Raw genomic sequence first — 252,793 nt, 5'->3', positions numbered from 1 at the left:
TTGCAGTAACTACTTGTAAACTTATAATTCTAACTTTCATTTGGATGGTGTCTTACGTGACAAAGTACCATATTATTTAAAAAAGGAAAATATGTGTTAATTCAAATACTATAGGTGATACAATATCATCAGTTCTTCAAATTACAAAACTTCAATTTAAATTAAAGAATAAAAATAAATATTAATATTTAAACAAAAACAATCCATACAAAAGAAATATTAAAACATGTGGAGAAAAAATCTATCCAAAAATAGCTTTTTTTTATAAAGTAAAAACAGGATAGAAATTTAATTAATTTCATTTGTTTTAATTTGACATTCTGCAAGAGTCCTTGATACTCTTACGTACATACAGTCAAGTACGTCCTGCCTCTGTGTCTATCACTATTGTCTGCTAGTTTCCGGTATCTCTTTATAATCTCTTCTATTTTGGTTTCTTTGTCATAGTTTGTACTGGTGGTCTGCATTGTTAATTGGTTTATTCTTCAGTTGTAATTGTTTGAAAACAGGGTTTCAGCTAATAATTAGGACCTTGTCATAATTATTCTCTGCGCTAATTTGATTAAAGTTGCAGTATATATTGTTCATGTATCAACTTGTACCCTTTTTGTTTGATGGAATGAAAATATATTCCAACTCTCTGCATACGGTAAATATTTGTAGTAGTTTTTAAACTTGTGTTTTATTTTTTAGATAAAATAGTAGATTCATAATATATGAATAATAATTATGAGTCTACTGTTTGATCTAAAAAATAAAAAATGTAGTATGTGTAGAAATATGTTATATGTATTATGCACCTGTTCCTAAACATATTCCCACTTTCTGCATACAGATATTTGTAACTCTTGTAGTTTTTAGTTAAAAATAGAAAAGTATGTATAAATGTTGCACCTGTTCTTAGTCCTAATCCTAATGTACTGTTCTATAAATAAGTAACAAAGCATTGTTGATCCACATAAATTCACTTAATACTTAATAATCTTACATCTTCTGTTTCTTTGTTTTCTTTTATAAATGAAACATAACTCATGACAATTGTTGGTGAAACCATGGAGAGGTGAAACAAAGTAAAACTAGACAACCCTTTGGTTGAGTTTGCAAACTAAAGTGTGTAGACTTCTGCAAACTTGTATGGACAACTTGTATCAGGGTTTTTTGAGCAAACAAAAGTTTCCAGTGTACACCAGGTTTTACAAACAATGTAAGAGGTGGTCTACCTTTCTATTGTTTTTTCAAGTGTAAACCTGTTTCAAGCTAGTAAAAATATAAAGAATATTATTTTCTATACAGTAGTAGAAAAACCTTGAAGATGGTATGGTTGTTTTAGCAATTCAGACTTTTATCTTTATTCATTACATAACTCTAAGTAATCATTAAAGTGGCAAATTACAGCTAATTGACTTATTAATTAATCTATGTCCTGCACTTTGGTGAGAAATGGAGATAAGCTACCTAAGAATCTAATCAAATGGTTCCAACAAACTATAAAAAAATTTGATTTACATCCTGTTCAAGCGATCTATTTTAGGCGCCGTTCACACCGTCACAGAGTTCTTTAGCGTATGACACTTACACATTTTGTGTCTGTACAGTCAGTATTTAAGCGTATGACATGTCTTACAATGTTGAACAATATAAGTGAAAAACAGTAATTCAGCATCCAATTAGAACGTTTCCTATGATGATAACGTCCTGATGGGTGAAACTTTCACAAGCGTTCCTGTGTGTCTAAACACATTACAAATTATTTCTCTGTGGTTAATAATTTTAAGTATATCAATTGAAATGACAGATCCTGTTCGGGGAGTGACAGTTATATATCCTGTTTCTATTTTACTCATTTGAACAGAGGTTGACATACAAATAACAACAAACTTAACTTGAACACAACTTTCATAATAACATGAATAGAGCATTCTAAATTGTTTTCTTTATTATATGTAATTGTTTTAGTTAAATATCAAAACTCTAAAATATAGGACAATTTTCTTGTAGCTTTTTTATTGCCTTTTAGCAATCTAGGAAAATATGATTTACCTTTGATAAAATCATATTCAATACCATATATAAATTGTATTGAGCTTAAAGAAAAAGATCTTAGCGGCAAAAATAGATAGACCATCTCCCATGAGATACACAAGTAGGTTTAATTTAATGCTGTTTAGAATTTAATGCTACACATAAGCATTTATTGTAAGCGCATACCGCCTTTATAAAAGATTTCATTATTATTAATATTTCAGACATTACATTATCAGACCATTATCACAAGTTCAACGATTCACGACCCACATTCTAAAAATGTTCACCTGTTAATGAAATTTGAACAGTCTACTACGCCATCAATTTTAAGTGAATGTAAGTTTTAATATCATCAATGATCGAGAAAACGAGCTGGAGGAATTAGCCGCGAGTGGAGCTCAATGTACAAGTTGGGGATTACGAGTATTAAAAGGATGCTATGGGAGGATTTAGAACATTAAAGCATCGATCGTAAACCATGAATTGCAAGCATGGATGAACACAATCATTGAGATGGTATTCAATCGGGCTTTTGGGAAAAACTAGGGCTATTGAGAGAGATAGAATGTTATTTTGATGGGAAAGTATAGGTTACTTTAGTAGATCATCATGACCAATAAATTACACTTCTTACGTGATAGCTGTCACTTTCAGAAATATATCTCACATGAAAGTATATTTTACAGAAGTTTATTGCATGGATTTCTAGAGTTTGTTTTCATGTTAACCTTCTTCTCGACATCATTGCCATTTAGTATTCTAACCTTTATAGCACTAATAATATACTTTCATATATTTATTTTGCCAGTTAAAAAATAAAAGATAGCCCTAGGCCTACTACTAATAATAAAACCACAATAAAAATCATAGTAAAACATTAAAAAGTTATCGGTAAGTAAATTTAATTTTAAAAAACATTAATGTGATAAGTTATTAATAAATTAACTAATATTTAATATATTTTGTATTAATAAAATACATTTCTCACAATGCTGGATAGATCATGTTGTGGATATTTTAGCAAAACTTTCAAATCACATATACTTAAAAACCTATCTGCTGCCCTCTATAAAGAAATGAAAAAAAGATGACAAGGAATAACGTAAACTAAGTCAACTTGCTTAAGGAAAAGACTTAACCATAACACATGAGATCATGTTAATGATTACTATCATCATGGAGGTGTACCTCTATGCTATCATAATCAATTTTTTCATCAATTTATATTTAATTAATACTTATGGCATTGGAGATCATAACATTTTTATGTCTTATGCAAAGAGTATAGTTGCCATATATTACCAATCACAGTCACTATTAAGTGAGATATTTCCTTTAAATACTAAGAATTTCAATCAAGTTGTATTTATCTATTTACGGAGAATACTAAAAGTGTGTTCCAAAGTGTGAATAGTGAATGCAGCTATATGAGATTATTAGATGTGCGTAGAAAAGTGTTCTATATGGTTTATGATTTCTATATATGAGTATTATATCAACATACCAAAATATATTGGATGAATCATCCAGAAAATGGTAAATTCTCTGTAAAAACCATTCTCATTTAATATTAGAAATTGACATTGCAGTATAAAGTACAGTTTCTATTGTATGTTTAACCTATACCCAATGCTCAATTGAATATTCCATAAAAACTTCATAAATAATTCATGATATCTAACATGAATTATTCATGAGGCAATATGTTTTTATCTGTTAATTCAATGGGAATAGAAATCTTTATTGGTGCATAATAATCAGTAGTATTTACCAATGAATATAAAAACATTAAACAGTAATTGTATTATTTGATTTAAATTCTAAAGATGGAATAAAGGACAAAAATCAGTGCATATGAGCCAACTGGGAAAAAAGAAACATTGGAGATGATGATTTGTCCAAACCATTGTAAAATGTCTAAAACATAGAGGGCACTACACTATCTAAAAAAATCTAGGGCATCAGCATCTTTAAACAATGGCTGGTTTCCTTTATTATTTTATTGAGCATCTCAATTCTGAGCATGCCATCAACAAACATAGAAAAGAACAACAAAAGACGGTTCCAGAGATCTGGTTGGATGCTCCTCAAAGAAATGGCAAGTGCGTCCCAACCTTGGTATGGTCATATGGCATGTGCATTATACCAAAGTTTTTTTGCCTTTAGTTAATCAAAAGGGGCCTAGATTTACTGTAGTAGAGCATATGGTAAATATATGCACTATCATGATTTTATCAAAAAATTCAGGAGAAACTGTACATTGAGGAGAAAAACCCATAATTAATCAGATGACTAGGAAGGTCTTTCAGTCAAAATAAATAGCCATATTAAAAAATAATATCTATGTACTTTTTAGGAAAGAGATGCATTTGTAAACAATATCATCACATTTGACAATACACCTTTAGCTAATGATTAGCCAATTCTCCTGTGTTCGTTTGTTAATTAGACTACGATCTTAACTCCGTTCTTAGTATACTGACTGCTTGTAGACATAATAAAGTTATTCCCTAAGTGACCGATTAATAATTGGATACAATGACCAACACATGTAGCCTTACTGAAGTGACCAATGTAGTCATATCGCTAAATGTCAGGTATAAATAATGATGTTTTTTAAGATTGTCTGTGTGGATAATTGCAAAGTCTTCTGCCGCACATCGAACAAAATCGTTATAAATATTCATGATAAATAGAAACAGCCAAGAAAAAAACAGAAGAAGGAAGTGATGCAATCACTTTCTTGATAAAACACATCTAAAACTGGACATCATTTGCGTCATCAATTTTCCAGACCAGTTTTATATATATTGAATAAATTGCTTTGTACCATATGATCTGGTTATTGTCCATCAAAACCATTGAATGAACTTGCACCAATGTTAAAAATGATGGCACCCATAACTAAACAAGTCTCGGCCATTTAGTACTCACTCTATAATCATAGCAACAGAGTTAATGAACTATGATGACGTCTAAATATGGTGTCAATGTCCAGCTACACAAAGGTGGACAGCGGTCAGCAACGATGAATAAAAAAACAAGATGAAGAATATGAATGAGGTTCTTGAACAAGACTGCTGAAGAGTGTAATCATTATGTTGACTATTAAACTATGATGATGATGATAATGATGATGATGATGATGTTAATGTTGATATTTTTTTCAATAGTTATTCTTCATTCAAGACTCATTGTATTCTTTTTTTAAATAATCATGATAAACAGACTAATTTTTACTATTTACATATTTATTTAAGTTTGCTTCATATTGAGTATTTATTGTATCTGTTTTCTGTTTCATACCTTTAAGCGGCAACTTTCGTTGCTGTGGTTTTGATGAAATAAGATAAAAATAAAATAAAGATGATGGTGATGATGATGATGATGATAATGATTATAATGATTTGAAAGTTTTAATTGTGTACAGTGATAGCAATGATTATGATAATTTTTATCATGACGATATTAACAAGGTTAATTATTAAGATAATTATGATGATACTGATAAAAATAAAGAGTATTAACAGTAACTGACACATACTAAATTTCATATTCATGACAATTAATGTATTCAATGTTCTACTTGCAGATAATATAAGTTGTCACAAAGTGCTAAACTTCCATTTATGTAAAAAGTAATTAGAAAAAAACATAAAACCCAGTTCCCTAGAGTGAATAGCTAACGAGTTAAATTAAGATACAGAATACAAATAACAAATTAGCCATCTTATACAGTTTCATACTTGTTAACAATTTTAAATAGGAATAAATTAAACAGTGAACTAGAACAAGTCGATAGATATTTCAGGTTACTGCTTTTTTTAATGTAAAAAAATTGCCAGCATACATGAAACAGCCATGTTAACAACTAAATACAGCCTTACTTATGAAGATATTGGCCTTTACAAATTATACATATTCCGGTAGTGAGCAAGAGAGACTTGAACCCAAGTATTGGTGCAAGTAAGGCACAGAGGTACTACAGTGAACTACCATTTTCCAAGCTGGACATGAAGAAGATACACTACTGAATATCATTTTGGCACTGAGCTTTTAAAACATAATTTTATAGACATTGATGCAGCTACAGTACATTAAAACAAGAAACATTAAAGTGTGAACTTCTAACCTACGAAAAATACTTTTCAAATGACTAATAATGTATGTTTTGGTACATGTCATCTTAAGTTAAACACTGTAAGGATGATAGCTATATATTTACTTAAATTGCTGGACTCTGCACTGGCTTGAAAAACACAGCTTTTCATCATTTCAAATGTCATCATATTCCCTTCACGATTCGCGTTGTTAAATTTGACTTTAGGCAACAAAAGTAGATGCTCTTTAAAGCCACTGGTGAATGTCTCGCTTGACTTCATAACATCTTAGTTACGAAAAAGGCTTGAGGATATTTTTATGTATGAAATTAGTGGTAAGGAAGAGTTCAAATACTATTATATGAATATCAACAAAGTAACCTACAAAAACTAACCATACAGAAAGATTATGGCGACGATGGTGGTGTTGATTAATATGAGGATGATGATAGAGTATTAATGGTGATGATAGAGTATTAATGGTGATGATAGAGTATTAATGGTGATGATAACTGATGATAATGATACATTTGATGATGACGATGATAGGTCCACATTTTATAGGGTCTTAAAATAAATAAGTACTCAATATTATGAAAATGGTCCAAAATATATTAATCCGCACCCACCCAAATAAAATCCTGCGTACGGCCCTGTTGACTGATATGGGGATGATGATAGAGTATTAATGGTGATGATAACTGATGATAATAATAATATATTTGATGATGACGATGATGGTGGTGTTGATTGATATAAGGATGATGATAGAGTATTAATGGTGATGATAATAATGACACGTTTTAATGACGATGATGATGGTGGTGTTGATTGATATCAGGATGATGATAGAGTATTAATGGTGATGGTAGCTGATGATAATAATGATACATTTGATGACGATGATGGTGGTGTTGATTGATATGAGGATGATGATAGAGTATTAATGGTGATAACTGATGATAATAATGATACATTTGATGATGATGATGATGAAGATGGTGGTGTTGATTGATATGAGGATGATGATAGGGTATTAATGGTGATGATATTAATGATACATTTGATGATGATGACGATGATGGTGGTGTTGATTGATATCAGGATGATGATAGAGTATTAATGGTGATGATATTAATGATACATTTGATGATGATGACGATGATGGTGGTGTTGATTGATATGAGGATGATGATAGGGTATTAATGGTGATGATATTAATGATACATTTGATGATGATGGTGGTGTTGATTGATATGAGGATGATGATAGGGTATTAATGGTGATGATATTAATGATACATTTGATGATGATGACGATGATGGTGGTGTTGATTGATATCAGGATGATGATAGAGTATATTATTAATGATGATGATAATAATGATACATTTGATGATCACAATGATGATTTTTATACGATAATAAGTTTTTACAGAAAATAATTTAGGAATTCTACAAAATATACATCATTTATAGAAGTTTAGATACACCTTAGCATATTAGAGTTGCCTAAGCTAATAGAGTATATAACAACTAATGAATTCAATGGAATTTAATCACCAAAATGTCCTCAATTTTTCATACCGTGCATTTTGACAGTTACTGAATGCGTGTTATTAAGGACCATAAAGTCAAGGTCATAACATTATACAATAATGTACTGTATTATATGATCGATATTCCTACAGCATATTAATATCTAGAATCATTATATATAGGCATCATGTAAACATAATAATGGTAGACATATGTAATAATGTGTTGATAATGGTGAACCATTTCGATATGCTTTTATATTTATATATTAAAAAAACACAGGAAGAATCGGATTTGTTTAAAGTGTTCAATTACTGTGATATGTTTAATATTATACAAATAATAAAAGTATTACGTGGAATGGTTTGAATATTGAGTTAAAAGAAGGACTATACAACATGTGAATATCTCCATAATTCGGTCTAGGTTTTTTCTTTTTGGTCCGTTTTTTCCAGTTTGGATACAGTGCTTAGAGTTTGAATGACATTATGCGCTATATAAATCCAGGATATTATTATTATAATACATCCACCGTGAATGTTGAAATTAGACCCTAGGCCCATTAACCCTTTGAAGAGATGGCCCGTATCCCATACGGACTAATTTACTGTCCCAGGACGCGAGGCCCTCCGTCACTTGGGGTAGAAACCTCGCGTCTTCAAAGTGTTAAAAATGATACTCAGAATGATGCCTGCAGAAAAGAGCTGTACACTACACATTGGTTTTTGAAGGCACAACAGTCACAAATTTCATGTTGCACAAAATTCTCAAAATGTTTACAAAAAGCTAAATGTGCAATAGAAACATTAATTACAAAATTTATCGTGCAATAGTATACAAATAAATTATGAGTGTAGGCCTATACTGTAGTAATGCAAAATAATTAATGCTATGAAATAGCATTTCTCTCATACCACTCTAACAATATATAAATTGTGTACTCAATCACTGACTATTATTATTATAAATTCACCTTTCTACTACAGCAAAACAATTTACAGCATTTCATATGAAATGATTGATAACCTTGACAGCATATTAATATACTCATGTACGAATCAATCATATTAATTATTTAATGTGTTTTCTTAAGTACCTATATAGAAAAACATGATGGTGTATGAACAATATAATCCTAAACCAAGGTACTAAAATAATAGTACTGAATTAAATAATGATATTTATTTTTAGGGGTCCTTCATATATACATATTGTTCAAAGATTTGTTTTTGGAATAATATTTAATAAATAAATATAGAAGATATTCAAATGTGAATTTATTATCATCAAGGGCCCATGGCCATGTACCTAGAATTGTTCAGTAGTATTTTAATAATAATATCTTTTTTTTAATCTTATAAATAATTCATTGATGTGACACAAATTGTCCTGTCAAAAGTGTGGTCAGTTTAAAACATGGCCAACCAAGCTCATATCCAGGAGGTTCGAAGGTTTGCCCTTTTAAACTACTGACCAGCAGAAGTGGCAATATTAATCTTTAGCATAGTTCAAGATGATTTTTTGTGGAAAAATCCTGCCTACAGGTTTTCCTACCATACTGGTGGCATGGCAGACCTGATATTGTAGAACATAACAAGAATGATTCATCAATCACTAACATTTTAGTTTGAGTGACTTAAAAAACACAATATTAACCAGCTCATTGCTATCATGGAGTAATAATACTCCATGTTGCTATCCACACCCCCTCAATAAAAATAATTTGTTTTACAGTACCTGTCTTAGCTGTATGCAGTGCCGTACAAAGGAAAATGCATCAATGGTTGATAGATTTGATATGAAAGAGAAGAAACAAAAATAATTAATAGATTATAAAAAAATAATTAAATAGATTTTTATTCAATTTCTTATGTTACCCAATTCCCTATGTGTAATTTCCCTAATGGTCAAAATTACTGCTGTTACTACATGTTTAAAAACTGCATATGTATATAATTTTATTTTATTTAAATGTAGATGTATGGTTGCTAATTGCATTAACAGGTTAACGAGTTAATAAAATAAAGTTACTGCAGTAACTGTAGTAAGATCATTTTGACATGTGGTTCCTATTTAACTAGGGGTACAAAGTGGTCTTACTACGTATGTAACTTAATTACAAAGGAAATCATGAATCATGTTTATATTGACAACAACAACTTCCAAATAAAAAAAAAACAGACTGGTGTGTAATGTCCTAACATACTTCCTAATTAAATTAATGATTCTTATAATTTTAATTAAATAAAACCTTGAAAACATTATTACAAAGATATGTGACTGAACATCAAGTTCAATACACTTTGATAGTAGAAAACTGGACACAATGTCATAAGCTCTATCTACACTATAAAACTTTATGTGGTGTGCCCATATATAGACATGATGGTGTCATATCACTACCATATTTGGGTATATCACTACCATATTTGGGCATATCACTACCATATTTGGGCACACACACCTTTTTTGCCAAACTAGTTTGATAGTGCAGAACATAGCTTATATCAAGTACTACTGATCATTTGCAAATACTACAAATTTGGCCCAATTATTGATGTACGGAAATGGAGATGAATACTACATACAGTACATACAAACTACGCAAAAGTATCATTCAACCTAAATTTATGGAAAACGTAAAGTAAACTCTGATATTGATGGTCAGATCAGGTTCGATAGAAACTTTCTATAAACGTTGACAGTCTGAAATCTATAAAACAGAAATTATAAATAAAGAGATTTAATTATCCAAATAATAATAATCATTTTAAAATATGTTTTTATTGTCTTAAGTATTTTTTTTATTTCATTACATAGCATATTCTTATAACTAATGGTTTCTTTGCAAATGTGTGTATACATAAAAAATGATTCATTTTTATAATGTACACATATCAAAATATCCCTTTTTAAAGAGGGTACAAACAGACCGATCCATTTTCATATTGTGTGCATAATTATAGACATATGGAATGATCCATTCAGTAAATGTGTGTCATTAAATAACACTTTAGAACTGATCGTTTCTGAAAATAGTAATGTTCGGAATTATCAAATCTTCTGAGACTAATAATGGTTCATTGTTTATGAATGTAATAATTAATTTGATAATTTCCAACGTATAGGTAGACTGTTGTCTGAAAAGATTACGTTATTAACTAGTAAATTCCTAATATTTCTTTAAATAGAAAGAGAGTACTGTAACTCCAACAACTGTGAGGCCATAATTGATTCTATGTTTCAACCTTTATTAGATCATTGTTAAGGATAACAAATATTGTGATATTTCTACAAGAACTGGCCAAAAATCGGATCTTTATCTATTTATAATATAGGCTATCAGTGAAACTTTTGGTTATATTGCTTTTATTCTACCTAGGCATATACCATTTAATCATCTTTTTAAAAATAACTTTAAAATACAAAAATATGTATGCATACATATTCTCAAGAAGACACAAGGCGGTGTATGAAATTGAGAATGATAAAGATAGTATTTGAACCATAAAGCATTGGGAGTCATAGGTGATTTACAGTGAAAATGATAAGATATTAGTTCAGTTCTGCACTTAATTTCAAAATATTTAGGCCCTTAGATCAGTATTTCATAATTGTGTACGTTTAATTATTAATAATTTTATGACAACTCCACACACGCCCTCTTCATTTGCCTAACAGAGTAAATTTCTTGGTAAAGCATGAATAGATGATTGAGTTAAAGTGGATATATTGTAAACAACATATCAATTTACATAGTAATATCACATAGGCATCTTTTTTACAATACATTATAATTAAAAAATTAATAATTAATTATAATTATCTTGAGTACTTTGGCAAGTATCCCCATATTGATAGATTAAGGGAAACATTTAATTACTTTAACCAAAATTACTCACTATTACTTGGGGCCTGCTTCTGTTGCTGTATTTTATTTGAAAATTGATTAAAAAATGTAATTTATATACCAACAAAACCATTTAAGTTGTTGTCGACTAAAACGCCATCATTCTCCAATAAGTGATGTGTTCAATCATTGTTTTAATTGTATTGTGGCAAAAAGTTGCCTAATGATAGCTAATTAAATGCTGTTACAACTATTAGGTGATTTTGACCATTATTTTGAAAATGTCATTTTATATTTACTACAACTTATCCCGTTTTTACTAATTTATTCGCATGATAGTTAACCGAGGCAATACATTTTCAAAACTACACAATACAGGATGTTGCATTACAAAGTATATTATTAATATTCTATTTTTATGGTGTGAGTGTGTGATATTGTGGCTTAAATATTTTCAATCCATTTCCAATTGATATAAAATTACAGTACTTTATTAAACTCTTAATTATGGTAATTACTCGTACTATGACCACCTTGGCAAGTGACCAAACATATTAGTCAGTATTACACCAATATTTTACTGCAGTTATTTACATTTACTACAGTTAAACAATAAGTTTTCAATTGTACAAACAGAATTGTGAACCAAATTCATGAAATAATAACAAAAAAATAACAACTGGAGGAACAAGCCTTGTTAATGAAGCTACAGTTATCAAAATTACTGCAGCTGGATTCTAAACCTTTATTTGCAGTTATCTACAGTTTCCTATTATTGTCATTTTACTTAGTATGTGAAAATTACCTTTGCCAAAGCAACATTCTGCTAAAGGTTCATTACAAATGTTTAGGAAATGGTAAACCCACAGAAGCATTTACTTTGAAAGAGGGTCAACCCCGGATTATTTATTTCGGGGAAATTGGAAATGAGGAGGTGGATATAAAAACAATTTGTCTACACACATATATCCTTCTTTTAACTTTGGTGTACATGACATTCTGTCAAATGACTCTTAAAAGTTGACCACATCCTTCCCGTAGTCATCTAATATGTCAGCAAAGTTGAACAACTTAATAATTATTCTAAAACTTCTAAACTATGTTGACGCTTCATGAATTATAACAATTAAAATAACAAATTAACTTGATCATTTAATTCTGGGATTTGTATGGTATACAGTAACAGACCCAGCAACTCCAAATATCTCTGTTCTTTTCCATCACTTATAGTAAAGATTTTCAGTTAAAATGTAAAATATAGGAGTATTTTAAATTAAATCTTGAACCACAAATAGAAAATGCAATAATTCATCAGTATGTAAACAATTTGACATAATATCAAATTAAATCAAGGCAACTTGACAAGATAAAATGTCAAAAAAGGTGCTTTTTGTTTTAAGCATTTTGTGAGGTTTTTTTTTCTCTTTTCTGGAGACAAATGTTTAAATATGTAACAAATTATAGAAATTAACTAAATTTACCAAATTCTAAGACATTTCTCTATGCTCTGTAAACCACCAATTACATACATTTTAATAGTATGACCTTTATTTGTTAGCAGATATACGACAAGGTTCATTAAAAATGTTCTGGAATCAGAACTGAGACGCCCTCCAGAAAAAAAATACTACATTAAAGTAGTCGCTTATAATTATCATCAACATGCTCATCTCCATTGTCTGGTGACATAGAAATGACCCAAAAGGTTTGATATCATTACATAATTTTTTGTCTTACCATATAGTGGTGACTGTCAGTGTTGGCATTTACTACTTTTTTACTGTTTCAAGATTATAAGTTAAATGCTATTGGTTTTTAGATCTTTGGTTTATAATCGTTTTAAACAAGCTTTGTTTTTCTATTTAAATTTAGAAGTTGTATAATGTGTTGCAGGCATTTAGTACTGTCATGTTTAGTTCATACCACTTGTTATTGGAAACTGTTTATATTGACATGGAACTCAGTTCACATTTAGTATAAACTATTTCTGTCTAGCAAGTACTAACATTCTTAGTATTTTTAATCATCACCTCAACTTTTTGATGGCGTTTATACATTAATGCATATATGTGTTTTTTAAAAAAACAAGGAAAGTGTTGATCTTTTTATTTCAGGTCAGACAGTTGGGTTAACGACTGAAAGGGTAAATAATCTTTTTTTTTAAATCATCCCACAGCAAACTAGCGAATTACAGAAAGAGAAACTCATGCTTTGTACACAAAGTATCATATGAGGTTTAGGTGTCACAAGATTTGAACCACAGAATTAGTAAGCAGGCAACCACCAAGCCATGGTTCCACTCCAAAGGGTCACAATTATATACAAGCAATAATGATTTATGTCACACTAGAATGTTTCCAGTATTTCTTGTGGGCAGGATGTATCTGCTGTTACAAGACCTAATATCATTCACCTTTTCTTGAATAAGACGGAAAGAATGGTTTTCCTATAGGCTATGTTTTTCTCATCTATCACTCCAATTTACTGCATTTCCAATTCTTTAATAAATTTATTCCATTATCTAAAGCATATCATTCTCCTAAGAGCTTGCTTGCTATTGGAAAATTTATCATTCTTATTTGTACAGATCTAGTCTACTGTTCTATTTTTAGTAAGTATATTTCGCTTCAGAATCAATCAATAACTCATTGATTATCAATTCATAAATTATAACCAGTTATTTTCAATGATTGATGTGATTGATTGATCTATTGAGAAGGTGATCAATTAATCAATTTAAATCAGTAATCTTCAAGCAATAGTATCTATTACAATTCTATTATGTATCATACAATTTAGGTAAGATCATCAGATCAGTTTTAAGAAATGTTCTATTGAACACAGAAGAATCGAACCAAGGACCTTGGGAATACAAGACAAACCTGTTAACCGCCACACTACTAAATTCATAATTATCTAATGTACTTTTAAAGTGAAGATATCATTATGATTCATCAACAATGTGCTTAGAATTGGGCACATGAGGACAATAATCTACACATTAACATTCTTCTCATTAACTTCTTAGCTCTGTGACCTAAAGTCAACTAACATTCTCCCAATATTTGTCGCTTGATCAGCTACTATGAACTGATTTTCATCAATTACAAGAAAATAGCCAAAGGTGGTTTGAGGCTTCAAACAAACTTCTTTTTGTTAATAAAGTGCCCTTTCGAACTAGAAGCAGAAGTGATGGTAAATGATGGTAAACTAGCTAATTTTTGTGAAAAATGAATCCTCTTTTAAAAACTCTGGTTAAGGGCTTGTAAAGAGTCACCTCTTTCACACACATTGCTACCCCATTTTAAAAGTTTGTATTTACTGAAAGCTATAGAACCATCACCAACACACAACATGTTGAGGCTACAATCAGTTTCAAACACTAAACAAATGTTTTCCATTATAACTCCTGATTTCTTGGATTGACTATAGGTATATATGTCACATATTCATACACTAGATTTCTCAGAATGAAGATGCTCAGAAGAGATTATGGATATGGTCACAATCAGAGCTTAGCCACGTTTGATTACTATTATTTTCCTGTTTGACAGCTGCTATAAGGTAAGGGAAATGTTTTAACCACATAATTGCTTCAGGCATTATAATATAATTATTATATATTCATCAGTTGTTAATAACAATTATTATGAGCACCATTAACAATTATTTTAATATCTGGTCCTAACTTAGAGCTGTGATATTCTGTTGACATGTTTTAAAAAGTAATGTCGTACATACCGCCAAAACATCAATAACATCATGGAGAACACCACTTTTTAAAACTGAAATGGATACGTGACTCTGCTCTTAACTAAAGAAAATTACAAATCTGAATCATCCACAAATGCTATGAAACTATTCAAACGTGCCTTAAAAATAAAATATTAACGAAATCCATAAAGTTCAAAGTAATATCGGGATATTATGGAAATGTTAGAATGTAATTAGTTATTACTATTGATCAATTTCTATATATGGTCAATATCTATTTTAGAATGATAGTGTATGCTGTTATTGTATAAGTTGACAGTATTTAAATAAATCATTTCCTTCATGAACGTGACCATCGTTACTGTCCATCAGAACATAAGCAACTGTTGACAGGTCAGTGTTATTAGTTTTGTTGATGAGTCTGGAAACTTGTGACAATGCCAAAATAAAATAGAATATATTTCCTGACAATATAAGATTAATAGTGACCAGAAAGTTATTTTGGCCATGTGACCAGAACAAAATGACCATTGGATTCTGCTTTAATATATGACATTAGACCTTCACACTTTTTTGGAAACAATCCTAAATTATAAAATAATAACAGAAATTCTCAGTATGGACAATTAGTGGTTTAAAAAGTTTCATATTAGATATGTTTGTGTTTTCTCATCACCTGTTAGACCTATCATGCCATTAATTGCCAACTGTACCATCTGACAATTGCATAAAATCATTAAATAAAATCCCTATTTCAGATATCGTTGAAGTAAGATAAGAAAATCAATGATTTATTATAGAATTATAGGACTCTTGTTTTTTCTGAAAATCAGATTAATTGGGCCATCCCAGTGGGGTCAAATTTCTGGGTGTAGTAATAATAATAAAGGAAAATTGAATTTTCTTACAAATATCTAAATGAAGAGCTATATGTTCCGTCATTCATTCACACTTCCAAAATGTCATATCTCTATTTGTTACTCAGTACAAAAAAAAAATAAATTGATACTATTTTTATTTTTAATATATTTAACCTTTATAAAAGACATATACAAAGATATGATTGATATGTTTTCGTAGAAAAAAAAAGTATCGTGAGAAAAAACGATAAAACAGAAAGATAAAACGTGCTCGAACCAATCAAAGTAACCGTGACCTATTTGGACCAAAAAACAAAAACATATTAAACATCCTAATAATTAATGACTCACACCAATTAAAGATAATCTAATTTTGAAATTTTTATCTAATTATTTGTCATTAATACTTAATATAGTAACAACATTGTGTCATGAACATTTAAGTTAGGATGTATGTGTCAGATGTAATCTGACTAAAACAGTTGGGACTCAAGCTGGTCAGTTTGCTAAGTCAAAAAGGGATGGGCAATTACTATTTATTTAGTGATTGTTGGCAAATGGTATAAAAGTAAGGAGGTTTTAGAAAGGAAATCCTGTACTTATGTAAACATAAACATATTAGAAGTTATAAGAAGTATATGTTAGAATGTATCAGATGTAATCTAACTAAAGAAAGATGGAACTGGGCTGGTCAGGGGTGATTATTATTTATTTTAAGTGGTTAATATTGGCTAATTTAAGGAGGGATTAGAAAGGAAATCTTATACTACATACTGTAAACTATCCGAAAAAATGAGTAAAGAAGTTAATTATAATATAAATTAGATTTAAACTGAATACACCAGAAAAATTTTATGACATCTGTTATGTTATGCAAATGAACAAAAATCTGTATAGCCAATCAACACTCACAAGGTACTGTTACTACTACTGTAAATTTATCATTTATAATAATAGATTTTTTGTACATTTAAAAGATGAACAAGCTAATTTTTTTTCAACAACGGAGAGAATGTCAACCTTTGACACATAACACTCCAGTAATTGATCAAAAGCTAATTGTTATTTGGATAAGCTGATGGATAATAAGATCTTGTGGTATACAGGTTTTAGTGATCTTTTAAGTGATAATCGGATTAATATTCCTTCAAGAGGAATACTATTTCCATTACCTGGGAATTAGAGAATAAATTAAACAACAACAATGAGAAATTTAAATTAGTCTCATTATTACCAAGTTTATGATGAAAGCTAAAAATAGATATTAAATTTATGACACAAAACTTACTGCAGTAGAATTGTTTTGATGAAGCGAATGTGTGGATGTAGATTCTCTTGATAAAGCTTATACATTATTCCTTTTATAAAGTGCAATCGGGTTTTGACATGGTTGCTAAGACAACCTTCTATCTCTCTATTACAATTTGTGACTTCAAGCGTTAGTTACATAAACGAGAATCAACATTTTATAATAGCTAAATTTTACCATTTCCAATATATATACCAGTTCTTTAAATTATATCCTTTCTCAAGTTTACTACAATCAATTTAAACATTGCAATGTGTCAATGAGTACAGTATATTGATGTATTTATTTTTACAATTTGGGAGTACAAAACCTTAGTATTTCCATATGGGGTTCTTTTTTCATAGGCTTCTGGCTGCTAGTTTCGAAAAGGGCACATCGGAAAAGATGGAAATTTGTTTGAAACCTTGATCCTCCTACTTACTTGAGTAACATCATACATTTAGTTCAAACATGAACTGTGAAAGTCTCAACATCCTTTTAATATGTCTGCTCACCAAGCAAATAATACAGAAGATATGTGTTGCAAAGATTAAAAAATAATGAAAGTACTAAGAAGTACAGAGATGTTTTGTTCTATAAACATTATATCTAAATATCCATAAATAAACTACCAGTTTTAGATCCATCATCATCAATATCAAATTTACGCTGACAGTTCTAAGAGGTAATGTTTTCTACGATCCAAAAATGCCTGACAATGTCAAAAAAGCAATTGAACAAGAAATCAAATTGAAGCTTAAACATAAATAGTAATTCTTTTCTGCCAGTTGCTAGGGAACAGAATACTTATTTGATGGTCTGTAATCAGCATTTTGATGAGTTAAAACTGAAAAATAACAACGCAATTTACTGCTGAAATGAATTAGTGGGCAGTCTTATGAGACCATCTTATTTTACAAATATTACTTTAAAATATTGTGTTCAGATTCAGAGAGCTTATTATAGCTCAATGTATAAACAGTGCGGATTTGAACAATGATGAGTACAGATTGAGAGCTTCTTATACCTATATCTTTAAAGAGCTGGGCTGGCATATATCAATCATTTAGGGCTTTATTTATCTGATAAACGGACTTTGTCATCTAAGATTTTTTTTAAATATTATAGGTTATTTTGAAAACTGACTTTGTACGCAAAATCATTAACTTTTTTTGCTAACAATAATAATAAATACTTTATTTTGACACGGAAAAGCTTGTGTTCTTCTACAAGACCATGGTTACTTAAAGAGTACAAAACAAAAGAGAAAAAAACAAAAACAAAAGAGAAAAAAATAATAAAAACAGAAACATTAATATTACAAAATAAAAGTACACAATTTTTTTAAATCATGTCCAGTCAAGAAGAGACTGGTGTTATGTAAGTGAGTACTGTAGTGTATGGTAAATGTTGGTGGATCTAAAGTCTCAAATTAGGATATGGAAAAAGATCAAAATAAATTGAAAGGACAGGAAAAGGTTTTAGAGGCAGATAAATAAAATTACACAAAGCAAGATCAAGATTACTAAGTTATGAAAATCTGCACATGCTCAACTCTACATCGGTGTTGTGACAGCTTTTGTTTTAGAATTGATGCTATTTGGAAGTAGACAATTGATACAACCTGCTATACTTTGACCAGGGAAGAGTAAATTGTTCACTCTTCCCTGCTTTAACTGCATCAGGTAATCAAAAAGTCTGGAATAAAAAAAGTCACCGCAAGAAATGAATAAGAAACATTTATAAAAACTTTTCTTTTGACAGGTTTTCAGATGAAAATTGGCATTTTCATTTAAAAAAGGAAAGAGGTGACGGAGCAAAGGAAGTCACAATTAAATATTACAATACTGATTTTTGGAGCAGAAAGCGAAACATAATGATAGATATAGGAACTACAAAAGCAAGGAAAAACTACCTCCTGAGTAAATGATTAAAGTTGAATGTTATGTTTTAAGATTCAGTTGTGAATATGCAAAATTGGAGGCCAAAAAATATGATAATGTAATTACTGAAACAATACAGTATCTGATTTTTGTTATCACATTTGATATGTTGCAATGTAGAAAAATCACAAACTTTTTTAAGCTGAACAACATTGCATTGTAATTCTCATGCCAAATTGACCAATTAACCTAATGGGTTATTTTAAATTTTGCTATTGAAAGGTAAAATAAAACAAAAATTAAATAACATAATCAACACAAAATGCTATAAATTCAATTTTTAATTGGCAGATAGAAACATCACATTTGCAATCTAATGGAAAGTACCTCAATCAAACCAAGGCTTAATAATTATTTGTGACAGTATTATATTAAACATGTGTGAAGTAGGGACATAAGGGAGGTAAAATCAATGTTGCTTATGTTGCCTACAGGAAGGGGTAATTATAGAATTACCCCATTATAAAATATAAAACATGTAATCAAATATGATTAAACATCTAACTTTTTTAAAATATGAAACATTCATTGTATATTTTACAACACAATCCAAACTCAATCGACTGCGGTGCTCTCGGTATCATTATGGCCAAAATAACATTATTTTTTAGAATATATAAATATGGGTCTGAATTGTATCTGTTAGTTGAATCCTGGGAATTATTTCATAGTAAAAAAAATTACAAGTATACTTCATTATTTTAAAGTAGGCATTGAGGACTAATTTTGAGTTACTATTAATGAAGTTTTTAAAATTTTTTTGAAAATGAAAAATGTCAATTTAGATAATATACAGTAAAATTGAGGTTGAAAACATAAAGACGCCCTCAATGTGGTCTGGATAACAAATATATACAAGTTAAACAATCTATCACTATAGGTATTATCCCCATTCTACAGGAATAAACCTACCCGAAGATTTGAGCACAGTAGAACCCTATTAAAATTACACTTTTGGGACTTTAAAAAGTGTTACCAGGGACATTACTTGCTGTATAGGCTTACTTCTTACTGTATATAAAACATACGGCAAGTTTGAGAAATACTTTCCGAGCTTACTTAATTACAACATCTAATAAAAAGAAAATAGAGCACACTATAGAAAGTTTATATCTCAAACAATAATGCAATATCAGACTTGAATAGCAAGAGACAATATGGTTTAAATTTTTACAGATAATTACATCAAAGAATGTAGACCGCTCCAGAAGGAAACTGAATTATACATACTATAAATTGCAATATATACCTGTATATACTGTTAAAATATATATATCTATACTGAACTATTGGTTAAAGTTACTATGATAATATCATCTATTATTTTTACGAATCATCATTTGTTTGTATTCTACATCAGTGACTCGGTAAATTAAACCAGGTCATTCTGTCAACAGTGGACTTTCCAGATCAGTAAACTGGCGCGGTTAATTTTCCAGAGCATATTTTGCTCGGTTAAACTAAGTCGACCAAGTACATGGAACATCCACACCAAATTTTTAAAACAAACAATACTATATTATAACATTAATTTAAACTTTAATCTTAAAGTTTAATTCTGACATATGGCCACCCAAATCTTAACTACCTTTTCTAAAATTTATTACTGCTTAACTTAAACTTTTCAAAAACCTCTATATCTTGCTGCATTTCTTATGCCATCAAGTCGTTTAAATACTCCAACCTTAATGCATTCTCACCTCTGTCTTTTTGGAAGTGTCTTTTTATCATTAGAAAGAAAAACACTGGCTGAAATAGGATTTGAACCCAAGACAATGGGATGGATGAATCCATCAAACCCACCAAGGTACAGCAAATATTCCCAATGCAAACAATGGAGATTGTGGGCATTATTTTATTATCTGTTTTCAATATATTAAGTGTGTCTATAAAATTTATGAGGAATAAAATATTCAGAACATCTATAGCTTGACTCTACATAATTTAACATTAAGATAGCATTAATAAAAACAATATTAAGTACTTTATAAAAAGCCATACATTTTATATATGGAATTATCTAATGAGCTTTGTGTTTATGATGCACTTTACAGTACATAAGAATCATACATTGTTGACATTTTACATCCCTTTCTGCGTTGAGGGAAAGGTAACACAAATGTTTTTCGAAAGAAGTGTAAACTGAAAGTTAAAAAAAAAAGTGTGTGTGTATTTTAAAAAAAGCGTGTGTGTTTAAACAAGACACAAATTGATGACTTTTCTAAAATTTCTCTTTTTATAAGCCTAATATTGAATAAAGCAACCAACCTATACTTATAATAAACCTCTAGTATAGGTATTTTCATAACTAATTACACACTACCATATACATACATTGTCATAATACACTTGCTTGAATAGCATAATTTTTCTCCCGTTTAACCAGACACAAAAGAGTAGCCTCAAGCCATACAAAGAATAACACTTAATCGCGCAATCCATTGTACTACTAAATATAAAGACAGTGGAATAGTTAAAGAGAATGATAGATTTATTAAGATTCTAACGTAACATAAATCAATAGGTTGCCTAATTGATCGTGCTTCAACCTGTAGAATATTGCAACAAATTATTGGACTTGCAACAAGTGGACATATATCAGAAGTAAAAATTAGTTTGAAGATGATAATGCTTTAACATTGTTAAAATTACTATTTCTATTGGATCATTTTACAGCAAATGAACATGGATTTGATTAATTAAGTTACTGCAGTAATTCTTCTGAAATTTAACTACAAGTAGATTATATATTGTGCATCAGAAGTACTGTAACTAAGGTATAATCGGCCTATATATTACAGTTGGACAAAATCAATTCTATGAAAACAAGATGACATTGCTTACCACTATTACATTCTTACTGCAGTTACTGCAGTAATTCCTAAGGAACTATACAGACATCAATTTAACATTTTCATAGTTCATAACGTACAAAATGAACTAGACTTAATGCAATATACATTAAAAAATAATTATTGTAACGCTTGTATAGTCAAACGGATCAAATATGGATCTAGGTTTCCCCATATTCAGTCAATCAATTAATAAACAACTGTGTCTCATGTATAGGAATAGTTTTTAAATTAACCGAATTGATGGAAAAGCACAATTTAAATTGAACGGTTCATCCATGGAATTATGATGTGAGCTGTTAGATAGTGATTGGTGTAGACACGAATAAAAATTAATAATGTACTATTGATACGTGTATGTGCCATACATAGTTTAAAGCACTTTGCGGTGTATATCAATAGTAGTAAATAAGTTTTTAATTCAAGCCGACATTACAGTATACTACTTCAAAAGTAACATATTGGTGGGATGGCAACATGGCTTTTTTTTTCTTCCTTGATGGTTTCTAGTTTTTAAAATATCATTTGTCAAGTTTCGAAGAAGAGTATATATATCCCACCAAACAATAATTAAGTTTAAATTACACAAATTTGCATAATCACAATAAACATATTTATTAATTTCATATCAAGTGTGATGATGTTTATCCCTTGCATCCTCTTTATTCATCATTTAGAGTATTTTTTATTTACATGAACTGTTAAAGCTCAGGTGCAGGCATGAATTTTAAATATAATATCTGGTTAATTGTACATAAATCAAATATTTTTAACAGAAATCAAGATGAAAAAACATGACTTTCCCTTAATATGGTCAAATACAACATTTGGCAAAAATTCTTCCATAAAAACCAGGAAGACTTTTTTTCAGTAGTTAGGTAGTTAATCTAATGTAATAACATGTCTGGTGACTCCCTAGAAGGTGAAAAAAGATGGTGGATATGCGGTGGATAATTTTTGCTATAGCATGAAAATAAAACTCTGAAGTTGAATAAAAATACCAGAAATGTAATATTCAAGTTATATTACCTATATTTAGTCATCTGATAACATTTTTTACCACACCGTTTATTTTTCATAGCTTTTTAAAATGCCTCTCTATTTACAAAATTTGTGTACACAAGAATAGAGATTTTACTGTGTAATTTGAACTATCCCCCCACTGATAAGAAAGTGCTTATTTTCAACAAGCTCGTGTAACACAAATAAAATCCCAAAAATGATGAAACATAGGGGAAACTATAGATTGATAATTATTGGAATGTATGATCAATAGAAATTTTTTGCCCGCACCTGGCCTTTAACATCCTCTGCTGAAAGAACTTGATATATCATTCTGTGAATGAAAAATAATGGAAATGTTGCACTCTGTATAAATTGACATCCTCACTATCTTTTTAATAAAGTGCAAAGATGTAATATGACCCACAAACAGCGCCCTCTCAGTGTACTTGTAAAATATCTAGTAACAAAATATTATGAAATAGAATCATAGCTAACAGCAATGGTGGTCGGTCTCTAAGGTGTTGCAGATAGACTTGTCGCTAAATACTAGCTTGTTTTAGTATCAGCACTTGGATTTTGTTTGTCTGATTCCTTAAAGAGGACATTTATATATTATAAAAAACTTCAAAAGAAAAATTTGCTAATTATGAAAAAAGTATACAAACAAAATAATTTAATGAATGTGTAAACAACTGGTGGTGAAAATACAAGACAGAAAAAGTAATTCAGTGCTTGACTGGCTAATACAGACTTTTTAAAGATACTGGTGAGGGGAACAGATGTGTACAAAGACTATAATGTTGTCATTGCATCAGAAATTCTTTATGATATAAAGTTATAGCAGAAGCTGTGAACTATGATTCTTTACGTTGTTATTACATTTGTCAACTTGAAATTCAAATATCTCTATCTTTTTACAAATTAATCGCAAAGTTATATGTATAAAGTTGAATGAAAGAATGAATAGAAACCATTATGGTAACCTGAAACTTTTTTAATAGGACTTATCTACATGGGATATTGTAAACAAAACCAATAAAATTACACCCACTTAACACATTAAAACATTACAAATATATAACATGGAACATGATGCTCTTCAAGATATCAGATATTACATTGTCTTCACATACTTTTTTTTTTAAAACCACATCCAACAACTAAATCACCAATTACAGGATGCCTTAAATTCATATAATTTCTAACTGGTTTAAAAAGTTTTTTTTAATGTTACTGCTTTGGCCATATAGACAAAATCTTGATTTCTTCTAAACTATGGCTGGATCGGTCAGGAGATATCTGTGATAAATATTGGTCATACGCAATTTGATATTTGATAGAAGTATAAATATGTACCTTACTTCAAACCATGGAGGTATAAAATATACCTCCATGTTCAAACTAAACTTTAGTGAAAACTGAAGCAAGGTAGTAGACCTGGGGGTTTCTACCACTGTATTATTGCAATTTAAATAGAACTTTGGATTGTTAACTACAGAGCTCAGCTATTAGTAGTACATCCACTCATAGATACCTCCATGATCCACTGGTACAAAGAGAACTTTTAACTTTCCTGTGAATATTACAGTGATAGATCCAAGTTTTTTTTTTCAAGAGAAAGTGCACTGATTGAAAGACTACCATGGGCTAGGATCCAGATTTTCCTGGCATGGTAGAAATTCCTCCATGGTAGAAAGAAACAAACTCGAAGCTACAGTAGTATTATAGATTATGGTAGGCCTAAATACTGTATTTGTACTGAAATAATTACAATAGAATATTTTGGAGAAAAGATTAAAGAGATGCAGGCCCGTATGCAGCATTTATATTGGGGGGATGCGAGCAAAGCGAGGTACAATGGCTGGGGGCCAGGGGGCCGCCAAGGGCCCCCGGTCAGGCAAAATTTGCGCTATTTGACATTCTAAAGACTGATTTAAGACTCTTTGTTGTGGCTTGGGCTAGTTGAACGATGGACACCAGAACTTAACGCTTTCATGATGTTTAAAGGCCAACTTAGACAGCGTCGATTTTCCAGCAGCTTTCTAGCTTCCTGCTTCCTTCCCATGTTTAGGCGCCGTATTCGATAGTGTCTGTATTTACCGCCGGTTGTCTGTATTTCCAGCAAATTACCGCCGGTTGTCTGTATTTCCAGCATGCAAAAACACTTTACCGCGTACCGCGTACATGAAGCGCTAAGCTATTGGTTGTCGTCACATGATCGACTGCGCATGTTTCACATCGAGTTTGTAGTCAGTTCAGATTCCGTAATTTAATTACCGGTATTTTTTCATTTTATATTAACATATTTTTGTTTGTATACCATTGATAGTGTAAATTTTGTATATATATAATGATTGTCTTTAGTTAAACAAGACAAGAAAAAATACCAACCGAGGAAATAGTGGACCTTTTGGGACTTGGGGGGGGGTGCGTCTGCACCCAACGCACCCCCCCTGGATACGGGCCTGGAGATGGAATAGTGGAACCATTAATTGTTCAAATGTTTCATATCCTCAGATAATTACAGTATTTCCGTGCACGAAAGTAATGAAAGAAAGTAATTCATGCCAAATAATTCAGTCACAGAGCTGCTGTAGTCAAATAATAGTGGGTGATAATAGGAGCCATTGTATACATAGAATCAATCAATTACCACACGGCTGATGAGAACTGGAAAGCAATTACATAATTCCATCCAAAGACACATATCTCATAGAAGGATGTCTCAAGATGTAATCAGACAGAATACGCTTTGTATGTTGACTTCATATTGTCTGTCTAGTGTTATTGCTAATTTTGTGGGTTTGTTGATTCAAAGTTTGATTGTGATGTATAGAGGCATCAGACTGAGGCTGATCATTTTAGGCAATGTTTGAAAAAAATGTTAAAAACTAGAACAATGATCATGTTTTTATAATTTTCCCAACTTTGTATCAAAAAAATTAGACTTGCCCCAAGTCTGTATTTTTTGTCTTTTTTTTTTATTTATTTGTTTTTATTTCGACCGCGATTTTTGTCTGAAAATACAGACTTGTGAAACACGTATAGAAATCGATTTGCAGACCGCAAACATCCAATAAGAATGACGTAGGTTATCATACCGTATTTGGCTATATGGGGCGGGCGGTATGTAAATATGGATTTCGAATCAACCAATGATCATTTTGTTTCAAAATGAAAAAGATCGAGTACGTACGTACAGTGCTGAATGTACGATCGAGACTGAACAACTGTTGAAATATAAAATCGTGTTGCCAAGTTGTTTTGTTTATTAATTGTTTAGTCCTGGCCTAGGCCTCCTTTGTAGGGCTACTCAACTCGTACGTATGACCTGCCAAATAAAACGCCAATAAGGTACATACCACTACCGACCGGCACACAACAGGGCTACACCACCACACAGAACAGGACAGGGTCTGGGTGGGAATTAAATCAAATTTTCTCCGCATAATAAATGATCCATTCAAAGTTTGATTTGGCGGAGAAGCTAGCCTATCATATCAAGACGAGTTTTCATGTTCTTGGGAAAAATCTCATCAAATGTTTACCAGACTACTAGGCATATAAAATCATTTCTAGCCTTCAGAAACTTTCATCAATGTACCCACAACCAGGCCAAGTACACATTGTCTAAACGTAACATAGCGCATGCGCATCGTCTTAGATGTTGAGCCTTTGAAAGTCTGAAATATGAATATTAAAACGACGTACGAGTGAGTAGCCAATGGCATGCGGCTGAAACTAGTCAACTGGATAATTTATGCACCAAGAATTCTTGGTGTCAAACCACGTGACTTATGCGTGTTTCCCCAGACGGAGTATCCAAACTCAAGTAATACACGTATGAAACGCCATATGTGCAAAAATATTTATATTTTTACAAAACTCCGTCTGGAGCCCAGACTACAAAAAAATATTCCCTAAATAAATTTTCCCAAACAAGACCAGATAATAAAAATAATTTAAAAAAATGTGTAAAAAATGAAAAAAATTGTCATCATGATTAAGAGAAACACTGATGGTAACATTCATTAGAAAAACGCTGGATAATATAACAATCTGAATGTGTTCATTTTCAAACAACTACTCAGACAAATTATGTTTTGACGATATCAAATCCAGACAGACAGGTCGTGTATCTGTTTCACGATCCATTTGCTGTGAGAATGGATGACGATCACGCTTACAGGTGTGTGGTTCATTCGTTCCCATGCAGCTCCATATTGTTGATTGGATTGCATGATTTCTTATTATAATCAGGAACATAAAAGAGATAAGTGTATAAAATAAAATATTATACTGCAGTTACTTCAGCTAATATTTGGTTCATCGTAATAAAACAGCTTACTTAATATTGTTGATTTTCTCATTGACTCAATTTTATTATAATCAGGAAAACCGTCTGCTTTAGTTTCTGCAGGTGCATGTTAGAAAGAGTCTGTACTGTTTATTGTTTCATCTAAAAACAAGTGACTAACTTCACCTGTAAGTACTGTACTGCAGTATAATAATATACTACATAGGCTTTAATGTTGGGAATGCCACAAACGTAACCTAACCACAAACAAAATTGGTTAATAACAGTAATACTGTCAAGTTATCCCAAAAAAAATTAGTAATAAGGTATCTTAATGTAATTCAAATGCTGCAGTAAATTTATAATAGATTTAAAAAATAATATATTCTATTGTATTGGTTAAATCTGTTGAAACCAGCAAAATGTAACCTAACTCAAACTGTCACTGTTGGAACCTCATTTAATGTAATGCAGTAATTATACTTTTACTGCATCTCTTTACAGTTTTTTAAATCTATAGAACCCGTATTATTAATATTTATAAAATAAACATTCCTAGAAAAATCAATCTTAAAATGATTAAATACATCCATTCCTACAAAATAAAAAAAGACATGCTGTATAATTCAGCAATATAAATAAAATTACTGCAATCATGATTCTGTTACAGAACAGAAAAAAATAGATAATTAATAGAATAAAGCTGCCTAGAGAAATACATTTTAAAGGTCACGAATAATTTACTTAACTATTGGGGTTTTATGAATAAATTGACTATTAAATTTCTGATCATGTTGCCCAGTAGGTTTAGTTGATTTTTGCAAAAGGCACCGTTTTCAGATGAGAAATTATATCTAATGAATACATTATTTATTTTTATCTTGGGCATATGCAGATTTTTGTTATTATAAAGAGGGAGGAGAAATATGCATATATTAGTGATTTATCAATTAAAAAGAAGTTTTTTACATCGCTAAACACCTTCTGTTATTGAATTTTATTAAGAATAATATGTTTTCTATGTGAATGTTTAAAACTGTATTACGGAATAACATTATATTCAGTGGTTCACAGTCCCATCAAATTTCATTACTTATTTAAATATAAAATTACATACCACCAACAGTGACTTGCCAAATTACAAGATGGTTAAAAAACCCACATTTCTAAACCAAGTCTCATATGAGACTTCGGTAGTAGCACTGTACTGGCCATCAGAAAATTAGAACTGTGACAATGTTTGGTAAGCAAGTATGAAAACCACCAAGAGATCCTGCAGCATAAACTTTGCAGCCTAACAAGACAACAAGTAGGCCTATGTACTGGAAACCTTCACATAACTATAATTCATGATTTCTAATGTAATATTATGAAAGAAAATTAAAAAACTACTTAATGTAGACAACGATAATTGAATTTAGTTCCAGAATAAATTTAGCTCATATCCTTGATCTTAATGCTACCCCAGAGCTAGGGTATAATTCAACTACTTGAGTTAAACTACTCGACTCCTCTTTAAACCGCTTAAGGCTCACTCTCTGCAATCGACTATTACAACACAACAAAAAGAACCAGAAATTGATTGAATTCATATGAAAATATGCAGGATTTCTTCTCAAGACCAGACCAATTACTGTTCAGTAAATTTTATGCTAAACTCTCTAAATTAGATGTAGAATAAGATTAGTAATGATAAATGACATTTTTCAGAATGGTTGAAAATAACTATTTTTTTTAGTAAATTAACATAAAAAGAATTTTATGTCATTCTGTTGAGTAATAAAATGTTCAAGATATTTTATATACTTTATTTTAATTTATACCCCACTGTGCATTCAGCGCAATGAGCACTTTTAAACAAACTGACTTCATATATTTATCAAGTATTCCGGGTTCAAATCAGATACCAAAGAGATGAAAAAAACACTTGTGTCTTGATTTCAGTGTCTTTAGATTTACTGTTGTAAGTCTGTTAAATAATCAGATTTTCTATCATTTTATCAAATCCCACTGTATTTAATAACAATAAAGAACTCCTGTTATTTAAATATTCACGAGACTTTTCAAGAGTTAATATATTTTCCTAGTAGAAGACAATTTTCACATAATGCAATATTGATCAAAAGCCTATAGTAATTTCCTTTAAAAAAAAGTTAGGTAGATGTTATATATAATCAACTATGGTTATAATGAATCCAGTGTATTCTTCAAATAAAGAGTAAATGCAAGATCATTACTGCAAGTACTGAAGTAATTCACTATAGGTAATGCAATTCATTTTATCCATGAGTTTTAAGTGTTCATACACAGATTAAATATAGTACTTTAATTAAAATTTATCAAGGATATGCAGACTCTAACACAATAACAATCCATCCTGCCCTAAACAGACAAAAATGGAAACACAAACTGTAAAAATTTAATGTTGGCAGACGGAAAACGTTAAGAAGAAGAGGCTTTAATTAAATATTAACTAATAAAACATAATGTTTACAGAGCAATAAGGTACTGACTACAAAACATCTCAACTAATGTCTACAGCACTACAGCACTGTCGTACTGTACAAAATAACTATATGAGAACTGAACTGTGATTAAGGGAGAATCCCTTTCAAGTACTTCGATCACATACCTCACAGCTAAATAAGTGTGAGAGACACAAAAGAACTGATTTACTGGAAATTAACAAGCGCTTGTAAGAATACATATAAGTGATGAATAAGTAGCACAAGAAATGAACCATTCTTGGTAATAAAACAACTTTAAATGCACAACAAACAAATAATTCTCCCTTTTACTACAAACTATAACATCTGGGATTTTGCATATTATGTCACTAAAGATCCTTTTAGATTACTCAATAAATACAAATTTTATGTTGAAAATATTGTTATCTATATAACAAATTTCATAATTCAATTCATGCAAGATTGGTCCTACATACAGTCATCATTGTTGTTTAAGACAGACCCGTATTACTTAAATACTCAGTCGATTCTGATGTTGCCAATAAGTAATTAGTTAACTGTCACTCATTTCTCTTATGAAATTTAATTTAACATTGATAGTAGTGCCATCATCATATCAAAGAAATAAATAATTTTAAGACAGGGGCTACCTACTGTACTATCAGGTATATTTCGTGTAGGAATATCTCTATGCAAATGAAGATAGTAAACTGCATATCAGCGATATTCATTCACCCATAAAAGATGCATCATATCAGTGAGTTGGGAATAGCCAACCTAGATACTTCATGAAAATGTACTGAATGGTGGGTATTAATGGTGATTAAAAACCAAGTTACGCCTACAATGATGATATCAACAAATTAATATTTCACCAACAGATGCTGGATAAATTTCCTTAATCAACATACTGCATTTATTGACCGTGCACAAAGTCTAGTCGTATATACAATTTATAATTTTTAATCTTTTTGTCTCGTGCTACCTTTATTCAAATATCCCCATTATCCATAAACTTATTTATACTTTCATTTACATACACATTTTTAAAAAAATGAACATTTCCATGCCTGTAAATTTCTATAAAGTATCTTTTCGGAGATCTTGCTTCATGAATAAATATATTGAAAGATGTTGATGTATAATTTTTTTATCTCTGTTTTATCTAGCATTGTTCTACCGCACCACATCACTATCTTACTGTGAAACAGTTCATGCTTCCATGAAGGTTCTAACCAACAGATTCCATTAGGAACAAATGTAATCAATTACATTAATCAGAATCAGAATTAATAATATATATTAATAGATAATTAGATTAATAACAATAATCAGATATAGTTATGAATATTATTATTTTTTTTTTTTTAGTTAAATTGTGGGTTTCACATTCAGCTAGCATAATCTTTGTTAAATTTCTGAATAAAAAAATGTTCTAAATCTCACATAAACTTTAATCAACATGGAAGGAAAAGTAAAAATAACTGGGACTTTCGGGCAAATTGCCTAAGCAGCTTGGTTAGTATTAAAGTTATGAATATATTATACATAAATAAAACTAGCCCAACCATAATATTCTGAAAGAAAAAAATGTAGATACCAAGACAAATTTGTTCAATACTTTCCTTTTCCCATTAGTATTGAAATTTATTAAAATGTAAAATATACCTACTGTACAGTAAACATACATGAATAAAAAAAGTTGAATTTATATTTTTTCTCAAGGCTAATAATCTAAAGCTATATTATAAATTCCATTAATCAATTTGAAATTAAAATCAGCCGGAAGATGACTGCTAAGATATTGCCATCTCCTTCAGCCATGTTTAATATCTAGGCCGCCAGAATTTAGTTTCTTGTGTTTGCTATGATTCTAATGAAACACGATACCATTGTGTGACTATCTTGCTATTTTCAGCAAGTATATCTAATCACTTTATCTTATTATGAAGATGGCATTTTTTAGCCAGTAAGATAATGCAATGTATTTCTACTAGTACTACTGCGGGTAGAATGAGAAAGAATAATTTATTTTTTATTACCAACTGCTACTACTACTGTACACTACTACTAAAAGTAGCATGTAGGTAAGTGAATGAAATCTTGTATTTTTTCGAGTCTGAACACTTCATTTTATAAAGATTATAAAGATATGAAAGTTTGTATGCGTTCTAATTAGCGTCCATTTTTATTGTGGCCTGAATGAAAACATCGATCGCACTTGAAATAAATCCTTTAAATACTAGTAAATAAATATAATTAAGTACTAATTCCCTTTAAGTGTTATTCATTTAGATAATTGATAATTGTTTATTTTATTTAAAATTAAAAGTGTTTCCTTAGCCTAAGTGAGAATGGTCCTAAGATACTAACAGTGCAGTATAACATGGCTTGAACCTGCAATGTCAAATTTATGTAATATAAATAAAATACAAACCAAATATATCTTGGAAAAAAAAAATGTTTTAATCTGACTATACTACTACCATCAATCATAGGTTATAAATGACACAAAGAAATATTTTCAAATACTAAATGAAACATGAATGATAATTACATAGACTACAAGGCTATTCACACAGTCTGATGTCCTCATCATCCCAAGACTAAATTGTTGATAATTATCAAGTGCATTATTTTAGTTCGTGTAAAGTAAAGTCTTCCCTCCGGCTGACGAAAGAAGTCAACAGTGTTAACATCTAATTTCTCAAACCATTTTGCGAGAAAATGCTAATGGCACGATTGGTAATCTAAATACAATAACGCACGTTCTGATGAAGTTGTGGAATACTATTAATGAGTTCATTTGCAAACGTTTGTAAAGTAGAATTTTTATTGAATGCCCAAATAAGGTATTTTAAATAGGTGGAGGAAAATTACCACTTAAGACACAAAAGATAATAAAAAACAAGACAAAAACATGATACAAATTTGTCTGTTATTTTATTTAATTCATGACTAGTTGAAATTGTGAGATATGTATTTTAAACTGCTTGTAATAGTGTAGTAGATCTAGATTTCAGCTTATATTATGAAAGTATAGTAACAATTTGATTGCGATTGGTGTAAATAGGGAATGTTTTTTTTATCACCACCATTATATCTAAATTTTCTAATTTATTATTTCTTCATCTAGGTCAAGTGCTATCTATTTTTACAAGAATTTCATAAAAGCATACAAATTATATGATAGTCCCATAAATATGGATTAACAGGCCATTGACCTCTGACCTTCAATATTGCTTTCAATTATGGTATTGTAATTATTGATTACAGCTTACCTATAATAGAATAACAATAGACACAAGGTTTTAACAAGTAATTCATTAAAATACACATTTTCTTGAATAATTTCTACAACACTGCAACTCCATGTAAGCATAATAAATGCTGTTATAAAAGATACAAACAAAATGTAATGAGAAATTGTATCAAGTAAATTTTTATTGGGATTAAAATTCCCATTGTATTGGGCATATAAATCCAATGCCATCAACTTTGTGGCAGATTGCTTTTTTGCTTAATATTTGTATCTAATCTATAAGGTATCCGAATAGATATCAAAATTCTGGATGCAACTCTCTGTGATTGGGTCCATCCTGGATGAGCTGACAATTTCCATCTCCTACTACTGTTATAATTTGGCTTCAAAGCTTTGAAAGTGTATTTTGTATAGGATATTCCTAATGTCAATATACTAAATATTTAATTTTAGAGAACTTTCAGTGGTGATAATCTTAGAGAAATATTTAATTGCTATATGTGTAATAATTTAAAAATTGAGGCATATTATTCTGGTAAATACAGAAGCAAACCTTGCAAATTAAAAGTCCACACATATCTATTTACCAAACCCTCAATCCAAAGTAAACAATGTATTTACATTTCTAATTGTTGTCAACAATGGAAGAATATTCTTTGCAAATATTCATTTGGAACATCTGACGAATTGATGAGTGGCAGTGTTTCCAAAGAATTTGAAGTCAGAAATTACACAGCTGTGGTTATTCTGTATGCAGGTCGGGGCTTCCAGAAAATGTTTACCAGAAAAAAACAAGGGGAGTTGTGTTTTATGAGGATGGTGGAGTAGTCTATTTAGCCTAATTTAAAGTTAAGACTGGTTATAGTATACCATAAAGAAATAATCTTCTACAGCCTGGCCCACTACTACAGACTACTACTAGACAGGTTAAAACATTACTTTCAATTTTATGTTGCTTAACATTTACAATTCCAATTGCCTTAAATCTTAAAATCCTTATGGATGGCATTTTATGAGTGTCTATAAATCACTGGATTTTCCAAGTAAATTACTAAAATCTGTTCATATTATTATTGCTATATTTCTAAACCACATTGAAATAATGTGTAGAAAATCAGACTACTGCAGTTGATGCAGTAATGTTCTCTGATTTTAGTCAGCCTTTCATTATCAGAGATCTGTACTATTTTTTCTAAATTTGCTGCAGCAATTCAGCCAATCCTCACCCTCCTCTTATTAGGAACAAGCATTCAATTTGCAATGACTAGCACAATGTGCCATTGATCGTCATTTGGACCAAGAGTCTACCAAAACTGTATCGAGAAATTGAGTGAAGAAGCACGTCACAATGACTCCGTATGCGCACAATGGATTATCATGGCATAATTAGTTCCTAGGTCCCACAGTAGGTCTTCAGAAATCAAAGGCTTACTATTGTCCAGCTAGAAATGTAATTTAAAATGTTTGATGGCAAATGAACTTGTAGGATGATAAACAGATCTAATCATAGAAAGTCAGTATTTCTATTAAGCAAAATGACTGATTCAATTGATTATTAAAACACTTCTAAGTAATATTGATTGTATAAAACATCTATCCTGATGACTTTCAAAGCACCTAAAGGCTTAAGTCATATATTTGTTTCTGAGATTAGGAGGTTATGTTCAGAACAATTGTGTATATAGAAGTTATAGATCTAATGCATATTTTGATGATCAGGAATTTATCTTCTACATCCTCTATATGTCCCACTACTCCTTTAATTTGTTTTAATCTCAAAACTGTCAAAAATTTTTGGTATGAAATCTTGGTTCAATTCAATGAAGATCAATCCGAAACATGGTCAACAACAAAGGAAATGGAGCAGAAATTAATAACCCAATGAGCAATGGAAAGCAAAAAGACATTTTAGGGGAAAAAAATGACATGGAGATGGACATGACACATCACAAGAATAACAGACAAGTGATGGATAAAAGAGTTATTGAAGGACAACCCAGAACAGAAAGGAGAAGACGGAACAACAAAAAAGAAGACAACGTCAAGAAAATTCAAACTAGAAAATAGCTTCCGTAGAGGAAATGGAAATTGCTTGAGAAGGATGGATGATATAACACGGTGATCATCATCATGATAATGATAAATCCCTACAAGGCTATGGAAGAAGAGTTGCATAACTGTGGAGGGACAAAGATAAGGCGGATATTTTACCTATATAAAACAATCCCTAACATATAAATTACTTCTTAGTCCTTCAAGGAAATGTAACACACTTCAATATGTAAATTCTGCTTTCTATTATAGGTAAAAAGGAAACTAGGAGAAAATGAAACAATTACCTATGATATCTAATATCACAAAGTAATATAAAATAACTTCATATCGTAGTACCAGATAAGAAAAAATAAAGATAAAAACTGGGGTTGTGTAATAGTTCACATGATGCTGAAAATAGCATGTATCTATTAAATTGTTTCGGTGAAATTTATGTTTAAAAAAATATTCTTGTAGCAAATGGAAAAATACTCTTTATTGATGAAAACAAATATTTCTTTTTCTTAAAATGAAGAATATTGAAGATGAAATTATGATACTATATGTATATAAATATAATATTTTCATTGTAATTTAGGAAAAGCTTTCTTATATAAAGTAGGTAAGTGTTAGGATGCATTATATAAGCCTTGCGAGTCATAGCCAAAACCAGGAAACGGAATGACATGTGCTCAAGATTGGGAGAAAGTGGTATGGGATTCTCCAAAAGGAGGCATGATGAATGAAAAAAAATGCATGAAAGAAATAACACCTGCATAATTTGTTCATTACTTTTTTTGGCAAATCCAACAAAGGAGGGTAAAAATATTTTTTCTTCAGATAACTGAACATTTATACACTGACCATTTTTAAAACAGCAAAAGCAAAATGTGTTGGTTTTATCCATCGCATACACATAATAAAAATTATTCATTATTTAAGTACAGTACATAACTTAAATGTGCTGAACTATTAGCTGTAGTGTAAGTCCTTATTAGAGTCAATAACAATAACTATGCCTTATAGCTATATAAAATTATCAGCTTGCACACGTATCTATAGAAATAAATTATATTCACAATATTAAGTAGTATATTCACAATGGTTCATAGTAATAATTCCCAGTAGATATCCCTTGACGCAAAGAGAACTGGTTCAATGCACTGATGAATCTAATTACTAATTAAGTAATTGTCCCCAAAGCTTTATTAAATGTGATTAATGCTTACAAGTTGTAATAGCAATTATAATAAACATAGAAAGTTTTAAGTATTATTTTTATATTACTGATTTTGTATAATTCAAAGTTTGAAATTACGTCACAAATCTGTTCAATGTACTGTATTTTTTATATATCAAAAATTTCCTCATTTATTATCCTATAAATTTACTACTGTAATGCATAAGTTCTAGTACATTTTATTTTTTATATTAGCGAATGTCATAAATTATTCTTCTTACAGATTCTTTTTCTCAAGTCACTTTTGAATCTGTATTGTATTGAAAGTGTATATCAGATGGTCTAAACATATTGATAACTACATATTAAAATTTTACTTAACACGCCATATTAGAGACAAAATTTACATATAGACAATTGTGGCAGAAATTATGTAGTCATTAAAGTATTAAGAATAGCATTCATAGAACTGATAATTGAAATTCATAAAAAGAGAAATTAAAGCAAACTATCTTTTTCATCTGAAATTGTTTTTTCTTTGTCTTCTTTGTCTGTTCAAACTTTTTCATAGATTTATATCTTTGTATTAGTAAAACATATTATTCTCAATGTTAGTAGACAATGTATTAAAACAGTATACCGTAAATCTTCTAATTGTAACCCTGGGTTATTATTCTTCTTCTTGTTTTTTAGGGTGGGTTACTATTAGAAGGGAGGTTGCTATTAGAGTAGTGGGTTACTATTACTAATCTTAAATTAGGCACCTGAAAATAGTAACCCATCCCCAACTTTTCCGGTCAGCAATTCATAGCAAAATAATAAAACAGTACGAATAAACAAATTTATTTTATAAACTCAAAAACATCCTCCCCCACTCCCGAGATCAACATGCATTATCTCCTTATTTTCAAAATACGGCTGCATCATAAGTTTTTCTGACTCTAATGGGTTACTATTAGAGTAGTGGGTTATTATTATAGATTGACTTATAAGGTGGGTTACTATTAGAAGGGGGGTTACTATTAGAGGTGCATTACTATTAGAAGATTTACGGTATGCAGAATCAAAGATGCTTTTCTCCAAACAGAATTCTGAGATGACAGTACAGATTAACCTAGTCTAATGTTTTATCTAAATTTGTTAATATAAACATTATTTTCTATGAACCAGCGATTCAGAAATAAATACTTAATTGAATTAAAAATTCAGTACTAGCAGTCTTTAATGAAACTGTATATTTTATATATTTTTGTGAATAAAAGAACCATAATAAATTAAGAACAAAATGTCATTGTATGATTGTTGAAAAAAGTTACTTACTGATTTATGGCATTTTCACCATTGTTACAGTAAACAGAGAAATTAAAGCACATTAAAAAAAAAATTATGGTCTAAAAAAGAAGTCCCGCATTTGAAAATTGTTTATCTCTATTGTTGTTTAATATTAAATAAATTATTATTTTACAAAGTATGATAACAATCATCATATTGTATTTTAATTAGTATCTATCAAAACTAATTCTATATTACAACATGAAAGATATTTTCATTAAAATTGATCGTAATAATATAATAATAATCGTGCATATTACTATAATGTACAATAACAAGGAAAAGAGATTATAATATATAATCCTCATCTTTTCCTGATATCACATATTATGCGTACTAAGTTCAGCTATATGCCAGGGAAAGCCGTGGTCAGGTTGAAGGACAGGGATTCATAGTACGGTATATGCAAAGCTAGTATTTACCAATTCAATTGACACTTTGCCTAATGCATCATTTCACATATTGATTCTGTTCACTTCAAACAATACAAAAGAGTAGTGACTGGAAAACCATACCACATACACATGTTATAAATGCACAGATTCTGATAGATTTCCCAGGATATAAATCATAAAACAACACAGTTTAAAATAAAATGGAGGTAAAACCTGATTTTTAATGAATTAAAATTAAACATGTTATTTTAACAAAGTAAAGAGATGTTTTTTTAAAACATTTATTTTTAATTATTGACGAAATTCAATCATCAATCAACAATTTTATTTTAACTGCCAATACAAAGCATTTAATTATTTTATGAACAACAATTAATTACCTGAAGAAGTGATTGTCAATGCATAATGGTGACTGACCTTTGTTTGGTTAAGATTGCTATGTTCACTTTTCCAATATCAATTAATGTAATGATCAATAATGTATGCTTACAATCTGACTGTATTCTCTAGCTTAAATATTGTGCAAGATCGCATTAATATACCTTTGCTCTATTATTTTTCTATTAATTTTGCCTGCATATTCTTTTTTTTCTTTTTTTACATTGTTTATAAAGTAAAATGTAAAAAAAAAAAAAAAATGTGGTCTAGTAGTGTGAACCAAGCCTACATTCATAATGTCTTTGGTTCAATCAGTGAATGTATCTGATTATATTTGGAACATACAAAACCAGTCTGTACTTAACGTACACCCACCTATCAACAACATATCAATTCAAGTAATTGTGGTCATCTAATCTGCTCTTGAACGTTTGGTTCCATTCACAGTTTCAGTTTCATTTTCTGAAATATAAATATTTTGAAATATATTTCAACTAACCTTATCTTCGACATTATTTTCCTTTCCATGAGATATGGTATGGTTATTAAGTCTCCTGTTTTCAACAGCACTTCCTTCATGTTTCGACTCTGGTATAACAACAGATAATGCAGTTCTTGGTTGGGACGGTTTTTCCCAATCTTGGCTGGCTTTAAACCCAGTTTTTATTACCATTTTCTCTGAACTTGTTTCATTTTTCCGAACATAATTCGTTTGTTTATCGCGTGCAATTCCAACAACCGCATCAGTGGCCATTATCATCATGAATTATTGGTGTTTTCACACGCAATTCTGGAGAGAAAAAAAGAATAATTGCGCGAATAAAATTTCCTTTCTATTAATTTATAACATTCTCTAAGTTTTAAAACAGCGACAAATAAATAGTATCGCTTTTAAAAATGTATAGGAAACAAAATATTATAATATACCGTATCAGTAAGTCTGCGCTACTACCAATAATTCAGTGACTATATACTGGATGACACTCGCGACCTGGATACCAAATACAATACCAAACGGGATCGATCCCCAAAACGATAATATATTTCAACAGCAATTGTCAGAATCGTTCAATGCGCGTTCCATTCATTAACATAAATACAACAATTAAACTTGTTTCTAGTCGTTTATCACCTTATTTCGATCCAGTAGGCCTATAGTGCGATGTACACCATCACTTCGGGAAATGAATAGGTCTATGAATGTGAAATAACAGGACAGGATACGGAAAATCTAAATATTAAAGAGCGCCATCAATAGTAACAATGTATTTTAAATTGTTTAAAAACCTATTCAAAAAAGTTTATACAGTAGTCCTACATTAAATTTATTAAAATTTTATTTTTCAATTTCATTTTTAATTTTAAATTTACATATTGCCTAAATTTCATTTAGATTTTAAAAACCCACCAAATAATAATATTGTTCCATTTATCGTATTTACCAGAAAATATATCAAACACAATTCATTTCAGTCATTTTTTGTAGGCTGAAGAATTCAATATGTGTGTGTCTTCAACACTGCTATATCACACATATAATTCATTTGGATAGATTACATCATACTAAAGTCAAGAGTAAATGTAGTGAGACTATCGTCAAGAGATAAATAAAATATTTTTAACAAACTTGTGCCCAATTTACGACGTACACATGCTATCTGAAGAAAACGATTCTTTGCATATCATAGACCTGTTTAATAGGCCTACAAAATTGATAAACACTTTGATAAAGATACGAGGCACGTGTATCATATTCACCCTATGATAAAACGGAAACTAAAGTAATGGAGGAAATATTATTTAAGTAGGTCTTTGTTTTCCTATAAAATTATTATCTACTGGGTACGACGGAAGGGGAATGACTCCACCTACACCTAGTGACCTGTGAGTCGCATACTATCCCTTGACCTATATCCATGTTTCCACCGTGTAAAACGTAGGCTGTAAAAAGTACATTCACTTTTAACCCTGACGGCGCGACGGCTTCCCCCATAGTATAATGCTAGTTCCTAACCAGAAAAGTAAATAATACTGTTTTATGATGCCAAATTGATACTTTAATTATAAATGCGGTACTCGTATACCTCTTTTGTTTCCCACGCTAAAACTAACAAGTTCATTCTACTTTAGAGAAAGTAAAAGTTTTGCTTGATAATGCTTAAATTGGGTACTAGGCCTATTATTTTTAATATTAATTAATTTAAAATATTACTGTATCTTATAGTATATCATACTTTCCTGAGAATCCTATTCATTTGTTGTTTTCACTGTTTTTGTTTCGTTCTTGAAGTTGATGAAAATCTTCTTTCCAAGGTTTCCAAAAACTAAATTAGCAATATGAAAAAAATTGTATTATAAAACATATTTCGTGACAAGGAAAATATTAGTCATTAGAAAAAAAAATACAAAAAACTACTGAAGGACAATTTAAGTTAAATTTAAAGAAGTTTAACACCCAGGAAGTAACTCCCTTCGACACCGTAATTATGTCAAAAAACTCCAAATACCATAGAACAAACAGAAAATGCTGCATGGAAAAGGATGAGTTAAGCTCATTAGGGTCTTGAAAATGATCAAATAGACCGAAACGTCGCATTCTCAATGTTCTGTCTTTTTTTTGTTTGTAATATACACATTTTTTGTTTTTTAAATTATTCAGTCGATCATTTTTTAAATTCTGTTTGTTTGTATCTATTCTTAAATAGATTCGAATAAATAATGTTTTTTTACTGAATAAAAAAATAGATATTGTAACATTAATTGTGGGATAAGATAACTGGATAAACCAAATAAAGATTTTAAAGGAACAAATGTGTACACTTTAGCACAATAACAAACCATCCAGCCCAAAACAGAAAATATGGAAACAAATCGTCTGACTGACAGAAAACAGAGAGAATATAATTGTCGGATACTGTCTTTTTATATCGTTTTGTATATGTCATATTTCTTATTATTTTATCTATAGGCCTACAGTTGATAAGGCCAACAGAGTTTTCCCTAAGGGAAAAATAAAGTTTTGATTGAATGAAATAAGAAAAAACAACAATGACCGTGAATTTGCACAGAAATACAATTTCACCTTCATTTTTGATGACCTTTTAATATTTTTCATTTGAAATTATTAGTAAAATTAATTGTGAGTGAATCACTTAATCCTTTAAACGTGGGGTTTAAGAAGTTTAAGGATGTACACTCTGTTTCACAAGGTCTCCTACATCGGATCCCCGTCGGAGTAGTGCCACCGCAACCCCAGGCAAAATATTCATTTAATCTGCTTCTTGCACGATAGGTATTTTTTTGCGTAAGCTTACTGTAAACTGTATTTATCTAGGTACGGTAGGACTCATTACCTATAGCAGCGAATTAATCATCTTCACAGAAAAAATGTCCTCAACTTTTAACTAGTCAAATAAAATTGATGATTTCTTCTATCGTCTTTTTAGTCTTCCTCTATCATTCTGCGCCTTCCAGACATAGTCTCACAACTTCCATAAGCTATCCTATCTTCCGTTTGGCCTTCCTCTACTAGTCTGTAACCTGTATTTATCTAGGTACGGTAGGACTCATTACATTTAGCAGTGAATTAATCATCTTCACAGAAAAAATGTCGTCAACTTTTAACTAGTCAAATAAAATTGATGATTTCTTCTATCGTCTTTTTAGTCTTCCTCTATCATTCTGCGCCTTCCAGACATAGTCTCACAACTTCCATAGGCTATCCTATCTTCCTCTACAAGTCCGCCTGTACGTGGCGTCTAATTTCTTTCCTGAGAAAGATGTCATCTTGTTTTAATGATTTAAATTGTTTATCTAAAGTAGTTTTTATTAAGATTTTAACCAGCCTGTTAGTGACGATGATTCGCTGTTGGTCTGTAATGAAATAAATAAATAAATAAGAAAACAAAAGGTGAACAATAATCTACACCGAGAAGTATTTAAAATCGAAATAAAAATAAAAACAGAAGGAATTGTTTAAGTCTTTAAGTGTTATTCATCATTTAAATATACAGTATGCTTATTAATATCAATATATCATATAATTATATAAAAATTAATTTTCGCTGCGTTTTGCATTATCTTGACATTCAGCTGAGCGTCGACACCTGCTTCTTAGTTGCGGGTTTCCCCAACAGATATTATAGCGGAAATTTGATATATGAACAAAATCCATCAGTTATGGATAATCAACTGTTAATTTACTCAGAGAAAAGGGAATTTGATTATGAAATTAAATATGTATTGTTTGATGAATATATCTATTCGCTTCATTTAATGCTGATGTAATAATTCGTCGTTAATTTGCGGGGTAAAATTCTGGTGCTGCTGAACAAGATGAATTATTCAGGGATTAATATTTATCTTTTATGAATCTATAATGTTTTCTGCCGCGTGACTCTCATCTTTGGGGACTTTCCAGAGTTCTTGTTTTGATGTTCTCATATTTGATAGTTTCCAATGTTCTCAATTTTGATGTTTTTTATTTTCGTATTTGATTTTCTCATCTTTGAATGACCTTCCGAAGGTTTCATCTTTGATGTTTCCAAAGGTTCTCATCGTTGACTGTTCCAAAGTTCTCGTCTTTGATGTTTCCAAAATATCTCATCGCTTACTGTTCCAAAGTTCTCATCTTTCATGTTTCAAAAAGTTCTCATCGTTGACTGTTCCAAAGTTCTCGTCTTTCATGTTTCCAAAAGATCTCATCGTTGACTGTTTCAAAGTTCTCATCGGTGACTGTTCCAAAGTTCTCGTCTTTGATGTTTCGAAAAGATCTCATCGTTGACTTTTCCAAAGTTCTCGTCTTTGATGTTTCTAAAAGTTCTCATCGTTGACTGTTCCAAAGTTTTCATCGTTGACTGTTCCAAAGTTCTCATCGTTGACTGTTCCAAAGTTCTCATCGTTGACTGTTCAAAAGTTCTCGTCTTTGACTGTTCCAAAGTTTTCATTGTTGACTGTTTCAAAGTTCTCATCGTTGACTGTTTCAAAGTTCTCGTCTCTGATGTTTCCAAAAGTTCTCATCGTTGACTGTTCCAAAGTTCTCATCGGTGACTGTTCCAAAGTTCTCATCGTTGACTGTTCCAAAGTTCTCATCGTTGACTGTTCTAAGGTTCTCATCGTTGACTCTTTCAAAGTTCTCGTCTTTGATGTTTCCAAAAGTTCTCATCGTTGACTGCTCCAAAGTTCTCATCTTTGATGTTTCCAAAAGATCTCATCGTTGACTGTTACAAAGTTCTCGTCTTTGTTGTTTCCAAAAGTTCTCCTCATTGACTGTTTCAAGTTCTCATCTTTGATGTTTCCAAAAGTTCTCATCTTTAATGTTTCCAAAAGTTCTCATCTTTGATGTTTCCAAAAGTTCTCACCTTTGAAGGCTCCAAAGTTCTCGTCTTTGAGTTTTCCAAATTTTCTGCGATCTTTCCAAAAGTTCTCATCTTTGGTGTTTCTAAAAGTTCTCCTCTTTTAATGGTTCCAAATTCGCATCTGTGATATCATCATCTTTAAGTTTTACACAATTTTTGTCTTCGAAATTTCTAAAGTTATTTTCGTGTTTTCCAAATTCGTGTTTTAGTATCTCTTTCATATTGTTTCAAATTCTCATTTTTTAGTTCCTTACGTTCGCCATCGTGATTATTCCAATGTTTGCTGGCGTGATTAAATATGTTGAGGTTTACAACGTGAACATGAACTTCATTTTTAATTATGTTTTTAAAGTTATTAATTGTCTGATAAACTTCCTGACGATCATTGGCAGTTAAACCACGAACCTATAATTTATAGGTCCATGGTTAAACTATGACCCGGATTTAAGCTAGGCCCTGGGTAACGAATCTGCCAAGAAATTTCGTAAATTACTCAATTGACGTCGAAAGGAGTTTGTTCACCCTATTATTGCTAATAAGCATTTCCAATCAGTGTGGGTGGGACACCACAATAGTGGTTACAGTTATAATGAAATTAGTTATAACTTATACATAAAAAAAATGTATTAAATAATATTCACGTCGGAAAAAAGAGAATGACCATATTGCGTCAGTAGTGAGAAGGCGAACATCTACATTCTTTATTAATATTAATATGTTATGCAAAGTCGTGTTGCTTGAAAAAAAAAATATGCCGGATATATAAAAAAAAAATCAGATACCCTATAGCCTTGAACGTGTTGAAAGATGACAACACGTTGTTGATAAATGGAAAGCAAACACGACGTTGAGTCGTTATCAATAATCTCTCACTTTAATCTTACGTAAAATTGAAGCAAGTCTGGGTAACGCTCGTCAGCATTAACTACACCGTAATTATATCTTTATTATTTAATTACATAATGCCGTCAGCAACACCTAAGTGGTATGCAAGAACGCGTTTGTCTTGCGCGACAAACCCCACTAAAGTAATAATTAAGCATGTGATATTAGTGTCTCGTGGAATGCATTAACCTGGTTATGACCAATATGTTATTAGACAGTTATATAATAGTGTTAAGCTCTGTCTACACTATCAAACTAGTCTGACAAAAAAAGTGTGATGTGCCCAATAAATATGGTAGTGATGACTTTTTTGTAACATAACGTTTGATAATGTAGACAGGGCTTTACATTGCTACACAGTCCAAGTAAATTTAGATGCTCATGCTTGCTTTCTTCTTTATTCTCGTTTTGTATGCTAAAAGGAACCGTTATACTTGAAAGTATGTTGTTAGCACAGAGAACAGTGAAACACATTAAAAACATTAAGAACCCTATTAGCACCTTGTGACCAAACAAAGTGTTAACAGGGGTGTCCCAGAATAGAGGTTGCCCGTAGTGTATATTTCCCCTTGTTTTGCTTCATGGTGAAGTTTCCTCTTAATAGGCTAATTACCTAGTGTTTAATGATAGAGATTTTAAAGGATGCAGCCAAGAGGCGCTGACTGAATCCCACTACTTCTTTCTCGTTGGCCCACATGCACCCTTTTCTGAAACCCTGTATCTATTTCCCCAATATCTGACACTATAGGCTTGTTTTATGAAAAATGATTTTGCAACAATGTATTAATAGATGTATTAGTAGTTAATTACACTCTTGCAATGAAAATTAGATACAACAAATATAGTATTGCTTAAAACTTTAATTGCAATAAATATAACATGGAGTAATTAAATGTGGAAAACGTGCATGGTATACATTTTAAACCTTCACTTGAACACAATCTTGACAAATTGTCTCATTTCCTTCCGGCCTCTGTCGAACCAACGCTCCAGTGAAGACATATGGAAATATTAACCTCACTTCTAAAGTCACAAAGAATAAACAGATTCAATAATAAAGTTAGTAAGCAAGCCACTGAACAAATATATTTTTGCAAAAACAGTAAATTTTTATTTAAATGAGAAAATGAAATAATATAATTATAAAGATAATTTAGAAGCCTCAATGGGGACCTCGTACATACAATATCAATATACTATATAATAAAAAACTATAAATAGCAAAAAGGTTTGCAATACAACATCCATTTATTAAAAACAAATGACTATATGATCTATTTTTCTCCTGGTGGAATTGGTAGCCTGGAGTCCCCATTGACACTTCTAAAGTATCTTTTAATTATATCATTAAGTGGATTTGTAATTCAATATTGAATGTTTCTCATTAATGGAGATACCGAATTGTGTTTATCTACCAAGGGTGGCAGGTTATACTTACGAGAAAACTATTATTACATGTATTGTTTTGTCCATCGTTGTAATTGTTTGACCAGGGAAGAATTTTACTCTTCCCTGTTTTGACATTAAATTAAGGTTTTGTATCAAATGGTTCTAACATTCATTTCATGCATGGTCCAAACTCTCTTAAGTCTCCATCCAAATAAAGATCATTAAATATTTTTTTAGCCCTCAAGGTATCAATTTAATAAAAGACCATTCTCATTACCCTATCAGTACCGGTTCTCCAGAGTTCATTCAAAGATCATTGCAAGCAGTTTGCAGCTTCCTTTTCATCAGCGATACTGCATGATAAAACTCGAATGGTGACCTCTTGACCTGAGTCACGCATCACTGGGCTTAGCTGAAATGAGTCAACCAATATAATCAATAAATTATTCAATAACTTTGGTCATCAATATAGAAATCAATCAATTAGCATAGTAATCAATTATATAAAAATGTCTTGTTATTAGGCTTGGGTAGTGGCACTATTCTTAGAATAAGAATCCTGGTGCTGAGGGCAAAGCCAGGATCTGAATTAGTAAGTCACTTGATTGGTTCCCACCCTCAGAGTAGCTCTGTTCCCACTAGGACAAAACACAAGGACATTCATGCAATGCATAATTTCACCAACCACAAGTTCAGATCCCTAACTTGTTAATTGGTCAAATTACTTGCGCATACGTCCTTGCGTTGTGTCCTTGTTTAGCCGCAACCAAGCTTAAAGAAGCATCTACTAAGCCATTGATTAAATTTAGTACACCTCCAGTGTAAAATAATAAAAAATTAATACATTTTTAAAACTAAATCTAAATGCAATGAAATATAACTCTTGGCTATAAAAGTAAATTATAGCTATCGCGTTCCATAAATTAATAATTTACACCATAAATACAAATCTTCATCAATATTACAATAGAGAAATTTAAGATTGATCTTGGCTTTAGAAAGTAGAAAGTTATCTCACCTTACAAAAGTGTTTTGATAAAACTTGAATAAATGTAATTCATGTAATTTTATTGACACACAATTTTACATATGGGAATAACCATTAAACAACATAAAATCATAAAATATGTAATAATAAACATCAAGTCAAGTCCATTAGTGGTGAGTGGGATCGATATAACCTTATAACCTAAGATATCAATGTTTTTAAATGGACTTTTGGCAGGATTTTTGTACTGCCTTGACCAAACCAAGTCCCAATTTTTCTGATCTTTTCTACCGGCTCTACAAACCTTGACATAAAACTTGCACATTTCTAATAAATATTTCCATTTCTTCTCGGTTTTCTGTTGGTCATTCATCATAGTAAAGTCGGTTGCCTGATGAAAAAATATAGTAGAGTGGATTAACTGCCCTAATGAGGTAGAAAGACCACTCAGTTCAACTGTCACCATTGCACAATTCTACTACATTAATACCAGGTCTCATCAGATAATCTACATTGTTTTGACAACTCTTGTAACATGACCACAGTGCTGGTTTGCCATTTTCCCCCTACTTTATAGTTTTTGGTTGAACTTTTTAATGGCAACTTACTGTGCATTCCAACAGTCGCTCACATACACTGCCTCCCATCCGACAATTGGTGACCGAACCAGTATGGTCTGAGATTGTAACGCTCATATCAAATGTAGGAACTGGCAGTTCATTTGCGGTTTCCATGTTGCATTCACTATTGTTACAAAATCCAGTCTCAAGATTCACACGCCTTTTACAAGATGCGCTGTAACAAAATGTAAGAAAAGTATGTAATTGATCATGTGAACAAGACAAACTTTAATTGTTTAGAAAATTACAAAAGGTATTATGAAATAAGTTTTGTTGAGACTATAGTTTCTTACAAAACAAAGTCTAGTATTCATAATTTGTGAATTAGGAATTTTAGTTTTATTATTGAGTGGGTTTAGCCTGCTCACTGTTGCATGTATACGAGTTGACGTCAATTGCAATATTCATAATATTTCTCTCGTTAACATCGGAATAAAGATTGAAATGTGCAATTAATCTTACCGGTTACCTAATGAGCAAGATGGGTTTTTGGGAATTGTCCGCCGCACAGTCAACTACATAATTATCACAGTTTAACACTAGATCAAAATTCTCCAATGAAACGTTATTATTATAAATCTTCTAGATTTCATTCTTTTTTATCAAAATAAACTAATTTAGTAGGCTGGAGTACACACATGTGGAACATTTTGCATTACTCAAAATGTTGGATGAGCTTTAAAGATCTTAATTTAAATACAGTATATGTTTTATGAATGTTAGTGTTTCATAGTCGGTTGACCATAATTCCCTTTAGAAAGTTTACTCTATGATAGATGTCTATGTAGGTGTTCAAAATGAGGGTTTTTATACTGTATGAATATAAATAAAATATGAGCATAAAATAATAATGATTTAAATGGAGAAATTAGCATACTAAATGGGACCTTACCAGCGTTGAGACACAACATTATTCAAAGGGCCATCAATGTTGAAGTTTGTGAACGCAGCAAACACAATACAATGTACAGCAGTTTGTTGTCCAGGGTGCATTTTCATTTCTTCACATTTAAGGATAAGATTTAAAGCTGTGTATACATCTTGAACAGAAGACACTAAGAAGACAAAACAAATTTGAACACAAGTTGTTTTCATCCTTAAGCTTGGTTCCCACTAGGACGCAACGCAACGACGTAGTCGCAACGCAGGCGAGTTGACAGATGACAAGCAACAGTTTGATTAATCTATCGCTTGTGATTGGTCAATCACTTGCGTTGCGCTTACGTCCTTGCATTGCATTCTGGTGGGAACCAAGCTTTAAGCTCTGTTTACACTATCAAACTAGTTTGACAAAAAAAATATGGTAGTGATAATGACATCATCATGTCTATATATGGGCACACCACATTTATTTTTTTGTCAAATAAAGTCTGATAGTGTAGACAGAGCTTTCTACAAAAAAACTTCATCAATGATTTAAATTCCAGTTTGTAAAATAACCTAATAAAATATCTTTTAAAAAAAAAGTAGTAGATGATGAAGTCTATTAAAATAAAAAGTACTGGTTTGATAAATGAAGCCTCAGTTTTTCACTTAAGTACATCTTATCTTAGAGAAATGTAGTCAGTGGTGGTAGATTCAGGATTTTGTGATAGATGGGACTCAAGGCCTAAAAAATGGTATACTGATTTTCTATCATTTGCATTATAAATTTGATCCGCTTATGGTAGTGGGTATCCATTTTGCCAAATGTCTAAACTTGGAGTATGGCTTATTCTCCATTTAGTACAGTAGTTTCTGTTAATTCAAACTTTAAGCAATAATACATTTAATTGTGTTGATGCTTGATGCTGTAATCGAAGTTTTAAATTAAACTCTTCACCATAATTCTCTATATCCCCAGAGAAACAGACAGATGGTTTAATGTTTTCAATGTAAAATACAAAATAACAATAAAAGAATCAATGACAATTAGAAACTATCAAATATTATCTATATTATCACAAAGTAATATTAGTATGTATCTATTACAAAATGAAATTACATTATATATTAATTACAAAGTGACAATACATTATATATTTATTCCTAAGTGACATTACCTATTTATGACCATAACTGTCCTTGTAAATTTAATACAATAATTCGAAAAATTGATTTATATAATCATAAATAAATTTTATTGACAGTTTCCATTATTTTTATATCATTCTAAATAATAATTGTAATTTTCATTGTCCATTGAGAATGAAAAAAAAAGATGTTTTTGGCGAAAATGAAAAAATTTAATTTATTGTGGTTGAAGAAAGACTTGCCTGTTTATACTTGACTAGGCATATTATCTACATACATGTGGATGTAAGCACATGCTTTATATTTTTCTATTCTGTGCTTATATCCGTTTCACACACAACAAATTTTTTTTAAATGTAACAAAATAAATAAATAAACCATATATTGTAACAATCTAATACCATGATACAAATGTTTGAAAGCATTTCCGTGATGATGAAAAACTTTGGTATCAGCAGATACAATTGTAACAACAGTTGAGGCCAATTTACAGAGACGAGCAGTAACACTAACAGTAATAAAAAATATAGAATCTATGTCCTATCTATGTACATTAACATACAATGTGGATGGGTAGCTTTCGCTCAGGATAGATACACATTCTATGTGGAACAGGCTACGCGGTTTTCCGCTTACCGTTACCACGTGTAAATTGGCCTTTACAGTGTTTTACTTTTGTTGTACGTGTGAATCGGGGTATTAGTAAAGCTACATGAATAATCTTATAATAATAAGCTTATACACCAGGGTGGGCCTATTATCTAGGGTGGCTGTATTCTTCAGGATGGGCTTACATTCAAATCAGGTAAGGATGGCAAGTTTCTATTCAATCTATACTGTAATAGCATTTTAAAAATTATTTTAGCAGATCATATCCTGCAAGATAATGTTAAGAACACCGTCAACAAAAAAGTGTATACTAAGTTGATATTAGATGCTACCTGAAAATATGTTGTCTGTTTATTAGTACTGAACGACCTTGTGTTATATAACACAGCAGTAAAAGGTATAAAAATATATTATTTAAATTTGATATTACTTTTTCATAGCCAAAGTTAATTTATTTATGATACTGAAATGAAAATCACTCAATGCTTAAGCTGTAAATGGACATGAGCATTAAGTAAACGTGGTTTAGCAGAGCAATACCTTCGTAATAAAGTAATTTTACTTTGGCGTGATATTTTATCGGGTAATTTACCGATGACGGTTATTTTCCGATGGTGTGAAAATGCCCGGGACAACGTGTTAAAAAACATGTTGTAGTTATGTATGTGTATGTTTTTATCATTGATGTGTCGAAGGAGATGTATATTTATTATCAGATAGATTTGTCATAAAGCACAGATTTGCTTGTCACTTTACTGTCACTTACAAGATCTAGGTGTCGGTTTAGACACCGCATGTCTAATGTCAAGTTCGTGCTGTATCTCTCTTAGGATGCAAGTGTGAAATTTGTAGATTACTTTTTGGAATAAATTCTCACTGAGACTCGTAACAATCCAATTATTGTTACATAGAGGAAGGTATTAGAGGGAATGTTTGGAGGAAGAAATGAATGTTATTGCTGCAGTAATTAAGTTTCCTGCAGTATTATATATGTATAGATATAACAAACTGTACTACTACTACTACTACTACTACTACTACTACTACTACTACAACTACTATAACTACTTTATTTCAATTGTGGCAGTAACTAAATATAACGAACTGTAATTTTCAGTGGCAAAACCAGACATTTGAATGTAGGTATAAAAATTAAATAATAAAACTATATATTAGTATATAATTTATGCATATAGCATCTAACATTCAAAACTGAATGAATTGTTTGTGTGTCAAGTACAGTATTGTTTTGACATGTTTTAATTATGGTTGCTATGTTTATGTTTTTTCTCAATTAATGTGTTGCACTTTATTTTTTGGGCTATTAAATTGAACTTTATTATTTATTAATAGGTCCATGGTTACCTCATTGGCAGACAACTAAACATTTGGTTTATAAAGTTAAGTTTAGTGATGATAACCTATATGAAACTTACAATCAAAGTCTTGATTGGGCAAGTTATCAGAGCCAAATAGAACATCATCTGAACACCCCTTGCCATAACGGTACAGTGAGTGTGCCTCTGGACTATCTAGTAAATAAAAAAAACATGTATTTGTTAATTTTGTATTTACTTTTTAACTACACACACTAAATCTAGCATAATCATGAAGATACTGACTTTAACCAACACCACCAACAATAAGATATTTAAAAGTAAAACTCTTAATTAGTTTAAAAATGATATACTATGCATTTTTCTACTGCTAATCATGGTTAATTTTTTGTTCTAATGGCCGAACACTACTATCATTATGATTTTCACTTTGAAATACCGTATTTAATCAAGTTTAGGGGATTTTTATGGGGTTTCTTTGAGGTAGGAGTTTATTCCGGGGAGGCATTTTTTTTCCATTTTTTCACAACATGTTTAATTAGATAAATACCCCTAGAAATACAACACAATTAATATCAAGAAGTGATAAAATACAGTAAAAATCAAAATGCTTAGTAAAATTGTGGATCTTGTCAATTAATGAATTCTACTCCAAATAGAAATGTCTTTAATACAATATTGTGTATATATGCATGTGGCGGGGCGTTTATTCCAAATGATGTTCTATGAAGGGCGTTTAATCGAGGGGGCCATTATCCAAAGCGGGCCGTTTATTCGAATAAATATGGTAAGGTGTTTATACAGTACAAATAATAGCTAAACCTTTATGAAATGGTGATGGATTGCTGAGGATGATTTTAATACATATCACAACGTATCTAGACATTAAATCCTGCCTTATTAGTGTAAAATCCACAAGATTATCCTGGTATAGATTATCAGGATTGACGGCTATGCTTCAGCACGTTTGAAAATTACCACACCGTTTGGCTTCATTAATCATGATTTATTTAATAAAATTAAAAATTTCTTGATTGGTCTTTCAATGAAGTAATTGCATTTTGATGTGGCTTAGACTAAAAATGCAGATGTAAATACAATTTACTTAAATATCTTTTTTAAATTTAAAACTGTTTAAAAAAACAATTCTTGAACATATTACATTTATTATTATATTATTATTACATATCATTAAATTAAAATTTCATTTTATATTATATTCTGTCATACAAATTCAATAGTATAGATAACCTGCTATTGATTCTAGGTGGAGATGTTTAGGTCATCAGACAAACTAATTTCTTCTTTGAACAAACAAATATAAGATTAAAAAAACAGATAATAAAACATAATTGAAGATTACAGAAGAAGTTGAAGTTGCTAACCAAATTTTGGGCAGATGAAAATAGAAATAAAAAAATAAAACGGTACATCTAAGTGAACACAGCACAGAAAATTTGTAGATAAAATATTCATAAAATTCTTTATTCATCAATTTTAAATTGCACAAAGAGATTCCCTATATTGTCATAATGAACTATACTGCCCATTTACTGCTAAGACAAAACTAGGTCTGGTCTATGCATTTGCGTTCATCAAACGACAGCCGTAAACTGATCGGGTTCATCAACAATTTTTATTGTTGTATATTGTAGTTATAGGTTCAGAGAATTCAAGTGAGGAGATGTGATGCAAAGACGGCTAAATCTTTATAATCGCCAATATCTCAAGTTATTTGTGAGTTTTGCGATCCTCAACGATCTATAATAAAATGCTGAATATATTTTAAAGTTGTTTTATATTATTCTTGTTAGCTCTTAGTGTTTTCTTACAGAAATTGTATCCAATAACAAAAACGATGGATCGTTTTGATAAAACTATAATTGTGAATTGTCATCAGTTTTCAGGATGTATCTGTAAATTGGGGCAAAATATTAAAATACAATTTTTAAAGCAAAGAATCAAGAAAACATTATTTTCTTTGTGAGTGGTGGGAGACAAAAGATACCATTTTATGAATTATTACTAAATCTGCAGTTTACATATAAATTAAATCAAAGGTCTTGTGGGAATAAAGATGTAATTGTTTACGTGTCGATATAATGGATACAACATGGATTCGCTTCCAGAAAGTCTTAAATATTAATTAATTTTCACATTTATGCGTTTTGCAGATTTTTTAGTTCAATGAAAAAGAGGTAGAGCGGAAGGGAATGCAATTAGAACTTGAGTCATTTGTTAATAATTTTTTTTTGGCAAAAATTATATTATACCATGCGTGTTCCCTTGAGTAAAAAGCTGATTCGTTGAAGAGGTACACGCAGACTCATGAATAGGTAATGACAAGTGACCTTGCTCAGTCAAGCATGAGCTACAGTCCTGTAAGCTACAGCAGTTCAATCAAAGCAGTCAACCAAAACTCCTTCGGCCATATTTGAGATGCTAAGACAATATTTTTAGCAGCCAAAGTTTAGGAGCACTAAGGCAAGCATAAGTTTGAAACTAATCTAAAAAAACACTATTGAATTTAAATTAGGACTCCAAAGGTCCATGGTAGGCAAAATTATTTTCACATATACCGTATATCCTCGGGTGTAATCCCATTTCTGGTCTAATCCCACCCTATTGATGTCTGACTTCAAAAACATGCATATCCCCAGGTTTACTCCCAGTATTGACTTTTGGTCTGGATGTAGGCCTCTCTCTAGCCAGTTGAGTTTTTACAAGAAATGCTCATCAATCATTTTTTTTACCCCCTAAACCAGGGTTTCTCCGGGTATAGTCCTACCTTCTAAAGTCAGCACAATTTCATGTTCTAGGGGGATGGGATTATATGTTGCAAATTGATACCTTCACTCAATGGTAGTTTCTTGTTACATTGTATTATTTACTTCTACTTTTCTATTGGAGAATTTTAAAATAGATGCAACCTGCAACTAATTTCTGACTTTAGTACATGTTAGATTGCAGTCATCAGCGCTAATCTAACATATAAAAGAAAACTTACCAGGATTTGAGATGATGATGGTTTTGCTGTCAACAGTGGCAGTCATACACATTCTAAAGTTATCAAACTTGATAAGAACATCAGCAAAAAACAAAACTAGTATAAAACAAAGAAATCATTTTTGGCAATACCTAATAAATCATGTTGGACAGACGATTGAGCCACTTTTGGTGGTAGCTGTATGACATGATGGGACCACTAGGGGAGAAGAAAGTTGGTGTATGTGTCTTCCACACCTGTGCAGAATTCAGCCAATTTTGGCTGGAGGAAATTACAATAAATCTTTGCATATTAATGACAAATTACAGGTATATCGCAAATACCTGTATCCTTCGGAATCCAGAAATATGTTTGTTCAATAGCAGACATGTCCCACCTAAAATGAAAAAATAAATGAAAATAAATTACTAAAGGCAATACACAGATTAAATAAATAATTTCATAGCTGAACTATTTGAAGGTTGACATTTTTAATCTTGAAAAAAATCTTTTCTAGAAAAAATCTTGTGGAAATAAGGAAAAAAGTCATTAGTTTGGGAAGATAACTCTAAACTAAGATTTATCTTTTCGAAATAAAAAAAGTTTGGATTTTTCCTGTTTGATTTTAAACTAATTTCAATTGTTAATGACATAAGTGTAGTCTTCCTAAAATGTACAATTAAGCCAAAATCTACTAAATGAGGGCGCCATAGAAAATGCATGACATTTCTAAAAATATCAACTCGACCATGGGTTTGAGCAACTTTATAAACTCAACATTCAAATCTTGAGATTTTCAGAAGCTAATTTGTACTTTGACTATAATGTTCATTCAAGTGTGACAATTATGGGTAATGCTTTCTGCGTTTAATTTAATGGCGACTGTGAGGTTGATTTATGATGCCATGTGGGATGTATCGATAAAAACAATGTTGCAACCTGCCCGACAGCAAGATGTACTTACATTGCAAAGTGTCATCTATATTTTAATAAATAGGACAGTTTTGCAAGGGAGAAGTTTTCTATTATATATACTTTTTCTTTCTCATTTTTTCTAAATCTAAAAGACCCTTAGCCCAGTCCAAAATCCTTGGTTTTGCAAAAAAAAGTTTGGGTTTTCTGGATGAGATTTAACCAGTAGAACAACAAAATTGGAACCAGCAGTAGAACAAAATTGGAACCAGTAGAACTTTTGGTTTTTTTGGCTTCTATAAGAGCTGATTAAAATAATGTGGAATTCCTACCAAACCGGTCAAATTTAACAGTAACATTTATTTCAAGCACGTCTATGATGATACAACTAACCTACAACTTACTAACCCAAAGATATCTACTACTACTACTCTACTCATGAAATGTTTATTAATAGACAAAACAAAATTGTTATCCATTTTCATTCAACTGCACTTTTTAAAGTTAAATCAGTCTCTTCTTCAATACATACATGACCACTGGCATGTGTACTTAACACAGCTGAACATCACCTGTATTCAAATATAGGTCAGTTTGTTGCCAAGGTAATCATGAAAATTATACCCAATATTCTCTTTTCCTTCTGTTGCTTCAACTGTATTTCGATATGGAAGATTAATTTAAGAATGTTTTTTTCATGTTTTATAATTTATTAGTAAAATTATAACATTTTATATTAGATGTTTGGCTCTACTTGTAACTTTAATGTTCCAAGTTATTTGACGTATCTTTGGCATAAAAGAAGATGATAAAATTAAATTGTTTTTAATGCATTGGTTTTTGGAATATATTTAGAAAAAATTATATAATTGGGTTACAGTTCAGTATGAATGCAGGTTTATGGTGGGTATCTGAATAGGCCATCATATACATAAGATAGGTACGGTACATAGTATAATTTAATCAAGGATGGTCTTAATTATACTTACAAGATAATAGAGAAATTAAGAGTAGTGTCATCAAAGACCTTAACTTCACATCGATGGATGCTTCGACCATCTTTTGTCACAATATCTTTGACATTACTGACCTGTTGACAAAAAATGAGTGCTGCATTGAATGGTTTGGATCACTGTTACAACAGCTAGGGTGTCAAAATAGTAATCATTAATATAAAAATTACTGTACTGTAGGATGGGTAAGGTGTTAAAACCTACAAATTACTGTTGACCACTTACAGATTTTACCAGTACAAGCAGATTGATGTGATGTCCATTGAGATCTTGACCATTGGCAATGACATCCTCTAGTGTGTAGTAATCATTTGCTTCCTTGATGGACTGGTGTAGCAAGGTCTGGAACTGGTCAACATCAATACCAGTGTACAACTTGACCGAGGAATGGTTTTCACTTAACGACAACTGGAATGAACTGGAAAGATGGAGAGAACAAAAACAAAAGTGGTGTTGGTAGTCTATGAGTGCTAAACCTACCTGGATAAACCGACACTGGCCTATTCTCTCCGAAAAGAGAGCAATATCTTGAATATACACACTATCAGATAATGGTACATTCCATGATCACACAACCATCATCATTTCTTTTCCGAGACATGGTAGTGGTAACATGTCTCAATGAAGAGCTACACATTAAACTGGAAAGATGGATAGCAGAATGTTTTGTGTAGTAGTATAGTGTATTTGGACTGGACATTGATTTTAATATCAGTGACCAAATACAGTTATTGAATAATTTAGCTAAATTTACTTATGTTTATTTTCAAAGACAGTGTATTATAATTTATTTATAAATAAATTTCACTTCAAAATGTAAATGGGAAAGAGACTTCTACACATATGGACATAAATGTCCTAGGTAAGAAAGAACTCCAATTAAAAAAATATATATAAATATAAAATAGAAATATTAAAAAGTGTATCACACATAACAAAAATGCAAATATGTGTAAATAAACTTCAACAGAATTCAGAGAAAGATTATATAACAAAACATAAAATATAGTAAATCTCAAATGTAACTTTAACAGGAGTAAAATGTATCAGTAAATCCAGAATCTGATACTGTAAGCCATTGATAAATCTACCTACTTGTCCAAGGCTTAAGTACATCTGAAATAATGCAACATAAGAAAAATAATAGAACACTTGAACGAAATGCAAACAAGTAGATAAATAACTAAACACTGTATATCTCTAAAGTATCTGAAACATTGAAAATCAGTTAAATTATATTCACACAAGATCTGAATAAAATTAGAGAATCTAAAATATTATCAACACAAAAAAAAAATAATGGACACGCAGAAATGCAAGAAAGTAGATAAATAACAAAAACAGTGTGAAAAGTAACAATAAATGGCTAAATCAAAAGTAATATTGAAAATTTATGTATCGTTTAAAATAATCTAGAGAATCTAAAATATAATCAACACAAAAAAAAATAATGGAACAGAACATGCAGAAAATTCAAGGAAGTAGATAAATGAAAAAGCAGTGTGAAAAGTAACAATAAATGGATAAATCAATTAAAAGTAATATTGAAAATTTATGTATCATTTAAAGTTATATTCACACTAGAGTTATGAATAAAATTGCAGAACGATTTAATGTCTTCAAACAGAAATCAAATTAGTTGTAAATTTGTATTCGATCTACCTACTTTAAGTGTATCTAATATAATACAAAATAATTGAACAAAGAAAATGCACGCAAGTAGATAAATAAAATAACTATAACAGTGTATCTTGAAAATGTGTGAAAAGTTAAACTCAACAGTTAAATCAAGAAAGTAACATTTAAACAAAACAAAAACAAATCCTGGCTAAGTTTACATTCACACTACATCCAAATAACATCAGATTTGTTAGTGTGAATCAGGATTAAATATACCTGCTTGTACTAGGCTTATATTTTTCTTCAGCTTCGTAATCTGAGCTCTGTTTAGCTTGTACCATGGGATTTGACACTACCACTATATTAATGGTAATAAACTTTTAAAATTTATTTGAATATTATGTATAATTTACACATAAAGCTTGATTCCCACTAGGATGTAACGCAAATAGGAAAATGCAATGCAAGCGAGTTGACCAGACAAGCGACAATCCATCGCTTGTGATTGGTAAAATTACTTGCATCGCACTTACATCCTTAAGTCCTAGTGTAAACCAAACTTAAATTTTTTATTTTTAGAACATACAGGGATGTGTACCAATAGTGAAGATTATTTGGTCTTTAATTACTTTAATTTACAAATTTCTTTCATTTTATTGGTTTTTTTAAATTTTTATTCACGGCGGATCCATAATATAAATAGTCTGTCAAAAATATATATCAATCAAAGAATAGTAAATGTCATTTTATCTGTCAAAGGGGGGAGTGCATGACCTAAGTGCTACCCCTGCTGGATCCGACCTGTTATTTATAAACATGACTAGTTGTAGACTTACCAATGTCAGAAACTTTAAAGCCAGTGGCCAATTCCTTGATGTACACCTCTGATCCCCAGCATGAGATATGGATAAAATCTGTCACAGAGTCTCGCAATACAAAACTAAACACATACCTCTGTGTGTTGGGATCTAATAAAAAAGAACAGGTTAGATTAGCACGTACTCATTCTATATAAACCACTTTTATGAACGTGTAAGCTCTGAAATAAGCCAATCTTCTGATACCTCCCTGATAAGACCACCATATTAATTTGCTATACTAATCACTTACATTTTCTACTCACAACTGATCTGGGAGACTGTTTTGCAAGTACAATGCCAATTAACATCTAGTTTTATTAGAAAGAAAAATAAAAACATAGTGATTGTTATTTCATTGAAAAAGGCCTGTGTAAACCAGCTAATTTTGACTGATTACGAAATTAACATTTAAAATCACATGAAAACTTTACTGCACTTCTTGATTAAATTTTCAAAAATTCAGCATAGCACTCATTGAGTCATTTCATATTTTAGATAATTGACATTTATTCATCTGGCAATATGTATTTCAAGGTTTGGGTAAGATAATACGTTATGTAACGTAATGTAACCTGGGCAAAAAACAACAGCAATTGTTTTATTACCACATTTGGAAGATGAGGTGAAAGATCAGCAATGAATGTCCTAATAGTCTGTTCTGAATTGCTGTTACAGTTTTCTCTATTTGTTTTCTTTCTAGTCATATTCTGTATTGAAATATCTCCAACCGATGTTCCATCCGGCCATGCTCCTTGCGTACCAAAATTAAATGGTTCAGCCCATGCCATCTAAAAAAAAATTGTATTTAGGAAAAATATAAAAAAAAAAATATTGATATTAGTTATTACACACTGTCACTATCTATCTTATCATTATTAATATTATGAGATTCTCTGAAATTATTGGAATTTTTGATAGACTACTACGTTTGACTGGTGGTAAAGTAAATTGCTAGGCCTGGCCTAGCTCCAGCAGACCAGGGCCGGCCCAACAACAGGTCCGTGGGCTGGCTGCGTGAGTAGTCTTACTGCTAAATTGTAGACTAGAAAGGAAGCCTAGGCCTACCAAGAGGCTAGCCTCTCTATTAGTATTAGGCTACAGCTGGCCTGCTACAAAACAAGCTCTAATTAACTATATTATAGCAGAAGAAGGTAGCCTGGCCCTTAGTTAGCCCTAACTAACCTGAATGTTTATTTTTTATTTAATACTGTATTGAAAACTAACTAACTGTAAACAAATATTTCTTTTTTAAAACACACCACCACCAGCCTGTTCAAAATTCCCGCCGCGCTGCGCTATCTCCCCCCCCCCCCCCCCCCCCCCCCAGGCAGAGCAGATCATCATCAAAGCAGAGACGGGTCAAAGTTTTTTTCAATTCTTTATTTTCATTGGTTACTTCTTCAGAAATAAGAGTCCCTAAGTTAATGATAAAAACCATCAAAGAGATCGTAGTCTTGAAATCAGACGCGTCATGGTAGAAATATGGAACACGTCTAAAGACCAATATGGTATGCATATACATACCTGACTGAAATAATTGAGTTGTTAAAATAATTTTCTGTCTTATATCTAGTAATTTAGTATTTAAACTAACATCATACAAACATGCTAAAACCAACTAGTTCTTTAGTCTTTTCAGAACGCCCTACTAGATACGTTAACGGCGTTAGAAAGAAAGAACATCACCTCAAGCCACTTGTACCAGTGGTTGCTAGCGACGCTGTCACAAGCGAAAGAAGACAGACACGGCCGGAAGGGCTGAAACCCGCCGCCAGTTCACCAAGCAACGCAACCATCTCTGGGCCTAGAAAATCGAAAAGTGCTGGCTCTGATCGAAGAAAAAAAACTGAAGTAATAAATGAGAAACGAGCTTTTTCTAGTACTACTAGTACTAGGTCATCGAGAAATATCAATAATTCCAGGTTGGTTAAAAAACGTCAATTTTAGAGTTTACTAAAAATATATTTTAAAACACTCTCTGATCTGTACTGTGTGTTTGTGATTGAATGTAATAATAAATAGTGATATAGTACTAACCCCTATAATGATAGGTCCATGGTCATACTAAGCTTACTGTAAATGTTGTTATTACTTTATCTTTTTGATTTAGCTTTTCGCTTTTTTTTTTTGTATCTCCATTGAGATCCAGCCACTGATACCCACAGCATTGTCATTTTTTTCAGTAATTTGCCTTTGGATTTATATATAGGCCTATAGGTATATAGCCTATATTTATATTTATCAACTTTACAGAGGCAGGTATACAATTTTGACCGTCACTGTTCAAGTCAACTGAAATTCAATAAAAATACACTAATTTGATGATAGAAAATAAAACCCTAAATAAACACCAATCACTGAATTAAAAAATTGTAAAACAAAAAGTGTTGATATAAATTTTGCGGTACACAACGTATATTAGTTTTGAAAAGAACTGTTGAGTCAAAGAGAAACTCAACAGTTCTTTTCAGAACTAATATACGTGGTGTACCGCAAAATTTATATCAACATTTGATTTCGCCATGCAAACCTTCAAACAATATAAAACAAAAACTATTATTTAACAGATCAAAAAGAGGCTGCAGGACAGAAGCTAATGACACTAGACTAAATCCTGACATTGAATATGGTGGTTGGGTAGATGAAACTTCAGACATACTGTTTATTGACTCAAAGTCAGCTTCAACGAAGCCTGCTGAAGGTACTTTAACACACGGAAAGATTTCACCAAAAGACTTGGTAAGTATCATGAGGCAAAACTCTCCCTTAGCAGAAATGGTCCACAGGCCTGTCAAGAGTGTCAGCCCATAAAACACACAATTGTAATTTGATTATATTAACTAACCATCAAATATAACCCAAGGTCATGTACAACAAGGTCACCTGGACAGCTCATGAAAATTCCTACATGGTTTTCAGCAATTTCTGTAGTGAAGTGTCGCACTCCAGCTGGCCTCTCATGTGTGTCAAGATAAACAATCAGAACTGGTAAATTGTTTAAAACACACCAAGATTTATTACCCGGATTTTTTTAAAAACCTGGGTGAAATGGACTGATTCTGCTAAGGGAGAGAAATGCCTAATGTGGGTAGGTTACGTAGTAAATAGCCCGGTATAATTGTCTCAGTTCAGTTTGAAGTATTTTTTATTTCACTGGGTTGGGAAACAATGCCAGTTGAATCACTTTACGGAAACCACTATTGTCCTGTGTATAAGAGTTAGATGAGCTAAGTAACTCTTAGATGAGAAACGAAGATTAACTTAAGGGTCTTTCACACCTGTACCACCTCAGTTCCGGTCTGGCACTGGCAAATTAATTGAATGCCAATGTTTCATTCTACTACACTCCACGCAGCTATGTGTCAATCGATATGCACATCGTTGCGTGAAATGGAAACATTGACATTTGATTTGCCGGTGCCGTATTGGAACCGTGCAGGAACAGGTGTGAAAGACCCTTACCAAAAAGACTAATTATTTAGTAAAAGTACAGTTTAATAATATTGTCAACTGCTTTAATAACCTTATTTTTTATGTATTTATTATTCCTGTAGTTATAGTTGTCCATTGTGAGCTACAAAAAATGAACTTTATTTGATTGAGTAAATTATTAAACCTATTTATTTTTCTATATGATAGCTTATTCAATGTCAAGAGAGTGAATATGATAGTGTATACGATATTAACCTCCATGCTTGCCACATCAAGAAAATTCATAATTTAGAAAAGGTATCATTTTTTGTTCACTGATAATTTATTACTACCCTATATTATTGTTTTAATATTAATATTTAGTATAATACTGTATACAGATATTATGAATACAGTATTTATGATAATGTTATACATGTTATTAATAGGCCTATGGTACAAGAGAATTGTGGTGTTTAGAGTTTAAATCCCACACTCTCCAGTTTAGTTTAACAAAATATTTTATTTACAATTTTTTTTAGCCATGTATGGGTTTTCAATATTACATAAATTGAAAAGCTATTACATTTATTGTTTTCCTTTTTTACAGTTTAGGAAAGTTAAGATATTGGATTTATCGTGCAATCAAATAGAACAAATTGAACATTTATCAAGTAACACTGTAAGTTGTTATATTAATTCCTATTGTAAATGTAAATTGGAGATAATTTTGAGGTCATTGTCATTGTGGTAATCATATCACCATTGTAAAATACCTTATAAATGTATTTGCTTTGTATTATATCTTTCAGAATCTCAAAGAATTGAAGCTTTATGGGAACAAAATTTCTGAAATTAAAAACCTTGAAAAGTAATATGTTTCTTTATTTTTTATTGAAGACTATTATGTATGTTTATTTTTTATGTATAACATATTGAACTTGTTTTAAAATAATTTTATTAATGTTTATTTTCAGGTTAACAGAGCTGTCTAGTCTTCAACTTCAGTTTAATAAATTAAAAAGTTTAGGTAAGAAACTTTGCATAATATTTTTGCCCTGTACCTTCTTTTCCCACCCCTTTCTCTCTCCTGTATCACTGATCTCTCCACTCACCATTCCCTCTCTTTCCCTTTCATAAGGTCATGCTTTACAAAATATAATAATCTCTACTTCTTTGCTTTTTCAGGTAAAGGTTTATTGTCTGCTAAAAAGCTAAAATGTCTGCGAGTTGACAACAATCATTTAACGCAAATCGAAGCTAGAGAGATTGCAGCCTTCTCTCAACTTACCAACCTTGATGTCAGCTGCAACAAATTGCAAAACTTATCGGTGAATTTTTATTTAGTTTATTTATAGTTTTTTCTTCATCCTGTATGTGGTTGGTTTTTGGTATAGGTAGTTATTTCAATAAATAAATATTCATTCAAGATTCACGAAATTGTATTGGTCCATTTAAAATTAAGACAAAGAAAACTACATCACAAGCTTCATAAAAATTTATCATCTTTAAAATTTTTCAATGTAGGTATTCAACTGTTTAAATTCATTAGAGGAGCTGCTCGCTTCAAATAACATCTTAAAAACTGTGACAGATTTAAGTCGATGTAGAAAGGTAAGACAAAAATCATTAATTACATAAATGATGTACCCTAATGCAAGGTTCCAATAAGAATATCATCATTATTGAATTAATTTTTACTTTTATTTTTTCCCTTGCAGCTTCAAGAATTGAATCTGTCATCAAATAGTTTGACTAGTATATCAGGACTGAAGGGTCTCCCTCTATTAGCGGTAAGGATTCTGTAGTTTACTCTATGTTAGTTAGCAAAAAACTTCATGTAATTGCGTCAAGCCATCATCTTTAATAGATAACTCATGCTTCACCGATCTACTGTATCTATAGACACTCTTATCTTTTCTTTCAGACGTTACATCTATCCCATAATCTCTTGACATCTGAAGCTGTCCAGGGTCTTGGCAAATTAAGGTTAGTAAGTTTTTAACTATCCTATGTATTTTACAAAGCCAATTTGGTAAAGACAACTTCAGTGACCTGAATGGTCTTGGTCTGAAAGACTATTACAACCTGAGTGATCGAAACCACTGTACTGAACATAATACAAAACCTGCATTTTATTTTTCAGATCTTTACAGGAACTTGATTTATCTCACAACAGAATATCGAAATTAAACTCCTTTTCCAGTCAATTTCCAGTAATAGAGGTGTTGAATTTGATAAAGAATTCTATTGAGTGGCTGGAAGTAGTAAGCCTATCAAATTTTAAAATGAGAATATTATAACATTGTGTTTGATGATTCGTAGTGGTTAATACCAATGGATATGTATCCAATGGTGATACGTTACTGTATATCAATTGATAACTTTCCTATCAATATCATCATTTGTAACATGTTTTGGTTTTATTTACCTGCAAGGTTCATCTTTCAAGTTGTGAATTTTTAGTTGAACTGTTTCTAGCAGAGAATCCGTTCATCAAATCCTCAGATTTCAAACCTAGGTGAGTTGAAATGCACTTGCTAATTCTTGTATCTCCATTTTTTTATGAGATTTGACTGCCATGGAAATGCCTTTACATAATTATGCACGCACACACACCGGTAGTATAAATAATTTTAACAATATTTTTTACCTATAGCTATCATGAAGAAGTACACAGATGTATATCAGGCATTGAAATGGTGGATGGAGTTACTGTGAAACAGACAAAACAGAAACCTGCACCATTCATGAGGCCAATGTCAGCAGCTTCAGGTAAAGGTTAATTATTCACCTGCTAACTAAAGAAACTTCTTCCAACAAGTGTAAAATTTGTGCACAGTTGTAAATCTATTTTCAACAAATTAGCAATATAGAACATCAAAGAACTCTATCTGGTGATCTTGATTTTTATTTAAAACTTAATAAAGAAGGTTTAATTAAAAATTAAATTATGTTCACTTAGGATTGAGTGCAAAACAGGTACAAAGCCAGCTTCAAACAGTAGAGGCTGATCTGAACATATTTGGGCAAGATTTAAGAGAAAAGTAAGTGTGATATACAGTACTATGAAGAGGCATAAAATTGTTTGATTTCGCCACATGCAGAAAGTAGTTTAACAAGTTTTCTTGATGTTTAATAGGTTTGAAAACTTGCGTACCACAATGGACACACTACCAGCAGAGCGTCCGATATCAGTAGCCAGTGAATTAAGCATCACAAGTGTATCGACCTTTGCAAGCTCCCGGCCAGGTAGCAGCAGATGTAGCAGGTACAACAGACTTCTCCCCTTTTTTTTTTATCACACCCCTCAGTCATTTATATCAATTTATTTTGTTTATGTGGGATACTCTACAGCTATTTTCAGTGTAAATATTTCTGTTCTAAGAGTCTGCTACTGTATTTCATCAACACATTTTTTATGTTTTTTTTTGACATTTCTGTTTTTAAAGAGCACAATTTGCAGGTTCATAAACACATTTTAATTTTTCTTTAGTCGAAGCCGATTACAAGATGCTAAAGCCTACGCAACAACACACTTTAAATAAAACCCTGTCTTGGCACCATTTCGATACATCCTGTCTGTGGCAACATTCTCCAAATTACTGATTCAAATAACATACCTGGATAAGGTAGATGACATTGTGGAAGAATTACTGGGGAAAAAAGATGGCTGCCCATGATGTGTGGCAAATAGATGTGCAATGTACAATTGTTATATTGTTATAGTCAGTATATTATATGTACAATTTATGAATTTTGTTGATAAATGAGATTGAAGAACAAATAAATTTAAAGTATAAGAAATATTTGTTTTTTGGTATTTATTTACATAACATTTGCAAAATCTATTAACGATGTAATTCTATATACACAGGTAAAGTTAGTAATGTAAGGTTTGTGGTACACCATGCTTTTCCAAAAGGAAATACAGTTTGAGAATTTTATGCTAAATTTCTCCAGAATATGGTTTTAGCATAATTTTCAACCAAAATGTTGAGCCATTCTCAACTTGACTGTATTTCCTTTTGGCAACACATGGTATACTGCAAACCTAGCTTTACTACTATAGTGTTAATTTGCCATATAAACTTTTAAACAATATCATAGGTATAGTGATACATTTCCGTGACTTCACTACTTAGTGTGATGTCACAAGCTGATTTTCCACTAGGCAAATTTGTTTGTACGAATTGAAAGCGTTCGCTTATACGCATGCATATTCATTCATCTTCCAAATCCCTCTCTACGCATTTGTACAAGCTCACACTTTTTGATTCGGCTTTAGTGTAATGTCACAGATTCACACTTTATCTGTGACTTTACCACTAAAGTGTGATGTCACAGGTTCACTCGTGCTTCACTATATGTTCAACTTTGTTCAGCAGGCCTAAAAAACACAGGGTACTGGACTGAACACTGTATACATGTTGAATTCTCATCTAATGTGTTTATAAAGTTTCTTGAAATGTAAACGACTGACGTGTAGCCTCAATTATCATTGGGGAAATCCACTTCCTTGCGCCACATGCTACTTGTAGTAGAGACAGAACTTTCTGTGAAATGCTCTTTAGCTCTTTGTCTTCCTGCAACAAAGTGATTTGTACATTCAATAGTTATAATAAAGTTGTGTTTGCTTATAATGGAAAACTAATCCTGTGAAAAGCATTACTTCCAATCAGATTCAACAAAGCATTAAAATGAAAAAGATAGGACACTAGGTTAAGTTCAGTACTTGACCATTTCTCAATGTTAGGCCCTGTCTGCCCTCACTCCTCCCATTTAAAAAACTTGGATCCACCACGAATGCCACTGTGTCTAATGGTAGGTTGAAGGATTCAAGAATCGACAGTAGCAGGTTTATCATTATTCTGTAAATATTTTGAGAATTATGTTTATGTTGTAGTGTAAAATTATAAAAATCTTACATCAAAGCCAGCACAGAGCATTGGCATGTGGTATGCGTCACAAAGTCCTGTGATGTTCTTGATATCAGCTCCATGTAGGCTTGTATTATTGGCATTGTGAACAATACAACAACACCGACCTAAGAAATATTCACAATCAAGGGTCTTTAAAGATGCTTCCATACTGCTGATACTGTAAAAATGGAATGGAAAACTCACTGTAGTTAAAATGTCATGAACTTTCATTCAAAGCTCTGTCTTTCTTTCTATTCTACGTTTCTCTACCTTTCTATTCCATGCTTCTTTTTCTTTCTATTCCATGCTTCTCTTTCTTTCTATTCTACGTTTCTCTGCCTTTCTATTACATGCTTCTCTGCCTTTCTTTCTATTCGATGTTTATCTTCTTAAGAGTACAAGTCATGGGTACAAATCCTGATTCTGACACTTTGCCACATCACCAGGATTTTTCTTGTCAATGGACAAAGGAGGGCTAGGTTGGAAGCATTCAACGCTTAATAAAACTATGCACTTATCTTTCTATATGTTATATACAATAATTAGCAGACATTTTGTCTGTGTGAAATACTCAACCTGAAACACATACCTTGCTCTATTGGTCAAATCAAGAATAAACACAATATAGTCAATGTTAGGCCTTGTGTCCTCAGTATCTACGGGTAAAGGAAGTCGTCTAGCTGTACGTCTAAGAAAAAGGTGTTATGTTTATTAATATTCTAAATCAAATAGAAAATCATTATCAGAATACAGTAAGTACAGAAGTTCGTTTATGTACAAATCGATAAAATTATTTAAAAGGATGAATATATTAATTTCGGGCTTTAAAAGCTTGCAGTAGTCACTGGTTTTAAAAGACCTATTTTGTGAAAAGACATAGACATGTTATAAGAACTAGAAGGTCAACTAGGCTACAGCAAAGTGACTCTAACAGGGCAGGGACTGGAATGGACAGCATATCTGTTCAAAAATGTTATTTAATATAAAGATTTATTTTTAAAAATAATAACTTGAATAACCTAACCACGCATTGTGCTGTGTGGATCCTGTCCACTGTAACTCACTTTTTGAGCTGTGATCATATTGGAGTTGACCATCTAGTTTTTATAATATGTCTATGGTCCATGGACTCTATTAAAAGCTATTTACAATTACTTACATTTGCAATGAAAATGATGTTTTTTGAGATATAATGGATGATGCGAATTTGTGTTTTCCCATACCTTCAGCACCTACAAGCTTTTATAAACAGAATACAATAAAAAATTATTGAATAGTTTTTTTTTTTATGAACAAACATTGGTTAGTGGTAGTTAGAATCACAAACAAAACATCTTTAAAAAAGTCTTATTTTTTGTAATACCTACCAAAAGTGTTGCTGTATTTGGTGATGAAATTATGTTATGGGGAGAGAGAACATGGGTTTTTCTTACTTCTCCCATCCTCAAACAAAAAGAAACTAAATCAAAGAAAAAACTATTAGATAAAAATAAAAATTAATTTCATGGAAATCTGACTAGCATCAAATGTAGTACAGTACAGTAACAGGCATCTTTTACTTTGCTATCATTAGAGTAGACTGCAATGTGCTCTCTCATCAGTGCCTAGTCTCCTTTTATTATTCTATCTTCTGCCCTGTTGTCAGTAGACTGTCAGTAGGTAGACTGTAGAGGCCTATCCCCTCCTTCCTAGCTAGTAACATGTTAGTAGAGCCTAGCTAGCTAGCTGGAGAGATATCAAAGTTTGTATTGATGATGATATTCGATACCAAGTCCTAGCCTAGCTAGGTAACATTATTACAAAAGATTGTAACTTAAAATTGTAAAATGAAAAGATACAAAAACTCACTATATTAATGAAAAACAACCCAAGTGATCGCTGTTTTACACTCTCTGCAGAGCTGATGGGTTGTTTATAGTTTGCATTTCGCGCGCATAATAATAATGACGTAACGTTCAAGGGGATGTCCCTAAACAATAGCACACCTAGGCTTAACTCTAACATTTATTATTAGTTATAATTATATTTAGTTATTTAAAATAGAAATTTAGTATACTGTACTAAATAAAACAAACCCTAAATTATAAATTATAAATTCTATTCAAACGCCTAGGCCTAAATCTAGCCTTTTTGTTTTTATTTTCAGAAAGTCTCAGCTCTTTGAAAATTTTTCTAGAAAGATAGGTGGCCTGCATGTGAAAAAATATGAATTTGCTCGAGTTTACGGTCGACACGAATAAACTTTTATTTTTTACAAATTTTTATTTAGATTCTTACCAACAAGAACTCTGACGCTTGGCTAGAGATGGAGAAAAGAAAATTTATTATACCATCAGCAGCAGAAGTTAAAAGTGCAGATAATACAAAGCCAAAAGTAATATACGTAGTTGAATATAGCTAGGCCTAACCTACTAGGCTATTTAGGCCCAGTCAGGGCTAGTCTAGGCCTACTACGTCTAGCCGAAAGGTTACAGACGATCGGGTCCACGAACGATTAAGTCCAAAAAAAAAAAAATTACACTAGAGGGAGACACTTCCACTAGCAAATAGGCATCGGTCACCTATAAATAATAAATAACCGTTTTTTAAAACTGTTTATTTATTTATTGACAATTCCGGTTATAAAATTATGTGTATTTAAAAAAAAATAATTATACTTCCGGTACCCTTTAATTTCCGGCTTTATATAATGACTTTGATACTTCCGGTTGAATGTAGGGAATTATTTATATGACCTATTTACTAGGCCTACTACAGTAGTACCTATGTATAAAACATACATTCATCATGGGTGACCGTATGGATTAATAATATAGCCAGTATCTAAAATGCATTATTAATATATATTTTAAGAATATATTCATTTTTCATTGTTTGGAATTTTACACAGGTAAAATCATACTTCAAGGCTCGAAATAATACTGCAAATAATGCCAATGATGGGCTTACCTCTGTTTGTGAAAGTTCAACAAACGCATCTACATTTGGTGAAACCACCGGGAAGGCACTTTTACATTCTACAGCTGGTGGTGTTGATGTTATAAAAAGTAAGTTACATCAAGGCAATCTAACAACAAGATGCTGAGAGCAAAGGGTTTATCTGTGGCTGCGACATGATTAGTTTTACACCCCATAACAGAAATCTCCAAAAGTTCAAATTTATTTTTCCTCAATTCAGAAAGTTAAGGCTTTTAAATGAGATCAAAATGTATACAATTTTACGAATTGACTGTGTGAGAAAAACATTTAAATGGTTTCCAATACAGTAGAACACCTATTTACATACTAATAAAAAGATGTATATCCACTTGTTTATTTCACATTTCTCCTGAGTAGCGGTGTTCCAAAGGAGTAGTTTTAAATAATTTGTTTTCTACTGTATACTTGCAAAATCTAAAACATCACTATTTTATGTAGATAAATCATTAAATGGGAAAATGGTTGCACCTTTAACTGAGTCAAAGACTGCTGGATTAGATGGTGAGTCTACTGTGTCTTCAGTTCCGAGTACTTCATCAACAGTGCTGCATCAAGAGATACAAAGGTCAAATGTTGCTTCCACTGGTAACAAGATTGGGTCTGGATTTGCAGATAAGTTTGCTGCCTTAAAAGAAACTGCCAAATATGAGGAGCCAAAGATGCCTGAACAATCTGCAGCGTAAGTTGTAAATTACCATGTTAACATGGAGTAAAAGAATATACTCCATGATATTAATAAGTGTCTCATTTAATGGTGCGTACACTGAATAGAAATGTTCCAGAATAGTGCTTGTCTTGTTTATTGTCTTTCTCCTTCGTTTGATATCAAGAAAGTATAGATCATAAACAGGGCTGTTGTGTCACAAAGAAGGAAGCAAGTTGTTTTCTGTATTTTGTAGCCATTTAATAACTACAAGTATTGTTAACATTATTATTTTATAGGAAAGCCCCAGATGTTCCAGTTGTCAAAAGCAAAGTTATCTCATCTAATTGTCTTGTTGTGCATCCAAAACAGGTATTTATTATGTTAAATATGATTTTGTGCATTGACAGAATTATAGTATAGTTGGAAAGTCCTGATTTAGACTAACAAAGCAATGTTTGTTAAAGATGTATTGTCCCTTGAAACACAAAAAATGAAGGTCAAAATATTCTAAATTTAAATTGGCCATATCAAAGTAATATTAAAGTTATTCACTTTGAGTCGAAAATTCGAGCCAAAAACAACAAGTTTACATAATTACCAGGTAAATTAATTTGATTTGATTTCGTCGCGAGCGAAAGTAAACAAAGATTTCAAACCAAGATTATGCATTATGCATGATGCTAATTAGGTTTGTTTACAACTTATTATGGTTGAGAAGATGTTTTAACACAGATTGAGAGAAAGTTTTATGATTATGCATGAGAGTAGGCAAACAAGCGCGTTGCATTATGAGATATGTTTTGATCGAAAACTTTGACTGGAAGTCAAAGTTATTTTTTTAACTAAAAACGTCTGTTTTTCAGTTAAATGATTTTTTTTTTGACTAATTTTTGGTGAAAGTTAATAACTATTATGATACTTCAAAATGGCCAACTTTTTTTCGAAATCTTTTTTAAAAAATTTTTTTTGGAATTAGTCAAAGGGACAATACATCTTTAAAGAAGAGACAATGTAAACTTCAAGCAAAAACTTTTTTTTTCTTTAAGCGTGGCAACCCTATTCTGAAATTTGTGAGGAATGTCCCATATGAATTCAATGACATAGTTCCTGATTATATTATGGGGAAAACAACATGCGCTCTTTTTTTAAGGTCAGTTAATAAACATGGTTACTTTAATTGCTTACTACTTTGGAACTCTCTACCTAACAATGTTGTTTTTAGCAAATCAGTCAACTCATTCAAAAACAAATTTCACAGATACATAACAAACACTAAGAGAAGTGGCAACCCTTACGAGTATTAACTCACTGCCTCTTTAACATCACTAAAGGTAAGCATACTTGCCGATATATTACAGTATTCCTTATCTGGATATAATATTTGTTCGTTTCTTTCTTAGTTTACGTTACCATCTTCTAAATCCTAATTACATCTTTGGAAGAGCCAAATCACTGAGCAACATGTTCAGTCTACGGTTATTGCTAGTGCAAGTTGACATAGTAAGTTTATCATAGCAATTGTCTTTATAATAACTTAGCATCCATCATCTAGTCATCATCATTTATATCATCATTATCTCATTTTAATATTTCAGAAAGATCCAGGGCATCCTCTTAAAGCTTTAGCAAAGATGGCAATTCTTGCGGATTTTACACTTTTATTAGCATGGAGGTATGAATAATTGTTTTTTTCTTCTGTATATAAAGAATTAATGTAAAAAATACAGAATCCTACTGTATGTTACAGGCAATATTTATACACTATTTACCTATTAACAGAATCCTACTGTATGTTACAGGCAATATTTATTCACTATTTACCTATTAACAGAACCCTACTGTATGTTACAGGCAATATTTATTAACTATTTAACTATTATGGGGTTATTACTATATCAACTTGTAAAGACCTAATCTGATGATTTATTGGTAGCTGAATGAATGTGTCTTTGTTTTATTAGTGCGGAAGAAGCCGGTCGCTACTTAGAGACCTATAAAACCTACGAGAATAAGTCAGCTGACACATTAAAGGAACGTGTTCAGGCAGATTTTATGTCAAAGGTATGTTTACTATTGAAATTGTTTTTGTTTATGTAGAACATCTCATGCATATGAACAGGAATCGCCCCATTTGAAAAGGACAGTGAATGAAATCACTTGGCAATATATGCCATTGTGTTAAATGTTTGTTGCTTTTCTATTTTGTAGATGACAGACTGTTTGACAACCATTAAGTCTATCAATAAAACAGACGCTGCTACTCTTCTTACAACATTTGAGGTAAGTGTACTGCATGTTTTAAAAAAAAAGGTCTGTCTACAATATCAAACTTTATTTGACAAAAAAATGTGATGTGCCCATATATGGACATGATAATGTCATATCACTACCATATTTGGGCCACTACCATAATATTTGTGCACACCACACTTTTTTTGTCAAACTAGTTTAATAGTGTAGACAGAGCTTAAGATTGTATATGTGTTGAGAACCGAGAGAATGTTCCCGATCATTTTCAAACAAACTAAACGCTGTGCCCTTCCTTGGATTTCTAAAGAAATAGTAAGCTTTGATCAGAACTTATTAAGGTTGCCTGACAAATGTTTATTTATTATCGTAGAATTTTGAAGGAATTGTGAAGGCCTCGGAAGATGAACTGGCTTTTTGTCCTGGATTTGGTCCTAATAAGGTAAACCTCCTTTCATTCATAATTCAAGAACTGGCTCTACTGATAATTGCAGAAAGCTAACATAAAAGTGAACCAATAGAATGCAACTGAATAAAAAAATACTTTTACCCAATAGGCTAAGCGTGTAGCAAGAGCACTCAAAGAACCTTTTATGAAAAAGAAGAGCATGAAGGTAAAAGAGGATGTACCAAACACTGAAGACATTCCAGGAACAAGTACATCATGACAGTGGTTATTACAGTATTATAAAGAATTCCATAACAATGTCCAGCGCGTGATATTTCTTTTCGTACATAAGTTGGGGACCCCTCATGAGACGTCACAAAATAAATGAATATTCATTAGTCATATCCATAAGGTGTGACGCAAGAATTGAGCTAACTACAATTCGCTAATGCAAACTTCTATTTACTTTATAGTGAGAGAGATTATTTAGAAGGTTAGGTTTAGTTAACTTAGGAAGTAGTTATGGCTATCTTTCACATAAGGGGTCCCCAATTTATGTACGAAAAAAAAAAACGCGTCCAGGGCAGCTGAATAGAAGAGCTGTAGCCAAGACAGGCAAAGGTGCAAAAAACAGGCAGGCATGCAGTATTTACTGTATTATCTTCCAATCATTTGTGATTGCTAGGATAAGTTCAAGTTTGTTGCTTCACACAATATGATATAAAAAGTATACATAACATTTGATAAATTAATAAATATAATTGTGTGAGGAGGACACATTAAGCCATGGCTTTAAGTTTGGTCCTCCAGATAGAGTTAGGCTCTGAAGGGAACAATCATGTGTATTCCATACAATAAACAAACTAATTGTAGCAGTACTGAAAATGATTAGGCTGGTTACACATTCTCATTTGATATGCAACGAAATGTTTAATCATGGAATGAAATATAATTATACCTTTATATTATATTTGGTGCAATAAATCCAATGTATATATATATATGACTCAATGTAATATTGAATTTTTGAAATAAATGTTTCGTATGTTTAAAATACTGTGTCATTGTGCTGCTTTTTGTGAATTTTAATAGACCTGTTATTAGGTTTCTTTTCAAGTTTACATTTAGAAACAAAATCCAAATTTATCCAAGGAAATCTAAAGCTTTGTCTACACTATCATATAATAGGATTCTGAGCTCCGGAGATCAAAGGATATATGTGTGGCTGCGACACGCCCCTTAACAGACACCGTGCATTATATGTACATAGTACAGTACTTTTGGTATTTGTCGCAGCCAGACATAAGATCAAAGAACTATTATGAGTTCCTATCATGGCAAGGCCAGCTCAGCTGTTGTTAGATTGCCTTGGTTTATCAAAGTTATTGAGACTAGTGATAACAAACAACACTAAACCATAATGATCGTATAAATTGTGCTTTTATTTGTGATTGGCTCTGTTCTCCTGCACACCAACGAGTTCAACATCTGTATTACCATGGCTCTAGCTATTGTATATTAACCTTTCGTTAGTCATTCACAATGTTCTCTTTGTTTTCCTTCGTTTCAAAACTATGTTTAGAAGTCTCTGAATTGAATTGAATTTCAGAATTAAGTCCTTTATCAACAGTATTTTCTTTTCCACCCTTTTCTTCATTAGTTTTCTTCTGTGCTGTGCAAGGCACATCATCCTCTTCCTCGCTAGATTCCTCTGATTCTGGAAAATCATATTGACGTTGACTATTAAGATTTCCAAATTCCTTTTCATCCTCTTCTTCCGTTTCAGTCTCCTCTTCCTCACTGGATTCTTCAGATTCGGGAAAATCGTACCGTGGTTGTCGATTTAGATTTCCAAATTCCTTGTCATCATCAATATCAAAGACATCTGTAGGTAAATTATAAATCATTTTTGTAAAATTAGTATTCAACAAGTAATAATTTAAAGATATATTGTCCCCCTAAAAAAGTAATTTTTCTCCAATTTTTTGTTGAATATGCCATTTTAATGTCACAAAATAGTTATTCACTTTAACCAAAAACTGGATCGAAAAAAAAAAAACTTAAACTGTCTGTTAGAAAATGGTTTTTGGTTAAAATTAACCGTTTCTCTTGTCTTTTTATAAGTGAAATAATTTTTTTTTTTTTTATGTTTTTTTTTTACAGAAGTGAATAACTTTATTAAAACTGTAAAATGGCCTATTTAAAGTCTGATTTTTATCAATCTTCATTTTTCAAGTTTTTGGCAATACATCTTTTGAAACAAATTTAGTACCTATTTTGCTTTTAGCTAAATCTTCATCTTTGCATTTTTGCATCCAGTCTTGTTGGGCTGTAACCACTTCAGCCCCGGTTCGACAAGATGCATAGATGTCAAGAATTTCCTGGTTCACATCAAAGAAACCCTCACCCCACTTGAAACGCTTTAATAATTTAATGCCATACTCTTTAAGACCTAGAAGAGTACAGTAGAAAATTAATCCTAAATACTAAATATTCATCTTGTTTTCAAAATGGAACTTAGGAAAGGGTTTGACATTGCTCCATCAAACATGCTTTATATATGACAAATAATGATTAATATAGAAATAATGAATGTTTATGAATACATTGCTACAAATAAATTCATGAGGTGAAAATTGCACTCTCGATGACTTAATTAAGAGTGCAATAGAACATTTATCTTCCAATCAAAGGACAAGGATCTACTTAGGTGTGTTATAATTAATACTAACCTACAATATACAATGTGGCAGCAAAAGCTTCAACGCATGATAATTTACATGGGCGTCCGTAGTTGATTGGATTGACTGCTATGAGGTAGGGTAACAGACGTGGCTGGCCTCCTCGCATCTTACTGAAGGGTGTCTCTTCTAGCTTAGCCCATGAACAATCAACAACTGCAATGCCTTTAGATAGAACAAGTTCTCTGAAAGTATAATTGAACAAAATGATACTGGAATATGTTTATACAGTCAACTCTCCCAATCCCGGAATGTGTTTCTAATGGAAAAATGAATTGGGAACATTTTTGGACCTCAAGAAAAGTCTGGTTTTGGGTGAGTTTGTGGTTTTCAGAGAGTCCAGTATTGGGAGAGTTGACTGTAATAACATTTGTGTTATTAGTCATATGTTTGCCCTACACTGACATAATTTTGTACTTTATACTAAGTGCATTGAGAACATTTCTGAGTGTCTGAGAACACAAGAAAAATTCTCGGCAAAGCTACCCCACTGTAGTTAATACAAATATTTGGTTTATGGATCAGATTTTCTTTTCTGACCAAACACTGCACAAACTTACTTATCTTCTGGTGAAACGCATTTAATCCCCATAGGCGACAGAATCAATCCACCAAATCTCTGCGACAACTTCAGGTTACGTACTAATCCCTTACGAATGAGTTTACGTCCTGTACATTTCTTGGGGTCACAATGTTCAAGATCCCACATGGCAAGTGGCAAAGGCACTTTCAGAAATTCCTCGCTGGTTTGTTCACCTCCGCAGGCTTCATCGAGGTTTAACCCTTCTATATGTATAAAAACAAACACAAAAATAGAATAATATATAATATTATATGATATATAAGAAGTACAACTGTAAAAGTATGGTTAGGTTGACTGCAACCACACTGATGAATGGATGGCATGTGGTTCTGAAAGCCATGGCATTAGTTTATATGCTCTGCCAGGTAGAAGGAAGACCGCAAATAGAAGAGTAAAATTGACGTGGAAAATGATAGCCTCTTTCTTACCATCTAGGCAATAGTTAAGATCTTCTGACATTTGTTTGAATCGATCATGCTTCTCTGCTTGACTCTGACGTCCTCGTGCTGATGCACTTCCATGTTTTCCACCTCGACTCTGGCTTTTCTTTCTTCCCATTTGATCTATTCTATTGTTATAAATAAACGATAAAAATATATAAATATCTAATATTTTTGTAAGCTATAGGACGCTCCACACACTCTGGGAAATACCGAGCAATTTAACCTTTTTCTTAATCATATCGAGTAACAAATTGATTGTCGCTTACTGTGGTTAATCTTAGCTATCAAAAGTTAGCACCTTTTTCGCTATTACTTTTCAAATGTAAAAAATATCTCATCTAGGCTAATATAAAATAATAGTATTAAATTCTATAATTGTTATTATCAAATGAATTTTTTACGCAAAATATGGGCACAATTTATACATAAACAGTAAATTTACAGAAATCACACAAATAATTAATAAGAAATGTTGTAAAACACAAAATGAAGATGAAAGATGCATGCCTCCTTTTTGTTTACCTTATATCTTTAAAAGACCCGGAAGTGATTCTTAAACACGTGTTAAAAAATCAACATCAACATCGATCACATGACTGGTTGACCTATTTTCTGAAAGATGGCTCCTCCACCACCACCGCCACCGCCTCCTCCACCCATACAAAGTGCTAATGCCGACGGTGCTGCTGCCGCCCCTGTCGCGCAACCTGTAGTAAGTATACATTTATTTTTTGTGATTAATTTGAGTGATAATTTGTATAAAACTATGCAATTGTATTCACGCTAGGCCCAAGGATTCAGGAAGGCTAGGCCTGGCTAGCTAGGTTGTTGACGACGAGCCGACACGATCGAGCACTCTGCACTCGGAGCTCAGATATCTAGGCCTGCTAGTATGAGTATGGCCTAGCCTCTAACCACCCCCCCCCCCCCCCCCCCTAGAGATCTGCTTTTCAATAATGTATATTGAGAAAAAACAATTTCAATTAAATGATTATTGAAAATAAATGAATGGATTAATTAATGATTTTTAATAACGTATTTATAATTAAATATAAATAATTGTTATTAGGGCCTATATTTATATAATTTTATCTAGGCTAGGACTACTTAATTGTCTAGGTATCTTACTATTCAAATTAATAATTCAATGCATATGGTAGCTATGGAAACACTTAAACCTAGCCTACATTGATTTTATTTTTGTACAGAAGGAAATTATTTTAATTTATTAATTTCCTTTTTTATTACCCTCTAGAATTCCTTCAAATCAGCTCTCGTCTTTTCATTCACAATAAACCATTAGTTTAAGAAAAAATAAACACAAAATATAAAATAGAAAATTAAATTTTAAAAAGTATATATACAATTACCAACAGGGTTCTAATTTGCAGAGGTCAGTGCAATGTCGAGTTACATTGACTGAAACTATTTGTTGCTAAGCGATATAACGCCCTCTCTACACTATCGAAGCTGTCTAGACTCTGAACAAAACGCTGTAAAGGAGTTTCCCGAAAGGAAGCGTACACTGTCAACTACACAGGAAACTTAGTCAGAAATATGTAAATTCACTTCTTTCCTTTAATTAAATAAAGTTGATTCAATATTGAATTATCAAACTAAACATATAAAAATAGGTTTGATGATCATTCAAATAGAGTATGCAAATTTGTATCATTGCATATCTAACTGGAACAATTATATAGCAGAAGTGAATATTATGCCATATTTTTATTCAATTATAAACTAATTTAATTTGCTTTTAAAATTTGTTTTATTCTGACAATATCTATTAAACATTCTCATGAAATTGTTGCGATCCCAATATCGTGCAATACAACATTGAGCGATGGCTAAGTTGTCATAGAGTATTCGCCCGACTTGTGTTGTCTGTCACAGGAAGTGGTGCATGAGTAATCTCTAACCGTGTAGTGACAAACATATCTGGATAGGGCTTCGCAGTTAGATCTTCTTTATGGTAGCTGTTTTTTCACTTTGATATGTTGAATCTCTGGCAAAAGGTGAGATATTTCGTCCTAAATTATATAAATCTTAATTACTAAATAGGTATGCATGTTCTTACAAAGTTACTACCTCGACTTTACTGTTTTTTTTATAGTTGGCATACAACTTATTTAATGATTTGAGTATGCATAGTTATTTAGTATTAAATAGTCTTACCGATACAGCAGGGTGTCATCGTCTCTATATCCTCAAGCCAAATTGTCTGCCCTGTTAAATGACTGGGTATCGAGGTGGAGGTTACATTTATACAAGACTTCTACAATTAAACTTGACATGGTATTAGATGAATGTGTAAGAGGGCGTACTCGTCAATAGAACTGAAAATCATAGAGTTATAAAGTACTGTATTATTGTTAATAATGAGATGGTGAATGCACTGTAGAACCTGATTAAGGCATTCACATAAAGATAATTTTGATCAAACTTGAATTCGGAAAGTTCAAAACCAGAAAATGAGATTCTACCCTATAAAGTGAAATATGGTCTACTTTACTGTGTTTAATTATTTGATTGGTAATTGATTGGAGGGCTCTTTAAGTTTAATCAGTATAGTATTTCTTAAATAGAATGGAATAATGATTTTAGAGAGATAAGAAAATGTATGCATCATTACATTCCTGTGTAGAATAGAGTAAAAAACTATTTTTTTTGTAATACATTTTTAAAATTAGTTGATGGCTTACGTACAAAGGTCATTAGATGTGATTTTCCTTGGCATAAGTTCAAAAGATTTTGCATTGGATTTATTATTTTTTATAATCTATTTTAGTTTGTATTTCTGGGTGTTTTTATTGATAAGAAAGATTGCGTTCTGTTAGACAGATGATTGGCTGCTATAGTTTGATTCATCTCTCATGTGAAATCTATTTTAATTTTTGTCATAAATGATTTCATGTAATGTTTTTCGGAGTGTCAGACTTATGGTTTCTACAATAAAATAATTTTGCTGCTGCTGTGTGACCTTTGAACTTGTTCTGTTTATACAGTATTTCCAGGCTGTACTTCCTGGGTACCCACCAGTTTGCTATACCGTTGATGCTTGATCTCTAAGCCTAGTTGATTACATTACCATAAACGTGTCTTAACCTTTTAATAAATGTTTACTTCTTGATGTTTACACCTTTTTTGTCAAACTAGTTTGATAGTGTAGACAGTGCTTAAGGTACAAAAAATATAATTTGAATGCATTATTATCCGTAACTTAAACTGCCTACTATCAGAACAATGATTATTAAACTACATTATAATTTAAACTAATTTTTTATCTCTATATATTTATTATTTATTCATATTTGTGCCAAATTCAAATAAGACATATCAACCCAAGTTGACCAAGTTTTGTTTATGCTAATTTTCTTCTTTCAATAGAAAGAAAGAATTTGAGATATTTGTATTAGAAATCAGAATAATTTATGATCAAAATACTTACTTTACTAATAGAATGTAAGTATATTGATATTATTACTCTTTAGGCATCAGACATTGGACTGGATGGAGGAAATAGTTCAGGAGAAGGGCCCATGGCACCTGCGGCGGAAGCCAAAGCGGAGAAAACCATGACCTTATCTGAGGTCAGAAAACAGAGCTGTAATTGGTCAATGGCATCAGATGCTGGTGTAAGTTATGTTAACATACTTTTATTAAGAAAATATTTAAAGAGATGGCTTAGTTAATGATGAATTACACATTGTGGTGTGAATATTCATTCATACACATTTATTCAGTTATGACAATAATAACTGGGGCCCGCACTAGAAGCAAAATCTTGTCTCATGAGAAAAATAAGTAAAAAAAGAGATAAAATATTGAGTATAACAAAAGTTATGTTGTTTAAATGGCTAGTAGGTAGGTATAGGTATGCTTAGTTTCAATATAATTAATTAACGATTTAGTATAGAATTTGAACAGCGCCATTTTGTCCGACTGAGGGCAGTTTTTATGACGTCAGAAAGATTATTGCCAATATTCTATTATTTACAATGTTAATTGTTTCCTTTTTTAGTTGTTACTTTATTTACAAGAATTTTCTCAGAAGATGATAGCAAGAACGAGTGAGTTAGAGAAGATGGTAGATGGAGTGGTCAATGAAGCAAAGAGTACAGACTCAAAAGTTCATAATACTCTTAACGACTTTTTAATGATTGCCAATACACAGTTTGTTGAAAATGTAAGTAATATAAAATAATATAATGTTATATACCAGTGGCATAACAGCTATGAGCGCTCACTGGTTAAACACAGGGGCCCGGAGCACGGTTCAGAGGAAAAAACAGGCATTAAAATATGTCAAGGCAAGGTCACCAGCTTTGGAGGGTCACTTAGTGTCCCTAATCCAGGGGCCTCAGGCCTCTGCATTATGCCAGTGTGATACTTGTTTGTGTCTGTATCCAGTATGCATAGGATTGTGCCCAGAGTTTGATTGCAGCCACAGGTGTAGCAGTACAGGAACTAGCACACTTGGAACCCTACTTTTTTTTAACTGACATGCACATGTGCCTTTTATTCATTCATGCAGGATATTCCATCTATTTTCATTTCATTGATCATATAAATATTAAATAATCATAACATGGTTTGACATTTTTTAGATACAGATTAAATGCAATAATGCAATTCCAAGAAAAAATGAAACCATTCGTAATTTTGTAGTCAGGTTAAAAGTTGAAAAGTAGTTTAGCAACTTGGGAATTATAATTAGTGATAGTATAATAGTATATATCTCTGTTCTTCCACTGTATTTAACTGTCTCATCACAGAATTAAGAAAAGAGTTCCTTATTCTATCCATATTTTACATATTCATTCATGTGTTTCCTTATTTGATAGCGAGTGTATGATGATTCAGAAGAGATGGACATGCAAAATGCAGCCCAGGCAAATGCTGTAAGTAAACTTTAATACTGTTTAATGTGTAGGCATAGCACGGAAGAAACGTTTTCCCTCACAAAGTTAGTCTCTTCCTGTACATCCCATGAAATGTTAGGCCTTCTATGTTCATCTTAACATTGTGTGTCCCTGGTTAGAAAATAAATAATTGCTTTTATTGATCAATTCTGTTTAAAACAAATTACTACTTACAGGAAAAACAAGAAGTGACAGAAGTAGACTTAATACCTAAAGTATCAAAAGCGTTAAACCTAGGAATCAACGTGATTGATACGGCGTTTGATACATTAGATGCCAATGCAGGCAATTCTGATTCAGAAGACGATGATACTAGTTACAGACATGAACCTATTCTTGAACCAAAGGTTAGAGGGTTTTTTTGTCTTCTCATAGCTTAAAGCCCTGTCTACACTATCAAAGTTTATGTGACAATGTGATGTGCCTATATGGACACGATGATGTCATATCACTACCATATTTGTGCATATCACTACCATATTTGGGCACATCACACTTTTTTGTCAAACTAGTTTGATAGTGTAGACATAGCTTAAGATTATAATTATAATACTTTATCTATTCATGGATACACTTGATTTACCCAAAGGATGTTTGTCATCAATTCCGTCAACAAAAATATTAAAAAAAAAAAGATATTAGAATATGTATTTAAGATTTGGTTAATTACAGCAGTTAGGACTGTACAGTTAGTACTGGAGAACGAAGCGGTGTAAATGGTTCCTCTGCTTTTCTTCTTTTTTTTGGGTATCTTATGATATTTTATGAATCATTTTTGTGTGTAAAGCGCTTACATTGTATTAGGCTCAAAATAAGACTACAATAATTATTAATTTTACCACCTACTAAAATTAGATAAAGAATAACGGAGAATAAATGTAAAGTATTATTAATATTTCTCAGGACCCATACAGCCACCGACCCTTGCCTCATATTATTGGTTCATCACTCTTTATGGAAGAGGATGATGTTGGTTTGATTGAGTACACAAGTGAAGGTATTTTATATTAATTTAATTTAAATATTGTAATTTTTTAGTAGTATTTTTTTTAGTAATTTTGATATTGTAATACCATATATATTTGATACTGTAATGTAAACCAATCAACCAAATTTCATCTGTACCTCGTTAAAATGACAATAAATAACATCGTATTGTAAGGCACTTTTTTAAAGCACCCAAAAAGTAAGATGATATTTTACAAGGTGATCACAATTCAAAGATTCCAAGAAAAGTATTTTTCATTAACATTCAGTCCCCTTCTTAATATATTTAAACTTTTATAAGCACGTATATTAATCCCTTTTTTTCTTGTTACAGTTGAAGATGACCTAAGTGTTACAGGCAGTTCAGTAACAGATAGCGGAGAAGAAACAGATCTGTCCGAGTCAGAGGTTAGTAATAGTATATTTAAATTCACTTTATAGACAAGTTATATTTAGAATGTTTTTGCCAAATTAACCATTGACAGACCATCCTGCTTTAATATAGACCGCTTGACAATTGATTTAACCCCTCACTAGAAAGTTTATAAGAATCATTATTTGACTTCATTAATTCAATGATGTCATTTTGCATATCACTTCTTGTGCACTATATTGAGGTATTTTATTGTTTAAAAAAACCCAAATTGTACACAACAGAAGGCATTATAGGTTACAAACTGCCATACATCATAGTTTTCAAAAGTCTCAAATAACATTTAAATTTGTTCATATTTCCGTAGTATTCTGAATCTGCTAGTGAATCAGACTTAGAGGAAGGAGACATTGTAAGTTACGTTATTTTTATTACAATAATTAATTATTAATTTTATTACAATCCCCAACCCTTCCTGGATGTGGTTCAAATGTAATTTAAAACCTTCCCAGTAAATTTCCGTCATTTTGATACCCCATTTGTATTGATGTGTGCAATAGAAAACATTCATTAAATTCACTACTAAAAATGTTGTCGTCAACACGTTGTTCATGGCTATTTTGTAGATCAGCCAGAAGGGGTAGTTTTAATATTATTATTGTATTTAATTATGTCAGGGTTCAGAAGACTCTGATGCAGAAGAGAACGATATCTTTGGTGAGTCTGAGGATGAGATGGAGAATGGACCACTAAGTACACAGAAACCATTCACATCAGAATTAGAGGCAAAGATTCTTGGAGCTGAGGTCAAAGGTTAATATTGATTCATGATGTTGAATGCAACACTAAATAATAATAATCATATAAAATAATCAGAATATTTCTGTAGGCAATATATATCTTGGTGAAACTTACGTTTCTGAAACTATCAAAATTGTAACAGTCTAATCATAAATGATAAGAATAATTCTCATTGTCAAGTAATAGGTGTCTTAATTCATTATAATTGTTTGTTGATAACACTTTTATTTAGATCAACGAAGAGATCGCAGTGCAAGCAAAATATCTACGTCATCAGAGAAGGATAAGAAAAAGAAAGAATCTGAAAAAAAGGATAAAAGAAGAAAAAGAAGCTCAACGAAATCATCTATCAGAACAGAAGGTACTGTAACAACTATGTTTTGAGAAACACTCATTTTTATGAAAGAGCTATAATTTTAAAGAAAGAGATGTTTAGTTCTTTATTTCATCAACATCATCTCTTACTATTTATATATTAATGCTTATTAATTATTGAATAATATTCTTCTTGCACAACAGATGATGATCCATTTGGTGTGCACGCTCCCCCTGATGAAGATGATGTATTCAGTGGCGGAAAGGGATTGTTTTCTGGAAGTAAAGGATTGTTTGATGATGACGACGCCGCAGAAAATGATGATGGTGGTTTATTTGATGATAAACCAAGCAAAGAATCTGAACCAGTACCGCAAGTTGAAGAAACAAAATCAAAAGGTTAGTATTGCTTAACATTTGTTGTAAATTCTTTTTTTATATATACTATCCTTCTTAAAAGTGGCAATCCTGTTCACAAGACAAACATATACACAAGATGCTCTGCATAAATAAACAAAGTCTTATTACTAGTCTTTGGGAGTGGAGTGTCATTAGAAAAAATCCTGACATATGACAGGACACTTGGATTGGTAGCCAAGCATCATAACCACCAAGCCAAAACTCCACTCATAAGTTTGTTGCCAAATTATCACTTGACAAGGTCCAGAATTGAACCCAGGTCATGTTCATCATTTGCCAACATCATTTTTCAGAAACTAAGCCAAGGGCTAGAACAAGAAGTGGTCGCAAGGTACCAGTAGGTGGCGTATCAATGTTTGGTGCAGCCAATGATGAACTCTTTGGGTCACCATCTAAAGAGGATGTCAGTGAAGATGAAGAGGAGGCACAAGAACATCAAGAAGTATGTCTTTTACAGTTACACAATGCTATTTTAATTTTATTCACATCCAACATGACAATTTTAGTTGTCATCTTGGTTGTAATCAATATTATTGTCACTATCATCATATCATTATCAATGTCATAATTTTTGTTTAATAATAACGTACATAGAAATCAAATAAATTTCAGAAAAATGTAATTCTATTATTATTATTATGACACAATATGGTAAAACGTAATTGTCCCAATTGCTGAAAACAGTTATATGGTTCCTTATGTACACTCAAGTTATTATAAAAATTATATCAGGTAATTGTAACGACAATTTTAATGGTGTAAAATTTAAAATCTATTTGTTTTAACTTGGGGATGGAGTTACATACACTTTCAATGAACTACACGTTCAGTATTTTTGCTGAAATACCTGGTTTTATAACCATATTTATTCATACAGTCAAACAACACAATCTTAAGGGCTCATTTTGCGGCTGTGTCCAAGCGCCCTCTATTCCCGGTAAGTCATGTGATGCAAACCTTGCCCACAGGGTTACGCACGGCACGAACATACTAACCAAATTTAAATGGAGAAGAATTCATTTGAAGAATTTGAATTTTACTGCAATAAGCTTTAAAGATACTGCAGCAACTACTATAGAATATTTTGACATGGTCCTTTTTTATAACCTTGATTTTAACCATAACATTTGAATTGAGAATGCAAAGTTTATTTGATGCTTTCTATTGGCTGATCTTTTGTAAAGCTCCACCTACAACAATGATAGACAGGTTACAACTTCTTACTTGCTTCAATTAACAAACATTTGGCCTGCCTATTCATTTCTGTTGAATTCTGTAGTCGCCAAAAAATGCATGAAAGACTGTTTATTTCTTTAAAAGGCAACAAACTAATATAGACCAATTTAATGACATTGGATGGATCATGTCTAAATTGTTTTAATAAAAAATAGAATATGGTTTATATTTATTTATCAAGGCCATAGTGAGAGGTTAAAAACAGACGAGGCAAAGATACTTTAAATATAATTACTTATATAAAATATGATGATCTGTGCTGGAGGATGGTAATGAAAATTGAAAATGTTTGATGAGGCGAGCACCTCGTCTGCCTTATGCTGGCTACGGCCCAGTCTATTTAGTCAATTAAACATTAAATATGTAAGTTTGTTCTTTAAAACTTTTTTATTCTATTTCAGAGTCGAAAACCTCCTCAAAAACCAGTAGAAAGCAAAGATTCTAGTGGACTGTTTGATGATGAAGATGATAATGATGGAGACTTATTTGCAGATGTTCCTGCCAAGAAAGGTATTCTTCATCCTCTTTTGTTTAACATTACCCTTGTCACCTGTCCCACACAACATACCTACTGACCTATATCATAACACATGCAGAGAACTTCCTTCACCTATTCTTATATTAGCTGCTTTCCCCTGTTGCCTTGGCCAACTTGTCTGTGATCATTATTCTTTTTTTAGAACCAGTAAAAGCTACAAAGTCATCAGGTTTGTTCTCTGGAGATGAAGAAGATGAATTATTTAGTGAAAGTTCTAAACCTGCACCAGAGCCGCAGAAGAAAAAGGTAATAAAAACACACTGGAACCCCTCCTTTAGGACACCCTTATAACAGGGACTCTTTCCAGTGCGCAAGAAACAAGGGGCAATACATGTTTTAACACCACAGCCAACTCCTATTCAGGAAACATCCCTATTAAGGGGACAGTTTCATTGCAACGAACAAGGGAAGTATATGTTTCAAATTATTGCCAACCTCAATTCAGGGGACACTCCTATGAAGTAGACACATTGTTGAGTCATAAAGATGTCCCCTTAATAGGTGATCTACTGTATTACCATAAGTTTTAAATAACAAAACCTCAAATAATGTTATAAATTTTTTCATAGTTACCAGCTGGTGCAGTATCAATGTTTGGCAGTATTGATCCTCTGGCAGGAATGAAAGGTCTTGCTGCAAATACTGAAGAAGACAAAGAACCAGAATCACCAGAACCTGTCAAAGCTGTCAAGAAGCCAGTAGTCAAAGAGCAGAAGTCTGGCGGTCTGTTTGATGATGAAGACGACTTGTTTGGCATTCCATCTGTGTCCAGTAAAAAAGAAAGGTCTGTCTACACTATCAAACTTCATGTGACATATATGGACACGATGATGTCATATCACTACCATATTTGGGCATATCACTACCATATTTGAGCACATCACACATTTGTTGTCAAACTAGTTTGATAGTGTAGACAGAGCTTTACATTTCTTTAGAATCTTTTAACACTTTGCAGTATTACTACAACGGAAAGTGATTGATTCTAAAGCTCTGTTTTTACTGTTTAAACTATCAAACTTTGTGACAAGAAATGTAATGTGCCCATATGGACACGATGATGTCATATCACTAGTTTGATAGTGTAGATAGAAGCTTAAGAACTAAACTCTTGACATAGTTATGTTTTTTTTCTGCAGTCCCCAAGTCAGCAGAAATAGTTCCAAGTTATTTGACGATGATGACGATGGTTTATTTACTGTACCGAAAGAGGAACCAGCTAAGCAGGTGCATAATTTGAAAATATCAATTTAATTTAATAGTTCAATTATGAAATGAAAACAAAATCATGATTTTAATTACAATACTGACATTTATTTATATTACATATATTGTATAATTTTGGGTTTTTTTTCAGACGACAGCTAAGAAGCCAGCCAGTAGTATGTTCGACGATGATGAGGATGATGTGCCTGGAGATGATCTGTTTGCAGCAGCGGCTAAACCAAAGGACACGTAAGTTTAATATTTATTAAAGATAACAATTCTTAAATTGATACTCAACAGTTTTGCAATTATGTTAATCAAACCAATCTTGTTGTTACCAATTATTAAGCTCTGTCTACACTATCAAACATTATTTGACAAAAAAATGTGATGTGCCCACATATGGACATGATGATGTCATATTTCTACCATATTTGTGCATATCACTACCATATTTGGGCACATCACACTTTTTTTATATAGACAAAGCTTAATTCAACGTCTCATTCTTTTAGTGGAAAGAAAAAGAAGCCTGTAGGAGGGATCGCCATATTTGGTGGCGAGGACTTGTTTTCTGAAATAAAACAAAAAGATGGCTTGAAAGTTGAAGACACAGAAGAGAAACCTTCACCAGAGGTAACATTTAATTTTTTCCTTAAAGCAGTCTTGTACAAAATATGAATTATATTTATTATTTAATTTACATATTTAAATAACATGTTCTTGTTTTTTTATTTGTTTAAGAAACCTGAACCTGTAGCAATACGTGAAAACCCAACACCTCGTAAAAATACCTTTAGTCTGTTCTACGAAGAAGATGAGAAAGACGAGGAACTGTTTCCATCATCCTCAGCTTCCGCCTCGTCTTCATCAGCAGGAACGCCAATCATGCGTGAAGACTCAACAGAGGTAGGTGAAATCATTTATACAATTCCTTGTTAGGGCATGGAGTAATTTACTTTATTGGCTGACCTTTAAACTTTGACATGTGTTTCAAACTCTACAGTGTTTTCAAATTTATTACAAGTCTGCTCTTTCATCTGTACTAGAGCAGCTGGTGATTCATTTGACTTAGCTGTGAGCTTATTGAAATTTCCAAAGTTGTCCATTTAGTTTTTATTTATTTATTTATTTCAAAACCCAAACCAATAGCAAAATTAATTTGCCACAATAACAGGAGGGTAAACATACAAATACAGAATGGGTACAAATACAATGAACATAGGCCTATATAATAAACATTATATAAGGTAGCATGTATAACTATTATAATAACCTGAAAACTTTATACCTAAACTGATTCAATGAATTTGAAAAAATATCAAGGGCATTTTCTTTAAACTAAAAGAGTGTTTGTGAATATATATAGGTGAATAAATGTGTATTGATAGTATTTTGTTGTTTAAAAAACACCATCATAATAATAATCAACAAGGTGGGTTACTTTAATAACAAACTGATTAACAATCAACACTCATCAAATATAACAGCCACATTTCCTCTGAGTTCTATCTATTACGTTCATGATTCATAAATTTAGAGATGAAATCTGTGATACGCAGACTTAAAACCTTCGCCTTTTAATCATTTTTACAGGAAAAGGCCCAAAGAAGACGAAATAAAAGTAAAAGTGTATTTGATGATGAGGATGTACTGTTTGGCTCACGAGAGGAAGAGGCTCCCCAAGTGGATCTGTTTAGCGGAGCAGGATCAGCATCACCCCCGAAGGTAACCCGTCGTGCTTTATTTAATCAAATACTCACTAAAACATAGCAATCTTCACCCATTGCATGCTAAATCAATCGCTTTTAAGCTCTGTCTACATGCGCTATCAAACTTTATGTGTCAAGAAAATGTGACGTGCCCATATATGGACATATCACTATCATATTTGAGCACATCACACTCTTTTGTCAAACTAGTTTGATAGTGTAGATAGAGCTTTAGAATGTTGTTACGTAGCATTAACTTCATACCCTGACTTGCATTTCATTTTAATTTACTGTTTATATAATTCTATAACTAAAAAAAAATATAATTCAATGTATTCGTATATGTGCAATTTAAACATTTGGTGAAAATATAATTTTGTACAAGAAACTTTTGTATTTTTTTGGTTAAATTAATATTTTGTGTGCTCTAATTTTATGGCATTAAACGTGGTTTTTAATACTTATAAATAAATGACTCTTTCACCTCTACCATATAAATTTTGTAAATAATATACAGTAGCAATATATATAGTAATATTAGTTATATTAATATATATATTTAGGTTTGTTTAGCATTGTTTATAACCATTTCTGTAGTGTTTATATATTTTACCACAAGTGTGTGCGTGTGTATGCAAGTGTAATGTTGGTTTTGGTGTCTAATATACTGTATGTATTTGTATATGTATACATTTTTAGATTTAGTATCTATAAATTTTGTTTTATATCAGAGGTTCTCAACAGGCCCACAAGTTCATTTTATTTATTTACTGCTAAAACAAATTAAGAAAAACAAGGTTAACAAAGGGTTAGGCAACATGAGCTTCCGGGCTTTGAACCTTAACCATTGTGATGCCCAGCTCTATCTGGCCCGCAAGATTATTTTAAATTTATAACAAGGCCATATTAGAAAACTGCTGAGAACCCCTGATTAAAATAGTAGTTTTGCTTTGCAACTAATTTGGTGTACTAATTTGATTTCGCAAATCAATTTTGATTTCTGCACAAGTCTTTATTGTTGAACTGCTTTATACAAAACCTTTTTCTGTAGCACAGAAATCTAACAGTATTTTACATGTAGCAGGTTTATGTAGCATGCTATGTGGCTGGGTATACATAATGCACTCACCAGTTTTTAGTTTAGCAGATCTTCACCAGGCATGTTAAATATGGGTTTTAGCAGTTTGCCAAAGCTAGCACGCATTAGTGGTAGATATAAATGTCACTTTTTGTTGGTTTGTATTGTTTTTATAATTTTATTTATTTGTCAAATTGTCATGCAATCCCTTTGTTACTGAGCAACTAACTAAAACTGTTAGTCTATTAATATTTATAAAGTAAAAACAGACAAAAGATAGTTTGATTGTGCCAAGGAGTGGCAAAAGAGGCCAATAGCTTCTGTGGCCAATGTTCCACAAAAATGAAGTGAAACAAAATGAAAAAACATTAAATTTGTGTCTTTAATTATTATAAATCTTTTTTTAACTTGATTTTGTGACTTACTTTGTCACGAGGAATGTTTAAATGGTAGTTGCTAGTAACAAAACGACATTGTATGTTGATACTGACAAAGTGTGACAGTTGCTTATGTATGCTGATGTGTTGAATTTTGCGTCAAATCCCACAGATCCTATCCTATTGTAACTTATTCCAATTGCACATAAAAATCTGTCAAACTACTAATTCTTTTGGAGCTTACAATTATTAAAATAAATTAATGTACAACAAAATTAATAATTGGAAAGGGGGTTTGACGCATTTGGAAGCACATGCACTCAATGCATGTTTTAAATATTGTACAAAAAATATTATTCAAAATTATATATATTTTTCCAAATAAAATACTCAGACAAGACTCTGCTTTTCTGCTTTCTTTAATGCAGTTTTTTTTACATTTTGGTAAATGTATAAATAGTATTGTGGGATGGACGCAAAAATTCAATACATTTAATTTTGTTTGATTGAGAAAATTTGTTTAATTGATTTTTATATCTAGCCCTTCAGGGGCACAAACATTTGTAGTTCTTTAACTTCCACAATCATTATTATTTTATAGTATTTTTATTGCCGGTTTTGTTACTATCTGTAAGGGAAAATTATTTTCCCATAATGTTATTTATAATTAGAATTTTTAAGTCCATCTCACATAATGTTATCATTCCACAATCATACTAGCCCGAAGCCAAAAAATCTAAAGCTGGAGGAATTTTTGATGACGATGATGATGAAGATGATTTATTTGGCGAAAAAACTCTTCCTAAAGAAGACGTAAACAACGTAAAATCCAGCAAACCGTCACCGAGTCCCGCCAAGGACCAATCCAAGAACTTATTTTCTGATGATACGGATGGAGATTTGTTTAACTCAGGAAAATCCACTCCACCTCCAGTAAGAACTAAGCCTCCGAAACCGGGACCTAAGACACGGAAAGAACGCTTAAAAGAACCAACTCGACCACCTCCCTCTCCAATTCGGACTAATATTGGGAGTGTGTCTCCCCCTGTAGTTAAAATGAGGCCAAAGAAAAATGATAAAAATAGTGGTAATTTATTTGCGGACAACGATGAAGATTTATTTAATAGCAATGAAAGGAAGAAACGAGAGGTAAGGTGTCTCATTTTTGTTATTTGTGATACTTTTCAATTTAATTGTAGCTATACCTCTGTAGGTTATATATCTTACCAATTATTCCTACAATTGTTAATTATGAAATTATTATAGTTATGATAATACTACAACAACCCTAGAACATCAATTCTAGTAGAAGTGCTGTAGCTGAATTACTAGAGCCAAATTACTGCATCAGCTGTAGAATTACTGCAGCAATCTAAATATCTACTGATTAATACCAATGTATATCAAACAAATGAAGTAATGCATCGTGGAAATGTATATTCGTTTGACTAGGGTATTTTCATTCAACCAACATATTTATTTATTTCAATGCATGACTGGTTATGTAAATCTTTATGTATTAATTTCAGAAATACTATTTCAATATTATTTGATAATATTGTTTTGTTTATCATTACCATAGCAACATTATGTTTTGTTTACTGTCATAGCAACATTATTTTATGCATTTATACCACATGCTTGACAACCTTCACCATGAATATTTTGATTGCTTTATTTATGTATGCAGAATCTGTCCGTTTATTTGATTTTGTTCAATATGTTTTTTTAAATTTGTTTTGTACATGTACTGAACCTGACAATTATATTCATTTTTTCACAGAGAAATGTATAGTTATGATTTATCGTGTTAATATTAATCATTTAAAATGAATATATAATTACACTTCAGTTTAGATGTGCTTAGAATTTTATTAAAACATTTTTTTATTTTAAATTCTGTTCTTGAGCAGTCATCAAAACCAATACCGGGAATGTCAAAGGTTGCAGTTGCAGATCCTTTTAATGTTGCAAAGTCATCTGAACCAGAGTCTGATTCGGTAAGCATTTCATCTAACGCATCAGCAGATCGATTGGCAGCCAATGGAATTGGTGCTAAGTATGATGATGTAAGTATTTTGGTAAGGGTAACTAGCTGTCTGTTGTTGAAGTAACTATCGACACAATTGACTGTGTCAATGGTATGATCAACAGAGCGTGCAATTTATTATTTTCTATTGAAATGGTTGGCTGTGCATCTAGTTCTCTGTACTGAAAAACAATACATTGAACGCCAAGTTTACCGTGCAGACAGGAAATTATAGAAACTGTAAATTAATGATATATACTTTATATGTATATAACCATTTTTCTGTTAAATTTACAAACGTTCTGAGAATTTTAAAACTTTTTATCTTTTATTAGCTAAGCTTTTTATGAAATGATTTTTTAAGCTTTATTCTTAATTAATTTGTTGCAGTGAGTTTTTCCCCCAACTTTTTTCATGCTCATTTGCATATAACACTTATTATTTTGCATGTTTTTCTCTATTCATGACTTGTTTTATAGCCTCTGTTTGGTAGTCCGCCTGCAGATGATGATTTATTTTCCCCTAAATTGTCGACGTCTAGTAAACATAAGCCTGTCAAACCACCAGGTATCAAATCCGTCAAGGCACCTACTAAGCCTTCGAGTAAAGTTGAAAAAATACAGGTGTGAATTTGCATTAATTTAAATATATATTTGCATATATATATACACTTGGCATATGTATATCCATTAACTTTAGAAACTAATAACTTAAATGTAATTGGATGATGTTTTATATTGCATAGATATTTTTGTAATTATTTAATTAATTCAAAATATATAATACAGCTTATACTATTATAGATAGAATATTCAAATAAAAATGAGATTTACAAACATTAAACATATATTATATTTTAAGATGTATTGTCCTTGAAACACAAAAAATGAAGGTCAAAATATTCTAAATTTAAATTGGCCATATCAAAGTAATATTAAAGTTATTCACTTTAAGTCGAAAATTCGAGCCAAAAACAACAAGTTTACGTAATTAACAGGTAAATTAATTCGTCTGGAAAATTGTCATGAGCGAAAGTAAACAAAGATTTCAAACCACGAGTATGCAGTATGCATGATGCTAATTAGGATTGTTTACAACTCGTTACGGTTGAGAAGGTGTTTTCACACAGATCGCGAGGAAGTTTTATGATTATGCATACAGAGTAGCCAAACAAGCGCGTTGCATTATGAGATATGTTTTGATTGAAAACTTTGTCTGGAAGTCAAAGTTATTTTTTGAACAAAAAAACGTCTGTATTTCAGTTAAATGATTTTTTTTTCGACAATTTTTGGTGAAAGTTAATGACTATTTTGATACTTCAAAATGACCCACTTTTTTTCGAAATCTTTTTTTTTTTTTTTTTGGAATTAGTCAAAGGGACAATACATCTTTAATAAGCAGCAATCAATGATTATTGGAATATTAATAATTTAATTAAAAAGCTATAAAGTTAAATCAATTTTAGATTTATTCTCCCCATATTACATCTACATCTCTGAACTGCCTCTTTTATCTATCTTTTCACTATTTTTTCTGTTATGTCTTTTTTTTGTTTTTAGTTTAATTGTTGACTGTTTTGAATATATTTATATATTATTAATGTGCTTATTATAATAGTCATTGAGAATGAAATAAAATAGTATGGGATTACCAATTTACATTTGTTTTATAATTTTAGAAGCATTGCATTGCAGCAGTGCATTTTTTAATTTAACTAAAATCAAGGAATATTCAACATAATCCCATCTTATAATTTATTAAAAAACAGTATATTGTTTGTTAAAATTCATTATCCATTTCATTCTCAGCTTTCGTTGTCCGCACACAATAAAACAACCATCACTTTAAGCACAGGTCCTAAACCATTCTATGCTAGGCTTTTTGGAAAGAAAGCTAAAAAATCCAAAGCCAATACAGCAACACTGCCAAAACCTTTCTCAAAATTTGCCAAAACAAAACCGCATAAGCACAAGCCAGCACGCCGTTCACAGAATAGGCCCAGAATGCCAACTCATCCACCACCACCCGTACCGAAACCACGTTCAAGAAGGCGGCGAAAGTCAGTAGGGCGCCGAAGCGCGGGAAAGGTGTGTCTAGCATGGCACGCCTATTGCTTGCTTTGCTTGCTGATGAGCACTTTTGAAACAAAACCCAGAGATTTTGCTTTGAACTTATAACTTATTTGATTGGTTTATCGTCAATGTATGATTTTCTGAATTTGGCCAATCAGATTAAGGGAATGCATGAACAGATAAAAGAGGTTCTGTATTTAGTTTGATCATGGACCTGTAAATTTATAGGTCCATGGTTTGATTGAGCATGAATATACTTGGCTTAGATTATACACAATTAGTTCAAGATAATCTGTGACCAAGTTCTTATTTTGCATGTTATGTGTATTGAATCTTGAATATCAATGTCAAAGTTTTATTATTTTAATAAATTAATAGCATATAAACTGTATCTGTTTCTCCTTTAACTACTACTAGCTCATTCTAAATCTTTCATGTCTTTTCCTGCTTATCTTATTTTCTTCTTCATTCCACCTATGAATGTCTTTACATCATAATCCAAAAAACAAAAGATAATTAAATGAATACTTTACTTTAATTTTAAAGAATATTTGAGCAGCATATCTTTTATGTTAATGTATGTTTGCATATGCATGCCATTGACACCTGTAACAAATCAATGACTGCTTGAATGTTAATTCTTTATATTAACTGGATTTTTCTAGGCCAATGTTACCATTGATCCAAGTAAACTTAGGCCCGGAGCAGCACCTTCTGCAAAAGAGCCAGAATCAGACCCTATATTGCTTGATCTGCCTGCTGAAGCCAACACATTACCAAGCTTAAATAAAGTAAGAAATTGTATATTTTTTTGTGGGGGAGCATCCACCTTTATTCTCTTCTTTTCTAGTTTTACACACAGTATATATATATTTTTTAAATACCTGAAATTATCTTTAGCATATAAAGATATTGTAATTGACTATAATATCTCCATGTCTTTAGTAAGTTGTAATGACGTTTGTTTCTTTTTACTCATTGTCACTAAACTGATGGTAAGGTTTAGTGACATAATTTGGTAAAGGGCTTCAACTAGGATTTGAACCCAGGTTTTATGATTCAAACATGTTAATCACCTAATCTACCATCTACTTTTATTTGTTTTTTTAAAACACAGAATAGAGCCAAAATTGGGTCAAGGCGTAGACCACCATCACGACATCGTAAAGAAGCTAAATCAAATGACAGAGCACCCACTCCACCGCCTGTAGATAACGATGACGAAATGGACTTTGCATCAGGTTACCAACCATTACCAGATATGGACCCTGCACCTATCGAGACATATGAATCGTATGAAGGAATGATGGGAGCAAAACCTGCATATGCAAAGATTCAAATACGATCAAAAACATCAAGCGATATGTCTGGTGTTGATGACTTCTTAGGAGATAACCATGATGATCCGCTGTCACGATCACCACCACCGCTACCTGATGACGATATTCCTGTCAAAGCAAACATTTCAAAAGCTCAACTAATAGAAGATGATCCATTATTCAGTTCAACGTCAAATAGTAATGAATTCAGTAAATCTAACCATCTCGAAGAGGATGATTTATTTGGGGCGCCCTCTAAAGTTGATAAACCGGTGGTAAAACCTAGAACTGTCATAAATGACGTTGATAATTCCTCAGCAAATAAAGAGAAGAAGAAAGTAGTAGTAATAGGAAATGACAAGGAGGATGACCTCTTCAGCAGCAATACTAAAATGGCAGATAAACGGAAACAAATTGCATCGAAAATAGACGTTGATGAAGATTTATTTGGAAGCCCAGGTATATTGAGTTTATATTAAGCTACTAGTTTGACAAAACAAATGTGATATGCCCTACTATGGTAGTGATGTGCCCTAATATGGTAATTATATGAGATTAGCATGCCCATATATGGGCACATCACATTTTTTTGTCACATAAAGTTTGGCAACATTTATTTTAAAGTTAGTACTTTACATGTAATTAAAACTATTTTCTTTCTCTTTAAAACTAGCTGCAACAAAGAAGGTTGCTGAACCGTTTGAAGATGACCTATTTTCATCACCAACTCTAGATAAACCTCCAATGAGGGTAAGTGTTATCTTGCAAATCAGGAAAAACAATTTCAAGAAAAATAACCCACCACATTTTGAATTTCTTTCATAAGCCTATACCTCAAATGTAACATTCTATACAATGATTGTGGGACCAGACCGGAGTCGTTATCCAATCGATGAAAGCCCTAGTGGTCTAATGGTTTGGACATCTGTATATAAAGCAAAAGGTTCCGGGTTCAAATCTTGGTCGGGCGACTTTTTCTCATTCTCACAGATTTCCTTATCTTTAGGGTTTCAAATTAATTATTAAATTTCAGTATATCACCAGAATTTATTCTGTGCCTGTGATGTTTATATATATATATATGTAAATTTTGCTTGGACAGTGAAATCTCATATGAAAAGTGTTCTTATTCTCACAATTTCAATTTATTGATAAAAGGCTACTGAAGATGAATTATTCACAAGTCCAAAGAAGGAGACAAAACGGCCAAAATCAAAGACTGTGAGAAAGGATGATGACCTTTTTGCCGACACAACTGATATATTTGCAGACATTCCAAACTCCAAACCCAAGGAGAAAAAGACAAAGAAGAAAACTGATCCATTATTTAAAGAAGTCGAAGGAGGTATGTACAACTTTTTAAAATAGTTGCCTTAATACTTTCAAAAGAACATTTTATTTATTTATTTTATTTTTTATTTTCAACAGGCGATATTTTTGCTGGCTCATCAAAAACTAAAAAGACAAAATCAAAGAAGAAAACAACTGATAGAAAATCTACAAGTTCTTCAATATTCAACTCCGATGCGCCTAGTATATTTGACGATCCTCTGAATGCAACTCAGCAAGAATAGGTTTTAAGAATTTAGATTTTTCAAATTTAACAGTACTTAGGTGTGTAGTAGAGAGATGGTAGCCAAGGACGATTCATGTCTTGTTAAGAGAAGAGCTATAAGGGCATAGTTTCCAATAAAAATTGTAAATGTATTACTAATTGTCCTCGGTTGAAGAAATTCAAATTCGACCCTCTACAGCCACTGTGCAGCACCTGCCATGTTCATACCATGGACTTAATAAATTTATAGGTCCATGTTCACACCCGGAGAGATGATCCCTACTCTTTTAGCATAGAGTACAATGTTTATTTGCATAGTTACTTAAAACCAATTGTTTTCAAGGAATTGCAATATTATGATATCCAAAATTGTAAGCTAAATCGTTTGGTTAGCTTTATTAATGGAAGCAATTAAAGTGTGCTGTTTGTCTTTGTATTTTTTTGGAAGAAAAATGTGAAAATGGTTTTGTGGTAAAATAAAATAATAATAAATAAATGGGCCATCCAAATATAATGTCCAATCAGAGATAAACATTTCCAAGTTGAAATTATATTTTTGAGATACCAAATAAATTTTAGTCAAATTCTTGGTCAAAATTGCTAGAGTAATTAAAACGGTTAACGTTTTCATAAATAGTCTTTTAATTGTGGTAATGAATTGATGTGTTTTGTAGCATAATCTTGTGCTGTGTAGATTCAATTCCTTTCACTGTTTTTCATCCAGCCATGGTATATATCTGTCCTTATCAAGCTTTGGTTTATTTATTGTGTTCACTTTGGTTGTATTTTTGTACAAGATACAATACCTGTTTGGCTCCTGTCTTATATTAGAGATGTACATTGGTAATGATGTAGAATTCATGGTTGTTAGGCTGGAAGTTTGAATCATATTTTGTCAACTATACTTTACTTTTCACTTTATCCAGCAACCAATGAATGTACTGTAACATTGTGTGCCTGATATACTGTACACATAACTCTTTCCAAAGTTCATTATGGATTGGCCTAATCTGAAGAGAATTATACACCAGATTTGTGACCCATTTAATGTGGTGTTTTCTCATGCCTGTACTTACATAGAAATTTCTGATATCAACATTCTTTTATCCACCAACCACTTGAATTGCAGCAATAGAATCCATCAACCACTTTATTGCAGTGATAGAAATGGAGAAGAAACATATGAACTGAAGAAGAACAGATAAATGATGTACATACAGTACCTACGTCTTCATCATTGAGTCAAAATGAAATACGGTTTATGTATTACCAAATTAATACTTAGTATATTAGTTCATATTTTAATCAAAAGCCCAAATATTATTAAGTTAGAAAAATTATTTGAAATATTAGTACAATTAAGTGAAAATTATTATTATTTTTTAAACAACTTTAAATTGATATGGCACTTCTGATACTGTACCATGTCATGTAAATTTGTAAAAATAACAATTATATAATATGTAAAGTATAGAATTATTCAAATTAGTTCACATTATATGTCACATTATTTCATATTTAAACATTAAGAAAGCTTAATTTCAATAATAGAAATGTATTTTTTTGAATGTTTATTTTAGTGTTTAGTTAGGTTTTATATATCCATACAAAATGAGTTGTAATGTGTTATACCATATATAATTATAATATATTAAGTATGGAAATTTGTATCTTATTAGTTTAAGCCCAGCAATATTATAAAATAATTCTACAATTTATTTTAACAAGTTTCAGAATATGCGGCTTGTCAGGGGAAAGCTTTAGGACCAAAAGCTTTAATTTAATTGGAGTTTACCGGAATATGGTCCAGACACATGTTTCCCATTTTTGTTTAAAAGTTCCCATTGGTTAAAAAAGGGTGTGGCCATAAAGAGGAGGGGTCTCCAAATGTTTGGTGTTGTCAGGGATCCCTGGTGTTATGATGATGGATGTTTGTATTAGTGCATTTGAATAGGAATTAGCCAAAGTATGTAGCCATATTGTTGGTTTGTGTTTGGCATAGAGATATAGTTCACTATAATATCTCTATGCTTTTGTGAAAAAGGCCGTAATTTGTTAGGGAGAAAAAAAGGTGTGCCCGTAAAACAGGATTGTCAAGAATGAGAAGTAAAAGTAAGGCATGTGAATAGAAATTGACCATAGTGTTAACAAATAGCTTTCCCCATGTTCTCCACAAGATAATGTCCCAATAATAGGGGTTTCCAATAAGAGGGGGTTCTTGTACTGTAATAGAAGTTCCCCATTCCCCGAAATAGTGTAATGCATCTGTCTCTGAGAAAAATAATTGTATGCTTTCATCTTTTTACTGATGTGGTCTAATAATATTGCTAATTAAATCCACCAATTAAAGTAATGCTCCTCTCGTTTTTACAAATCGCGATCTTTCAAAAATTCTAGACTTTCATAAAAGAAACATGTATATTTCCTAATATATTAAATAATAAATATTACGTTGATTTACTACAAAATAAATACAAGTAAAAGGTGTTTTGTAAATTTGTGTTATTGATTAAATAAGAATATATGTATATTAGACACAACAGGATTTTAATTCCGAAAAGGGGTGGGGGAGAGAATGCAATATACAAATATTATATTTACAGAGAGGTTGATTTGAATAGTTGATTGGTTGTCAATTTGTAAGGCTCTTGTGAACTTTGACATACTCGCGCTGATTTTGCATAGACAACACTGACTGAACCATAAAATATAAAAACTTTTAAACGTGAAGATAAGATAATTTATTTGCATATACAAACTGTGTATAATAATATTCTCTTAAAAGGTAATTAAAATCATGTGCTTTTAGCACCCACAAACAATGCATTTCTTATCACATAAACTTTCAATTCAAGCAATAGTCTCAATAATTCTGAATTCATAATTAAAATGATAAATAGATTTAATAGATATATTATAAATAATAATAACAATGTATACAATATAAGTAACAATGAATTCTAATCAAAATTTTAAAATGGTAACAATTATAATAAATATTATATATCTTAATGCATAATGTATAGATACTAGAAGAAATATAAATGAAAACTTGGCCTTTATGAGACAACATATGGTCCAGGTCAATGCAAAGTACCTGGTACCTGGTTCTTCATCAGCGTTCAAGACTTAAGCTCTGTCTACACTATCAAACTTAATGTGACAAAAAAATGTGATGTGCCCATATATGGACACAATATCATATTTGGGAACATAACCCTTTTTTGAGGGTGTATGAACCATTATTCATTTATTTAGTAGTTGAGAAGGGCCCTTTCTGTTTCTTTTGTTATGCCATACACGTGTACATTTAAATAGTGCCAATGCAAAACAGCTCAAGTATTTGAAACAAGGACACCAAAGCAAGTAGCAGGCTGTTTATACCTGTTTGATTAAGTAAATTATTATTGCAATAGAAGCCAGCTGGAAAGTGAGTAGAATTTGTTATTCTTCCATATTGTGCTTTACAATATTACTTATCTATTTCTCTCATAAACCCGAATTGATGAGTATATAGAATTTGCAATTTATGGTTTTAAGTTAGTGAGGGAACTGCATTTGCACATCCCATAGTAATAAGCAAGTTTATCTATATTAGGATAGAGAAAGTTTGGATGGCTGTCATACAATATAACATTTTTGCTATGGCATGCATCCATACACATGGATATCAAATTGACCAGAGTTACTGGAGGGGTACCTCTCCTAGTTCATTAATAAATATAACAATCTTTAAAACAATATTTTTATACTATGCAATATACAGTCTTGATGTAACAATGTTAAAACCAATTCCTGATTTCCATAACTCATAATTTAGATAAATATCTTGTTATATACAAAACTACATAAAAGTATAAATAGACAGAAAATATAAAAAGATAGAAAGTGTTTAGTCTATAAATAATACTAATAGTCAAGGTTTGTCTAAAGAACTTTAAAGTACTGCGATTTTTAAAGATGATTATCGAACAATTTACATATTCAATACATGATTTACATATATTCAAATTGCATTCATGATTTAAATTTAAAGAACACCATTGTAGATCACAATACATTGCTCAAGTTTGTATTGTGTGTTTTTTATTGAAAGACTAACATTGCAGGAATGTAGAAGTGAAATATGATAGAAATATAAACAAATTAAATGTTGGTGTTGAGTCAAAAATGTAATTAAACTTCACACTCACTATATATATATATAGTTGAGTAAAATTAGGTCTCTTATTATTATATGTTTGTATTGTGATGGTGGCATCTAGTATTTGGCACTCCTTGGCTATAAATAGATTAGTAATGATTAAAAATAAATAAATTTGTTTTATACTACATGATCATACCTATAATATTTCTTTAGAAATGTTTAGCATGATTTAAAATTATGGTGGAGGAGGAGGTGGTGGTTCTGGGCACGAATCTTCAATCTTCTCCCGTACTTCTTTCAATTGGAGTGCTACGCAACTTAACCAACTACGACTTGTCGGCATCTCTCCGATAATCTCCCAGAAGTCTTGTTCTTCGTTGTAACTTTCGATGGTGTCGTGGTATCGATCCCAGCCTTCTTCGCCACCTAGAACATAAATCTTCCCGTCGATACTTGCAAGACCGGGCCGATACCGGCGCTCGTTCATAGGTGCTCGTATCTCCCACTCGCTTCGTGCTATGTTAAAACGCTCAACTTTGTTGGTGTTCTCAGTAGAAGCATGCCACCCTCCTAATAAATATGAAATGACAATAATTATTTTACTAATATAACTGAAAGAGAATTTTTGTTTGCCACATGTGGCCAAGGATTAACAATAGTAAAATCCTATACGCTAGGTGGTAATCCCCCTGATACAGGGGCTATTTTGTGAACCAGTTCACCAGGGTAACCCCCTACTCGCCTCGATTGATGAACTGGGTTCTATAAAGTGAGAGAGGATGAACAATAAATCTAACCTATTACGTAAATGTATCCGTTGAGTACTACAGCGGCTGAACCAGACCTAGCAATGGTCATTGGCTGTAACTGTGTCCATTGGTCAGTCCTTGTATCATAACATTGAACAAGGTCAATACCATCACCATCCTCCAAAACAGCACCACCTACAGTGTGGAAGAGATTAGTATATTTGAATAGGAAAATTAAACTGTAGCATACATGCCAACATTTGAAGTAAAAAAAACCGAAGGTGGTGTTTTTTTTTAGGTCAACAGCGCCCTCTATCTATTATCGAGAAGTAATGAGTGCAGCGTGTGATGCCGCAAGCGGAATTGCGTGGGTGGCTATGTGAGGGAATTCCCTCTCCGTTGAGAACAAAATCAGAAAATTATGACAGCAGGTGGTGTACAATGGCTTAAATATCGTAAATTTGCTTGTGTATAAGGCTTTTTGTTACATTTTAATGCAAAAATGTATACATCAAAATTCTGTTATCTTAATCTGGGAGAAAATGTGGAAAACCGATAGCACAATATTAATTAGGCCAGGGACGAGTCTAAAATACGGGAGTCTCTCAGCCAAAACAGGAGTGTTGGCATGTATGGGGTAAAATAGTGTTGTGGAGATTGTATGGAATGTTGTTAGTGGAATTAATTTGGGAAGGAGCTATACCATCTTACCCATAACAAACAGTTTGCCTTCATGAGCTACCACTGCTGGGCTGGTAAGGGCCATCTTCATTGGAGACACAAATGTCCATGTATTTGTTGAAGGGCTATACCGCTCGACAGAATCAAGCCTAGCTGACCCTTCCCAGCCACCCACAGCATAGATGTATCCATCGACAGCAGCCACACCTGTAATAAAAAGGAAATTTCAATAAATACTGTAAAACAACCTTAAATGATAATATAAATTAAAGCTCTGTATACACTATATACAGTATCAAACTAGTTTGACAAATAAAGTGTGTGTGCCCAAATATGATAGTAATATGACATCACCATGTCCATATATGGGCACATCACATTTTTTTCTCACAAATATTTGATAGTGTAGACAGAGATTTACAGTATATTCACAAACCTAGTTCTGACCGGGGATAATTCATAGGGGACACTTGAGCCCAGTTATCGCATGAAGGATCATATCTCCATACATCTTTGCTAGCTGATCCATCAGGAAACTCTCCTCCGGCTAAGTACAAAATACTGCTTCCTGGAATTGAAACAAAAGACATAAATATGGTAGTGATATTCCCAAATATGGTAGTGATATGATAGTATAGACAGAGCTTTAGTTTGTACTAGAAACAGATATAAATGTGACACTAATCCTTTTTGACAGAATTTCAATTCTAGGAAAGTTGGATTAAAACAAGTTTAAGCTGAATGCTTTTACCTGATACAACTAGACCATGCTTGCTGACAGCAAATGGCAAGCAAGCTAACGTACGCCATTGACTGGTATGAGGGTCAAAGGTCTCCACGCTTCGCAAAACAACTTTATCATCTTCGCCACCAACTGCTATTATGACCTCGCACGTCCCTAGAAAAGAAACCAAAAGAGTTATCTTACCTGCATCAATAACAAAGGTCACCCAATTTGGTATATGGTCACAAATTGGGTGGATTAAAATAAGAAAAAAAATACTATTTTCATTTACAAAAAGGGACATTAAAGGCAAAGAATGGGGTAGCTTGCCACCTAAATTGGTAGCCTTTACATAACTTAAATAACACTTATTTTTTCAAGATCTGAACAGCTTTGAGGAATTGTACATTCTGTAGGAAAAGGATTGTAGTCTATCATAGAATAAAAGCCAAGTTTGTAAAAAGAAGTGACAATTTTCATTGTGTATCACTAACCAGTGGATCTACGAGGTCTTGTCCGAGGACTGTACAACTCTGCTCTACGATCCTGCAATAAATGGTAATTTTTAGCCTCTTCTACTAAGCGTCTACATTTTGCAAACTGCATAATTCCACTTCTACTCTCAACACAATCGTGCAGAAAATAAACGCTCATAAGTGGCAATCGTATATGCTCAAAGGCTTTTTCAATATCAAGCTGCCGTTTCTCTGGATCCATATCGAACCAACGCATGACAGCCTCGAACACCTCTTCTTCCTGTTCTACGCACAGATAATCGTCAGAGATGAATTCAACAATTTTCGAGCAAGGCAAGTTGAAAAAATCTTCCGTGGTAGAGACATGATTGAAATGTTTTAAAACGAATGTTTTTGAAAGTTCTTGCAGAGGGGTGCATGCGTGAGCTTCTGCGAAGCAGTGAATCCCGAGACAATTTGTTGCATCCATGTGGCGTTGCATAAACCGACAACAAGCATCCCGCACAGCTAGTACACCAAGAAGATTGGCAGCCGATAAAAGAGACTGCACATTCGTTTTTGTGATCATTATCTCTGAAGTGTACGCAAAATCGACCAAAAGACTCAATATACTTGATTCTATCCCGTTTAGAGATACACGCTCTTGACGACTTTCGGCCAGTTCACCTGAAAACATTGCACGGAAATACGTACTAAACGATGCTAAAAGAGCTCGGTGGCACGGAAAATCTTGTCCATCAACACACAGTATAACATCGCACATTAGTCCCGATTGACGGAGCTCACTGAATCCGGTGAGAACATGCGTTGAATGGGAATGCTCAACAAAGTGATAATCCTCTGGCGGGATATCTGCCACATCATCCTCATTTCGGTTTTCTTCTAAATGTGCATCATTAGCAGCCATTTTTTGTCTACAAATTTGTTTAAATATAATACAATTTAACTTTACACCTACAGTACAATACAAGCATTTTTATTTTTATTAAAAATATTAAAATACATAATTTAAAAAAAAATATTTTAGAAATTAAAAATCTATTATAAATAATACTTTCCAATATCGTACAAAATTTCAATTTCATCAATATGATTTTTGCTAGGCCTAACACTACATACATGCATCTCTCCCTTCATCTCATATAATAGGCCTAAGTACTTGTCTAAATGGTTTTTTGTCTGACCTCTCTCTAGAGTTAAGCCTAGGCCCACCACCTACTTACTAGCTATAGAGAGCCTACTTACTTTTGCCTTGTTGGTCTCATTTATATATAGAAAGACATATATAGGGTTATAAATGGCCTAAAGAAGGCTAAATCAAAGTAATTATTGTATTTTCATAATGTTATTTAGTATATTTAATTTAACAAGAGTTTTCTGCCGATTTTCTCTGTTTCTCAAGCCTTTTTGTGTTGACCCTAGTATGCAAATTATATGTGACGTCACGGTACTTTCCACAAAGAAACTGATGCATATTTATGAGAAATCAGACTTCAGACACGCCCATCATCATTACAAATGCAGAGGGCATATCACAATGAATCCATCCATCACAATAAGTTGTGACTTTGTTTTAGCTCATTTATTGTTGTTCTACTGTATATTAATCAATATAATACAGTTTAAAGTTATTATGTAATAGATTTGCTTCATAAGTAATCAACTAATCATATGTCACAGTGGTTCATCACATTTTATGTATATCTAATTACACTCAATGAAAAATGCATAATATTCCGTAGCTCAGACTATCATGTGACATGTATTTTTTAGATAATATTAGATAATACTAGTGGCCTTTTTACCTGTTATTGGGTTCAGACGTTGGTAATGATTCAAGAAAACTAAAATAACACAATAACAAGACATCTGCAATGTAATACTATATTTTTATTTCAGCAGGACCTTCTTTGTACAAAGGGGATGGGATGCTAAAAGGCACAATCTATATTCACACAATGCATGTCAATTGTACAACCACCACCACAATTTAAAGGTCATAGGTCATATTTTCATGCCTAGTACATACGCAACACTCATAAAAATCACCATTAGAATTGTTGTGAATACACCGATGTATTGGGATATCCACTCCTATGATTTTGTTTATACCCCATATTGTTATAAGCTTTAATTTGCTATAAAGAAAATTAGGTGATGTGCATATCAAAATTATCTTCATACATAAAACAGTCATAGCTGTGGTGTATGCAAGAAAAAAAAACCTATATTATGTACATTCATATATATTTCTGTTTTCATCAGTTACGTTAATTTATTTCATATTATGTTCAAATAATTTTAATTAACTCTGAATGATTTCAACAGTATGTAGCACCACTGAATGAAATATTTATAGTATTACTGCAGTAATGTATATTTTATACTGTAATGTAATTACTGCAGTAATTTTGAACCCTTATTATAAACAATAACATGGGTTTACCTAAAACTTTAATATTATTGCAGTAATAATTAATGTAATCAATGTACTGCAGTAACTGCAGTAGAAATATGATGGTACTGCAGTGACTGCAGTAGAATATTGACATAGGTAAAAATCATTGATTTTGCAAATAAATGACATTTCAAAGATGTGGCCAAATAAAACACCAACAATTTTACAAAATAATTAAACCCTCTTTTAAACATACCACAACCATGATAAATCAAACTATGAATTTAATTAATTACAATGTAAATATATACAAAGAGTATTTACTTCAAGACATTGATTTCAACCAATCACCATCTTCAAAAGTTTGGGCTCTATATAAACAACAAAAAGCAATTTGTTTGAAAGAGGTATACTGTTAGGAATGCTACTAATACAGTAAGGCAAATAAAATACCTTAAAACAAAATGTTTTCATTAATTCCTCTAGCCAGGAGGACTTTCATTTCAAGTTCAATGTTTAGTAAGGCCGTGGCCTGCTCTGAAATGGTTATTTAGATGTGTTGCCATACATATAAATATGCATGCCAGATATTAATCCTGTTTTATGCACAAGATGCGTGCCATCACAGTATTGTTATTTTTGCATTATCCTAAATTGAAACTTAAAAATTACTGTTTATACAAATAACAAATTAACTACATAATTTAAATAAAAAGAAAACAAAAGAAATCAGCTGAAAAAACATTAACGTTAAAATATACAATAGTTTGGAAATTATTACAATCTATTTAAAGGAGATTTATATACTAAGGTTGGTGCAGTAAATGTATTGTTACTATAAACCTTGTACTGAATATCGCTAAGGACAACAAAACAGCCTAATCAAATTTTAAACTACAGAAACACTGTTGATACTGTGTCCCATTTTATAGTATTTCTGTATTAAGCAATATGAGTATAAAATGTTATTATACTAGAAGTAAACATGTCTATTGAAACTACACAGAAGCAAAAATCACCACCACTCAACATATAAATTGCATATATAAGTACACACTGTGTGGCGTTAGGAGTATGAATAGACGATAATACAGTAGTAGAAATAGCAATGAGGTACTGTCTACAGGTCCACCTTCAACTCACCCTCTCTCATTAGGATGCTTTGGCCAGTCATATAGTCAATTTGTTCTTGGCTATTAGCTCTCTACTATTAAAATTTAATATATTTTTGTCCTATTGTTATTTCTTTCTTAACTAAGTTTTATTTTCTATAACATAAAATCAAGTAAAAATAAGTTCTTTCAAATAATAATAATGTTAAATTTTATACATCATTTAATGTTTTCTGCTTTTAGGAAAAACGTGCTAAGGAAAAGAATTTCCATATATATTTTAACAACTTTAGATCATCTGATAGTTTTTAGTTACTTTTAGCATTAAAACATAAATGCAAATTTAGTATTACTGTATACTGTTCCGTCCCTGGCAGTTACCGGACATTTAAAACATGTTTTATATCGATCTCCCTGGTCACTATCATAATTATAAACTTAAATCTGCACACTACAAACACTTGACCAACAAAAAAATGAATCATATTAAAATAAATTTACAAATTTCTTTTGTCTATTCTGACAAACCAATAATACAATAATAAAGTATTTATAGTTATGTTTGAAAAAAGTTATTCTTCCATTTTAGGTTATTTATTTGTACAAACGCATATTCAATTACAAACAACATTCATAGGTTTTTTTAAAAAATCAGGAATTACGTAATATTTACCAGATGCTAGAATTCTTTGTCTAATTTTTATGAACGTCATAGAGAATTTCTAACTCATATAAGCCGATTCTTTTTGTGTGTTGGTGAGTCCATGTGTACATCATTGGAGGAGTTACTTCGTTTTCTACTGTCTTGTTGGTTTGGAGATAGAAGTTCATCGTAAAAATAATCAGAGAGGTTGGCATGACGACGTCGGCCATGAGGTGGTGACTGAGACACGTTAACTTGGACATCGGCCATTGCTCCACTTAAACCTATAAAACAACAAGTGTTCATTTACATATATTCAAATTAGCATGGCATTTAGATCTATATTGAGAACATTTTTATATTTAAAGATATTTTCTTTCCTTTTTTAAATGGTGGCCATGTCAAAGAATATTGGTTACAATCTTATTTTGTTGACCTACAGTACCACACACTGTATTATCTTTGTAATATTTTTTTTTTCAAGTTTCTTGTTCTTGCTATTCATTATTATTTGTATACAATGTGTGGTAAACAAATAAAACAAAGTCTAAATCTCTGTCTACACTATCAAACTAGTTTGAAAAAAAGTGTGATGTGCACAAACGTCCATATATGGGCTGCGGCACATCACATTTTTTTCACATTAAGTTTGATAGTGTAGACATAAATTTAGTGTGGTCTGGTGATATAAGCAAGTTAAAATACCAAACTATACCTTGTAGTGCTAATGCATCTCTGAACGCTTGTAGGCCATCGTCTGCCTGGTTAAGACCTTCTTGAGGTGGTGAGTGTAGACGTGGTGAAGATCGTTCCATTGAAGTACGGGGCACTTGAGGTGGTCTGTGGCGTGGTGGTGCTGGCTTTCCACACATATACGACAATAGATCCTCTCTTTTTATTAGTCTCCTGCGTTTCTTGGCCCAACCAGCTATGTCTCTGGTACGTCGTTGGTACCCTGCTTGTAAACCCATGTCCATGCCTCTTTTGTACATATCCATACTCTCTGTTGAAACATAATTTTATGAGGATTAGTGATGAATATTATATAAATTATAGGTAATTCTACACAAAAAATATCAATCATTGACTATTATTTAAACACACCTTTGTGAAGAGCTGTAACAGCAGCAGCTGCGTTTTGAAAATTTATCCAATGAATTCCTGAATCATTGTTATGGTGACGATCTGCAATTAAGAGGTTAAAAATAATATGATTTAGCCTTTAGGCATGCATTTACAATACATTTAGGATACCCTCAGTTAGAATATTTCTTTATTTCAAAATAAAACAGTTCAAAATAATTCTAATATTTATTTAGTATTTATTTTAATACATACAAATAATACTTAGGCCTAGTTACTAGAGGCTACCTAGCCTATAAGTATAATATAAAATAGATATTTTTTTTTCGAATTTGATTTTGCAATAAAAGAAAGATTTTTTTTCTAGGCCTAATTAGTATACCTTTGTATAGTTGAGTCACAGCACTCGCGCAGGCCTGAAATGAATACCACAGTTGTTCGAATGCGATTTGTTTTTCTTGCGGGAGGCGTTCGTCATCCAAATTCGGTTCGCCGTCCAAAATATCAAGACAATGTTGCTCCCAATTTGACGCCCTAAAGTCACTTCCAGAGTCCTCGCCTCGATCCCTATGTTCACTCATGGTGAACCTTCAATTATATATGCTTATAAGATAATTTTCATGTGATTTGAAGGTGTAAAATACTGTTATTTAAATGACGTTTTGAGAACGAAAGGGCTGTGTCTACTTACAATAACCTCTCTCTTTTTACAATCGTTAAAGGTCGTTAACCCTTCTAAATTGACCTAGTGTCAAAGGTTACAATGATATATTATGGTACACCAATAATGCCAATATAAATTTTGTATTGATTGATTAATTTCATGTTGTATAATTTTACATTACCAATACCAATTGAAGTTCATATTAATTTAGATATTGTATAGATGTATTTTATTATGTTTGAATAGAAAGAAATTTGCAAAATATCAAATATAGAAATAGTTTATTTAAAACATGGTTTTCCGTATCATACTAAATTTAGCCTTCCAAGTACTGACACTATGATTTTTAATATTCCAATTTTTCTCAATAATCAGGCTTTGTAGTAACACATTTTATGATTTTGAATATTCTACATATATCGTGGTTCAGTAAAATCTTTTTCTTAAAATAATCGTGTAATTTGTTTGTAGTATTATTGAATAAATACATTGCATGTCATACTTTCTGCAATCCATTTTCATATATCCCACAATTCATTTGGCATAAAGTTTATCGCCATTTTTCATTGAGTGCGGTAATGCAGAAAGAGATGCAGATAGAAACGCCCGTAAAGTATATTTCAGCTATCGTTTTGTTTTGAAGCCCATTGAATTCTTTTCTTCATGAATCCCCCTGAACGCAGGGGTACCGACAGCAGAGATTGGGCGCATCGCGAGCAAGCACGTTAAGGTGCCCCCGGCGTCTCACAAAGCTCCTGCGTCTCAGGGCAGTGAGAAGGGCTCGCTCGCGAACAAGAAGGGTGGTAAGCGAACGGGACATAAGAAAGGTGCAAATGGAATGATGAATCACCTAGGTGAACAAGATAAGAAGGACGAGCAGGATCCGGTGCACAACCTCGAGGAGACAGAGGAGATGGAAACGCAAGAGGGTAAATTTATTTATTATTTTATTGTTTGTTTGTTTATCTATTTTCCTTGATGAAAAAGAAAACCAGTCCTGGACCTGGAGACAGTGCATGGGATGGTGTTGGTGTTGGAGGTGGTGCAGAGTTAGTTAGATAGAGAGGCTAGCCTACTACTGGTGACTGGACTACAGCCTAGTTGATAAAATTGGAACCAGGATTTTTATTGCTGTTATCTAAAAATTATATTGTATTTTATTAAAAGTTGTTTTTTATGCCAGCGTTTTCTTTTGTTATTTTGTTTTATACCTACTGTACAGTATTTAGCAAGTAATAATTGTATTGTTTAAATTGTGATTTTAACCAGTTATTCAATTCAATTTCACAAATAATAATTAGGCCTTTACAGTCGGAGAGCCGCGTTGGGAAATATGACCGTTATCGCTGAATTTTCGACTTCGCATGACGTCATAAATTTTAGAAGCCCTCTCTCGGCACAGAAGCATCAACGTTTCGCGCGAAAACATTAGCATAAAGTATACGTCATTTAATAGCTGTTTAATAAACATTAGTAGGCGAAAAATTAACCATATATGGTAAGATCAGTTCCTTATATGCTTAAGATGTCGCAGGTCACCTAATTTTCTGAATAATTTGTTGGATTTGTTGTCAGCGACAATTTCTTTCCAAAGTTCGTGTGCGTCCGTCAAAACTGAAGTTTTCTAACAGGTGTTTGTTTACAAATTTTCCATTAGTGGGATTTGCATCCCATACAGTGAATTACCAAAAAACCGACGTATATGGATAGAGTAAGTATCAATAGTCTGTTTTACGTTAAAATTGGCTTGAAACCCTATTTAAGCTTCCTATAGCGAACATTTAAAAAAAGGTCCTCATGTCATATATTGTTACGTCTCGCGGCACTAGTTCCGTCGTGTGTGGTGCATGGTGTGTTGATTGTGGTTGTTGTAGGTGAGTATATGCACGACCTGGTGGATGTTGTATTATATCGGCCTAGGCCTAGTAACATGTTCTGTTAATAATTTAAATACTTTAGTTACAATTTAGTATTATTAAAGTATCGTTACAATCCTACTCTATATTGAAGATGCATTGGGAAGTTTTAAAAAGATAATTAAGCAAATCGCAGCCTGATACAGGTATAGGCCTACCTATTCTATATAGTTAAATATTTATTTATAGTAAAATTATTGACAACTGAGGGGTACAATTTATTTATAATATTAATAATTATTACAATAAACAGACATAAGGAAATTTTGTATTTGCTGCTTTTTCATGGTAGGCCTATATCTGAAAATGTTTTCAGGTTGTTGAATAATTATACTGTATAACGATGCAATGTTTTGTTCATATCATAGTGACAATTATTTAAATAGTTTCATTCATTACATTTCAGCTATTCATTTTCATTTTAGGTTTTTTGTTGGTATCAAGACTCGACGATTTTCTGTCTCGTTCTTCAATATGAGGTTGGACGGTGGAAGCTGTAATGGTTTTCTCGATTTCAATATCATTGCTGCAGCTGATAGTTTTTCATTTTATTCGCTAATAATAATACTGTATAACATACACATTCATGCGCATTCAAGTTTTAGAAGCGTTTCAGATCAGTCAATGATAAGATATAAATTAAGTTGCAATTGATTGATTGATTTACTTTATTAACCAGAGTCACACAGATACATACAATATAAACATATAAAACAATCATAAAATCAGTACAACCGTAAGACTCACGTAAGTTAATATGATATAGGCCTAGCTAGTTTGTTATGTTTGATGAACAAGGTGCTATTTAAATAATATATACAGTAGTAGTATTTACTATTTATATCAGTATTGTTTGAAAGATATTTGTATTAAAAACTGCTTTTTCACATTCTGTATACGTAAAAAAAAAATTGGTTGCTTGTGTGAAATGCAAGTTGTATCTAATAAAGTAATATTTATATACAAGTAAATGATGGACTTATATTTTTATATCTTGGTTTCAGCTGGGCCCATAATTATCTTTTTTAAAAACATGACCATATAAAAATACACGTTTGAGTCTCTGAAACAAACATGCCCGATTTTATAAAACATTCCCCATATATAAATTGAAAATGGGTTATTTATTTTTATTTTTCCATTTATTGTTTTTTTAACAGTTTTTTATTTGTTCTGGGCCTAGTTTCTCCTTCAGGCTTCTTCTTGCTTGGTATATGAGCAGAGCTGGGATAGACCTACCACCAGCCTAGACTATAGAATACCCAGCTACTACTGTATTATTAACACTCACTCTAGGGTAGGCCTACCTAACTAATATTAGTATTATATCAGAATTACTCAGCCTAGCTAGGCCTAGAAAATACTATTTTTAGGCCTAGCTAGGCTAGAAATCAAGTAAGTAATTATAGTAGTTAGCCTTTCCTAGCTCAGAAACCAAATAGAACAATAATCGGGGAGCAAATTGAAATCTTAGGCCTATGACGTAATACGCCTGCATGAAAACCGTATTGAACACAGACACGATTCGGTCCGGGACGATTCGTACCAGCTTCTTAAAACGTAAACAAAGTTTCAAAATGGCGATTTTTCGATCGAAACAGAACAGAAATGTAGTAGGTTTGGTTTGATTAGTGGGAGTTGCATCCCAAGAAAGCTTAAAATTAGATTTTTATTTTAATAGATAGCTTAATAGTTTATCTTGAAAGGATTTTAAATTCGCTTTGAAACCTTATCTAGAAAATATGAAATTTAATGATTTTTTACCATCATTTCAAAAAAAATTAAAGTAAAAAAGTTTATACATAAAATAATGATATTTCTTGAAACAAAAAATCTGTGGAATTTAGATCACAGTTTTTATCATTATTTACGCTTGTAGTTCAACTATTGAAATACGTTTATTGATTTCATTTAATATCAAAATTATACCATTTTCTAAGTGTACTAAAATAGCAAAAATTCCAACATTTTCCACGAAGCGCGCCCTCACAATGAATGAAATCAGTGATGCGTTACCAACGCGGCTTTCCGACTGTTTACGATATTTGATATAATACATTTATAATACTAATAAGTAATAGACTTACATAATTACTACAAAAATCATTCTCTATAATTATTTATATACAACAAAAACTTTTAGTTGCAATTATTCTACTGTCGAATGTAGTACCTCAATGTGTATCGAATTGGCATGTTTTATATTCGTGAACATTTAAAAAAAAATAATTTCATTCGTTATATTTTCACGAAGAAATCTGAGAAGTGAAAATATAACTTTCATCTTTCACCTTATGAAATTATTTATACCATTTACTTATAAACATTAATTTGTATACTGGTTTATACTGGAGAAGCCTTTTCAAAAATACAGTACAGTATGAGAGTACATTAATATGTATATAATATTTCTTACTGTCCAGTACTGTACACTGGAAATTAAAAACAATATTGAAAGATTGATCTTTTTTTCAACGTACAATCTAGAACCGATCTATGCTACTGTAAGTAACCGTTAATTCCCGTATTCTAGTACCCAATCAACTGGTTTTTAAAATATACAGTACATTAGTTAACATCACAGTGGGACAGGTTTCTGTCACTTCTTCGCAGATGGTAAAGAATCTTGGTGTACAATTGGATTGTCACTTGACAATGGATGCTCACCTGAAAACCATTCCTCGATCGGCATCTACTTCCAGCAGTAAATGGCATCTGCTTCCATTAGATACATTGGCCGACTGCGAAAGTACCTTAATCAACATAGCACAGAGAAACTTGTGCATGCGTTTGTCGGATCCAGGCTTGACTACTGTAATGCGCTTTTCATTGGTCTTCCGAATAACCGAGTGAAAATTCTGCAGCGTCTACAAAATACTGCTGCCCGCATAACAACAAGGACACGTAAATTTGACAACATCTCCCCAGTATTTGCAGATCTTCACTGGTTACCAGTAGTACAACAACGGATACAGTACAAGGTGTTGATCCTGGCTACTGTACAAAGCTCAGCACAATTTGGCGCCTGGCTACATATCTGAGCTTGTGCAGAGTTACCAGCCCACTAGATCTCTTAGGTCCGGTTCACAATGCCTACTTGTGGTTCCAAGGACAAGGACATCTACCTACGGTCAGAGAGCCTTTGCAGTGGCAGCGCCAACTTTGTGGAACTCCCTACCAATCACAATCAGACAGTGCACTTCCCTTAACTCATTTAAGACTCAACTCAAGACATTCCTTTTCCAACAAGCTTTTCATTAGTTTAACATTTCCTGCTTTTATTTTTGATGTAATGCGCATTGAGAGCATGCTTATATGCGCTATATTAAAGAACAGACTATTATTATTATTAGTACCACTACAGTTACTGTAATGTACACTCAAACAAAAGAAAGAATATCTGTACATTTCATCATTGATATTTCATTCAACTTTCACTAATGATGCCTAATTAATTAATATGTTTTTTATTAACGAATGTATGATCAGGGTCATAGTGTTAATAAATCATTAAATGGTTTTAAATTATTAATTTTGCGGTTACCTCCCCCTCAATGGCAATATTCTCATTGGTCGATTATTAAACCATATTTAGTGTCTTTTTAATATGTTAATTATGTCATCATTATTAAATATTCATGTTTAATTTCGGTATTGTGATTGGCTGATTTTTAACTATTATGTATATTTAACTATGCGACCATTAAATTAATTAATGAGGGCCCCGTTACATGGGCAGAATGGCCAAAAATGGCTCATGTACCGTATGTTGACGATCACCAAGGGAATGGTTTGAGAATGTCATTACGGTTCAAAAGTTTGTCACTAGGCTGGCTAAGTTAACAACCCGTAAATCAATTAATCTATTATAGTATTTGAACATTAATTATTTTAATGTTCTGTTTTTTATTATATGGTCTTAGCCAATGTTGAAGATATTAGCCATGTGCAGTACAGTAAGATGCAGATTCATGTGTATTACAACATTCATTAATCTCATCCAAGTACATAAAAGTGGCCATCAATGTCTCTCACAGATACTTTATAATATGTGTGTGCTTAACAAAATTTAGTACAAGTATATTATTATATACCGAGAGCTGAAATTGGCAAGATTATTATGTGACCTGACTATATAATGAACCTAAACACTGTAGCAGACTTTTGATAGTTGACACCAAAATAAGACATTGATAATAGAAAAATAATGAGATCAAAGAATCAAAATGAATATGATAAGTAATGGCTGTGAGTTAGCTAATACTAGACCTGAACCGACATAAAACCACTGAATGCAATTTCTTAATTAAAAAATGATTATGTTATTGTATGTTACTCTAGTAATAATTTATACAATATACTGTACTAGAATATTTGCAGAAAATCTTTTGTAGGTTAATGGTTTAAATGGAATGGCATACATTATCGAATCAATTCAAATGAAATAAAATTAGATGATGATATATTTAATTAATAATACTCATTCAATCACTTTTATTGACAAAACAAAAAATTGACATACTGTACTTTTTATGTCGCTAGGAGGTTGTCGAGTTACAGTACTTGCATACATACATTCAACTTTATACACATATATTAATACATACAGTACAATATGTGACAAGGATCCAAAAATAGCTTTCGCTAATCGCAGTATAATAGACTATAATTACAACATTGTGTAGCAATAAAAAGATACAGACATAATAAATTTAGATTTAATTATATCAGATGACCAAATCCCACCATGCTTCAGAGTATAAAAGACTATTCAAGTAAAATGTCTGAGGCTGTCACCAACCTAGTCTTTCTACAAAGTTACAGTAAAATTAACACTAACGAAACACCACTGTTCTGAGAATTAAGCACCACCATCTGTCCTATTCTGCTATACAGTAGAATAATTATAATATTAATAATAATATTAATGTTGTATTTTAATTGGTTTTTTCCAGCACCTGACGTGGAACAACAGCCGGCAGACTCGGCAGGTCAAGAGTCACCTGATACAAGGGGCAACCAATCACCTGTCAAGAGTGGCAATGACAAAGAAGACGAGAATGGCACGGTTGTCAACGGTGACATGGCAATGGAGGCGCAAGACGGGCAACCGGATCCTGATGAAGAGTGGTTAGAACAAGGTTAGTGGTTGAGATGTCATGTAGTTAGGTAACTCACCTCTCACTCACTTCTCTGGTCCTGTTTGAAACATGGTCGTGAAATCAAATATTGTTTAAGACAGCATAGTTTTTTACAACATGGCCTATGTATATAGTGAAGACACTTAGGGTGGTGTATTTTTTATCCTTTTTTACTGAATAAGCTAGTGCCAGCACAGCGCATTACACAGTAAACTCGTAATTGTAAATAAGCTTTTAAAAAATGCTGTAATCTTTCCTAGAAAGTAGTATGGCAGGTAGAACATAGAAACAAGTGGTAAATAGAAAAAACTATTTTTTTCAGTTTCAGCATTTTTTATTAAAAAAAAAAATGTGTTTTCCATTGTATTTTGTTGTTTTACTGAAGTGTGATCTCAAATTGTCAGTCATGCACATTGAATTTTATTATCTCTATGTTTGGTTTTGACAGATGGAAGTAGGTCGCAGGCCACATTTAACTTTGTGGTAGAAAATGTTAGCAAGTTAAAAGAGACAGCTCTGAGTCAACCAACCACCGTCAGGAACTTGCCATGGTGAGTAACAATAACTTCTAAAGCTCTGTCTACACTATCAAACTAGTTTAACAAAAATAAATATGGTAGTGATATACCCAAATATGGTAGTCATATGACATCATCATATCCATATATGGGCACATCACATTTGTTTGATAGTGTAGACAGAGCTTCGAGCATACTTTTTTTGATGAAGCTAACCAAGACTGTGTCTAACATCCTCCAGCAAACATCTACTATATTAATAATATAATTTTAAATTTAATTTTATAGGAAAATCATGGCAATGCCGAGAAGCAGTCACAATGAACGACAAATAAAAAGTCTTGGGTTTTTCTTACAATGTAACGCAGAGTGTGAATCACCGTAAGTAGTTTGTGCCTTCTGTTTTATACTAATTTCAGAATAATCCCAACAAATTAAATTTGATACACAGAAAAGCTATGAGTTTCTATGTGATCGTTTTAATTCAGGTCTTTGCAATTGCTTGGAACTGGGCTGATTTAAACTAGATATCTTAGTATAAATAGATTTGATACAGTAGAGCTCCAGTGGCGTAACAGCTAAGAGCGCTTACTGGCTAAACCTAGGGCCTAGAGCTTAAGGAGCCCCAGAACATGAGCAGCCCCAATGTAACTACCCAGCGTTGGAGGGCCTTACAATAGTGCTAAAGCAGGAGCCTTTGCAATCTTCGTTACGCCACTGTAGATCTCAATAATTAGCCTAATATATATTTCAGCTGTTATTAATGCATATTATTTTCTCATTTCTATTTTCTGTGGGTTTTTTCTGTTATCAGTGTGATTTTTGTTTCTGTTTTTATATATTTTTCTTACTTTAATTCTAGACAATGGTCGTGCAATGCTGCTGCTGATCTAACACTGAAGAATCGCAAGAAGGATAAAGAAGATCACGTGAAAAGTAAGTAGAAGAAAGAAGGAAGGAAAACAGATAATAATTCAAGACCATTAACAGATAACATAATAGTGAAGTATATGAATAATAATAAATATGGTTTATATTTAATATTATTTTTATTTATCCCAACAGGAATCACTCATGTTTTCTACAATAAGGAAAATGATTGGGGATTTGGGCATTTTATTTCATGGACGGTAAGTTGCTTGAACTACAAATCTGTTTATTATTCATTTATTGGTTATATTTAAGTTGACCAAAGTCTGACATGACATCCACTCGAAGTCTTTCTAAGGACAATCTCATCATTCAGTCATGGTACTTGAATACAGTCAACTCTTCCAATACTGGACTCTCTGAAAACCGGAAACTCTTGCAAAAACAGAGTTTTAGTGAGGTCCAAAAAGGTCCTGAATATATTTTTACTATTAGAAACACAATCCGAATACCAGACTTTCCAGAAAATCAGACATAAGGTGTCTCGTATTGGGAATATTTACTGTATTTCATTATTTCTTATTTTTGTATGTCTATGGTATATTTTTATTGTAGGATTTATTAGATCCAGAAAGAGGTTTTGTTGTAGATGACACAATAGAGTTAGAAGTTAAAGTGTTTGCAGATGCCCCTCATGGCGTAAGGTAAGTTTGTTGATCATTTTCCAACTAACAAGAAAATTCAAATGAAATGCATGAATACTACAATTTGATTGAAATCTATATTGCTCCTTTATCAAAGAAAATTAATGTTACAACAAGGAAATACATCAGAAAAAGAAAGTAAAATATGAGTATTGAAACATACTTAGTCATGGTTTGTAAATAAGATTATAAAGTGTTTTTAATAGTTTTGAATTTGTCATTGGTATTATTTTAATATATTACTCTTATTTGTTTTTGTTTGCTCTGTTAACCTCTGTCTACACTATCAAACTATTTTGACAATACAGGTGTGATGTGTCCAAATAGGGTAGTGATATACCCAAATATGGTAGTGATATACCCAAATATGGTAGTGATATACCCAAATATGGTAGTGATATGACATCATCATTTCTATATATGGCCACATCACATTTTGTTATCACAGAAAGTTTAATAGTGTAGACTATTAATTGTACCACTTTAATAGAAGTCTAGTATCCAAATAAGATTCAGATTTTGTTTGTTTCTTATGGAAATTCTCATCAGGTTTAAACAAAATATATTTTCTTACTTTTGTGCTAATGCAATGTTAATATCATCATCCTATTCCTTATCAGCTTAGTTATAGTGCTCTCAAGTTTCTCTACTGTAAATTGTTATTTTTGTTGTTATAGTTGGGATTCAAAGAAACTAACTGGCTATGTAGGACTAAAGAACCAGGGTGCTACCTGTTACATGAACTCACTACTACAGGCGTTATTCTTCACAAATAAACTCAGAAAGGTCAGTAAATATTGAATATTTTTCCCATCAGTACAGCAAACTACATCGAAATACAGTGGAACTAAAGGCCTGTTCACACTAGGACGATAACGATCAACGATAAATAGATAACTGCATTTTTCCTCCATAAAACAAATCTAAAGTTTTCTTTCTAAAACTATAGGATAACCATCTCTGTTGCTTTTGATGAAAATAATATTTTCACATGTCTAATCAAATGAAGTCAAAAGCAATAATATAGTGATGATACAACGATTTTATTGTTCTTATTGATTATGACATCATTTTATTGGATTTTTAAAAATATTATTTTTAATAATGAATGGTTATCCTATAGTTTTAGAAATAGATGAGAGCACTCAATACCCTTCTCAAATTTTTAAGGAGCTTGATAGATTAAATTGTTTTTTAACATTTGTAGGCTGTATACCTTATGCCAACGGAGAGTGACGATTCCTCAAAGAGTGTGCCATTAGCAATGCAAAGAGTCTTCTACGAGTTACAATACAGTGACAAGGCAGTTGCGACAAAGAAACTTACAAAATCATTTGGGTAAGTAAATCATGTGTATACAGTTCAATGCTAGACAATTTGAGACCAAGTGAATGGGTATCGGCTGACTTTCATTAGCATGTTGTTATTCTTATTTATTTATACTGGGCAACCTCTTCAGTCAAAGACTTCCAATGGCTGTGATGTACTAGTACCTCCGTTACTTTCAATGACACAACTGTATAAGATTCATTTGGTATTGCTGTTCTGGTCTTTTAATCCCATTCAGTCTATTTGCCTCATTGTTGCCAGGCTAAAATATTAATTTTGATGACATGCTTTTCATTTAGGTGGGAGACGTTAGATTCCTTTATGCAGCATGATGTACAAGAACTTTGCAGAGTGGTAAGTATTTGGAATATAAACATTCAGTATGAATTTCTGCAGTAACTGTAGAATAAACATTCAGTATGAATTTCTGCAGAAAATGTTGGAGAATAACCAACAACATGACCTATATATAATATGCATGGCATCCATGCTTTATTTTTACAGCTTTTAGACAATATGGAATCTAAAATGAAGGGGACATGTGTTGAAGGTGTCATGCCAAAACTATTTGAAGGTAGAATGTCTGTAAGTATTACTCTTATGTTTTACCATACTCCAGTCATAATCCCTCATGTTCTTGTATTAGCCTTGTTTACCTCCGCCAAGGAGGTATATGTAATCGATCGCATATGTTTGTTTGTCTGTCTGTTTGTTTGTTAGCAGGATTACTCAAAAAGTAATTACAAGATCTTTACCAAAATGAATATACATATAGATATGTGGTCAAGGACCATTCCATTAAATTTTGGGACCATTTGGGACCATGGTCCCAATTCTGAACCACTTTTTAGTATACTTTTCAGACCTGCTAGTGTTAAAAGATAGGACAGAATTTTTCAAAAGCCGGCGAACAGTCTTAAAGTAATAAGTAAACTGAAATTGCATTTTCTCGAGAACTACTTGTCCAAAAAACATCTTTGTACAAGAGGCAAGAGTTATAATTGGTGATTTGTAATTTTAAAACATAATTTGATTTAACGTGCACCTTTTTGGATGCGAGTAGTTTAAAAAACCTATTTCTTTTCAAATTCACTCGTTTGATTTTCGCGTTGCTGTTCTATTGTTAGTCAACTGAAGCTATTGTTAATTGAAAGGCTTGTTACATAACCATTACACCAAACTCGCATACACATGCTTGTAGTGAAATTAGCCTAAATCACAAACAGTATTAAGACACACACAAATATATATATTTTTTCCCGGAGAAATCTTATGTAGGAGAATTTTACAGTAGGCGGAGGTATGCACTCTCGGAGTGGCTTTCTAGTTTTAATTGAGTTAACTATGCCACTACCAAAGCCTCTTAACACTTTTTCAGCATAGTTTTCATCCAGTAGTTTTTGTTTCATTGTCAATTGTACTAAACAAATTGGTTGTTCTTTCTTCACAGTCTTATATTATGTGTAAACACGTTGACTATGTCTCATCCAGGGAAGAATCATTTTATGATATACAAATGAATATAAAAGGCAAGAAAAATGGTAAGAATAACTTGTTAACTTGTCTAGGCAATCCCGCCACAATATTTTCATTTTCTTGAGATTTTGTCCATTATTTCTAATTTTAAAATCTCAATTTGTCATTATTGTTTTTTATTAAAAACTAATTGTCTTTTGGACGTAAATGAATGTTATTTAAACTGAATAGATATGTAAAGATATTATGGATGTAGTTGTGTGAGTGGAGTCACCCAGGTTGTCAACATTGCTATATATTTCTATATATACTTTCTATGTATACTGTACTTTATTTCTTTTTAGTTTATGAATCTTTTGAAGATTACATTGCCAAAGAGAACATGGAAGGAGAAAATAAATATGATGCAGGAGAGTATGGTTTACAGGTAGGCTAACTTAAAGTTCTTAAAGCTTACCCACTAAACGTAGTACAGATAGGCCTAGCTTGGCCTAGATTACTGTAGGCCTAGCCTAGCTAGTAACTGCTGCATGCTGTAAGTATGTCAACCTGGATTTTACGATTCCCATGTTTTACGTACGTCTTTCAGTCTCATACTGTATGTAAAATTAGGTTATACTGTATGTATGGAACAAACATCACTGTAGGCCCAAAAAATAACGTAAATCAAGTCCACAAAGTCAGTGTCTAGTAAATATTTCTAAATCTGCAGTTAATAACAGGCATTATTTTCCAATAGTACTTTGCCGTACCTATTTCTTAGTGTACACTATTAGAAAACTAGAGCATGTTTGTTTTTGTAGGAGGCTGTAAAAGGAGTTTTATTCTCTTCGTTACCGCCAGTACTTCATTTACAACTCATGCGGTTCCAGTATGACCCTCACACCGATTCCAATGTCAAGATTAACGACAGGTAGGCAAAAAGGCAAAGAATGTGTTGTAAAGTTTATATACGGTAGTACCTCTCCTTTGGAATACCCCTATTAAGGGGACACTTTACTGTGGAATGATCAAGGGGAAATGTATGTTTTAACACCATGTTCCACCCCAATTCATTTTAAACCTCTATTAAAGGGATTCAGAGGATACTCCTTTTTTCAGTTAAAGAAATGAGATGTAATATATTTTTTAACACTACAGGCAATCCCTATTCAGGGGACACCCCAATTAAGGAAACATTTTGTTGGATGCCAAGGGTGTCCTCTACTGTAGTTAGAACATAGTGGTATATATGTTCTTAATTTGTACTTTGTATCATCTGACAATTTTCACTGACAAGTGACAGCCAGTAAATAATTAACTATAAAGCTCTGTCTACACTATCAATGATGTGCCCAAATATGGTAGTGATATCCCCAAATATGGTAGTGATAACCCCAAATATGGCAGTGATATGACATCATCGTGTCCATATGTATACAAAAAAATGTGATGTACCCATATATAGCCATAAAGATTGATAGTATAGACATAGCTTAAGATATGATGATGTGCTCTGTTTCAGGTATGAGTTCCCTTTCAAGTTAAATCTGACAGATTTCTTGGCTGATCCAGAACCGACGCCATCAACGTATACATTACACGCTGTGTTAGTTCATAGTGGAGACAATCACGGTGGCCATTATGTTGTATTCATCAACCCAAAAGGAGATGGAAAGGTGAGAATATTATATACAGTGTCTACTGCGTTTAAGTACTTATTACTAAACATCATACTAGTTTGACAAATAAAGTGTGATGTGCCCAAATATGGTAGTGATATGACATCATCATGTCCATATATGGGCACATCACTTTTTTGTTGTATAATGTTTGGTAGTGTAGACAGAGCTTTAATGTATTCTAATCTTTATTCATTTTTAGTGGTGTAAGTTTGATGATGATGTTGTATCAAGATGCACAAAGCAAGAGGCCATCGATAACAACTTTGGCGGAAACGATGATGATCTTTCCGTACGGCATTGTACAAACGCGTACATGTTGGTGTATATAAGAGATAGTTGTATAGGTATGTATATTATGTACTACAAGCCTGCTTATACACAACACTGCAAAGTTGTGGAATGTAGGATACATTCACACAGAATCCAGAATTTTTATTCAAAGGCCAGATAGAAAATGAATGTAGTATTTAAGAATAGAACATTTTGGGTTCTGTACAAATGTATGTGTGTGAATGCAGTGTGAACATAGCTTTATACATGCATGCTTAGTATTGTGATTTTAACTCTTTTTTTCCCCTCTATTTAGATGACATTCTTGAACTAGTAACAGATGAAGATATACCCGATACATTGCAAAAGAGAATAACGGAAGAAAGGTACTGAACAGTTTATTTATATTAGTATTGCCAATTTTTAGACAGCTACAGTGTGAAATGAAGTAGTACCAATAATTACCACCAAATGTATAGAAATCTATCAGTTTGGTAATATATATATTTTGTTTATGTTTAAAGGAAATTAGAAATACAAAGAAGGAAAGACAAATCAGAAGCTCATTTATATATGATGTTAAAAGCTTACACAGAGGACCAATTCTATGGTCACCAAGGCAACGACCTCTTTGACATGGACAAGATTAAGTCACGGTAATCATTGAAATTGTATTGTCAGTGAATAAAATAGTTTTCAATTTCAAGCACTCCCTTAACATAACATGTAACTTTTGTTTTTAGGGATTTTCGAATTCTCAAAAGCTTAAATCTTTCTGGTGTGATGGAACTGCTATCAGATTCGTACGGTTATCCGATTGATAACATGCGCATGTGGCCACTGACCTTGAGAACAAACCAGACAAATCGGCCGACGACCTTAGAGGTCGAAGACGTCGAGAAGACAGTAAGTAATATTGTATTTTTTCTCTAATATTCGTACCATTAAAGGGCTAAGTTTGAAAAAGTGCGTTTTGAAAAAATAACATTTTTAATTTTGATTGTCAGGTGTATGATATTGCAGAGAACGATCCTACGTGGATCGTATTCCTAGAAACAGCAGATCCTGAATGTCAAAAGGCGTTGCCTCAGTTTGACAAAGATAGCGATGTTCTCCTATTCTTAAAGAAGTACGACCCAAAGACGAAAACCATTTCCTACTGTGGACATATTGCCGTGTCTATCACACAGAAGATATGTAAGTTGGATGAGCTACTTAATCCAGTGGAGATGTAGCTTGGTGGTTTAACATAATTGCCTGTCAATCTAGGATTCAGTCCTGAGCTAGTGTATAACTCACGACTCTTTCTACTCCTCTCCCTAAAAGCCCATTTACACTAGGACGATAACGATCGAATATAAATTTATAATCATGCATTTTTTTTACATAAAACAAAAGAAATTAGAAAGATTTTCGTTCTAGAACATTTACGCTGTCTTTTATAAAAATAATATTTTTAAAATTCCAATCAAATGACGTCATGATAAATAAAAACAATAAAATCGTTGTATTGTCACGATATTATTGCTTTTACAAATCATGATGTCATTTGAATGGACGTGTGAAAATATCATTTTCATCAAAGGAAGCATAGATGGTTATACTATATTTCTAGAATGAAAGTTGTTATATTTCTTTTGTTTTATGTATGAAAAATGCACCTTTGTCTATATATCGTCGATCGTTATCGTCCTAGTGTAAATGGGCCTTACGCCTCAAATGAGACTAAAGCTCTGTCTACACTTTCAAACTTTATGTGACAAAAAAATGCCCATATATAGACATGATGATGCCATATCACTACCATATATGGGCACTCTCACATTTTTATTGTCAAACTAGTTTGGTAGTGTAGACAGGGCTTTAGTTAATAAGTATGGTTAGTTACAATTTATCCGTCCTGTAATTTGATCACTGTAGGATGTGTATGAAAGAATGAGGGGAAAACATGGTATAGCTAGAAAATAATTTAATATAATTTCGCCAATTCTTTGTACATTGAATTAACGTCCCAACCTTTGATTTACAGATGAACTAATTCCATTGTTGTGTGAAAGAGGGGGCTTTCCAGAGGGCACTCCACTCATTATATATGAGGTAAGTACAGTATACAAAAATAAATCTGTTTTAAAAATAAAAATAGCTTTTGCTAGTAAAAGTAGTGGCTCTTCATAAGAGCAGCAAAAACAAGAAAAAAACCTGTTTCTGATGGTTCTTTGCTTTGTATTTCTTTAGGAAGTGAAACCAAACTTAACAGAGAAGATCCAAGATGTCCGGCTACAGCTAGACAAAGCATTGGATGAGTTAATGGATGGGGATATACTGGTGTTTCAAAGGTAAATCTATGATTTTTATATCAGTACAAACTCTTTTGGAACACCCCTATTAATGAACAATATCATTGCAAGGAAGAGAAATGAAAACCTTTCCAAAGCATAACCCGCTAAAAAATATACAATGTTGCTACTAGAAAAATGAGTGAAGTACATGAGAGAGTTATGTGCATTCATTGTTTTCCTACATATATATTTCAAATGATGTTTACATTTGTTGCTATAGGGACGACCCTGAAAATGATCAGTATGAGCTGGCGACGGCAAAGGATTACTTCCGTGACCTGTACTACAGGATAGAAGTTTTGTTATGTGACAAAACCAATTTAAATGACCCTGGATTCACTCTTACATTGTCTGTCAAAATGAACTACTTCCAGGTATATATTTATATTTCTTTAAAGCATTTAATTTGGCGATAACCATAACCATAAACATAAAACATGAAAGTACCATAAATGCAATACCAATTAATTCTTTTTATGTAACAGATAGCCAAGGCAATTGCGGCCAAGTTAGATACAGATCCTATGTTGTTGCAGCTGTTTAGAGCACAACCGTAAGTCTTGCTTATTGCAATATGTTGGATGGCCACATACAAAAGACATTTTTATGCAAAAAGCATGTCTGTGGGTATAGTTCATTTTGGTCCTGTTGGGTATAGTTCACTTTGGTCCTGTTGGGTATAGTTCACTTTGGTCCTGTTGGGTATAGTTCACTTTGGTCCTGTTGGGTATAGTTCATTTTGGTCCTGTTGGGTATAGTTCATTTTGGTCCTGTTGGGTATAGTTCATTTTGGTCCTGTTAGGTATAGTTCATTTTGGTCCTGTTGGGTATAGTTCACTTTGGTCCTGTTGGGTATAGTTCATTTTGGTCCTGTTGGGTATAGTTCACTTTGGTCCTGTTAGGTATAGTTCATTTTGGTCCTGTTGGGTATAGTTCATTTTGGTCCTGTTGGGTATAGTTCATTTTGGTCCTGTTGGGTATAGTTCACCTTGGTCCTGTTGGGTATAGTTCATTGTGGTCCTGTTGGGTATAGTTCATTTTGGTCCTGTTGGGTATAGTTCACTTTGGTCCTGTTAGGTATAGTTCATTTTGGTCCTGTTGGGTATAGTTCATTTTGGTCCTGTTGGGTATAGTTTATTTTGGTCCTGTTGGGTATAGTTCACTTTGGTCCTTGTGTGATAATCTCACCACACACTTCATGTTCAAAGGCATGGGCTTGCATTTATTTGATGCTTTTGTATGATTATTTTGCGATCATTCCCCTTGCGCTCAGTCGTATTGTGCTCATTCCCCTTGCACTCATTCGCATTGCGCTCATTCTCTTTGGCTCATTTAATTGTGTGTTAATTGTTGTTACAGGCACCGAGATGGTCCAAGCCATCCGATTCGTTGTGCTTATGAGGGAACACTACGTGACCTTATATTTCCATTAAAACCAAGAACCCCAAACGTTAAGAAGCTCTATTATCAAAGGGTAAGTTAGTTAAGTCAAAGGGTGACGTTAGTTCACTTACAGTACCACCCTAATTCTTGTCTATGACTGCCTGTGTTTACACAATTGCTCAAATTCGATTGGTACATTGACCGGGTCAGCTAATTTGCATATGACTGGTAATTTGCATAAAACTTTCTAATGCTTTGAAAAGCCTGCACAGCTGGCTGTTGCAGTTGATTGTTTACATTATTTACTTAATTCTGAATAATTTATAGTTGCTAGATAATTCACATTATACTCTTTTATTTTAGCTCACAATAAAAATCAACGAACTTGAAAATAAGAAGCAATTTCGATGTGTATGGGTTAGTAATAAACTAAAAGAAGAGGTGAGATTATTTTTTTTTTATCTAAATATAAATTATGCTTACTGTAAATCTTCTAATAATAACCCACACTCTAATAGTAACCCCCCTTCTAATAGTAACCCACCTTATAAGTCAATCTATAATAATAACCCACTGTAGTAACCCATAGGAGTCACAACAACTATTGATCGTTTATGATGCAGCCGTATTTTGAAAATAAGGAGATAATGCATGTTGATCTCAGGAGATTTGAGTTTATAAAATAAAGTTACAGTTCAACCAAATTTGTTTATTCGTACTGTTTTATTATTGTGCTATGAGTTGCTGACCGGAAAAGTTGGGTTGGGTACCTAATTTAAGATTAGTAATAATAACCCACTACTCTAATAGTAACCCACCCTAAAAAACAATCAAAGAATAATAACCCAGGGTTACAATTCTGAGATAGGCGAGCACAATAGAAAACTTCTGTACTGATCTCCTACCCTTTCTATCTATCTCAGATGGTTTGGAAACATAGATTTGGTAACAATAGTGTTCACCATTATGATATTGTTCCATATTTCTCTCTTAGGAATTAGATATTATGAAAGGTTTTAAAACAAAATTTTTTCACGGTAGAAGTAATTTCCGGGTTAGTGTAATCAATTTGGTAACTTCCTGGTATTTACTGCCCTCTCTAGCCGGCAATGTTGGTCGTTGGTGGCGATATTAGTTTTTGATTTTTTGTTTATCTTTGGGCCGCGCGTGGAGTTAGCAAAATAAAATTTATACTGCATATTAATAAAGATCAAATCAAATATATTCATAAATCATTGGAGTATATAGCGGAGAAATTGTGAAATCTGTATATAAGATTACATCGGGAGAACTGATGATAAAGCCTATATTTGGGTGAAATTCCGATAGCCAAAGGGTAGCCGAGTTGTTGCACAAAAACAAATTTTGTAAAAATAGTAACATAAGATAAAAAAATAAAATGTACTGTTTTAAATTTTAGGAAATGGTCCTTTATCCAAATAAGGATGATACAGTAGCAGGTCTACTGATGGAGGCCAAGTCACTAAAGAATCGAACGTTAGGCAACAACGGCTCAGGAAAATTAAGGCTCCTAGAAGTTATAAGTAACAAAATTCACCAAGTGCAACAAGAAGATGTCTTACTAGAGTGTCTTAACCCAGTTGGTACTAAAACATACAGAATTGAGGTTTGTATATTTATTTTAAAGTAGGCTCTGTTATAGTCCCATCGGGACAAATGTTTGTTTTCATTTTCTTTTCATTTATCATATGCATTATAGGCCCTCATGAGACAAGCTTTTGCTTCTAATGAGGGTTCCAGTTATTATTATTCTGAATAATTGTGGAATGAATGAAAGAGTAGGAATAATATTACTGCTGTAGTAAGGTTTTTTTCTTGTGTTTCATTTTAGGAAATTCCTGAAGATCAGCTGGATTTAAATGAGACGGAATTACTACTATGTGTTGCACACTTTCAAAAAGAACTCTTCTCAATGTTTGGTGTTCCGTTTCTAATTAGGGTCCAAGAAGGCGAGCCATTTACAGATGTTCGCGAACGAATAAAAAACCAGTTAGAAATCTCAGAAAAAGAACTTGAAAAGGTAAATTGGTTTGTAATGGCTGCCTTCCAATGCATGTTTCATAGTAAAAACATTTTTATCATTATAACAACATCAAAACTGAAATACATGTCCATCGCACAACATTTTGCTGATGTGTCTGTGTGTAGCAGTAAGTAAATAATTAATTCAATATCCATTGTTATTTTTACAGATCAAATTTGCTATTGTACTATTGGGGAAGACAAGTTACATTACAGAGGGTAAGTTTAGTATTTTTACCTAATTAATAGCACTGATCAAGCCCATATCCAGGATTGTTCAGGAGCGTTAGTTTTCCCCCAAAAAGGAAGTGTAAGCAAGCACTATGGTCTTTGGAGGCCAACTAGGTGGGAGGTGTTGACCCTTTGTTGTATGCCTAGCTTAGTGGCTAGAAAGAACAGCTAGGTCGATATCTGTTTCACTCACCTCTCACCTGCTAGCACTCACTAGTTAACATACAGCTAACGAATGGATTTCTTGGTTTCAGATGAATATAGAGTATCAATTAAGGACTTTCTACCAACATCAGGTGGAGGTAAGTCATTTCATAATCCAAACCTATAGTTGACAGCTTTTATAACTTTACAAGTTGGTATTAGGGAAAACAACAACACTAACATACTTAATTAGGTGAAATTTGAGATCAGAAAGCCATAAAGTATAGAATTTTTGGGTATATCCCTATTTTGAACATATCCGTATTCTTGGCTTATCCCACTACCTGTTATGATTCCCACTCAGATGGACTTGAAGACTGAGTGGTCTATCTGTCCAACTTCCCAGGTATAGTGCGGCTCAAAGTTGTTCATGGATGTTGGTTGATTGACAACATAATCTGATTGGCATTTACCCATTGTACACAAATCAAAATATATTGACATTATTCAAACAGTTTTAATTTTTTTTTTTTTTTTTTTTGGCAGCTGGAGCTATGCAACAAAAGGCTTGGCTGGGCCTGGATCACGTAAACAAGAACAAGCGATCTCGGTACAACTACTTCGAAAAGGCAATCAAAATTCTCAATTAGGAAAGAGACTAAAACAGTTCCTATGAGCTACAAACAACATAATCTACCCTGCCTTAAGGTAACCAATTAATCTCCAGTAGAATAATGTTGAGGTGCACTCGATCGAGAGGCTAAACTCAAGTGTTATGATGTAGTCCGATCAGGTTCATCTCCCATTAACTCAAAACAGCCTAATATTGAGCCGCCTTACAGTGAATTTACAAGATGAGACTGGTATGGTAAAAATAAAATTCATCTTAGTATCTGAAATTTTTAAATATTAATCTTTTTGCCTCACTTCAAAAACCTATGACTGTATGTCTGTATGTAGAAGATGGTAAACTATACAATAACACTTAGTTTTAATATAAGCAGATTTAGAATCTGAACTCTGAAATATAAAGTAAAACATTGGCAGTTTCGTATACATATGGTTGCTGTACATCGTTTAACTTATAATATTTTTTTTTTAATTCTCCGCTATTGTAAAATTAATATAGATTCTCTTAATAGAGGTATGTTCTATAAGGTGTAGTCATTTCATATGTCGTTAATGTAATATAAATGTATACTTGTTTAAAAAACTAAGTTTTTGAGCAATTTTTTTCCATTTCAAAATAAGAAAATCTGAACGCAAGAAAGTTTCAAACTAAATGTTACAGAAACTGTTCGTAGAAAATCTACAAAATATTAGACTAAATTATAGATATGTACAGATTTTTAAAACTTGTGTTCCTAATATATTTTAGTCTATTTGATTGTTATTTTCTCTTTCTATAATGAAATTGTTTTTCCCTGACCCACACAAATTATATTTTATATATTTAGTTTTTATTCAAATTGTTTAGGGGGCATAGGTTAAAGGTGTATGTAGTTATTCGACCGCTGTGTCAGGCACAATATTTCCCTCTCATGCCTTCTATTTCATCCGATAAGGGTTTTATTTTTTTTTATAATAATAATGTTGGGATAGTTACAAACTGATTGCACCAACGTACATTTTACCAGAATTGTTTATAAATTTGATAGAATGATGTTTGTATATTGTAAAAAGAAACTGTAACTGGCAAAACAATGATCTTATGGTTTTTACCGTAATTGATCGAACAAGTGCCGTGGTGGTGTATATAGATGGTTCAGTGCGGCGCTTATTTATTTGAGTCATGTTCCCCTTAAGATTGTTAAAAACCGCTATTATCATCAACAAAGAGACACAAAGAAGAGTACAAAAGGCGTACTGGTAAAATTTTACGTCTCTTCATGGCAAGTCTGATGAATAAAAGCAAAGCTTTTTGAAAAGGTTTGGTACGGGCGCTTATTCGATCATTTACAGTATTATTGATAATAAATATAATATAAATACAATGCTTGGTATTGACATTTTTTAAGTTTAGTGGTGAGTTTGTTGCATAATGAATGCGTTCATTTTCAATGACTTGGGAAAAAGTTGTTGATAAAAAAAAACATTGTGAATTGTACAATAGATAATAAATAAAAGGCAACTAAATTGTATTCATATTTTGGTATAATCTTGTAATGTAATTTTAAAACACTACTAGTTTACTACGATGTTAAGGGGTTTTGTTGAAAAATGACAAAAATATGACCATATGTGACTATATTGATATTTATTTGTTGTAAAACTAAGAAATAAAACCGCAAAAAGAAACCAACCACAAAAACAAGCAAAACACGTTGATATGTTAATGTTAAATAAATACATTTAACAAAAAGCTCAATTGTGATTGGCTTAAAGTTAGAATTAAATAGGACTACATGATAAACATAGGCTATGGAAGGTAAAAATTGAATGACTTGCATTTAATTTTGTGCAAAATATTACCATAATTATGTGGTGTGTGTTCTGCAGCAAGCATTTTTTTAAAAGATTAAAGGTCAATAAATCACACTTCCAGTCATTTTAAAACAAAATATTCAATTAGAGTGAATATAAATATATCTATTATGAACAATTATTATTTCCAACTCTCTACAACCATTCGTTATTTAGAATTTTTGCAAAGTGGTATTTTAGTCACTTTTAGAGAAAATATAAACTTCATACATCCACTAGATACAAAGTATATCTATATTAAAATAACGGCCATTTTGAAATGAAGATTTAAGCATGTTCCCCCGTATTTGTTTAGACTTTTTGTCAGGAGTACTAGACATCCCTGAAGAAAAAAGTCTATTGCAATTTGTTCCAACAAGGTTCACCCTATTTTTATGCCAGAATGGATTAATATGGGACAATTTCCTGTGAAACAAACAAGGGAATTACATAGGGGTTTTTACTGTATTCAAACATGCAAATCCTGTGTCATTGTCCTAAAGCCCTCTAATTGAATTTCCGTACTAATTTCACAGTTGTTTCCACTGTGGAATTATGAGTGCATAGCTATCTGAGCCATTCAAGCAAGTTGTAGGGCTACAGTCTCATCATAACAAGTTGTATGAGTGTGAATGCAGCGTCTAAAAAATGTGATGAAGCAAAGGATTTTTTCTGACCACTGAACCAAATCCACGCTTAGAGTGAACATAACCTTATACATGCATGCTTAGCATTGTGATTTAAATATTTTACTGACTGTTTTTCTGAAGGTGACATTCTTCAACCAGTAAGAGATGAACCCTGATACACTGCAAAAACAAATAACAGACGAGAGGTACTGAACAGTTTATTTATATTAGTATTTGTAAAATGTTAGTAAAGTTAGATTTGCAAAACACCACGCATTTCCAAAAGGGAATAAAGTACAGCTGAGAAAGCCTTGACGTTTTGGTTTTGTTACAACTGTCTTGGACTTCTGGAGTATTTTCAGACATTAGTACATTTGAGGGGAATATAACAACGTTTTACAATGAGTGATATATTATAACCAACAAGTGTATAGAAATAATCAGTTTGGTAATACTTATACACGTTTTTGTCTTTAAATAAAGGAAATTAGAAATGCAAAGAAAAGACAAATCAGAAGGTCATTTATATATGATGTTAAAAGTTTACACAGAGGACCAGTTCTATGGTCACCAAGGCAACGACCTGTTTGACATGAACAAGATTAAGTCACGGTAATCATTAAAATTATATTGACTGTGAATAAATTAATTCAGTTTTCAATTATTCCCTTACATGTAACTTTTGTTTTTAGGGATTTTCAAATTCTCAATAGCTTAAATCTTTCTGGTGTGATGGAACAGCTATCAGATTCGTACGGTTATCCGATTGATAACATGCGCATATGGCCACTAATCATGAGAACCAACCAGACAAATCGGCCGACGACCTTAAAGGACGAAGATGCCGAGAAAACAGTAAGTTATATTGTATTTTTTCTCTAATTTATATTTGTAGCAATATCTATTTGTCCATAATGAGCAATAGAAGTGTGTTTTGAATTTATCATTTTTGGTGTTTTTCAGGTGTATGATATTGCAGAGAACGATCCTACGTGGATCGTATTTCTAGAAACAGCAGATCCTGAATGTCAAAAGGCGTTACCTCATTTCGACAAAGATAACGATGTTCTCCTATTCTTAAAGAAGTACGACCCAAAGACGAAAACCATTTTCTACTGTGGACATATTGCCGTGTCTATCACACAGAAGATATGTAAGTTGGATGAAGCTGATAATCTAGTGTAGCAGTAGCTTGGTGGTGTGCTTGCCTTCCAATCCAGGGTTCAAGTCTGACTTAGTTTTAGGGTTGTAATTCACAACTCTTTCTGCTTCACTCCTTTAAGCCTAAAATAATAACAATAACAGTTTATCCATTCTGTAATTGGCAAGTTGGATGCGTATGAAAATATGACATAGCTAGATGAACTTTAATTTACCAATTCTTTGTACATTGAATTATCGTCCCAATCTTATTTTACAGATGAACTAATTCCATTGTTGTGTGAAAGAGGAGACTTTCCAGAGGGCACTCCACTCATTATATATGAGGTAAGTATGCAAAAATAAATCTTGAATCGCTTCATATAGCTTTTGCTAGTGAAAGTAGTGGCTCTAAAAAGAGCAGCAAGAACAAGCAATGAAACATTTTTCTGATGGTTCTTTGCTTTGTATTTCTTTAGGAAGTGAAGCCAAACTTAACAGAGAAGATACAAGATGTCCGGTTACAGATAGACAAAGCATTGGATGAGTTAATGGATGGGGATATACTGGTGTTTCAAAGGTAATTCACAATGAAACCACTTTTGGGACACCCCTATTAATGGAACACTTTGTTAGGTCATGAAAAACCCTTAATGTAGCTACCAGGAAAATGAGTGAAAGTACATGAGAGAGTTATGTGTATTCATTGTTTTCCTACAAATATATTTCAAATGATGTTTACATTAATTTGTTGCTATAGGTACGACCCTAAAAATGATGAGTATGAGCTGTCGACAGCAAAGGATTACTTCCGTGACCTGTACTGCAGGATAGAAGTTTTGTTATGTGACAAAACCAATTTAAATGAACCTGGATTCACGCTTACATTGTCCACCAAAATGAACTACTCCCAGGTTTGATATTTCGTTTATATATTTATGTTTGTATTTATTTAAAGCATTTATTTGATGACAACCAAACATAAAACATTATGGAAAGACCACAAATGCAATACCGATTAATTCTTTTTATGTAACAGATAGCCAAGGCAATTGCGGCCAAGTTAGATACAGATCCAATGTTTTTGCAGCTGTTTACAGCACAACCGTAAGTCTTTTAAACTTTCTCTCTTAGAAAGTATTGCTATATTTGTATGACCATGACAAAAGTCAATCTTATGCATTAAACATCCATGTCTGTGTTTTTATAGTTCATTTTGGTCCTTGTGTGATAATCCCACCACACACTCCATGTTCAAAGGCATAGGCTATTTATTTGATGCTTTTGTATGATCATCTTGCGCTCATTCACCTTGCGCTCATTCGCCTTGCGCTCATTTGCCTTGCGCTCATTTGACTTATGCTCATTCACCTTGCGCTCATTCACCTTGCGCTCATTTAATTGTGTGTTAATTGTTGTTACAGGCATCGAGATGGTCCAAGCCGTCCGATTCCTTGTGCTTATGAGGGAACACTACGTGGCCTTATATTTCCATTAAAACCAAGAACCCCAAACGTTAAGAAGCTCTATTATCAAAGGGTAAGTTAATTAAGTCAAAGGGTGACGTTAGTTCACTTACAGTACCACCCTAATTCTTGTCTATGACTGCCTGTGTTTACACAATTGCTCAAATTCGATTGGTACATTGACCAGGTTAGCTAATTTGCATATGACTGGTAATTTGCATAAAACTTTCTAATGCTTTAAAAAGCCTGCACAGCTGGCTGTTGCAGTTGATTGTTTACATTATTTACTTAATTCTGAAAAATTTATAGTTGCTAGATAATTCACATTATACTTTTTTATTTTAGCTCACAATAAAAATCAACGAACTTGAAAATAAGAAGCAATTTCGATGTGTATGGGTCAGTAATAAACTAAAAGAAGAGGTGAGATTATATTTTTTTTATCTAAATATAAATTATGCTTACTATAAATCTTCTAATAATAACCCACACTCTAATAGTAACCCCCCTTCTAATAGTAACCCACCCTATAATAATAACCTATGGGTTACTATTAGAGTCACAACAACTATTGATCGTTTATGATGCAGCCGTATTTTGAAAATAAGGAGATAATGCATGTTGATCTCGGGAGATTTGAGTTTATAAAATAAAGTTACAGTTCAACCAAATTTGTTTATTGGTACTGTTTTATTATTGTGCTATGAGTGACCGGTTGGGTTGGGTTGGGTTACTATTTTCAGGTACCTAATTTAAGATTAGTAATAATAACCCACTACTCTAATAGTAACCCCCTTTCTAATAGTAACCCCCCTTCTAATAGTAACCCACCCTAAAAAACAATCAAAGAATAATAACCCAGAGTTACAATTCTGAGATTGGCGAGCACAATAGAAAACTTCTGTACTGATCTCCTACCCTATCTATCTATCTCAGATGGTTTGGAAACATAGATTTGGTAACATTAGTGTTCACCATTATGATATTGTTCCATATTTCTCTCTTAGGAATTCGATATTATGAAAGGTTTTAAAACAAAATTTTTTTGCGGTAGAAGTAATTTCCGAGTTGGTGTAATTTGGTAACTTCCTGGTATTTACTGCCCTCTCTAGCCGGCAATGTTGGTCGTTGGTGGCGATATTAGTTTTTGATTTTTTGTTTATCTTTGGGCCGCGCGTGGAGTTAGCAAAATAAAATTTATACTGCATATTAATAAAGATCAAATCAAATATATTCATAAATCATTGGAGTATATTGCGGAGAAATTGTGAAATCTGTATATAAGATTACATCGGGAGAACTGATAATAAAGCCTATATTTGGGTGAAATTCCGATAGCCAAAGGGTAGCCGAGTTGTTGCACAAAAACAAATTTTGTAAAAATAATAACATAAGATAAAAAAATAAAATGTACTGTTTTAAATTTTAGGAAATGGTCCTTTATCCAAATAAGGATGATACAGTAGCAGGTCTACTGATGGAGGCCAAGTCACTAAAGAATCGAACGTTAGGCAACAACGGCTCAGGAAAATTAAGGCTCCTATAAGTTATAAGTAACAAAATTCACCAAGTGCAACAAGAGGATGTCTTACTAGAGTGTCTTAACCCAGTTCGTACTAAAACATACAGAATTGAGGTTTGTACATTTATTATAAAGTAGGCTGTTATAGTCCCATCGGGACAAATGTTTGTTTTCATTTTCTTTTCATTTATCATATGCATTATATGCCCTCATGAGACAGCTTTTGCTTCTAATGAGGGTTTCAGTTGTTATTATTCTGAATAATTGTGGAATAAATGAAAGAGTAGGAATAATATTACTGCTGTAGTAAGGTTTTTTTCTTGTGTTTCATTTTAGGAAATTCCTGAAGATCAGCTGGATTTAAATGAGACGGAATTACTACTATGTGTTGCACACTTTCAAAAAGAACTCTTCTCAATGTTTGGTGTTCCGTTTCTAATTAGGGTCCAAGAAGGCGAGCCATTTACAGAGGTTCGCGAACGAATAAAAAACCATTTAGAAATCTCAGAAAAAGAACTTGAAAAGGTAAATTGGTTTGTAATGGCTGCCTTCCAATGCATGTTTCATAGTAAAAACATTTTTATCATTATAACAACATCAAAACTGAAATACATGTCCATCGCACAACATTTTGCTGATGTGTCTGTGTGTAGCAGTAAGTAAATGATTAATTCAATATCCATTGTTGTTTTTACAGATCAAATTTGCTATTGTACTATTGGGGAAGACAAGTTACATTACAGAGGGTAAGTTTAGTATTTTTACCTAATTAATAGCACTGATCAAGCCCATATCCAGGATTGTTCAGGAGCGTTAGTTTTCCCCCAAAAAGGAAGTGTAAACAAGCACTATGGTCTTTGGAGGCCAACTAGGTGGGAGGTGTTCACCCTTTGTTGTATGCCTAGCTTAGTGGCTAGAAAGAACAGCTAGGTCGATATCTGTTTCACTCACCTCTCGCCTGCTAGCACTCACTAGTTAACACACAGCTAACGAATGGATTTCTTGGTTTCAGATGAATATAGAGTATCAATTAAAGACTTTCTACCAACATCAGGTGGAGGTAAGTCATTTCATAATCCAAACCTATAGTTTACAGCTTTTATAACTTTACAAGTTGGTATTAGGGAAAACAACAACACTACCATACTTAATTAGGTGAAATTTGAGATCAGAAAGCCATAAAGTATAGAATTTTTGGGTATATCCCTATTTTGAACATATCCGTATTCTTGGCTTATCCCACTACCTGTTATGATTCCCATTCAGATGGACTTAAAGACTCAGTGGTCTATCTGTCCAACTTCCCAGGTATAGTGCGGCTCAAAGTTGTTCATGAATGTTGGTTGATTGACAACATAATATGATTGGCATTTACCCATTGTACACAAATCAAAATATATTGACATTATTCAAACAGTTTTAATTTTTGTTTGTTTTTTTTTTTGGCAGCTGGAGCTATGCAACAAAAGGCTTGGCTGGGCCTGGATCATAGATCATGTAAACGATTTTGCAATGACTTGGCAAAAAATTGTTGATTAAAAAAAACATTGTGAATTGTATAATAATAAAAGGCAACTAAATTGTATTCATATTTTGGTATAATCTTGTAATGTAATTTCACAATTCACAGTTTACAGTTTACTATGATATTAAGAGTTTTTGTCAAAGACTATACTGTATAATAATATATAAACACTTTATTTTGACACAGAAAAGCTTGTATCACCACAAAGGTATTCTTCTACATGGCCGTGGTTAATTTATAGTACAACTTTTATATAAAAAAAAACAAAGAAAAAAAAATATATATATATATATATATTAACAGCACTTGCAAGCAGCACTTGCCAGTTCTTATGCTATGACGTTATCCAAATTCCTTCACTTGCACTGATGAAGGGCTACATTAGTGTTGCCCGAAAGCTCTGCTCATTTTTCTGGCTGTTTTACTTTATCGTTTTGATTTAGCTTTTCGCTTTTTTTTTGTATCTCCATTGAGATCCATCCAGGTACCCACAGCATTGTCATTTTTTCAGTAATTTGCCTTTGGATTTATATATATATTAACAGAAACATTAATTACAAAATAAAGGTAGTCTTTAAACCTATTTATAATAGAGGCATCTACATTAAATGATTTCAGTTTTTCTAGAAGTATTGTATGGTGTACCGTATCAAAAGCCTTTTTTAGATCAAGCATGACTAAACCAATATACTTCCCACAACCAATGTCATTTATCCATTTCTCTGTAATATTTAATAATGAAGATACAGTTTAAAAATTAGGACAAAACCCAGATTGATAAGAGTAAATAAATTGATAGACCTGATCAAATATAACCCTCTCCATAATTATTAGAAAGAATGTGTAAAATTGATATGGGACTTTAATTTTTAAGATTCTATCCTATCTATCCTATCCCCTTTAAGAACTGGGGAAATTTTAGCCGTTTCTTTACTTACATGGAGTGAGTTTTTTGTTTATAAATGTATTCTTGGTTTACAAAACTAAATTTAAGTAGGTCCCTGCTTTGATTGGTATTATCTTCAATAATTAATCGGGGAATTTCTTGCGGAATATTTTTTGCAAGGGCAGGTTCTATTTTATAAAAATATTGTTTTAAATTGTTGGGTATTTTCGAAATTTGCTGTTTGTTATCACTTGTTTTTGGGTTGCATATTTGTGTTTTATACTCTGGTACAGTTTCCCATATTGCCGTTGAATCTACTGTAAATGTGTAAAAAATATCAATAAATAATTATGATAATTATAGTAACCAGTTATGTGTCAACAAAAATAAAAAAGTCGTGCATGTCAAATTATGATATACTGTATTAACCAGTTATATAAAAAATAAAAGGGTCAAAATGTTGCAATTTTTCGAAAAATGTCCAATTTCTGAAAAATATATTGAGGTAACATGCGCAGACCACATTATGTGCCTCTGCACATGGCGAAGTCTGATAGTGACCAGTTATGGAAACAAGTAAAAGAGTCAACATTTTGCCAATTTCCTTAAAATCTCTGTACTATAGTACAGGAATTTTTTCGAAAAAAATGTCCAATATATCGACTTTTGAAATATATATTGAGGTAACATGAACAGACCACACTATGTGCGTCTGCGCATGTCAAAATATGATATAGTAATCAGTTATGTCTACAAATAAAAAGAGTCAAAATGTGGCCAATTTCCGTAAGATCTCTGTACTATAGTACAGCGATTTTTTCGAAAAAAATGTCCAATATATCGACTTTTGAAATATATCTTGAGGTAACATGCACAGACCACATTATGTGTATCTGCGAATGTCACTCTATGATATAGTAGTAACCAGTTAAATAAAGGGTCGCAATTTGATTATCTTCCGAAAAAGTCACCAGGGATTTTTAAAAAGTGTCAATATATATATTTTTAAAATGTATATGAGGTACCACATTATGTGCGTCTGCGCATGTCAAAGTATGATATAGTAACCAGTTAAGTCAACAAATAAGAGTCGAATAATGGCAAATGTATTACATTTACAAAATGCAATTATTATGTGATTATGCACGCCTATTGTCTTATCTTCTTGTAGAGCCATAATAACCAGTTATGGAAATTAAAACAAAAATATTGAATCAACAAAATGGGTAAAAATATTCTATGAATTTATAAAGAAATTACCCAAAATAAGAAAGTCAACTAATCAATAAGTAACAACACTACATAAACAAAAACCACAAAAAGGAACTGCTATTGAGAAGGTCATATTGTTTTATTTTGTTATCTGGCGTACATTTTTTGTGATTGTTTTAACGCCAAATTTTATGGATAATGCAGTTTTAATTTACGGTGTCGAATGATTAATAATTATCTTTCATTACAAAACAGTCTTCTAAATCCTTATTGAATATTACTGAATAAAACTAATACCTAACTTCTATATATACACCAACATTTATTTCTAGATATACATGTATACATAAATAACTACAATTAAACCTATTCCCCATTTATGATTTACTATAAGACTTGAATGTAGACAGTAGCATACAATTTGCCTGAAAACAATATTTGTATGTGTTTTAAGATGTTATTATTTTCTTGCTACTAATATCCCTTTTACATTGCCTAGGAAATCTCTGGCTTTTACATACCTGGGTGTCATACCCGAGAATTATATGGTATGTACCCAGGTGTGTGAAGAGTTTTAGTAGGCGCGATGTGTAAGGGGTATATTTGTATGAAATATGGTATGTGGATTAAACAAAAAGTTTTAATATAGTACATTGATAAACATGAAACATTTTATAAAAACAAAATTGAGGTCATCATATACCAAATATGAAAAAAAAACAAACCTGAGCTTAATTTAAAAAATTGAAAAAATGAGCTTAATTTGGATTACGGCAGGCGCCATTATTTAGATATACACAGTCGATATGGCAAGACGCAATAAATGTTGAAAATAAAAGGTATAAAAAATAAGAATTTAAGTGTATATTTATAAAACTAAAAAGGTTTATTGATCAGTTGAAATGGTTTATTCATGGTGCAACACGGGTCCATCGATCACAACCAACACTGTAAAAAACAAAAACAAATAAATGTATTAACCTAAATAACATACATTTGTTAATTATTATGTGCTCAGAACAAAACGATGCTGGAATAGGTCACAGTGTAGATTGGCTGCCATTATTTCAGACAGCTTGCATATGCTTGCCGAGTAAAGATGGACTACATCTTGTACTCTAAAATCTAAATTACAATATATATGAATGTTTGCGTTTTAATCTGTGGTTGAAATGATGACACACCCTCCTAGCATAGAACAGGCATACAACATACTTTAATAATAATAATAACAGGATTTTTATAGCGCACATACCACTCAGGAGTGCTCAAGGTGTGGTAAGCGTATACTCCTGTGGAACTAGAGTCAGCCAAATGATGTCCGTATTGGGAGAGTTGTACTATATAAAACTGAGACTAATAGGGGTTGTTCTTACAATTAAGGTACAAAATTAAAAAAATGAATATCATACTTTGTTGCTTCGCGGTTGTCTGCACAATCATCAGACTTGTCCACTCTGGTGAACTCGGTTAGAAGTACTTCTGCATTATCACAATAAAAGCATTGACCAGTCCATCCAATTGTGCGCTGACCATTGTCACGAACAACGGTGAAGCCAAAGGTTGGGTACGGAGCGGAAGACCTGGACGAATAGCCTATTAATACTGTTGGTGCTGTTAATTAAAAAAGAAAAATAAATTAAGATGTGATAAAAAAGAAAAAGACTAGCATGCAAAATGCATTTTAAATGGTTAACAGGTAAGAATTGGATGACCTTTGACATTTTTATGTTGAGATAGTTGACAGTACATTTGTGAGATGTTGATTGAATTACACGCAACATTCATTACAACCAACACGTCACAAGAAATGAGACTTATTTGATTCCATGATTTTTAATTGAAGTTCCAGCCTAATATTACTAATTTACTCCCTCAGTTTAATCAAATCTAGCTAACAGGCAGCTGGGTATTTCAGTGTTTGACAGAGGTTGCAGACACACTTTATGGTAGTGTGGTTTCTATCATCACAACAATTGAAAAACAACTAGATTTGATCCTGCGTGGGTAATCAAGTATTCATTAGAATGTCACTAAGATACATACCTTGCTCAGCTCCTGCACGCTCAGCTGCTGTGCGGTAATCGCCAAGAATCATACCAGAATCAGAGTGGCTTATCGTAATCTCATCACCGTAATCGCTGTACCATGTTCCTTCCAAATCACAGTACAAAACTGAAAGACAACAAACAACTATTAATATATTCTACAAATTCAATGTGGTTTTGGATTTCTACACAATCCAACTTTATGTGACATCAAAATGTGATGTGTCTATCTATATAGACATGATGATGTCATATCACTGCCATATTTGGGCATATCACTACCATATTTGGGCACATCACTTTTTTGTCAAATTAGTTTGATTGTGTAAACAGGGCTTAAATTCATTCAGAGCAAGCACATACTGTTACCTGATCAAAACAGTCATGCCAGATAATTTTAAGATACAGTACTACAGCTACTAGTTAGAAAATTATTTTAAAAAAACAGTAAAATTGAAAAGTTAATCTTAAAGCTTTGAGGAGGACTTTTAATTATACAGTACCTACCATCAGAACAGGTGGATCCTGAGTAACCAGGTGGACATGTACATAAATAGAATCCTACAAAGTCAGTACAGGTTCCTCCATTCTGACATGGAAGACTTATGCAATCATTATAATCTAAAAAGAAATGAAACAATATATTATACATTATTATTCATTTTTATTGCATATAATTGTAAATAAAGAATAAAAAAATTGCCATCAGACTGCAATCAAAACATTTAGTATAAGAAGTTGAATACATACCTTCTTCACAGTGTGTTCCGATCCAGGGATCTACGCATTCACAGATGTATGAAGTTCCTTGACCTTGACATGTCCCTCCATTCTGACAAGGGCTGCTCAGGCAAGGTGCCAAGTCTAACATTAGAAAACAAACAAAATCACTTAAGATATACGAATATTCACACAATCTTCAGATTCTAAAATATACACTTTCAAACTAGTTTGACAAAAAAGTGTGATGTGCCCAAATATGGTAGTGATATGACATCATCATGTCCATATATGGGCACATCACATTTTTTTGTCAGCATAAAATTAGACAAGGCTTAAGATTTTACTATAAACGTTTCAGTGGGAGAATTTTCTGTGAAACAAGGATACAAATTAGTGTTATAACATATATATTATATATTATAACCGTATTGCAGGGAAACCCCTATTAAGAGGACACATTGTTGGGTCACTAAGGTGTCCCCTTAATAGGGGTTCTACTGCTTTCAAACATACATAGTTCTGTGTCCACCTAAACTCTCTAATTGATATGTACTTACTGATTTCACAATTGTCTCCACCCCAGTTCACTGTACACTGACAAACATAGCTATTTGAGCCATCAAAGCATGTACCACCATTCAAGCAAGTTGTAGAGCTACAGTCATCAACATCTGTATGAAAAAAATAGTAAATAAAATAATTAAGAATTGGGTTAGCTACAAAATTCTATTTTGAGATAGAAGAGGGTGTGTTCCATCTTCTTGTACCACGCATCCTCTCTGTCCAATACGTTTACAACAAGTTGAGGACAACATTTTTCATTTTCATCATAATATCTACCTACCTAGGCGTTGATTACAGTTCTGATGATCAGAATACAATTCTCGAAACATGTCACATAATTTTAAGACAGTTTGCAGTTAGTAATTTTGGTGGTATTATACATGAAATATCTATTTTAACTTCATTTACCTTTTGGTAACTATATATAACAAGCAATTTATTTGAGCATTTCAAATAAAAATTGAAATACATTTAAAAGAATTGTGAAATATTGATAGGGTCAATTTATTTTGTTGCACATTACACACTAAGGTTGTTGTTAATTCCTCGTTTGTCGATAACCTTTGTCTATGCTTCCCCTTTATAGTACTTAATAAGGACGTAACCATGATCATGACAATGATTATAACATTATGATGATGATAATTTTAATTAACTTACTTGTTTCACAGACAATACCATTGAAACCAACAGGGCAAGTACAGTAGTAACCATTGACAAGGTCTACACAATCTCCTCCATTTTGACATGGTCCACTGGCGCATTCATCAATTTCTAATAAAGTAATGAAAACATCACATTAATACATACAGTATCTCCAGTTTGACTTAACCCAGTAATACCATAGTACAGTGGTACTATGGTATCACTTAAACCCAGAATGGTATATCTTGTTACACAAACCAACAGTGGCAAGATATAACAATCCCTTGCAACTTCCCTCTCTGTGATCAGGTGCATCTTGGAATATTAAGATGATGTCATGTGTATGTTATTGTTAATGTTAGTGTTATTACTGTAAAGGTAGTACAACGTTTTTTCAGACTCTGCCTTAGTTGTATGTCCTCCATCTTAATTTGTATTATATGTTTGTTATGATGGATTGATGTCATGAGTGAGAAACAAATATTTGGCCCACAACAACATAAGTCATTTCGGGAGTGTTGATATTGGGAATATTGGCCAAATGAAATGTCTTGTTCAAGAAAATAAATGGACAGTGTGAGGGATCAAAACGCCGAATCTCGTGGTAAATCAAATTCTATTCAATTAAATTCAACTACAGAAATACTAGCTACACAAATAATAGACAATTCTGTGGTCATTGAAGTGCGAATAACACATGATTGTACACTGTACCTGTTTCACAAAAAACACCAGTGTATCCTGCTCTGCAATCACAAACATACCCATTCACTAGATCAGTACATACAGCTTGGTTCTGACATGGAGAACTCTGGCATTCATTTGTATCTAAAAAAAAGTTAATTTATTTTCTTAGTTAGTGTGTTTGATTTAGCATGAAATTTACACAAAATCTTTAGGTAAGTTTAATTAGGAAAGTAGGAGTTGGGTACTCTGTAAATGAGTACCTGTTTGAAAATGCTAGGAAGGATAAGGCGACGTGGAAAGGAACTGGCCATCGCTACCACATAATGCTGAGGCTTAGTAAAATGAGCTATTAACTTCATTACCCTGCCTTCAGAAATGAATACGGGACTTACCAATTAGTAATATTAGGATACTTTAAATTTAATTTTTAATTAATTTTCTTTCCATCTTTCAAATTAGGATTAGTGCACGGCCTAAGGAAAGAACAAACATGTGTTGATCTCTGCCTCAGTGATTATAGACAAACATACATCTTGTATGTTTGATGACATCGGGCTTATACTCCAGTCAGGTCAGCATTGGACAAATAACTATTGAAATTCCTGTTTAAAAATGAAGACTTACTGATTTCACAGTTGGCACCTGTGAATCCAGGTAAACAGGAGCAGAAATATTCGTTGACATTATCAACACATGTACCACCATTCAAGCAAGGGGCACTGCCACACTCATTGGCACCTTAAAAACAAATAACAAACACATGCAGCTAAGTCATTAAATATGGAAATGTATGTATGGAAACAGTTAAGCATCATATATATTGTTGTAATTTGTCTGGGACTTCTGGCTTGTGAGTCATAGAGCTTCATTGACTCTTTAGAAGTCTTGGACAATAAATAAATAAAATGAAGCAATTTTTGCATTTATATTCATTCTATATCTACAAGCAGTAACATTTTTCTAGGGTCAAGTTAAAGAGGAACCAGCTGTACCTGTGGAACATGTTGGTCCTGTCCATCCTGGTGCACATGTGCAGAAGAACTGGTTAATGCCATCTGAACAGATACCTCCATTGGCACAAGGCCCGCTTGCACATTCATTTACATCTAGAAAACAAAAACAAATTATATAGGAGATATCAAGACAGTGTAGAATCGGGTTGGTAATATTCACCTACACCAAAATAAAGGTACAGTATAAATTATTTTGTTGTCTCTCATAGGGACGGACACACTGGAAGGAATTGTTCAACGACATCTAACAGACCCACTTTTATACCCACTACTTTCCTCTAAATCATACATATGCACAGTCAGGCCTATTCTGTGATATTTCTTCATACTGTCATCAAGCTTAAACAACCTCCACCAACCCTCAAAGTCATACTATAGTACATACTTATTTCACAGTTAGTGCCGGTCCATCCTGGAGCACACTGGCATGCATATTCATTAATACCATCTAGACAGGTTCCTCCATTTTGACAAGGACTGCTGATACAATCATTATTATCTGGTATAAAATAAAAGTGATGTTTTATAAAAAGCATACAACAAAATGTACTATAACATAGTAACAGAATGTGATGTGTGTTAGTGTCATCGAGGAATAGGGAGTTTTTGATTTGCAACACTGTAGAAAAAGGAGGAAGGACATCCTTATAGTGCCCAAATATGGTAGTGACATTTCCAAATATGGTAGTGATATGACATCATTATGTCCCTATATGGGCTTAAGTTCTTAAGTCGTTCCAAAATGAAAGTGGCTATTGGGTATACATATATAAATATTAAATTCTGTAAGAATAATCATCAGAAAAAAAATATATTCTTACTTATTTCACAGTGAAGTCCAGAGAAACCAGCGACACAGGCACATGTGTACATGTTCACACCATCCAAACAGAAGCCTCCATTCTGACAAGGACCGCTAGCACATTCATCGGTATCTGAAAAATACAAAATTATGCAATAAATATTCCCAAAGCAGACTTTCCTTGTTTTGTCTGATTGTAACTGGTCTCTAAGTCAGTTTCATCGTTTTAAACCAGGTATTTTCACCATCAGTCATTGCAGACCTAGCCTATGCATGTCATCTACACCTACATATCAAATTGAATTGAAACAGACGTCTATATCTCTGTATTTGGGGATGGTTAAAAATATACCATGGCTATAAGCAATCAGATGCAATAAATTGAAAATGGCGGCGTATAATACTTACTGACTGCACAAACAGTACCACTGAATCCACCAGTGCAAATACATTGATAACCGTTGACAAGGTCGTTACATATACCATTATTAAGACATGGAGAACTAGCACATTCATCAATATCTGAAAAACAAAATATGTAATCATGTAATCAATAAAGGCACTAACATTTAATTACACATAATTTGAAAAACTAAATTAATTTGCAGATATTTTAATTTTCATGAATACAGGATTAAATAATCAAAGTAGTTAAATAGTCAATATTAACCAATAATCAATATTAATATAATTATTCAATAATTAATATCAATATTAATCAATAATAATAATAATTTATTTGGTAGCTACACTTATACAATATATAATATTAATATAAATCAATATTAATATCATTATCAATCAATTTGTTTTATTATTGAAACTTACTAATATCACATAATGTTCCAGTCCATCCTACAGTACACTGACAAGCGAAACTGTTGACACCATCGATACAAACACCGTTGACGCAGGGATTCGTTGAGCAATCATTGTTATCTATAAAAAAACACCAAGGAAAAACATTAAAAATAAAAAAGAGAACTCGGCAATAATACTTGAAATAAATACAGATAGTGACAAATTGCATACTATTTAATATTTAAAAAAATATTGAAGATACTGAAAATGAGATATGTTATTAGTATGTAGTATTGATTTTCTAGAAAATTAAAATGCATGGTCATTTTGTATAACATACATAAGCATAATATACACTTAAAATTGTGCAAAGAAATGGGAAAGTAATATAATTGGCATTTTGTCAAGAAATAAAGTGTAAATGGTAAAAGTTCACATCATGTCCAGAAATGTGAACAGTTTCCAAATAAAGCTCAAATATGATTATCAATAAACTTACTTAATTCACAGTGATCTCCTGAAAATCCTGGAAGACATGTACAGAAATAGCCACTGACACTGTCTGTACAAGCACCACCATTTTGACATGGAAGTGATGAACACTCATCCACATCTGAAAAAGACATTTATTTGTTATTATTTAAAATATTGATCATTAGGTGTTTTCTTCTCCTATCTTCACCACAAATGTAAGGCTCTGTCTACACTATCAAACTAGACATCACATTTTTTTTGTCACATAAAGTTTGATAGTGTAGACAGAGCTTAAGCCAAAAAAAAAGAATACTTGATAATCTCTCCAATACAAATGATGATTGAGAACAATCGAAAACTTAATCTTTCCAATCACATCCTGAAGAATGTATATAATGATGAAATCAGAATGGAAAACCATTTCATAACAGCAATATTATCTTAAGCTCTGTCTACACTATCAAACTTTATGTGACAAAAAAATATGATGTGCCCATATATGGACATGATGTCATATCACTACCATATCTGGGCATATCACTACCATATTTGGGCATATCACTACCATATTTGTGCACATCACACTAGTTTGATAGTGTAGACAGAGCTTAAGGCATATATGTTTTTAGACTTACTTATGGTACAGAGATCTCCAGTCCAGCCTGGCGCGCAGACACAGAAGAAGGCATCTATGCCATCCAGACACGTTGCTCCGTTCTCACAAGGGACACTGGCACATTCATCAATATCTGTGGAAATACAACACATCATGACATCATTATTTGAATCCAATTTCTTATACTGGATTTGTCAATTAAATTTAACAGACTAACAAACATAGTTTTCTTAGTAATTTGAACAGTATTTTGAATTTGTAAATTAAACATTTCTATACTGCAATCCTGATAATGTGATTGGACAACAAACATGTTAACGTTTGAACTTCTGGTGTTTTGTAACCTTATCATAACTTACCTGTTTCACAGTTCTGTCCAGTCCATCCTGGAGCACATGAACAGAAATAGCCATTGACGCCATCCAGACAGGTACCGGCATTCTGGCAAGGTCCACTAGCGCACTCATTGATATCTATAAGAAAAGATATTGAAAAAGTCATCAAAAAGGTATACAGCTAGTTATATAAATGTTTAAAATATTTGTAATATTGATGCAGCCAGTATAATGTATAGTTCACAAACAATTGTGTGGCTTGAATGTGACATTAACAAACAGAGATTGCTGGGAATGAACAGTTTACATTGAAAAATGTTATGTGCCCATATATGGACATGCTGATGTTATATCACTACCATATTTGGGCACATCACACTTTAAAAAAAAAATTAGTTTGATAGTGTAGACAGAGCTTTAGAATAGCATCATTCTCAGAAGTAATTGGACGAGTTGAAAGGTTGAGTAAGGACTAAATCAGTAAAGTTCTAAATTGTTAATGTACATGTATTTATATGCTAGGCTTGCATAACATTATAGGTTAAAGTGATGTTGTTATGTGTAATGGTTGGTATTAGTGATGGTTGGCACTTGGAAAATTCTTGTAATAAATGTTTCACTTACTAATATCACAGTGAGTTCCCTGCCAGCCACTCTCACATATACAAAAATAGGAGTTTATTTGATCGACACAAGTTCCCGAATTCTGACATGGTGAACTCTGACATTCATTGTTTGCTAGAAAAGAAAATATATAAATTATACACAAGAAATTGGCATTATACTAGTAATTCATTCATCAGTGGAAACATCATTTCCATTATAATTTTCACACAATAAAATATTCATAGACATTTATACAAATAAAAAATAAGTACAATTATGTCGACAAAAATAAACAAAGTCAATAGCATTCTTGTACATTCAGTGCCTTAATAGCAGATGGAGAGAAGTTGTTGGTGTTGTACGGATATCGTCTACCGCTATAGAATCCCAAACATATAGTGTAGGCCGAGATGGGTTGAGTCATGCAAGGTAGAACTTCAACATCATATTGCAGTTAAGCCTAAAGCTCTGTCTACACTATCAAACTAGTTTGACAAAAAAAGTGTGATGTGCCCAAATATGGTAGTGATATGCCCAAATAGGTAGTGATATGACATCATCATGTCCATATATGGGCACATCGCACTTCTTTTTGTCACATACAGTTTGATAGTGTAGTACACAGAGCTTTAAGCTTGGTTCGCACTTGTACGCAACACAATGACATATGTGCAATGCAAATATGTTGACTGGTCAAATTACTTGGTGTGGCTATGTCCCTACATTGTTTCTGATATCGCACTTACCGATTTCACAGAATGTTCCAGAGAATCCAAACACACAGCTACATGTGTATCCATTGTTGCCATCAGTACATGTACCACCATTTTGACAAGGATCGGAAATACACTCATTGTCATCTATCAAAAAAGAAGAAGAAATAAATCAGCAGGAACCACATACAAATCATGGCTAACCAAATCCTGTTTAACCTAAGTACCATTAGTCTTCACCATATTGCAATTTTCATATCTTCTATATATTTTAAAAAGTGTACCTATTAGGACACCTCTGTTCTATAAGAGGAAAAAGTTTGAGAATGGTCTATTCTATTATGGTTTAGGGGTGTTTTATGTATGCACTTACTTATAGAACAGAATACTCCAGAGAACCCAGATAAACAAGTACATATGTACCCGTTAACACCATCTGTACAGGTACCACCATTCTGACAAGGACTGCTTCCACACTCATTGATGTCTATAAAGATAAATTAAATTAGGTTGTAATGTGATATTTAAACATGGTGATTGTGATTGGACCATACGACGATGATGGAGAAATTGTTTATGTTCAAAAAATATTTATATGGCGCATATTTCTTACCAACACAATAACAATAACTCTAATGCGTTATAAAAATAAAGTATTACTTACTGTTTTCACAGAACACACCATTCCATCCTGCTAAACACTGACAGGCGAACTCGCCCACGAGGTTCAGACAAGTACCACCATTCTGACATGGGGTACTCACACATTCATCAACATCTGAAAAAACAAAGATATTAATGTTATTGTGGTGTATTGATATTATTGTGGTGTATTGATATTATTGTGGTGTATTGATAGTATTGTGGTGTATTGATAGTATTGTGGTGTATTGATAGTATTGTGGTGTATTGATAGTATTGTGGTGTATTGATAGTATTGTGGTGTATTGATAGTATTGTGGTGTATTGATAGTATTGTGGTGTATTGATAGTATTGTGGTGTATTGATAGTATTGTGGTGTATTGATAGTATTGTGGTGTATTGATAGTATTGTGGTGTATTGATAGTATTGTGGTGTATTGATAGTATTGTGGTGTATTGATAGTATTGTGGTGTATTGATAGTATTGTGGTGTATTGATAGTATTGTGGTGTATTGATAGTATTGTGGTGTATTGATATTATTGTGGTGTATTGATAGTATTGTGGTGTATTGATAGTATTGTGGTGTATTGATAGTATTGTGGTGTATTGATAGTATTGTGGTGTATTGATGTTATTGTGGTGTATTGATGTTATTGTGGTGTATTGATAGTATTGTGGTGTATTGATAGTATTGTGGTGTATTGATAGTATTGTTGTGTATTGATAGTATTGTGGTGTATTGATGTTATTGTGGTGTATTGATATTATTGTTGTGTATTGATAGTATTGTGGTGTATTGATAGTATTGTGATGTATTGATAGTATTGTGATGTATTGATAGTATTGTGGTGTATTGATAGTATTGTGGTGAATTGATAGTATTGTGGTGTATTGATAGTATTGTGGTGTATTGATAGTATTGTGGTGTATTGATATTATTGTGGTGTATCGATATTATTGTGGTGTATTGATATTATTGTGGTGTGTTGATAGTATTGTGGTGTATTGATAGTATTGTGGTGTATTGATATTATGGTGGTGTGTTGATATTATTGTGGTGTATTGATAGTATTGTGGTGTATTGTCAATATTGTGGTGTATTGATATTATGGTGTTGTGTTGATAGTATTGTGGTGTATTGATAGTATTGTGATGTATTGATAGTATTATAGTGTATTGATAGTACTGTGGTGTATTGATAGTATTGTGGTGTATTGATAGTATTGTGGTGTATTGATATCATTGTGGTACTTACTAATTTCACAGTTGAATCCAGTCCAAGCAGTTGTACAGGAACACACATAGCCAGCCACACCATCTATACAAGTACCTCCGTTAATACATGGAGAACTTCCACATTCATCAATGTCTGTGAAAACAAGAACAGAAAAATAAGAAGGGATTAATTTATATTTCTTAACATGCCATGTTATTTTTTTGGAGTTAAAAGATTCCATTTAATGAGCATTGCTTAACACTGTCACTAATAAATAATCTGTAAAAACCTACTAATATCGCAAAGAGTTCCAGTCCATCCAAGATTACAGGTACACGTGAAAGAATTGATGTTATCAGAACATATACCATTGATGCAAGGATTACTGGCGCATTCGTTGATGTCTGAAAAAAATTGTAATTTATTACTGATATTGTTATAAAAATTCCATAGAAGACACATCCCAATCAAGTACGTTTGATTTTTAATTTCATGTGAAAGCACATTTATAGGTCAATGTATTGATTTTGGGTATGAGCACCCATCATATTTTCATTTATTCAATATTTCACTCAGATGCTCCTCACATAGCACAGGCAAATGCAGGTGTGGGCCCATCCACTACCTTCAGGTATCTACCCATCCCTTCCAAAGCCATTCTAACATGATATAAACAAGGGTTGAATAAATAAGCATATGCCCTAGCCACTAATTCTTACTGGTTCCACAATTGTTTCCCTCAAACCCTGCAGCACAGATGCAAGCATATGCGTTAATTCCATCAATACAGTTGCCGTTGTTTAGACAAGGACCACTTGCACATTCATCAATATCTATCAAAAGAAACGCATCAAATTTACTAATTAATAATAAAGAAAATATACACATGACTGTTTACATTACGAACACGCAAGTTACACCGGTACATCCCAGGTTGAATAGACACTGAATACATTCCACATCAGTTACCTGAACAGTTTAGAGACCAGAGTAAATTTTTACATCGCTTACACCGGCCTACATTTCTGCATGCCAGGTACGACCCAAGTAAAGCTCTGTCTACACTATCAAACTAGTTTGACAAAAAAGTGTGATGTGCCCACATTTGGCAGTGATATGCCCCTTTATGGTAGTGATATGACATAATCATGTTCATATATGGGCACATCACATTTTTTGTCACATATAGTTTGAGAGTGTAGACAGAACTTTACATAATTCCGAATCAACTCTGCACTTCTGCTGGCAGTGTAAAAGGGGTATATTACAAGTGTGGTACTTACCTATTTCACAGTGTACTCCAGTGTATCCTGGCATACAACTACAAGTATACATGTTTACACCATCTAGACATTGGCCTCCATTCATACATGGTGCTGAAGCACATTCATTATTGTCTGTTGCAAAAAAAAAAAAAAACAAAGTCACAACCTAGAAATAAAATTTATCTATATTTTTTCTATACCGAAAAACAATTTCAAAGTGTTGAGGAGTATTTATTTTATTTTAATAATACACCAAACAGCGAAGCGATATCATCAATTACATGATGCTTTATGCATATCAAATAAGTATACCATAATTTTTGCAAATAAATGATAATTATTCAGAAGGGTTTGTTCAGGGGGTGTATAGCCAAACATGAATAAATAGAAAATCAAATCAATTTATAAACATTCTAGTGTAAGCTACTTACTAATTTCACACAAGGTGCCACTGTAACCAGCTAAACAGGAACAACTAAAACTGTTGATTTGATCAATGCATGCTCCTCCATTAAAACAAGGACTACTTATACACTCATTATCATCTGAAAAACAAAATATTTGTTAAAAATAAAAAAAACATATATAAACATATTTTTTTCGCACGAATAAATTCACATCAATGCAAAACAAATAAGATAAAAATTACAGAGTAACTTACTAATCTCGCAGTGAGTTCCTGAAAATCCAATAAGGCAACTACAAGTATAAAAGTTTACGAAATCGTTACAAGTACCACCATTGATACAAGGTGAAGAAGAACATTCATCAATATCTGAAAAAAAAAAAAAGAATTTTAATAGAAATATTCAAAGATCTCTGTATCAAACTCTATCACCTCCTCTGGAAAAAACACTATATTTAGAACAATTTCACTTGAAAAAAAAATTTATTCATGAACTAATATGTCTACTTACTTGTTTCACAAAGCACACCCATCCATCCTGGCAGACAAGTACATACAAAATTATTGATTCCATCGACACATGCCGCTCCATTCAAACAAGGACTAGGATTACATTCATCTATGTCTAGAAACAGAATAACATGGGACGTGTTATCTCATATGTCATATGCTAATACAACATTTCTCGTCAAAAAAATGTATTCCTATTTCCCTTTCCCTTTTATTTCACTTTATGCATATGGAGTTTTTTTTTTCTGTTTAACTATGGTAGGAGGCGCCGGAACTGAGATGACCGAAACACAATCAAGTATAAATTAATGGATGTTTACCTATTTCACAATGAACGCCTGTCCATCCAGGAAGACAAGAACAAGTGTATGAATTACTACCCTCCATACATGTACCACCATTCATACAAGGTGTGCTGGCACATTCAATCACGTCTAGAAAAAACAAGAGTATGATAACATTTATGATGATATTGATATGGGGATGATACTGATGTGGTGATGATAGTGATATGGTGATGGCACTGATATGGTGATGATACTGATATGGTGATGATAGTGATATGGTGATGATACTGATATGGTGATGATAGTGATATGGTGATGATACTGATGTGGTGATGTGATGATATTGATATGGTGATGATAGTAATGTGGTGATGATACTGATCTGTTGATGTGATGATGATATTGATATGGTGATGTGGTGATGATTGTGATGTGGTGATGATAGTGATGTAGTGATGTGGTGATGTAGTGATGTGGTGATGATAATGGTGATGATAGTGATGTGGTGATGATAGTGATGTGGTGATGATAGTGATGTGGCGATGATAGTGATGTGATGATATTGATATGGTGATGATATTGATATGGTGATGATAGTGATATGGTGATGATAGTGATATGGTGATGATAGTGATATGGTGATGATAGTGATATGGTGATGATATTGATATGGTAATGATAGTGAAATGGTAATGAAAGTGATATGGTATTATGATAGTGATATGGTGATGACACTGATATGGTGATGATATTGATATGGTGATGATATTGATATGGTGATGATAGTGATGTGGTGATGATAGTAAAATGGTGATGACACTGATATGGTGATGATAGCGATATAGTGATTATAGTGATATGGTGATGATAGTGATATGTTGATGATAGTGATATAGTGATGATACTGATATGGTGGTGATGATACCGATATGGTGATAATAGTGATATGGCGATGATACTGATATGGTAATAATACTCATGGTGGCAATGACAGTGATGATGACAAAGATGTTAATAGTGTAATTGCTGATAATGAGCGCTAACTTACCCATTGTACATGTAGGCCCTGTCCACCCTGATGCACACAGACAACTGTACATGTTGATACCATCAATACATGTACCACCATTACTGCAGGGACCACTGGCACATTCATTGATATCTATAATAAGAAAGAAAACATTTTTCAAATTTAGTAAAAATGTATCAACACTGATTATAAGTATATACTAATACCACTACCACATCGCCAAAGTTTACACACGCCAACACATGCGTTTGTATGGTGTATGCCTAGTTTATGACCCACTGAAGTATTTAAATGACATTATTAAGTATCCCAAGACCACTATTAACTACACAGATTGCATTATTAAATGCACTATATAAATACAAGTGAAAATAGTGAGAAATAATTAAACTATTACTTGACTACACTTACTAATTTCGCAGTGGGTTCCAGTCCAGCCACTTTCACATACACAAATATAGCCATTGTTCTGGTCAAAACATGTACCACCGTTCTGGCATGGTGCTGAAACACACTCATTAATGTCTGAAAGTTAAATAATAACAATAAAAAAATAAATAAAAACAAATCTATGATGTTATGTTATAATTATATACATATATACTTTAAGAAGAGATGTATACAGAATTCTAATACAGGTGTCCTGTTAAGTTCTCTTGAGCCCAATTTTAATTGTACCAAATGACTCGCAACACTGGCACTCAAGTATACTCACTCGTTTCACACAAGGTACCAGTCCAGCCTGGTGTACAGCTACAAGCGAATGCATTTACACCATCAACACATGTGCCAGCATTCTGACAAGGAGTACTGGCGCACTCATTAATATCTGAAAGAAACAGCAACAAAATTTATAATTTTAGATTTGAGCCAATATGTATGATGTTATATATATGAGATATATGAATGTTTAGATTATAAATTGGACATTTATGTTGACGTTCCAGTGAACATATGACCTAATGACCTTGGGATCTGACCTTGTAATCTCTAATAGCGCTCATGGAGCTATTCCACCGCTGGGCTGGTGGAAGTACACAGGTTTAGGCCAGGCTAAGTGTGTAGCTTAGGCCTAGCCTAGATCCTTAATTTTCACAAAGGTTGGCGTCCTAGTGATAAGACCCGTGCTATACCATGCTGATGCCGGTAATGATACAGGCACCAGTATGCCCGTGAGAAAAAATTCAGATTTAGTTTAATTGTTTTTCTTACTAGATTCGCAAAGTGTTCCTGTCCATCCGGGAACACACTGGCAACTAAAGCTGTTGATGCCATCAATACATGCTGCGCCATTTGCACAAGGGTTAGGATTACATTCATCCACATCTGAAATAAAAGTGATTACATCTTTTTTAGAACATTTTGCCATCCAACCAGATTATAAATGTTAGCAACAACTTTTAAGTTAAATGCTAAACTCAACATTAGGAAACAACCAACACTGACTCATTGTTTTGTCAAGTAGACAGATAAATGATTTTCAGGATCAAAATTCTCTGGAATTTTACCTTTTATTTACCATAATAGGCTTACTATCAAAATCACCTACATTGGAATAGGTTCACCACATGAATCATGGAATATGTTCGCCACATGACTCATGGAAAGGTTGTAGAATGTATTAGGGATGCAAAAACACCAACTCTTTGGTTTGGTAGTGAGATACTGCTTCCTCCCAAAATAACAGCAGAAGCATCCAGTATGGGCAAACCAAACAGCACCATCCAGCCATAATACAATCGTTTATATTTATTTTATCATCAAAGAATGTTGTGGTATATAAAATAAGATTATGAGTAATCATAAGAAAAAATTAACTAAATACTGTATAATTAATAATTTTGGCATAGCTTACTTGTCTGACAGAAGACACCACTCCAGCCAGTTGGACACTGACACGTATAAGAATTGATCTCATCAATACAGGTTCCTCCATTTTGACAAGGAAAGCTGGCACACTCATTAATATCTAAAAGAAATAAATAATAATGAAGAATATAAAACTATAGGATCCCCAATAATGACTCATGGAATAGGTTCACCACATGACTCATGGAACAGGCTAACCCCATGACTCATTGAATAGGCTCACCACATGACTCATGGAATAGGCTCACCCCATGACTCATGAAATAGGCTCACCACATGACTCATGGAATAGGTTCGCCACATGACTCATGGAACAGGCTAACCACATGACTCATGAAATAGGCTCACCACATGACTCATGGAACAGGTTCACCACATGACTCATGGAACAGGTTCACCACATGACTCATGGAACAGGTTCACCACATGACTCATGGAACAGGTTCACCACATGACTCATGGAACAGGCTCACCCCATGACTCATGGAACAGGTTCACCACATGACTCATGGAACAGGTTCACCACATGACTCATGGAATAGGCTCACCACATGACTCATGGAATAGGCTCACCCCATGACTCATGAAATAGGCTCACCACATGACTCATGGAACAGGTTCACCACATGACTCATGGAACAGGTTCACCACATGACTCATGGAACAGGTTCACCACATGACTCATGGAACAGGTTCACCACATGACTCATGGAACAGGTTCACCATATGACTCATGGAACAGGTTCACCACATGACTCATGGAACAGGTTCACCACATGACTCATGGAACAGGTTCACCACATGACTCATGGAACAGGTTCACCACATGACTCATGGAACAGGTTCACCACATGACTCATGGAACAGGTTCACCACATGACTCATGGAACAGGTTCACCACATGACTCATGGAACAGGTTCACCACATGACTCATGGAACAGGTTCACCACATGACTCATGGAACAGGTTCACCATATGACTCATGGAACAGGTTCACCACATGACTCATGGAACAGGTTCACCACATGACTCATGGAACAGGTTCCCCACAGCATGACTCATGGAACAGGTTCCCCACAGCATGACTCATGGAGTAGGTTCACCACATGATTTGTGAAATAGGCTCACCACATGACTCATGGAATAGGCTCACCACCTGACTCATGAAATAGGTTTGCCACATAACTCATGGAAAGGTTGTAAAATGTATTAGCGATGCAAAAACACCAACTCTTTGGTTTGGTAGTAAGATACTACTTCCTCCCCACCTGCCACTCTTTAAACAAACATGACACCTACTAATTTCACAAACTGTTCCAGTCCAACCGCTAGTACATTGACAGAAATATCCATTGACACCATCAAGACAAATTCCTCCATTCTGACACGGCCCACTAGCACATTCATTGATGTCTAAAACAGATAAGAAAAACATGTGAAAAATATTGAATTAACAAAACTCACCTGAACATCATTATTAATACATCTAGTAGGCTTACAAGGAAGAGCAAGCGATCCTGTTTACTGATTAATTCATCATATTTACATATTAAAATATAATATTATCATCCCTACTCCTAGAAGCAAGAATAATCATGGAATCTATTGTTACATGTTGCTTTTGTATCATTATTTATTCATAATCTTAATAGTAGTAATCCCTTTCAACATCTTTTTAATCACCACACTTACTAATCTCACAGTTGATTCCTTCCCATCCGGCTGCACATGTACAGGTATATCCATTGATTCCATCATTACATATACCACCGTTCATACATGGCATACTTGAACACTCATCAATATCTGTTTTAATAATAAAAATAATACTATTTGATTATTGTATAATTGCGTTTTATACAGTCCCTTAAAGATGTATTGTCTCCCTTAACATGAAAAATATTGATCAATAAAATCAAACTTTGAATAGGTCATTTTGTATTTCATTTATAAAAAGACAAAATAAAAGGTTAAATTTAACTAAAAACCTAATGTCTGAAATTTTTTTGTCTTGAAATTACACCTTTTCCTTTTCCTTTTTTTTCCCAATCCAATTTTTGGTCAAAGTGAATAAATAATATGCCACAGTAAAAAGGCATATTCAACAAACAATTTTTTTTCAGGGGGACAATATATCTTTCAACTTTAGTTTTTGACTGTATGACTGTAGTATAGTAGCAATGCTTAGAAGGATCTGATAATTGTTTGTTCAAATAAATCATTGCTCATTAAAAATATTGATAATGATACTGATAATGTTGCATCTTATGATATCAATTTATGATGACAATGGTGATGGATCTTTCAATTTGCTATAATCAATGACCAAAGTATGTCATGTTAATTTACTGTGCGCATATACGTTATATTAGGACATGTTTCCTCGCTTCTTGCCTCAACGCAGTTTGACGGTTTCTAGGTCCAAACGATGACACATCGATTGACCTGACCTAGTTAGGTCACAGGACGTCGCAAATTGAAAGCTCCCTATGACTATCATGATGATGACTATAACACTGTTGATGGTCAAACTAACCAAATACCAGACAATTGCATCATACAAAATACAAATAATTTACTATTTCTATAAGAGAAAATCTAATAAAAAAATTGCTTGAAAATATTCTAGTACTGTAGCAGAGGAAATCAGAAACAGGAAAAGAAAGCTAAAATATGACTATTTTATATTAATAAACCACAGATGAAAAAAACAGGATGGTGCATAGGTCAAAGGTCAATCAAATATAAGTTTGAAATAAAAAAATATAAACTGGAATGTTGTATTATTGGTATGTAATCAAATTATACATATTTTTGGCTTCTTGACCTTTACCCTTGACCTATGACATGACAGTACACATTACTAAATTATGATAGCTGATAAAAGCAATAAATAGCAGATATATGAAAACAATAGCAGCATTAATTTTTGCATGCCATTTTTTGAATACACTTTTAAATGAAAAATGCAAACAACAATACATGATGATATAAGTGTGATACTACAAAAATCAAAGTATAATAAATCCTAAATCATTTTATTTTAAAAGTTTTTAATGAATATAGTTAGCACACAGGCAAATGATAACTACCTTAGAAACCTGTTAAAAATGAATAAAAATAGAAATATATTAATCAGAAGAACAAAAGGTGGTTTAATTTGAATATTATGTATCACCTACAACTTACTACAAACCAAAATCATGGGCACACAATAATAATAGTCACATTTTACTGTTGACAGTTTTTAAGTAGAGGAAACATATCTGAAATATACCTCCTGAATTAAATCCTTCCTTAAATTCATTTTATTTATCAATTCAATTTAAAGATGTTCTTTTTAATAAATAAAAAAAACCTGTATGGATACATTGTCCATATGCAGCCTCAATCAAGAAAATTCAAATTTTTACTGTTTGTATGAAGCATAGATATGTTATTGTGATCAATTTTATTTTGAAGTTGAAGAATCATGTTAAACATGGAATATAATATTATTATAATTGTTTTCTTTTATTTTCATGTTGTTATCCCATAGTTGGTATAGCCCTTTCACATTGCCCAGCAAACTCTGGGAGTTTATTACACACTGGGACGTCAACACCAGCATGTTGTATGCATGATATGCACCCCAGTGTGTGTAAACTCTATGGTTTTGCTTGGAGATGTGAAAGCCAAAAGGGGTTTAAGTCAATTCAAAACGTGACTGAGAATCTTGTGATGGTCACCATAAGTGGATACCATTTATCTTATAGGGGTGCTCTACCGTTTTTTTTTATTATTATTGCTCTCTTTGGAGAGAGGCTATTGTCGGTTTATCCAGGTAAACTAGGCACAAAATGGACTACTTTTACTTAATTCAGTATGGTACTTACTTATTTGACACTGATTTCCAGTCCATCCGCTTGAACATGAGCAGAAGTATCCATTAACAAGATCAATGCAAGTACCTCCGTTTAGACATGGAACAGAAGCACATTCATCAGTATCTGCAGAAGAGTTGTCCAAGAACATTATTAATTTACTGCAGTTATTGCTGTATTTCTACGATTTCTATATTTACTTGCAAAAATACATACAAAATGTTGACAACTATGAATATTTTAATATACTATTAATGTAAAAATAATTATCTAACTCTCTCTCTAACTATTCTAGTCTCTAACTGATAAATACGTTCTAGCGTTCCTTCTAGCGTTCCCTCTGGGTTACCAAAAAACTTTAGTTTAATTGTTTGGAAATTCCAGAACTTACTAATTTCACAAAATAGCCCTGAGTATCCTAGCGAACAGCTACATGTGTAGCCATTGACCTGATCGTTACATGTACCGCCATTTTGACATGGGGTACTACCACACTCGTTGATATCTAGAAAAACATAAATATTAAATATAAAATATACATATATGAGTGGAGTCGTACTGTTTGATGCTTGTTCACATCACAGTTCCACTTCTGATTTGCTCGACGTGATGTTTTAAGGGCCTGTTTATACTAGGATGATAGAAAAACATTTATACTGTCTGTAACACTAAGTACAATCAAATGAGATCATGCATAATTTATTTCTTTCTTTCCCACAGTAAACTCAAGATTCATCATTCAAAGACACACATGAATGTATAAAAGAACAAAAAATTACTTTGTTCACAAATTGTTCCAGTCCATCCAGGCAAGCAAGTACATGTGTAACCATTGACACCATCGATGCAAGCTCCACCATTAAGACACGGCCCACTCGAGCACTCATTAATATCTACAGCAAGAATATAACATTGTATCAACATTTTTCTACTGCAGTATATACATGCATAATAGCATGTTTAAAGTGCACATACACACATTTACATTACAAATTTCACAAAGTGTGCTCAGTTAGGTGTTTGCATCCTGCTGTATATAAGTTTACCAAATTTTATTGTGCTGTAAATAACTGTTGGTGTGGCACTCAAAAGGCAAGGACTGGCACATGAAGCAAATACAATTACTAAACAAAGAACAACGATGCATCACCATCCATGTTCTATCTGTTGCAACTCTAAATCACTGTCATTTGAATAAATGAACAGGGAACTAATCGGACGGTCAGAGACAAAGATAATGCTACCCTTGCCCTTCCCCAAAAACAATTACACCAAACTAAATGTAAGAAGAAAGATACTTGAGATGAGAGTGTTACTTTTTGATACACTTACTTATTTCGCAGTTGGTGCCTGTATAACCAGAACTGCAAAGACAAGTGTAACTATTAACACCATCAATACATATACCAGAATTCTGACAAGGATTGCTGGAACATTCATTATCATCTAAAAAAATAAATACAGATCAAAGGTTAAACTAAACCAATCAATAAGTGAAATAGTTACGAGAACAAGCCTGTAGCCAGGGGGGTTGAGGGATCAAACCCCCTTTCTTCCTGAATGCTCTCTTAAAATTAGAAGTAGTGATGGTTAATATAGGCCTAGCTAACTAGCCTAGCTCATGACGATTTTTGCCCTTTTGTTACAGGCTTGCAAGACAGACATACTGTATGTAGTAGCACTGACATGGTTATCTCAAAGCAAGTGTGGAAGATCATAAAGGCCAATTTACATGACGAGCAGTAACGGTAAATAAAAAATCTGAGCAGAAACCACCTGTCCGCTCCGCGTTGTGTGTAACTGGTCGTAAGAAATAACATAGATTCTATATTTTTATTACAGTTACCTCTCGTCTGTGTAAATTGGCCTTTAAACTGGAGAATTGTGGACATGGATAGATGCATCGACTGCGGCCTAAGAAAGAGAAGCTAGAAATACTAGGCCTTTAGGACAGATGATAGGAAGAAATCTTACTGTTATCGCAATTGACTCCGGAAAATCCTACAGGACAAAGACAAGTGTAGCTATTGACACCGTCAATACAGGTTGCTCCATTTTGACAAGGGTTGCTGGCACACTCATCAATGTCTGTTAACAGAATTAAAAGTTGTTAATAACAATCTTATTTCAAGAATTTTCAAGGAAATCAGCTTTCTACAATATTAAGATATATAGCATGAACCCATTAGTGTGTTGAGGTCAATTTTCTTCAAAGCTTCTTAAAATATAGAAAAAGCTTTTGTCATTTTAAATGAATGAATATATGTATACAAATGTTCATAGCGCAGCAGGGATGTGAGCTCTTGGTGTAAGAGTACACAAATTTTGGTTGGATGTTGTGAATCCAGCTTAAGGTACAGTAGTACTAAAAAAAGCTGAGCTTCGGAGGGAATATGCTACACTTGCGTTTAGGCTGAAGATGATTATAATTAAAAGCACATACTAGTTTGACATTGAAGTCCTGTCCATCCAGCAGTACACTGACAAATGTATGCATTGACCCCATCTAAACAGACTCCTCCATTCTGACATGGGGTTGAGGCACACTCATCAATATCTAAACACAAAAAAAAACAACACAGGGGTGTTATATTTTTTAATTACATCCAAACAGTCAGGATACTATTATAACAAATAATCAGCATTTACAGGCATTTTCCAAGCATAGAATACGTCAATAAATTGCCGCAAATAAATTTTTCGTAGTAAAACATAATGGTAAAATTACGCAGTATCAAGATTATTTTTTTGCAAATACAAAACAGTTATTGAGACAAGCGACGATTCAAAATATTGCCATGATTACCAGGAGACTTGGGTGATGAGACTAAAGTTTGACATAGTATGCAACTTACTTAACTCGCAGTGGGTTCCAAACCAGCCAGCAGCACACTGGCATGTGTACTGGTTAACACCATCCAAGCAAAAACCCCCATTTTGACATGGAAGACTGGCACATTCATTGATATCTGTAATAACAAATCATATTTGTCATCAAACATAAACCATGTTTTTAAAGCGCTGTCTACACTATCAAACTTTATGTGACAAATAAATGTGATGTGCCCATATATGGGCATGATGATGTCATATCAGTACCATATTCAGGCACATCTCTACCATATTTGGGAACATCATACGTTTTTTGTCAAACTAGTTTAATAGTGTAGACAGAGCTTTAGTCATCGTATAATTTTAATGCTGACATTCAATTGAATAAGCTACTCAACTATTGTTTCTGCTAAATATTTTTTTATAATTCAATTACTGGAGCATACACGAGCTCCGCTGTACGCTGAGCCAAGCGACATGAATAGTTCATCATTTTCGTCTAGAAACCTGCATTACCTGCCTAAGTCCAAAGTTGTTGTATACCAAGCTTTTGATATGTTATTTTCTTAAAGCCCAAGCCTGCTGCAGTATATAAACAACTGTTAATTTTCTTACTTATTTCACAATGTATGCCTTCATATCCAACTATACACACACACTGATATCCATTAATTCCATCTATACACTGTCCATTATTTTGACATGGGAAACTAGCACATTCATCAATATCTGAAAAAAAAAAGAAGATTATTTACAAATTAAAGTTATTTTGGTTTTATTTTATACTTTGTAAAGAAACAGAACTGAAATCTTATTTTCCATTTTTAATAGGTGTTTTGCCATTTAGAGAAACAGTTTATCAAAATAACTACTCAACATGTTTTATTTATGTATTTGATAAACACAAATAAGAACAGTAGAAACAGATATGAAAAAAGGTCAGAAAACACAAAAGCGACAAATCTCATTATGACTCAAAGATTCAGTAATTTCAAACAGGAAAAAACAAAGTATAATACAATGAAATATACAGATTATTATATAAATCCAAAGGCAAATTACTGAGAAAATGACAATGCTGTGGGTATCAGTGGCTGGATCTCAATGGAGATACAAAAAAAAAGCGAAAAGCTAAATCAAAACGATAAGTAAAACAGCCAGAAAAGTTAGCAGAGCTTTCGGGCAACACTAGCCCTTCATCAGTGCAGATTAATATATATATATATATATATATATATATATATATATATATATATATATATATATATATATATATATATATTAAAATATTATTGACTACCTAAATTTAAGTTTCAATATTAACCACTATTAAGCTGTTTTTTAATGTTCTATTCCAAAATTGTTTATATCTACCAAGCTATCTTCTTTGTTTTCTAGCCTTACTATTTCCACCCTCTATTCACTAGCCTCCTTTATTTTATTTCTTTTATTCCAGTTCACTAAGACAGCACTGCTTATTATACTATCCAATTAGTACGCTCACTTGCACTGATGAAGGGCTAGTGTTGCCCGAAAGCTCTGCTAACTTTTCTGGCTGTTTTACTTTATCATTTTGATTTAGCTTTTCGCCTTTTTTTTGTATCTCCATTGAGATCCAGCCACTGATACCCACAGCATGTCATTTTTTTCAGTAATTTGCCTTTGGATTTATATATGTATTAATATATATAATTAATGAATTAGCAACTAGAAAATTCTATTTTAATAGTATTCTTTTATGATAAATAATTACTTGACCAGTCTCTGATAAATATCTGTTAGTGTTATGTTTAGTTTCGCCAAGATCTAGGACATGGACAAAATTAACATTAGAGACAAAAGAAAAAAAACATACTGATTTCACAAGTTGTTCCAGTGTATCCAGCCACACAGACACATGTGTAGCTGTTAACAGCATCAATACAAGCACCCCCATTTTGACATGGCATGCTCGAGCACTCGTCATCGTCTTAAAGGAAAAAAAATCTTGAAATAAATACAGTCCATAAAGATTAAGGCACTTCCATTGCTTATTTGCTATGTAAACCATTTGCATAGTAAGGCCTGTTTATACTATACACAATAAAGCTTGGTTCGCACTAGGAAGCAACGCAAGGACATAAACGAACCTTTGTCGATGTTATGGCTACGAAATAATGGTTCCATTGTCTTGACGGCTTTGCCACTCAGTTTGAATAATCCATCACTTGTGATTGGTCAACTCACTTATGTTGCGTCTACGTCCTTGCGTTGCATCCCACCGGGAACCAAGCCTTAACGATGACCATAAATATTTGAATCAATAAAATTGGAAGAAACTTACTGTTACTGCATGTGACTCCAGAATATCCGCTGGGACATTGACAGAAAAAGCCGTTGATTCCATCCAAACAAAAACCTCCATTAAGACACGGCATACTTGCACACTCATCAATGTCTGCAAATTAAAAGCTTGAAAACGTTTTGCCACCAACAAAGTCAAGAAACCATTACTAACTGCTATACATTGAAAATTAACTAAGCAAAGTGTCTTTTCCCAAATAAAAGTAAAGGCAAATAAAGCGTTGATAGAAACCTTACCAAATTTCATTTTGAAATGGATATTAGAATAGAACTTAAATGTTGTTGCATTTGCATTATATTTGAATATGCAAATTTGTAAATAAACAAATTTGCATATTCAAAACAAAACACTATACATACACAAACCACTACTTCTACAAACATGAAAAAAAAAAAGAATTTTTTAATAAAGAAATAATAGACTAGATAGATAAGAATAAAGCTTCAATATATGTAAGCCAAAAAAAATAGTTTAAAAAAATGGTAGAGCAGCATTTTTCATTGAAAGAAAGCATTCATTATTTTATGAAATAATTTTTGTAGAACTAACTAGTTTCACAGAATGTTCCAGTATATCCAGCTGCACACTGGCAAAAGTAGGAGTTAACTCCGTCCAAACAAGTCGCTCCGTTTTGACAAGGTGTTGAAGCACATTCATTAATGTCTGAAAAGATAATAAATGATGACAGTGATGGTCTCAAACAGTCTAGGTAGGCAAGGGTAACATTATTAATTTGAATAATGTTTGGTCATGTGACCAGACATCTAATGGATTTTCTGTTTTTACTCATTATGAAATAGGTTTTTCCCTCACGAAATCTGTATGGAATGGAATATTTACTCTGGAAAATTATAAGTTTAGTTGGTAAACATCAGTGCAAAATATGAGATTATAACTTTGAGAGTTCTATTAATTCTCAATGTTACTGTGGTATGAAAAATACTGTACAACTACTACAATTTAAAAATATGCATTATGACCATAAAACCTTTAAAAAATCTACCTTATGTATACGCTAAATATTAACGTAAAATTAACCCTCTAAATAATCTTTCTCTTAAAATAACCAAAAAAAAACAACAGAAAAACAATATGCATAACGATTTTAGAAAATGATAATAAAAAAAAGTAGATTCATTCAAATTTATTTATTTAGTAGAGTTACGGCAAAATAAATATAAATTTACTTTAGTATACTTTTTTACTTACTAACATCGCAGTTAACATTAGTCCATCCAGCTGCGCACTGACAAATATAGCCATTAACACCATCTAAGCATGTACCACCATTAGCACAAGGTGAACTTCCACATTCATCTATGTCTGAAAATGAAAACCATTTTTATTTGACACGAGGTATAAACAAGCCACAAGTAAAATGACGATATTGTAAAATTTAAAACAGGAAGCATGTGTGTTTTTTTGCGTTTTATCATAATATATCTTAATATACCACTTCAGTCACATCATTTGGTAGCAAATTAATATATCGATAAACTACTTACCACTTTTTGGTACTAGCTAACATTAAAAAGATTACTTAAATATTACACCTGGGTGGAATTCTAACTTTTACACAATGGTAACACTAACAACTCACTCATATTTTTGTAAGTATAGGAATAGGTTAAGTAAAGTCAACCTGATCCTGTTGTTGCAAGTAATCACATATATTTCTTTGTCCTTAGATTATCATATACTGCAAATTATACTCACTGAATTCACAATTGGTTCCCTCGTAACCTGCGAGACACATACACGTGTACATATTCACATCATTTTCACAAAGTCCACCATTCTGGCATGGCCCACTTGCACATTCATTAATATCTATAAAGTTATAAACACCAAACGTAATCATCTTAAATATTATACTATCAACTATTAATACTATATTCATTTTAAAACTTGCTAATTACTGGAGGGATTAACTATAATTTATTGTGCTTGTAATCTAAGTCAAATTTGAAGTAGAAAGAATCATGGCCAGGCACTATGTCAAGATTTAGCCATGGATCTTAAGATTGTAAGGCAAGTCTGTTAACCACCAGGCTACAGCATATGGATGGATTGCCATAATAACAGCTTTTATTGTAGTTTTTGTCATGAAAAAGCAAGAACAACTGGAGCACTTACCACTTTGACAGTTTGTTCCTGAGTAACCAGCAAGACAGACACATGTGTACTGATTGTTACCATCAATACAAAAACCACCATTTTCACATGGGTCAGGATTGCAGTCATTATCATCTTTAAAAAAACAAAGCTTAATACTGTACTACAGTTATACTCCAAAAACCCATTGAAGACAACCACAAATTAAAATCTCATACAATACATATCAACCTTAACTCTTTCCGGATATAAATAATATTATTATTGTTTTAGGCTGTTGTTTTTACCATCGTTATTTTTTTCTTTTGGCCTTTGTGATAAGAAATTACACAACCGCCTTAATTTTCCCCAATTACTTTATCCTACGAATTAACTAGAATAATGTAATATTCCGAACTCCGATTTATTAAAATGTTTCTTGCACATTTTTAAAATGTCCGTTTTGATAATTTCTTTTCTTTTGTACGGTAATATTTAGTGTATTTACTTTAAGCATAGTTTACTTCAACCATTTTTTCCAGGCTTCTTATGACATTTTAAAGAATAAATAAGCGATTTCAAAGGCTTGATCAGTTTTGGCCTAGCCGGACCTGTTTTGGCTGCTGTTTCAATGCCTGGACCAAATTTTGGCCAAAGTCTTCTCAGATAAGGACTTAAAACTGAAGATTCAGTGTATATACATCTGTGTGTGCTCACGTGCACTTTATAGAACCCAGTACATCTTTTGAAATTTGAGGAAAATATTGTCATTTAAATACAAATCAAAGACTTAAAGTACTATAAGTGAATATTGTAAAACCGTAACAGAAAAAAATTATTGTGACTTACTTATCTCACAATGTGTTCCACTAAATCCAGTTACACACACACACACGTAGCCATTTATACCGTCATTGCAAGTACCACCGTTCTGGCAAGGGTTACTGCCACACTCATCAAAATCTGATGATTAAAGCACTTACAACATAATACTACTGTTAAGACTGCGGATACTTGTCTTCTTTTATAGAGTTCAAAGGTTAATTAAAAATAAACAAGTTTATCCAGTTTTATAAAATATTTTAATATTTATTGTATGCATTATAATGTTATATGAACATTTTTCTATATTATATATATTTACATAAGGTAACAAGTGTGTAATAATTGATAATGTCTTGTTTAATGTTTCCATTCACTGATACCAACAACATTGTCCTTTTTCATTAATTTGCCTTTGGATTAATAATGTAATTGTCACATTTTGGTATTAACAGTTTTATTAATTTCCAAAACTAATCTTGGTGACATGTGCCACAAACATGAAGTATGATTGTATGTTAAGATCATTGGAGGAGTACAAACTATGAATTGTGGATTGATTGATTGATTAAAGGTCTGTCGTGTCCATATATGGGCACATTACATTTTTGTGTCACATAAAGTGTAGACAGAGCTTATAAGAACGTACTTGTTTCACAGTTGGATCCAACAAATCCAGGAATACACGTGCAGGTGTAGAAGTTGATCTGATCATTGCAAGTTCCACCATTTTGACATGGAGAGTCCATACATTCATTGATGTCTAACAAAAACCAAAATATAAATAACAATTTAAAAAAAACATTTATACTTTCAGTTTAATAATAGAGTAGATCTATAAGTAGATGTAGTATCTATAAGTAGATGAGTATCTATAAGTAGATGAGTATCTATAGGTAGATGAGTATTTATAGGCAGATGAGTATCTATAGGTAGATGAGTATCTATAGGTAGATGAGTATCTATAGGTAGATGAGTATCTATAGGTAGATGAGTATCTATAGGTAGATGAGTATATATAGGTAGATGAGTATCTATAGGTAGATGAGTATCTATAAGTAGATGCGTATCTATATGTAGATGCGTATCTATATGTAGATGCGTATATATAGATAGATGAGTATCTATAAGAAGATGAGTATCTATAGGTAGATGAGTATCTAAAGGTAGATGAGTATCTATAGGTAGATGAGTTTCTATAGGTAGATGAGTATTTATAGGTAGATGAGTATATATAGGTAGATGAGTATATATAGGTAGATGAGTATATATAGGTAGATGAGTATATATAGGTAGATGAGTATCTATAGGTAGATGAGTATCTATAGGTAGATGAGTATCTATAGGTAGATGAGTATCTATAGGTAGATGAGAATCTATAGGTTTATTAAGCCTATTAGAAAATTATGAATTCACTATTATTACACCACACTGCATACTCACTAATTAATTAATTAATTTAATTAAAGCCACAGAAATTGAATTACTGTAGTAACTGAAACTTAAATATGAATTTGGTAGTACTACAATACTCACCATCTGCGCAATCAGGTCCGTCCCATCCTGCTACACAAACACATGTGTAGCTATTAATGCCATCTGTACAAGTACCTCCATTCAAACATGGAATGCTCAAACATTCATTAGTGTCTAAGGAAAACAATAACAGAAAAATTATTTGTAATTGTAATTGTATTGTGCTACATTATGTGCAACTATTATAATCAGGGTACCTTGCGATCTCTTCAGGTATGCTAGTACAATAATGTTGTTGCAAAGGTCTCGACATTGTAGTGCTAGCTTCTTTCACTTTTTTCGAAATTCGATATATATGGCCTGATGTGAAGATTTAATTCAAGTGAAAATGTTTTAGTCTTAAAACGATTATAGACAATGTCTTATTTAAGTCAAAGATGCTCTCCAGGTGGATTAGTAATTAGTCAGTACAGTTTATTTTGGTTTTTTTCTGGTACAACAAAATAACCCTTGTTCACAGAATGCATCAGAAATATAATGCATATTTAGATAGTGTTTGTAGCAAGTTCTTTTGTGTACAATGACAATAAAACAAAACAGTTCAACTTAATACTTACTTATTTCACATAAACTCCCTTCAAAGCCTGGTTGACATGCACATGTGAAGGTGTTGACACCATCAATACAAAAACCCCCATTCTGGCATTGATTTGGATTACAATCATTGATATCTTAGAGTAAATAATTAAAAAGCCAAATTATAAACAAAATAAAGACTCACACAAGGTATAAACCACACCGAGCTACCATGCTCATCTTTCGTGGTATTATCTTGGGCCTACTGTGAGCACCACTCTACAGTTTGCAGCTAGATAATTATTTATAAGCATGAATGATAGTAAAACAGAAGAATGTCAATGAAATAAAGAATCTCAATGTATATTTATGAGGTACATTTCTGTATAATGACAGACCCTCTTGGAAAAATTAAATTATCGGGAGATATTATAAAAGCATGTCCAAACTGTAGAGGGCGCTTTAGTAGAATAGAAGAAGGAAGACCAATTAGAACATTGAAAAAATATAAACTACAAATCATCCTGCCCTAAAGCTCTGTCAAAAAATGTGCCCATATATGGGCATGATGATGTCATATCAGTACCATATTTGGCATATCACTACCATATTAAGCCACTTTTTTGTCAAACTAGTTTGATAGTGCAGACAGAGCTTAATGTGTTCTGTTAAAAAACAAACAAACTGTAAGATGGAACACATTATAGAGAATTGTATAGCATAATGGAGTTTTTGGGTAAGCAAAGTGGCATTTGGGCAATTCAAATATACAAAATACATTTCAAAGTATAGCAACTCATGATGAATGTCAATGTATTAATGATTCCTTACTAATTTCACACAGAGTTCCTTCATATCCTGCTGCACAAATACAACTAAAGGCGTTTTCCAAGTCTACGCACACTGCTCCATTCAAACATTGGTTGGGGTTACAATCGTCCGGATCTGTTAAATAATTTCAAGTTAAATATCATACTACATTAACAAAACATTGGTCCTCGGAGGGTTCTTAAACTGTCTTTTAAATTGACATGGCAGTTTACACACTAAATAGAAAAACACCTTCAAACTTCAAATAGGCCATTTTGCGATTTTAATTAATATTCAATTTATTATTTTCACAATATTATTTAGTTTATATACGGACAAAAAAACCTGTTAAATTTAAGCTGAAATCTGACTTCCAATGGGCTTTTGGCTAATATAATCTCTATGTATAATCTAATATAAGGCCGTGTTTCGCAGTGTGTGTAAGGGTATGTGGCACAGTGAGTGTGTGTTGATTCAATGATCATTAAGAGCTATATAAAGCTCTGTATACACTATCAAACTAGTTTGACAAAAAAAGTGTGATGTGCCGAAATATGGTAGTAGTAATAATATGACATTGTCACCTCTATATACTATATATCTATATGGCCACATCACATTGTTTTGACACATAAAGTTTGATAGTGTAAACAGAGCTATATAAGATTGGAATTGTAACATACCTGCAGTAAATGTTATATTAAAACCGACACCTAGGATGTTTCTGTCAGTTTCGAAAAAAAACCATGCATCACTTCCTTGTATCACAAACTCATATGGTACTAGATCACTTCTATCCCCATCCAGCTCCACTCTATCAGCTTGACCAAAGTCAACTATATAACCAGGGCCATATGTAAGGACATCTTTATCCGCCTAATAAACAAAGAAAAATATATAACCACAATCATTGTACTGTACACTGTTTTTAAGATATATATTGCTGAAAAAGCCTAATTAAACATAGAAATTAAAAATGATGTGCCAAAATTTGGCAGTGATATAGTCATATATGGTAGTGATATGACATCATCATGTCCACATATGGGCACATTTTATGTCACATATAGTTTGATAGCGTAGACAAGGCTTTAGTGTAACAGCAATATTATATAGCCAAAAATATGCAAATAGTTACTAGATAGGAAGTTCAAATATAAATATACCAATTTGTATTGGTTTTTGGTCACTATGTTACAAAATGTTTTTTGTTACACCAATTATAAACATATATTATCACTGCAGATAAAATGTAAAAAAGATATAAATAGATGGTTAAAACATTTAAAATTGTATACAATTTTATTATTATAAGGTATTATATATAATTATACATATTACAGATAACAATTTGAAGAGATCCATATATAAACAATTCATTAAAAAAATTACCTCAGTGTTGAATACGTTCATTGTAAAGGTTATTGAACGTGCACCGTGTATACGAACAATATAGTGACAACTATGTCGGTTATCATACATGCCCGGATAATTCGGTGAGGTGATTTCGCCGGGTGCAGAAAAATAGTTGTTGCCACAGTCTCGCCCTGAAAATACAAGAAAACTAAACAAGTTTAATTTTAAGTTTTGTTTGTAAAAAATTGTATCAATAATGACAGACTTGAAGATGTATTGTCCCCCTTAAAAAAATAATATTAATAAAAAAAAATGTAAATACATTTTTGTTGAATATGCCATTTTAATGTAACATTATAGTTATCCAGTTTGACAAAAAATCAAACAAAAATGTATTTACCTGAAAAAACTGTAATTTAAAGCAAAAAAATGGTCAAATTGGCTGCTAGCCAAATAACCATTTATTTTGTCATTTTATAAGTGAAAACATTTTTTTTTTCTATGGAAGTGTTTAGCTTTATTAAAACTATAAAACAACATATTCAATGTCTGATTTTCATTTTCATGTTTTTGGAGACACCTTTAAAGAAAAGTCATCTTTTAATTAACAGAGTAAATTTATATTTCATCTCATTTATCTTGGCTCAAGATGTCTCCATAAAAACACAACACACACAACCAGGTAGAGACAGGATTTCTAAAAAGTGAAACTAATCACCATCTAGTAGGTCTCCTATTGCACTGATTAGGTTAAAAACCCATTTTGAATATACAGTAATTGGTACAGAATCTCTCATTCATTCTGGTAGTCCCTCCCATCCACAAGGATATATATAAAACAAAAATAAACTTTCCTAAGCAAAAGGGTGCACAAATTAAATTCCATCCATCGAAACTGGCCCTAGATGCCATAAAGACATTTGGCAATAAATGTTCTCAGCACAAGAAAATTATCAGACACCAAGAACATTGGGCTACACATTTTTGGAGATGACGGTATATCGAATCATACTTACGTGTGTCTGACTCGCAGTTCTGACCAGCAAAATCACCAACACACTGGCATGTGTACGATCCAGATCCTCCATCACCGACACATGGAGCCCCATTCAGACAGGGATTATCACTAGCTGGACATGATGGTGGATCTAAAAGAGAGGAAATTTGTAAGAATAGATACAAAATAATAAGGCGCTAATAAAAAAATAAATAATACATGTACTTATCCCCTTTGTAAAATACTAAATAGAGATGGGGAATTATGTTATGTTAGTCAAGTAGGCTCTTAAAATAATTCCATAAATCAAGGGTTTACATCTGCAACACGGCACTTTTTAATCTTTAGATGATTAAATTTAAAGTTCAGACGACTAGCACTAGCACAATATTATTAATTACAAAATAATCAAAATAAAGCATGGGCAATTTTCTTTTACCTAATAGACAAACAGTTAAAAAACAAATTGGACCAGACCACTAGCCTAAACCATGTGTCGACATCTCCCGACTGGATCCTGGATAGTAGTAGGCCTAGCCTATCTAGACCTAGAGTCCCCTCTCTCTCTACTACTACTACTAGCCTAGGCCTAGCTTCCTTCCTGGCTGGCTAGTCTACTAGTCTAGTAAGCCTGGCTAGAGTGGAGTACTAGACATAGCTAGGTAGCCTAGCCGGCCTAGTGTAGTAGCAGACCTATTGTTTTCATTCGGATATGTCTTCCCTTTAAACTAGACCTATTAATGCACACTCTGCCATATAGACAATTCTATTACATTTATTAATAGGCCTAGAGAGAAAAATGAACTGTTGAGTGCCATTATTGCAAACTTGCAGTTCAAATGTACCGCTCTCTCCCCGTCGTGCTCGCGCGCCGCCGCCGCCGGCGGCGGACGTATCGTCGCCAGATCTGAGTGACGTGTATGTGTGTGACGTAACGACGAAAACTCAATGTGTGATTGGCCAGTAGTATCAATCAATCAAAGTGAGCGAATACCACATACAGATCATGATGCATTACAACACATTTATACCATTAATTTGATATGAAAATAGGGGCCTAGTAACAACAATGACTGATGGAATGCTAATTATCCTCCTATATTCAATATACAGACAATTAACTCAACTTAACCTATCAATTCAAAGTAGGTCTAAGTCTATATCGAGGGCTGTTGATTTATTTAGTAGGCCTCCTATTAAAGTATTCACTAAATAAAATTTAAAAAGTGGTAATGCCAATATTTTTTAATGCAAATCAAATTGGTGAGTTAGCATAGAGAGCTATTCCAACAATTTAATACTTTAATAATTAAATGGGAGTGTCAGAAAACTATTTATTTTTTCATTTTTATAGCACAAATATCCATTCAATCAAGATTACACAGGAGTGCATTTGCCTCAGAATAACCCCGACTTTTTTAGTCACGACGGGCAACGCGATTAAAACAGTTTTATATGCTAGCTGCAGCTCCAGTTGGTTTGTCTCTTTCGTAGATTTGCTTGTCAGCTTCTATGATAGCTCATGAGTTTTCCAAAAATTACGAATTAATTAAAAAAAGATGTTTTCCTTACAAATGTGACTGGTATAAATAAATACACCAACACAATTATAAGTAAGTCGCGGCTAACATTGTGTAACATGCTGCGCTATATGGGAAGGTGGCGGACTACGAAGGCTTGTCTTCAGAGCTCTCTCCTTCTATTTTTATACCTCCATGACCGACTACAGTAGGCTATTCATATAATCGACGTTAAAACTGCTTTTAATCAATTTGATTAAACTTTGCTAAGTATGCAAGTCAGCAAAAGCTGGCATGCATGAGGCCCTCTACTGGGCTACCACCACCATCACCGGGTATTCAGCAATTTATTTTGTGCCTGGGGCGGATTGCTATAAACTCCCCGATTAAAGCCGGCTTTATCAGATAGACGGTCTATCTAAAGCCACACCTGTTAGACCATTTCATTTGTTTGACCAAAAAACCATAATGTAATAATATGCAGCGATGAATCAGTCATGGACTGCTAAAGTAAATATGATTACTATAACTGCAAGAATCAGCAGTTCCATGATCGTAACTAAAATAAATTTATAATATAAAATATTATTTAGGCCTAAACGTGTACATATACAACACCAATTATCTATACAAAATAAATTAAATTAAATACGCAAACCCACAAAAGAATCGAAGATAATTATCGAGAAGGAAAGAGTCAATAGATGATAAAAGATGAGGAAGAGATTCAGTAACAGCTAATTGACGTAATGAGAAAGGTAATTGAGACCAAAGCTTAGGGAAGCGGTTTATAGAATTACGAAGTGCGGAGTTCGAGAAAAGAGTTCTTCAGTCTATGTTGAATTGGTTTTATTTATAACCCTTTCAATCTTTAACTTAAATACTCGAGTCTTTTTAATATCCAATAAATTTACAAATAGAAGGAAATTCAATTATTATTTTTTTAAATGACCAATATTGATGACGATCGACAATGCTACAAAGTTTCTTTCTTTGAAGTGAAAAGTAAAACTGTTTTATTTTTATACCTCCCTCATCAAAGTTCATTGTAAGGAATGTACTTGATGTAAGAACATTTTGGAAACTATTGCTTTGGTTATCTTGAAAACGCGTTTTCATATTTAAAAGTTATTATATTTTGGCTAAGCAAGTTTGATAATTCTGACCCTTGATCGTCACTTGTGGCGTTTCGTTTTCATGGCAGTGTCTTTAGCCGAGAGAAGACGACTATTTACCTTGCCCAACTGTGTTTTTTTTCGTTCGGCTTCTTAAAGACAGTAGGCCAAGATAGCATTTAACTTGAATTTCATGGTAGAGCAAAAGATTAGAATAATCTAAATGTCGGAAGAGACATTCGATATACTCACCAGCTTGAGCGTCCGTGTGCCATACAAACAGGAGGACACTTATTAGAATACTTAGTGAAATCTTCATTCTGCTAATATGTTCCAGAATCACAGAAAGCACTACTACGCAATGACACGATGATAACCCGGTCTTTCAATTATATTCTTACTATAGATATGGCCGAGTGAGTTCTATTCGATATCATTCGCTACAATAATTTAGGGTGTGTATCGAACAATAGACGCCTTTACAAAAGGTTTTATATTGTTTATTTCAAATAAAGGTACCAGGCTAGCTACGGTCTTTTTGTTTAAGTTTTAAACCACCTACAAAGTCGTCAGAGCATGGCACTTCATTTAGGTACAAGGTAGAAAAATGTCAGAAGACACAATGCACGTCACACCTCTTAACCATGCTAGACTCTTTGAAAAGAAAGCCCTAAAGTACGTCCTTGGTTTTAAATAACACCGATTATTGAACTATAAACTTTAGCATCTTATGAAACATCCTGTTCGCATGTTCCTTGAGTACTTAGAAGAAACAGAATATAAACCCATTGAAATCTTTTAGAGCACAATGTCGTGCATTATAATAGGAAGCTTTCTATTTGTGATAACCTAGAACTATTAAGTATTAGCACGTCATGTTAATTCATTGCGTATGCTTGGTTTTTAAACGTTTTTGTTATTTCATTTTTTTAATTGATCATAATATATTGAAAAAATGTCGAACTTTACATTTCTGATTTGTATAAGTTAAAAAAGTAGATCGGGAAATGAATTTATAATATCAATTCATCATTATTGTTAAATGTGTTTGTATACTGTACTTCCTTTGTAGGCTAATTCAAAGAACACCTACGCGCAATAAACAATCAATGTACATACCTTACAAAAGTGTCAGGAAGTGTAAAGAAGGTATTATCAAAACAAAATATTTTTGTTTCAGACTTGTTTTAAGCCAAAGCGTAAAGCTTGGTTCCCACTAGAACGCACCGCAAAGACGCAAGCGTGTTGACCAATGACAAGCGAATAATCCATCGCTTGTGATTGGTCAACTCACTTACGTTGCGTTACGTCCTTTTCTTGCTTAAGCCTGTTTTCCTGTCGACGTTATCTTCACTTCCTAACCCATGCGCTTCTTTTAAACAAGTTTAACAAATCAAAATTTAGAATAGAAATATTATGCTGGTGGTGTGTTTTCGTTTTGTATTGAATATTATTTTGTTGTGTAACTGTGCGTCAAACTAAACTGACATTTGTCAATATCATTTGTTAACTGTTAACACATTTATGCATATTCTTGCACTTTAGTAGTCTAGGTTCTAGGCGGTGTTTTGACCTAATATTAGTAAAAAGATAAATATTTTAGCACATATGGCGTTTCATACGTATACTTGAGCTCGTATTTTCAGACAAAAACTGGTGGACTAACATAAAATGACAATAACTACACAGACTTGGGGCAAGTATAGCACTTTTGGTACGGGTTAGAAAATTTTCTTTAATTACTGAAATTCTCCAGCGTTTTATTCATAATTTTGTTTTAAAGATCTTGAGCAGATTTCAACGTTCATATTATTTTCCTCCCTCCATAATAACAACAACCTATGCTCAGGGATCACAACACATAACAACAACAGAAGAAGAAAAAATGTCCACAAAAAAAACAAACTTTACAGATGTCTTTACATGGCATGGCATTACTGGATAGGCCCGGCGAAAAGTAAATTGTAAAATTGTAATTTTACTCTTCCATGGTAGGCCCTACTCTATTATTTGTTTCCATTTCACATGGTCTTTCTTTCTATGGCTATGGCCTATACCTGTTCTATCTTATATCGGAATTTTACTAATGTCTTAAAACATTATAGGCTGGAGATACTGGCTACTTCTGCTATTAAATATCGTTTTCTTTATCATTTGTATTTTATCAAGTTTGTTTTCGTACTCTGGTGTGACATTTTCTTAACTCAATACTTTGTTCTACGCCATTATGATTTAGTATTAAAGACTTATAGAAAAGAATTGAAACTGATAAGTACACCTACGTGTTTTTAAATCACGTATTTGTCGTGACGTTGCAGTAACAAAATAATATTATCTACTTCTTAACCTCGGGCGGCAGTTGGATGTGTAACAATACCGATACAATTTTTACATTCTTTAGAAAACATTTACGTAAATAATGAACAAATAATAATAATAATAGGTTAATTCATCTGGTACAGACACAACGCATGGACGTTGTAAGCGATTTAACCAATCACACGCGATGGATTATTCGGACTGTCGCTTGTTATTGGTCAGCTCGCTTGTAACATTACGTCTACGTTCTTATATTGTAGTCGAGGTAACAACGCTTTATTATTGCACGATTACGTTACTAGCGCTATCTCTCACGACCTACATCCGTACAATCGTCATGGTATGATTTTATGCCATTTAACTACTTCTCGTTTTACATGCTGATTCAATACAATAGAATACCCTAACTTTCCGAATCATTGAATAGCCAATGGCAATTTTAAACGTAGACCATTTATTCATCCTCGGTCCTTGGCCCGAGATTAAATAAATGAAATAAAACCGAAATTCCGATTTCTTTGTTCAGGATAAGGTGTGGAAATACAATAAAATAATATACAAAAGTAATTATAACTGTACAATTGCTATTCCCTTTGGATTAGATATGCCATTGCAATATATATATAACCTTACCAGCAAAATGCGTAAATTGAACTTACGAATACCCCTTTTACATTGCCGAGCTAAAAACAGACCTGCGTTGTCACCTCACACTTTTTTCTTTGTTATATTATACATTTCACAATCAATTGTTAATAATGCATTTAAATGATTCAAAAACATCTATTGGCTTCTATTTATGGGATTCGGTAGAATTGTTCAATAAAAAGTTGTTCAATTAAAATATATAGCAACCGTACCAGGTAACATCCATGCACCAACCATTTCTGTTTTATTATGAATAAAAAATCCGTCGGAGTTATTGATAGACAGATTAGTACATTATTTAGTACTGTAGGTCTATGAACAAATATTCAAGGACAAAGGCACATTCTGAAAGTTCGCTACGCGTGGGGTTTATTTTGTGACTAATCACTCATTACCTCAATTTCAAATGTTAAATTTTCTCTTGATTGAATTATACATTATCTCTTTATTTATCAACAAAATTTAAATAATACAAATGTAAGGTTTATTGACAAAAGGCGAAGGTTTTCGCTTGTCTAAAGATTCCCACTTGGACGCAACGACGTAGTATAACATTGACCAATCACAAGCGACAGTTCGGAAGATCCATCGTCGTGATCGGTCAAATTAAGCGTGGTTCCCACTAGTGACGCAATCTACGCAACGTAAGCAAATGCCCTTCTAAAGCGTGGTTCCCACTAGCGACGCAACGCAAGGACGTAACGCAACGCAAGTGAATTGACCAATCACAAGTGATGGCTTATTCGCTTGTGATTGCTAACTGTCTATAACTTCGCTTGTCATTGGTTAAAACGCTTGCGTTGCGCTTACGTCCTTGCGTTACGTTCTAGTGGGAACCAAGCTTAATAATTGTGTTTGCCCCCGCCTGCGTGAAATCAAATCTGCGATGTTTGCAGCACTGTTGCGTCGTCGGTTCCCACTTGTGACTACCCAATACAGCACTTTGCGTCAATACGTCGCTGCGTTGCGTTCTAGTGGGAACCACGCTTTACTTGCGGTACACTTACAGTCTTTCGGTACGTAAGTGGGATCCAATCTTTAGGCCTTATACCGAGACTTTTAGTTTGCACCCATAGTAGTGACAAGGAAACAAGCGTTAAGGACAACATAAGCAGAAACTTCGTACCAGGAACAACAAGCTTACAAATGGAACGATAATCCATGAATTATTATATGGATCACGCCCCTATTGTGCTATAATATCTGGAGGTTAACCAAGATACTTTTACTATCAATGAGTTAAATTGAATCATTGTTTACTATTAATACGTAAACAAGTCGTAGTTAACCACATTCCAGTACGAATTATATACGAAAACGATGAGGTATTCTAATTCCATGGACCTAAACTCAGCCAACCAATTAATGCTAGAATATTATAGTTTCCGGTGCAATGGGATAACTATTGGATAGCCACCCTATCTAATAATTTGAAAGTGCTAATAAAATATAATTTAATGAAGGATAAAAAATCGTGTCAATTCTTAGCCATAAAATTATACTGTAAATTATTTATGTATTATCTTTCAAATGGATTGAAATATATAGTAATTATAACAATCAGTTGAATTACATAATATAAAAATTAGGAAAAATAGTGGAGCTGTAGCTTGGTGGCTAATGTGCTTGCCTTTCAATCCTGACCTAGTGCCTACCAAGGATTGTAACTCACGACTCTTTCAATTCCACTCCCGAAGCCTCTGAATGAGACTTAGTTTAACTACAATACATTATAAAATAGTTTATCAATCCTGTAATTGGCGAGTTGTTACATACTCAAAAAAGTAGCTTTACAAAAAACAAAATGTATTTTGTAATAATACTGTAATGTTTTTTTTTAATGATATATATACAAAGAATGCTAACACATCATTGACATATATAAAAGTACATTCTGTAATGAACAAAATAACCTCTGTAGCAGGACTACACATGGAACAATATATATGATATATGGAGTTTTTACGTGAATCAGCATGTTTTTGTCACGTATTTTGAAATATCACGATGAACAATATGATGTTCAGTCTAATCTAATATCTGACATGTTATAATATAAGGAAATTATTTGGTATGGGACACTATTCTGACATTACTAGGACTAGGAGTTCAGAAATCAGCTCAGAACAATGATGACACCCATCCATGACCAAAAGATTTGAGACTATAAAAATGACAATATATTTATCTAAATAGTAAAATGTGTGTTAAGGCGATATAAGTCGTTAAGCAACGGAAAGAGTGCTATTAATTGTATCGGTCTAGCAACTGTACAATGTAAAGAGCAACGATGCGGAATAAGAATTGAATTAGTTTGTAATCCACGTTCAACTCTAGATGACAGGCATAAAAAAATGTTTTGTATTATTTGTATACCAACAGTGACATAAAAGAGCTGCTGGCTCAGCACTAAATGCACCGAACTCAGATATAGATGAAATGAAATAGTATATATCGTTTGTGTAAACTTTTATTTAAAATAATAATTAGTGTATAACCTATAATACTTACCGAGAAACATGACCGAGGCTTACGTAGATGAGCATTGAACAATAAGTTTAATTCTCAATGGTTCCAGTGCAGAGGATTGCACTAATGCATTTATAAAGTTTAAAACAAACTATCTACAAATTCATTGTATCAAAAAGAATTATATAAAATAATTGTAAGAACAAAAGTATATAATATACATGTAGTCTCACAGGTTTATCTTGTCAAACTAAAATCAGTAAACGGGATTAAATTAGGTGGTTAAAATCATTACCAAAAGTATGTCCAACTTTCTATACCATTGAGTAAAAACTTAAGTTACCGAATTTTGCCCTTTATAATTATAGAGGCTATACTATTCTGTAATGCTGCAGTAGTAGCAGTAGAAACTGCAGCAGCAGAGTGTTATAGCGCGGCGTATATAATGTTAACATAATAGCTCTCCTGATTTTGTAAAAATGTACTGATTTATGTGTACTGTATAGTATTACTACAGTATTAGTCAGTTATTTAAGACTACATGCAAAAAGATCATATAGCTAAAGTATTCAAGAATTGTAGCCTTCAAAAGTTTTACTCGAACAATACACGCGAGTGTCCCATGTGTTATGGTAGTAATGTATCCTGTTACTGTACTTGTATTGACAACTTTTTAAACTTACTGCGACCCTCAATTAGGTCTTTAGGCACAAACGTCATGAAGGAATCTATTGTATTATTTGTCTTTATTTTCTTAGGTGCAAAACCCATTGACTCTAATGTTTGTCCTCTATACATCGCTCTTATGTAAGTGTTTGTCTACAGTGCCTGTTCAACAAAGATCGGAATTCAAAATATGAGAAATGTGCACAATGATTACCAGAAAACATTACTGCAGTTATGCTATTAACAGTAAATATAATTCAAACGTTAATATTCTATATATGATACTGTTTATTAGGCCTACTGTGTGGAAAATACGACGCTGTTATACTCAATAGGATTTTGCTTTCAATCGAAAAGGGGGAACACGGCGCGGCGAACAGAACGGGCCTAAAGATAATGATAAAAAATCAATCCACTGCAGTAAGTCGTTTGAATAGAATGATACTATACACTTTAAGGTATTCTTTCCAAATAAAACTAAATTGAATCTCTGAATGGTTAAATATCTGCTCGTAACATCAACATAACTGTCAACTTATCAGAGCAACGCGTGACGTTCTTCTTTCATTGTAGGCCTACAATGCAAGACCTTGAAGTTTCAATATAATGTTCAAGGGTCGAGAATAAAGCCCATATTGTACCCTGAAAGAACGAACAATGCGTATTCATAGTTCATAATAGAGAGCCCACATTCCTGACTCGAATAACCATCCTTATTCAAACTTCACTTAGCGTAAAATTACTTAAGTGAAAAGTTAGGCCAGCGTTACAAATAGCTCTAGTAATGAGTACCACTATGTGTAGGCTGTGTGTACAGCCATAGTAGTGATTTAGCTGTGTGAGACAATCGGTCATTTAGTTAATCTCGATATCCATTGGTTTAATTTTCATATTATAATACGATTATAAATACAATTGTTTGCGGCATATAGTTTGTCATTGTGACGTAGTGATGAAGATTTGCGGTGTACCAATGCAATGTTGTGTTTACTTTACTTAACCACCTTAACCCATGAATTTCAGGAAAGCATAGGCCTACTTTTAATTACATGCGGACTTTGTCACTTATAGTTACTGTACTGTTCTTGTAGCCGTCTTCTTCTGAAGACACGGCCGTCATTGACGGATACATAGTATCAGTTGACTGCTGGTGTACGGTACTCGAGATCCATGCTAGACACTTTTATTAGTACAGTACTATTTATTATAATATAGTCATATTCACTTTTGCTAACCGCAGTTATAGGCCTACTACGATACGAGGGTGTATCCCCATACTATTATAATATAGTCATATTGACTTTTGCTAACCGCAGTATAGGCCTACTACGATACGAGGGCGTATCTCCATACTATTATAATATAGTCATATTGACTTTTGCTAACCGCAGTATAGGCCTACTACGATACGAGGGCGTATCCCCATACTATTATAATATAGTCATATTGACTTTTGCTAACCGCAGTATAGGCCTACTACGATACGAGGGTGTATCCCCATACTTTGGTTTGGGTTCTTTTACAATTTCTTTTCAACAAAGGATAAATTCGATGAACTCGACAAAATGACCAAAAAAAAGTTATAAAACATTACAATTTAGTTACAAGTTATCAGTTTCGAAATTATAATATTCAAAAGGTTTTGTTGAAAGTTACTAAATCAAACATAGCACAATCATTGATTCACAAAAATTCCGAAGTTGATGAAACCTACAAATCCGATAGCCTATATGTCAACAATTTCGGTCACATTTCCCTCTTTAAAACGACAATTTAGAACAGTCACTTTCTGTCACATGACCTTGCTTTTGAACACATTCTATATCTAGGTGGCAGAAAATGTCAGCTCCCCACGTCTAACTTAAATGTTGGCCAGAAATGTTTTTGGACCTAAAAACAGTCGACTGTTAGGTCTTACTTGTAAAAACAAAGTAACCTACCGTATAGTAGGATATTACAAATAATAAAAACAAGCAACATAAAAATGAAAAAAATATCATCAGAGCTCCATACTTTTATTTAGGCATAAAACCATGCTATTATTCATTAGCAATCATTCATTATATATACTGTATAATTCCTTCTCTCCCCATCGGAGAATATGATCTATATAGTCTGTCCTCCACGCTTCTCATGTCTTGGCTGCTGTAATCGCTGCCTTGCATTATTTTACTATACAACAATCCGGCGAATAGACAAAATGAATTATACAGAAAACATACGGTATTCAATATACAGTAGAACTTCTATTAAGGGGACACCCTTAGGGACTCAACAAGTAGAACTTTAATTAAGGGGACACACTTAAGAGATCCAACAAGCTGTCCATTTGATAGGGTATCACTGGGTTTATTGTAGGCCTACTCATTAACATCTAGTAATTTACGTAAATCTACGCGAAATGGCATTTAGAGGTAAATCCAAAATGTGACCTACACAATAATATATAAAAAACGAAGAATATTAACATTATTATCTTCACAAACGTATTGTTTAGTCCTACACATTTAAAAATGTTATATAGGTTACAGTGAACAGTACATTATTCAGTTCATACTACCAGGTAGTACGCAAATAAAACTATCGTAACGAACAAAAGTATGCACTCGATTTGACGCGTTTGTGCTGTGTTGTTGAAATTCTGAAACGCTATATATTCAGTAGGCCTATAAATTATAATGTTTTTTTTTTTGTAAAAAAAAAGACAGTACAAGAGTTAATTTATAATCTTACTCTTTACTTCCCTGATATGATAACCTTATCTGTAGAAAGATTATAAGAATAGAGTTCTAAAAAACTACAGAAATAATATAATACCTTTTTTTTTCTAATTAATAATTAATTTGTGGGTTAGTCTTGACCGTAGTTCACTTGACCTTCCGGTGTTTGAGTTTCTATAGTTGGATTACGATTGTTAGATTCATCTAACCCTATAGCAAAAAAAAAGAGAAATTTTGGAATGTAAATCACAAAGGCCTATATCATGGATGGAACATTTTCGTCCTGGTTATTATTTAGCTAGTAAAAGTAAAAAGAAAGAGAAAATTGGGTGCCGTGGCACCGATCAAAAAATGCCACAAAACCTTTCCAAAATACAAGAAAAGACATGGAGGTAAATGTCGCCACTTGCTATGATTTTAAAGTGGATTGAAACGACAATCTCCTCACACTTATACACCTGGGAGAAAAGTGACAATTTAACAAAGACACGAACTATGGATGAAGAAGGAAGGTAGTCTGGCTCTATTTTAGCGGAATATTGAAACCTTTATCGTTTCACACTGTTAGGGGGCGGATGCATGATTTTGAAGCAGGGAGAGCCGCTAACATTAATTAACATTTATATAGCGCACATTTCTATTATAAGCTCATATTCAGCGGCACTTCACATAATTGGGTAAAATAAAAAGTCTTTAATGTTTTTTATACTGATTATAGTCATTCAAATATTTAATGTAACTCGGCAAGTTGTTCAAAATTTTTGGTCCAGCAACGGAAAACGAGCAAATGTCTTTATAGTTTGCGGGATTGTCAGATTAAGATATAGGCTAATATAATAATAGTCTGTCAAAAACATACATCAAAAAGTAGTTCATAATTTCATTTTAGCTGTCAAAAAGGGGGAGGGGGATCACGTGCCCCTAGCGTTACCAACACCCCCCCCCCCCCCCCCTCCCCTCCTCTCTCTTTCATCTGGATCATGGAAATTGTCGAGAAGGCACAGGTCTACATGTAGAAAAAATTAATCAATATTAACTATTGAAATACTTACTGGTTTCTGCCTTCAACTTATCTTCCTTATATTCATCATACATTTGTGTCTCTCGACTAGTTACCGTGTAGAGAGACATCGAGAGGACTAGGATAGATAGTAGGCAAAAGACAAAGAGACCAGCCAGTCCAAACTTGTAACCATTCAGAGAATCTGTCAATTCGTTGATCTGTTTTTCGTGTTCTGGTATTTCATCTGTAATTAATAATTATATATATTATTATTATTTATAATACATTTATAAAGCGTCAATTCGAAGACCGAGGTACAAAATCAAAGGCGCTATGCATGTTAGTGGTCGAAAAAATAAGTTTTGAGTAATTTTTTAAATAAGGCAACAGAAGAGCAGTGTTTAATTTGTGCGGGGAGTGAATTCCAGAGTGTGGGTGGGTGATAATAAAGGCGCATTTGTGCATTAAATGCGCGTTTTATTTGCCCTTTGATTGCTATGTTGATTACGAATTACGGATTGCCATAAGAAAAGCGCAACGCAAGGACGTAAAAGCGGCGTAAAGCTTGGTTCCCATTAGGGCGCAACGCAAAGGACGTGTTGACCAATGACAAGCGACAGTTCGAATAATCCATCGCTTGCGTTACGTCCTTGTGTTGCGTCTCTAGTGGGAATCAAGCATAAGTAAATGTATCACTCGACGCGATGCACTATTGTTATAGTTATTTATATTTAAAGTTGTTTTGATATTTGTACCTGTAAGAAATGTAAAGGTTGCCTTAAAGCCTTTCTCAGTTGCACTTGAATCGGACTTAAAAACAAGATACGTATAATTTGAACTGGATATAAATGTCTTATTGATCATATTGCCGCAGTACTCCCCATACCATTCCATGTCTTCAGTGTTATCATCTTTTCCATCATAAATACTTAGCGTGTCAAAGTCTCTTTCGCAAACTCCGATCACATCACCGTCTTTTTCGAGGTTGAAATCGTTTATCTGTAATTGTATGGTCATTCCTTCAGGTGCTTCGATGAGCGTTCTACAGGTGGCGCCATTGGGATAATTGTCTGGGTATTTGGGTGACGTCACTATTCCTTCTTCAGTAAATATATTGTCACACGACCATACTATTAAAAAAAATTACAAATATTGATATAAGCAAAAATAGGTACATAATTGGTATGATTTATTTGAATAAAATTATATTTGTGACGTGAGATTAAAAACGAGTTTGATTTAGGCCTACCCATTAAGTCTGTAACACCCAATTTTATCCGTTAACACCGGTTTTTAAGCACTAGGGCTTGTAGGCTTAGGCCCTACTATAGGGCTGCTACTTCTGGTTTACTGATTAAAACATCCTGTTAATTTGCTTAGAATTCCAATTTCACAGTTTAACATGAGGCTTAAGGTTAGTCTACACTATCAAACTAGTAAGCTTGACAAAAAAGTGTGATGTGCCCAAATATCGTAGTGATATGCTTAAATATGGTAGTGATATGACATCATCATATCCATATATGGGCACATCACATTTTTTTGTCACATAAAGTTTACAGAGTTTTAGCAAAAAATCGTGCTTACCGGCGTCATACGATGCAAGGAACTTGTACTTAGTGGTATTTTCTGTATAGAAATCTAACCTAGCTTCTGTTCCATCCACTCTTATAGATTCCATCATCTCAATACAGCTGGCTTCTACTGGTTTTGAATTTGATTCGTTTCCGGTTCGTACGATAATCATATTCTCTTTGCCGCTACATTCGCTTGTTGACGGAGATACAACATCGAAATCAATGTCAATCGCATTTACAGACATAGGATTAATTTGAATAATCCAGGAGTACCATGGTCCGACTGACGTTGACGATGTCCAGGCTGGTGAGGCGATTGCTCCGCTCTTTTGAGTAAGGACGCTACCATCGCCTAAATATGAATTAGTTTGATAACAAAATACAGGTAAATAAGCTCATAACTGATGAAGTCGTTCATTTCCATGTCTCGGGTTTTTTCTTTCAAAAATATTTTGGCTAAATCATGATACAGATGACGGATTTGTCTTGTAAAGAAATATATTTTATTATATTATGCACTTTGCCTCTATAGGGTTCTAAGAAATACTTTAGACGAGCCGCACGGCATTTCAAAGGAAAGTCTGAGACAAAGTATCAATTCTGTAGTAGGCCTACATACCCGGTACACTTTTAATTTTATTACACGCGCATCACGTGTTAGGCAAATGTAATGAGTTTATACAACTAACCTTTGAAATATTGAAGTTCAAAGTGCATTAAAGTGTCGTCATCATTGTTTACCTCATTGGTATCTAGACTGCTACCGAGTTTACATTTCGGTATTGTTTCATCAAAGAAGTCGAATTGGATGCAATTGAAATCCTCATATTCAAGACATTTTTGAGCACATTCATTCAGACTGGCCGCATCGACGGGAGTTGAGACTGTAAGTTTTACTCCTATTTTGTAATCAAAGTATCTTTCGTATGTATCTGAAATAATGATTTGTTGACAAAGATTTACCTTAAAATACGTACAGCAACTATGATGATGCGACAGACGACGATAAGCGACGTGTTTCGGTTACGATGATGGCGATGACATAAATGATGATAACAATTATGAAAGTGATGACGCGATGTCGGCGACGCTGATGACAACGACGACGCTTAATGAAAGATGATGACAATGATGATGAATATTATAATTAGAATAATATTGTTGATAAAAAAAGATAACGATAATAATCAGGTCTTCTACGATGGAGTCCAGTATGTATAACATTTGCGGTACGTCACCACGTATATTAGTTCTGCAAAGAATTGTTGAGTTTCTCGACGCTCCGATCAATATGCTTTTATCGTTCTCAGGAGTGAGAATCAGAAAGTCCAGGAAACTGCGAATATAAGTGGAACGGGGTGGAACTGGTGTGAAAGCTGAAAACAATGGCAAGTTCACACTGTGGGATGGGTTGAAACTAGTTATAGAAGAGCACTGTTTCTGATAGGTGTGAACATTTTTCTTCTTTATCACTCCTGAGGACGATCACTCAAAGCATCGAAACTTCGCAAACTTTACATCAACATTTGATTTCGCCATGCAAACCTTCAAACAATATAAGAAGATGATGAGGAGCCTAATAACTTATTGATATCAATAATGATGAATAATGATGTAAATGATGATCATGTTTAGTAATATAGATTATTTATCAGGAATGACAAAGATAACAATGGCAGAAAACAAAAATATGAACTCGTCACCATGACGAGTTAGGTGATCCGGCATATTTCTCTTAGTCTAACAGCATTGTAATGAACAAGTAAATATTCAAGTTTATGATACGAGAAAGTAATTTCCTTCGGTCAATTATTATTAGGTTCCAGTGTCAAATGTAATGATAATAATAATCATTGTTTATGACGATATAATTCATTCATTCATTTTACTTTTATTTCGGATACGTACGTCCATAGTTACAAAATCAATTGCATCACATAAGAAAAAACAAGTTTAAATAAAAAACACAAAAAAATAAAAAAATAAAAAGACACCGGTATCAGATCATCTCAAGATCTCCATCATTTTGTAATGGAGTCTGTATGATTCAATATAATAATATTGATGCTGAGACAATTGATGAGGGGATGATTGAACCAGTAACGGTGGTTATTACCATGGAACTATTATACTCACTGCAATAACGTTCATCTGTGGCAAAATAACACGTGTTTGAGCCATCACATTTAGAAGCGTATTCAATGCAGGAACCTCCTTCACATAAAAATTCTCCTTCACTGCACTCTGTACCATTTACTGTAAGTCAAATAAAATACATCATGTCATGACTTGTAAATTAAAGATGTATTGTCCTCCTGAAAAATAATTCTTAAACATTTTGTTGTTGAATATGCCATTTTAATGTAACATAATAGTTATCCACTTTGACAATACATCTTTAACTGGGGAAAGGTTGTTATCATAAAATATAAATGAATAAACACTTACATTTGTCTGGTTCTCCGTCGTGGAAGATTGGGTTGATCCAATCGGCGAAGTAGGTGACTCGAGCGTAAACACCTGGGTATGATTCGAACCCGCAACCCTGTCCCCAACTCACTACGCCAACTTGTACCCAATTATCGCCGTCCTTCATAACCATAGGTCCACCACTGTCTCCCTAGAAATTATAATTAGGTAAATATTATATTATAAAATAGTATTCTTTAATCTACATCTACACTTGTTCCGTAGTAGTGTGTAGGCCTATATGTACCTTCTCACTGGTGTCTAAAATGACAATATGATTTAGCTTTCCGATTATTAATGTAATATTTTAGTATTTATATTAGTATTATTCAAATAAAAATACGTTACATTAATAATTACTGTTTGCGTATATTGTATATTTAACGGATTATTTAAGGCACTTTTGAAATTATTCATTTCCATTACATGTAATGTTTTGATGGTAGGGATGTCTAGATAGTGCTTAGGTTCATAGTCAAGTACCCTGATATCTATTTACGAATTTTCAACTTTTGTACTTAATATACTCTGAAAATAAAATAAAATTAGGTAAAATAGACATTTGTAAACGTGGCTTACACTCAAATAATAATTTTTCCGGATCATTGTTATTTTGATAAAAGCATTGGTAACAACTAAATGTGGAAGAATGAAGAAATAACTTATCATAATAACCTAAAGCCGCAGGAATGTTAGTATAGAAAAAAATTATATTTTAATTTAAAAAGAAAAAGCCCATTGTATAATGTATATCGGGTTTGACTGCGTGTTAAGCTTGGTTCCGACTAGAGACGCAACGCAAGGACGTACGCGCAACGCAAGCGAGTTGACCAATGACAAGCCACTGTTAGAATAATCGATCGCTCGTCATTGGTAAAATCACTTACGTTGTGTTACGTCCTTGCGTTGCGTCGCTAGTGGAAACCAAGCTTTAAGCTTGGTTCCGACTTGGACGCAACGCAACGACATAAACGCGCCGTAAGTTAATTTGACCAATCACGACGCGATGAGCACCGAACTGTCGCTTGTGATTGGTCAAATCACTTGCGTCCAAGTGAGAACCACTAGAAATCGCAATTTAGGTTTCATTAAAAAATTATGTTCCACATGATTTACCATGAACATGAACTTTATGGTTCTCACATTTTAGTATTATTTTAGACTGTTTAATTTTAACATTTTTTAAGAAACTATGTATTTATTATATAATTATGTATGTTGTTATGTTTTATGCTGGACCTTTTGAAAGACAACAATGTCCCCTTTGTGGGACAACGTTGATATTGTCATCCAGTAGAAATATGTTTATAAATAAATAAAATAAAAAATGAACATCCGCGGGTATTTTAGACTATCACGTGACACGTCACCTATACAATAGCCTATATACAGTACTGGATGTAAAAGATACCCATGCTACTTTCATAGTCACCATGCATAATGCACTGCTGGGTTAGGGGAAGGGAACTAAAGGGGAATACCGCACTGCATTACCTGACAAGAATCTAAACCGGTCTTGCCTGCGCAGATCATGCCGTCTGTAATCGGCGACGGCTGGTAGTTCTCTACGCATTCGTCTTGATTGACAATCGGAACTTCGACTTCAAATAGATCAGGATTTTGGCTTCCTGTAAAAGTTAATAATTATATAAATCGTTGAATTCAGTTTGTATCAATATGTATGGCAATGCAAGATGACATTTTCTGCAGTGAATAGAATACGTCCAGCACGAAATACAGCTTGTGCCCTTTTACGCGGATAAAGAATATTCACAATCACATATAAAGCTTGGTTCCCACAAGGACGTAAGCCGCAACGCAAGCGAATTGACCAATCACAAGCGCCTGCATTGCGGCTTGCGTCCTTGCATTGCGTTCTAATAGTGGGAACCAATCTTAAATGATTTACCTCCGAAGCTTGTTGAACCCCAGCCTGTAACTGTACACATTTCACCATCTTTAAACGTTGCGTCATGAGATGGAATACAAATAGTAGTGACGTAATCACTAGTAATATCAAATGGACTTTCAAGTTTGAGAAGGGCAATATCGTGATCGTGTCTATACGGACGATACTCAGGGTGAACAAATACACCAGTGACATTTCTCCGCTGCGCTGTGCTTCCGTCATAGTCCTCGATCTTTAGTGAGGAATTTAATTTGTTAACTCCCATTAGAAATTGGAACATCGATGGATTAGTGACGACATCACTGAAAAAAATAAATAAACGAAAGCAATATTAAATGTACAAATTGTTTCAGTGTCAGTAATATCTATATTGTATCTAACCGTTTAAAGTTACCGGTACAAGATATTTAACATTGCTTTGCGTATGACACGTGCGTATTTACTATAGGAAATGTTATTAAACTTTATCGAAGATTGGCGTGTTCAACCTTAATTAATTTCGGAGTAATTAAAAAATTGCCATTTTTAAAAATATAAAACTTCAGGAAGCATATGTAGAATTTAGCCATCGACTTTTACTCCAAAAGTACACAGAAGTAAGTTCGGAATAGCGTCGTATCGTAATGAATATTCCATATTTTTGTCTTGTGTATGGCCTAAACAGTCTATTGAGTACCGCAGTTTATGAATTTGTACCAACAATGTGGGAAAGAGCTGTTAAATTGAATACCAGTAGGCCTACATTAGTAAAATCGTAGTTTTAATACTTACATGCAATGTGCAGCGGTTAGTATCCACTCCGGATGGACAAGAGAAGCTCCACAAATTCGACGTCCTGCCCTAAAGAGCGCGGCCTGCCATGGCCACTCGCCATCTTGAGCTTTTGAGCCACCAACGATAAATGTCTCTGGGTCGAGGTCTTTTACTTTTCCACACGTACTCAAATCTATAGTAAAAATGATCTTTAATTAATAATAGATAGATTTATATAGCGCAAATAAACGACGTCTATAATATGCGCTCGACAATAAAGAGAAAGAGTGGAAACCAAAAGGAAGAGAACAAAAAGACAAAAACACCAAGCTAGCACCCAAACCGGAGTATGGGGATACACCATCATCGCTAACTGGGAATCAGTATGCAAGTACCCCAGTTAGCATCGGTTAAGTCTTGATCTTTTCAGGGATCCGGTGCCTCCTAGCCTAGTCAGAAAACAACAACAGGCAAGAAAGGTGAACAAAAGCAAAAATAAAATTGGTTAACATTATTAATTATTTTAAGTCGGACTGACACCAAATAAAAAAATCAAACGTTTTTTATCGTTAAAAATAAAACCTACCTGAACCATGACCCTCAGTATTGACGGCGAAGATCAAAGCTACCAAACACAACTTTACAAACCACATACTGTAACTAGGCCTATATCTTGCGATTTCGAGTGGATCTGATAGATTTAGATAAGACATACATCGACAATAAATCTTTTTTTTTCTGATTTTGTTAGTTGAAGAATATAGTGAAATGAATGATATACAGTAAATAAAACATTTAAAACTCGTTAAGTAGAATAATTTGAAAATTGATATAGTATTTTAATAACATTGTGACGCATCACATTGATTGAATTTCATAGGACAAGTTAAGTACAAGTTTAGTACATCAAGCTCGGTCTACACTATCGAACTATAGTTGTTGGACAAAAAAGTGATGTGCCCAAATGTGGTAGTGATATGCCCAAATATGGTAGTGATATGACATTATCATGTCCATATATGGGCACATCACATTTTTTTGTCACATAACGTTTGATATTGTGACAGAGCTTAAGAAAAAGCGTAAACGTGTTGAATTGTGCAGAAATTATTACGACCGCCGGTAAAGATTCGACTCTTTAGTCGGAGTTTCACAGGCTTAGTTCCTACTAGAATCGCAACACAAAATGACGTACACGCAACAAAAGCGAGTTCACCAAAGGCAAGCAGCAATTCTAATAATCGCATCTGATGATACCAAAAGTAACTTGTCCTTGGATTTACTTATGTAATTTAGATATAGATCTAAAATATATTCAACACTGAATTATTATTTATATTGAAAAACCATATATAACGGATTTTATTTTGTTAACGGTTTCGATGACGATTCCGTTAATGCAGCTTCAATACCACTATCGGTATAGCCACGATTTCAATTGATATATTAATACTTCTTTATGCAGGATCCTTGCCGTCAATTATATACTGTAATTGTAAAGTTATAAACGATGACTAAATAATATGTGAATGAATAAAACAGTAAGGCATTTCCTACCTTGTTACAAAGTTTCTGAAACTACATAGTTTTTCGTTCTTGCTAAGTATTTTATTCACGCGAACTTAAATGATTCCACAATCATACAATTATTTTTCGATGACGATTCCGGATCGTTAAAGTTAATGCAATTTCAATACCACATTGGTTGTATCCGAATAACCAGCCTGAAGCCACGATTTCAGTTGATATTAATTAATCTTTATTGTTTAAAAATAATAAAACAGTATGGCATTTCCTACCTTATTACAACGTTTCTAGAATGAAACTATAGGATAGTTTTTCTTTCTTGATAAAAACTTTATTCACGGGAAAATAAATGAATCCACAGTCATACACACACAAGTTGTGGAAGATGAATGGAAAATTATTATTATGTTGTGCATGACATGTATTAATCAATCACCTATTAGTGTCAACTGTCCAGATATAGGCTCGAAGGTCGAGATGAAGGCAGTGTCTTATCATATAACTTGGGCGGTGACAGTTTACATAGTAAAATGATGTATAATTAGGCTGTTTACTTTTTTTGATAAAATCCGATTACGGTATTGGTTGTTCATTGTAATTTACTGACCCAGGTCAATTATGGATATGATTCGTTAGTTTTATGTGTGGGGACACCCAACAACCTACAATTGAACTTCAAGTGCGTAGTTTATAGGGATAGTTTGGCAATGATCGAGATAGCCTATTCATTGCATGACAATATTTAAAGAAGAGAATCAGACTTAACGGCTTATTATATCTCATGGTAAAAGATAAAGTACTTTTATTATATTAACCATGTATTTAAAAATAAACTCTTTAAAATAAAGATTAAAAACCGCTCCCCATACCACGGCCCGTGTATAGCCTGGCATTTATATAAGTAAAAGTGTTCTTTAGTCTCAAAACAAGTTTGCTTTTTTGATTTTGTAAGATGTAGTCTACATTCTCGCCACAGTATCACTATCTACTCGTTTTCTATTTGGTGGTTTCATCATTTGGTAAAAAGTTATCAATAAATTAAATTATTGAATTAATTGTAGAAGTTTCAATTACGACGCGTTATTACGACGCGTTTTTCCACAAGTTAACGGAACTTACTGTACAAAACAGACAGCCAGGAAACGTTAGCGGCGTAAAAACAACATGGTGTGTGGAGGTTCCAAGGACTAATCACTCTCTCCCTGTATAAAATGTTTGTATGCTTTTATAATGACTACTTATTTTTTCTGATCAGTATGCAAAACTAAACTGTTTTGAAAAAATATGTGCCTTAAAAATGTAGAGAAAATTAAGCTTTTCTTTAGACTGAAATGTTCTCAAGTGTCTAGGCCTAGGCCTAGCCCTAGGCCAACCATCTCAGTGTCGGCTTGATAAACGTCCACGGGTGAATTGAAGTTTACCCGGCGGTGTATGGAAAGACATGTAAGGCCTAAGTGTCCGCCTACTTCAATCATAGAGAGATATAGCCTAATATCTCTATGCTTCAATCAATAATTGTTAGATTTTCACTGATGATTTAAATTTTTTTAAATGGGCAATATGATAATTAATATTGCTTTTATAATTGTTGATTTAATAATTATAATATCAAACATAAATAAATGAAAAATTGTTACTGCTGTACTGTTGTGATGTGTGACAGGCTTTATTAATACCTATGCTATTTAATTAATAGGCCTACTAATTTGTCATGTAAGATTATATGGGCCTAGGCCTAGTTAGTGTGTTTTTGTGATGTAGGTGTAAAAACGCTAAATAATATAGTAATAGACCTACTGTATTTCAGGTTATTGTAAAAGAATGTTTAAAGATGTATTGTCCTCCAGAAAGCATGAAAAAGAAGATTAATAAAATCAGACGTTGAATAGATTATTTTGTAGTTTTGGTAAAGTTAATCACTTCTGTAGAAAAAAAAACGAAAAAAATTAATGTTTTCACTTATAAAATGACAAAATATTAATGGTTAAATTCAACCAATTTGACTATTTTTTGCTTTAAATTAAAGTTTTTTAAGTAAATACATTTTCTTTTCGATCCAATTTTTGGTCAAAGTGGTGACATTAAAATAATTAAGAATTATTTTTGCAAAGAGACTACATTTTTAAATGTTTTTAAAATAAGTTTTGATTCTTAAATGGCAGGTTATCTTGTAAACAACTAATTTCCATTCATAAATCAACTCGACACACACTAACAAGAGTTGTACGATGCTTAGGGTCATTGCCTGCAAGAGAGAGGTTCAGATGGCTCCAAGACCATGCCCCATGTTTTGGCATAAAAGGGCAAAATGTTTCTGTGTTGGACGGGCCACAACAATTTTATGACACTCTAAAGGTATATACTGTTTGTCGCAGTTGGTATATTTAGATCTATTATAGTATACAGTATAGACTTTTGGTCCACCCCTCCGCTGTCTAAACTAGATTGACAAAAAAAGTGTGATGTGCCCAAATAAGGTAGAGAGTAGCCATGACATCATCATGTCCATATATGGACACATCACATTTTTTTGGCACATAAAGTTTGATATGTAGAGAGTCAATACTGTGGTTAATTCATATTTATATTGAATGGACAAGTTACTAATTTCTTATGTTTTTATTATCATCAATATTGTAATTACTGTACTTTCTTTTATTTGTATATCAGACAGCAGGAAAATGTAGTTACTTATTCAGTCTTTTATTAATTAACTCAACAGAATGGAATTGAAACTGCACACAAACGAGTTGTTTTAGCCTCTTTATATATTGGTGAAGGTCCAATGGAAAGGGCATTGGTAAGTATTTCAATAGCAATACAGCCAACCTCCCAAAGGCCAATTTACTCAGACGAATGGTAATAAAAATATAGATTCTATGTTATTCCATTTACACACAACGCAGAACAGACAGACATTTTCCACTCAGGATAGATATAGGTTCTACATGGGACAAGCTATGCAGTTTCCACATGGGACAAGCTATGCAGTTTCCTTCTTGTCTGTGTAAATTTGCCTTTAGGCTGGCCTAACATGTTGGTCTGGAGAGTTAAATATGTACAGCAAAACAGATTTACATGCAGATATTATTGAAGTAACACTTTTGTCACAGACCTTTAGCAACATTATTTTGTACCTTTTTTTTTCAGATCGATAGTTTATTATCGCGATGTTTAGCATCAAATTCATACGGTGAACCGATTGATGTCCAAGTGCTCTTAGACTACACAAGAGGTTCACGTGGTGTTACAAATTCACGCACGCTACTCCTTCCATTACTTGAGCGTTATCGGGATACATCACAGGTAGCCTTGTATCACACGCCCAACTTGCGAGGAATTTTACGTGCTCTGATCCCAGAACGTTATAACGAGGTTATCGGTCTATCACATTTAAAAGTTTATTTATATGATAATAGTCTAATTATGAGTGGGTAAGTGTATTGTGTGAAATTTCCAGCATGTAGTAGAATCATAGAAATTTCAGGTACACAGAGAACAGGCATCAACCGAATTGTGATTGGTTCTCTCACAACTGGAAGATAGCAACAGGTAAACCCCTCACAAACACAAATTAACTAATTAATGGAGAGTAAAGACAGTAAAGCAAACAGGGTCTAACTCTTGTATGCCATAAACCAGGCAATCAAAACAGTGTATATGATTACTATGGAAATGTGCATGTGTAAGCTTTTTTAACTGACCAATCAGGACAGGTTTATGCCTGTTCTCTATTCGCAAATATTAAGGTGCTGCAAAAAACTAACATAAAACTAATATAGTAGTTCTATAAAGAACAGGCAATAAAAATACAGTACAAATTGTTGCCAAGAAATATAGCTTTTAGAAAGCAGTACACATGAAATCCAATCCATGCTTCAGAATCTACTTTTGAAGGTCCCTCTCATGCCAGTGTGATGCTTATCAAACTAGTTTGACAACAAAAGTATGATGAGCCTAAATATGGTAGTGATATGACATCAAGTCCATATAATTATGGGCACATCACATTGTTTTGTCACATAAAGTTTGATAGTGTAGACAGAGCTTTATACTAGTACAGTATTATATACCAGTGGTACTGTAATCATCTATATATCAAACAGCTTTTTTGCTATTAATCTTGCAGAGCAAACCTAAGCAATGACTACTTCACCAACAGGCAAGATCGTTACATTCTCTTTAAGGACGTTCCCAATGTCAGTAATTTCTTTGCTAATCTTGTTTCAACAATTAGTAATTTCTCGCTGCAGCTTGAAGCAGATAATTCAATTAGTCTTCACCCAAGCTTTCAAATACATCCTTTCAAAGGTAGTAATTATAAGTAGATAATTTTCAAAGTTTTATTGGGCTTTAGCATGAAAAATAAAAAGAATGTAGTGCTAGATTAGCATAAACTTTCCCATTACTGTATATCTAAACTAAAACTAGTAAATGAAATAAATGCTGGTGCAGTCAACTCTTCTAATACCAGACTCTCTGAAAACTCTCCCAAAAGGTATCAAATATTTTTTTTCATTACACATTCTGGAAATATATTAGGCTAGCGCAAGAGTGTCCTTATTGGGACAGTTGACTGTATGCAGGGCGCTTCTCCGTTTAAAAAAAATCATGGTAGTCCCCTTTATTTTTCAATGCATTTTTAATATAAAAAATGAAAAATTGTAAGCAATAAGAATATTTTACAGTATTACCTTTTGATATTCTTTTTTTTTTCAGGCAATTTTAAAACATTCAAAACAGAAGCCTCAAAACTTGTCAAATCTGTGATTAACCCAAATCCGGATAATACTGGAGGGCATCTTCACCCTACTCAAGAAAACTATGACCTAGGTGACAAAATCACAGAGAAATTAACAAATTTATCAAAATCTATTCCTTCCAAGCAAAGTATCATGTCTAGAAACTTTTCTTCAATTTCTCAAGACTTCACAAAAGTTAATAATACTGCCATTATTTCTGGTAACTACCAAGAATTTAGTAACACTGCCAATCATACAAAAAGTAATTCAGAAAAAGAATTGAAATTATTGGATTTGTTAGAAAATCAACTAACTAATAGTGATAATAAAGAATGTACAGTTGGTTCGAATATAAAAGGAAGTAATTTCATGGGTAGAAATATAGTACACACAGGTGATCTAGCTCTGAATATTTTTAGTGATAAGAAAAACGCATCTACCTCATCTAGCAAACTGAAACATACCTCTTATTCAAAACCACCGAATAGCTTGGATTCATCAAATTGTATTTATGGGATAAGAAATCACAAACATCCACCTTGCCAGGACACTGCTCATAATGACTCCGTATGCAATAAATTCAATGAACCTCATCAGTGCAATTTTACTATTGATTCTGCCGATACTGGTTTGGTAAACCCAGGGATTTCCTATCAATTGAATAAAAATGCAATGGCAAGTGATTCAACTGGAAATAAACAAGATACAGGTGGAGAGGACAAAGCTTCACACATCACAGGTGGTCAAAGTGAAGGTAGCCAGGTTACAGATGGTGTTGTCGACACCTGGTTGTACCCACTTATTCAAATGGAACCGTTAGGGATTACTGTTGACCAGGAAGTTACCGAGAAACTTCTGAAGACATCGGGAGAGGACAGCACATGTGTGCTGGCATCTGGATACTTCAACTTAGTGGAGGGATACTTGGACCTGATCACCAACTCACCTGCAGCGTATCATATACTAATGGCATCACCACAGGTAAGGGAAAAGAAAACAACAGTAAAATGTACCATGATCCTTCCACTACTGGTCAGATGTCTGGATTTTACTCCCAAAGAATTCTAATAAGCTGTGTAGAGCATCTTGTTCGTATGTTTGAGGGCCAGATTGTCAGCATGCTGCTCAGGGCCACCCTCTAGGTTAAATAAAAATATGTTTGTCTTGTAAACAGGGAAAGAGACCAGCTTCCCAACAATGTAATATTTGTTGTATTTAGTCACTTGATTTATTATGTTTGCAGGTAAACGGTTTTTACAAAGCCAAAGGCTTCCCTGGATACATACCAGATGCTTACACTTTCATTGCTAGGAATTTCTACAACAGGATGAAGAAAGCTGGTCAATTAGCAAGGGTCAAGCTCTTTGAGTACCACAAAGACAAATGGACATTTCATGCTAAAGGCAAGACTTACTCTTTAGTCCCTCTTGGACCATGTCTGTCATCTGCAGTAATTGCTATTTTTGTATACACTTATTGTTGGATTAAAAGCATTTTCAATTTTTTGTTGTTGGTTAGGTTTATGGATCTGTATCAACAGGCAGGCGTTGCCATCACTGGTTCTGATTGGTTCTCCTAACTTTGGTAAGAATTTAAACATAAGTACTGTACTCGATAAATGGTAACAGTATTTTTTTATTTTATGTCTTTAGGCAATGTGGCCAAGGATTACCAATAGTGAATTAATCACTGTCCTATCAGATAGGTGGTAATCCCCCTGTAGGTGTCAGCCATCAGTTATACACAACACAGACAAGCCTATAGTTACAAATTACTGCATCATATATCAATATACAAAGTAATCCTATATTTACCTTGCAGGTTACCGGTCTGTTCATCGTGACTTAGAGGCTCAATTGGCACTAGTTACGGAAAACAATAGCCTGCAACAACAACTCCATGAGGTACAAATGTCAATAGTATCGCGTACATGTTACAGATAAAATACATATTAAGATGAATTACCATTATTATCGCTATCACATATCACTGTAATGGTTCCAAGCACATGCTAGACTTGCCATTTATAAAGGCTACAGGCTGTAAGATGCAGTTTTGCAGTAAAAACTGAAAAATAGACAAAATCTAGTCAAAGAAAGTGTACAGTAGTATCATGGCATGATTATATTCATACATATAATAGTTCCTCATACCTTGCCATATTTCCTCTTTTTTAACAGGAGCATGTTCGCCTCTTCACAAAGTCAAAACCTGTATCTGAAGCCACATTTGATGAACCTGACCGCAAAGAACCTCTGTGGGTGCGATTAATTGTACCTATTATCAAGAACTTTTTTTGAAGAAAAGAGCAAAATATAAAACTAAACTGGCCACCCACCGTTAAAATACTGTAGTAAAATTATTTTGATATGAATCTAAATATTACGTCCACTCTTAAATTATATTAAATATACTGACAGTACTTTCCTTGTATTGTGTAAAAGTTGATCATTGTGTTCATTTGCTTAATAAGCCTAATTTCACACTGCTCCTTCAATAAAACTAACTGAGCTTACAGTTACTTTCAACAGAAAAAGTTCAGTGTGAACTGAAACTTACCAAGTGAAATTCGCTTGGGTTGCAAGATCAAGTATGAGTGTCAAAGATTTCATGATGAACCCAATCTGTCAATGATGATGTTATTCCACAACCTCTCGATAAATCTAACCAAACAATCCAAGTGCGCATGACTGAAGGATTTGACTGGAGGTGATTCCACAACCTCTTGGTAAATCTAACCAAACAATCCAAGTGCTGCTGCTCAGTTAGGTTAGTTTGACAAAACAAGGCCATATACATGGCTGGAGTCGCGTGCGCAAATTTGAGTTAGTGTTTACCGACCGACCGACGTTTCCACCCGACCTACGATATTTGCAGCACTGTAGCATTGTTGGTTCCCACTTGTGATTATGCAATACAGAACTTTGCATCAATAAGTCGCTGCGTTGTGCCAATACCACGCAGTAGATCAACCTATCATCTTCGAAATATTAGAAGGATAAGGAGGTATATTTCAAGGGAGGCAACCGAGCAAGTCATACATGCATTTGTGACGTCTTGCCTTGATTTTGGAAATTCTCTTCTTTATGGTATTCCTAAGGGATCCATACATCGCCTTAACTGTTACAGAATACATCTGCTCGAATCATAACTGGAACAAGGAAATTTGATCACATCACTCCGATTTTGAAAGACCTTCACTGGCTGCCGGTCTCATATAGAATAATTTTCAAGATTTTACTTATAACATTCAAGACATTAAATGGTGAAGGTCCGCAGTACCTCCATGATTTGCTGGTCAGGCATACGCCTGCTCGGAATCTTAGGTCTAGTAGTCTGCAACAGCTTATTGTGCCTAGGTCCAGGCATTCATGGGGTGATAGGTCATTTGCTGTTGAATTGCAACGCATTACCATCCCATATTAGATCTAGCAAGTCTACTGATGTGTTCAGGAGTGCGCTTAAGACACATCTGCTGTCGGCTGCCTTTGGAAATTTGTAAGGTTATTGTTTAGCTAGATACCCACATTACTGAGAACACCTGTGAGTAATGTACTGGCAGGTGTGTGCACCTTAAATTGCTGGTAAACGGAAGCAGTGATGTGGGTTCGATTGTTCTGCTTTTATTCCGTTGTTTTTTTTGCCAAATTTTTTTTGTTTTTAGTTTCAAGGTTAGTATTTTTCATGGTTTTCACAAGCGCCTTGAGCACTTTGTGGATTTGAACGCTTTATAAATCTTATCTTCAGTATGTTAACGGCATGCAAGAAGGCATGATACAATCCAAAATGTCTTTTTTACATTTACATTATAAAAAAAGTGTAGATCTTATTTTTTATAACTAAAAACTATAAACATAATTCACTGGCTATATACACATTTATTTTTATACAACAGTATGATCAATAAATTATGTTATTATAATGAAAGTCCCTATTACCAACCGTGTAATAATAAAGGTTTCTATGGAATCGGGAAAACACATCCTCAACCTTAACAACTAAAATTATTACCAAGAATAAAGTAATATTTTATAGTTAATTTAAAAGCTTTCAGAATTTCTTTCACAGGACTGATTTTTAGTTTAATACAAAAATAGTTTTTAAAAGTAATGTACAATAAAATTTAATATTTTCTTTTAATAAGTTAAATAATGCATAAGCATCGCAGTTGAATAAACCTTGCACCAAAACCCAAACAATAACTGTATTGTTCATAACATGTTATCCATCAACATAGATTCTGTCCCTTGGAAAATAGAATAGAACAGAATGCCAGATGCACCAGATGAATTTAAAAAAATGTAATCCTTTTCTCAGATCAAACCAAGATTACTATTGGTAACTGATTATATACAATCGGTATGATTATATACATATAATATATTCAGTATATAATCATAATCATATTATATTTTATATATATATGGCCAACTTCTTTCGTAAACGACAATGTTAATAGTCTTACATTCATCTGAATGATGACTAAGCAAGGACTGTTTAAAGCACCTTTGGCTGGTTCCAACATTGACCAACCTTAACCCACCTTAACCAGAGGAGCGGCATAAGCCAATATGTCTGAGGCAGATACTAGATGCAGGGGCTGCCATAAGAGTTAGCAGTGCTGATTTCAAATGCCTAATGGAACCCCAGCTCCATATACAGCACCCGGTATTCCCAGATGGTCTCCCATCCAAGCTTTAATCGGGCCCAACGTTGCTTAACTTCGGTGATCTGATGAGAACCGGTGTTTCAACGTGGTTTACTGATCACTGATCAATTGTGGCATTCCAATTGCAAATCTGTAATTGAAATGAAACTGCCTCAAGTCCCAAAAGAGGCAAACCTAAATCCTGGTGACACACACATAGCAGAGGTTGGTGTGATTCCTAAAGGAAGCATGCTCTCTTTATCAGTGTACAAGGAATATTCCTTTTCTTCCTCCTCATTGTCCTCTTCCTATATCAAGAAAAAATAAAATGCTTGTGATATCGCATGTTCTAGCTTCATTAAGGCAAATTTATACAGAAGAGAAGAATGGTAACCATAATACAAATATGGAATCTATGTTATTCCTTACGACCATCTACACAAAACACGGAGCAAACAGGCAGTTTCTGCACAGGATAGTTACAGATTCTATGTGGGACAAGCTACGCGGTTTTGCGCTTACCGTTACCGCTCGTCTGTGTAAATTTTGGCCTTTACAGGGACAGATTATGTTCCTGTACAAGGGAATGCATTCAGGAAGACATATTGGGCATGTGAAGAGAATGAAGAATTTTGGCCTTTACAGGGACAGATTATGTTCCTGTACAAGGGAATGCATTCAGGAAGACATATTGGGCATGTGAAGAGAATGAAAAATAGTGAAATAGATGTCATGTTAGCCTTCCTTATGACATTACAGGGAGCGATTTGCCAACCGTATTATAAGGGAATATATTGGGCATGATAGTAAGACTAATAAAAATAGGTCATACTAACCCCAGAAAGCTGCTCTTTGTCATCGTTGACTTGTTGTCCTTCCCACTTTTGATACAGTGGTTCTATTAGTACACCAGACCTAACAAGATAAATTTAGAAAACACTTAAATACAATAGCACTAGTTCAGTATATAATTTTGTGCATTAGCATAAATGTGTTTATTATGTATTATTAGAAATGATTACTGTTTAAACTCACATGTGTAGGAGATATGGATCAAATGGAAAAAATGAATCCAATGGGTTCATGTTGGTGAGTTGTGATGACGATCCACATTGTGTTTGACTCACTACTGGAATGATGGCTCTGTTGTTTCGCTCAATCACAGTGTAACAAAATGCTACTTCATAGTTCCTGAAAATAATAATAATATTTTTTATTTTTGTAAATTTTTTTATTTTATGTATTTAGGCCAAGGATTATCTATAGTAAATTAATCAATGTCAGATAGGTGGCAATCCCCCTGAACAGAAGTAGTAGTAATAGAAGTAGGCATTACCTTGTGATGGTAGCAAACATACTAACAACTGTTGGCAAGCAGACTTTCAGCGGATTAAGTCTACTTGTGATGATTCTCTCCAAGTTTAATCCTTTCGCATACGCTAATCCCTTCTCACTTTCCAGGATGTGCTTATGACGGAATACAAATATGTAGAATATTGCCTATAATATAAAAACAAGCCTGAAATTTATGGTGAGGGTTACTGTCAACTTGGGTCGGCCTAATAAGTTTGGTTTTCCATAAATTCTGGTAATCCAAATGTATTTTTTATGCTAAAATAGAACTAGAGAACTTTTGGACCTTAAAGATGTATTGTCCCCCTCAAAAAATAATTCTTAAAAATGTTTTTGTTTAATATTCCAGATTAATGTAACACAATAGTCGAAACAATCGAAAAAAATTGTATTTACCTGAAAAAACTGATTACCTGATTTAAAGCAAAAAAATGGTCAAATTGGCTGCCAGCCAATGAATTTTTGGTTGAATTTAACCATTTATTTTGTCATCTTATAAGTGAAAACATTATTTTTTTTTGTTTTTCTTTCATTGGAAGTGATTACCTTTATTAAAACTACAAAATAACATATTCAAATCTGATTTAATTAATTTTTCATGTTTTTGGGGGACAATACATCTTTAAGAAAAGTCTGATTTTGGGAGAGGTTCTAGTCGTTAATATTACTGTAATTTAATAACAAAGTTTCGCATCAGACAGTAGAAATACATTTTGCCCAGCCCACACTGTACCGATTATTCAGTCAATTTAAAAATACCTGTGAAACAAATTGTTTTCTAGTGGGAGAACCACAACATCTAGCTAGATAGTTATAAATGTGCGATACTCGGGGTACAGCAAAAGAAGCTGTAATGACGTCATAAGACCGGATGTAACGTTACGTACACGTAAATAACCTCGCTACCAAATACGGCTATACGGTACCATCTTCGAGATATGGCTGCCGGGATGGCTGCATCCAGTTTGAAATTAAAAAATCCGGCTCTATAGCTTTGAGGAAATGTCCCTGTAGTATATTCATGCCAAATCCCAGAGCTCAGTACTACAACGAATAAGGGAGGAGTAGTACTTTATAAATCGCACTTTTTACTCAATAGTGTCCAGATGGAGGAGAAGATGAGTGAGTCCTAAAAACAGACTCTTGTATTAAAGATGGTGTGTTTAGGTAATTAGGTACTGCTGAAATGCAAACAAGTTACCTGACAAACGGAATAGAAAGGACCATGCAGATTGACATCAGCATAGGACCTTGTGCTGCCATCTTGGCAGTCAATGTAACGGTTCACCCAGGTCACAAGCACATCTAAACCAGCTTTTATGGTACTGCAAAACAAAATGAAATTCAATGATAACATCACGAACATATGCAAACATGTACAACTTTATGAATCTGTATGAAAAATTCCTACCTCATTGGTACAGTCTTTGATCTGGATAGAAGGCTTGCTATATACGATGCCGCAGCTTGTCGGACTATTGAGGGCGTGTTTGGATTTTCAATTTTCTTCCAAAGGTAATCTAAAAATAGGTCTAGAAATCCCTGAAAAAAAAAACACCATCAAGAATTTTGTTGTATTAATAAGAATGCTTTTGTGGGAGAGAGGAAACACGTTGATCTAAATACTATCATGCTATTGACAAAACTACTTTTTGACTAGACAGCTGCATAGTCATGTCATAAAAACGAAATGCTGCTATGTAACAGAAAACTGACACACAATAAACAAAAGAAAATACTAACCGGCCGAAATGTACAGATGTAAAACATAAAGAACTGCACATGGCAACAGGCATGTGTTGGCAAGACAACATGTTCAAATATCAACAACAGATGGCGATATAGTTCTTTTGTAGCTTCAATATCAAATTCACCTGTCAATAAAAAAAATAACAAACAATTCTCAATTGTTTGATGGGCAATGAATTTATGTAGAATTTCCTTAATCGATTTAGAGATTTGACAATTAACACTGATTTCATTTCATTCTGCTGAATTTTTAGATGCTTTCACTGTAAGACATATTTCATAAAGTAATCGCAGTTTTAACTTTCATTAATGTCCTTATTATACTACCTTTTTATATTACATTATTCTTTAAAATTGTTTAGAATTACTGTAATACCACACAAAAAATGCAAATCATCTATATTATAAAAGAACTAAATCTAACTAAGACCACACGAATGATTTCGGGGTTGTTCAAGCTGGGGCAATTTTCAACCTCCTTTATTTAGCTATCCTAATAATAAAATTTTAAAAATGTGTTTTTATACCAATTTCTTTGCAATGGCCGCTGCGTTCGGTAATTCTAAGGCATATCCACTATGCGATGTCACAATTAGGACAAAGAGTAGGTCATCATAAATTCACTAATTAGTTGGTGCCCATCTATTGGATGAGTAAATCGCTAGATATTATTAAACCACTTGATACATACAGTAATGCATCCAATTATACTTGATCAATAAACTATAAATTTGATAGCATATTGATGAACATACTGAAATATAATTATCATTGGTTTTGCTTTTATGAAGGGCCATTATTTTTTTTATAGCATCACTCAACCAGTCTATTACTTCTATAAGATGAATATGAAAATAATTACTTGAACATTATAAGACTAAATCCACAAATATTATTAATATTAGTTATTATTATATATTGTTTGTATTATATTTATTCCATAATTTATAGGTCCATGTTTATTCTTACTGATTCAAAACTACTTATTTCTTTAATTTGGGTTTAAATTTACTAACGTTTCTTTTACCATTTATTATTACATTTGTTTTTATTATTTATATTGATTTCAGCTTTAAATCTAATTATAAATATTATTGTTCTGACTGGCCCACTTATTATGAAATTGTTTCATATAAAAAATGTGATGTGCCCATATATGGACATGATGATGTCACATCACTACCATATTTAGGCATATCACCACCATATTTAAGCTTGATTGCCTAAACGTAGTATAATCAGGGAAGAGTGTAATTTCACTCAATTCCAATCGTATTTTAATTTCTTTTTGAGTTTGCTAAGCATTGTATGATTGAAATGAAAGTGCTCATTACTGAATGGTCAGAGAATCGTCTACACTATCAAACTAGTTTGTGATGTGCCCAAATATGGTGGTGATATGCCCAAATATGGTAGTGATGTGACATCATCATGTCCATATATGGGCACATCATATTTTTTTGTTACATAAAGTTTGATAGTGTAGACAGAGCTTTAGGCCTAAACAAATTTAGCTAGTTTTGTGTTACGGACATAAATCATGCAATTTTGCTACCCTGAACAGGGCAATCATCTTTTATAGAATGCATTCATGCATGCATTTAAAGAAAAAAAAACCTTAAAAAGCTGATCCTAGATTTAATCTGCCCTGATTAGAATCATTAATACATACAAATTACATAACCATATTAATTAAATATGTGATCCAAAATGAGCAATATGGAAGCTTTAAAAAGAAAAAGAAATACAATATTATTTATTACAATGAAACAGTAACAAAGGTTATTCAAAATTGTCTTAATGTCAGTACAGTATATAAATACATCCATCTGACTGTGAAATGCTACATCATATTTTCAATATCAAACTAAATATACATAAAAAAATATTTGGTTAAGCTAAAAATAAAATTGAATAGGTGAATTACACTATAAATCAGTCAATAAAACAAATTGATTGGAATTTTACAATATTAATTGGTATCATAACATTTAATAACAGTTTCATTTTAGTATTATAGATTAAAGCATGTTGTAAGAGAGAATTAGCCTTCATCAAGGACTTTTATAATATACAATTATTTGTTTGGTTTTTTTTTCAATTCTTTATAAAAGTCAAACAAGTTCAGTGTCCTTTTTTGTAAGCACTTATATAAGGTTAGCTAGCCTGCGGTAATACTTTCAACTTACTCCTCAACTGGATCTGTACACACACATACAGCATCATTTCAATTTATTCTGAGGTATCAGAGACTTCAAAGGTAATCAAAGTTTCTGACTACACATTATACAAATAATTAATGTTTATTTGTCTCTCCTTTCAGCAAATACAAAGCATGTTTGTTTTATAATACACCTACTGTCAATTATATCAACCATATGGGCCTAGACCTAGACTTTTTTTGTGTAGAAGGCAGTGTATTATGATAATGTAAAAAAATAAATAAAAATTTACCATTTGGATGACAAATATCATATATATACTCCAATATAATCTTCATAAGAATATCAAGAGTGTTTGCTAAAGGGTGCTTCATAGGCCGTAGACAGTTCTTGTCGTCATCGGTCACTTCATCCTCATCATTATCCTCCTCCTGTATATCGCATTGGTCTTCTACCATCGTATCATCAACAACACCGTCCTAATTTTTAAAATTAATAAAGTACATATTAGCAAACAAAGCATACCATATTTACTCTACTACTATAGAAATGTGTTTATTGTATGTATATGAATGTGAAAACACCTCAGGACATTTATTCAAACTGGCATTTATTCCAAACAATGTTTCATGGAAGCTGTTTATTTAAAGCGAGTAGTTTATTTGAATAAATATTGCAATCATTTAACAATTTAAAAAAAACATTCCTTTTTTACTCACATTAACTAGATAAAAGCCCATTGGCTATAGCAATTAAAGGAACATTTTATTCAACATAGAATTGTTAAACAGAGCAATTTATTTTACAACTCTATTTCAACACATTCACCATTTTTAGATACCATCACAAATTAAAAAAAATTGAAAAAAAAAAAAACCACTCAGATTAATATTGATTGATCAATAAATGTTTGGTTTTTATTTCAGTTATTTGCAAAGTTAACTTTAGCCTATAGATAGCCATCATAACTTTGTATATTACAAACACGATGAAACAACTATGTATGTATGTATGTATATAAGGGTATTCCCCTTATGCAATATAAATCTAATAGAGTATATTTGGTCTAAGAAAATAAGTTTAGGTTTCTATGCTAAATGAATTTAAACCTACAGTTTAAAAGAGAATTACATTTCCTAGAGATGCAAATTTGTCTTTTGCTAATATTAAATAAATTGTTTTCCTGAGCATTTCACAGATAAGTATGGAGTCACCAGAAATATTGTGTTTACCATTTCAAACATAACATCTTCCATTTCACCCTCACTATCCTCCGCATCCTCCGATTCTTCTATGACAGTTCTTGGAACATGAACCTAAAGAAAAATTGATAATGGAAGATTTAAAAAGGGGTATCCTCCATAAACTCCACCCTACCACCTAAAATCAGAATTTGTTTTATTCAACGCATAATTTAGTAAATTTTTTAGGCCTATGTATTATAAAAAATTAGATTTATTATTTAATATTGATTTTCTTTTATCCTTTTTCTTACCACAATTTCTAGATCTATGGCCAATACATTTTACCGAACAGCCAAACAGAAGGATGATGTACACCGAGGTGCTCTGGTTTTTATGGATAAATAAATACAACACATAACTTTTTTTATAAATTGTATGCAATTTTTATAATCAGCTGGGGTGCACCAATAGTGTCACAAAAGAAGTGTCTAAATTAACAATAACTTACATCTATTAGTATCATCTTCTCTATGATCAGCTCAAGAATCTTCTGCCTCAACCTAGGTACATACTGCGTAATAATTAGTAGATTCTTCACAAAACATTCCTGTAAAAACCAAACATAATTATCTATATTATCTATTAAATATAATGTAAAATCTATATTAGTACCTATTTTTGTTTAGCCTCCTGGATATACTTTTTACTTGCCCTTTGGGTATGTTTTTTTCAGTGGGGCTTTTGAAATTCTCTCCAACTCCATTTTTAGTCAGGTCTTTCTTCTTCCAATGTTTAAGCTCTTTTATCTTTTATTAGTATTTATTTATTATTAGTGGAGCTGTAGCTTGGTGGTTAACATGCTTGCCTTCCAATCCCAAGGTCTGGTGTTCAATCCTGACCCTAGTGCCAAGGTTGTAACTCACAACTCTTTCAACTCCACTCCCTAAGCCTCAAATGAGACTTGGGGTATAAGTACGATAAATTATAAATTATAAATAGTTTATCCACCCTGTAGTGGCGAGTTTGTGCTCGCTGTTGGATGTGTAGAAAATAAAATCATTAATCTTTTAGCTTTATAATTTGACACATTGGAAAAGGCTTTTATTCCATTTTTTAATCTATGTATATTTTAAAACTTGTTGAATCATTGTTTTACAAATGGTTGCGAGTTCAATTGACACATAATTTGAAATCAACCAATCAAATGCTAAGGATAAAAAATTAAAACATATATAAATCAAATATTATAACATAAAATATAAGAAATTATAATTGCATAAACTATGAAATATATTAGATAAGTTTAATGAAGAATAATCGATTGCACATGATTTCAACCTTGGATTCTTGTACTACGCAAATTATTTGCATACTATAGAATGTATAAACCATTTTAGTGTAACTTTATAACACATAGTATGAATCTAATGTTGATCAATGACCAATTATACATTGAAATTTATTATGATTCGAACCTCTGATTTTGTGGTTGAAAGAAATAATTTTACAAAGTTTTGTTCTTTCTAGGTAACTATTAGTCACTGAATGTTTGCATTTTCCATAAATCTTGGTGTTGATTGAACCATTTTATTTTCATGTCATGAATGTGTCTTGTTTTTGTTTTTAGTGAATAAATAAAGTACATTATATTAGATCATCCAAAATCAAATCAAAAAATCAAAGTAACATTTATTTCTCTCCCCATTTAAAATTTCATAAACCAATTATATTATTGAAATATAATCAAATAAAAAACTACCAGATTATGTATGATTGTCAGATGGTAGAATGTGTATAAACCAGTGTATGAAATAGTGTATACAGAAACTATGGACAATGATCGATTACATCAATATGAAATATGATACAATTTAAATCAAATTTTATGGTTGGAATAAGAAATATTTATTCCAAATCAAATACAATACGTCAAAATACAAAATAGTAAAAATTCTCCATACAAAAACCTGTTATGAATTTACATATAAAACATTACAACGAATTAGAAAAATAAACTACAAATATATTTTGATAAACCCTCCAAGAATAATAGATTAGTCCATTGTTGTAGGGAAAGCTATAGATTGGACATTAAAGTTGGTTGGTGGATTCAATAATTTCGTTACTATAAATGACGCGGTTAACATGAGATTATAATCTTCTTAATGAATGAAAACAGAAGTTGAAACGGATGGATTGACGCAAATTTCTAAGGTAATAAATAATTACTAGTATTGTCTTACGGTACGGGATCATAATCTGATTCAGTGACAGCGGATGAAAAAAGGGGGGGGGGGGGTGTGTTGATTTGGGAGGGGTGAAGAATGGCTATTAGTGATTCAGTGTTGGCTAAGGACAGTTGGGATGGGGGGAGATAGAGAATGGCCATCAGTGATGATCAGTGTCCATCAGGGTGAGGGGATTGGATTGAGAATGGCTTCAGACTGTATCATCAATTCTTTTATACTAAAATAAGATGATACTTTGGTTTGAGTGTTATCTTCGAGAAATGTTTTTTCTTTTTAAATACAGTTAGGCAGTTGTCATTACAAAAGGCCAATTTACACAGGCGGTAACGGTAAGCGGAAAAGTGTGTAGCTTGTCCCATGTAGAATCTGTATCTATTCTGAGTGGGTTTATGCTCTACCGCCCATCTGCTCTACGTTTTGTGTAAATGACCGTAAGAAATAACATATATTTTATATTTTTACCTTACCGTTTACTGCTTACTGATACCACTCGTAAATTGGCTTAAAAGACGACTGACACATTAAGTGCAAATACATTAATTAAAATTACAAGAGACTAAAAGATAGGTTTTTAGTGAAATAATGAAAATATATTTAACTAAGTATTACCAAATAAATGGTTTCATTTTTGTTCTCACATTTAAAATTCTACTTATAATACAGTAATAAATAAATTTTCAATTACTGTATGCCGCTTGAGTATACACCTTCTGGGCCCTAATCACCAAATAACTATAGATTTCTTTTACAGAAACAACAATACAGTTATTTAATGTCAGTTTTGATTTATGAGCTTTACTAAAATCATCATGCTTATGCTATGTGTTAGTATAATTTACAATGGTGCTTCAAAATACTAATAAGATAAAAGTTATATTTTCTAAGAATTTCATTTAGCTTCTAATTTTTATGGATGATAAAGATCTCTGATATAGATCAAACATTCTCAGTAAGTACTTTTAAATTAGCTTATTCAAAAACGAAACGTTATAATCCATAAAAAAGTATTAGTATATTATTTGCATTTGAGAAGGTTAATAGCTAAAATAAAATAATTAAACTCCTACTACTAGTTTGAAATTCCTTGAAAATAAGAGCGAGTGAATATTTTGTGGAACATCTTGGAATAATTACCAATGATTTTTGGGTAGGAACTTTTTGAAAATTTCATTGAAATGCATAAATGTTCCACAAAAAGTAAACAGTCGGTTTATACATTAATAAATGTTCATAATGCTTTGTTGTAGGAGAATGAAATGATAATTGTTTGTTTCTTGTGAACTTTATTCAATCAATTGTAAATTCATAATAATAACCATAATAACGTGTGTAGTGCAGTCATTTTTACAAAAAAATATTAATTATAAAATATATACAGTGATTATTTACAGTACTGATAAAAAAAAAATACTGACTATTAATTGAATTATACCGACTATTATTGAAAAAAAAAAAGTTGAATAATAAAATACTGCATAAATACAATGTTTCATTAGACGTCTACAATCAATGGAAAAGATGAATACATATAATATTGTATCAAAAATAAAAATATATAAAAAAATATGAATGAAAAATATAATGAAAAGATGATAAAGAATGATATTGATGAATAGGGCTATTGTTGGTTTATCCAGGTATTCTAAACACGAAATCTTAAAAAAAATCTTATTATTATTGATTGATCGATTGATTGATGTTTGCCATTTATTTCAGTTATATGCAAAGTTAATTTTTGCCTATAGGTAATCATCTTAAGTTTGTAAATTACAAAACATGATAGAGCAACTATGTATGTAGGCTGGAAGGTGAGAAAGAAAGAGAAGATGATTGTTAATGTTATAATAATGATTTAAAGTCCCCATTTTTACTACTACTTAGGTAATGCATTGTTTCTCTCTTTTTATCATAATTTACCATAAAACGTACATTTAAGACAAGGAATGACCTGGTTTAATGTTTTTAAAGTAATATATATGCATTATTTTTACAAAACGCCACAAATTGTAGGGAATGGGTCTTTAAATTAGTTTACCTGAATATAAACATCTTTTCTCATGAATGGAAAACAGTCGGATATTACAGGCATCAGAAACTGTGGAGCCCTATGAAAACATAAAATAAACAGAATGGTATTGGGCAAATAAGATCATCATGAAAAAACATGGCTTATTTAAATAATTATTATCTTTTATTTAGAAAATTGGATGAATAAGTATGACAAAGTTCTGTTTTCAGTTTCTGTTTATTTTGGTTCAAACCTTTCGATTACCGAGTATATTTCCAGGTATTTTGTTTCCTCCACTAAATTCAGCGCAAATGTACCAATTTACTGTTTATCCAATACAGATTTTGCTTTCAGATGTAAATTCAATAAATATAAAAAGTAACATAGAAACTATGTACTTTTAGTGGAGCTGTAGCTTGGTGGTTAACATGTTTGCCTTCCAATCCAAAGGTTCAATCCTGACCTAGTGACAGGGTTGTAACTCACAACTCCACTCCCAAAGCCTCAAATGAGACTAAAGCACGATAAATTATAAAATAGTTTATCCACCCTGTAATTGGCGAGTTTGTGCTCGCTGTTGGATGTGTATGAAATAAAATAAAATAAATGATTAAAAACACCTTCCCACCTTATAAGCATGATACATTATAAAATAGTTTATCTTTCCTGTAATTGGCGAGCCTTACTCGCTGTTGGATGCACATGAAATAAAAATTAATAAATAAAAATACACTATGTACTTACATTGGCACAATCTTAATAATCATTTGAAGTGATGTATGTACATGACGAAAACAAGTTGTTTCATTTTCTTTTCTTTTTTTTTTATCTTCTTCGTTTTCATCTTTTGGTTCAGGACCTGTTTCAAAATAAAAATGCATAGATATATTAAAATATCGCGCAGATTCTGGGGTCGAATCTTGGCTGGGAATGGATTTTGACATTCTCACATAGATTTTCTCATCATAACTATTTAATTAATCCTCTAAGTCTTCATTACAGTTTCTGTTTCTGGTTCCCGTGTTGTCCTGTTTTCTTTTTTTTCTTTAATTTAATGGGCTGCCTCACACAAGCTTTGTTATTTTAGGAATTTTGTCCATCTTAGTTTAATCAAATTATTGTTAATTTATTATTATGAACTTAAAAGAGAAGTAAATCTTACTTTGATTGAATCTAAATGAGCAGTTTAGAGTTACTCAATGCCTGTGAATTTATATTCAAGTTATAATATATTCATTTATAACGAGAAGAAAATGTAAGCCACCCATCAATAATGCTGAATAAATGTGTAAAGGGTAAAGATGAAAGAAATGATTATACCCGTCAAACTTAATTGATGTATTAGTATGAATGTATTATTGGTTTAACTAAATAAACTATGTCTCTTTAAATAACACAATGTGTAAATATTTTAAAAATTAAGATTTATTTCATGGTATAACTACACATAATTGACATTTGAAACTAACAAACTTGATGTGACAACAAAATGTGATGTGCCCATATATGGACATATTTGAGCATATCACTACCATGTTTGGGCACATCAAACTTTTGTTGTCAAACAGAGCTTAAGAAAGATTTATTACCTCCGACAAGGAGGTTATATTTTCACCCCTGTATGTTTGTGTGTGTGTCCGTGTGTCTGTCTGTGAACAGCCTGGAGGGCACAGTTTTTATCCGATTCTCACCAAATTTGGCCACAATGATCTATACCCCAAAAGCTCAGACGAGTTCGAATTTGAAGGGAAAAGGTCATAGGTCAAGGTCACAACTAACAAAAAACTATTTTACTGCCTAGAGACCACAGTTTTTATCCGATTCTCACCAAACTTAGCCACAAAAACCAATGACTCATCATGTAATTGTGGTTACATTTTGAAGGGTCAGGGTCAAAGGTAAAAAAAAACAAATTAAAAAAAACAAAATAATATTTAAAAAAACCTCAGCGGGACTTGAACCAGTGATCTCAACTGTGAGAGGCTGGATACATAACCATTACACCAAACTCTCATCCATAACTTTGTAGTATGCAGTTAGCCTATTTACACTTTTCCGGGGACATTTTATGTAAGGGAATTTTACAGTAGGCGGAGGTTTGTACTCTCGGAGTACCCTCTAGTTTCATGATATTTTAGTTGGATGTGTTTAAAAAATATATTAAAGTTCTTCTTATCCTAAATGTCTACCTTATATTTAAAATTCCATAATACTTGAATTAAATTGAATGGGACAAAATGTGCAAAAAACATGAGGGGAGAGAGAGAAGAGGGTTCAGTACAGGATATTTAGTCTCACATCAAATTCTTAATATGTAATTGAAAATTGACCACACTTATTAACCATTTTAAATGACCTAAATTGCTCAGAAAGCCAAATACTAGCCAAAAAAGTTCAATAACCATGTTTACAGTATATCCAAAAACTTTTGTATGAATACCCATTTAAAAAATAAGAAAAAATGTACTAAAATTTACAGAGGCATCATATTTTAATACCCAGTTTTTAAATCATAATTAGTAATTTGAACTTTTAATAGGTAAAAGTTTTGTATTGTAGGGCAACAACAATTGAAAAAAAAAAATTTAAACATTTATACTGTAATTTAAATTTTGAGTTGCACTATTGAGATAAGGTGTGAGTAATTTCTATAAAAGATTTATCTTCATTAGTCTTCAATATATTTTATTATCTAGGTCAAGATTAATGACTGGCAAGGAAATGTGACCTAAATTGGATTTCATTAAGAACAAAGGCATTTTGAAAAACAGAGCTGAAGGTGATATTTGTTGATGATGATGATGATGAATGATTTTAAATTATATTTATTTAAAAAAATGACATTTTAAGCTAAAAGTCAGATGAAAGCTCACCACTCTTCAGTCGAGTCAATTGGCTGAGGGTTAAAGGCAGTGGAGCTGAAAACCATAAAATCAGCAAAGGTTCAAGTTTCTCCTCGAACACAGTTCTAGAGGTAGAACAAGGTACTATTTCTGCTGCAAAAAAATAACTGCTTTAAAATAACACCTTCTAATAACAACTTCTTGGCAGCAGAAACAGGACAAATTTTCAATAACCAGTTAAATGGCAGCCTGAAAATAACGGGTAAAAACACCCATTCAGTGTTAGAACGCCATTTAGCCGACATGTTTTATACTATAAACCTAGTTTGAAATAAACTGTTTATTCGGTGCTATTCAGTAGAAACAGACCCTACGTCTTCTTTGATTCTTCTCAAATGGCTGATTCAGTTGACACATTTTGTTTTAGCTTGTGTGAACTAGTTTTTCTAGATCTACATTGTGAAAACCTAAAACTAAAGCCCATGTTATTTCATTTCATTTATTTGACCAACAAACAATAATGTAAAATATACAAAGATGAATTTGTCTGGGACTGCTAAAGAAAGACTACAAGGGTCAGCAGTGCCATGATCTTAACTAAAATTTATGGCTGTTTGCTGTCCTTTGAACACGTACATTTTCATTCAGTTATTCAATCCATTAGTTGGTCAGACAGTAGCAATTACCAGTTACATTAAATGATAATTTATTAAATAAATTATAGTCACTTACTGTAGACTGGTATTTGTAAAGTATGAAATTGTGTAGGAAAATTATGTATCATTAAAATATCATTACGCATTGTTACTATTCTTATACAACTATAAATAAAATTCAATCGAATCAAATTGCATATGATTTTAATTAATTATCATACTATATTTATAACTATAACTGTGTCCTGTCCTATAATTAGATTGAGAAGCACAAGAAACCTGAATAAACGACATGGACTAGTAAAAAATGTTAAATTTGTTTACAATAGATCAATAAACATGTCTCGTATTACATAAACAATAAAGTATACTGTAGTATTGGATTTGTTATTAAAATCTTCTTTGAGAAAAGACAATAAGATGGTAAAAAATATGCTACTCAAATGATATGTGGGAATATACATCAGGGACGAGGTCAGTGATCTACTTAATTATTTAAAAAAAAGGCCCTTTTTACCAAGTTTTCCGTTAATAGTGGTATCCCCTTTAAGGAAAGTGTTCGAGATATAGTTACTAGTAGTGTATTATAAATAAATATAAATATTATAAATATTATAAATTTATGTAAATTTTCAATGTAAATAAAAAGTATTTCACATTTTGATAGAAACCTAGAACCTAACCTACTATATATTGCTCATTTTCATTTCATTACTACCTTTCAATTCAGTAATAAATAATTTCATATTCTCACAATAAACAGGAAACTATGAAAAAATGTCTGCTATTCATTATAAAAAAAACTGAGATATGACATTATAGTATGGGGAAATATGTAAGTCACCGGCAAAGAATAAATATTGATTATTATTTAATTATATCTGCCATTCACCAAAGACACCTTTGTTTCCCAAATAATACTTAATAATGGCAACAGCAGATTCTATAACTTGAAATTAAGTCTATTTAGTTTTAAACAACTCATTCTTGAAAATTTATTATTAATATTAGAAATATTTAAGTTAAAAAAATTACATTTTTGTTATTTGTACTGTTTGTTCAATTTTGTTTAAAGAGCCTATTTTGTATCCCATTCCATTAGCATGCTTACAATATTGTATTTGTATGTTTTATTTTTGTTATCTTGGAATAAAAATGTTGATGAATGAATGAAATAGGGCCTAAGAAGTGTGTAATGAAAAGCTGGACCGAATGTCCTATCTTATTTAAACACACTGTTAACAGCACGTTTGCGCTATCGATTAATTTTAATTAATTATTTCTCTTAGTTCAAATTACGTAAAGTTATGTAACACAATTAGGCAGACATACAAATTGTATATCACACAACATCTAATGGTCAATCTATTATTCTCCAAAAAAGATATTTGTTTAAAAATGATAGAAATCAAACGTTCGCATAAATTATGGAAAATTAACTACCATGTCTGTATACATTTTTGGGGAGATATTAATTATGCATTAATTTGTCTATGCAACACCATCAAATTTGGCATCATAAATTTTATTTCTGAATCTATAAACAGTAAGTCTATGTTTAATTTGATTTGACCCTTGAGCTAAATAAATATATAATAATTTACACCGAAAAAAAAAAACAGATTTAAAATGTAGCACAATTAAAAACTTTATATAGCAAGGATTAATCCAACAAAGTTTTACATACCAACTATGGCATGTACTGTATAGTATTTTTTTAGAAATTTATAATGTTTTTATTCAATTTTTTTTATTGAAATATAAAAGTCCCATAAAAATAATTTGTAAATTCCTAAATAGCATTTTTAAATGATAAGATATATTGTTCCCTGAATAATAATTTTTGAAAATTGTTTTTGTTGAATATGCCATTTTAATGTCACATAGTAGTTATTCACTTTTACTTTTTTTTTGTATTTTTAAGTGAAAACATTAATTTTTTTTTTATGGAAGCTATTAACTTTATTAAAACTGCAAAATGGCCTATTCAATCTTTATTTTTTGGGGAAACAATACATCTTTAAATATCTTATTTAATTGTTTTGTGTGTTTGTAATAGTCACCAAGTATGATAAAGAAGAAAAGGGTTAAATAAAATGCCAATATAAATATGTGCAGCACTACTTATAATATTAATATATGCAAGAAAAGATAATACTACTGTATGAAATTTCTCAACAGGCCACAAAGTATGGTTTACTGGAACATCCAATTTTCATAATTAATGTGTAGCACTTTAGTAAATTGCTTTAAGAGAATATTCACACTATAGTTAGCATTTCTTGTTATTACTTTGGCAAAATAGAATTATGTATAGTACTTGCTTTGTTTGTTTGTTAGTATGATAGAACCTACAATTTTCAAGTTATTCTGAATTGAATGAAGTATATACTAACATGCCTATTGAAATTCAAGAAAATTGGTACATTAATGTCTTCACAAATTAAAAAAAGAAAAATTTGTATTCTTTTTAACATAGGCCAAAGTATCAACACGCACCCTCTTTGGCAATATTTTGCCAAGTACTTTACTCAGTTTCTGAGTGCTTTCATTACTTTATTTCACTAAATATTCACCAGTAGATTAGATATTCACCAGTAGATTAGATAATAAATTGAATATTTCCTGCACTGGCTCAGATCATAGAATAATTTATCTTTTAAGTAATCAACTATTATATGTATGTTATCATCACCATAACTGTCTGTCCTATCCTACACAGTTATTATCTTAAAATATTAAGGTTATCATTACCATATTTGGTAACCTTTAATATATAATACTGACCATTAATAATCAACTTAGCTTTTATTAGAAAGTTTATGAAGTGAAATTGATTTAATATAAAAAAACAACTCGCATGGAAACAATAATAATAATAATAATATAATTATTAGGTTTAATAAATATTTAAATAAAGGTATACAGTGAAATAGACAACATTCACTAGTTCTAATTCTAACAACCATTGTATATAACAATCCTGATTTTTATTTGATTTGATTTATTTCGGCATCCGTACATAAAAAATCACAGACATACAATTAAAAATAGCATATATAAAAAACCATGGAAAAAGCAAGAAGGATGCCAAGGATAACTCATAAAAGTCCTCTACGGACTTGTTTCCAATGAGGTCCTTTAAAGGCCAGGTGCGGGCAAAAAATTTCTATTGATCATACATTCCAATAATTTCGATCTATAGTTTCCCCTATGTTTCATAATTTTTCAGATTTTATTTGTGTTACACGAGCTTGTTGAAAATAAGCACTTTCTTATCAGTGGGGGGATAGTTCAAATTACATAGTAAAATCTCTATTCTTTTGTACACACATTTTGTAAATAGAGAGGCATTTTAAAAAGCTATGAAAAATAAACGGTGTGGTAAAAAATATTATCAGCTGAATAAATATAGGTAATATAACTTGAATATTACATTTCTGATATTTTTATTCAACTTCAGATTTTTATTTTCATGCTATAGCAAAAATTATCCACCGTATATCCACCATCTTTTTTCACCATCTAGGGAGTCACCAGACATGTTATTACATTAGGTTAACTACCTAACTACTGAAAAAAAGTCTTCCTGGTTTTTATGGAAGAATTTTGCCAAATGTTGTATTTGACCATATTACGGGAAATTCAAGTTTTTTCGTCTTGATTTCTGTTACAAATATTTGATTTATGTACAATTAACCAAATATTATATTTAAAATTCATGCCTGTACCTGAGCTTTAAAGTCCCTAAAAGTTTAATTTAGTTTTTTTGTAAAATGTAATAATTCAGAAGATAAAACAGATTGCAATATGTTATTATGTTACTAATTTAATAAATTTTTATGATTAATTTAAAACAGTAACAATTTATTGCTTTTGTATAAACCAAAAAAAGAAAAACGGATTTAAAACTCAAACAATTCACCTTGGTTACCATAGTTATTCATCATAAATGTAACTTTAAAATGGTAGAGTTTTTTGTAATTGACGTCAATGAAAACAATTCTAGCTTGTTTATTTGTAGAGCTAATTGGTTGTAAATGTATCATTTATCCAACAAACATTCATTTAGAAATTAATCTTAATTTTTCAGCATGCAAGTTCGATTAAGATGTCAAACAGGTTTGTACATTAATCGAATATAAAGATAAATTAGTCGATTAATAACTGCTCGGTTGCTATGTACCCACTACTTACTAGTAGTCCACCAAAGGATCACTTGAATGTCGAAGGTCAATGATGTTATCAACAATGGAAGGATACAACTTCAGATTAGGCAGGACCCACAAAAAGCTAGCCTCATCATGTAATTTAAATTCTCCTAAATGTTTAGTCCAACATCAAATTTATCAATAATTATTCAAAATACAAATGCAATATAGTGTTCTCCACATTATTGAGGTCACCCATTACATTTTCCTTGACTGATGATAATTTTGTTTTGACATTGATTAAAAAAAAACATGATCTCCTGATCGTTATACAGATTTGAGAGCCTTGTGGATAAGGTTTTAAGCGGCACGGCTGTATGCAAAGCATCCCAATAGAGGTACCAAGTGTTTCTTCAGGAGGACTGATGAGAACACAAAATATTGTTGATGACTTATAAGTTATTTTTTTTGCTTTAACTTCAGCAACCAACTGACAGAATGTTTTAAAGACAATCAAATCCGTCAGTGTACGTCCTTAATGCAATTTAAGTCTCTGCTTAAAACTCACTTTTGAAATACACTTTTGGTCCAATATAACTTATTATATAATTATTAACTTACTTATTAAAAATTTCCTTAGCAGCATTTTTAATACAGATCGTAAGTAAACAGTTTGTGCCGAAACTAGATCTACTAGAAAAGCACGGTACTCGTCTACAGCTTCATTGTCATGTTTTTCCCATCGAACTCTCTATAAGAAAATCAAACTTTTTATTAAAGATGTATTGTCCCCCAAAAACATGAAAAATGAAGATTAAATTGCGAGTTTGAATATGCTATTTTGTAGTTTTAATATAAAGTTAATCACTTCCGTAGAAAAAAAAACAGAAAAAAATGTTTTCATCTATAATTTCACTTTATTATACAACATAAATGGTTAAATTCAACCAAAAACCCATTGGCTGGCAGCAAATTTGACAATTTTTTGCTTTAAATTACAGTTTTTACATTTAAATACATTTTCTTTCCTTCCTATTTTTGGTCAAAGTGGATAACTATTATTAAAACTACTAAATACTACTAAATACTATTAAAATGGCATATTCAACAAAAAATGCGTTAAAATTATTTTTTCAGGGGGGACAATACATCTTTAATCATTATATTATTTTTATTTTTTATGGTTATCCTTCACAGATTACCAATTATAGCATGCAAGTTTATTCACGGTCATTATTAAAGGTGGCAATGTTTTTCACAAGACTAACATACACAAGATGCACTGCATCGAGTTTATGTCTTATTTTTGTCAGGATTTTTTCTCACATTTGACAGGATTTTAACCCAGGGCCTTGGATCGGTAGCCGATTGGCAGCCAAACTACAATTCCACTTGAAAGTTTACAACTTCACATAGCATAAAAATTAGTATCACTCATTGCAAGTATATTTTGACAAAACATTGGTTATAGTTTTCTTAAATTATGACACAAATGTGTATTTATTCATTTGTAATACTTACTAATATAATAGCAACAAGTGACTCAAACTCCTTGCTCATCACAGTTACAGCTCGACGGAGCTCCTGTAACCATGACAACAGTGAAGCAGACTAAAAACAAACAATGATAGCTACAGTTATAACATACGATTTATTGCCCTTAATCAGCGATGTAACTTGGTTGGGTGGTGTTGTTATGTTGGTAATCTTAAAGCTCTGTCTACAATATCAAACTAGTTTAACAAAAAATAAGGGTGATGTGCCCAAATATGTAATGATATCATCATGTCCATATATGGGCACATCACATTTTTTGTCACATAAAGTTTGATAGTGTAGACAGAGCTCTAGCCATAAGAAGTGAGTGTCAAAATGTATGAGTTTGTAAGAGAAGCACCACTACCCTACATATGACACAGCCTCTATTGAAGGCTAAGAAATTTCATAACCACCGCCAAGAAACATCTTTACAAACTGCTAACTGTCAAAGTGTGATTAATAAATTTAAAATAAATTACCTTTATATCTGGATCGGAAAGCTGATGAATTAACAGATCATAATCATTCCTGTTCCCCTATAAAACATATAAACAAAAAAATTCAACAACATAAAGGGAACTTAATTAATTTATTGCACCTTGAAGATGGAAAATATGAATATTTGGAGCGATGAAATTTATAAATTGTTATTTCTCTTCTTTTATTAGAAAGAAAAAAGGGATTCTGACAAAATATGGGAGTGCAGCACAGCAGTTTGAAGAACAAAACAATGAGCAGATAATTCAAATCCTACAATACAATGCTGAGATATAGCATAGGTTCACTGAAGCAAAGTCGTATACATTGTTGATACACTGCTGTCTACCAAACTATATACTCTACAATACAAATTTGAAGAAACAATATTCGGCAAAACTTTACTTTTGGAAACACTTGAAAAACTTTACCAAACAATATATCAAATTAAAAGTGTGCAATTTAAACAAATAACTATAAATTAAGAATGTGCAATATGGACAATGAAAGTTATTGTGGAAATTGCTCTGCAGATCTCGAAGAAAGAAGCCATGATGAACTGCACATTGTGTTCAAGGTAATTGAAGTGTTCCTGGTGACCCTCATTTGTCTGCTCACCCTTGTAATAAATGCCGCCAATTTTGTTCTACTATCGCAGCTTCCTTCTTTCCAGAACAACATGGGAATGTATTTGCGATCTCTATCCTGCGCCGGATTTATAACAGGAATAATTTTCACGTGGTCTATTTATCCATCTATTATCACAGCGGATACTTTCCCGTTTCACAAAGCACTTTGCGAAGCACAAGCGTTCGTGTTGGTACAAGCATCAGATGTTTCTATCGTCACGCAAGCAATGTTGAATCTTGACCGATACGTATCTATCTACTATCACATGCGGTACATGCAATTCATGAACATGCGTAAATGTCTAATAATCAATGTAATAATCTGGAGTGTCAGTTTCCTGTTCGGTCTGCCCGTCTTTTTCTCGCTTGGCGCTAAATACATGCCCGACTCATACCTATGCAGTCCGAATCTTAAAGCAAGCCAAGCCTACACGATGTGTTTAATAGCTCTTATCTTATTTCCAGCAACGACAGTAATGTTCTTCTCTTACGTACAGCTCTTGAGAATTTCACGCCGCCACGCAACTGCCATAGAAGCTCAAGTCAATGCAATATCAAGCAATGCTACCAACAAAAAATCAAAAGTTGCCGGAAAGAACATGAAGGCTTTGAAAATGCTTTTAATAATAACATTTGCTTTTAACATTACTTGGTTGCCGTTCACCGGTTTGAGTGTCTATCGGAATAATTTCGCAAACGGTAAATCAGAACCGCATTGGATCGGCTTTTTTATACCATGGTGGGCACAGGTTGGTACTCTGATTAACGCAGTCATATATTTTGTGTTTAGTAAAGAGTACAGACTGGGTCTTCAGAAATTCTTACGAATAAACAGGAAAAAAAATCAAGAGGCCTTAGACGCGGAAAGAACGACTGCATGGATGTAGACATTTTATACTCACCAGTCAGAGGAAAAATGGCAAAACAGTTTGGTGTTGTTAAGTTTTATTCAGATAGTAACATGGCCACAGTGCTGATTATGCCCCCTAACTGTCACAGTAATATGAATCACATTGCTGCAGTATTGATTATGTCACTTTTACAGTATAATGTGATGCAAACTACATAAGATTAACATACACATAGTGCAATGTCCCAAGATCTTAATACGATTATAGGACCTAGCTAAGTCAACAACATCAAATGAATTTCACCCAAATACAATGAATGTGTCTAATGTAATTATTAAAATCTCTACTGAGTGCTATGAATATATACAGCTTAGACGTGAATAAATCTACCAAATCATCTATTACATCACGTTGAAAAACTAGATATAAATGATAGTAAATAAATTTAATTGTTTTTTTGTATGTAGAATACACATAACATAAAAAAATCAATTAAGTTTATTTACTATTTATTATATCTAGTTTTTCAACTTTGTGTTGATTTATTCACGTCTAAACTGTATATTGATAGTAACACTCAGTAGAGCTTCTGAAAATATTTAATCTAATTATTGGATATAGTACTAATGTACTGAATGTTTTCAACATCACGGACAGTAAACAAGTGTCCAACATAAACGTTAATGCACAATACTTAACACATAATGCATACTTGTGGTTGTATACGCAAACATAATAGGAGTAATTGAAACGTCTGATTACATATTAAATCTAATATTCCAATTGATATTTTGCAATAACTTTTTTCAATTCTACTATTACTATTAATTAAATGTATAAACATTGTTATCAAAGTGTCCCCTTTTTAGAGGTATCCACTGAATAGGGATTGGCTATTAAGATGTATTTCCCTTGTTTGTTTCATGGGAGAGTGTCTCCCTAATAGGTGTTCCAAATGAGAGAGTTCTATTGTATTTAGATATAGGATCACAAAGATATATAAAATGTACATGGTTTAGTACTGATTATTACAGTAGTTTAGTCAAATATAATGCAATTTAAAGCACACTTTATTTATAAATATTACTATTTTCTTCTATAAATTTTAAATGTTAAAAATAAACCTTGATATAATTGTACATTCCTGTTGAAAACATTATTTTTGAAAAATTATTTTAAAATAAATATTAAATATTGCATAAAAAAGTCAAACAGAATCATGAAATTCATTTTTTAATTGTTCACTGACATCCTACTGAATGTGATATGTAAAAGTGGCAGAACATCAAAGATTCCATGAACTAGACTGAACAACCATCTAACGTAGGCCTACTGCGACGTAAAACAATGTTATTCAGAATCAAATTCTCACAGGTTCTAGCCCCCTCTATTGATAGAAAAGCAAATGACATGTAGCATGGTCACTGTTGATCATCACATAGCGGTTCCTTAAACATAGTTATCAACCCGAGAGATTTTAAAAGAGCGACGGACTCAACCTCTTGGTTGAATGGGCCAATTCCAGCAGAAGTGATCAAAGGCGCAGTGTATGAGAGAGCTTAATTTGAAAGAAAAAGAGTTTTCAAGGCAGATTTAAAGGTTAAGAGAAGTATTTAAAAAATTATGCGCTTTTCGACTGGTAGCCAATGAAGACTACGGAGAGCAGGAGTGATGTGATTGTATCTTGGGGTGAGCGTGCATACACGGGTGGCATTATTTTGGATGAGTGCAGGCGTTTAATTGAGGAAGAGGGAAGATTGAACAATAATACAGTAGTCGAGCCGAGAAGAAATGAAGGCATGAGTGAGAATTTGAGAGGAGGTAATAATTTAATTTATTTAATATATTAACTAGACATGAAACTCGTCACTTTGACGAGTTAGTTATCCGCACCACGACAAACGCCACGTGCACGTCATACGTTGGAATATTGCACACAGATAAAGATTATGGCATTATGACAAGAACTGAAGAATATGACATGCTGTTAGTGCTGAATTTTGTGTCATATAGTATATACATGCAAACAGTATAAGCTGTATACATATTACATACAGTGTAGAATAGGTGAAATTACGGGACCCGCCATTTATTCCAATTTTTAACATGGCGACGGTATCAAAATGAAACACTTAGATAGCAATTTCAGAAGGAAATTATCTCAGGAACAACATATTAACGTGTAGAAGAAATTTGAATACGTAAAATATAGATGCGCACCCTTTTAAATGTGATGAACTATTACGCAAAATATGAAAATACGACTTTTTTTATTCAACTGGCCATATGATGACGTCACAACATCCGATTGGCAAAATGTTTACATGAATTCGTATCTACAATCCAATAGCTTCCAGAAAACGTTTTAATCGTGATTATCACATTTTATTCTTACGAGCTATTACAGATTAAAATTTACTGTAAAGATGAAATTAATGACCCACGTAATTAACATTTTTAGGCATGATGACGTCATAAAAATTAAAATATTTTTATCTCATGCTAAAGAAAGTTGATTGACCTACACAATATATAAATGTAGGAGAAAAAGGAATACAGATAAGCGCGATGCGCTCCATTGAATGTGATGAGCAATAACGAAAGAGACAAAAATCCTATATTTTACATTCGTGTGGCCATACGATGACGTCACAATGTTTTTTAGCCTTATTGATGCATGATCCGATATCTACAACTCATCAACTTCTAGATTTTGTAATAAAAATAAACGGTTAACGGTTTACTTTAGAAACTATGACTGTTTAAAAAAAGACATAATTTTGACGATTTTTTAAGCTTTTTCATAAAAAACGCGCACGAATTGTCTAATTCAACGTGTTCGTATGGCGTTATTTAAACTGGAAAAGGTCTAAATTGTTTTCAAAATCACTGGGAAAGGCTTGAAAAATATAATTCAAGAGAAAAAAATATGTTTTTAACGCTATGTGCGCACCGCGCGCATAAAAAATTGCGCGCCCGTGGGAATTTTTGACATGCTCAAAATGACAAGAAACGCGTAAAAAGTTGATTAGAAATTAATTTTGCGCATTTTGAAATTTTAAATGCGCGTACGCGCGTAACTTCTTGTCAAACATGCCATTTTTAATCCGTAGAAAGTTTGCCCCTGATATGACTTAAATTTTGTCAAAGTGTCAATACTAAATGACTTTTGGTTTTTAATCTATGATCAATCATTGAAATTCATAAAATTGCGCATAAGTCACGTTGCGCAACTATGACGTCATTCAAAAATAGGAGGTGCACAACTTCACGTAAATGCCCATATGTTGTCAAAGTTATGAAATGTTATGTTTACACATTTTAGAGGAACACGACTCACAAAAAGGAAGGAAGGAAAGAAGAATAATACAGAAAAAAAATATTGATCTCATACAATTACAAGGAGTTATCCGCTTGGTATACCAAGCGGATAACTAATAAAAATTAAGAACATGCTGGACTGAGTGTAGAGTAATGAGATAATGATTCATGACATTTTGGTTAATGAGCTCTACATTAATTACTCCCCAAATATACACATTTATCAATGAAATCTTTTCACCAAGAAATGAGTAAGATCACCAAACCTCAGAATTTATCATCACTATTCAGAGGGCAGCAAACATAACTACAGTAAGTTGAACAGATGAATGCATTGAAGTATTTTTGGATCAATACATAGTAATAAGTATTTCCTTTTAAAGGAAGATTGGAAATTGGCCATTGTAAAAGAATAATATTGAACGCCAGTGACCATTACCTGCTTATATTCTGCAAGGGTCTCTGCAACTTTTCCACCAAACCGGACACTCTTGCCTGAGGTAGATGCCTCCTTTCCGTGCATTTCAACTTCTTTAAAATCACTTTTAAAATTGCATCTATTGATAGATCAAACAAAACAAATAATTACTAGGCCAGTTTTATACTTTATACCTTAAACTATAGCAAAACAATATTTAAAAATGTCTATACATGCTGTTAGAGCAAAGACATCAACCATGTTGTGATTGTAAAAATCGCTAATTGAGGATATCAGCCTCTGCCCTTTTGCCTCAGGCCTCCGAAACCTAATCATCCCTCTAGGCAAATGGTGAGTAAAGAGTGATTGTGTGTTAATAATAATAATAATATCCTGGATTTAACTCTTAATGTTGTTAAACCTCCAAGCGCTGTACATAAACTAATACAATAAAAGGGATTCCAACCATGCCAAAAAAAAACCCAAACCGAAGTATTAGGGATACGCCTTCGTCGCTAACCAGGGATCGGTCTAATTGAACCCCGGTCAGCACCAGTTATTTCTCGGTCATGCCGGACTAAGGTGCCTCTGCCCTACTTAAATTAGATCTAAACAATATGGGTGGCATGGTAAAGGAGAAAAAAGGGTATGGATCTGACCCGGAAGAATAGTCGAGATCTTCTTTGAGCCCCTGGCTCAACCACAACCAGAAGCTTTTAGTTTTCAGAAATTTTCTGTTATAGAAAACCTTTCCGTTTAACATTTATTTTTCTTTATATCAGGTATCCAGTGAAGCAAAAGATGGTGGTACAGGCATCCTACAGCCATTGACTACCTGATGAGATTGTAGGAAGCGCTCTAACAGTTAACGAGTATTTTCAGTTAAGACCTGAAGTGGACCCAGGACAAGGCGCCCGCTTTTCAAACATGGGAGGAGTATTGTGAACGGCGCTCACTGGGTGAACAGAACAGCTCCTCTTTCGGCTGAAAGCCTAATTTAACAAGGACCTTGACGCCGCCAAATCTATTTGCAGCAGGAAACCTGCCAGAATCGGCTAACTGATATTAATTTATCAGTTACCGGTGGCCAATACTAGTGAAACTAGTGAGATGGAGGAGGTGCTCCTGGTTCAACACCGAAGGAGGCCACAGCGGTCGGGGAAAAGGGAGGGGCTTGCCCGGTGGCGAGCATCCTGACTGTGCTTAGCCTCAGGAAAGGGAAGACACCGGAAGATGTAATATAAGGCAGCACTTGAACGTTCAGCACATGATGGGGGATGGAACTGACATCCTACCACTGGATAGGAAAACATGAGAGATTTAACATGGGATTTTAACGCCGGCAAATCTGGTCTATTTGCAGCAGAAAACCAAGAGGAAAGGACGGAGCAAAACAGGTTGAGCTGAGGAACATGTTGGTGGTTCTAAATCATGACAAGCTGAAGCCCTGCCAAAATCGGCAGCTTCTCTTCTTCCTCAGATATGGATCAGTTACCGGTGGCCAATACTAGTGAAACTAGTGAGATGGAGGAGGTGCTCCTGGCGAGTCTGGGTGAACAGAGGGGTTCAACACCGAAGGAGGCTGCAGCGGTTGGGGAAAAGGGAGGGGCTTGCCCGGTGGCAAGCACCCTGACTGTGCGGAAGATATGTCACCTGGGATGTAGTCCAGTAGACAACATACGAGCCCATGTGATGAAGAAGTATGCTCTGGCGTGTTTTAAACCACTCTAGCAGAGTACCAGAAAGAGGGCTCAACTGGATGGCGGAGGTGTGCCTTGGAAAAGGGAAAACACTGGAAGATGTAATATAAGGCAGCACTTGAACGTTCAGTTGGGGGATGGCACCGACGTCCTACCACTGGATAGGAAAACTTTCAGCGCCATATCAAGAAGCTGGAAAGAGTGATTGGAGGATTAGGTTATCTTACGATAGCTCCTGATATTAGTCACCGTCGGCCCTTATACACTGGCATTGTGTGGTCCAGCACTCAAAATTTTACAGGATTTACAGGCTGCCGACATACCACTATTATTTATTAATCATTACGATATTTATATAATACCTACAGTAGGCCTAACTAAAATTCGTACTAAAACATTTTACCTAGCACATTGTTAATTACAGACAAGCTAGCCTTTAGGAGTGGAGTTGTGGCTTGGTGGTTATGATGCTTGGCTACAACTCCAAGGGTCCTGGGTTTAAGTCCCGTCACATGTCAGGATTTTTTCTAAGGACAAAATTACAACTCCACTCCCAAAGACTTGTAATAAGACTTTTATGTTGATGTAGAGCATTTGTGATATGTTTGTCTTGTCAACCTCTGAGGGTCCCTAATGGTCAGCAATTGCTGGATGGATCACCCTCATTAAATATAGTGTAAAAAAAAAAAAAAAAATAAGACAAAAGACTACAGCAAATATTTCCATGGTTACGTACGTTCCTTTATTTGTAAAACAATACTAGGCCTACACTGCCCTGGTATTCATTGTTACAGCTTACGAGTCATGGCAAACAACGTGTGACATGGCACAGTGTACAAGTTTAAAGTTCACATAGCGACAATTCAAGCGTTTTATTTTGCACAGATTAAAAATACAAACAAGTACACAGTAATAAAAAATGTACAACTACATTGACCCAAACAAAATAATTTGTAATTGCTTAATGTTTTGTCACCCTGCTTTAATTTTATTATGTTAATAGTTTTACATATTTTTACTCTACGAACTATTAAAAAAATCAAAATAAAATGCGCATGGATCAGTGAGACCGGCCAAGTTCGTTCGTTTATGATTGCCGATCATTGTACAATAATTACATAATATTATATGCAACAATCAATGAACTTCTAGCTAATTGTGATTCGATTGCGCGCACAGAAAGTGTTGAAGTATTAAAGTGTCAAACGCTCACCGACTTTCCGATTGTGTATTGTTAAAACAAAAGCAAGGGCGTTTTTATCGCACATATCCCGTTCGCCGGTATTAAAAAAGAAAACAGCATGTTCCAAGTGAAATTGCCAAAATTCTATACTTTTCGCACCTCGCATAGGCCTATATAAAGTTCTCGAAAACATTGAACACCATTTATTATCCAGTTTTCAACAAGTTAATATTGTTCCAGAATTACTATTATTATCGTCGTCATTCCAGAATAGTTTCGCTTCCGATCATGTCTCTAGCACGGTTTGGTTTTACCCCTAGTAGACCTAAATGGAAAAATGAGGAGAACCACCCCCCTGGTACCTCAACCTACAAAGAAGGCCAAAACGGGAAAGTAGTCCACTCATTTCTGAAATAAGTGGCTAAATGGCCGTAAATCTTGGCTGTTTTATAAGCCTAGTGAGATTGGGATTTACTGTCGCCTCTGTCAAACATAATATGCGACTATATGACAGAGATACTTGGAATGTAACACCTTGCAAACGGCTCAGACTCAACAGCATCAAGGAGCCTGAGACATCATCAGCACATCAAACTGCTATGAATCTTGAACTTGTTGTAGAAACTACGCACAACATTGCTGAAGTTATCCAACCAGAAGTGAACAACTCAGAAATTACATCTGCATTCAAATGCCTCTATTTCCTTGCCAAACGATGTATCCCGCATATCATGAACTTTGAGCCGCTGTTGGACTTACTAACACAACTGGGATTGAACATCAAAGAGGATTTAAATGTTGCGAAGAACGTTACATACTGTAGTAACAAATCAATTCAGGAAATGCTATCGATGTTGCTTCTTTGCGATATATTGCCACACATCAGTCGCCTCTGCAAGGCATTTCAGGCTCGGGAATTCTAACATTGTTTGATCCAACTGCTTGTTAAAGCAACACTAGCTACAATTTTTGACATGAAGACGACAAATAGCCTAACTTTGCAGGAACCACAACTCTTGGATAATCTTAAGTCGTCAAACATTGACTTAAGGAAAGAATTGATAATGCTGATTACTTTGATAAACACATCCGTTGTATGTTTATGTCGCCGGCTCTGCGCCGGCTCGTTTATGATACAATGTGACTATTGCGATGTGTGGTATCACAGGGCATGTACGAACATTGCACAATCTGAGGCGCTCTGACAACGATTTGTATCGATGTGTGGACTGCAAGTCCTCAGTTGAATCAGTTACTGGTGGCAAATACTAGTGAAACGGACGTATCCGAGATGGATCCGGAGGTGCTCTGGCAAGTCCGGGTGAACGGAACGGTTCAACCCTGAAGGGTCACCCGCTATTCAAACATGGGAGGAGTGTTGTAAACGGTGCCTGCTGGGTGAATAGACCCCCGCTGAACGAGGGTGTTGCCTTGATAGCCTGATTTGCATACACAGGGTATGCAGATTTAACATGGGACCTCGACCGCCGCCCAATCCGGTCTATTTGCAGCAGAATACCAAGAGGACGAAACAAAAACCGATAATTATGTACACTTGGTCTTGCTCTTGATCTACTAATTGTGTGATTAGGAGAGTGGGACTGATAAGGTAAGCCTAGTTGCTTGTAATATTAGGCCATTGCAGTGCTACCTAAAAATCACAACACCTATAAAGGCAAAATTTAAAAAAAAGCATGTTTAGCGTCCTGCCTTTATCAAAAAGGAAGGAGAAGGCCCTTTTTTTTCTCCTCCTCATAGATGTCTGTCATGCTATTAAAATCCGCATCAGAATATGCTGGCCACAACAAGTGCCCTAGACTGATTTTCCAGCCGCATGTTGCTTCCGGGACTGCGCGATGTACTGTATTTATTGTGAAAATGAAGACAGTGGAGTATATAGATTGACATTTTTTAATCTCTCAACTACAACATCAAGCCATCCAGCTGGTTAAACAAATCGGTATTAACTTTGTTTGTATTTGAATTTAGCAAAAATATGAATGGTGTGCTCATCTCGGGCTCTCACATAGTTCTGGTTCAGCCAGGGACATGGTTCGGACATAGCAACAGTAGGGTTTGAAACTCATAAGACTTTAAATTTAATATTATTTAATCATCATCATTCTCCGATAGGCCTAAGGCTATCATCCTATTTTTTTGCCGGCAACTTAATTTTAAAAGATCCAATCAAATACTTAAAAACAGAATTATAGCATAATAGTACTACATAAGTTAGACTGAGTACTAAAGTCTAAAATATATTTGTTGAGCGTAGCCAGGGGCTGTAGACCACATGACTCCCGTCAGGCGCGCCGTTTCCCGGGCACACTTGAGACAGCAGCGACAACAAACGGAGAGCAGTCGGCCTAGCTAGCTAGCTAGAGCCCTCTATTCAAGAACATTTACTACCCTATAGTATCAATATTGTGCGTACAGCAAAAATAGTGGTATAATCATTAACGTACATATTACGAACACTATTAGACACAAGATAACAATATTAACATTTATATTATATTATAGTGTTTTTATGATAAAAACTTACAACACGTGTCTCCAACATCAAGTCTCGCCGTGTTAAAAAAACAAACCTTCTATTCTTGCGCAACATAACACACTACCTTTGAACTTTATGTTAGGGCGCCGCCATTAGCCATGATAGTTTTTAATTCCTCTACATAAACTGATTTTTAAATAAAACTACAAATGTATCATAACAATTTTAATCGGTTATTTATTTAATACACAGCAGTATACTTAAATTCAAGGAGGAATAACTTTTTAGATTCCTCTATAATTTAAGAAACGAAGTGGAATTATTTTAAAAATGATTGAAACTGTCTGTTAATTTATAGTGTTCCATGAAGATATTTAAGCTTTATAAATCCGTTTTAAAATTTTTATTTTCTTATGTTAGTCTCATCAACCAATAGAAAATACTTGAAAAGGAAAAATGGCATCTTAAATAGCTTTATCCATTTAACCTAGTAGGCCTAGCCTATAAGTAGCCTATGATACTGCTGCTTGTTCTTGGAGTGCTTACATACATTGGAGTAGACTTCGTTTACATTGTGTTGTGTTCAACAAAATGATAAAGAACCAACCCTATGCGCGGAGAGATTTTCAAATATTTTCTAAAGCTCTGTCTACACTATCAAACTTTATGTGATGTGCCCATATATGGACATCGGATGTCATATCCACACACACTTTTTTGTCAAACTAGTTACAGAGCTTTACATACAGTAGCCAACTGACAAAATAAGATACTTTGTTTATTCATGGAGTAACTAATTCCTCCCGGATTTATGAAATAAAAAAAAAGAGTCAACAATATTTAATAAATAAACGTTTCGTGCCTGTTCGAACACCTTATGATATATTATCTTTTTTATTGCATGATCATACTCATTGAGGAAATTACGATTGTCCCTATTGGCCCAATCGACTGCAATGCAGCGGCTACAATCTGGGGCTGCAGTATATGCACACCCCTACTCGCCAGATAGGTCTTTCCGAGAACACCAAGTATATTTACTATAAAAATGAAGCTCCGTTCGTAGTGTAATTAAACCATCATACTGCAATAGTTTGTTCTAGCAAGTTCTTTAAGTTGTAGAAAGTTGAATTAGCAGACGCCATATTGCCATTTTGAAAAGTGTTGCACTGATGAAGTAGCGCATCAAGTCTGCTTGCCACTTCCTTAGGAGGAGATCGTAGTATGCCTGGATGGAGACTATCACCAATAAATATTTTCTTGCAAACAACCTGAAACAAGAAAATAAATTATTTTGTCAAGTGAACATTCTCACACAAGTGTGATTGGTGGATTTTGATACTTGACCCAACTTATAATGGTCAAAATTACAAATAAACTTGTACCTACTTGAAAATTTGAGTTTATCCGATACGGTTTACATTTTCCAATATTTTCATCGCATTCTGTGATGCAATCAAAAAACCTACATGCAGATTGTGCCGTTTCTTTTGTACATCTCCGCTTCTTCATAAAATTGTCCACAGTTTGCTTAAAATATGCCATGTCTACATCAATCGCTTTAACTACGAAATCATCAGTCACGCCAAAGTTTGGATGTTTAATGTCGCAAAAATAAAATACATCGTGAAAGTGTTCCTCAAATGTACGAAGCATTGATAGAAAGGCTAAGGCAAGTTTTACCCGATGATTCCAAGTCCAGGAGGTTAAACTTGACACCTCTTGAAGCCCAGACGCACTAGGGTTGAGGGTCCATGGTGGAGGTGTATACTCGACGAGATACATATGTCCACAGGTGCCTAGTACGTCAGGGAAATTTAAAATGTCTGTATAGAATTGAAGAAACAAATATTCTCTCTGTACACCTAGGGAACCAACACTTATTATTTCTTCCTTCCCAAAATTAGAAGAATCCCCTGTCCACATCTTTTTGTAGACATCATCAAAATTAAATTTGTCAGGTTGTACATATTTCCTAATCTGACTAGAAAGTTTATTTCGTAACAAATTCAAACTTTTCTGTTTGTCAAATTTCCCACTATTATCTAGTGTTACTCTAAGCTTATTTAAGTCTGGAATAAAGTTTTCTAGATATGGGTTGAGTGATTTAAGCATCACAGGACGTCCATTCCAGTCCATCTTTAGGGCTAGCTTGCGATGCCGATAGTTAAAGCATTCTTGATATTTGAATTCATCAGAAACACAAAGTGCATGGCAAATATTCCCATCAATTAAACCATTCGTGTAATGGTCGCACTGAAAGAGAAGTTAAACACGTTTAAAATATTGACAGAAAGAATGATTTTCTTTATCTATAAAAGCCTTGTCTACACTATCAAACTTTATGTGAGAACAAAATGTGATGTGCCCATATATGGACATTATGATGTCATATCACTACCATGTTTGGGCATATCACTTCCATATTTGGGCACACTTTTTTTGTCAAACTAGTTTGATAGTGTAGACAGAGCTTAACGTATGAATGATCTGTTGCATTAATACTTCGCTGTGTAATAAGACTCATTAGTGTCTTTTCATGAAAACACAAAAAACCCAAAATATATTTTCTCCTTGAATCTTACCAATTTATGCAGCGCATCTTTTGCCCATTCCTTATCACAATATATTATAAAAATCAACTTGTATAAAAGTTGCAGAGATAGAGCTCCAAGAACAAGTATAAGAAACCCTCGTTTCGAACATCTTTGTCTCATATCGGCAACAGACTGAAGTTTCTAGAAACCATTGAATCATTTGTCTATCCTTTTGTAAAGAAAAACAGTTTAAGTAAGTTTATGTTAATTATTGATGGAAAACTACTGTGCATGTTTTCCCTATAGGCCTAAATCTATCGTTGAACAAGGCTACCGATGCAAGTAGCCAAAACTTACTAGGCCTATAGTGCAAAAAAGTAAGTCTAACTTTAATGGGCTTTATCCAAAGAAATAAAAAAACCGAACAAAACCAATTGTTTATAATCTTAGTATATATTAAAGTAAGAAATAACGTTATTAAAACGTTTACAGATTCGAACCCGGGTGTTCTGCTTGATGCAGTGAAGCACGTTGATGTTCATTGGGAAAGGCGATGTTAGGCCTATAGTAAACTGTTCAAGGCCGTAGCGAGAGGTTAAAAACAAACGAGGCATAAATATAAATATTAACTAGAATTTAATTCGTCACTTTGACGAACAATAGGTGATCATTTTTATAATTTTAATGAAATTAAATTTTTTTAAACATGCATGTATGTTAACATACGATCGTAAAAAGTTAATGTACGCCATGACATGATGCAAATACGCTTATAGTGCTGAGTTGTACCTATTATGTGTCATATATAATAGTACAGTATACTGTATATCCATACAGTGTAGCATAGGTGAAATTACGGGACCCACATCATGTTCAACAACAAATAAATCATAATAAAAGTACCACTTCTTACCTTTTAACTCCTTTTACATTTAAGGCGTTAGGCCTATATCTGGAAATAAAAACAGTTCAGTTCATCATGCCAGGAGTGCCAGTGGAAATAGGTGCGCATGCGTTATGGATTTCATGCAATAGTTAATAACAATGAAGACAATATGAGGGATTTATTGGATTACAGTCATAACAATAACAGTCATAACAATAATAATAACAATAAGCCGAACCTTGAGAAAAAGACCAATTTACTGAACGGAATTTTAAAGTTTAAATTCAGGAAATTCAAAAACAAATAGGAAATTATAATATCCGATTATTAATAGTGGGACTTAATGAAGTTGATCATAAATTAAAGGGGGAGTGCATGCATACTTACAAATACGAAGTAATTTAAGTTTAAAGTACAATGTAATAGGCATATTAGTATTATTAGATATCATTTTGAAAAGCCAAAATTACCAGTCATTAGTGGTAAAGCTTGATGGTTCCTATTAGGACGCAACGCAACGACTTAAACGTGAAACGATTGAAGCGATTCCTATCGCGACTTCGCGATCCGAATTAGCCTACTTGCTCATTCTTGTGTTGTGTCCAAGTGGGAACCAAGCTGGAGTTCACATTGCGAATCAGGACGCTGTGGGTTTGAAGCAATCCGTCATCAGAGTTACCACACTGACCATGGTGTTTCTGCAAACAAATACAGTGAATTTCGTTGATCATCAACGATACATCCCCCATAACTACAACATAAATGAAGTTGACTTAACATCACACCCCAACTCATGCGGTACCTTTGGGGGTTTTCAGGCTCTCCTGCCCTACGCTAGCACCAAAAGGTGACTGCGCGTACGTTGTGGGCAGATATCACCGTCAAACCGAACTAAAATACAAAATTGAATCGATATCACTAAAAAGCAATCTCGGGTCGAAGTAAACGTGTCGTTCTCTGTTTTTGTCACATCATCCGTCTGGCTTTAATTTCGTCGTCAGGAAAACGTGTTGATTATTTCACAAACCAGAGAAGCCATGACTGTTCGAAGACAGCAAGACTATCTAGCCGGGCTACACAGCAATCAGGATTCAACTGCAGCACGAAAGCCTCTTAAACAAGCACTTATATACTTTTCAAAGTGCTTATCTCAGCTAAATTTCAGCCTTCGTCAGCATTGTAACGATGACTCAAATAGTCTGATCAATACAAAGAATAAGCCAAACAGCGATCGCATTTTACTCTACGTATACAAATGACGTGTACTTGTACTTCCTTTATGAATAAATCTGGTGTGGTAAGGGGAAAAGAAATTCCGATTAACACCCGATTACATAGGCCTACTGTACATTATTTTAATTGAAAGGCATTCATAGGTCGTAGCGCGCGTTTAGGCCCATACAAAAACTGTACAAAAATCATAATACATTCCACTTGAACTGATATTTGAACGCAATATAAGAGATAGTTAATAACAATGAAAACATTTTTATTTATTTTTATTCTTTTTAATTTTGTTTTTTTTTCTTATGTTTTGTATTTCACACTACATTCTAATATTTATTTTGATTCATTTTTAAGTCAATAATAATTTTATTCTTGTATGCTGTATTTCACAAAACATTTATTTTGTTTCATTTTAAGTTATTACTTGGACCTTTATCATCAAAGTGTGCTACTGTTGTAAAAGTGAAGTTTCCAATAAATTATTATTATTATTAATATGAAGGACTTTTGGGGTGAATAATCATAGCAATAATAACCAGAAAGGTACTCCGAGTGTGCATACCTCCGCCTACTGTAACATTCTCCTACATAATATTTCTCCGGAAATATATATATTTTGCTGTGTGTGATTAGGCTAATTTCACTACAAGCATGTGTATGCGAGTTTGGTGTAACCAGCTTTTCAACTAAGAATACTGCAGTTTCAGTAGAACAGGAACGCGAAAAACAAACGGATGAATTTGAAAAGAAATAGATTTTTAAAACTACAACCTGTACAAATTATGTTTTAAAATTACAAATCACAAATTATAACTCTTGTCTCTTGTACAAAAATGAAGTTTTTTGGACAAGTAGTTCTCGAGAAAATGCAATTTCATTTTACTTGTTACTTTAAGACTGCATTTGAAAAGTATGTCCTATCCTTTAACACTAGGTCTGAAAACAATACTAAAAAGTGGTCCAGAATTGGGACCGTGGTCCGGATTGCCTCCAAAATTAAATGAAGTGGTCCTTGACCACATATCTTTCTGTATTTTCATTTTGGTAAAGATCTTGCAATACCTTTTTGAGTAATTCTGCTAACAACAGACAGACACACGCGATCGATTACATATACAGTACCTTCTTGACGGAGGTAAATAGCAATACGCCGAACCTTGAAAAAAAGAACAATTTACTGAACGGAATTTGACGTTTGAATTCAGGAAATTCAGAAACTAAAGGGAGATCGGAAATTAAAGGGAGAGTACAGACTAATAATGATAATAGGTTTAAAGGAAAATATAATACAGTTAGTATATCATTTTGAAAAATCAAAATCGCAGTCATTAGTGGTAAAGCTTGGAGATTCCCACTAGGACGCAACGCAACGACTTGTGAGTGAGTTGACCAATCACACGCGACAATTGAGGCGATCCATCACGACTTGATTGATCCGAATTAGCCTACTAGTGGCTTGCTCAAGCCAATCAGGACGCTGTGGGTTTGAAGCATTCGGTCATCAGATCTACCGCACTGACCATGGTGTTTCCGCAAACAACAGCGAATTCCGTTGAGCATCAATGATACATCCCCCATAACTACAACATAAATGAGGTTGACTTAACATCACACCCCAACTCATGCGGTACCTTTGGGGGTTTTCAGGCTCTCCTGCCCTACGCTAGCACCAAAAGGTGACTGCGCGTACGTTGTGGGCAGATATCACCGTCAAACCGAACTTAAACTACAAAATTGAATCGAGATTACTAAAAAGCAATCTCGGATCGAAGTAAACGTTATTTGTTCCAATCATATCCGTTTGGCTTTAATTTCGTCGAAGTAAACGTGTTGATTGCACAAACCAGAGAAGCCATGACTGTTCGAAGACAGCAAGACTATCCAGCCGGGCTACACAGCAATCAGGATTCAACTGCAGCAACGAAAGCCTCTAAACAAGCACTTATATAGTTTTCAAAATGCTTATCTCAGCAAAATTTCCGCCTCGTCATCATTGGTAACGATAGTGACTCAAATACAGTAGTCTGATCAATATACAGAATAAGCCAATCAGCGATCGCATTTTACTATATGTATAGAAATGACGTGTACTTTTACAGTACTTCCTTTATAAATACATTTTGCTGTGGTAAGGGGAAAAGAAATTACGATTAACACCCGATTACATAGGCCTACATTATTTTAATTGAAAGGCTTTCATAGGTCGTAGGCCCTAATCGTTTTCAATACGGCGGAGCGCGTGCGTTTAGGCCTATACAAAAACTGTACAAAAATCCTAATACATTTCACTTGAACTGATTGAACGCAATATAATAGATAGGCCTAGTTAATAACAATGAATGTATAGAAATGACGTTTACTTACAGTACTTCCTTTATAAATACATTTTGCTGTGGTAAGGGGAAACGAAACTTCACGATTAACACCCGATTACATAGGCCTACATTATTTTAATTGAAGGATTTCATTTGTCGTAATCGTTTTCAATACGGCGGAGTAGCGCGCTTTTAGGCCTATACACAAAAACTGTACAAAATCATAATACGTTTCACTTGGACTGACAACTTCCAGCAATTCATCATCATCAGTAGTGCTTTACGATAAATTCTTCGAGTAATTCTAAAGATTTTTTGTCAGAGTTTTGCAACGATGGATGTATTTTAAATTATAAAATAATATTATAAAAAACATGTTTTACCATTGATTAAGAAAACAATTCGGAAGTTAGGGAAAATTAATAGAAAATGGAAAAGGTAGACCTATAGTTCGTTCTGTTTTGTTTGTTGTTCTTAGCTTTGTTTTTAGCTATATACGTACAAATAAAAAAATATAATAATATACGTAATTTTGATTGGCCAGAGATGGCGTCATAAATTCATCTTATAATAAAATGCAATAATCTCATGAATAATGCATCATCATGACGATCGATTTATTAGCGATGAGATATAACCAGTGGATATAACACACTTCGGTGGTCTCCTATTGTATATGGAAACAATGGCCTAATAAATGGGCCCTGGATATGTAAACGTACAAGTTCAGTGAAGCGTCGCCAACGTTTTAATCATAATACTTTATTTAAATATACGCATTATTTGAACTGTCCAATCAATTGATTTGCTTTTAAAGAAACAATTATTACATTCTTCCATCATCAAACCATGTCTACACACAAATAATAATAATACCATTACCAGTAATTTCACTCTTCCCTGGTAATTTAAATTAATTAATAGAATACACGCCACGTACACAGAAAATGCAGTAGGCCCTTTATTATACAGGAAGCCTTGATTATACATCCAAGTCAATGACGTCATGATAAATAAGAACAATAGAATCGTATAGTTTGAATTTTATTTTTCTTCTTGAATATGACGTCATTTGAATATTTTAAAATTTAAAAAAAATATAGTATAAATTGTAATATATACAATAACTTTCTGGTAATTTCCTTTATTTTCTGTAGATAAAAATTACTGTTTTATCTGCAGTATTCGTCCTAAACAGGCCGTCCGAACAATTGAAATAAGGAGTATAACATGTCAATAAATTATTCTAAATTAATTAATGATAACGATCAAATGGCGAAAAATTGGAAATGTGCATGGTAATCGATGAAGAGATAACGGTGATGATAATAAATAAGCACTACAGTACGGTATACGCAGGATGAATGACGATGGATCGATGTTACTATTAGGAAGTTACCACAATCATTTACGATCATTTAACAGTTTAAGAACTTCCATATGAAAAGGTTAGCAAAAAAGCATCATGCTTACATTTTTTAAAGATCCATAAAATCGTTATAGACGAACGGCGTAACGTGCGTTTAATGTAATTTCCAATAAATAATTTAATTAATTAAAAATAATAATAATAATAACTATATGAAAATAAGTAAAATAAATATAAATAAGAAATACGTGAATAATAATAAATAAATTAAAATATGAATAATACATATCTGTCTTATAGTTATATTTGTTAATCATGCATTCAATATTATATATAATAAAGTGCACTACATAGGCCTACATACATACAATTAAATATTTAAGTCCTTCAAACCTATTGAAAGTTTTTCAATTAAACAAACTCAGAATGAATTAATAAAATGAAACTATTTAAAAAAAAATCGACAACAAGTTTTCCAATTATTGTTGAGAAAAAATTTTAAAATAGCTTTTCTGCTTATTTTATTTTAGTTAAAGTCCTATAACAATATTGAACGGATGAACCATTTTCTAACATGGGATCTGGCATTCCGAACATAAGGATGCCTACATTACTTATTAATGGCATTATAGAACTGTTACACTAAACACATATATCATTAAATTAAAAATGAGTAAACAGAAATATAGAAATATAAAAGAATAGCGCTCACCGCTAGTCAGTGAAATTGAAAGCAGCTAACAAAATAGTAATATTATTGTTTTGGTGACATTTTAAATTATAAAACACATTTTAAATTTAAAAACTGAAAAAAAAAATTATCTGATTTTTTATGTAGTTTATCAAATTATTTTGGTCCAATAATGTAAAATATAGCTTTACAACTATTCGAATTACACTGCCCTGTGATAAGTATTGAACGAAAACGTTTCGGCCTTAATTTGACAATTTGTGCACATCAAGAATAAAAAAAGTCCAGATATTTACAAATAAATATTATTTCTTCCATAATGCTTATCAGTTTTCTATAGAAACATTACTTTTTTAAAGTGATATTATATATTTTTATTTTCACAATCGTTTTCAAGATGGCGTCAACATTTATTCATGGTGACCTCCTTCAATGTAAGGACAAAAATGAGATAAAATGCCAAATAAAAAACTATTTGTGGTTTAGTACCCTCCCTATTGTTTGTAATGATATAAACAAGACATACTCATGTTATATTTTGAACAAAATGCAATAAAATAGCGATAAATGTCGTAATATTATCATGTTTTATAGCACAGCATCCATCGGAAAAGGACGCGCCCAGAAATGTTTGTGACGCAGTCGGCAGTTATAACGAATAATAAAAAACAAAAATTCTCAATAAATACTTAATTACAAGTTATGAAAATGTGCATACATGTTCAATACTATTAGATTAAGTTCTATGCAAAATCTTGGAAAGGTAGGCCTACAAGAAGGTTAAGAAAAACAACATTTCGATTGTAATGATCTTTACATTCTGTAGATTATGATTCGTTAGCGAAGATATTTTTTGTCAACAGACTGACCAGTGAGAATGGGTTTTCGCAGTTTTATGCCTAAACTAGAAATAATTACGATGTGACAGTAACTACATTTTGTAAATATACAACATAAAATTATGCCCCATAGATTTAATAACATTTTATTAAGGAAAAATGTGATTTTTAGGAGAAAAACTGTAGCATAGAGATTTAACCAATATGGCGGCTGACGAGATTTTGTGCTATTTGACTAAATTCGTTCCTTTCGCAAAGTATGTTAATAAAACAAAGTTAAAATGAAGGCTGCAGTGATGAATGCCAATACATTATAGTTCATTTTGGCTATCTTGATTATTAAAATGATCAAGTCAACAAAAAACTGTGATATTATGAACTTTGTAGAACGGTTTTCATGATATCGATATTCCTTTGAATTCCATAATATTCCGAAAAAACTACGGAATATTTTTATTAATTAATTACACTATTCTAAAATATATTTATTCATCTACAAAGCAACGTACCTAACTTTAGTGAATCAAGTCTGCCAAACAAGCTATGAAGAAATATTTTTGAACATACAAGCACAAACACAAGAAAAGTCGCCATTTTCAACAACAATGTACAAGTTTTGTTATGGTGCTAACGAACACGTCCGCAATGAAGGTATATTAGTAGCGCGTCACCTAGCGGTAGGAACACTCGATTATTTTTGTATCGGCAGTGAACGTCAGCTGAGTACGAAACTTAAAACCATAATCATGACAGAACAAGAAGCTAAGAAGGCAGCTAAGCCAGCAGTGGTTAAAAAGAAGCCATCAAAGCCGAAGGTACCGGCTGATCATCCAACTTATAATGAGATGATTCGGGCAGCAATTGTTGCTCTTGCTGATAGGAGCGGGTCGTCTAGACAGGCCATTCAGAAATACATCTTGGCTAACTACAAAGTCGGAGACCCACAAAAATCAAGAGTTCGTGTAAGAGTTGGACTCAAACGTATGGAAGCTTCAGGACTTTTGAAACATACTAAAGGAAAAGGAGCATCCGGTAGTTTCCGTTTGGGAGATAAAGCAAAGGTGGTCAAACCTAAAGCTAAGAAAGCTGCTGCTGCAAAGAAGAAACCAGCTGCTAAAAAGCCAGCTGCCAAGAAAGCAACAAAGAAGAAGTCTCCAAAGAAAGCAGCAGTAAAGAAATCTGCTGCAAAGAAACCAGCAAAGAAGTCGCCTGTGAAGAAATCAAAGCCAGAAAAGAAAACATCGAAACCAAAGAAGGCCAAGTCACCTGCTAAGAAGAAATCGAAGTCGAAATCTCCAAGCAAGAAGAAGACCACAAAGAAAGCGGCAAAGAAGTAAACGACTTAAAAACATCTTCAGACTTTTAAAGTAACTTTTTAGATAATGCTACACGTGTTTCCTTGTGATGTATATAGGATTTTAAGAGACATTTGTGTATATATTTTATATGAACGGAACTTAATTCGGAATCACCGGCAAGCTGTTGCCATGAAAACAAATTTTGGACGAGATGGTGGTACCAATAACTAATTTTTTGACTTTTTAAACAATTTGTATACACTTATTTATTTGTATATTCCATGAAAGTAGACATTCTAAAAATAATCTTTTGCTTAAAATACCGAGTAAAATAAATGCCTGTTTTTCAAGCAGGGAAACTGAAAGCATTGTCTTGTATATTTTGTTTTTATTAATTTTACAGAATGTTCAATTGGTCACTCTAGAGTGTGTGGGTTGAGAGAATGAGAAAATATTGCACGTGTTGACGCTTAAGACTCGTCCATTTATTCGGCGTGTAGGACATGTGTGAGACGACCCACATGTAAGATAACAATCGCGCTTTATATATATCATGCGACCAGTAATTTTATACATCGTTTAAGCTTGGTTCCCACTAGCGACGCAACGCAGGAGGAACGTAACGCAACGTAAGTGATTTGACCAATCACAAGCGATGGATTATTCGAACAGTGGCTTGTCATTACGTTGCGTTACGTCCGTCCTTGCGTTGCGTCTCTAGTGGGAACCACGCTTTAGGATTTCAATTTTGATCCACTTTCTTTGAATCGAAGTTGATTTTACAAGGGTGGTGGTGGTATAAGTTGACATATTTTTCTAACCCGATGTTCGTGACAGCGCGCCGATCAGATACGATAGATTACGTCGTAAATTACGCGGCAGTCAATGTACTGTAAACAGAAATAACGTTTATTAATTAAGGCCTATCGTATGTTTCTAGACTTTCGTTAACAAAAAACCTTCCCTTTTTTTTATCTAACCAATAAATAAGACACGTTTTTTACAGTATAGTACAAGTATTATTATTTACTTTTAATAAACACCGTGTTTGCCAAATGCATGCAGATGTAAAAAAAAACTTAAACTTAACTAGAATTTAATTCGTCACTTTGACGAATTATAGGTGATCATTTTTATCATTTTACTGAAATTAATTTTTTTTAAACATGCACGTACGTTAACATACGATCGGAAAATGTTGATGTATGCCATCCTATTATATGCTTATAGTGCTGAGTTGCGCCTATATGCCATATACAATATGTACAGTATATACTGTATATCTATATACAGTGTAGCATAGGTGAAATTACGGGACACACATGTTCTAATTTTTTGGCATGATGACGTTATCAAACTAAACTTTAAGATGACAATTTCGAAAGATAATTAATTGAGCAAAAAAATATAAGATTTGGAAAAAAATTTGGCACGTAGAAGCGCTGTGCGCGCTCTTTGAATTGTGTATAACTTTGACGAAAAATATGAAAAAACTACTTTTTCACTTCAACTGGCCATATGTTAACGTCACAACATCCGATAGGCTTAATTTTTATATGAATTAATATCTACATTTCATCAGCTTTCATAATAAATTATAATCATCAAGGTAACCTTCAATTCTGAAGAGCTGTAAGATATTCAAATTTACTGCGAAGGTGAAATTACACGGCCTACGTTATTCAAGTTTTTACGCGTGATGACGTCATTAAAATGAAGATAGTGTCAACTCATGATAAAGATAATTAATTAAGCAAGCACATACTGAAAGTTGTGCGAAATTCGAGCACACATAACCAAGATGCGCTCTGTTGAATGTGATAATCTACACAAAAAGATAACAAATCCTAATTTTTAAATTCAAGTGGCCATTTGATGACGTCAAAACATTTTGTACGTCAAATGTGTACATGAATTCATATCTACAACTCAATGGCTTCCAGAATAAGTTAAAAAAATCGGGGGTCATCTTGCATTCTGAAGAATTATTTTCATTTTAAAAAAGACCTATTTTTCACCATTTTCAGAACTTTTGTAAAATTAATGTGCGCATTTTGTCATTTTTAACGTGCTCGTATAGCGTTATTTTAAGTCGGAACTGACTCAAATTTGGTGAATGTACTAAGGATGGTGAGTAGAATGAGATTTGTAAAAAAAATTCATGTTTTTTACGCTTTTTAAGTATCGCGCGCGCAAAAACGCATTTTTGCGCAGTAATTTTTTGAAACACGCAAATGGCCTAATTCATGCTCTAAATTGATCAAAACTTAATTTTGAGCGTTTTAAATTTTTAACGCGCGATATCACGCGCATGAACCTACGTGCGCGTGCGTTTTTATTTGCTAATATTTTTACCCTTGATCTGAAGTTTACGTGTAGTGAATTTCATTAATATGTGATAATGAATTATGGAGATATGATTGATAATGTGATTTCGCAAAATGGCGTATAAATGTCGTCACGGATGAGTGATCACGCTGGAAAGCTTATTAGGATTAAGTTATATTATTTGAAAGATATTCTGAAATTTTTGTAATCATTGACATTAAACTTTTTGAGATAATTGTTACACAAAATAGTGTACAGAAACAATAAAAACTAGATCTGAACTCGTCACTTGAGGACGAGTTTGGTTATCCGCCCGCTACAAAACGTATCTTGCGTATTAAAGTACTTCTCAGTTATGACTTTTCCAAAAAAGTAGCCTATTCAAAATTAAAACTGCCCTTTCAGTGTAATAGCCTCACAAATACTTTTATTTAATTGTTTTCCCGTGACGGGACTCGATCCCGGTACCTCTGTTACCAAAGTCGGTTGCACTACACATCGAGCCATATGAGCACCTGCTGAAGAAAATCCGAAGAAAGATTACTCGTTCGTTCGGTATGTCGTGAACTCCCTCGATGCAAGTTGATTATTACATATCAAACTTAAATCATAAATTTTACTGTGATGAAATCTTCACCAATTTTAAACAGTGACATATTATGAAAGTGCATACTTTCAAGTTTTAAATATTAACATGTGAAGAAAAAAGATAAACGTTATGTTTGTTGTTTTGCTCTTTGAAAATGTTAGTGTTTGTTTGATGATCAATATTTCAAAAATTATATTTAATATGCAAATAATGTAGCCATCAAACACGTTTTAGTATTCAACACTATAATAAATCAGACCTATGATTCATACACTGTAAGAAAAGAAAATAAAAAATAGGGGTAACCTTGCATTTTGATGAACTGTTTCATTTTTAAAAGTAGACATATTTTGCAACATTTTCACAATTTTTTGACGTTTTCGTGCGCAACCTGTCATGTTTAACGTGCTCGTAGAACGCCATTTCAAGTTGAAAAGTGAATAAAATAACGTAAAATTGTTAACCGAAGATTTAAAAACACAAATCGTGTAAAAGAAATGCTCATACGTATTCCCTGCGCCGTGCGCGCGTAAAAATGTGCGCACCAGTGGTAATTTTTTTAACGCTTCAATTGACCTGAATCGTGCACTAATTTAATCAGAAATTGATTTGAAGCATTTTAAAATTTCAAACGCCATTTACGCGCGCACTTTCTAATGTTACAAATTGCGGTAGCGTTAAAAAAGTTAACTATTGATGTGAAGCAAATGTGGCTGAAAATGACGTTAAAAAATATTCATTTGTTTCGAAGTTATAACCGATTTAAGGTTTTCAAAAAATCACGCGTAACTTACGCTACGCGGCTCTGACATCGTCAAAAAGCTTGGCTGGACAACTTCAGTAAAATGTCTAAATGCTGAACAAGTTACAACATATTATGTTTACACGTTGAAGAGAAAGAGCGTGCACAAAATAAGAAGAGTAAAATATTTCAAACGCAATTTACGCGAAAACTTTCTAGTCTCCAAAAATTTGTTAAACATTTCTAAAGTTAGCCATTGATGTGAAGAAAACGTGGCTGAAAATTTCGTTAAAAAATATTTATCGGTTTCGAAGTTATGACCGATTTAAGATTTTCAGAAAATCGCGCGTGACTTACGCTACGCGGATCTGACAGCGTCCAAAAGCTTGGCTGAACATCTTCAGTTAAATGTCTAAATGTTGACCAAGTTACAACATGTTATGTTAACACGTTGAAGAGAAAACGCGTGCACAAAATCTGAGAAAGAAAGAAGAATAATAAACTAGATCTGAACTCGTCACTTGAGGACG

The 252,793-nt window shown here is 32.8% G+C and overlaps 15 protein-coding genes, 1 long non-coding RNA gene and 1 pseudogene across 28 annotated transcripts; 7 read left to right on the top strand and 10 right to left on the bottom strand.

The window, feature by feature from the left end:
* Positions 1–9,290: 9,290 nt before the first annotated feature.
* On the bottom strand, positions 9,291–39,690 carry LOC144841018 (uncharacterized). The gene is made up of 3 exons (XR_013611983.1): positions 39,654–39,690; positions 39,021–39,311; positions 9,291–9,409 (listed from the first exon to the last, which is right to left on the bottom strand). It is a non-coding gene; the product is annotated as an uncharacterized LOC144841018 (long non-coding RNA).
* A 5,950-nt stretch (positions 39,691–45,640) lies between these two features.
* On the bottom strand, positions 45,641–60,410 carry LOC144840995 (meiosis-specific with OB domain-containing protein-like). 4 transcript variants are annotated; one of them, XM_078697119.1, is made up of 15 exons: positions 60,339–60,410; positions 59,716–59,898; positions 59,361–59,418; positions 59,087–59,218; positions 58,527–58,608; positions 56,856–57,048; positions 56,607–56,707; positions 55,050–55,102; positions 54,727–54,822; positions 51,819–51,914; positions 48,653–48,815; positions 47,749–47,935; positions 47,445–47,531; positions 46,430–46,564; positions 45,641–45,786 (listed from the first exon to the last, which is right to left on the bottom strand). In XM_078697119.1, the coding sequence occupies exons 2-14, from the start codon at positions 59,896–59,898 to the stop codon at positions 46,466–46,468; spliced, it is 1,530 nt and encodes a 509-aa protein (XP_078553245.1). In that variant the 5' UTR covers positions 60,339–60,410; the 3' UTR covers positions 45,641–45,786; positions 46,430–46,465. The 4 variants fall into 4 exon arrangements, with proteins under 4 accessions (XP_078553245.1, XP_078553246.1, XP_078553244.1 ...); XM_078697120.1 differs by having other exon boundaries at positions 45,671–45,783; XM_078697118.1 differs by lacking the exon at positions 45,641–45,786 and having other exon boundaries at positions 45,925–46,564.
* A 191-nt stretch (positions 60,411–60,601) lies between these two features.
* Positions 60,602–66,318, top strand: LOC144840993 (uncharacterized). The gene is made up of 16 exons (XM_078697111.1): positions 60,602–61,032; positions 61,678–61,849; positions 62,750–62,839; positions 63,132–63,203; positions 63,334–63,392; positions 63,499–63,551; positions 63,710–63,852; positions 64,049–64,135; positions 64,243–64,314; positions 64,449–64,510; positions 64,668–64,788; positions 64,960–65,042; positions 65,181–65,296; positions 65,487–65,568; positions 65,664–65,792; positions 66,018–66,318. The coding sequence occupies exons 1-16, from the start codon at positions 60,716–60,718 to the stop codon at positions 66,067–66,069; spliced, it is 1,710 nt and encodes a 569-aa protein (XP_078553237.1). The 5' UTR covers positions 60,602–60,715; the 3' UTR covers positions 66,070–66,318.
* A 31-nt stretch (positions 66,319–66,349) lies between these two features.
* On the bottom strand, positions 66,350–69,760 carry LOC144841012 (centromere protein M-like). Of its 3 annotated transcripts, none has more exons than XM_078697155.1 (6): positions 69,721–69,760; positions 68,811–68,919; positions 68,603–68,682; positions 68,033–68,131; positions 67,450–67,621; positions 66,350–67,107 (listed from the first exon to the last, which is right to left on the bottom strand). In XM_078697155.1, the coding sequence occupies exons 2-6, from the start codon at positions 68,883–68,885 to the stop codon at positions 66,973–66,975; spliced, it is 561 nt and encodes a 186-aa protein (XP_078553281.1). In that variant the 5' UTR covers positions 68,886–68,919; positions 69,721–69,760; the 3' UTR covers positions 66,350–66,972. The 3 variants fall into 3 exon arrangements, with proteins under 3 accessions (XP_078553281.1, XP_078553280.1, XP_078553282.1); XM_078697154.1 differs by lacking the exon at positions 69,721–69,760 and adding an exon at positions 69,292–69,366 and having other exon boundaries at positions 68,811–68,902; XM_078697156.1 differs by lacking the exon at positions 69,721–69,760 and adding an exon at positions 69,292–69,310.
* On the top strand, positions 69,667–74,737 carry LOC144841001 (DNA excision repair protein ERCC-1-like). Its single transcript, XM_078697140.1, has 11 exons — positions 69,667–69,817; positions 70,334–70,490; positions 70,861–71,101; positions 71,365–71,437; positions 72,115–72,218; positions 72,469–72,568; positions 72,664–72,740; positions 73,030–73,129; positions 73,277–73,348; positions 73,689–73,757; positions 73,873–74,737. The coding sequence occupies exons 1-11, from the start codon at positions 69,749–69,751 to the stop codon at positions 73,981–73,983; spliced, it is 1,173 nt and encodes a 390-aa protein (XP_078553266.1). The 5' UTR covers positions 69,667–69,748; the 3' UTR covers positions 73,984–74,737.
* A 387-nt stretch (positions 74,738–75,124) lies between these two features.
* LOC144841002 (18S rRNA aminocarboxypropyltransferase-like) lies at positions 75,125–78,056 on the bottom strand. 2 transcript variants are annotated; one of them, XM_078697141.1, is made up of 6 exons: positions 77,993–78,056; positions 77,456–77,595; positions 77,005–77,230; positions 76,436–76,629; positions 75,976–76,155; positions 75,125–75,588 (listed from the first exon to the last, which is right to left on the bottom strand). In XM_078697141.1, exons 2-6 carry the CDS (start codon positions 77,583–77,585, stop codon positions 75,233–75,235), a joined length of 1,086 nt encoding a protein of 361 aa, XP_078553267.1. In that variant the 5' UTR covers positions 77,586–77,595; positions 77,993–78,056; the 3' UTR covers positions 75,125–75,232. The 2 variants fall into 2 exon arrangements, with proteins under 2 accessions (XP_078553267.1, XP_078553268.1); XM_078697142.1 differs by lacking the exon at positions 77,993–78,056 and adding an exon at positions 77,872–77,990 and having other exon boundaries at positions 77,456–77,590.
* Position 78,057: 1 nt separating this feature from the next.
* LOC144840988 (uncharacterized) lies at positions 78,058–100,762 on the top strand. 2 transcript variants are annotated; one of them, XM_078697104.1, is made up of 28 exons: positions 78,058–78,182; positions 80,965–81,108; positions 81,495–81,659; positions 82,318–82,374; positions 82,572–82,742; positions 83,299–83,392; positions 83,717–83,790; positions 84,123–84,167; positions 84,433–84,568; positions 84,789–84,917; positions 85,076–85,270; positions 85,585–85,733; positions 86,929–87,037; positions 87,208–87,311; positions 87,635–87,849; positions 88,205–88,292; positions 88,423–88,520; positions 88,787–88,907; positions 89,016–89,180; positions 89,868–89,999; positions 92,159–92,587; positions 93,352–93,507; positions 93,947–94,090; positions 96,205–96,330; positions 96,657–97,317; positions 97,532–97,608; positions 98,017–98,203; positions 98,287–100,762. In XM_078697104.1, the coding sequence occupies exons 1-28, from the start codon at positions 78,090–78,092 to the stop codon at positions 98,430–98,432; spliced, it is 4,410 nt and encodes a 1,469-aa protein (XP_078553230.1). In that variant the 5' UTR covers positions 78,058–78,089; the 3' UTR covers positions 98,433–100,762. The 2 variants fall into 2 exon arrangements, with proteins under 2 accessions (XP_078553230.1, XP_078553231.1); XM_078697105.1 differs by lacking the exon at positions 93,947–94,090.
* Positions 100,763–101,097: 335 nt separating this feature from the next.
* On the bottom strand, positions 101,098–106,638 carry LOC144840992 (kelch-like protein 24). The gene is made up of 7 exons (XM_078697110.1): positions 106,436–106,638; positions 105,209–106,104; positions 104,742–104,888; positions 104,427–104,558; positions 104,021–104,197; positions 103,358–103,504; positions 101,098–103,130 (listed from the first exon to the last, which is right to left on the bottom strand). The coding sequence occupies exons 1-7, from the start codon at positions 106,453–106,455 to the stop codon at positions 102,796–102,798; spliced, it is 1,854 nt and encodes a 617-aa protein (XP_078553236.1). The 5' UTR covers positions 106,456–106,638; the 3' UTR covers positions 101,098–102,795.
* A 422-nt stretch (positions 106,639–107,060) lies between these two features.
* LOC144841011 (HUWE1-associated protein modifying stress responses-like) lies at positions 107,061–111,121 on the bottom strand. The gene is made up of 4 exons (XM_078697153.1): positions 110,809–111,121; positions 110,448–110,528; positions 110,059–110,346; positions 107,061–109,627 (listed from the first exon to the last, which is right to left on the bottom strand). The coding sequence occupies exons 1-4, from the start codon at positions 111,005–111,007 to the stop codon at positions 109,428–109,430; spliced, it is 768 nt and encodes a 255-aa protein (XP_078553279.1). The 5' UTR covers positions 111,008–111,121; the 3' UTR covers positions 107,061–109,427.
* A 489-nt stretch (positions 111,122–111,610) lies between these two features.
* On the top strand, positions 111,611–133,259 carry LOC144840990 (ubiquitin carboxyl-terminal hydrolase 7-like). Its single transcript, XM_078697107.1, has 31 exons — positions 111,611–112,019; positions 117,962–118,147; positions 118,596–118,698; positions 118,954–119,046; positions 119,528–119,601; positions 119,731–119,795; positions 120,151–120,239; positions 120,917–121,025; positions 121,447–121,577; positions 121,868–121,922; positions 122,073–122,153; positions 123,019–123,109; positions 123,389–123,471; positions 123,848–123,957; positions 124,549–124,702; positions 124,908–125,052; positions 125,295–125,364; positions 125,503–125,634; positions 125,722–125,884; positions 125,986–126,175; positions 127,008–127,075; positions 127,214–127,314; positions 127,538–127,691; positions 127,803–127,870; positions 128,677–128,791; positions 129,064–129,141; positions 130,121–130,327; positions 130,553–130,741; positions 130,914–130,962; positions 131,229–131,276; positions 131,665–133,259. The coding sequence occupies exons 1-31, from the start codon at positions 111,929–111,931 to the stop codon at positions 131,766–131,768; spliced, it is 3,396 nt and encodes a 1,131-aa protein (XP_078553233.1). The 5' UTR covers positions 111,611–111,928; the 3' UTR covers positions 131,769–133,259.
* A 133-nt stretch (positions 133,260–133,392) lies between these two features.
* Positions 133,393–138,810, top strand: LOC144840999 (ubiquitin carboxyl-terminal hydrolase 7-like). Of its 2 annotated transcripts, XM_078697135.1 has the most exons (12): positions 133,393–134,416; positions 134,694–134,822; positions 134,903–135,065; positions 135,174–135,363; positions 135,631–135,698; positions 135,830–135,930; positions 136,111–136,264; positions 136,390–136,457; positions 136,775–136,889; positions 137,162–137,239; positions 138,246–138,452; positions 138,675–138,810. In XM_078697135.1, the coding sequence occupies exons 1-11, from the start codon at positions 134,376–134,378 to the stop codon at positions 138,360–138,362; spliced, it is 1,224 nt and encodes a 407-aa protein (XP_078553261.1). In that variant the 5' UTR covers positions 133,393–134,375; the 3' UTR covers positions 138,363–138,452; positions 138,675–138,810. The 2 variants fall into 2 exon arrangements, with proteins under 2 accessions (XP_078553261.1, XP_078553262.1); XM_078697136.1 differs by lacking the exon at positions 138,675–138,810 and having other exon boundaries at positions 136,775–136,910; positions 138,246–138,303.
* Positions 138,811–141,979: 3,169 nt separating this feature from the next.
* On the bottom strand, positions 141,980–179,424 carry LOC144840987 (uncharacterized). Of its 2 annotated transcripts, XM_078697102.1 has the most exons (59): positions 179,275–179,424; positions 176,407–176,538; positions 175,427–175,581; positions 174,718–174,910; positions 174,056–174,169; positions 173,266–173,379; positions 172,709–172,822; positions 171,822–171,935; positions 171,200–171,313; positions 170,393–170,506; positions 169,973–170,086; positions 169,466–169,579; positions 168,806–168,919; positions 168,236–168,349; positions 167,768–167,881; positions 166,528–166,641; positions 165,936–166,049; positions 165,524–165,637; positions 165,055–165,168; positions 164,413–164,526; positions 163,860–163,973; positions 163,472–163,585; positions 163,093–163,206; positions 160,910–161,023; positions 160,517–160,630; positions 159,203–159,316; positions 158,560–158,673; positions 158,063–158,176; positions 157,759–157,872; positions 157,366–157,479; positions 156,351–156,464; positions 156,032–156,145; positions 155,776–155,889; positions 155,546–155,659; positions 155,133–155,246; positions 154,569–154,682; positions 154,143–154,253; positions 153,889–154,002; positions 152,653–152,766; positions 152,362–152,475; positions 152,022–152,135; positions 151,294–151,407; positions 150,694–150,807; positions 150,354–150,467; positions 149,744–149,857; positions 149,272–149,382; positions 148,852–148,965; positions 148,463–148,576; positions 148,027–148,140; positions 147,621–147,734; positions 147,253–147,366; positions 146,656–146,769; positions 145,957–146,070; positions 145,290–145,403; positions 144,760–144,873; positions 144,517–144,630; positions 144,008–144,136; positions 143,374–143,575; positions 141,980–142,909 (listed from the first exon to the last, which is right to left on the bottom strand). In XM_078697102.1, exons 1-59 carry the CDS (start codon positions 179,339–179,341, stop codon positions 142,873–142,875), a joined length of 6,837 nt encoding a protein of 2,278 aa, XP_078553228.1. In that variant the 5' UTR covers positions 179,342–179,424; the 3' UTR covers positions 141,980–142,872. The 2 variants fall into 2 exon arrangements, with proteins under 2 accessions (XP_078553228.1, XP_078553229.1); XM_078697103.1 differs by lacking the exons at positions 163,093–163,206; positions 163,472–163,585; positions 163,860–163,973; ... (5 more) ...; positions 167,768–167,881; positions 168,236–168,349 and having other exon boundaries at positions 179,275–179,423.
* A 7,704-nt stretch (positions 179,425–187,128) lies between these two features.
* On the bottom strand, positions 187,129–196,208 carry LOC144841110 (uncharacterized). Its single transcript, XM_078697299.1, has 11 exons — positions 196,142–196,208; positions 195,574–195,748; positions 194,803–195,104; positions 194,388–194,521; positions 192,873–193,044; positions 192,561–192,680; positions 191,114–191,356; positions 190,435–190,776; positions 189,603–189,977; positions 188,897–189,091; positions 187,129–188,054 (listed from the first exon to the last, which is right to left on the bottom strand). The coding sequence occupies exons 1-11, from the start codon at positions 196,206–196,208 to the stop codon at positions 187,975–187,977; spliced, it is 2,205 nt and encodes a 734-aa protein (XP_078553425.1). The 3' UTR covers positions 187,129–187,974.
* A 2,014-nt stretch (positions 196,209–198,222) lies between these two features.
* On the top strand, positions 198,223–204,246 carry LOC144839445 (CDP-diacylglycerol--glycerol-3-phosphate 3-phosphatidyltransferase, mitochondrial-like). Of its 3 annotated transcripts, XM_078694802.1 has the most exons (11): positions 198,223–198,295; positions 199,245–199,437; positions 199,805–199,882; positions 200,233–200,516; positions 201,212–201,393; positions 201,802–202,533; positions 202,564–202,805; positions 203,068–203,227; positions 203,343–203,408; positions 203,646–203,728; positions 204,005–204,246. In XM_078694802.1, coding segments are annotated over exons 1-11 (2,142 nt in total). In that variant the 5' UTR covers positions 198,223–198,293; the 3' UTR covers positions 204,125–204,246. The 3 variants fall into 3 exon arrangements, with proteins under 3 accessions (XP_078550928.1, XP_078550927.1, XP_078550929.1); XM_078694801.1 differs by having other exon boundaries at positions 201,802–202,805; XM_078694803.1 differs by having other exon boundaries at positions 198,295–198,336; positions 201,802–202,805.
* Positions 204,247–206,477: 2,231 nt separating this feature from the next.
* Positions 206,478–206,594, bottom strand: LOC144841632 (5S ribosomal RNA; annotated as a pseudogene).
* A 31,849-nt stretch (positions 206,595–238,443) lies between these two features.
* On the bottom strand, positions 238,444–240,203 carry LOC144841000 (divergent protein kinase domain 1C-like). 2 transcript variants are annotated; one of them, XM_078697138.1, is made up of 3 exons: positions 240,028–240,203; positions 238,832–239,698; positions 238,444–238,713 (listed from the first exon to the last, which is right to left on the bottom strand). In XM_078697138.1, exons 1-3 carry the CDS (start codon positions 240,157–240,159, stop codon positions 238,522–238,524), a joined length of 1,191 nt encoding a protein of 396 aa, XP_078553264.1. In that variant the 5' UTR covers positions 240,160–240,203; the 3' UTR covers positions 238,444–238,521. The 2 variants fall into 2 exon arrangements, with proteins under 2 accessions (XP_078553264.1, XP_078553265.1); XM_078697139.1 differs by having other exon boundaries at positions 238,563–238,713; positions 238,828–239,698.
* Positions 240,204–247,977: 7,774 nt separating this feature from the next.
* On the top strand, positions 247,978–248,969 carry LOC144839443 (histone H1.0-B-like). Its single transcript, XM_078694800.1, has one exon. It carries the CDS (start codon positions 248,053–248,055, stop codon positions 248,641–248,643), a length of 591 nt encoding a protein of 196 aa, XP_078550926.1. The 5' UTR covers positions 247,978–248,052; the 3' UTR covers positions 248,644–248,969.
* Positions 248,970–252,793: the final 3,824 nt, after the last annotated feature.

This window comes from Antedon bifida, chromosome 4, assembly GCF_963402885.1.
Source record: "Antedon bifida chromosome 4, ecAntBifi1.1, whole genome shotgun sequence".
Classification (NCBI taxonomy): Eukaryota; Metazoa; Echinodermata; class Crinoidea; order Comatulida; family Antedonidae; genus Antedon; species Antedon bifida.
This window is presented reverse-complemented; position numbering and strand designations above follow the sequence as displayed.

Coding starts and splice junctions, on each gene's coding strand:
- LOC144840995 (XM_078697119.1), bottom strand. CDS start 59,898: ATGGCATGGGCTGAACCATTTAATTTTGGTACGCAAGGAGCATGGCCG. Junction 48,816..51,818: donor GCCCAATCAAGACTTTGATT/GTAAGTTTCATA, acceptor TTGTCTTCTTAG/TGTCTTCTGTTCAAGATGTA. Junction 46,565..47,444: donor TGTGCAAGTTTTATGTCAAG/GTTTGTAGAGCC, acceptor GACTCATTTCAG/CTAAGCCCAGTGATGCGTGA.
- LOC144840993 (XM_078697111.1), top strand. CDS start 60,716: ATGCTAAAACCAACTAGTTCTTTAGTCTTTTCAGAACGCCCTACTAGA. Junction 64,315..64,448: donor AGGGTCTCCCTCTATTAGCG/GTAAGGATTCTG, acceptor CTTTTCTTTCAG/ACGTTACATCTATCCCATAA. Junction 64,511..64,667: donor CAGGGTCTTGGCAAATTAAG/GTTAGTAAGTTT, acceptor TTTATTTTTCAG/ATCTTTACAGGAACTTGATT.
- LOC144841012 (XM_078697155.1), bottom strand. CDS start 68,885: ATGGGAGAAGTAAGAAAAACCCATGTTCTCTCTCCCCATAACATAATT. Junction 68,683..68,810: donor CAAATACAGCAACACTTTTG/GTAGGTATTACA, acceptor TGTTTATAAAAG/CTTGTAGGTGCTGAAGGTAT. Junction 68,132..68,602: donor ACATCATTTTCATTGCAAAT/GTAAGTAATTGT, acceptor CCTTTTTCTTAG/ACGTACAGCTAGACGACTTC.
- LOC144841001 (XM_078697140.1), top strand. CDS start 69,749: ATGGAGAAAAGAAAATTTATTATACCATCAGCAGCAGAAGTTAAAAGT. Junction 71,438..72,114: donor TTGTTGTGCATCCAAAACAG/GTATTTATTATG, acceptor TTTTTCTTTAAG/CGTGGCAACCCTATTCTGAA. Junction 72,569..72,663: donor TGCTAGTGCAAGTTGACATA/GTAAGTTTATCA, acceptor TTAATATTTCAG/AAAGATCCAGGGCATCCTCT.
- LOC144841002 (XM_078697141.1), bottom strand. CDS start 77,585: ATGGGAAGAAAGAAAAGCCAGAGTCGAGGTGGAAAACATGGAAGTGCA. Junction 76,630..77,004: donor TGCGTTTCACCAGAAGATAA/GTAAGTTTGTGC, acceptor TTATACTTTCAG/AGAACTTGTTCTATCTAAAG. Junction 75,589..75,975: donor TTTAGCTAAAAGCAAAATAG/GTACTAAATTTG, acceptor ATTTACCTACAG/ATGTCTTTGATATTGATGAT.
- LOC144840988 (XM_078697104.1), top strand. CDS start 78,090: ATGGCTCCTCCACCACCACCGCCACCGCCTCCTCCACCCATACAAAGT. Junction 81,660..82,317: donor ATACACAGTTTGTTGAAAAT/GTAAGTAATATA, acceptor CTTATTTGATAG/CGAGTGTATGATGATTCAGA. Junction 87,312..87,634: donor CAGAGCCGCAGAAGAAAAAG/GTAATAAAAACA, acceptor ATTTTTTCATAG/TTACCAGCTGGTGCAGTATC.
- LOC144840992 (XM_078697110.1), bottom strand. CDS start 106,455: ATGAGACCAACAAGGCAAAA. Junction 106,105..106,435: donor ATGAGACCAACAAGGCAAAA/GTAAGTAGGCTC, acceptor ACAAATTTGTAG/ACAAAAAATGGCTGCTAATG. Junction 104,889..105,208: donor AAGACCTCGTAGATCCACTG/GTTAGTGATACA, acceptor TTTCTTTTCTAG/GGACGTGCGAGGTCATAATA.
- LOC144841011 (XM_078697153.1), bottom strand. CDS start 111,007: ATGAGTGAACATAGGGATCGAGGCGAGGACTCTGGAAGTGACTTTAGG. Junction 110,529..110,808: donor TGTGACTCAACTATACAAAG/GTATACTAATTA, acceptor TCTTAATTGCAG/ATCGTCACCATAACAATGAT. Junction 110,347..110,447: donor TGTTACAGCTCTTCACAAAG/GTGTGTTTAAAT, acceptor ATGTTTCAACAG/AGAGTATGGATATGTACAAA.
- LOC144840990 (XM_078697107.1), top strand. CDS start 111,929: ATGATGAATCACCTAGGTGAACAAGATAAGAAGGACGAGCAGGATCCG. Junction 130,328..130,552: donor CTAAAACATACAGAATTGAG/GTTTGTATATTT, acceptor GTTTCATTTTAG/GAAATTCCTGAAGATCAGCT. Junction 130,963..131,228: donor GACAAGTTACATTACAGAGG/GTAAGTTTAGTA, acceptor TCTTGGTTTCAG/ATGAATATAGAGTATCAATT.
- LOC144840999 (XM_078697135.1), top strand. CDS start 134,376: ATGAACCCTGATACACTGCAAAAACAAATAACAGACGAGAG. Junction 135,364..135,630: donor GTCTATCACACAGAAGATAT/GTAAGTTGGATG, acceptor CTTATTTTACAG/ATGAACTAATTCCATTGTTG. Junction 135,699..135,829: donor CTCCACTCATTATATATGAG/GTAAGTATGCAA, acceptor GTATTTCTTTAG/GAAGTGAAGCCAAACTTAAC.
- LOC144840987 (XM_078697102.1), bottom strand. CDS start 179,341: ATGAAGATTTCACTAAGTATTCTAATAAGTGTCCTCCTGTTTGTATGG. Junction 174,170..174,717: donor TAATATAACATTTACTGCAG/GTATGTTACAAT, acceptor ATTATTTAACAG/ATCCGGACGATTGTAACCCC. Junction 166,642..167,767: donor TGGAACAACTTGTGAAATCA/GTATGTTTTTTT, acceptor TTTTTTTTTCAG/ATATTGATGAATGTGCTAGT.
- LOC144841110 (XM_078697299.1), bottom strand. CDS start 196,208: ATGTGGTTTGTAAAGTTGTGTTTGGTAGCTTTGATCTTCGCCGTCAAT. Junction 190,777..191,113: donor TGAACTTCAATATTTCAAAG/GTTAGTTGTATA, acceptor ATTCATATTTAG/GCGATGGTAGCGTCCTTACT. Junction 189,092..189,602: donor AACCTTTACATTTCTTACAG/GTACAAATATCA, acceptor TATTAATTACAG/ATGAAATACCAGAACACGAA.
- LOC144839445 (XM_078694801.1), top strand. Junction 202,806..203,067: donor TACTAATGGCATCACCACAG/GTAAGGGAAAAG, acceptor TTATGTTTGCAG/GTAAACGGTTTTTACAAAGC. Junction 203,228..203,342: donor ATGGACATTTCATGCTAAAG/GCAAGACTTACT, acceptor GTTGTTGGTTAG/GTTTATGGATCTGTATCAAC.
- LOC144841000 (XM_078697138.1), bottom strand. CDS start 240,159: ATGAGACAAAGATGTTCGAAACGAGGGTTTCTTATACTTGTTCTTGGA. Junction 239,699..240,027: donor AAGATGCGCTGCATAAATTG/GTAAGATTCAAG, acceptor CTTCTCTTTCAG/TGCGACCATTACACGAATGG. Junction 238,714..238,831: donor GGATAAACTCAAATTTTCAA/GTAGGTACAAGT, acceptor TTCTTGTTTCAG/GTTGTTTGCAAGAAAATATT.
- LOC144839443 (XM_078694800.1), top strand. CDS start 248,053: ATGACAGAACAAGAAGCTAAGAAGGCAGCTAAGCCAGCAGTGGTTAAA.